The sequence below is a fragment of the Canis lupus genome, chromosome 2 (assembly GCF_003254725.2).
Source record: "Canis lupus dingo isolate Sandy chromosome 2, ASM325472v2, whole genome shotgun sequence".
Taxonomy (NCBI): Eukaryota; Metazoa; Chordata; class Mammalia; order Carnivora; family Canidae; genus Canis; species Canis lupus.
The window spans coordinates 19,900,031-20,188,388 of NC_064244.1; the positions used below are offsets into that span (position 1 = coordinate 19,900,031).

Below are 288,358 nucleotides of genomic sequence, written 5' to 3' on the forward strand. Positions count from 1 at the left end.
TTTGAAGGAACATTAAACACAGAATTGTTTCTACACATAAGAGTCCACAGGGACTCTTTTTATTCCTTTCCTCCTCTTTGAGGATCTTTTCAACCAAACTTTCAATGCTAGGCCTAGAGGTAACTCTTCCCTTGGACCTTCCTCACCTCTGCGAAGGTAGCCTGCCTTGCCCAGCCTAGTTTGGTGACCTCAGGTTGGCCCTGCATCCTGCTATAAATTTCCCCTTTCTTATCTGTGAAACAGATTTCTCTTCTTATCAATCGAGCCCTTATTTATGAAGCCTGTAACCTTTGTTCAGAAAAAGGAAAAGCTCTGGATTTCAGACCACAGTTATCAAAGTTTTAAATTTATTACCTCTTTATTTCCCAATCAGTAGGAGACCCATCGTTCCCAAATGCATGAGTCAAGGTTCTCCAAGAAATAGAAGCAGCTAGAGATGGTAGAAATAGAGACATTTATCGTGAGGGACTGGCTCACACAATTATGAAGGCTGAGAAGTCACGCAATCTGCCGGCTACAAGCTGGTTATCCAAGAAAGCTGGATGTAGGGTTCCAGTCCAAACCAAAGGCCCAAGAATCAGGAGTGCCAATGTCTGAGGACAGGAGAAGATGGACATCCCAGCTCAGAGAGAGCATAGTCAGCCTTCCTCTACGTTTTTGCTCTCCTCCAGCCCTCAAAGGATTCGTGATGTCTGCCCACACTGGAGAAGGCCATCATCTGCTTTAGTCAGTTCACCAGCTCAGTGGAGCTAATCTCTTAGGAGACACCTTCACAGACACACCCAGAAATAATGTTTATCAGTGTTCCCTGAACAGGAACGCAAGGGCAAAGGGCCTCCTGCCAAAGAAACCACCCTAAACTAAAGAAAAAAAAGACCAACATGTCCAGCTTGACAAGAAATGACTTAATTAAGGGGACTTACAGACTTATAGCCTGTCTTGGGCAGCCACAAGATGAGATCTCAGCAACCTCACCTCTCCCATCCCCTTTTTTAAAAAAGATTTTAGTTATTTATTTGAGAAAGAGAGCACAAGTGTGAGGAGTGGCAGAGGGAAAGAGAGAAGCAGACTCCCCGCTGAACAGGGAGCCCAGACACATAGCTCAATCCAGGACCTGGGAATCATAACCTGAGCCTAAGGCAGACGCTTAACCTGAGCCACCCAGGTGCCCCAATCTCACATCCCTTTTAGACCTGCTTTCATAGCCCTAGGGAATACCTACTGGGAGCCCACCTAAGAGGAGAATGTGTAGTAGGTGTGTGTCATTGTCATATCTTCTGGTCAGTTCAAGAACATTGTGCCCAGAGGATGTGCTTAATCAAATGAAAGAATTAAGAATGGTGGGCAGGGGGGGTGGTTGCTGCAATGCTTGCTCAAGAAGGTTTCAGGGCACAGGGCTGTCCTCCTGGCAGATTTGTTCAAGATAGAATCAGTGTAGGTCACACTTTCTGGGCACCCCTTAGTCCCACCAGGTTGACATGTAAAAGTAAACCATTGCACTGAGAACTACAGCCCCCCACATAGAAAACCTCTCTCTGTCTACTCCTTTCTCTCAGGAATAAATACTCCTTTAGCAAAAATATAAATAGGGTTCAAGCATATTTAGAATGAACTATTTGCCCTGTGTTCATACACATTACTGGGCAGAGGGCTTAACAACTGGAATTTTTAACACCGAGTGAGAAATGCCACTGACTTACAAATAGCCACTCGAGACACAATATCCATTTTTGAAACCAAGGACTCATATTTGGACATAAAACCAGACCTTTCAGGAACTATGAAAGAATAATTTTTTCCTTCCTCTTCCTTTTTTAAAAAAAGTATTTTATTTATTTATTCACGAGAGACACAGAGAGAGGCAGAGACACAGGCAGAGGGAGAAGCAGGATCCATTCAGGGAGCCCAATGTGGGACTCGACCCCAGGACCCCAGGATCACACCCTGGGCTGAACAAAGGCAGGCGCTAAACTGCTGAGCCACTCAGGGATTCCCCCGCCTCTTCTTTTTTTTTAAAGAAAACCATTGGTTTTCACCCAGTGCTTCCCAAATAGAAAAGTTAGGAGGTTAAGCTGATTATTTGTTCTTATTGTTTGTTTGTTTGTTTGTTTGTTTGTTTACTTTCTTAAAATGATTTCAGAAGAATATAACTAAACTGCAGTCAACACCAGGAAGACATTAGCTCCAAGAGTATCTCCAGGGGCACCTGGATGGCTCAGTGGTTGAGCATCTGCCTTTGGCTCAGGTCGTGATCCCAGAGTCCCGAGATTGAATCCCACTTCAGGCTCCCTGTGAGGAGCCTGCTTCTCCCTCTGCCTGTGTCTCTGCCTCTCTCTGTGTGTCTCTCATGGATAAATAAATAAAATCTTTTAAAAAGGGGGGGGGGCAGCCCCTGTGGCGCAGTGGTTTAGTGCCGCCTGCAGCCTGGGGTGTGATCCTGGAGACCCCGGATCGAGTCCCACGTCGGGCTCCCTGCATGGAGCCTGCTTCTCCCTCTGCCTGTGTCTCTGCCTCTCTCTCTCTCTCTGTGTGTGTGTGTGTGTGTGTCTCTATGAATAAATAAATAAAAATCTTTAAAAAAAAATGGGGGGGGGCTGTCTCCAAAGTGCCGAGAATACCTCTAGGTCCATATAAGGAAAATGTGGGGCAGAGGTGGGTGGGTGCCTGCAGGTGGGCGGTAAAGGTCACTGCCTGAGAGTCATCTCACACAGGGTGTTGCTTGAGGGGGTAGTTTCAGTTCCTATAGGGATGCTTTGCTTTCAGGGTCTCCCCGCTGAGCCAAAAGACAAGCTGGAAAGAAGAACCCAACTAGAAAGTTTGAGGTCAAAATGGAGGCAGACAAAGTCCTCTTTCAAGAGGTGTTACAGGCCATTACAACCGTCCAAATCCTTTTGTTTTGTACAGAGAATGATCTCCTAAGGCCATATGCTTTCAAAGTTAACACATCTCAGCCTGTTGTATTATTTGCCCAGACAAATCCCATCCTCACCCCCATATCCACAACCATGGGACCTGTAAGAAAGGGAACTGCTGGAGGGAGAAACCCTTTGCTTAATAATTGGCCAGGATTAGGGCATTGTGAGAAATGTCCCCCGAAGGTAGCTTTGGATCAAAAGCTTCAAAATTAAACCGAGGGAAGTGAAGAGGATGGGGAAGGACAGGAAACGTGCCCCCCACAGCGTTGGCCTGAACACTGACCCACAGGAGGGGAATTTAGGTCCTTAAGCCCAGTGATGCCTTCCTCCCTGTTTTAGGCACAGAATGAGCCACAAAACAAGAATCAATTAGTGCTAATTATCTTCTCCATTTCCTCCATTATCTTCCCATCTTTTCCCAAACTCTTTATCTTTGAAAAAAAAAATTTTTTTTTAAAGATTTTATTTATTTATTCATGAGAGACACACAGGGAGAGGCAGAGACACAGGCAGAGGGAGAAGCAGGTTCCCTGTGGGGAGCCAGATGCAGGACTTGATCCAGGACCCTGGGATCACAACCTGAGCCAAAGGCACATGCTCAACCACTGAGCCACCCAGGTGCCCCTCTCTGAAAAAATTTTTGTTAAATTTTCTTCCTTCCTTCATGTCCCTTCTAAGTCTGTGAGGGCAGATCCAATAGTCACAGTTATGTGTCTTCCAGTGAGAACGTGGAAGCTCGCTTTCCTAGTCACCTTGAGCTCTCCTTGTCTCTGACAGTATTTCAGGGAGCCAGCAAAGACTTGAACTAGAAACTTCCCCTTCCCCTTGATGGAGCAGGCTCATCAAAACAGAGCATTCACCTCAAATGTATTGCTGAGCAACTGAATTCTCAGCCTCTAGCCTCCAAATATTCTTTCCAACAGTCAAGACCTATTGCTGCGTCCTGGACTCCTTTGGTCACCACTGGGGCATGCCAAGTGGAATAGGGGATCTGCAAGTCTCTCTTGTAGGCTAAGGCACATTTGCAACTTCTCATAGGAAGCTGACATCAGATATGTATCCACTGAATTAGTTCTTTAATGAGATACCTCTCCTGGCTGAGAACCTGCATGGAGAGAACAGAGGCTGTAGGAGAGAAAACATGTCGGAAAGAAAGCTCTTGTTGGAAAGTCTCATGGATTTGATACACGGGTGCTAAGCCACAAAAAGAGGGTAAAGGGGGAGTGCTGGGGTTAAGTCAGTAATTTTTACACCTTTTTCATATGGATGGCAAATGTGCCCTGAAAAAAAAATGCTGAGCCCTTGCAATTTCCACCCATGGCTACATTTTATCTAACTTTAATAAAAGCATCACCAAACAGAAGTCAGAATGTCCATGACACACTTCCTGATCTGTACAAACCTCATAATCAGTGTTTGTTCACAGGCAGTTTCTTACTCGGGGCAATGTGGGGCAGGGGGTGGCACGGGAGGAGAAAGGAGAGAAGGTAGGACAATGCCTCTTGAAGCAAACTCAGACAATTAAAATTCCACCGCGTGGGCACCAACATCAGGAAAGATTTCAATAGAATAAATAATCTGGGGCTAAGAAACCTTGACACAGAGCCTCTGAAATCAAGGTCTCTGGAAAATTCAGACAGGAAAAGTTCTGCATATAGCATCACTGCTTTTGGCAGAGGACTGGAAAATTGGAATCAAATGCTGCAGTCAGGCAACTTCTGAGCAATTTCAAATAAGTACAGTCATAATTCATCTCTAGTCAAACAATGTGAGATTTTAATAAGAGCAACAGGAAAAGTTCTAGAAGGAAAGAACACTCCTAATTTCCATTGTTCTGCAAACACTCCCTCTCAAGCAGTGATTTTCTTCCCCATGGTTACTAAGTGGGAATCTGATCATTAGAAAACGAGGCAAGGTAAACCATATTCTTTTATTCCAGTAGAGGAAAAAGTGTGATTATTTAACTCTTACATAATTCCGGGCAGTTGATATGTGAATGTGATTATTTATGTGATTTAGCAGAATCTGTGCTCCTTAGCCTCCCACCCAAGTAACTGAAAACATCCAAGTAATAGGGGAATGCTCTTGGGGGTCCCAGTTCTCTTCTTAGGTTTGAGACGGGCTTGCAGGGTACACTGTGCAAAACATCTTCTTCGTGCTTCACAAAATCGAGGGTGGTATTTCTGAAACTGTTTATTCAAGCCTCAGTGTTCCTGTAAAGGTGCATAAACTTCTAAAGTGCTATGTCATCCACAGAAATTTTCTTGCACAATAACACCAACCATTATACCCGAGCATCCACACTCATGAATGTGACTCAAACATGACTTGACAAACCACTTAGTGTTTACTAAAACTTCTCCCACTCTTTTTTTTTATTTTTTAAAGATTTTTTACTTATTCATTTGAGAGAGAGAGACCGAGACAGAGAGAGCACGAGCAAGGGGAGAGGCAGAGGAAGAGGGAGAAGCAGACTTCCCCTTGAACTGGGGGCCAGACATGGGACTTGATCCCAGGATCTGGAGATCATGACCTGAGCACAAGGCACACGCTTAACCATCGAGCCACCCAGGTGCCCCAAGACTTGTCCCACTCTTCAAAGATCTAGTCTATACTAGGGTCAGAAACACCAATGTTTTAAGGGAATAATAAAGCTCAGGAAAAGATGGCATAGTACAGATTTTTTTTTAACTTTTAATTTTTGGATAATTATAACTCACAAGAAAATATAAAAATACTACAGACAGGTCTAGTTGCAGCCTGCACCCAACGTCCCCCAGCAATCTGAATGTAACATCTTATATAACTATAGTACATTATCAAACCAGGAGATTGACACTGGCACCGTATTATTCCCTGGATACCATTAACTAGATTCAGACATTACTGGGATTACAGCAGGTTTTAAAACCATTTGGGGGTCGCCTGGGTGGCTCAATCCGTTAAGCATCTGCCTTCAGCTCAGGTCAAGATCCTGGAGTCCTAGGATCCAGCCCCACATGGGGCACCCTGCTCAGCAGAGTCAGCTTCTCCTTTTTCCTCTGCCCTTCACCCTGCCCATGCTCATGCTCTCTTTCTCTCTCAAATAAATAAAAAATCTTAAAAAAAAAAAAAAACCATTTGGACACAGCAGGAGGTAATTTGAATCATTTGCATGAAACTCATTCTTGGAGGTAACATTCCTATAGGGAATTTGAGTTTGCTATCATCAGAGCTGGATACTTTGAGCAAATTATTTGTCACTGAGCTTCAGTTTGTTCATCTATAACCTGGGAATCCTAATACTACCCAAGTAAGTTGTTATAAGTGAGAGCGGCATATATGAGGAAACCTCCCCCCCCCCCCCCCATAATACTTTCCTTCATTCCCTCATCAGACTTCAGCTCCTGTGATTTTTTTTTAGAAGTCCCAGGTGATCTAATAGCCTGGGTAATGTGCCTCGTTTGTTTAGTTTTGGTTCAGGCTGGTCAAGGAATATCCTCAAGATACTTGAAGTGGGAAGTTTCAACCAGGATGGGGCTTGGTGCTACATCTCTTAGAAGCATCCCCCTACCCAAGACAGTGACCTGAAAGCTTCAGAACTGCCCTGCTGCATGAAGCCATGCTCTACCCAGCAATCTAAGGGGCTTGGGCTCTGGGCTCCCGCAGGCTGGTGACTAAGCTGCAGTTGAAGGCTCAGCTGAACTGTCATTCCAGTCGCTTCCCTGCTCCGGCTCTGAGGTGGACCCTGGAACAACCCTAAGGCTTTGACTCTGGGAGTCAGAAGGAGGAGGGATCAGGCCATCCTTAATTGCAGGTTTTCTTTCTGCCTTCCTGACTACCTGCCACCCTGTGCAGGTGTGCAATTTGCACTAATTGTAGCATTGGTCCTAAGGGTGACAATAAAACCCATGTGGGCTTCTCCACCTCCTCGTTTTCATTGTGTCTCACAATGATTTGTCTGTCACAAGCCAACTGGGCAAGTGCCATCCTTCATTCTCTTTTTGGTACACTGCCTGCCATGCCTTAATGCCCAATTAATAAAATTACAGAAATAACCCTCCTCTGGCCTGGTGTTCTGGAGGCAGCACTGGGCAGACAGTGAGACTCGTGTGGATCTCCTTAGAGCCTGGTGCCCCACAGGGGTCTGAAGGTCACTGCGGTGCTGGTTGGGAGATGGGGGGTGGACAGTCAGGAGAACAGGAAGGCTGCAAGGAGGAAGGCATATAGATAGGCGCCACCTGAAACAGGGAAATTGGGGTGGGGATGGGGTGGGTGTACCCAGGATCTTGCAAGGAGCTTTTTAAAGAAAAAAAAATTTTTTTTTAAATTTATTCATGAGAGACACGGGTGGGGAAGAGGCAGAGGGAGAAGCAGGCTCCATGCAGGGAGCCTGATGCAGGACTCGATACTGGGTCCCCAGGACCACATCCTGGGCGGAAGCAGGCCCTGAACAGCTGAGCCACCCAGGGATCCCCTTGCGAGGAGCTTTAACCTGAGGGCCAGACTGATGATTTTATTTCAGCCTTGGCTCTGCCACTGACCAGTATGGGCTTTGGACAGATTCTTACCCCTCCTTAGCCTCTATTTTCTAATCTGTAAATGGGGATAACACCGCAGATCTCTTAGATCATATATTGCGACGACAAAAGGTGGGGGGGGGGGAGCATCTAGGCCCCGGACACATACATTTCTTCCCCACCCTGACCTTCTAGAAATAGCCTAGCACAAGGCCCGTGGAGCCGTCCGTCTGTGCACACTGAGGCACAGAGGGCCTCCCACAGTTTATGGGGGCGAGAGACGGATTCCGCTGACCCTCAATACTGGGTGTCTGTCAATCTTGGGGAGCTGAGTCGCCGCAGGTGACGTTATGCCGAGGAAACTGAGGCAGGCCACGCCCCGAGACACAAATGCGTCCTGGGGCCGCTCTGTTAACAGGTGCGAGGGCCTCAGCCCCGAAATGCAGGTGTTTTTTTTTTTTTTCGTCCAAAGCTTCGGGGCGCGGGGTGGGGGGCGCGCGGGCGAGCGGAGGGGCGTCGCCGCGGGGGGCTCGTGGGCGCGGGGCTCGTGGGCGCGGGGTGGGGGCGGGGGCGGGGCGGGGCGGGGCGCGGGCGGCCCCGGGGCCACGGCGCGGGGCGGAGCGGAGGGGCTCGTGGGCGCGCCGCCCCCTCCCCGCGCGGCCCGGCGGCCGCCAGGGGGCACCACGGCGGGGCCCGGGCGCGGCCCGCGGGCGGGGCGGGAGGCACGAAGGGGTTAAGGCGCCGGCGGAGCGGCGGCCGCGGCTCTCCGGGGAAGCCGGCCGGGGCGCGCGGAGGCGGGAGCGGCGGCGGCGGCGGGGCCGGGCCAATCGGGCGGCGGCCGGCGCGCGCGGAGCCAGCGCCATGGAGGGAGGCGCGGCGCCCGGCCGCCCCTGACGCGCCGCTCCGTGCCGGTGGTCGGCGAGCCGAGCCGAGCCGAGCCGAGCCGAGCCGAGCCGCCCGGGGCCCCGCGGCGCGGAGATGAGCAGGTCGGCGGCGCTGCTGCTCTGCCTGCTGGGCTGCAACGTCTGGACGGCGGGGACCAAGGCGCCGCGGGAGCCCGGCGCCGGAGCCCAAGGTGGGTGCGCGGCGGCGGCGGCGGCCGCGGGGCTTTGTGTCGGCCGCGGGCCTCGGCGGCGGCGGCGGGCCTCCCGGGCCGCATTGTGTCGCGGCCGCCCGGCCCCAGCCCGGCCCCAGCCCGGCCCCAGCCCGAGCCGCAGCGGGGCCGCCGGCCTGCAGCCCCCGCGCCGCGCTCCGAGGGGGCGGCACCGCCGGGGGGCGCGGGGCGCGGGGGGCTCCGGCGGGGGCGGCGGCCGAGGGGAGCGCGCGGCCCCGCCTGCAGCCGCCCGGGGGGGCCTTGCCCTTCGGCCGCGACCCGGGCGCGAGGCTCCGTCCTCGCCCTCGCCCTCGCCCTCGCCCTCGCCCTCGCCCTCGCCCTCGCCCTGGGGCGACCGGGGGCTGCCCCGGGGTCGCCGCCGCCGCCGCCCGCTGCGCCCTCGGGGCCGCGGTCCTGGAGACCCGGGGCAGGGCGGGGGCCGAATTCGGCCCTTTGGCGGCGGCGCTGGAGGGAGGGGTGGCCGCCGCCTCCGGGGTGCCCCCCGGAGCCCGCAGCCCGCAGCCCGGAGCCCGAGGTCCGCGGCCGCTGCCCGCCGCCAGCCTGCCGCAGTTTGGGAAAGTTTCGGGGTCTCCTGTCCCTCCCTGTCCGACGTCCTCTCCAGGCCTCCAGGGATTTGCTCGGCGCCCCCAGGAATCGTCCCCGAGAAGGGGGAGATGGAATTAGAACTGGGAGGCCTTGAGCACTTTAAAAAAAAAAAAAAAAAATCATCGCTGGGTCTGTCTGTCGCCAGCTCATGCCTTTTGTCTAATCTTTGGCCTCTGCAAATCTGCTTTCCAGACCTGGGTGTCAAGGGGCCGCCTCTGAGAATGGCCACAAGCCTGTCTTTTGTTTTTAAAATAAGGATTTCTTGAGGGGGGCACCCAGGAGCTGCCTTTGCACGCGTGTGTGGGGACAGAATGGAGTGCTTCTCCGTTGCCTGCCTTTTCAAAAGGGTGAATGAGGCCGCGGCAGCTGAGCATCCGCATCCACCCTGGACATCGCAGTCGGGCCTCCCTCGGGCCGCCCGGGGCTCCCCAGAGACTGTTCCCCTGCAGCACTGTAGACCTCCACCCCCCTCCTGTTCCCCCCCCCGCCCCACCGGCTCCTGGCCGGTGCCTATTCCCGGGCCGAAGGATGCATGCATGCCCTGTAGGGTCGGCGTGTGGATGGTAGGAAGGAGGAGCACACAGGCCTTGCACAGACCCTGACTTCCCCCCTTTTCTTCATGCTAACGTCCTCCCCCTGTGTTAGAAACATCCAGAGCCTAGATTGCCTGGGAGCAGAGAACCATGGGTGGACTTCCACCCGTGATGTTGTGACAGGCAAGGAGGCTTCTACCCATAGACGGCTGGGTTTAGCTTGTTACCTACATGTTGAATTAAAGGTTTTCCTCGTCGTCACTTGCTGTTATCATTTGCTGGCATCTCCTTCATGCGTTGCTTTTTCTATAGCTGTGAGAGAGAAGGGCTGTTAGGAACTGTGTATAAATTTAGTAATGTATATTGTGGAAAAGGGGGCATGGACAAGGTACAAAAAAGACCCATATGTCTCTTCGGTAGGAAATGAATGTTTAGAAGATTAGATCATCGGTGTAGAATTGTAGCCTCTTTCATTAATACCCCACTGCTCTTTGAATCAGCTATTTTAATGAATATGATATTTGTGTTTCAACGAGGCCATTAATTCCAAAGAACAGATTGAGTGTTTTGCACTTGAAATATGAATATATAGAAACATTAAGTTCATGCCTTTATAGAATAGAGGAAGGCATGGCCTCCATTGGGAAAAAAAAAAAAAAAGTCATGAACAAAACCTGCTAGGTTTAGGTTGAAGACCACACTTTACAGAAATCTTACTGCTAAAAATCAGATTGGGTAACTAAACTCTCAGAAATGGAATTTTCTATGAGGTGCGTGAGAAATAGCCAACTAGTGGGGATATTTATACCATGTTTTGGAGGGTCTTAGTACATGGTTTGGCTTGAGTGGAAGACCAAGTGTCTTGGAATGTTTTTCCCCCAGGATTACTGCCTTGATTGAGTAGGATGGCTTATTAAAGTGTTGAGCCCAGGAGCTCCACCAGAAGTCATGGTCTCACTATCTGTCATCTAGGTTTTGCACTAGGACCTTTTTTTTTTTTTCTTAAAAAAGATTTATTTATTTTAGAGAGAGAGGATGCGCAGGGCTAGGGGGAAGGGCAGACTATACACTGAGCACAGTGGCCCAAGCCAGGTGTCACAGAGCCCAAGGAGGGGCTCAATCCCATGACTCTGATCAGGACCTGAGCTGAAACCAAGAGTCAGTCACTTAACTGACTGTGCCACCCAAGTGCCCTTCAGTGAGGGCCATTTTTAAGAAAACGGACAGTTGCTCCTTTGACATTGGCAGGTCTCCTTCCCCCCACTGATTTCTTCGAACCATCTTGACACCCAACTTGTAATGTAGTTTTTAAATTCACCTCTTCTCTTCTAGATCACATACACAAGGAAGGAAAATGTTACATCTGATTTCACTCTGCGATTCCACAGCAGGTTGTAGATTGTTTTGTGCATAGTTGGTATTTAGGTAGGGTTGATGGAGTGAAGGATTGAAGACCGCTAATACATAAATTATAGTGCAACGTGATGCATTTTTTTAGAGGAAAACTTAACTGTTTACCTTCTCTAAAACCTAACTTATAAGAGTTTTGCATTTATTGTAGAAATGGTTACTTGAATCATACTTTGAACATGTATTGTACACATACCTCATATACCAACAGAGTTTAGAAATGGCTTAGGCAAAACTATCTTAAAAACCTGGAACACACAGATACATACTGTATACTGTTGCAGTAACATCCGTGGGAATAAATGACACCTTCTTTATTAAATGAGTCTTTATTATTACTTCATCTAAGGAAATGAACATCTGCAAAATTTCTTGGCATTGCTTTGTTCTCCATATATTCAAGATAGAATTTAAAGTTTGGCTTCAGATTCTTCTCACCGTAGCTGCTTTGACCCAGCAAAGGGATTTCATTGGCAACAGTTGTCAAAGTGAAGTTTTGCTTTGCTAATCATGAATTTGAACCAGCTCTAGAATATGATTGCATGCTTTTATTGTTTTCATCTAAGTTTCTCCATAGTGTTTATGGCATCTACTTTTTTTCTGAGGAAAAAAAGAGGCTTATTCAGAAGTACTGGCTATTGTTTATTTTTTTCACCTCTTGGACAACTGTGCATTGCGGCTGGCTTACTAGGGGGAGCACGCCTTGAAGCGCAGTAAGCTGTGCAGATGCACTCCATAGAGACGTAGTTTTGAAGCCCAGCACTGTTTTTGCTTGCCAAAAGAAAGGTCAGAGCTAGGTTAAGGACTTCATGCTCAGACTTAAATTGTATGATCTTTAGTTTGCTGCTCAGTATCTAATAGTAAGGTATTTTGCAATGATGTGCTAACTTTATGTTCATCTCAGAAAAGCTACAATCTGTCATAACATTTGAGGTGAATGGTTGGCTGTCTTTCTTCTCTCTGAGAGGTCTATTCTTTGCCAAATTCAAATTTCAGTTATTAGAACACCAAGAAAGACCACGAAGCAATGTAAGACATCAGGAGGATCATCCGGCAAACATGACTTATGCTGCTATTATGTTAAGAACATAACATCTAAATAAAATTCATGGGCTCGCATCCTGGGAAACTATAGTATAGTACTTGGACTTGCAGAGGCCACTGGGCTTTATTGCACACCAGGTGTGGGAACTTTGCAAAAGCAACAGAAAAATCTAGGTGATTTCTGGCAAAGGCGTGGAAATGACTTTATGAGTTATTTTTGTATCCTGTTTGTACTTTTCCTATAACATTTTGTAACTTACAGCTTATTTGCTTAACACTCTAACCAAAAAGGGAAAATACTGTATAGATTTCTAAACTGAGCTTGCAAGTGAAAGTACCTGTTAAGTTTTAGTTAACTCGGGATCCCTGGGTGGCGCAGCGGTTTGGCGCCTGCCTTTGGCCCAGGGCGCGATCCTGGAGACCCAGGATCGAATCCCACGTCGGGCTCCTGGTGCGTGGAGCCTGCTTCTCCCTCTGCCTGTGTCTCTGCCTCTCTCTCTCTCTCTGTGACTATCATAAAAAAAAAAAAAAAAAAAAAAGTTTTAGTTAACTCTTCATTGTAAAAAAAATTACTGATACCTCTGCAAATCTAACTGCACATTTTTATTGTAGTTGGGAAATATGCATTTAATAATTTAATGAATACTACACACTAAGAAGTCACATGGAAATAAATTAGATGAAACATAGGCATGTATAATACTATTGAAAGAAAAACTGTATAAAAATTTATCAGGAATCTAAATGGAAGAATACCTCTTGTACTTTTTTGTGCAACCTGTCTAATGGAAGTTATCAGGTACCCGAATAATGCTATTACAGTTTGATAAAGTTACAAAGAAATAATTGTGAACAAGTCATTTTCATTTGATTTCACTGAATTTAATTTAAGGACTTTTTAAAGACCTCAGCCCTGGCTAAATCATTCATTTCCACCGAACATGGAACTTAGTGTATTTTAAATGTTTTTTTTTTTTTTTTTTAAGTTTCTTTATTTTTCTTAATTTCTACACCCAGTGTGGAGCTTGAACCCACAACCCTGAGCTCAGGAGTTGTTCACTCCTCCAAGTAGGCACCCAGAAATGGATTTTTAAAATTAAGCGTTAGCCCTGTAAGTAGACCAGTTAATTGTATGAAATAATTGTTTTTAAAGAAATTCTACAGTGTGACCCAATACTATGCCCTACATTAAAAAAGCTATTGTTTTCGTAAAGTCAAACTTGCAAATAGGCAAAATTTGAGGCAATTCACAACTTTAGAAAGACTTCATAATAAGTTCCCTAAAAGCAGTTATGTCAGCATGTTTCGGGTGATTCTCTCTTCCTCTGGTCAAGCCTCCATTTGAAATGATTTCTTCGCCAGCTCCTCTTCCTCCTGGATTCAAGTCAGGCTGCAAACTTTTGCTCTTTTTTTTTTTTTCTTTCTTTCAGTTACTCTTTACAGAATTTATTAATCCACACAGATTCCACTAATGAAGTCCTTTTATGTGGATGATTCCATTTTTTCTCTTTCTTGCCTTGACATGATGTCTTAGCTCTATTTCTTTTTTTCCAACATGCTACTAAACCTCTCCCTTGCAGTGCACCGAGTCTGCCCCCAACTCCTCATCTTTCAACATGCAACCTAGCATACCCAAAGTTGTCTATTAACCAGACTCAAAATCTGGGTATCTCCTAAGATCACTTATCCACCTTGTAGTCCACACAGTCAGTAGCATTACAGGCGTATTTATATGGCACATTGATGTAGATATCTTTATTTTTTATTTATTTATTTTTATGTATGTAGATATCTTTAGATCAAGATAGATGAATTTATGAAGTACAGAAGGAACCTTGAGGTCAAACTCAGGCCAAGAGAATTAAGGTGACCTGAGCTCATGGCACTTTCTCATCACATGGACCCTTTGGAAGGCAGAAGAATGATCCCTAGAGATGTCCACGTCCTAAACCCTGGAACCTGTGGATATATTAGTTACATGGCAAGAGACACTTTGTAGAGCTCGTTAAGGATCTTCTGATGGGAAGATTATCCTGGATTTTCCAGGTAGGCCCAATATAATCACAAGGATTCTAACAAGAGCAAGGTGGGGAGATCATAGAGATGGAGATGTGACCATAGAAGCAGAGTGTCCGTGTCAGAGAGACAAGATATTTTTACTGCTGGCTGTGAGGATGGATGAAGCACCATGTGCCGTGGAATACAGGCAGCCTCTGGAAGCTGGAAAAGACAAGGAAATGGATTCTCCCCCACAATGGCCAGAAGAAATGCTTGCTTGCTGGCAATCTTCATTGTAGCCCAGCCGATACTGTTTGGGCTTCCAACCTATAGAACTGTAAGACAGTAAAATTATGTTGTTTTAAGCCACTGAATTGTGGTAATTTGTTATGGTAGCAATAGGAAACTGATACAGATACTGACCCCCAAGAACTACGAAAAGAAATGGGCACCCAGATAGGGTAATGGTACAGTGGCAATGGACCATTCTGGGGCACCAGAACTGCTGAAGATAACATTTGGAGAAGTGCATGGAATTTTTGCATTTTTTAACAAAATCCTGCCAAATGGGAGCCATGTTGAGAGAATCCTTGGGGAGTGCATTAAGGACCTCCCCCATCACTATTACCAAACGACTTTTTTTTCCAGATGAACTCAGGAGGCTGTGATTTGTTTATAAACAGAGTGCATCCAACCTTCTAGAGTTGGGATTAGCCATACCTACAGGGAGAATATGGAAACCCCCCAACCCCTGCCTGTTTGTTTATTTATTTATTTAGAGAGCACTCGTACACATGAGTGAGCAGGGGATGGGCAGAGGGTGAGGGAGAGAGAATCTCAAGCAGGCTCCACACTTAGTGCCGAGCCTAACTCGGGGCTTGATCTCAGGGTTGTGAGATCCAAGCCAGGGAATCTGCTTTCAATTCTTTCCCTCTTCCTTTCCCTCCCTGTCTGGCCCTCTCTCCACTTGCACATGCACGAGCGCACGCTCTCTCTCTCCTTCTCTCTCAAATAAATCTTTAAAAAGGAAGATAGAGTCAGACTCTTAACCACCTGAGCCATCCAGGTACCCCAGAAATGTTGGTTGCTTTTAAATTTTGGCCTAATTTTTATTAAAACATATCTCTTGGTAACTAAATGAGGTAAAAGAACCTTGTGATCAAATGTCACTGTAGGCCTCCCAATGCCTTTATATGATGAAAAGAAGAATCTTTCCCCCCCAAATTGGACTGGCCTCCCAGGCGCTTCTCAGGGGCTCAGCAGACGCTGTCTCGGGCTCAGCATACCACCTATAATATCTGTGCCTGTCTTAGGCAGATGACCCCACCCGCTCTCGGCCCTGGGCCCTGGTGCAGAGGGAGAGTGGAGTGAAACACCTGGACCGTGCACCTGTGGGGCAACACAGCAAGAGCAAAAACCGCTTGACCTCCTGCAGTTTCGATCTCACTGGGAACAAAGAGGTTCAGTGTAGCTGAGACAGGGAAGTTCCATGACATTTGGACAGGTCCCAGAAAAGCAGCTGATGGGTTCTCTGGACATTGACCCCAAGCAAGGGTATAGGATTCAGACCTCAGGGGCTGGGAGAAAAGAGAAGGGAAATGAAGTGCCCCAACTTGGGGCTTCTCCCAAGGAGGTGACCTTGAGAATGGAGAGAATCTTGATCTTGAGTTCAGGGCTTTGGTCAAAAAGTAAGTATAGAATGGAGGAAATGAGAGAATCACTCGGTTATTTTAAGGTTGAAGAAGACCTTGCTTCACATTAAAGTATCATACTTGCCTTCCCATTAGATCTCATAAACATTCATTCACTCATTTTCTCCTCATTTTCACAACCGCACATACCTCCCCTCATATGGTGCTTGCTGAAAGCATCCTGTCTTCCTCTCCCTGTTTTAATCTCTTCAGCCCAGGCTCTGTCCATGGGTCCCTCTTCAAATACCCCATTATTCACCTTTCTCTCCTGCAGAAAAACATTTAATACTTTCCTGTTGACTAACGTACAAAGTCTAAATTATTGAGTCTGGTCTTGACAACTTTCCCACCTTTCTTCATGTACTGATCCAACCTTTGCATCCATGTGTCATCAGTTTAAGTCATCTTCCCTAGCTAGAACGTTCCACTCATCACCCCTGGATGACCATCATTCCTCCTCACCCTCACTTCCCTTCACCTCCAGCTGGGCTCTTGTTGGTGCCCTTATAACCCCAAATACCGACTATATGCTGTATGAAGACACAGAAGTATGTGAAATATATACTAGACAAAAGACGGTGTTGTGGAAGGGAACACCTTATTTTGGGGTAAGCTTGATTATTTAGAAGTCCTTGCCTTCTAATATTTTATGATCCAACTGGAAGAGACCTGGAAAAATAAATTAGGGAAGATATCACTAAGGGACCTTTTTATAACTGGGCAAGAGTCTCTTAAATTAAGACGAAACCTAGTAACACTTGTCTGACTGAAACTCCACCTGTAAGTTGTGATATGTATTTCTGGGTATTTCAAGGATTTATTCACAGTGGGACCCAGGAAGTAAAATTTTAGAGAGCATAAGCATGCGGGTATCACTCAGAGTGCCTAATGGTTATAAGTTTGGTTAAGAGATGTCCTTTAGGGGGCATCTGGGGGGCTCAGTGATTGGGCATCTGCCGTTGGCTCAGGTCATGATCCTGGGGTCCTGGGATCAAGTCCTGCATCGGGCTCCCCGCAGGGAGCCTGCTTCTCCCTCTGCCTATGTCTCTGCCTCTCTCTGTGTATCTCTTATGAATAAATAAATAAAATCTTAAAATTAAAAAGAGGTGTTCTGTTGGTAATTAGATATTTAAACAGTGACAGCATTGATTGGAAATGTAGGTACTATGGTGATTTCCAACGTCCAAATAATAATTCCAGAACAATTAGGTAAAACTTATATTACTTAAGTTGAATTGGGAGATAAGATGATTAAATATAGATCTAATATGTTCAACTATTTTGAACCCTTCATTTTATGTAAAACACATAAACACATACTCAAATGTGAACACTGGCAAGGTCTTTTGGATTTGTGGGAAGGAGCAAGTGGTACAGGGAAAACTGCCATAGCGAAAGATACCTTTGAAGTGAGTGTTGAGTTTATAAAAGATGATTTTATCATTTTATTTGTTTTGCTTTAACTGCACCTCATAGGGACAAGGAAATGTGAGTTTAATGAGAAAAGTTAATTATTTCCAAGTCAGATGAGTATTTCCTTTGCTTCACTGTACTTTTTTTGAGCTCAGAATTTGAATGGAAGAATTACTGAATTTGTATTGAGGGAAAGCTTTCTAATGTAAAATTTTTGTGAAGATTTTTGTTTTACTTTATTTTTAAAGAGATAAAGTGTACACACTTCCTCTCTTTAAAAATAAAGGGAGGGGCAGAGGAAGAGAGAAAATCCCAAGTAGGCTTCACATTCAGCACAGAGCCAGATGCAGGGCTCAAACTCATGACCCCAAGATCATGACCTGATCTGAAATCAAGAGTTGGACACTCAATTGACTGAGCTATCCAGGGACCCCTCTGATATAACTTTTAAAAAGATTTCATTTATCTATTTGACAGGGAAAAAAGAGCATAAGCAGGGAGAGCAGCAGATAGAGGGAGAGGGAAAAGCCGACTCCCTGCTGAACAGGGAGCCTCTTGCTGGGCTCAATCCCAGAACCCCAGGATCATGACCTGAGCTGAAGGCAGACACTTCACTGATTAAGCCATCCAGGCACCCCAAGATTCTGATTTTAAAACAATAATCGGTAGCATAGCCTTAGTGGATGAGGTGCTCGCTCCTCCTTTTTACCCTGGTAGTTCCTGGGTGTAGTGGTGGTGTGTGTCCTTTGCACCCCAGTCCATTTTGGAAGCTCTGGGGAATAATTTGCCTCCAAACTGATTCAAATTCTAGTCCAAATTCAGTCCCTTGCAGATAGATATCAGGGCAGGGTTCCTCTTTCTTTGCCAGCTGTCAGGCTGGAGCCTTTCTTTGCTCCTTAAGTCCACCTGCAGTCTGTCACCTGCCGCTTCCATGGCTAAGCCAGCAGTAGCACCCAGAGACCTTTTCATACCTCACCTCTCTCAGGCTTCTCCTGCTGCATCTTTCCAACCACAGCCAGAGACTTCTCTGCTTTTAAAAGGGGCTCATATAAAAAAAAAAAATAATAAAAAATAAATAAATAAATAAATAAATAAATAAATAAATAAATGGGGCTCATGTGATTAGATTGAGCCCTCCAGATAATCCAGGAAAATTTCTCTATCATAAAGTCTGTAACCTTGATCACCTCTGCAGTCCTTTTGCCATTTAACATAACATATTCACATGTTCCAGGGGTACGGGTATAGACTTCCTCTGGGGCCTCCTTCTGCCTGCCACAGCTGTAATGTAGATGATGGGACAATGGCCACAGAGGATAGGAAGGCAGGTTTCCCTGCCAGAGAGGTCAATGAAAATGGGAAGGTGGATAGCAGAACATCTTCTCTTGGCAAGTTCCAGAAAGGGCTCTGGACAAGTAACTTCTCCATCCTTTGCTGCCCTGAGACCTTCTTTTTTTTTTTTAATTTTATTTTTTTTAATTTTTATTTATTTATGATAGTCACAGAGAGAGAGAGGCAGAGACACAGGCAGAGGAAGAAGCAGGCTCCATGCACCGGGAGCCCGACGTGGGATTCGATCCCGGGTCTCCAGGATCGCGCCCTGGGCCAAAGGCAGGCGCCAAACCGCTGCGCCACCCAGGGATCCCCTGCCCTGAGACCTTCTAAGTCAGACAGACTTGTGTACAAGGAGATCCTAGGACAGCTTATGGGATACCAACCATGATGCTTAATGTAGTCCCTAGTTTTTGCATTTTGATGCTGAGAACCTGAAAATGAAATGTATTTCTGTAACTGTGATTTACTGAATTCAGCAAATGGTATATATTTATGATACCTGTATTATATTAAATGTTAAATCAGTGTGATCGTGGCAGGCACGCTCTGCTTCATTCACAGAGACGTGAAAAATACTAATAATGAATAGCTAACATGCACTGGGTGCTTATTACCTGCCAGACGTGAGGCTACATCCTCGGTGGATTATCTTCTTTAATCTTCACGTTACTCCCGTGAAGTGTAAATATCAACCTCATTTTATAGAAAAGTAAAATAGTAAGATGCAAAAAGTTAAACCGTTGGCGCAAAGTCCCACAGTAAGTGGCAGAGTCCACTCTGTGACACTCAGCCGACTGTCTGTATCCTCAGATTGTGCTGCCATCATAAGATTTGGAGGATTAGATCATAATTTCACACAATTCTGATCCTATTGCATTTTTCCAATACAAATAAAGGGTTCTTCATGGGCCTGGTCGGTTTTACAAAGAAAGACGAATCTACTCCCTTGTGTGGTCCCTCTTTGCCTTTGAACCATGGAAACCAACCTTGAGCAGTTATTTACTGAGCAGCTCCTAAGAGCCAAGCTCTGTGCTTCATGTTGTGTGGGGTCCAGATGTGTAGAAGTGATAAGGATCTCATACAAGTAACTCCTGAGTTTTTGAGGGAGGTCCTGTCGAGCAGGGTGGGATTTGGTGTTACACCCAGCTGAGCTTGGGGGAATCTTCTGGCTTGTGTTCAGAGCCCATTAGTATTTGGCAGACAGTTTATATAACAAGAGAAACTTGTTAGGGCCCAACAACTGGAGAGATGGAGGTGGAAGGATGTGGTTATTTGTAAAACAGTTGTTCAGGTATATTTGGATCCATAGAGCATAATGAGAGGCCCTTGTTCTTATGGCATCAAGTGAGGGCTTTATTCATTCACTCTGAAGTAAGTGTGAAATACCAGTATTTATTTGGCATTTGAATTTACTTGCACAAGTTTAATCTTTTTCACTCTTTGAAAAAAAACTTTCTTCGTTCCTTTTTGCTTACACAATGATCCTGAAAATACATTTTTAAATGATGCTATTATGGAAGTATAACAGATTTTTTCTAGTTTATTTCATGAAAATGTTTAGCCATACAAAAAAAATGGAAAGAATTTTAATTTTACTCATACTCACCACTTAGATTCTACAATTACCATTTTACTGTATTTGTTTTATTACCTATCAGTCCGTCGATTAATCCATCTTATTTTTTGATGCATTTTAAAGTACGTTTCAAATATCAGTGCCCTTTCCTCCAAATACAGCAGCATTCATGTCATTAATTAGTATTCAACATTAGATTTTTCTCCCAAAGGAAAATTTACATAGAAGGAAATATACCGATCTTGTGTTGACATATGCTTATACCTGTGCAAATCCCATCATGATACAGAATATTACCATCATTTCAGAGAGTTCCTTCATGCCGCCTCCAATAAATCTCTGCCTCTATGCCTTAGGGGCAACCACTGTTCAGATTTTTTCCACTATGGATACTTTCTTGCCTATCATAGAACTAAGTGGAATCATACCGTATGTACACTGGCTTCTTTGTTTGCCGTAACTATTTTTTTTTTTTTTTTGGGGGGGGATACATCCATCTGTTGCTTGTATCAATACATTGCTGAATAGTATTCCACTGGGTGAATATCCTACAGTATATCCATTCTCCTATTAATAGATATACAAGTTATTTCCGGTTTTGGGGCATTGTAAATATAGTTTCTATGAACATTTTTATGCAGTTGTTCTTTGGACATGTTTTTGTTGCTCTTGCAAAAAAAAAAAAAGAATTGCTGGGTTATAGAGTAGGCGAATGTTTAGTTTCAAAACTAAAACATAACAACTTTACAAGACACTGCCACACCTTTTTCCAAATTGGTTGTATCTTTCTATACTCCCACCAAAAACCTGTGAGAATTTCTGTTGCTCCCCTTGCACACCATCATTTGGTGGTGTTAGTTTAATTTTAACCATTTTTGTGGGCAGGTTTACAATCCATTGTATACATTTCATTTTCCGGCTATAATTGGCTTTAGTTTTTGAAGAATGTTAGAGTACTTTTAGAAATCAAAGTTGAGGTTTCACCATTATGTTTATTTTTAACCATGTTTCTATGCAGATTTTTTTGATAATTTATTAAAATTTATCACATAACCAAATTATCTCCTTACTGAATATCCCATCTGATCATGTAGAACTACTTTATCATGGGACGCCTGGGTGGCTTCAGTGGTTGAGCGTCTGCCTTTGGCCCAGGGCGTTATCCTGGAGTCCCGGGATCGAGTCCCGCATCGGGCTCCCTGCATGGAGTCTACTTCTCCCTCTGCCTGTGTCTCTGCCTCTCTTTCTCTCTCTCTGTGTCTCATGAATAAATAAATAAAATCTTAAAAAAAAAGAACTACTTTATCACATACCTGCCAGATAAGCCATGGTACATGCATGTGCATCCGTGTGCATGAGTATGTGTGTGTGTCAGGGTAGAGAGGGAATAAGAAAAAATAAATATAACCCATCCAGAATGTAACATTTGCATACTGTGAGGTTATGTAGGTTATATATGACTTGAGATTAGATAGGACTGTTTCAATGCTTGTTCTCTTTTTTTGGAAGATTTTATTCATTCATTCATTCATTCATTTATGGAGGAGAGAATCCACACGTACAGGGAGAGGGGCAGAGGGAGCAGGAGAAGCAGACTCAAGACTCAGAACAAGTGCAGAGATGACCTGAGGCAAAATCAAGAGTCAGATGCTTAACCAACTGAGCCAGGTGTCACTGTTGGTGATGTTTGTTCTCTTTAAGGGAGACCTCCAGGTGTATGCCAGTTGCACAATGTAAGAATCAATACACTCAAACAAGTGCCAGGATCTCTTAATAACCAGGCAGCTTCTAGAAATTACTCAGGACCCTTCATTAACCCTTTTGAGTCAAGAGTGTATATTGAGTCAATTCCTCAAAGTATTCTAATAGCCTCTTTTAAAAAGTTAAAATAATAAAGCTCTAACATCGATTCACAGAAGTCAGAAACTTTGAATCCGAGTTGGGCATACCAAGAGATCTACTGGAAAAAAATGAAATTCCTTGCGATTAAAAAAACCCTCCCTTAACAATTGGGTATATCCGTTAGAAATCTAGACGAGATATGGTTGTTTCCTTATTTCCTTTGCTTGTGCCATTAACCTATACACAGATATACATTTGACATTCCAAATGCTCTTGCCATGTCCACGTGCAGATTCTGTGGGACTGGGCTGTTCCAGAGATCCGTGTCTGGGATTAGGGAAGAAGTGGTATTTAAATCAGGTCCTCTATTTTTCAGTTCTATTTCCTCCTCCCGTGTGGCCTCTCCTAACTTTTATTCTATTTCAGAACTGCCTTTTAGAAACTGTATCCATGCCAAGAACAGTGACACCTGCAGCAGTGTCCCTGCTGTTGCCCTGTTAGTGGGGGTACTTTCCCCAAGCCCTTTGTCTGGTTTCTTTGGATTTCTACCCAGATAGAATTAGTGGCATAAATCACCCTTCTGTTGTTTAAATTAAAATAAAGATTTCATAAGAGGAGAAATTTTGTTTGCCGAACTTAGAATATTTTCTTGCTTCTGTGCTCATGAGATTCATTTGTTCCATCTGATTCCTGAATGTGGAACCTCAGAGCCCTATGATTATTCGGTGTTTAACGTGATAGAAAATCATTCTCTGGAAACTGCTAGCCCTTCTATTATTGTGTCTGTTTTTTTGATATTAAGGAAATCTGTGGTTATTCCAAGTTAGGAAAACAGATAGCATTAGATAAATGCAAGGCTATTATGGCAAATATCCCAATACAGAAGAGCAGTAGCTGTTTCCTAAGGATGGCACAGAAGAAGTTGCTTGTGTTTAATGTCATTTGATTATTAAAATATCCCCCTTTAATGGGAGGTTGGAGGTAAGTGGCTTTTAGAGGTCTCCTTTAGAACAAGATTTTTCCATTCTTGCTCGGCTGGTTGATCTCTTCCTTTGTTACCTATCATCTGCTGTGCATGTTTTTGAATGTGTGATAAAGCATATGGGAAAGGAATAGAAAAGTTAATGCATTCAACTGGTGAGGGTGGAGGACACAGTGTCTGCAGTCTGGTCAAGTTTACAGCCCATCTGCTGGAGCACAGGGAGCCCTTTTAAAATGCAGCTTTGCTCTCTAGGCTCTATGTGTGGAGCCCCCTCAGTCCACAGTTTGTCCAAATGTTACCAGTTTGGCTGCCGAAAAATTAAGTCTCTCCTTCCTAAACTATTTCACTTGGTGCATAGGGCATATACTCAGTGCACAGTTTTATGGGTACATTTTTTCCCTTTACCATAAACTTAGAGACTGTCTAGTGAAACTGAACTTAGAAAATGATCCTTTTATTTATTTAGCTCACTCACCTCTTGGCAGCACAAACTGTTAAAATGGTTTTTAATGCACACCTGGTGTTTTGATTCTTATGCTGTAACTTATGTTTTTAGTTAAAGATAAAAATGATAAAAGGTTCCTGTTGTGCACTTTCCCCACTACTGTTTGAAATAGTTTTGTCTTGTTTTGTTTTACCATCTTGAACCTCATCTGCCTTTTCAAATGTAAAAATAAAATCTTGGCTTATAATGATGTTTCTTTTAGTGGCTTGATGGAAATCTATTAGATGTTGCATTAAATATTAAACATAGGCCTTCTAAATCAATACATGTTAAAATACTACATAAATGCTAAGTAAACAAGAGAAGAGTTACTAGCTTTCGGACCGGGGATATATTTTATGCGCACTAATTAGATAACATTTTGCTAATTAGGTGGGACTATTCCCTACTCATATCTTTCCATTTCTAAATTCAGAATCCTTAAGGAGACATTTACATGAGACAATGGCCTGGCAAGATTTGAAATTGGGTACTTCTTTTCCTTTTAGCTCTTTTCATGACTAATGACCTACTATTCATCCATCCATCCATCTACTCATCTACTCATCCTCCCTCCAGCAACCCATCCATCCATCCATCTACCCATCCACCCTCCAGCCACTCATCCATCCATCTACCTATCCACGCATCCATGCACACAATAAAGTCTCAGCTTTCCTTACCTTTCACCACTGAAATTTTGATATTAATTTCTCAAATGATAGATTTTCAAGTGCTTTCAAGTCTATCATTGTTTTATTCCTCATAATCCTGAGAGGTATTTAGGAAAGAGATTATTCCTTTTTCTACGTGGTGGGGATGTGTGGCTTGTGGTACAGCATGGAGATGGTAGTCCTACATACATGCTCCTCCCCTCTCAGAGGGGAGCCCCTCACCCTCACTGTTTCAGTCATGATCTCTGGACAGTTTGAGCCACCCACTTCCTGGGCAGCAGTCATGCTACCCACCAAGCATAGCTCACATGTTTCTATTCAAAGTAGGCATTATAAGTCACTTCTTCTGGCTCCAAGCTCTGGGGATCCAGAAGTAATTAAGACCCAACCCCTGCTTTTCAGGAACTCAAGCTCCTATGGGAGAAGCACAGATAAACAAAAGCACTATAGGTAAAAGCAAAGCACATAGAAGTTCAGAGGAGGGTTTAACTACCTGGGTAGACAGGGAGGTGGCTTGGGAGCTAGGGCTTGAAGGCTAAGAATCATGTGGAGAAGGGGAGGAATGCAGTCCCAGGGCCATACCACCATTCATGTGAATTGTAGCTTTTTTTGTAGGTTATAAATCATTTGAAAAAGAGTCCATGTCCTCCCCCCTCCCTGCCAAATAATCAGTGGAGTGGCTGAGCTTGCTAATAAGCTCACATCTCATACTTACTGCAGGGACAATAATGAGTAGTGGGTTATTATTCTAAGGCTGTGAACCAGTTGCTATGTCTCATCTATCTTCCTCGCCCAAATTATCACACATCCCCTTTTCCCATTGATCCTGGTAGATTGGTTAATCTTTAACCAGATATTCCAGCATCAAAGGGTCTGGTTTTCCCAGCATCGCTACCCTCTGCTCCTGCCTCTGCTAATCTCATGGAATTTATTGAGGACTTAGTTAGTTGTCTTTGTTACTGAATTCCTTCACTTTCTTCAGTCTGGTCCTTCTCTTTTGGTAGAGTTAATAAAAAGTATCCACACTACAGCAGCCAGAAGGGTATGGAAAGCTTAGCCTCTTTAAAGTCAACTTCAGCAGCAGAAGAGACGGGAAAGTATTGAAAATCACTTTTTACACTCAGACTTTCCTTAGTATATCTGGGGTTATTGACTGTGCCCTGTTTATCTTTCCAGGTAGTAAAAATGTGCAAGATAAGAAAGCTGATGATAATTATTGTAGTGATGAGGTGGGAGTGATCTAGTGACCAGAGATGACCCCTCGTGGCCCTCATGGAAGCCCTGGTAAAGGCATCTCAGTGTGGGGAGAGGTTTCTTGGCAATCAGGAACCATTGGGAGATTCATTGAATTCTCTTGCTTTTGCAGGAATTGAAATGGAAGGGTCAGAGTGTGATAGGGAGAACCGATGGTTTAAGTGCTATTCATTTATTCACTCTCTCATTCATGGATATTTATTAAATCTGTCCTGTTATTTGTCAGGCAATATAAAATAGACTCATGATCCCCCCTTCCAGTTTGCAACCTAGTGGATACAGTGAACTCTTCAGTTAGTTAGTGGGACTGCCATTTGTGCTTAGGCCTGTTGCAAAACCCCCTTTGGCGTGGACTGTGTGCATGTGGTCTTGTTCTATGCTCTATACTGCAGCAGCCCTGGCTCCTTCTCTGTGGTTCTAATTAGGTATCATTATTCTAGGTAATGCTCTGAGTGACTCCTTAGCTGACTGTGAAACACTGGTCTGCTAAGCCAGTTGCAGTTGTCACCAAAAAGAAGAGAAAAGAAAAAATTTATATAATCATACCTAAATTTGAACTTGAGAAATATTTTCCTTTTCCTTCTAACCTATTACTGTACATAATTTCAAGTTAACATTACTTTAGATCGTATCATGAAGCCAAACTGCTTTGAAAAATGAAGGGTCTGGGACGCCCGGGTGGCTCAGTGGTTGAGTGTCTGCCTTCCAGTTCAGGGCATGATCCTGGAGTCCCGGGATCAAGTTCCACATTGGGCTCCCGGCATGAAGCCTGCTTCTCTCTCTGCCTCTCTCTCTCTCTGTCTCTAATGAATAAATAAATAAAATCTTTAAAAAAAAAAAAAAAAAAAAAAAGAAAAGAAGGATAATGGACAAAGAAAAGGAAAACAACTCTGTTGCTTAAAGCAAAGTTTAAATAAAACTGGAAAACATTATAAAGTGAAATATATTAATGAAAGTTGTACTTGATAACTTTCTGAGCTACTTGCTTGGTCACCATGTCCCCTTTGGGTATGGGGTGACAATACAGAGTGCCAGATGATCTTGCTCTTCTAACCACTGCTTCCCAAACTTCAAAGCAGATATGAATCACTCACTGGTCTTGTTAAATGCAGATTCTGGGTCAGTGGGTCTGGTATGGCCACCAAGATGCTGGAACTCTTACCATGTTCCTGGTCACTGGACCACACGAGCTAGTGAGGCTGTTCACTGCATATCCTGTCCTAATGTTTAGACACAGACAGAGGCAGACCCATTGAATCTGGCTACTTTTTCCTTAGATTTTTAACTTTGCAGTTTCATAAAGCCACCTAGAAGATTTATTCTCACCTTATCTAAAGCCTAGCTTCAAGAGAGGAAACTAATTTAGTATATTCAACTGTTGGGGTGGAACCCAAATGACTTGGGAGGGATTGCACGTCTTTTTCGAGTTAAGAATTCCCATTTGGGTACTTAATTCATATAATTAAAATATTCATTTATTATGTACTTCCTAGGTACATGATAAAAACCCTGCATAGCTCTTAGTGACTTTCGGTTTGGGTTTCTACGATCTGCCTGTAGCCCACCTCTAGTCATGCTACATGTATTTTTGGCCCAATAGAAAACTATTTCAGGGAGCAACAGAAATATAGTGTCTTGATAGTGTCTTGGTTCTAGGTTGTACTCGATATTGAGCTACCTTTTTAGACTTTCTTTTTAAATGGAGCACGGCTATTATAAACTGTAAAGCTTACACGCTTTTATCGTTTTATGTTCATATCATCTTTAGTTTTGCGCAGATGGCATCTTGAATAAGTCATTTTTTGCCTGCTGTTTGGGCTTGTTTAACTAAATAAGAGTTGACTATCATTACTCAGATATTGAGTCCCTGATTTTCTTCCCCATGATTTTTTTTTTTTTTTAAGGACTAATAAATGACTAGACCTATGAGTCACTCTATTCAAGATATGGCTTTTGCCCGACACTCAGATACCAGCAGCAGGCTGTGCCAGCCACCCTGGCCACACCAGCTCCCTCGTCCCTGTGTGGAAGGCCTGCAGAGTCCCAGAAGACCTTAGAGGAGGCCGGCAAAATGATGATCTATGTGAGCGCTTGTCTTTCCAGATCACGGGGTTTTTACTTCTGTCTTGTGTTTTGAAATGACTGAGGTAGACTGGAGTGCCCGAGCGCATTTCGTCTTGAAATGTTCACTTCCTCACCTCCAGAAGAAGGATTACTTGGCAGATTAGAGCCAGGGGCTCAGGAGTGAGCCTGACACCCAGCTGGGCCCAGCTTGCTTATACCACAGGGAATCAGATGCATGGAGGGAGGTCGAAAGGGGGGGGGGGTTAAAGGCACCCCTAGCCCTGGCCCATCACAGTCTGGAGTGCTGTAGTCAGCATGCCCCAGCCTGTGGCTCCCTCTCTGTCTCTTCTGCAGATCTCGAGGCTTCTCCTCAAGACATACCTGTGATAGCAGCCCCCCACTCTGGGCTCCAGAGCTCCCTCAAGCTATTCATTTCTTCCATCCCACTGCCAGAAAAGCTGCTGTCTACACTCAGTCTCTCCACTTGCTCTCCTCCAAACTCACCCCGCAACCCTCTGCTGTCCGTCCCATCTCCACTGCTCAACAGTAACCTCTTTTGCCAAAGGCAGTGCTCATTTCCCAGTCCGCTCTCCTTTGACAGCAGCACGTCCATCTCCGTGACATGCTGTCCCAGCTCCCATGCCAGTAGTGTCTCCTGGCTTGTCTCCTGCTAGAGCGACTCTTTCTCCACCCCATTTGGGTCCCTCCTTTCATCTACCTCCTTTAAGAAAAAGCTGTGACCTAGGATTCCATCCCTGAACCCCTCCAAGCAACAGCTCTGCACTGGGGCCTCAATGTCCAGCTGTCATCTGATGCACCCCCAGATCTACTCTGGGAGAGGTCGCCCAGCCCCAGAGCAGTCCTCTCCCCTGATCACCACGTGGGTTTTAGGGTTTTAGTCTTGGGATGTCTTCATTCGTGGGAGTCCAGCATGCTCGCTTTGCTGAGCCTTCGTATGAGCCACTCTTGCCTGAGTGCTTTGGCCTGACTCATCTTCATGCCTCCTAGAGCATCAGCGTCATCCCCTTCAGGAGCCATCTCTGGTTCCCCCTGTCCCTCCCTAGGTCTGTGTGCCTACCTTTGCTGTGTATTCAACAAATATTTACTGAAAGCTTCAGTATTCGGGGCACTGTTCTAGGTGCTGAGGGCACAGCAGCAAACTCTTCCCGCCCCGCAGGGAGCAGTTGTGTGTACACCTCAGTCATCCGTCTGCCTCTTCCCGGAGGCCAGAACTGCCTCACCTCATCTGGTCCTCAGTCTGGGTTTGCTGAAAGAGCAAATCCGGTTACACCGATTTTCTTCTCTCCTCTTTCTACTGTGTCTTTCCTCCATCTCTCTCAGGAGCAAAAACAGGAAATAGAACTTCATAATTACAAGATTAGCCAGATAAAATTTCATCACTGTTTCTGGTTTCTATATACAGTTTGTTGAACTTTCGTGTGTGAGTGTGGTACAGAGTGTGAGTTGAATACTTCCTTTGTTTGATAAATTTGCTCAGCTGCAGCCAACAACAAAAGTTTCTCTTCTGCTGTGTCCTTTGTTCAGAGCTGAAGAACTCCATTCTTTGGAAAGCCACTGCGAGAGAGGCATATTCTGCTTATATCTTATTCTAGATAGCCCCTATGCCTACAACTACCCAAGCATTTGGCTGGGGGAAGAAACACAGGGTTTTCAAATATTTTTTTACCGTGTAGTAACCATCATCCCTTTTTTCCCAAAACAAAGTAACACAAAGTGAAAAAGCCAGACAATTTATTTGGGGGCCATTACCAGTGGAGTTGCCAGATAAAATACAGGACACTTGTTAAGTGGCATGTTAGACAAAAAATAAATTTTTAGCATCGGTACACCCAAATATTGCACAGGACATAATTACACTAGAAATTATTTGTTGCTCATCTGAAATTCAAGCGTAACTGGACATCTTGCATTTTTATTCACTAAATCTGGAAACCCTTATTGCTGGCAGAAGGCAGTTGTTAGGATTAACCATTTTGAGCTCTCATGGCGATTTTCAGGGGACTGTCTCAGTATTTGGTGAAGACTGCAGCCTTTGCCAATTTATTCTCAGCCCCACTTCTGGAACACTTCTCAACCCTAATTAAGCTGGAGAACAGTGAGAAGAAGCCTTACTCCTTCATCACGCCTCCTTCAGCCCAGAGGTAGGACACCAGGCGTTAAAATGTTTGGTTGGAAAGGTGAGATCACCAATGTCAACCCAGCTTTCCATCCTTGAGGCTGCTTCCCTGTTGCAAAAGTAGAAATTGTCTGATATGTCAATATATTCAGTTTAGTTCAGCAGTAACTTATTAAGTATTCATTTGAAAGGCAGAGTTGGAGAACCCGTGTCTACCTTCAAGATGCTCACAGTCTTGAAAGGCACAAAAGCACTCCCAGTGGGGATCAACCCAGGGTGGACATTATAATTACCTAGGAGCACTACCAGGACTCATGGGAGAGATTCTAAGTCTGAGGTCTAGTGGGGCCTGAATATGAGTAGTTTTCCAAAAGCCCTCTCTCTGATTCTAGTATCAGCCAGAGTTGAGACATGCTGAGTTTTCCACATTGTGTGTTGGCTTGGAATATTCTCTGAGGGCCAGTGTGGAGATAAGCCACAGAACCTCTTTGCTTATGGAATCAACACAGGGGAGGTTTAATTCTGGGCCATGACTCTAGGGCGAGGCTTTCAAGTGGCCCAAATGATAAGAAACCCATGCGCGTATCAACTACGTTTTAAAGATCGTGTATAAATGGGTCTGGAGAGGGTCAGACTTGGCATACTGGCGTGTCTCAAATTGGAGTTAAAAATTTTTTTGAAGATTTATTTGAGAGAAAGAGTGAGACAACTGGTGTGTGAGTGGTGGGGAGGGGCAGGGGAAGAGAATCTCCAGTAGACTCCCGGCTGAGCACAGAGTCCAACTCCGGGTTCCATGCCAAGGCCCTGAGATCACAACCTGAGCTGAAACCCAGAGTCAGATGCTTCACCGACTGAGCCACCCAGGTGCCCCGGAGTTAAAATTTTATGGGAGCCATATTCATGCTTATTTTCCATTCATTGTTCGCCCTTCATTCTGTGCAGTTTGCTGCTGTGTTTGGAGGGTTTGCTGCTGGGATGGGTAAGGTGCTGAGTGTGAAGCCGAATGTAATCGATGCCAACACTGACAGAGACCAGCTTGTCACAGGGACCTTTGCTAAAGGTGCACAACGAATGGCAGAGTCAGGCTGCCGATCAGTCCTTTTTCCTATCAGGGTGCCTCGTATTCAGGTTAACAAACTTATCCTGTTGCTATAAAAGTCTTGAGGGGCAGCTCCCAGGAAGAAGTGGGCTGGTTTGGTCAGCAGATCGCCTGCGGCTTGCACGCCTGGTCAGTGTGCCTCTGAGCCTCCTTGAGGACCTCCTGCATCTGAATCCTGGGATGCTCATTAAATATGCAGAGCCTGGGCCTCACAGCTGGGGAAGCAGGAGCTCCAGGAGTGGGTCTGCAGATCCAGAAAACAGGCCCTGTGGTTCTGATGCTGATGTCATGGGGTTAGCCCCAGCAGCATTTTGCCCATGGCAGACTCTGCAGTCAGACGGACAGAGAAGCTGGACGTTATTTTTTAATTTATTGTTATTATTACTATTAGTGATGTGCACCTCTGTTTGGAGCAGTCGTGTCTGACTCTCTCTTTGCCTTTGCAGAAGGGTCCCTTCGCCGCTGTGCTGTGCCTGAGGATCTCACGGGCGTCCTCAGGAGTACAGGTGTATCGGGGGCCGTCCCCAGCTCTATGGAGTAGCTGACAACAGCTTGTCTTTGTCTTTCTGCCATGTGGCCATGGTAGTATCACTTGTTCCCCTTTGATTCTTTCTTCCTGTTACTTTGAAGGCAGATTGATTTTTTTTTTTTTTTTTACTATGAGCAGAGTCTTCCACATTTAATTTTTTTTTTATTTTTTTATTTTATTTACTTATGATAGTCACAGAGAGAGAGAGAGAGGCAGAGACACAGGCAGAGGGAGAAGCAGGCTCCATGCACCGGGAGCCTGACGTGGGATTCTATCCCGGGTCTCCAGGATCACGCCCTGGGCCAAAGGCAGGCGCCAAACCTCTGTACCACCCAGGGATCCCCCACATTTAGCTCACAAGTAATTCCATGTATCTTACCATAGATCTTCATTAATGCATGGTAGAGCTAAAAATAGGTTAGTGGCTCTTACCAGCAATCAAAAAAAATAAGGAAACTATTAAACTATTAAATAAAAATTTTTATTTTAATTTTTTTTTTAATTTTTATTTATTTATGATAGTCACAGAGAGAGAAAGAGAGGCAGAGACACAGGCAGAGAGAAGCAGGCTCCATGCACCGGGAGCCCAACGTGGGAATCGATCCTGGGTCTCCAGGATCACGCCCTAGGCCAAAGGCAGGCGCCAAACCGCTGTGCCACCCAGGGATCCCAAATAAAAATTTTTAAATGTATCTTGGGAAGCCTCTTTTTTTTTTTTAAGATTTTATTTATTTATTCATTAGAGACAGAGAGAGAGAGAAGCAGGGACACAGGGTGAGGGAGAAGCAGGCTTCCTGCCAGGAGCCCGATGTGGGACTTGATCCTGGGACTCCAGGATCCCACCCTAAGCCAAAGGCACACACTTAACCCCTGAGCGAACCAGGTGTCCCAAGATTTCTTTTTTTTTTCTTTTTTTTTTTTTTTAAGTTCATGAGACACACAGAGAGGCAGAGACACAGGCAACGGGAGAAGCAGGCTCCCTGCAGGGAGACTGATGTGGGACTCGATCCTGGGTCTCCAGGATCACACCCTGAGCTGAAGGCACACACTTAACCACTGAGCCACTGAGCTGTCCCATGAGCCTCCCAGGCATCCCGGGAAGCCTCTTTCTGCTGATTCAGATTTTGTAGTGACTTGGAGAATGGCTTCAAAGTATGCCCTTCAGTGAGCCAAAGACAAAGCGTTACACGAATTAGTTGCATAAACCAGCAGTTCTCAAATAGGACTTTTTGTGAGCTAAGCAGAGGTGTTTTGATACCGAAAATGGAATATTTGGGACTTTTTTCCAGGTTGTACTAGGAAATATCACAGTTTACTTTTTTTTTTTTTTTTGAATTTTAAAATGCCGCTTACATCAATTAGAACCTTTTATAAGACGAATTCTCTCTTACCCTAAATTGTAAACTTACTTCAGGTGTGATGCACCTGGAAACCTGTGCAGATTCTGCTAGCACATCCAGGCGTTCTGCTGCCTGCAGAGTTTGTCATCCACTGGCGCAAGCAAGATGGCAAGTGTAAAAGCATGAGACTCTATCTTAGAGTGACTTCACTTATATTGAAAATGCTGATAAATGGTTGTAAAGTAGATCCACCCCTGTCCCTTCCCCATCTCACCCTCTTGCTTGTTCTGGCCCCATTATCCGCTGTCATCTCCTCGAATGACTTTACTGTAGGGTCACTAAGCACCTTGTACAGCCTCTATCGCATCACCTGCCGTGTTTCCTATGTAGGTGCCCCTCACTGCTCCGTTCCCACTCCCCGGATACACCCACTCTCAGGGCTGTGGAAATATTTGTGAATTCACTGTCCTGTTTACTGCATGCACTACCATGTATGCAAGTCTGTGCAAGAGGCTGTCATATGAGCAGTAGGTCGTAGCCATTCTCCGGATGGTATTCTGACTTGGGGTGTTTGCAAGCATCACGTGTGGGATTTGCTGTTGCCTGAATGTGTGGGGCGAGGATGAAGGCAAGGCTGGGTGCCGACATGGGCAGGGAGGTATTCAGCACGGTGGGTTGGGCATTTGCAGTTGGGTTACTCAGACTGAGCCCAAAGTTCTGCAACACATGGGATGTTGTGATATTCTTGAGGCAGGAAGCTCACTCCTTTCGGCCCTGAGACCGGTGTGTGTGTGGGGGGGGTCCTGGAGCAGCTCACCTGTGTGCATCCACGATCTTTCCCCTTCCTGGCCTTTGCGTATGCACAAATAACAAGATCCCTTCCTGCTCTGCCTAAAAATTACCTCTGAGTAGCCGAGAGTCCATACTAAAATAAACAAATGAAAGAATGATTGAATGAGTGAGTGAGTGGATAAAAGACAAATCCCCTCTATAGAAGAATCGCAGATTACTGATGTCAATGCTCTGCCATCGAGGAAGGGTAATAAAACCTCCAGCCCCTCAGTGTGGGCCCCTCAGTGTGGATCGTGCATAGTGAACTTCCTTTCAAAGAAGGTAGTGTGAGAAAGGAGAACATAACTGTACACTGGAGAAACTTGAAAAACAGGCAGCAATGAAGGCTAACATCAGGGGCTCCTCAGTGGTTGAGCATCTGCCTTTGGCTTAGGTTGTGATCCCGGGGTTCTGGGATCGAGTCCCACATCGGACTCCCTGCAGGGAGCCTGCTTCTCCCCATGCCTCTCTCTCTGTGTCTCTCATGAATAAATAAATAAAATCTTTAAAAAAATAAATAAAGGTCAACATCAGTAGTAATAAGTTGATGATAAGTACCCTTGCCCTGATGTGACAAGAATGACACTTCACTTCTGGGGTCTTCCTCCCCAGACTCTTAGCCCCCATCAAACCGTGAGAAAAACATCTGGCAAACCCAAATGGAGAGAGATTTTACAAAATACCTACCAGTAGTCCTCAAAACTGTCCAGGTCATCAAGAACTAGGAAAGTCACAGCCAAGAGGAGCTGAAGGAGATTTGACAACCAAATGTCATGTGGTACCCTGGATACAAGCCTGGATCAGGAAATGGACGTTAGGGAGGAACTTAGGAATCTGAATGCAGTATGGGCTTTGGTTTATGAATTGTAACAAGTATATCATGCTAATACAAGATGTTAATAATCAGGGAAACTGGATAAGAGGTATATAGGAACTGTACTATCTTTACAGATTTTTCTGTAAACCTAAAACTGTTCTAAAATCAAAAGTGTCTTGGGACACCTGGATGGCTCTGTGGTTGAGTGTCTGCCTTCAGGTCAGGTCAGGTCATGATCCTGGGTCTAGGGATCGAGTCCTGCATCAGGCTCCCCGCAGGGAGCCTACTTCTTCCTCTGTGTCTGCCTCTTTCTCTCTGTGTCTCTCATAAGTAAATAAAGAAAATCTTTATGAATAAATAAAATCAAAAGTGTCTTAAAAAAATAATCCCCAAGGAAGAAGGTAACTGTTGGTGCTAAAGATGAAAGTGAAGCAGTTTTAGCAGGTGATGCTTATTAGCTAAAAATACTCATTTTATGGGAGAAAATATATACCATAATTGAATTTAGGGACTCAATGTTAGCAGAATATATTCCTCACAGATGTCATCAGCCTTGTTGGCTTTGATTTCAGGTAAAATGTATATAAAATATGAAGTCTCTGTTGTGAATTTATTTACTTATGGGCATTAACAAGTATAATAAAGGCTGAAAATGTCAACTCAGATCATGTGCAATGACAACAGAAGCGGAACCATAATTAATGACTTTGCTAATTACTCTTTCCTTTATTAGCTGACATTCGTTTTGTAGTCTGACATTACATCACAAGTATTATTTATTTTTATACCTCTTGGGAAGGAGCATGCAAAATAGTGACTTTTCTCCTCAGCTGTTCCAGGCCTGAATCGGAACAAGCTGAAATTGGCTAGTGTTGGGAGAGGGATGAGCTTTAGGACTGCAGAGCTGTTAGCATTTCCCCTGCACAAAATCTCTTGTTTGTATATGAGATATCCAGGCAAACGCTTAGTTTCCGCAGCTCTGAAGCTTTCATGATCAGGTCACACTGATCAGACCTCAGAGTAAATTCCAAAACGAGTGTTCCAGTGAAGATGTTTAATTGGCCTCTTCCTATAGTACACTGGCTAAAAAGGGCATGTTGTCTTTTAAGTAGAAGTTTATTGAAAACCATGATAAGTGAGCCATAACAATCTTGAAAGAGGGTTTTCCTCTGCCTTTCCCAAAGGCCTTCTATGCATTTACACTAAAGGCACTTCATGGATCCTCTGTTCAATTGAAGTTGCCAAAAGGATCCAGCGATATGAACTGTAGTTCACACCAGAAAAGTTTCAGGTTCTGGTCTGAAGCTACAGGTAACATCTCATTTGCTTACATCTCTTCCTTTAAGAATACATCCTCCACTCATTTCTGCTGTGACTTTTTGACTTGAATTTTTTTGGTAAAGAGACTTCATCACATAATCTCACTGAGGGAAATACAGTGTATCAGGTAACTTTGGGTCTGGTAAAAGCTGAAAATGTACTAGTTTATGAATAAATTGATGTTTATTGGTAATTTATTAATAGCCAACATATATTGCGCTAAACATGTTGCACATAACCTTTCTCTTTAAATACAAATAAAAGTCTGTGCTGCCCCTCTTTTTGCTAACAGAACCCCAGTTTGTTCAGGTGTCAGAGTAGGTGGGCTCATCCTCAGGGCTGCACCCTGGCACAGGACCCAGTTCTGGGGTGTGACAGCGTGTCCCAGTCCACTTTTGCTTACTGACAAGTGGCAGGTGTGTGGGGGCAGGGAGCACCCTTTCCCTTCCTTTCTGCTGGACGCTGTTGTGATGACTCATGCTCCAGTGATGACGCTTTTGACTAAGAAGTGACAAAACGCCAATCTGCTGAGGGTGGTTCACTGGACCCCTGGAAAGAACCTATGTTTTTGGCAACACCACCGAGTGGCCAAGCTGGACCCACAACTACTGCCTCCAGACTTCTCTGTTCTTTGAGGAATGTAAACCCCTATTCATTTAAGCACCTGCTAGCGGGGTTTTCTACTGCTTGCAGCCAAAAGCATCCTTAACCAAAGCTGCCATCTTATCCCAGGTCTACATGTGAGAAAAGGAAGACTTATCCAGGTGAACCCCTTTCCTGGGATCACGTGACTCCCAAGTGGCAGAGCTGGGACTCGAACACAGACGCAGTCCCCAAGCCCTCATACTTTTACTCATTTATTAGCATGAGTGGGGAGAGGGGCAGAGAGAAGCAGACTCCCCAAGGAGCAGGGAGCCTGATGTGGGACTCGATCCCAGGACCCTGAGATCATGACCTGAGCCAAAGGCAGACGCTTATCCGACTAAGCCACCCAGCCACACCAATGAAGCTGTTTCTGAAGTGTTTGTGGTAGCTGTCTGCCACCAATCCTATTGGACTAGGACCCCACCCTGAAGACTTCAGTTAAATTTCATCACCTTTTAAAATCCTCATCTCAAAATACAGTCACGTTGGGAGTTGGGGCTTCAACATAAGAATTTGAGGGCAACGCAGATCAGTCCGTAGAACACACCCATATGGTGACGCTGGAGAAACAAGCTGCACGGAGTCTCGCCAAGCCCTGTGCTGGCAGGTTGTCTCTGAACTTAACACTTCGAAACCCAGCTGTGGTCCTGGCACCCAGACTCAGACCTGTACTAAGCAACCTGGCCACCCCTCTGGATCACCACTCCTCTGATTGCTCAGTGCCAAATTGAGAACCCCAGGATTTCAGGATTTCAGCTCTCAGGGTAGCTGGATATGAGGGGTTTTAAAAATGTTATCTTAATGGGGTGCTTGGGTGGCTCAGTCAGTTAAATGTTTGCTTTTTACTCAGATCATGATCCTGGGGTCCCGGGATCAAGCCCCCTGTCAGGCTCCCTACTCAGCATGGAGCCTGCTTTTCCCCCTCCTCCTGGCTCGTGCTCTCTCTCGCTGTCTCTCATAAATAAATAAATAAATAAATAAATAAATAAATAAATAAATAAATAAATAAATAAAACATTTTAAAAAATGTTATCTTCTTATAGAAAAGTCAAGGGGAGGTTTTATTTCCAGCACTGATTTCCTTCCTTGCCTGTGGGTGTTGAGCATAGACCTTTAGAGCAGTTTGAGCTTGTCCCTGGGAAAGACGGCATGTTCGCTTCAGACAGAACCACGACCCGAGCTCTCGTGTGTTGTAATAGTGGGAAAGTAGATGTGGTTCAGTCAATCTCCACAGTGTTTAGAAAATTGAGTGCCAGACAGTGATCCCTAAATCCTTGAATTTGAGAGCCTATTACCTATCAAAACACTTTGTAGTTCCCCCTCCATAACCGTTGCATACACAGTATCATTGGGCAGGGAGGCTATGTTGGTCATTTGAGTGTTCTCATCATTTGCATTCAATTTCATTTCAGTACCTGAAACCCTTGTACAGAGCTGAAAATAACGGCAGGCAATGTGCAGGATTTCCCTCATTCTGCCTAGATAGCACCACATCATAGGCCCACATTGATTATAAAACACATCCCCATTTCAGAAATATTAGGATGGAATAGTAAAGTGACATCTTAACATCAAAGAATACAGATGGTGCAAGTTTTTTCAGTCCACAGAAAATGTTTCTACAGGTGGCTTTGAACTCCTGCAAACTCCGCAGCCCCCCCAGTGCTGGTGACTGCTGGGCTTCAAGTGTTGGATCAGAAGCTTTGCCCCCAGGGCACCTGAGTGACTCCATTGGTTGAGTGTCCGACTCTTGATTTCAGCTCAGGTCGTGGTCTGGGTTGTGAGATCGAGCCCTGCATCTGGCTCTGTGGTCAGTGGGGAGTCTGCTTGAGACTCTCTCTCTCTCTCTCTCTCTGTCCCTGTGCCCCTCCCCCTGCTTGAGCGTGCACATTCTCTCCCTCAAATAAATAAACAAACAAACAAACAAACAGGCTTTGCCCTCTTGCATGTGGAAGGCAAATTTACTGATTAAACTGCCCTATGTGGTCCTCCTTTTCCTTTAATTTCATGTGTACCTGTATGTGTCTTGTCTGTCTGTGTCTGGGTGTTCCTCAGCACATCCTTGCCTCAGGAGAGACACAGAGAAAACACCACAGTGACCCCAGTCAACCCGGGGTTACAGATGCCCCCAGATGGTGGCCTTGAGTCCTGGTTTATGTCTGTAGGCTTCCGTCTCTCCCACCTCTGTTTTTGAGGGTACTGTGGCTCTGAATAACATCTTTTCATTACTGTTCCCTCCTCTCTCAAAATACTGCATTGTTGACTCAGGTATAAATTAAGGATTTCACAGTGGTCACTCAGAAGGAACCTCTGACACCAGATGCTGTATTAAGTTCCCAATTCTTGAGTAAGAATCTGAGGGCAATTGCAAAGATCAAAAGATTTCTCTGTATTATGAGTCAAGGTAAATAACGAAAGCTTAAATGAGTCAGAAACTTGACTCTAGTAGAAGATCAAATGTAGTAGAAGATAAAAATGAACCTAACTTGTATTATCAAGCTTCAGAATTTATTCCTACTTTGCCTTCACTTTTTAATCTATATTAGAGGAAAAAAGCAATATATCTCTATATACATACTTTTATTCCACTCTGATGGAAACAAAGATATAGTTGTACACTTTCAGGCTATGTCTCATGTTTAGCTTTTTTTTTTTTTTTTAAGATTTTACTTATTTATTCATGAGAGACACAGAGAGAGAGGCAGAGACACAGGCAGAGGGAGAAGCAGGCTCCATGCAGGGAGCCCGATGTGGGACTCAATCTCAGGACCCCGGGATCACAACTTGAGCTGAAAGCAGATGCTCAACCACAGAGCCACCCAGGTGCCCCAGCATTTTATTTTTTAAATCTCAACGTCACTGCTATATGGAAGTACATATCTTGTAAATGTGTAATTGCTTTTAAAATGTAATAATCTCATTTGGCCTGTGTTTTGTTTTCCTTCTGTTTGAAAATCCTGATGAGGTACTTTAGGATGATTTTTTATTTGTGTTTTAGAAAAAACAACAACAACAAAAAACCTCTCCATAAAGAAAATAGGTTTTTTATAGCAGTATTTTTTTCATGTAAGTTTTTTCTTTAAAATTTTTTTTCTTTTACCTTTTGACCCCCTTCACTCATTTCTCTACCCCACCCCTGCTGCCTCTGTCAACTACCAATCTTCTCTCAGTATGTATGAGCTTGTTTTTGTTTGGAGGTGTTTTTGGTTATTTAGATTATATGGTATTTGTCATTCTCTGTCTGACTTACTTCATTTGGCACAATACCCTCGAGGTCCATCCATGTTGCAAATAGCAAGATTCCATTCTTTTTCCTGGCTGAATAATATTTTTCAGTGTGTGTGTGTGTGTGTGTGTGTGTGTGTGTGTGTGTTGAACATCCTATAAATGCATTGTTATATTTTGTTACTTTTAGTGAACCATTCCAACAGATTATAGACAAAAGTTAGGTTAGTAGCTGTAGTAGTTAACCAGCAAATGTTTCATTCATTGAGGTTTTTGTAAATTAGTTACTTAAAGTTTAAGAGAAGCCATCCTCATCTCCTGATTCCTAGAACAGCGTTGATGCTGGGAGTATTTACCAGCCAGTAAGTGGCATGCAAGGGGATGATCCTGTCTCCTCTTTGATCGCAGAGCCACATTCTAAAATCCAAGGTCAGAGGATATATTCCATTTTTCCAGAGCTCTGTTTCTCATTAAAAAGGGGTGGACTGTAGAAAAACCTTACTGCCATTAAACCACTCCTCAAAAGGGTCTGTAAAGAGAAACCTTAGTCTTATTGAAATCAGAATAACAGAGCTGTAACATCTGGGTGAGTTCATTTGTATTGCTGCATTTAGGATTGGGAACACACAGGAAGATCAGGAGCTGTAGATCTGGGAGGAGGAATTTCCTGGGAGAAGAGGCTTTGGAATTTCAGGAGGCAGATTTGAAAACTGGGCTAGGGATCCCTGGGTGGCGCAGCAGTTTAGTGCCTGCCTTTGGCCCAGGGCGCGATCCTGGAGACCCGGGATCGAATCCCACGTCGGGCTCCCGGTGCATGGAGCCTGCTTCTCCCTCTGCCTATGTCTCTGCCTCTCTCTCTCTCTCTCTCTCTCTCTCTCTCTCTCTCTCTGTGTGTGACTATCATAAATAAATTTTTAAAAAAATTAAAAAAAAAAAAACTGGGCTAGTGATTCTGGTAGGAAGGCTGCTGATGAGATCCTGAGCTTTGAAATAGATCCCCAGAGAGCAGGAAGACAGTGACCAGGAGGCTGAGAAGCTATATGGGGAGCGGGGAAGAGGGTAAGGGAATTTTAAGGCCATGAGTGGCCCCCAATCCCAGCCCCCAGGAGGGCCGAACCCCAAAAGGAATGTGATGCAAAGAATGGACAGACTTTCCCCAGGACCAGGTTTAGGGGCTGTAAGAAAGTAGCTGGGGCTGCCCGGAGCAGCGTTAGATGGTGACGTGCAGTTCATCTCATGGTGTGGTTGATGATAAAGTGAAAGTTGTTGTATGTGCTCCAGCTCCGTGCTCAGCTCTGCATTGGGGATGTTGAGTAGGGGTGGGGTGTGGGGGGCATTGATCATCTTGCTTGGAACATCCCTTAATAGATTCTGGTCACTTTTTCTTACCATCAATACCATAAGATTGCACAGTGATTCCAAACTGTTCCTTCCTACCTGGACCCAGACCCAGACCCAGACCCAGAGAAATTAGCTGAAATTCATTGCTCCCAGCCGGCCTGTTCCTCAGATGAACTTTGAAAGCAAGTGATCAGAAGTAGGGAACAGACAAGTCAAATCACAGAGGGTAAGGGAACAAAGGAGCAGCTGGGATGCTCAGGACCCACTGCAAGCCTGGGCTGTGAATCTCTGGGACTCGATTTGTGTTAGAAAGGCTACATTGATGAGTTGGTAGGTTCTGTCTTGCATATGAAGACTTTATATTTGAATCCTCACTTCCACAGGATAAGATTAGAAAAGCATTAATGTCTTTATCATACAAAAGTTTTGCGCAAGCAGCCCCCATATCAGAATCTGGCCTGTAGAAGAATGTAGCCCTATCTCTACTGGAATCCAGCCAGCACTGAGAAGTAGAAAAGCTTTATGGCTTAAAAAGAATAAAAGGGAGTCATGGGGCATCACTGAAACTGAGGAAATTCCAAGTAAACTAAATTTTGTTTCTTATGTCCTAGAAAGGAAAACATCAGATCGATGCTTGGTTGTATCTCTAAAAGGTTGAGCTTAAAATACAAATGCCTCCAAATGCTAGTACAAGTTCTAGATAATTATCCTTGAGTTCTTAAATCTGATTTTTGTTTTTTTGAATATAAAATAAGTGCTGCTATCACCATATAGGAACATGTATTTGATTTTTGAGTGTGGGGTATTCAAGTAATTTCAACCAAAGCCTTGTGCCCAGTGGGGCTAAGACATGGCTGATGGAGCTGGGAGCATGATGAAGTGTGTTTTTCTTTTTAAGATTTTATTTATTTATTTGACAGAGGGCAGAAGCAGGGGGAGCAGCAGGCAGAGGCAGAGGGAGAGGGAGAAGCAGGCTCCCTGCCGAGCAAGGAGCCCGATGCTGGGTTCCACCCCAAGACCCTGAGCTCATGGCTTGAGCTGAAGGCAGACACAACCAACTGAGCCACCCAGGCGCCCAAGGAGTGTGTTTCTCGTGCTAATTTTAAATATGTAGTTGTTGACCATTCCATTTTTAGATTGTTTCTTAATCTTTTTCTCTTACATGATGCAAGAAGGAGATTTCTTTGGTGTCTGCCCACTCTGATAGGCAGAGGATACTTCCTAAACTGGGTGGGGGGACAGGGCAACAGATCCAGTAGAAGGGTCCTTTGGATTTGAAGTAGTTGCATCTCCTGGCTCCTTCAGCTCTTTTATTCCAATGAACTTAAGGGAAGTGCTCAACTTCTAGAGACCTCAGTTCCTTCGTTTGCAGTACAGAACTGATAACGCCTCCCAGGGCCCCAAGGAATGTCGTTAAGTTCCAGTGAGATCACGCATGTGGAAGCATGCTGCAGAGGCTCTGCGTGTCAGCACGGGTCTTCTTAATGAGCACTTCATAATGGGCAACGGGGAAGAAGGTTAATAAAAGACTGCCTGTGGGTGGCATTACATCTATGCCAGAAGGAATTAACTGAGAAGCTTTGATTGGTCTACTGCCTTTGTTTTATTAGGGCGATCTTATTAATAATGACTGGAAGAAGTTTTTGTGCTAATCGGTGGAATCTGAGTATGTGTCAGTGCTCTCCCCTGTACTATCACATAGAAGCTCTTCTGCTCTCTCATTTGTTTGCCCATTCCCTGGCTCCCAAAGAAATGGTTTTGTGTCACTGTAAAAATATCAGAGAATCTAGAGGAAAGTGATTTTCCAGAACAGGCTGAGGCTTATTGTTTTATACTGACCATCTTTGAGGAGGAAAATATTTACCAAGCAAATTAAACCTCTAGACAATGTTCTGTCATTTGCAGTGCGATTCTATGCAATAAAGAAAATGCTTTTCTTGGGGATCCCTGGGTGGCGCAGCAGTTTGGCGCCTGCCTTTGGCCCAGGGCGCGATCCTGGAGACCCGGGATCGAATCCCACGTCGGGCTCCCGGTGCATGGAGCCTGCTTCTCCCTCTGCCTGTGTCTCTGCCTCTCTCTCTCTGTGTGACTATCATAAATAAATAAAAATTAAAAAAAAAAAAAAAAAAAAAAAGAAAATGCTTTTCTTAAATGCCTCCTGCAACCAGGACTCTTTAGGTTGCAAGTAGAAAGAAATGCAACTCAAGGCAGGGAGTTTAATAGAGTTTGGTTTATGAGACTAAAAAGCCAAAAGGCACGGTGCTGGGGCAGGCAAATATTGACCTGCCACTAAATGTCCTCATTTCTTTTCTCCATCGGCTTTGCTTTCCATGGTGTCAACCTTATTCTAAGGGTCTCCCCTTGTGATTCTAGAAGTGGCTTCTGGTGGGTTGTGTAGTACCATTATGTACCACTGTTCCCAGCATCTGCAGAAGAAGCCCTGCCGTGCATTCTTACTGGATCTGCTCAGGTCTGTGCCCAGGACAGAGATCATGGGGATACAGGGGAATGCGCTGTGCCTGTTGCCAACATCCCGATCATGGCTATCACCCCTGGGGCCATACAGAGTCTCCACAGGATACTGGGGACTCCCAGTCAAGACAGGTCTCCCCGCAGTCCTTACCCGTTCATTCATTATGGATGGTTGGTCAGGATTCCCATTGATGAATTTGTAGTTACTAGATGGAGTTAGTATACATATTTTAAACTCAGAAATAAATATCTGTTAAAAAAAAAAAAAAAAAAGCATGTGGCACTTGGTTTTTCACATCCCTCTGTACTGTTGATTCTCAGCCCTTCTTCCCTTATCACCGTGCTCGGGGGCTTCCTTTCTCCCGAAACCACATCAGAATCTCTTGGTCGCAGTGACTCACGGCTGCAGTGGGGTCTTGCCAGTGCTCCCTGTTTATTGTATGACCAAGAGCGAATTACTTAACTGCTGAGCCACAGGTTCTTTATGAAATTTGCCCACTTTACGGGGTTGTTTTGAGTATTTTCTGAGATGATGTATCTGTCACAGGAGCAGCTCGGTGATGGACTTGTGGTTTCTGATCTCCACGCCGATAGTCAGAAGCCAAGTCTGCGGGTGCCCTGGGGAGCCCTGCTTTGCTAGATGCTAGAACCTGGGGTGGAGATGCTTGCCAGGGCCTGAGCTGTTTGAACACCAGTTTGCCAAATCCCTGGGGCTAGGTAGAGATTGGAGCAAAAATCAGTGAGGAAATCAAGGAAGCCGGTGAAGGACGAATATGACCTCAGCCAACCAGAAGCAGCCAGACTCCTATCCTGTTGCAGCACTAGAAGCCCCAAAGTTAGGCTAAGCCTGTTCCAGGAGAGGGGTGGGACACAAAAAGAGCAAGTAGCTCCAGTGGGTACCAGTGTTCCTTTATGTAATGGTTAAACTTCAGGGTACCTGCCTATTCCTGTTCAGAATAGCCCAGTTTCTGATGAAAACCAGTAATTTAACATTTATCTTTTAAAAAGATTTTTTCCTTAAAGGATACAAAAGTACTGGTAGATTTAAGCATTGGATGCATGGTTATATCCCTGTCAAGGCTATTGTGAGGCACAGTTTCCTTCCCTAGAAAGAGAGAATGGCCAGTTTGGTAATCTTGTTATCCTCATCGAAATAATAATAGTGGCTAAGAGCTGGTGAGCACTTAGCACCTAGCAGGCCCTGTTCTAAGCATTGCCTGTGTACTGACCTGCTCTTCCCCTAACACCCTGTGGTCTGCTGAGAAGTGGTCTGAGAAGGACAGGTAGCTTGCTCCAGGTTACTCAGCTGGCGAGGGGTAGAGCTGGGATTTCCAGAGATTTTTGACCACCACACTATACCACTTCCTAGTGATTTGATCTCAGTCAATTTATTTTGAGGGAACTCTTCATCTGAAATTTAGAGTTTATATTGATTTTTGATTAGTACTTGATGGTTAATCATTTCAGATACATTGTTGCCACATTTTAGTGGTGAAAAACCACCACATGTGGCTGTGTCCTCCTGACCAAAAAACCAAGAATAGTAGGAAGCTGTCACTCCCACCAGAGGCAGCCATTTGAGACTTATTTTTAATTACTCACTGAGCCTACTTCACAAACCAACTGTGCATGAAATTAGTGGGTTACATGAGAGGCAGGGAGAAGATATGTTGAGTCCAGTTGACTTGTACAAGTTATTAATAGACCATAAGATAGAAGAATCCAAACTTTCCCAACAGATAAAGTAGAGTATAATTAGCTAGAGTGGAAAATGATTCTTTTACTGGACAGTTCATCATACATTTCCTAATCCTGGGCGTCCTCAGACTATTTACAAGAGGGATTTGATGTAGATACGCTTCATCTGGATGACGTTGAAGACAGAAATGTAGCTAACAAGCAGGAGTCTGCAGTAATAACGGTTTAAAACGGAGTAGGAGAAGCTGGAGTGATGGAGTTGTCAGAGCAATTTCTCTGCACGGTTTATGACTCCTCTTCACCTGGTCGGAGTAAAACAGCTGTGACCTACAGCATTCACACTCTGCCTCTGCTTCTGTCATTCCACTGGAGGTGGGAGCCCAGCCCTGCCAGGAGGAAGACGAGCGTGTAGAAATGGGCTGCGTGTTCTGAGGTTCAGCCAGACTTAAAGCTTGATCCCGATGCCACAGAGCACAGCGAGCTTTTGGAAACCCTGAGTTCCAGCAGAACGTAAGCAGACTGGAGGGAAGTTAGAGGCACAGCACGTAACACATCTGTCTAATGGTCCATAACTAATAGGAGTAAACTGGGTGGAACCCTGATGTGGATCGGAGTGTCTGAGGTACGCAGTGGTTTGATTTTGGTGATTTCCCGCACCCATGACCCCGCCTCGGCTGGGCCCCCGCGGCTGCACCTGCACCGCTGCCAGGCGGGCTTATCATGTGCTAGGCTCAATATCATGTCATTTGTTCTACCTTATTTCCTGCCTGAGAATGTATTCACGTGGAAATCCACTGGACCGAGTTCTGCAGAGGCCCTGCCGATGGCTCTGTAACTCTAGAGCGAATGCTGTTCGTCACAGGAACTAGTAGTTCAGTCCAAGTAACCACCGATGACTTTTCAAACCCAATGAACCATTGCAGTTTACACAAAACCATACCACAGAGTTTTGTATTTAGCACTAATTTTTGCATGTTGATGTTGATTAGCTAATAAAATGTAAATGTAAAACCTGTTTAAAGAAAGGGGGGCAGAAGGGTCTGGAAAGGGGGCAGAGAAGATGGAACTGGGCCAGGCGTGGACAGGTGGTGGGGTTTGGGTGGACAGAGCTGAGAAGAAAGGCCAGGAGGTAAGTCTGGAGCAAAGGTGCAGCCATACCAGGGACAGTTGAAGGATCCGACCTGGAGGTGGAGGGACGGGGTACCCAAGAGAATTTGAGCCTAGCTGGGTCTGTGAGGCAAAGGAGGCAGTTTAGGTGCACAAGACCATCTGCTGCCCCTGCAGAAAAGTCTGGAGCAGAACTGGCAAGATCTCTTAAGAATGAGGCCTTTTACCTTACAAAGCAGGCAGTCAGGGACGCCTGGCTCTGCAGTTGAGTGTCTGCCTTCGGCTCAGGGCGTGATCCTGGAGTCCTGGGATCGAGTCCCACATTGGGCTCCGGAGGGGAGCCTGCTTCTCCTTCTGCCTCTGTCTCTGCCTCTTTCTCTCTGTCTCTCATGAATAAATAAATAAAATCTTAAAAAAAAAAAAAAAAAACCCACAAAAGCAGGCAGTGATCCTTCGCTTACCTGGTGGCAGAGCCGGGTGTCACGAGCACCCCAAGCTTGCTGGTTCACCAGAGCCCACATACAGAACGTGGGCTTGGTGCCCATGGCGAGCTGATGCTTGGCCAGCTGACCCCCGAGTCTGGGGCCCTGCGCTGCCTTGGATGCCGAGGGTGGGTTTGGAGTCTTAGTTCACATGCTGGCATCACCAGGTCTTGTCTGTCATTAGCTGGCTTGAATTAAATATTCCATAAACCACGTCAGTGCAGGAGGAAAGTCATCTTTTCGTGAGATAAATTAAAGCTTTTGGAAAGATGTGGTTAAGGCCAGCCACTGAAGAAAGGTCTGGATGTAATAGCAACCCTAAGATTGGAGAGGGCGGTCCTTGAAAGCTGGAAGGATTCTGTGTGGGATTGCTTTTCAAGTGTCTACTTGGAAAGTGCTCTCTCCAAGACGAATCTGGAAGTGGCAGACGGTGTATAGATTTGTCAGGGAAGGAGGAGAGGAGGTCCGTGTTGCTCAGCTCCACCCGGCTCACTCCTCTCGGTTGTTGGTCACCAGACAGATGTGTGTGCTGTGCTGCTAACGTTTCTCCAGTCTCAGCCCTTTCCTTGCCTTTCCACTTTCTTCTGAGTCCTTGGATGCGCGGAACAAGTGCTGGAGGGAAGGCGTCGGTCCAGATGTTTTTACTCAGAGAGTGATTACAAGTGTAAAGGCCTTTCTTTAGTCCAGGTTGCTCTGCCTGCGATTTGTTATTAAATCTGTGACTGAGTTGGGCTTCCCATCATGACAGCAAGGATACTGACGGGCCGCTTGGGTGTTTAGTTCTTATTTATGGGCTCTTTCCCCTCCGCCTTGCATCTGAGGCTTGAATAGTCAGACAGACATGGGTGGTTGAATAGGTGGTAAGACTGTCATTAGGGGACCCCTTCACCATCCCTGGGGCAGATGGGTGCAATGCTGGTGCAGCCACCCCTGAAGACACACGGTGAATCCCAACGGAGTGTGCATGATGGACGGAGAGTGCATGAGGCCACAGGGTGTCTGGGGTTCCCGCCGCCAGAAGTGCTTTAGTGCCATCAGAGCGGTGACTGCCAGGAGGTAGGATTAAAATGTGGAATATTAGCAATCTATTACGTTCTGGGAATAAAAGAGATTACACTGTATAGGGAATGTTTCCCCCAAGGAGGGAAGAGGATGGAACTCTTGGAGAATGCATCCTTGGAAGACTGGGGGAGGATCTGGGCTGTACTGGCATGGCCTGCCATGTCTGCTTGCGTGGACTGCTTCTCTACGTAAATAACTTCATCTTCTCTGAGGAAAAGATGGAGAAGAGTAGGAAGTGTGGTCTCAGTTGGGCCTGTGACAAGTAGATGCCTAGGTGTTAGATTCCCTGTTCGTCGAATCAGACTGGTATGATGCATACCAGTTTCCAGCTCAAATCTTGCGCACTTGGGGTGGTGATTGGGACTCAGATTTGTCTTGCAGTCATTCGTTTCACCTGCCACCTAGCAAAGAGTTTCGAGAATTCTAACTAAAAGTTACATCATAGCACTCTTGGAAAATTGATTAACCACCAGCCTTCCCATTTTCAAAGCCCCACTTCGAAATGGTTTATGCTCTGTGTGGATTTTCTCACCACGATATATTCTTAGTAGTACTGAGAGTAGAAGCTTTTCCTGACAAGTAGAGGGCTATTGGTTTTAAAGTATCTGCAGTGTGTTTAAGGAATTTTTTTTTAGTTTTTTTTACTTGTTGGAACTAGACAAGGTGCCATATCACACTGGAATCCTAATACCATGTTCTTTTCTACCATCTATATTATTCCCCACTTAACTTTAAGTAAAATCACAACACATAGGGTGGAAAATACTGTGGTCCCTTTCACAAGACCCTCTTGGTTGTGGAGTTGTGTGCATTGGGTTATTTTGGCTCGATGTTATACATTTGAACTGTTATACATTTGAACAATATGGTTCGCTCTCATTTTTCTAATTCGCTGTGGCCAAATAACGTTATGATTGTAAGTTGGCTTCTTTGATTGGCCTAGCTTTCAGGGGAGAGAAGGTACCAGTTACCCAGAGAGTATTGCCATCTTATAGAGAGGTGTGTTTTTCATTGCAAATTAAGACCTTGGGGTTTTGTTTTCATATATCAGTCTCTGTTAACCTGGTAAAGGTGAGTCCATCTGGGGGTTGCAAGGTCTCCACCAGGGTTGAAGACCAGACCTGGACACGGAGATGAATTTTCCAGAACAGCCCCACTCCATGAGTCCACTTGGTGGACAACTTACTTGCTACTCCTGGAAGAGCTCTGCCATCCTCATGCTTTTCTTTGAAACATTAATAGTTACTATTAAACAGTTTTGGTAATAGTGGCGAATACTGTCAAGTAAGGATCAGTGCATTTGAATGAGTGCTGTATCCTGTTGGAGATAACTTAATCAGCCATATCTCCACCTGTGTCCAGTGAGAGTTCAGATGCGTGGTGTATAGCCTTAACCTTAAGGCCATCTCCTTTAAATCCAGTTTTATCTAACATGGGTGGAATGTGATGGAAGAAATTAAAATAAGAATCATCTTTTTTAAATGGACTTAAGATAAATAAGACTAGTTTGAGTGTTGGAAAGCATTCTGGAAAAGAAAACCTGGTAGCGAACCAAATAGAAATCTCTTGGCAGCTGACTCTCTCTCCAGATGTATTCAGTTATTGAACAGCTGTCAAAGAAAGCAAAGCATTATTTGTCCATTTAGAACAATTTCAGAAAGCTCTTTTTAACCCCCAGTGGTATTTTTCTGCAGCCTTCTAATCTCTGCAAAGGTTTTAAAAGATCTAACAACCCATGCTTGTATCAGGCCTGAGGTTACCACTGGAGCATAAAGAGAAACAGCTAGTGTTCGTGTGAAAGGAATTATAACCACTAGAGTTTTATTTCCTGCAAAATGTTGTGCCATGGCCCATAATCGTAGATAGCTGTCTTGGCTCATGGTCAACAACAATATCTACTGTTTGTTTCTCAACTATATGATGAATAATGTAAGATTAAAAATTAGGGCTGTATATATTCTTTTCATAGCTATGGATCTGGAAACAACTACCGAGTCAATTTCTTTACAGACATTTTAGCTTATAATGGGGCTGTGTCTAAGTAGTTTTATGAGCTCACAGTGACACAATATACAGTCAACATGGTCTGTCTTTTTGACTTGAGGCACAAACAGTTCCGATTTTGAAGCATCAATTGTTTCCACTTAGTTTTCATTATAAGGGTTTAGGTTTCTAACTGGGAATGCTAGTATTTGAGTATGTTGAAATTTTCAACTGAGAAAAATGCAAAATGTTTGTGTTTGGGTTTTCCTTTGTGGTTTACTGTTTGCCCCCCTCCCCCCCGAAACATCTTTACTTTAAGTAAAAGTTGTACAGAATTATACAACTATTTGTGCAAATGAGTTATAGTTTTAGTGGGAAAAAAAAGTAAAACAAACCTAGTAGGCAGCTTTTAAAGACTCAAAGCTGAAACTGTGGCTTTCTCAGCATTGGCAAGAGGTGACTCTGAGTGTCCTTTTAGAAATGTGAGTGAGAAGACAGACAGCCTACCTGAAAAGAAAAGCTGGTCTCTTGAGATGCCTGGAGACAGGTCTGTGTTTATTTTCATTAAAGCAGAGCTGGGGTTCTGCTGGAGCTCCGGATCACCCTCATTTTTCTAAGCAGAATCTCAGGAAAATCATATGAGCTACCTTCTCACTTCTTAAAAGCATCTAGTATTGTATTTTGAATATTTGAAAGAGTATGTATGCATTATCTGGATTACCTTTCCTAGGAAGCAAACAAGCAAGGAAATTCTTTTGTATGGTGGCCACAAAATGCTTAAATATAAAATAAATCAATGTGATTCTGACAGTGATGTGACTTTGAATGCCAAGATCAACACAAAAATCTGATCACCTGCTGTTTTCATTTCTTTCATGAAAAGGCTACAGATGGTGAAGAACGTTATTAAAATTTGTTGTCCTGTGCCTTCCTTGAGTTCTTGGATTAAGGGATTGTTTTTGCTTTTGTTGGTTTCCCCACTCCCACTCTACTTTTTAAGAAAGAGTTATTCCTATGAGTCCAATATCCCTGGCCATGTCTTAGTTGTTAATGGTGGTGGTGGTGGGGAGCTGTGTGTTTTTCTTTTAGGTGAACATTCTGGAGCTCAGTTCCTCATAACTGCTATCCACAGGCTTGAATATAGAAATGGGCACATGTGCTGTGCTTCCAGAAGTCTCTTCTGGGTCTTCTATCCTCCTGAGTCTAGCTATATCCCTCCCGACATATTACTACACATCAACCTCCCTGGTTGTTCCCTGAACACCGTGATGGTCTCCTTGACACCGAAGTGGGGGTAGGAGTGGATGTCCCACTAATGACTTTGTGTTTCTTTTTGTTCTTCTTTTCCTTTAGTCTCCTCTGAAGACTTTTACCCCCCCCCCCCCCCGCCTGAACCACTGAGAGGCTTCTAGAAAGTCTTAAAGGGATGGGAAGAAGATTAAAATATTAAGCACCCTTAAAGGACCTGAAGGAAATAAAATTAAGCATACTCTTTCACAGGAAAAATAAGATTATGTATGCCTCAAAACTCATAAACATAACTGACCAAGTTGATAATCTGAAACCTCTGAGAGGAATCGATTTTAGCACCTATTAGGGGATTTGGCCAGAGATTCCCACCTCTTACGGTCTAAAGGGGGGAGCATGTTGGGTGACACGGACTACATGGAAGCAGGTGAATGGATTTCTCTGCAAGAGGCTGTAGTTAACTGCCTTATTTCTGCTTCATCCTGCTACCCATGTAGATAGGCACCCAGTTTCTGGGTGGCAGTGGGATTTGGTCACTGATCTTAGAATAGCTGCTCTCATCCCAGAAGGGCTGAGCTGGACCTCAGCTTCTTCAGATCCCTTTCCTCTTCCAGATTCATTAGCTCCAGGCAGTAAGGAGTCAGAATCCTGAGCTCCGACCATCCTGCCTACCAACCAACCAGTGTAATCATGTCACTTCCCGCTAAGAAAGTTCCAGCGTCCCGTCACTGACATCATCTGTCTCTGCACTTCTTTGATTGTATACCTCTAGCCATAAAATGAAGCGTGTGCCTCTAATATGTGTAATATTCATTTATAACATGTCACATGTATCTGTATAAACTGTCAATGCCACCAAGTTTCTTTTTTAGACTGAAATGTATATACATGGTTTTCATGTTTCCATTTAGTTTTCATGTTTCCTTATCAAAGGCATGGGGATCCCCTACTGCTGACTGCTGCCTCCACCCCTCTGACCATATGGTTTTGCTTTGTTCTCTGTCTCCAGATAGTCCCTGCAGCCTCTGCTCAGGCTTTCCTGGCACTGTCAGACATCCTGCTTCACGCATGCTTCTCTCTCTTGTCTGGCAGCATTTTCCTCTTTTCCTGCTTCCTTGAACCTTAAAGATCTGTTTTTCTCCCTTATCCAGCTATTGACACCTTTTGATTCTTCTGTCAGCTTCTCCAGAAGATAGCTGTTTAGACAATGTTCCTCCTAGACCCCTAGGATTTTCAAATGTTGGTTGGACATGCCCTCCCTGTGTCACCCAAACCTGCTGCAGGACCCAGATGGACAGAGCATCTCTTCTTTTACATCGTGTCAGAGAATGCATGAGTCTGTGTATGGAATAAATCCCTTGAAAGTAGAATCAGGGGATCCCTGGGTGGCTCAGCGGTTTAGCGCCTGCCTTTGGCCCAGGGTGCGATCCTGGAGTCCCGGGATGGAGTCCCACGTCGGGCTCCCGGCATGGAGCCTGCTTCTCCCTCCTCCTGTGTCTCTGCCTCTCTCTCTCTCTATCATAAATAAATAAATAAATCTTAAAAAAAAAAAAAAAAAGAAAGTAGAATCACTTGCCAAAACGTATATGCCCTTGTGACTTTGATGGGTATTGCCAAATTGCCCTCGGAGGGGTTATGCTAATTCATGTGTCCACCAGGAATGAACATTGAGTCCCCATTTTGATGCAGTTATGCCAACACAGTGTATCATCAAACTCTGCCATTTTTGCCAGTCAGTTAGGTAAAAAGTGGTGTCAGACAGATGTAGCTCTTTCTGTGATTCTGCTTAAACCTCTGCCCTTGTTGAAGATTGGAAAAGAGAGTTACTGTGTCTTTAGAGGTAAAAAGGCCCCCTTTGGGTGGAGTTGTCCCTGCTGCCTCAATCACTAAGTCAGCATCTAAAAGGCTGATCCCAAAAGCTGGGATACCTTCTTAGAATTAAAGGAGCCAAATGCAGGGATCACTGAGAAAGATGCTCTCATTGTAAGAACAGGGCCACAGGAAGCCTTTTGCTTAGCACAAAGTAACTTTGCACCCAAGCGTGTCCTTCCAGCACATGGACAGTGAGGAAGGAAGATGAGATGATGCACGTGTTTGAGACGCAGCCCAGATGGTCTAAACAGAAAACATAGCTTCTCAATAAACCATGAAATGCTATTATTCAAAACAAGTAGATAATGCACAAGAGTTCTCAGAGCATTATTTATGGTAATGAAAAACTGGAGGCAACCTACAACTCCAAAATAGGGAATAATTGTACGGCATACCCATATAATGGAACGATCTGTAATCTTTAACATAAGTTTTTGGTGACAAGGGAAAATATTTATATGCTAAATTTAAGTCAAAAATGTAAAAAATGTTCATGTAATATAACCTTCCTGCTATGTAAAGAAAAATGGCAAAAAATCCAAACCAAAATAAAAACCTGAGAGGAAGTATGCCAAAGTGTCAGATTGAGTTGCCTCTGGGAGATGGAGTTGTATGTGTGCATTTCTTTCCCCTTTGTGCGTCTTTATATTTTTTCTATAATAATTTCCTACCTAACACTAAGCCACAGTCCCCTCCAGCCCCTACTCTTCCCCAATGAAAAGGACGTCAGACCTCCTTGAGGCCTGAGCTTGAGACGGAGGAGGGCACCAGGTCAGTTTCAGGGAAGTAGGAATGGTTAACCAGTGTGATCAAGGTCTCAGTAAACCTGATTCATTAGAATGTAAGTAAACCCTTTTAGTTGAAAAGAGTGTTTCCTGAGACCCTTGTGAATAAATCCATATTTACTGATGTACTTAGTCTATTAGAATAATGGGATAATGTGCTATCAAAAGGTGATTTCCCCCAGGCTCTGTCCAGAATTTATCTGTGGCAGGTAAGTTCAGTCACGGAGAAGGAAGCTCAGCTATTTTTTACAACGATGATGATTGCAGAATACCAGCCAACACGTGTGGAAGACTAGCCACACCATGGAATTCACACACAGAGGACACTGAAAAACTACTACTGTCCCCACTTTGCAGATGGATAAAGTGAGAGAAAGAACGATGAGATGACTTGCCCAGGCACACAGCTAATAGCTACAGAGCAGAAGCCATTCTGCCTTTCTCTCTTTTTCAAAGATTTTATTTATTTATTGGAGAGAGAGAGAGTATGTGCGCACCCCCAGGGGGTGAGAAAGGGAGCGGGGGAGAAGGACAAGCAGATTCTGTGCCGAGAACCACGCCTGACACAGGGCTCTATCCCAGGGCCCTGAGAGCATGACCTGAGTGGAAACCAAGAGTTGGTTGTTCAACAAGCAAGCCACCCAGGCATCCCCTGCCTTCCTTTATTAGATGGATCCAATGATCAGAACAGGCCGGAGGACAAGGGTGCTTTGACAGCAAATAGAAATGTTCCAGATCTATATGGTGGTGGTGGTTGTGGTGATTACACATGGGTATACACATTTGTCAAAACTCATCCAGCTGCACACTGAAGATGGGTGGACTTTTTATATCTAAATTACACCTCAATAAAGTTGATTTTTAGAAGAGAAAGGCCTGAGGGTTAGCTCTTTCTCTCATGCCAAACTAGAGTCTGAGAATTTACCACTGGGATATGAGGAAAAGCAAGGCCAATCCAAACTCCAGAAGAAGAGAAGACCAAACGACATGGGCCCAGATGGAGCTGGTTCGGCCTCTTTCCCACTGCTGCAGCCATGCAGGCTTGGGCAGTGAGGCAGCCTTGGCAGGTTGCTTCTGTCCAGTCTTAACCTGGGATCCTTAGGGAGGAGAGAGAATCACTGTACCAGGTGCTCTCCAGGCACATGGGAAGGCAGGCCATTAGGGGCCATGCTTCCTCTCTGTAGAGTTGGGCTGAAATGCCTTGATCTGCCTCAAGGATGTGGAGGAGTATCAGGGTTCCTTGAACTCCTTTCCCAGAAATCACTTGATAATCACAGAGAATCCCCTGCCACGTTTAGCCTGTGGTGTTGGGTAGTTGGCCAGACGGACCCAATAACCGTCTTCCTTATACAGTGAGTACTGTTCACACCCCAGATGAATTATGGTTTCCCCCCACATTGCCAGCCTTATAAAAAGACTTCCAGATAGGCAAAACTAGAAAAGTTAAAATCTTCAAATGCCCAGGTCTGCTGTGTTTTTAAAACTGAATATTTGGGGAATCAGCTAAATTAAAGAATTCTAAAACGTGCCCAGTGGATTTCTCTTCCCTTCTCTTCCCTTCTCTTCCCTTCTCTCCTCTTCTCTTCTCTTCTCTTCTCTTCTCTTCTCTTCTCTTCTCTTCTCTTCTCTTCTCTTCCTCTTTTTCTGTCTATCTCTCTCTGTCTTTGCTGATAATGTCAAGATCTGAGTGAAGATGATGGCAGGCATTTGGGCCTATGTTTTTATACCATTGTATGTGGCCTCCTGTTTTGAAATCCTTTCCAAAAAAGGGTGGCGGTTTGCCCTACCATATACTGTATGATCAGATTCTTGGCATACCACCCCTCCACATCATCGGCTTTGGCACTACAAGTTGGCTTCTCTGGGTCTGATCAGGGAAGCACATTGTCAACAGGAAATATCTGTCAGCAAGACAGAAGACTTCAGGAAAGATAATGAGAAGAGGAGCCAGATCCCTGTGTGTTGGTTGCATTCAGCTCTGGGGACCAAGGATATGGGACAGGAGTAGTTCCTACTCGTTCAGAGCGTGGACTCAATGAAGTTCTGATCTGTTCTAGCAGGAAATGAATCGCCTTTTTGAAGAAAGTGGAGGGTTGCTTTTTTCAGATTGCACGCTCCAGCAAATCCTCAGGTGGCTTCCATAATAAGTAATGATTTTATTTTATTTTTTCCAAACAAAGGATGGACAGTGTCAATAGTATATGGAGTCCTCCACCGAGGAGGGCTATATTTTTCTTTACTCTTGGAATGTTTATCTAGGCACCTTAATTTTTCTTTTGGGTTGGATGTGGTTTACTTTAACAGACTTGGAAAAATGAAGAAACACAAAAGCTGTATCTGCAAGTGTCCAGGTCCTGTGCTTTAAAAATGGTCAATTCCTTTATTATAATAAAAGTTTGTGGAAGTCTATCTAAATGATTTGGGGGCAGTCTATGGTTTGGATGTCGTCATCTCTAAATTCTTGCAAGGCGGGTCTTCAGGAGGGAGGCTAAATAATCATTTTTGACTCCCTGAGGCTCCTATTTGGGATAGTGAAGAGCAAGAAGTTACAGAAAGGAAAAAGTTAGGTCAAGACAAGGAAGAATTTTCTCATATTAAGGGCTGTGCAGTCACGGGATGGGCTGCTGCCCAGGGCAGGGAATCTCTAGGGGCATTTCAGCCACAGATGCTGGAGTTCTCCCTCCTGACACTACTGGGATCTCCCGATGGCCTTTCTCTAGCTGTTGAGATCTGGGACAGAGAGAAGGTTCTGCTGCACAGCAGCAGGCCAGGAGATCCTCCCACTGTTCACGGTAGGACGAACACCAAACGCGTGTTCACAGAGGAAGAACCACATTCTAATCAAGTCCGGGACTCTCTGGGGCCAGTTGCCTAGAGCCGCACTCGGTTACTGGCATGCAGGCACCTGCATAGCCCACGCCAGAATGAACTCCGTGCTCTGCTGCTTCATCGACAGCCTCTCCCTCGAAAATAAAAAAGTGCTAAACTCAGAACCATAGTTGAGTTACAATCGTCTGATGCCAGGTTTTTTTTTGTTTTGTTTTGTTTTGTTTTTAAGTAACTTTCCAGTTTGCAGAGGGCCGTTCTGTGGACCTCTGCCCAAGTGGCACAGCATCCAGGTGTGGAGGGCCGGGTGGCACCTCGGGGAACGTGGAGCTCCAGGCCAGTGGCCCTCCCAGCCTCCCCGTGCTGGCTCCAACCACAGTGGACTCCAGGTGTACCTCACTTCAGCAGAGCATTTTGAGGAATGGGCTCTAAGGACCAAAATCATTGAAAAAAAAAAAACCTCCACCACCTCCTCCTCCTCCTAAGACTAAGACTAAGACTAAGAAGTCTGTAACTTCTTGCTCTTCACTATCCCAAATGGGAGCCTTGGGGAGTCAAAGATGATTATTTAGCCTTCCTCCTGAATACCCCGCCTAGCAAGAATTTAAGAGATGATGACATCCAAACCATCCTTCTCCTCCTCCCCCTCCTCCTCCCCCTCCTCCTCCCCCCTCTCCCCCCCTCCTCCTCCCCCTCCTCCTCTTCCTCCTCCTCAGATCTGAAAAGCAGTGTGTCTAGAGCTTAGATCGCCAGCAACTTTGGTATAACAGAAAATGCACCAGGCTTAGCAGATGCAAGCCTAGATTTCAGTCTGCACACCACACACCCCGCACTGCTGCCGCCACAAAAGTGTTTTCGAATTTATTTAAGGGGAGTCCCAGGATGAATGGAAATTAAGCCATATTTACTACTCATTTTCAATGGCAGGAAGGAGATCACATCTGTGTAAAGGAGGAAACAAACGCATTTGCACATCGAAGGCAAAGGTTGCTTCAAGTAGCCTGGAGCCTTTGCCCCGTCACCTGCTTGTACGGCACCAGAGTAAAAAATTATTAGGAGAGAATATGGCTTAATAGTTTTCTCTTTACCTTCTCCCTCCATTCTAGTTTACCCAAATGTTAAATGCAAATGGAAAATTTTGAAATGATACATTGAGGTTATACCCGTGTTGGAGAAAGCTTGCTCATTGTCCCATAACGTGCTTATGAAAATGCAAAAACCTGCTTATTAGACTTTTGCAACAGAAATACTTAGACACAGTAACCCATTTTTGGAAAGGAAGGCAATCGTCGTAAACCTGTATTGTTGGGGGGAATAGGAAAGAACCAAGTGGGCTATAACTGCGTGAGAAGCAGAACAAGGCTTCCAACAGAAGTATGTCAGGGCAGCCCTCCCACCGGTGCTTCCTTCCTGCATCCCTCAGGTCCCCAGGCCCAGTGCAACCAGTCTCTGCTCTTCCTTTGGGACCCGTCCCCCCACCCTTGTCCCAGTGGTAAAGGTGCATCCTGCTTTCCAGGCACAGGGAGGTGGAGAGGGAGGGGGTATATCTCTGGAGGACTAATGTGGTGCTTAAACCCTACAGATCTTATACAAGAAGAAAGTTTTGTTTTAGAGACAGGCCAGTTGGGGAGAGTTTTTAGCCTAGGCTGCTTCTCTGCAGAGCAAGCCAGAGCTGGTTACAGTGCTCTGCCCTGCTGCACAAAGACCAGACCCATTTGCCTCTTGACTGCCATTTTTAGGGTATTTTTGAACATTTTAGGTTGTACTTCCCTTTACTATAAAAGGTGGACATTACCTGTTCTATATGATGGGATTACTTCTAAGATCAAGTAATAGGACCTATATGGTAGTTGTTTGGAAACTTATATCCTTTTTTTTTTTTTTTTTTTTTTTTTTGAAACTTATATCCTATACATATACAAGGTTTTGGGTTTTTTAAAAGATCTTATTTGTTTGAGAGAGAAAGAGAGAGCAGGAGGAGAAGGAGAGAGAGAATCTCAAGCAGACTCCCTGCTGAGCATGGGCCCCTTTTTCCCTGAGCCAAAACTAAGGGTCGGGCGTTATATCATCTGAGCCACCCAGGCCCCCCTACAAGTTGGTTTTTTTTTTATTAATGAATTTTGTATTACACTTTCCCATCAAATTCCCCCCTCACCAAACTCTCTCTATCCAGCCACACCTGCCCCCATGCAGGCATGGCGACAGAAATTGGAAACTGATCATTCTCTTACATATATTTCATGGTTCCCGATCAGAAAAAAAAAATTTAACATCAAATACAATTGGCTAGTGAAGCTCATCCATCCTTTATTGCTGGAGGGTCCTAGACCCAGAAGACAACTTTTGTGTGTTGCTTAAGGACAAATCACAGACACCTGCCAAAGTTAGAGATCAGGGCTTAGAAATTAAACATACCTTTAACATTCTTTCCTCGTAAATGAAGATTTACTGTGTCATTAAGCAAATATAACTTACTGTTCATTGAACATTTTTTTACATTAAAACATTAGCAGCATTTTCCTGTGTTTTTAATTAATAAAGGCATAGAAAATGCAGATTTTCTTCAAGTCCTACAGTAAGTCTTTAGAAGCTAGATTCTTCACCTCCAAATATTTTGTTTACTTTGTGGATTTAAATTACATGCTCTTGAATATCTCATTTTAAACTTCGGCAGTTGGCAGACAAGACTATGAATATGGTGGTTTGCTTCGGGAGCTTTTAAATCGTGAGTTGTAAGCACATGTTCAGCTTACTTAAATATCAGTTATTTTGGTCAATATGTGCATTAGAAAAAGATAAACTTGGTTTCTGCTTGCTCTTAGCTTGTATTACATTCATGTTTAAGTTATCTGCATTCATTAATTTATTACTTACAAATTACATCATAATAAGAGATGGGCAAGAAGATGACAAAGTAAGCAGGACTTGGTTTGGGATAAGGAATAGTTGTTCATGTTAAGATTACTTTGTTTTTTTTTTTTTTTAAGTTGAAAAACTGGAGGGGGCACCTGGGTGGCTCAGTGGTTGAGTGTCTGCCTTTGGCTCAGGTCATGATCCCAGGGTCCTGGGATCAAGTCCTGCATCGGGCTCCCCACAGGGAGCCTGCTTCTCCCTCTGCCTACGTCTCTGCCTCTCTCTGTGTCTCTCATAAATAAATAAATAAATAAATAAATAAATAAATAAATAAATAAATAAATAAATAAATAAATAAAATCTTAAAAAAAAAAAAAAACCCACAAACAACTGGAGGAGTTCTTTATGGAAATAATGATCAACATAGACCGTGTCAAGATAACATGTCTAAGCTATTCCGTATCTTTAACAGCTAACTTTGTCACAAACTTTTAAAAACTAAATATTAGCAGATGTTTGTCTATTTACCAGACTGTCTCTTTAGGACCTTGGCCCCAGCATTTATGAACTTTCACAATGAGGTAACAGTTTTCCCTTCTGTCTAATTACAGTACACGCCCTTCCCGAGTAAATCCTGTGTACTCTGATTGTATATTTGGACATGGAGGACAATGCTTGGCATTTGAGTTGTCTGCCTAACAACCAGTGATTTTGAAAGATTAATGCCATAATATGGACAGCATGAGAAAGACACAAGCGTTTAATCCTTTCTAATCATTAAAAGTTTTCCTTTCCTCCTGTTGCCTCCATGCTCCTAAATAAACTCTAGGGGCACCTCGGTGGCTCAGTCGGTGAAGCATCCAACTCTTGACTTCAGCTCAGGTCATGATCTCAGGGTCATGAGATCAAGCCCCACCTCAGTCTGTGTGCTGAGCATTGAGTCCGCTTGGGATTCTCTCTTTCTCTCTCCCTCTGCCTCTCCCTCTATTGCTCACATTCTCTCTCTCTCTCTCTCTCTCTCTCTCTCTCAAATAAATAAAGAAACTCTAAATACTGGTTGGTTTTGGAAAGGAGACATCAGTTGTGGAAGATATATTCATGTCTTTGTGGTGGCGAATGTTCATGTTTGGAGTTCTTCCTCAGTCATGTCTGCTTTAAGATGAAATCCTAACTCTGTAAACCTCTGTATGGCCTCTTGGCTCAGGCTTTTTAGAATCTGGTCTGTGCTCTGCCAAGGCGTGGTGGGTTCAGCCCTCGTGGCCCAAGGATATGGCATCCAACTGCAGCAGACAACTGAGTGGGATGTTGTTGGATTTGTGTTGATTCACAACTTCCTGAGAAACAAGTTAGGGTATTTGCCCTGTTGCGGATGTGGGGGTGGTGTCCTCCTTACGCTGCCAGGTCAGCACGTGGAAACAGGAAATAAGGCCACTCAACAGAGACCATCTCCACAGTGCCCTGGATCCAAGGACAAATCTGTACCCAGAAAATGTCACAACCCAAAGCCCCAGAAGGATCCCGAAGTTCACACCAGGGCTACTGTGGCGTGATGAAAAGCTTTGTTCTGGGAAGCTTGGCTTGGCAGAAGTGTTGGCCATGATGGATGTTTGCTGAATTCAGATGGGATGAGAAAGTGGCTCTGACCTAATTGAGCAGAAGAATGGGATCCAGAAGTAATTGCCGGTTCCGTGTGTGCAGACTGTCGTGTTTAGGATGCGGTTTCTGCCACTGCCCTCCTTTCCATTTGGGGGGTCACCCTTGAGAGTCTGCACCCTAAATTGGATGGTCTTGACAGTCAACTTCCAAAGAACATCTCGTTCTAAAAAAGCTAAATGAATTACTCTGAATTTACTGATCTTGATGACAGGATGATTTAAACATTTTTTTTTTCCTCTGCGTGCTTGCAGTACCTTAGTATGACTTTTGCGAAGGAGAGCCAGAAACGTTTTACGTGTCGTAGCCTCTGTGAAACACCTAAATTGAAATCCATAACTTAAAATCTTTTTGAGTCAAATGACTTGCATCAGTGTGTGTTGGTAGATGGCCAGCCCCGGCAAGAAATGTGCGGTCATAGTGCATATTAATGTGACACCCGTGATGCGTCTGTCTCTTTGCCACAGGACTGTGCTCTGTCCCTACAAGTTCCTTTGCAGGCTCATGTCCTCGCTGTCAGACTCTTCCTTCCTGATATTTTGGTACATTTTCCACTGAGAACCGCTGCCCAGGCCTCTCCTCTCCTGTCTGACGGGGTTGGTTCACATTCAAGTTCACTCTTCTTTCTGTTTCTGTTCCGCACCGTCCTGCACACACACAGGTGCACCAGCAAGCCTCTCTCTGTGATCTTGGGGACCCGCCTTCCACTGGAGGCTCCTCATTGTCCCTTCCACCTCTGGCCCCCCTTTCGTGGCAGTCCCTTTGCATGTTGTGTTAAGAGCCACCCTTCTACTGAAGTCTTCAGTGAATCTCTGCTGTTGAAAGTCTGTAATTTCTCACTCACCGCCCTGGTTCAGCTGACAGCTGTCAGGGTGTGGAAGGTAACCTAGAGCTTCATCTGGGGCCAGTACGGAGTCCTCTCTCACACCTCCCTGACGAGTCAGCAGCTCCTCTCGCTGCTTCAGTAAGCACTGTGATTGGGAATGCACTGTTTATTCATGCAGCTGAGACTTTCACAAAGTTCTTCCTCATGGCAAGTGCTAACTGTAACTAGTTCTGTACCCTCTGCTCTGGCTTAGCTTCAGCCAGAACAATCTTGAGTCATCTCCTGTTTTAAAACATAGACAGTAGGTAGGGATGCCAAGGTGGCTCAGCTGGTTATGCATCTGACTCTTGGTTTCAGCTCGGGTCATGATCTTGTGTGTCTGCTTGAAGATTTCTCCCTCTCCCTCTGCCCCTCCTCCCACTTGCATGCACACATTCATTCTCTCTCTCTCTCTCTCTCTCTCTCTCTCTCTCTCTCAAATAAATAAATTTTAAGACCCATAGATTGTATTATTCTTCAGGTATTATGCGGTCAGGAGATGATTGCCAAAGAGGAAGGGGCGTGGCATGACATTGTTGGAGTTCACATGGGGAAACAGCAGGTTGGTCAGGAGTCAAAGAGAGTGAGGGGAAATGTGGGCAAGAGCCTTCTTGTGGTTCTCTTGGGAAGGAATGAGTGGAGCAGAGTAAGCAGAAAAGGCAGGGCCAGGGGCACCTGGGTGGCTCAGTCAGTTAAGTATCTGCCTTTGGCTCAGGTCATGATCCTGGAGTCCTGGGATCAAGTCCCACATCCAACTCCCTGCTCATCCGGAAGTCTGCTTCTCCCTCTGATCTTCCCCCCTGCTCATGAGCTCTTTCTCACTCTCTATCTCTCTCAAATAAATAAAATCTTTTGAAAGAAAGAAAGAAAAGGCAGGGCCAGGATAGGCTAGTTTGAATAATTTCAGCAGACTCTGGTACAGGGGCTGTCCCTCATTGCCTGATATCTGGCCCTGGGGGCAGTAGGGGTGGGGATAGTGGCCTGAAATGTGAGAGGCCCATAAAGGAGGTGGCTGAGGTAGTGGATTCTAGATGGGTTTGTTTGCATATGCAGGCATGCTCACAAATGTAGTTTGCTCTCTCTATAGGAATTAGCCAGCCCTGGGACAGGTAGGTAGTCCCCACAGGAGGACAGCAAAACCTCATTTAAGATGTCAGAGTTCAAGGCACCTCCTCACCTTTACAGCCCCATCTCAGTTACAGGATAGCCTTGTAACCTGGACTGAGAAGCTCAATCTTCATCCGTAAAGTGAAGGGTTAAAAGTTCTAACAGAGCCAAGAGCCCTCTGTTTCTTCTTTGTGGGGATGAAGCCTCTGACACTCCCCACCACTTCTCCCCCATTCCAGGTGGTTTGCTTCAGATTCCCAGTGGGAGGGTGCACCAACTAGCACTCTCTCCCTGGCTAGTGGGCAGGAAAGGCCAGTTAGCAGCTGGCCACCTTGAAACTTCATTCTAACCTCTTTCGTAGGTGGACTTTCCTGCCTACAATTGTGTTCCTAACTCCTTTGGCCAAACAGGCGCTCTTGGGGGATGTGATCATTGGCCCTGCCTCTCCAATAACTTTTGAATTCTACATCTGAGCCAAGTGTTTTTTCAGTGAATATACACGTGTGACCCATTTGACAGGTGACATTTAATATTGCCTTTGTGAAGAAGAGCTAATAATAGCATCAACTTCCAAGTGTAAGACAAAATATGGCAGACCTTCTGTACTGAAGCTTGGAAAAATAAATCTCCCATTTTATGTTGCAGAATTATTAATCGAGTTGGCAGTGAAGAGGAGTGTGGAACTCTTATTTTTCAAGGCAAGAGCGGAAAATAAAATCCCTTTATTGACACTGATGCCAGTATATGAGCTATAAAGGCTAGAAAGTGAGATGTTAATCCATTTGGCACAAAGTAAGAACCATTCTATAAACCTTAAACCGTGTGGAAAATATTGTATATTGGTGCTGCTCACCACGGAAAAAAGATCACAAAGACCAGTACTTTGTTGTTCAGAATAGGCACGTTTTTTCCCCTCAGATGGAGCAGGAAATTTAAGTTGGTTGTGAAACGTTTTAAATTTCTCATATGACCCCAATAAATTGAATTTCATAAATATTGGTGTTAACCAGAACATTAATACGGTTCTAAAACATGTAGAAGTGAACACAGTTTACAGTGCTGTCTCATTAATACAGGATTTATTCAGACGTGTGAAAAGCGGAGATGGTATTTCACTAAGCAAATGTACATTTTCAAATGTTAAATGCATAGCAACTAATGAGCATAGGTTTTTAATCCCATTTATCATTATTGCTTGTGATGACCTAACTGGGGCTTTTCAACTCTTAAAGTTGAAAAGGGAACTAAAATGCTCAATACTTTATTTTTATTTTTTTCAATATTTTATTTATTTATTCATGAGAGACACAGAAAGAGAGGCAGAGACACAGGCAGAGGGAGAAGCAGGCTCCACACAGGGAGCCTGATGTGGGACTAGATCCCAGGACTCCAGGATCACGCCCTGGGCCAAAGGCGGCGCTAAACCACTGAGCCACCCAGGGATCCCCATGATCGGTGCTTTAAAAACAAACAGAACACACACTAATGCTTGGAGTGGAAAACCCATGGATTCTGCTGCTTCTCCCTGTGTTCCTGTGGGGGAGGCGGGGCCCATGTGGAACATCCTGGAGTTGAAGGGCCACATTAAACCAGTGGAGCAGGGTGACTAGCAGGGGGCTAGGTGTGATAGGAGGAGTGGGAGAGGTTAGAATTTGCCAAGAGAACAGGGTAAGCTGCGTCATCCCTGATAGAGAATTATTTAAGAATTTGAAGGTCGCCTGGGTGGCTGAGTCAGTTAGGTGTCCCACTCTTGGTTTCAGCTCAGGTCATGATCTTAGGGTCATGGGATGGGGTCCTGAGTCAGACTCCTTGCTCAGTGGAAAGCTGGCTTGAAACTCTTTCTCTCCTACTCCCTCTGCCCCTCCCTCTGCTCACATGCATGTGCTCTCTTTCTCTCTCTCTCTCTCTTTAAAAATAAATGAATAAATCTTAAAAAAAAAAAAAAAAAAAAGAGGGATCCCTGGGTGGCGCAGTGGTTTAGCGCCTGCCTTTGGCCCAGGGCGCGATCCTGGTGACCTGGGATCGAATCCCACGTTGGGCTCCCAGTGCATGGAGCCTGCTTCTCCCTCTGCCTGTGTCTCTGCCTCTCTCTCTCTCTCTGTATGACTATCATAAATAAATAAAAATTAAAAAAAAGAAAAAAAAAGAAAAAAAAGAATGTGAAACTTCACTGGTGAAAAAGAACCTTCATAAGCCAAAAGGTGTTCATTCCCCCAAACTTGGGACTGTCTTATCTCTTGTTTTTTCCTGAGTCTCCCAGGACTCTCACCCACTCCTTTCCTGCCTCAGTGCCTTCATAAATCCAGGACTCCCCTGGGTTCCTAACAGGCTGTCCAGAACCATGAAGGGTCTGTATTTCACCCTACCTGTTGTAAGAAGAGCCACCCATGGCCTGATAGACTCAGGCATAAGACACAACACTTGTGGGTCAGAGATGAAGGACTAGTTATCCCTCACAGCAGTAGCAACAGCTAGAATATTGATGTTCTTGCCCCGATTTCCTGAACCCCCTTTCCCAAAGAGCTGGAAGATACCTGCACACTCAGTGGGTTGCATTACAGAAGCTAAGGGAACTGCAAAGGCCATGCCTGTCCTTCGTGGACAGGGAGACACATCTATCTTGCATGGCTGTTCTCTAAACATCCTTGAAGACATAGTCTAGGACGAAGAGTAATCTGTGCCTTACAACATGTTCAGAAATATGAGAGACCCAGGTGGAGCTCTCTCCTAGCAGAGGCAGCTCCTTGTGTCCTTGGGACTTGTCGGGGTGAGTGTGAAATGAAGGAAGAATCTTCCATGAACCTTTTCAGGAAGTATTTCATAAACTTTCTAAAGGTCCTTGGTGATCCTCATGTAAGAATCAGATGTTGGAAAACAATTATAGAAATGGCTAGGCTGGGTGGCTCAGTGGTTGAGCATCTGCCTTTAAAAAAAAAAAAAAGATTTTATTTATTTATTCATGAGAGACACAGAGAGAGAGGCAGAGACACAGGCAGAGGGAGAAGCAGGCTCCACACAGGGAGCCGGACGTGGGACTCGATCCCGGGTCTCCAGGTTCACACCTGGGCTGAAGGCAGGCGCTAAACCACTGAGCCACCCGGGCTGCCCAAGCGTCTGCCTTTGGCTCAAGTTGTGATCCTGGGATCGAGTCCCACATCAGGCTCCCCATAGGGAGCCTGCTTCACTCTCTGCCTGTGTCTCGGCCTCTCTTTCTGCGTCTCTCATGAATAAATAAAATTTTAAAAAATATTTTAAAAAGAGAAATGGCTAACAGTTATTAAACCCTCATCAGGTGCTGCTATATTATATATACTAAGCACTTTTACTACATCGCTGTAGCTCTATGAGATGATCATGGGGTGCAATGTTACCTCCTTTTTTACAGAGTAGAAAACTAATTAAGAGCATTAAGGAATCAGTGGGGAGATGAGACTCAAATACAGGTTGTCAGAGTCCTCCAGCCCCATGCTCAGAAAAGCACACTATCTTCCTTTTCTGATTACTCTTTCATTGAGAAGCTTTTGGAGGTGGAGGGAGAGGAAGCCCTGAGGTCTTGTTTCACGGGGGAAGTTAGAGGAATGCAGGTGAGGAGGTGAGGAATTAGCTCGCGCTGGCAGACACTTCCAGAACATCATTGCTGGTCCTTCAGCAAATCCTAGGAGGTCTTCAAGGCAGTCGGTATCCATGTTTTGTGGATGAAGACATGGAAGCTCAAGGAGGCTGTGAGCTTGACCGGGACTACATAGCTCCTGAGTGAGGAGGAGCCGGAAGCCAACTGTGCACGCTGTGGCCATGAAACACGCCTTCTGTATACACTTGGCAGTATTCGTGGACGTTCACATCAAGGACCTCAAAGTGCCCTAAGATAGCTAAGCTTCTTTCTGAAACAGAAAGGAACATTTTAATAATACGTTCACTGTAGCTTTTCACTATCTCCATTCCCTTGGAAAGATAAGCACATATGGGTGATTTAATCACTGCATTGACTAAACCAGCTGCTCCTAGGACCTTTATCTTTCTTTCATAGAAGTCCAAGTGCCAGAGAGCCTTGCACACTTGGGTTATTCACAGCCTTCCAGCAGGCCACTTCAGCTCGTGTTTTTGCCCCTTCTGTCAATTCTAAAAGTAATTAATGAATCCGCTTCTTCACTACTAGCTCCCACTTAGCACTTTCTGTTTTCTTCCTAGAGAGAGAAACGACTTGCTAAAAAAACGAAAAGAAAAGAAAAAACGAAAAATAAAACCTACACTTCTTAATAATAAACATCTGTAGGCTTCTTTATTCAAAATAGTCATGTCATGTTGCTCTTGACCTAGACAAAAACTATGAAAAGTGTGTATCCATAGATATAAGGAGATCTGGAAACACACGTGCATGCCCCCCCCCCCTCCACACACACACAGTTTTTCCTCCACCAAGTTCCCTTGGCAACCATCCACTAGCATCTTCCAGCAGATCTTTAAAGCTTGGCGAAGGTGTGTGTGTTAATTTTATTGACATGCTTAATATTGCTCATTACCTTCACAGTTCCCAGATTCTTCCAAACTCTCCTGAGGGAACCTTGTGCCTTGGTGAAAATTTTAAAACACCAACAGAACAGAAGCCTTTTAAAGTGGTTCCTTCCAGTGATTTCCTTAAAAACACTGGATTCTCTGGCCACTGTAGTGTTACATTGTCATAATTCTCTCTTTCAGTGTGGAAGGATGCTCTGTGAGCTCATACATGTATTTACCATATTGACATTGCCATGTTAGAGTCATCATGTACTTTGCCATATCTGACTAAAATGAGTATGTTGTTGGGTTTTTATATACACATTGATTTCTATGGAAAAGGTCTCTAGAGTTGGAGACACGGCTTTTTAAAAAGCTGTATTTAGCACCAGCTTGATGTCCAGTAACTATTTCAGTTCTTCTGTCTTCTGAACAGCTGGAGCATCTTTCACTTTAAACTGGTTTGAACTTTTTGGAGAAGTTTTCCCCAAGGTAACTAATCGTACCTTCACATAGTACTTTAAAGCTCCATCTGAGTGATTCCTGTTACCATGTAAAAGGATTGGGATTATGTCAATTCAGTTTATTGTCAGATCACTTTTATGGTGGGATCGATCATAGGAACATTCTGAAATCATTTTGCTTGAGAATACTTGGTTATTCCTGTAAGTTGTTGAGTTGAATCAGATCAATCCAGTAACAGTTTCAAGATTACCCTGAGATATTTACCGAAATAACCCCTTGATCAGTCTCAAGAATGTAGTCACTTTATAGTTGCTTTTATAGCATAAAACCCATATGGGACCAGCCCCAGAAAGCTTCATTTTGTACCAGGTGCAGCAACAGAGAATGACTTCTGCCGTTTAACTTATTTGTAAATGGCAAGACTTAACAGGATCCTTATCCAGTACGCTTCAGTAGATGGTTGGTATTCGAGTATTATATTTTTCTATTTCCATTATAGAGTGTTTCGGGTAGGAGGGAAAAAGCCATCCTGTTGCTGTAAAAAATAGAAAGTCAGTATCATACATGTTATACATGTATAGCTCATGTATTCTCTCTATCGGCTTTTTTAATAGCTGTGTTTTTGTGAATGTTTATTGTGTATTTCAACATTCTTGGCAACTTGGTGATGATGGGTAGAAAGTTGTTAATGGGATAATCATTGGTTTGACTCTCATGCGTATTTCTTATGGGAGGGGGGGGATCCCACTGATTTATGGCCCAGAGATACCCTGGCAGCCTTGCCAAGATGGAAGTAATATAGAGAGAGGGACAGTTAGATGGGGCATGGGAATGGAGGTGGGTGGGTGAGAGAATGTGTTGTATGTAGACAGAGTCTGTTGAGTCTGTGATGAGAAATAAGCTCAAAACACATGCCGTGCAGAGGTGAGTAGCCAGCAGAAGCCACTCGTGTAAACAGCACTCAGTGGATGCCTGCACAGATCTCTCATAATCCCAACAGAAGCTGTAACTGTGAGTCTACCGTGGAGCAGCCTTTTCATGAAGTTCCGAGCACGAGTTACTTGCCAGAGATTGTAAAACACAAAAAGGCACAAAATGGGATTCTAACTTCCCAAGGGGGGGCTGCAGCAGCAAATTTATCTCTTACATACTTTTTCAAGTAAATAGAAATTCAAACGGAAATACACAAATCATATTCCTCTGCTGATAATTTGCAGGGATTTTCCTCCCAAAATGAGGGAGGAATTCTGCAGCAGATATTGTGAGCACAGTGTCAGGGCAGCTCCTGATTCAATCGAGAGTAAAAGGTGTCTTAAGTACAGAATGACACTGCCAAGACCAAGAGGGAGGGAGGGACCAGGAGGGACCAGCAGATTTGTCCCTCTGAAGCATGCCTGCATTGTCCTTCTCTTCTGAGGACAGATTGGAAGTGTTGGCCTTTGCAGAAGAATGACATACTGAATATTACTTTAAAAAAAAAGATTTTATTTATTTATTCATGATAGAGAGAGGGAGAGAGAGAGAGAGGTAGAGACACAGGCAGAGGGAGAAGCAGGCTCCATGCCGGGAGCCCGATGCGGGACTCGATCCCAGGACTCCAGGATCGCACCCTGGGCTGAAGGCAGGCTCTAAACCACTGAGCCATCCAGGGATCCCCTGAATATTACTTTTATAATCAAACACTCACAAGGTTTGCCAAATGCTTTAAGTGCAGCTAAAATTGGAATAAGGGAATCCTAGGATATACAATTACAGCAGATTTTTATTGACTTGTATATTATATGTACTGTATATATGTATTATATGCTATATATTATGTAACATACATCTTAATATATAGCATGTTATTTATCTGTAATGTATATTTTAACAATTATATATCACTAATATAGTATATGTTAATAGATCATGCAAGATATTTTATACAATATATATTATATATAGGTCTCAAAAGATACATGTATAGATAATTTGCTTGAAAGACATGATTCATTAAATTTTGAGAGCAAATAAAATTGAATGATCAGGTGCATATGTGCTATGCAAAACTGGAGAAAATACAAGAAAACTCTAGTACAAAGTGCATTCTAATTTTGCCAGATTGCAAAGTAAAATAAACCTTTCCTATTTATAAAAGAAATAAAGTAGATGGAAAGTTTCCTCTTCGCATATCGGGCATCCTAGGATGTGCCTATAATTGCTGCATAATTGCTCACAGGGAAGTCCTGTGAGTCTCCTGACACTGTAAAAACGCCAGCACCAAGTCACACGGGGCAAAGTCTCTTAGAGCAAAGGTCTGGTAACGTTTTAAAGATAAGTTCCCATTTGGAAAATGTTTTTTTAAATGATTGCGTAATTTTTTATTGTTTTAGGTAAGACATGAAAAGCCGGCACAACTGCCCTGAATTTGGGTTAAATCTAACTAATCATAGTGCTGGCGGCTAAAGACAGAGGTCCTTTTCCACCAGTTGGCCTGGGGTGAGGCAACCACAAGGGTTCCAGGCAACTTGGGACAGAAGCCTTTGCTGAGTCTGCTGGTGGAAAAGGACCTCCTCTCTGCGAGGCCACTGTGGCCAACCTGGCAAGTGCGGCATTCCCACTCCGGTGGGTTGCTGTGGAGACCAACCCAGCCCTAAAAAGCAAAAGGAAAGAAAAAATGAAAATCCCAAAATAAAGGCTAATTTCAGAGGATATAAAAGGGCAATGAAAAACAGCCAGAGGGAGCCAGAAACTTCACAGAAACAAAAACAAAACCAAACAAAAAAAAGATGGGAGTGCACAAACTTCATTTTCCCTTCCAGATGAATCTGGAGTTTGTGAGGCTACGTTGATCTGAAAGGCGAGAAGCTTCGGCTGTTCAAGAGCAGGTGAAAGTTGTCGCCTAGCTCCGTCCCCAGCAAAAACAGCAAAGAACTTCACCATCCGATCTGGAGTCTGGAGTCTTGCGTGTTAGCAGGTCAACGGAACAGAGAGCTTGAGGTGTTGGTCTTGGAGTTCGGATGAGAGATTATAAAATGATGCATCCCATCACTTGTTGGAAAATAATAGGGTATGAAGTGTTTGAAGAAGAAGGGGGAGAAGGAAAAACAAGACCCCTCAGTGTTTGCGGGCAGTGTGTTAAAATTGCGCTGAGGGCGCCTGGGTGGCTCAGTGGGTTGGGTGTCTGCCTTCAGCTCAGGTCATGACCCCGGGGTCCTGGGATTGAGCCCCCTGCCAGGCTCCCTGCTCAGTAAGGAGCCTGCCTATACCACTGCCGTGCACACACACCCCTAGCTCTCTCTCACTCACTTTCTCTATCTCAGATAAATAAATAAAATCTTTGGGAAGAAAAAAACTGATTGGATTCCCTTCCGTGTATCTGAAAAGTGTGTACCATCTTCCCTGCCTCTTGCCCCTACCATTATCTTTGCTCAACTTGCTGCTTAACTGGTAGCTTCTCGAAGCCAACAATTTGAAACAGCCTGGTTGCATTGAGTTCTAAATCTGTGGCAGAAGAAAGGAAATGACTAAAAGATAATGTTTCATTTTCTACCCACAAAGCAGATGTTCTTTGTACTACTTCAAATGGACTCACTGGTGCCCACAGAGCCAAACTCTGTGTTTGCCAAGAGCAAAAGAACCCTGAATCATGGTGGAAGGATTCCTGAGTAGTTGTTGCTTCCTTCTTGATTCTCTCACTGGCTGATGAAACTTTGAGAAGAATGCTCCAGAGGCAGTGGCTAAATTCCTGATCCTGAATAATTCTCTGAGTAAGAGTGTGTAGCAAGAAGAGACCTAAGCACACATTCCAGGGGTCCACCCACCTGAGCAGACAGGATTGGAACTCAGGATGGATATTATGTTAGTCAGGGTTCTCCAGGGAGACAGAAGCAATAGGATGTATGTTTGTGTAGAACGAGATTTATCATACAGAATTGACTCATGTGATTATGGAGGCCGACAGGTCCCAAGATCTGCAGCATGATTCATCAAGCTGGAGACCCAGAAGACCCGATGGTGTGGTTTCCATGCAAAGTCTGGCAGACCTGAGACCGCGACAGAGCCCGTATTTCAGCTCAAGTCAGAAAGCAGGAAAAGCCAATGTGCCAGTTCAAAGGCTGACAGGCAGGAGGAATTTCAGGGAGGGTCAGCCTTTTTGTTCTATCCAGGCCTTCAACTGATTGGGTGAGGCCCACTCACATTAAGGAAAACAATCTGTTTTACTCAGTCTCATTTATTTTTTTTAAAGATTTTATTTATTTATTCATGAGAGACAGAGAGAGTGAGAGAGGCAGAGACACAGGCAGAGGGAGAAGCAGGCTCCATGCAGAGAGCCTGATGTGGGACTCGATCTCCGGGATCACACCCTGGGCTGCAGGTGGAGCTAAACCACTGCGCCACCGGGGCTGCCCTATTCAGTCTCATTTAAATGTTAATCTCATCCAGAAGCACCCCAGAATAACAATGACCACATATCAGGGCACCCTGTGGCCCAGTGATGTAGACACATAAAATTAACTATCATGCATACTGAGAAGTTAGGCCAGAGCTTGGGAGGAGACCCTGGTGGGTGCAGCTTCAAGGAGATGGTCCTCAGCCATATGGTGTCCTGCTAGGATAGTACAGAAGCTGAGGTGTGCAGACACCACTACCCGCTCTGGCTAGTTTAACTAGATATATATCATTAAAGCTTTTAGTTAGGCTACCTGGGTGGCTCAGTCAGTTAAGCGTCTGCCTTCAGCTCAGGTCATGATCCCAGGGTCCTGGGATTGAGTTTCACATTGGGCTCCCCACTCCGTGGGTAGTCTGCTTCTCCCTCTGCCTGCCACTCCCCCTGCTTGTGCTTTCTCTCTCTCTCTCTCCCTGTCAAATAAATAAAAATAAAATAAAATAAATAAAATAAAGCTTTTAGGTAGCTCACAGAAGTTCGGGGAGGATGAGGCTCACAGCCAGAACCATGCCCAGAACTTGCCCATATGGCAAGACTGAGCCAGGGCCACCTCGTCTCCCTCCTGCACTGAGGCAGGGCGGCGGCTTGCGCTGCTGGCCCCAAACCAGGTGCATCCTGCTTTGGTCAGAAAAAGCACCTGCTTTTTTATGTTGCTGCTTTCTAAATCAAAACCCAGCATGAGGACTTCAGATTAGCGGAGTCCAAGTCCATCCTCCATCCCTCCTCCTTAGCTACCTAGGAGGCTGGCAAACGGATGTTTCTGGCATCTGCCTGAGGCCGAATGCATGATGTGGGAACAGAGTCAAGAAGGGAAGGCTGTTCAGGAGATGCGGGTCACCTTCCCACACTTATCCTTCCTTCCAGCCTCCCTTCAACTCTTAGCTCTTCCAGAAGCATCCCACACTGAACTCCATAAACCATAATCATTGGGCCAGTATTCATGCAGGATTTGCCTGTAAAACCAATGCCTGGTCCAGGTCACAGTATGCTCAAGGGCACCCCATTTGTTTTAGTTTATTTATTTGTTTTAGTTAGTTAGTTTGTTTGTTTATTTATTTATTTATTTATTTATTTATTTATTTATTTATTTGATAGAGCACACAAGCAAGGGGAGTGGCAGGCAGGGAGAGAGGGAGAAGCAGGCTCTCTGCTGAGCAGGGCTCCATCCCAGGACCCTGGGATCATGACCTTAGCCAAAGGCAGGTGCTTAATCCACTGAGCCACTCAGGCACCCTGGCCACCCCCTTTGTAAGTCTTCTCCTGTCACCCCTACATCACCTCTACATCTACAGAGCTTTGAGGTCTTTTTCCTTGGTTTTTGTTTGTAACCTCCAGACCTCATTAGTCTCATCTTTGCCATATTTTTGCTCTGTCTTACCCGGTTTCATCCTTTTTGTTCTCTGTAGCGAAAACCCCTAAACTTCTCAAAAACAGGGGCTGTATCCTTTTTCTTCTTTTTTATCTCCCACAGAACCTAATGTCATGCTAAGCATACAGTAAATATTTTCTGATTATTACAGTTCATTAGCTATCTGAATCAGTGCTTTTCAAATGAATTTCAGTAGTGTCTATTGAAAATCATAATGAATAGGAAATTAATGGAACAACAACAACAACAACAAAATCACACGAAGGATATTTAGGCTATGCACCAGATGATATCTAGAAATGCCTGTTAGTTTTAGTGACTCATTCAGCATACATATTGAGTGCCTACTATGTGCCAGACGTTATTCTGTGAGCTTAGAATATATGAATGAAAAAGAAAAAAAAAGAAACACATAATAGCTCTCTCGAAGCTTACATTCTGGAAGAACCAGACAGTTAATAAACATGTAAGTTATAAACACGTTAGGATTGATAAGTGGAGACACTCAGGTGGTTCGGTCAGTTAAACACCTGCCTTTGGTTCGGGTCATGACTTCAGGGTCCTGGGATGGAGCCCTGCTCAGCGGGGAGCTTCTCCCTCTCTGTCTGCCCCTCCCCTTGCTTGTGCACTCGCATGCGTTTGCACTCTCTCTCTGTGTCAAATAAATAAACCCTTTAAAAAAAAGAGAGAATTGACAAGTGTTATGCATAAAAGAAGAAGCAGAGCAGAATAGTATCAGATGCACAGGGTGGAGTTGGGATTGGCATTTTAGATAGGACAGTCAAAATTGTGAAAAAAAATTTGGTTTTAGATAAGCAGAGAAAACTGAATTTTTGCTGGATATGAGATAATACAAAGAGGTTTCCATGAATTGGGTATGATAATGGCATTTTGATTATTTTATTTTTAAAGATTTTATTTATTCATTCACGAGAGACACACACACACAGAGAGGCAGACACACAGGGAGAGAGAGGCAGGCTTCATGCAGGCAGCCTGATGTGGGACTCGATCCTGGGACTCCAGGATAACGCCCTGGGCTGAAAGCAGACGCTAATCACTGAGCCACCCAGGTGTCCCATTTTGGTTATTTTTAGTTTTAATCTTTTGTTTTGGGGGTTTTCTTAGAGAGGGAACAGGGAAGGGGAAGAGGGGGAAAGAGAATCTTAAGGAGGCTCCATGCTTATCCCCCAACTTGGGGCTCGATCCCACCACCCTGAGATCGTGACCTCAGCCAAAATCAAGAGCCAGATACTTAACCGACTAAGCCACCCAGGAGCCCCAAGTCTTTATCTGTTGTAAACGGAAATATTAATGGGGAAGTAATGTGACCTAATATCATTGTCTGGGATTTGCCTCAGAATGTTCCAGCAAAAAAGTGAAAAGGAAGGAAAAGTTGAATCGGGAGAATAGATGAAAGAAGAATGGTAGAAAGTTGGTATTTGAAACTTGAGTAGTACAGAGGGTTTCCTCATACTATTCTTCCTATTTGTATAGACGTTTTAAAATTTCCAAGATAAAAGCTATATAAGACTGATAAATCATTGAACTCTACCTCTGAAACTAATAGTTGATGTTAATTGAATTTAAATTTTAAAAATAAAATTTAAAAAATTTTAGGGCAGCCCAGGTGGCTCAGCGGTTTAGCACCGCCTTCATCCCAGGGCATGATCCTGGAGACCAGGTATCAAGTCCTGTGTCGGGCTCCCTGCTTGGAGATTGCTTCTCCCTCTGCCTGTGTCTCTGTGCCTGCCTCTGTGTGTGTGTGTGTGTGTGTGTGTGTGTATGTGTCTCATGAATAAGTACATAAGATCTTAAAAAAAAAAGTTAAAAAAAAATTTTAAACAGAAAAAAGAACTGGTGGGCATTCAGGAGGTGACCTTTTTATTTAGAAAAAGAGTGAGGGAGTAGAGGGAGGGGCGGGGGGGGGGGGAGAGAGAAAGAGAGAATCTCTGCTGAGCACAGAGGGCTGAGCTGAGCACTCAGGGCTCAATCCCATGACCTTGAGATCATGACCTGAGCCCAAACCAAGAATCAGATGCTTCACCAACTCAGCCACCCAGGTGCCCCAGGAGGTGACATTTAAGCAGATGAGGAGGAGAAAGATGCATGGAAGAATGTTAGGGAAAAGCGTGCCATGCAAAGAAAGTTCGGCACAAAGCATGTTCCCAGAACCCTGGCCTCCTTCTTACTCCTCGATTGGGGGATGGTGTGGGGGACGAGGGCTGGCAGATACTTGGGGGGTGGAATAGAGAACACAGAGCCTTGTAAGTCACTGTCAGGATTTCAAGTGCAGGTCAAACCCATGAGGGCTGCTAAGGAGCTGCTTCAGAGTCGTGCTCAGATGTATTTTCTTCATCGAACAATTTGGGCACCTGCGTTTCTTTGCTCAGATCCTGAGATGGAGTTTGTAGTTAGTGATCAGTGCTATCCAATAGAATTTTCTGCAATGCTGGTGTCCAATGTGGGAACTACACCCCTAGCCACAGATGCTCGTGGAGTACTTGAAATGTGCCTAGCGAGATCCAGGAGCTCAATTTCTGATTTAATTTTATTTTGATTAATTTAAACTTAAATTTCAATGCCCACATATGGCTGGTAGACCCTGAATCGGAAAGTGCAGTATTAGGATGGTTGGTTGCACTCGTGCATTTCTCTCCACGCTGACTTTTATTCATTTCCAGCATCCCAGTGATTCTCACCTCAGGACATTTGCACCTCTGCCTGGTTGGTTCCTGGGTGTCCTTCAGGCCTGAGCTTACACAACACCTGCCTTCCCTGACTGCCCTGTTGGGGGTAGGCTCCCCCTCATCATGGTATCCTGTGGTTCCCAGTTCATAATTACACTTGGTATTTATTTAATGTCTAAAGCCAAAAGTTCCTCAAGGTCAGGGGTTTGATCGTCTTGTCTACCCGCGTCGTGGGCCTGCTGTAAACACTGAAGTGAAAACAGAAGCAGTTTCAGTGTTGTGTACAGCTTTGGGGATGGACATAAGGGGCCTTTAACCCAGTTTGGGGAGGGGTTGGTGAGTCAGGAGCAGCTTCTCAAACCTTAGGTAGAACTTTTAAAGAATGAGTAGGAATGAGGAACATGAAAGTAACATTGTAGAAAGGCCTTTCCTACAAAGATGAGAAGCAGCAGGAAGGAGAGCACAGGGGATGGCATCTGCGGGCCTGTGGACAATATGTGGGAATCAGGGGTCCTGACCGTGGAGGCCCTCAGGTGCCTTGAAATGTATCCTGTAGGTCGGGGGCTGGCAGATTCATTTTAAGAACCAGAAGTAAATAATAGCTCAGGCTTTGCAAACCATGAGGTCAAAACTTCTGAGCTCTGCCACTGAAACGCAAGAACAGCCTTAGACAATATGCAAATGGCCGTGGCTGTGTTCCAATAAAACTTTATTTATGGACACAGATTCACATTCTAGATAATCTTGGTATGACATGAACTATCCTTTTGATTTTTTTTTCCCCCAACCATTTGAAAGGGTAGAAACCATTCTTAGCTCATGGACCATTCAAAAACAAGCCGCTGGCCCCATTTGTCACCTGGCCATGTTTAGGGGAGGTCAGCTAGCTCCCTCTGGCTTCAGTGTGATCTCAGAGGCAGGTGTGAAGGCAGTGGTGGTTTCTGTGAAGAGGCCAGGCAGCAGGCTGGGCGAGTGATGGCAAGGTCTGAAACAGGACGGCGTTAACAAGGATGGGAAAGAAGGACCTGCCTTGTGACATATATCCTGCAGTCAAAATCAGTAGGACTCAGTGATGGGTGTGCAGGGTAAGGAGTCCAGAACGGTGCCCCAGCTGAGCAGGACCCACCAGCTCTCACTGACCAACGGCAATACGGAGTGCATCTTAATGTGTGTTTAGGTTTGGACCATTTATAGGGTCTTCCTTTATTTTTTAAAGATTTTATTTATTTATGAGAGAGAGAGAGAGAAGCAGAAACATGGGTAGAGGGAGAATCAAGCTCCAGCAGGTAGCCTGATGTGGGACTCGATCCCGGATCCCCAGGATCACTCCCTGGGCTGAAGGCAGCGCTAAACCGCTGAGCTACCCGGGCTGCCCTATAGGGTCTTCCTTTAAACTGCAAAATTCAGAGTAGTTTCAGTAAATAGAGCCTAACCTAGTCCTAGGATTACTCTCCTGGGGAGACCAATTTTGTTTGCTGTTGAATGGATAACCTAGTTCTAGATGTTACTCTAGGAAAATGATATCCCAGCAGGCTGTGATAATCACCTAACCGTGCTGACATTTCCCCCCATCCTATCATACCGAAAGAAGTAGCTAAACGATCTCTTTCAAAGTATGTAATTGCAGAACGTCAAGTCGGTTTCTGGTGTTAGAAGAAATCCCAATAGTAGAATCTAGGACGTTGATTTTTAGTAAAAACTCCTTTCGCTGTTGGTTCAGGAAAGCTTTAGCTTTTTCGAAATCTTAGCTGCTCTTGCGAAGCAGCAAACAAGAGAGAGCAGGAACCTCGTAATCCCAATTATTAATAAATGTTTCATCATCATAAAATTACATAAATTATCACTGCAGCCCTACAAAGCTACCTTCCCACTTGCCCTGTTCTGGGGGATTTCTGCTGTGTGAGTATTAATGAAAGCAGAGTTAATTTACGTTATAATTTCACCTGCCACCTGGGAGCACAAAGACACAAAGTTAAATAAGAAAACTCGTGTGTGGCGTACATCCTGCGAATCTGCGTCAAGGTAACTGATGAGATTCGAGATTAACTCAGTGTGTTTTGTAACGTCATATCCTTGCTTTTCATGATGCTGGTTTTATCTCTCTCTGGACATTAGTTTTCTCTCTGAATCAAGTAGCCATGTTCAGCTTCTCTAGCATGTGTTTCTCTAGGAGGTTTGGAGAGATTTGTTTGGTGCACATCTTTAACACCTAGGTCTAGGATTCTTCAGCTGCTCTTTATGGTTTTCTAGTCAAGAACTAAATTAAGCCACTCAGTGAAAAAAAAAAAGGGTGATTGACTAAGTGAAATTTGCAATATTTAGAAGGTTTAGTATCATAAGGTCAGTGACCAAGGCAGCGGTCCTTGAACCAAAAGACAATCTTCTCACTGTGATTGCAAAGGGCCTGGGGTATAAAGTCATTACTTACTTCAGTTATTACTGAAGAAGGATGCCTCCATCCCTGCACTTTGCTTTATCCCTCTCTCCCCTCTGGCACCCTTCTCTGCACCCCATCCAGGCCCCCCCACCCCGGATGCTATGCTGAGTGCTTTCAAGCACAGTGATTGGACTAACGTAATGGTAACCGCTGTGTTTATGCTCACCTGTGAGGCATGACGCTGAATGTTTCCATCCTCTGCTGAGCTAGGTGGTGGTGTCCCCTCCACTTTATAGAGGAGGAAACAGCCCAGGTGAGGGTAAGTGCCTTGCCCCAAGCTCCATGGCTAGAACTGGGTGGAGCTCAGATTCAAACCCAGTGGGAGCTTCCACAGAGCTCTGGAGCTTGTGCCCCAGGCCAGTTCCCAGGGGACCAGCTCTGCCGAGCCTCCCTCCCCCTCCGTGTCCGGCACTCCGCTGGGCCAGACTGCAGTGGTTCTGCAAACATGAGCCTCCCTCCCTGGTCACCTGGAGAGTCTTTGCTTGTCCTCACCCCCTCATCTTTATCCAAAGGCATCAATAGGGCTTTCAGATCTGACACAGCTCAGGATGTATGGCAAGGAATGCCTTAGGAGTGGACCAGTGGACCTATGACACCTGAACAAAAACGGGTTTATCGGAGCAGGGAACACTTCTGATTGTTCTGGAGTGCCATGCTGGCATCTTGTAATCGACATCCACCATGGTGCTAGAGTCTGGTCCCCCTCATCTCTTCCTGGGTGATTACCGAAGCCTCTTAACTGGATGCTCAAGTCTCCTGTCTTGCCTCTTCCCCACAGCCAGGTGTTTCTATAACACGTTTGACTGCCATTCCCTTGTTTAAAATCTTTGTGCCTCTCCATTGCTCTTGGGATCAAGAATGATCCTTTTAGGTCCCTTCTAAAGCCCTGAGTGGTCTGGCCCCTACTCACCTCTGCAGACTCGTCTCGCACTGGACCTCATGCCCCTCACACTGTCTGTTCTCCTTCAGAATCTGTTTGTTTTTCTCTAAGAAGCATGTTTTTTCCTTGCCTCTGAGCCTTTGCATATGCTGTTCCATCAGTGCCCGCTTCGTGCCTGCACCGCACATCCCCCAGCAGATTTCCTTCACTGCTGTGGTTCACACAACTACAGTCCCAGCCACAGAGTAGCAGCTCAGTAAAACATCTCCAGCATGAATAGATGAAAACTATCCATTGCATCTTAGGTTTTTAACGTGACTTTTGATCTGTATGTCTCCTCGATTCGTAATCTGGGTTTGCCAATATTACTCTACTTCATCTCTCTTTTCAAATGTTTACTTTTTATTTTTTTCCTTCTTGTAAGCTTCTCTCTTCCCACTCTTCAGGTCCTCCTTTTTAAAGACATTTTGGACTGCTTTTTGGGCTGGTCTTCGTGATAACCAGCACGGATATCCTAGGTAGCTCTCGTCCACACTCAGCAGGTCTTCGGAGACTCTGGATGCACTTCTTTGAGCCTGCTCCTTCTGTAGTATCGCAGGCCCTGGTTGGGCCCCAACTGCCAGCTACCCTGGGAAGGATAAAACAGTATTGTGTTTGTCACACAATGTCTTAAAGGGATAGAATTCTTCCCTTACTTACCTGTTGGGGTGAGCAGCCAGGAGCAAAGAGGAAGGCAGTTTATGATGGGCAGTGGTTTGGGGGAGGGGGAGAAAAAAAGGAAATCGTGTAAAGTCAAAAAGGAATCTCTCTAACAAGAAAATGTTTCCTGGTTGCAACAATTAATATTTTGGATGTAGATCTAGATTTGCTTCGTGCAGCCCACTCTCCACTCCTATTAGCTACAGCAGAATTGTTGTTGAGGTGGGCCAGGTACTAGCAGTTGTTCTTTGTTGCTTTGTCTTCGCTCCAGAGGTGACCCTGAAGGTCCACATCAGCGACGCCAGCACCCACCAGCCCGTCCCAGATGCGCTTATCGAGATTTTCACCAACCAGGTGTCTGTTGCTTCTGGTACCTCGGGGACAGATGGCGTCGCCTTCATCAAGTTCCAGTATAAGCTGGGCAGTCAGCTGATCGTCACCGCCACGAAGCACGCCTACGTGCCAAACTCTGCCCCCTGGAAGCCAATCCGATTACCTGGTAAGGCCATCCTAACCCTTCCCTAAAGCAGAGCACATGGGACAGAAGCGATTTTGAGAGTGGAAGGCAGATGATCAGAAAAATAAGGGTTTCATCTCTGCTTTACTTTTGGGGGCTTCTGATGGGAAGGAAAGGTGGGGTCCTGTATGAAGCAGGTGGGGGCTCTCCCTCAGTTGACATACATGAGGGAATTGAAAAGCCTTAGAGTCTCTGCCCATTTCCCCAGCGTCCTCTTTTGTACCTTGTTGGTTATGGCTGGCAGGATGGCACTGGGGCAGTGCTCTGGGACGGAGCTTCTTCGTTCTGCCTCACGGGGCCAGAGAGAAGAGCGCTGGCCAGAGAGGCAGGGGGTGATGGGACATGGTCTTTCTCTTTCCCCCCTTCTCACCTGCTACGGGAAAACCCACTCCTCTGTGTTTTCTCGGGACTCTTCTCAGTCCCTACGCTTCTGATCACCAAATGTGTGGAGCTTTTTTCCATACATCACGCAGTTCTCAGATTCTCAGACACCAGCTGGGTGTCCTGCAGTTTAACTCACTTCTGACACTCTCCACCTGGAGGCAGCACCCAATCCCACAGGTGAAGTGCCCAGTCCCACATGCCTGGCCTCTCCCCCAGCCTCAGACACAAGTCACAAGTCCAGGCTGTCCCCTGGGGCTGTTGACCCACTGGCTATAATAAATCAGATGTTCCCAGCCCCCTCCTGGGGTTCAACTCATTAGCCACAGTGGCTCACGGAACTCAGGGAAATGGTTGTTAAAGAACAAAAGTCATTCAATTAAATTTGAAGGTCTGTTTGGCTTTATTAAAAGTGATCCATGAATTGGGCAGCATCCATCTCACAAGTAGAGGTGAGCTTCAAGGAGTTGCACAAAAGGGAAGGTTTTTTTTTTTTTTAAGATTGATTGATTGATTGATTGATTTATGATAGACACAGAGAGAGAGAGAGAGAGAGAGAGAGAGAGAGGGAGGCAGAGACACAGGAGGAGGGAGAAGCAGGCTCCATGCAGGGAGCCCGACACAGGACTCGATCCCGGGACTCCAGGATCGCGCCCTGGGCCGAAGGCAGGCGCCAAACCACTGAGCCATCCAGGGATCCCCAAAAGGGAAGGTTTTTACAGAAAGGAGAGTGGGGTGATGAGTTACTAGCAAAAGGACTATTTCCAGCAAAGTTACTATTCCTTAGAGGAGCAGGCAGGGGATCTTAGGTGGATCACCTCATCTTCTCTTGAGGGGGAATGGAGAGGGCCCGTGTGTCGGATTACCTCACTGATGCTGATCCAAAAATTCTTGACTGACCCAATTAAAACTGTATTTCTGGGGAAGGTTGAAACTGCATTTAGGTTAGATGAGGTTAGCGTATGAAGTTCCAGTCTGGTGACTTGGCCTAAGTGACACCAGTTGGGGCCCTGGGGTTTTTTTGTTTTTTATTTTGAACACAGTTTACTTACTAGATCACTGGCTTCTTATGAAGGCTAATAAAGGGACATCCAGGTGGAGGAGATCATATGGGCAAGGTATGGAGGACGGTGTGCAGAGCTTCCATGCCTCCTCTGGGCATACCACCCTCCTGGCACCTCCCTGTGTACACCTGTACACCTGCCCAGAGGCCCTCTAACCTCCATCCTGTTGGGTTTGTATAGAGGGGTCATTACATCATTAGGACTGATGAATTCATTGGCCATTGGTGATCGACTACACCTCCAGCCCCTCTTCCCTCCCATGGTCAAGGGGCTGGGGCTGAAAGTTCCAACTTGGTTGGTTCTTCTGACAACCAGCCCCCATCCTTAGGTTCTAGAGGCTTTCTAAAAGTCACCTCATTAGCTAACCCTGCACTGGAAGAGACATGTTACGAATAACACATCACCTTTATGGCTCTTACCACTTAGGAAATTCCATGGGTTTAGGAACTCTGGTCCAGAAACCAGACCAAGACTGGATACATATTTCTTCTTATAAATCACAGTATTATGTCACCATTCACCACTTGGTAACGGTGGTCTCCCACAGGGGTCAGGATGGTGCCTGACACAGATTCAGCTTGGGATGGGGTAGGTGGGGAGTTGGACATGACCTGCCTTCTGTTCCCTCACCTCAGGCTCCCGTTAGCACCTGGACCACATTATCTGTTGGCATCAAGATGAGATGAAGGATGAGGATGGACTGAGGGCTGCAGGGAGATGTTGCCAGGGTAGCGTTTGAAACTGGCTGACCTGATTCTGGTGCTCAATCTGAGCTTGAGCCCCACTAGCTTCCTTGCCAATCTCTGCAAAGTGGACCTAATACCACCTGGTAGGGTTGTTCTGATTAAAAAGCAGTTAACATTCATAAACACCCTTACAGTGCCTAAAACACAGTAGGGGCTCAGTAGCTGGCAAAATACCAATGTCACTGTTCATCTCTGTGCCACTGCACCACTGGACACACTCCACCAGGGTCCTCGTTGCCTCTGGGGAACGTGGGAGCCAAATGTGGATATATCTGCCTCCTAAAGCCCTGGCATCTACCCTCATGCACAAAATTCTCTTTATATTTATTAAGTACCTACTATGTGCCAGGCACTGCCCTGGCCACTGGGAAGACATATCTAGAGACACAGAACTTGCTCCTCGGGAGTTTGATACTTAGTTTGGGAGTTACATAGTCAGCCACCACCAAAGCCACTTCCATCTAATGGGTATGTTCATGCCTATATATGCGTAGGGGATGCTGGAGGAGGAAAGTTCAGCCTAGGTGAGGGAATAAATGCTTCCTGGAGGCGGTAGGAGGGGAGCTAAGCCTGGAGGATGAATAGATATTAGCATTAGAAGGTGCTTGTTGGAGGCACCTGGGTGGCACAGTTGGTTAAGCATCCAAATCTTGATTTCAGCCCAGGTCATGATCTCAGGGTCATGGGATAGAGCCCTGCATTAGGCCCCATGCTGACTGTGGAGTCTGCTGAAGTTTCTCTCTCTGTCCCTACTCTCTGCTCCTCCCACCCCTTTGTATATGCATGTTCTTTCTCTCTCAAATAAATACATAAATCTTAAAAAAAAAAAAAAAGAAGGTGCTTATAAAAAACACAGATTCCAGGGCTCATCCATTCAGTCTGGAGACACTGAACCAGAAGTCTGCGATTGAATAAGTAACTCCCCACCCCCCAACTCCACTTCTGGATAAAAGCACTCACTGAAGTTGGAGACCACTGCTTTGTGAGCCTTGGAAAGTGGATTTGATATAGGGGATAACCTGAGAAATATTTGTTAAAAAGGATAAACCTGAGAAATATTTAGCAGACAAATGCAGAATATCTCTGGGAACAGGGGAGACTTACGGGAAAGGATAAAACAGAAGATATGTAAATTGAATCTTGGATTTCTAGCTGATGATAAAGTGGATAGAACAGGTGGACAATGGGGTTGGGAGACCCACCACTCCATGGTTCCCTAAAGTTGACTGAGTTGATACAGTGGGTTAAAAGAAGCCTCCTTCTTCCCCATTGCCCTATGCATCCTCTCCCCAGGCTGGGCTCAGGCAGAGATGCATACAGGTGCTAGTGGAGATGGGAGGGCAGGAATGAGTGTTGGGAGTCAGAGCTGATGATAAGTTTAGTGGAGGGAATATTGCTTTTGAACTGCCTCTCGGACACAAGTGTGTTCAGCCTGTAGTTTGAAATGATTTGAGGGCTCAAGGGGTTTGGAGATAGTGTAATTTGGGCGTCATTAGCATTGTTGAGATAAAGAGTCAAAACCATGAACTCACCACAGTGTCGGGGGAAGACCAGGGACAGAACCCTGAGAGGTCCCACAAAATAGGGAGGTGATCTTCATTAGCTTATATATGAAGAAAATTGTCTGATTGTCTCCATTTTTCACATGAAAAAAATTACTGGAAACAACCCAGGGAAGTTTTTTTTTTTTTTTCAAGATTTTATTTATTTATTCATGAGAGACACACATACACACACACACACACAGAGTCAGAGACACAGGCAGAGGGAGAAGCAGGCTCCATGCAGGGACTCGATCCCAGGACTCCAGGATCACGCCCTGGACCAAAGGCAGGTGCTAAACTGCTGAGCCACCCAGGGATCCCCCAACCCAGCGAAGTTTAAATGTTATCCAGACACCACAACTCCACCTTTGCTTGGAGAACACCTGCACCAAGAAACAGTAGTATATTCTATAAAGTCACCTTGGATCCTGGGGTAGTCAATACTGAGCCATGGCTTATAGGGAAATTCAGGATTAGGATCCTACGATCCTCCTCTCATAACATTTTCATCAGCCAAGCAGTACATCACCTTGGATTATGTATGTTTAGGTATGTTTTGAATTATATTTTAGGGTGTTTAAAGACATACGACTTAGGAGCACCTGGGTGGCTCAGTTGGTGAAGTATCTGCCTTTGGCTCAGGTCATGATCTCGGGGTCCTGGGATCCAGCCCTGGGTCAGGCTCCCTGCCGACAGAGGAGTCTGCTTTTCCTTCTCCCTCTGCCCCTCACCCCCTGCTTATGCACCCTCTCTCAAATAAATTAATAAACTTAAAAAAAAAAGACACATGATTTAATCTATAATGTTGCTTCATAAACATGGAACTCACAGCCAACAGCTCCATAACTCATGCTTCAACAAAGCTTATCTAATATGTGTCTTTCCCAGAAGCACCTCCCCGCCTTCCTGCAGTTAGGAACAGGAAGCACTGTGCCTCGGAGTCATTTTAAACAGTGAAATCACCAAAGGAAGCACAAGAATGTGAAAAACTTGGCACTAAATAGATTGCCAGAGGACACTTTGAGTTTGCAAGCTGAAAGGAGAAGGCTGAGCGTCCCCTTGGTTGACCTCAGCTGGGAACGTTTGTGTCCAAGACTTAGAGTCTTGACCACTCAGTACTTGACACATAAAGCATCATGAGGATTGACTGTGGTGTCAGAAATGAATTTTAGCGAGCAGGCACATTTGCGAACCCTGAATCCACGAATCATGAGGATTCAGTGTACTGTAATTACACTTGTTTTGACTTTGACATGATCATTTGAGAAAAAGCAACCATTTCCATAACATCCATTTTCTTAAATGAGTCAGAAAATGGGAAGGATGTGGTTTAATTGGAAGGGTCTGGGATGAGGCATGAAGACACCTGGGTTCTCACCCCACCGGCCCCTGGCTACTCTTCACACATGGGGGCCCACACGGCTTTCAGAACCAACGTTTCTCATTTCTAAAACTAAATCAATTAGACTGAATAATTTTCAAGGATCCACCTGTGTCTTTGATTATTTTTCTTTGCTTGCCTTGTTAGCATAATATACTCTTTTTTTTTTTTTTAAGATTTCATTTATCTATTTGATGGAGAGAGAGAGCACAAGCAGGGGGAGCAGCAGAGGGAGAGGGGGAAGCCGACTGCCCACTGAGCAGGGAGCCCAATGTGGGGCTCAATCCGAGAACCCCGGGATCATGACCTGAGCTGAAGGCAGACACTTAGCCGACTAAGCCACCCAGGTGCCCCCATCATAAAGATACTCTTAACTAGAATCTGACAGAACAGGTTGACCAAACCTTGGTCTTGTCTATTGCAAAAGGCAGAGTAAACGCTTATTTCCATGCATGCCTTTGGAAGTCAGGATAATACTGTTGGTACTGCTGACAAGTGGGCAAGGAGTAGAGAAAAGTTGGGAGGCTCTCCTAAAACGTGGCAAAAATTCAAAACTAGAAAATGCTTTCTTCACTACGCGTGCACACATGGTTTCATTTGCATGTGCATTCTTCAGAGACTTTGGAATGGATTTCAAATCCTTGACAGTCATTCCTGGAGAGTGTGTTGGTTTTACCCTTTCAAGGAAGGAGATGTAGATTGGAGAGGGGGAATTCTAGCACCCTTAGGGAAAGTACCCCTTACACTTGGCGAACAGGTAAAACAAACTCAGTTATACAAAATGCCATCCATCCACAAAAGACTGTAAGTCAACATCTTCATTATCCCCATCTCTATAGTTGTCTCTCTACCAGGCCTGTTGCAGGAGCTTCAGACCTGATCCATCTGCCCCTTCAACCACCTATATCAAGTCAGCAATCCTGTCTTAAAATACATATATAACATATATATATATATGTATATATAGGCAGACACACAACATGTATTATATATGGCTCAGTCGGTTAAGCATCTGCCTTCAGCTCAGGTCATGATCTCAGGGGCGTGGGATCAAGCCCCACATTGGGGGTTGGGGGCTCTCCCTCTGCTTTTGTTCTACTCTCTCTTCCTCAAATAAATAATCTTAAAAAAATATATATTATATATAAAATATATAAGTACATTGTATATTATATATTAAAAATATAAGTTTATTATATATTTTATATGTATATAAAATATATAAGTATTATATATATTTTATAAACACACACACACACACTACATGTCTGCCTAAAGGGCTTCAGTGTCCTGAGGATGAACTAGACACTTATCCCCTAGCCACTTCTCCCTTACATATCTTACGGTCTAGACGCCTGGACAATTTCTTATTCTCTTTATGTATCTGACATTTTGTCCGCACTGTTATTCCTTTACCCATGCTCTCGAGCTCGTCTTACGTCTTCAGCCTGTTTTCTGCTTCCTGACTCTCCCAGGTAGAGTTAGACATTCCTTTCTCTCTGCTTACCAAAACACAAACATCTGCCTATCTGCGTGGTATGACAGGAACCTCCAGACATCAGTCAGCATCAGCTCTATGATCAGCATCTGATCTTGAGGCATCCTGTCCCATTTGAGGTGGGCAGTCCCTTCCCTCCTGCTCCAGGAAGAGCCAGGGCTGCCTCTGCTGCCACACAACTCAATCATTAAAAGAAGTCACTCTTCTCTCCTGGAAATAAGGTTTGAGACAGTTTCCTAGAGCAGACACCTTATTTATAGAAGTACCAAATGTTTTAGGTTAGAAATGCTTACAGAACACCCTGTGATGGTCACACACATCTCGAGAGACTGATCACAGGTGGCTTCAGAGCTCAGAGTCCCCACGCCAGTCAGCACAGGGCTTCTCAAGGCCCCGGAAGTGCCACTCAGGATGTGTGTGAGCTCTCTGATGGGGCAGGGTGTCCAGACAGGCAGCATCACTACAATGACCCTTTCTTCTGGGCCATTAGGTACCCAGTACCATTGGGTGAAGGGGTCATTGCTAAGGAAGGCTAAATGTACCTTTAAAGTGGTTATGAAGGATTTTTCCAAGTTAGGGCTCCTGGTTCACACGCATTCCCCAATCCTCCCTCCCCCAACCTGATATGGGCTTTTCTCCCAACTTTCAACCGTCAAGATGAATTCTTTTTTTTCTGATTTCTTCTTTTGTTTTGTTTTTGTATTTTAGATGATAATTCATGTACCATCAAATTCACCATTTTAAAGTGTGCATTTCACAAGATTATACAACCATCACCACTGACTAATCTCAGAGTATTTTCTGTACCCCCCCCAAAAAAAAACCCATACCCATTAGCAATGACCCACTGTTGCCCACTGCCCCCAGGCCCTGGCAACCACTGATCTCCTTTCTGTCTCTGTGGTTGGCCCATTCTGAACATTGCAGATAAATGGAATTCTATAATATGTAACCTTTTGTGTCTGGCATTGTTCGCCTCGAATAGCATTTTCACGGTCCAACCATGTTATAGCTTAAATCAGTATGTTTTTCCTTTTTATGGATGAATGATGTTCATTTTATCGATGGACCCCATTTTGTTTATCTGCTCATTGGTTGGTAGATATTGGGTTGTTTACACTTTTTGGCTAATATGATTCATGCTGCCATGGATATTGACATGTAAGTTATTGTGTGAACTTACATTCTCACTTCTCTTGGGTCTATCCCTAGAAGTGGAATTGCTGGACCATATGGTAACTCTGTGTGTGATATTTTGAGGAACCACCAGATTATTTCTGTAGCACCAAGGTACATTCTTGGGTTCCTCATGGCAATGACCACCTTTCACTTATTGTGTGCCCTAGACCCCTTCAAATGGAGAACCTCGCAGTCACAGATTGCGTCTAGCATTAATCTGTCCCATGCATCAAGCACTGGGCCTTGTATAATGGCAGCTCAATAATTTGACTGTGGAGGGGATATGAAAAGAGAGGTCATGTCCAAGGCCAACTCACTGGTCCCCTCCTGGCACTATTAAGAGCCAGTAGTGCTAAGTAATGGATATTCTTAGTGGTTGATATTTCTGGTCCCTGATATTTTCCCAGAAAGTCACTTTATACTTCTCTAGACCTTGCTTTCCTCATCTTTAAACTTGAACTGGATAAAGTGCAGGGCATCTCTGAACTTGAATCTGGGCAGCATAGCAGTTGAAGACAGACTCCAGAGCTAAGTCCGGACTCCAGTATTTACCAGCTGTGGCATCTTAGAAAAGTTAATTCCTTATCTATAAGCCTGTTTCCTCACCTGTCAAATAGACAAGTTAATAATATCGATTTCATAGAGCTGGGTTGTTTTTTTTTTTTTTTAAGATTCACTTATTTGAGAGAGACAGACAGTGTGTGTGTGTAGGCACATGCGCAAGCCAGGGGAGGGACGGAGAGGGAGAGGGAGAGAGACTCTCAAGCAGACTCCATGCTGAGCATGGAGCCCAAGTGGGGGCTCAATTGCATGACCCTGAAATCATGACCTGATCCAAAACCAGGAGTTGGAGACTTAACCAACTGCACTACCCAGGCACCCCATAGAGTTGTGAGCTTTAAATAAATTACCAAAATTTATTTATGTATTACTTAGAATAATGTCTGACATGTTACTAAGGGTTCAGTGACCTTAGTGAGTATTATTTTTCCATTTGTTTTCTCTTAGATTCATATTCCATCCAGAAACATGTAGGCTTTTTGAATTTTTTAGTTGGAAGTCTAGATACTTAAGAAGAATTTTAAAAATAGCACGAGTGCTGTTATCATATAAGTTTCCAGAATACGGGGGCATGTTCTTCTATCAGGTGGCATATGTTAACCTAAGCACATATTTTTAAAGTCTTTTTTTAATGTTAACATCTAACTTTATATATTTTACATTCGTATAATGTGTAGTGTAATAGATTCCTAATGTGAAGAGACTCGCATACTTTACTAAGAAGTTCTAGAAAATAAAAACTCATTGACTATTGTAGCGGAAGCAGTTGTTATATGAGAGATTGCAGTACTCTTGTGGCATTTTGAAAGTCTTGCTATTCAGACTTAAATGAAAAAATATGTTAACTTTCTCTCCACTCACAACACTTCTGACACCAAATGAATGGAGTTCTTTCTCAAACCGACCAATTCTCCAACTCTCTGGATACCACCTGGGTGTCCTACAGTTCAGTTCAAGTCTAACATTACCCAGAGTTAGTGCAAATGCCACAGGCTAAGGGCTCAGTCCCACAAGACCGACCCCCTACTTCACACACATCTTCCAGCATGTCCCCTGGGCTTCTGGCAACTGGCTATAAGTCAGGAGTGCTCGTAATTCCTTCTCACGTTCGATATTTGCTATCATGGCTCACAGAACTCAGGGAAACATTCATTTACATTTGCCAACTTATTATAAGGGATATGGTAAAGGATACAGATGAACAGCCAGATAAAGAGGTACACAGATGAGTCTGGAAGAGTCCTGAATGTGGCAGCTTCTGTCTCTATGGAGTTGAGGTTATGCCACCCTCCTGGCACATAGATGCACTCACCAATCTGGAAGACTCCGCAAACCCTATACTTTTGGAATTTTCATGCAGGTTTCATCATGTAGGCATAATAGATTATGAGTTTAATCTCAAACCCTCTCTTGCCTCCCTGGAGGTGGAAGGGTGAGGCTGAAAGTTCCAAGCTTCTAGTTACAGCTTTCTGGTGACGAGCCCCCCACCCCCATCCAGGAGCCCACCCAGCATCACCTCATTAGAGCAAAAGATCCTCCTACCACCCAGGAAATAATAAGGGATTTAGGAGCTCTGTGTCAGGAACCAGGGCCGGACACCAGATAATATATATCTCATCATATCACAGTACTAAAAATCAATATTGTGGATTGACTTGAAATCAGACAATACAAAGAAGTCAGAGTACCCCCAAAATTAGAGTGGATGTCTTGATTTAAATGTCAGAATTCCCTTATGTCTGTTTTTGTTTTTGCAGTATTTTCTTCACTGAGCCTGGGCCTGCTTCCAGAACGATCTGCTACTCTAATGGTTTATGAAGATGTTGTCCAAATAGTCTCAGGATTCCAAGGTATGTTGCATATTGAAAAAGAGAAGTGACAATAACTTTTGGGCCAACTACTAAGATCTCATGAGAGACAGCTTCTTGTCAGATGGTGATGGCAATGAATTTATCCAGAGCTGGACACAGTATGTGCCATCCATGTGAGTGCACAAACGCACCTGATTTTTTATTAAATTATCTGCTGGCTGCGATCTTGTTTGTTTAGGGCCAGCCTTTAACTGTGTGAGAGAATAGAAGGGACCCCGCCACTCTGTCCATAATGCATCTCTCTCTTCTCCAGAGTTGAGAATATTCACCTTGTAGGTTCCAAGCCCAGGACCCGACCGGAGCCTTGTGAGCAAAGGCTCATAAGTATTCAAGGGGGTAGAGTGCCGGTTTTTTGCACAACAAACAGGCTCTAGAGATTTGTTGCACAATATAATGTATGTAATACGACTGTACTGTACATTTAAAAATGATTAAGGTGATAAATTTAATGGTTTATGTTTTTTAACACAATAAAACAAAATCCCCCCTTAAAAAAAAAAAAAAAGAAAGTTCACAAGCTTTCAAGTGTGGTCTTTTTCTCTCTCTTTTCCCTCATTTTCTTAACCCATCTGACATGCAGTGAGGTGTGTAAATGTGACCTCGCACCTTCTAGCTTCTCTTGCAGAGACACTAGTACAGAAAGCTTCGGGATTTCCCTGAGGTAGTAGTGGGGTTAAATTGAGAATAACACTTATGTCAAATGTATTTGTGCCGAGATGAGTTTCTTTCATCTAAATCATGGGCCAGAGAGTGATGTTTCCTGCCTTTAAATGTTCCTTCAGATTAATTTTTTATTTACTTCATTTTAATACCATTTGATACAAATCATTCTCTACCTAACCACATTCACACGCCATTTGCAAATGCGGTGAACTCATTCATTCCTTTTTTATTGAGCGGCCATGGGGAACACGCAGAGGTGAACGTACACTCACTCTAATTAAAACATAAAACATGATATTCCTTTGAGGCATGCAACATATGATTTGATATGTGTATATTGCAAAATGATCACCACAGTAAGGCTTGTTAACATCCATCACTCCACGTAGCTACAAATTTTTCTTCTTGTGATGAGAACTTTTAAGACCTACTCTCCTAGCAGCTTTCAAAGATTTTATTTATTTATTTATTTATTTATTTATTTATGTTATTTATTCACAAGAGACAGAGAGAGAGAGAGGCAGAGACACAGGCAGAGAGAGAAGCAGATTCCAAGCAGGAAGCCCGACATGGGACTTGATCCCTGGTCTCCAGGATCAGGCCCTAGACTGAAGGCGGCGCTAAACCGCTGGACCACCAGGGCTGCCCACCTAGCAACTTTCAAATATACGATATAGTATTAACTGTAGTCACCAGGTTGTACATTCCATCCCCAGGACTTAGTAACTGGAATTTTGTGCCTTTTGAGGCCATTCACCCATGTCCTCCACCCCCCACCTCTGGCAACCAACCACCAGTGGGTTCTCTTACTGTGAATTCATTTTGTTTTGTTTTGCTTTAGATTCCACGTATAAGTGAGATCATGCAGTATTTGTCTTTGTCTGGCTTATTTCACTTAGCGTAATATCCTCCAGGTTCAGCCAAGTTGTCACAAATGGGAGCATCCTTAGCACCTTGCTCTCATTTCGACTGGACTAAATCCTGATGAAGACCAAAATGATTGTTATAGGAATGTGGGTCTATATCAGAATTTAGCCCAGTGGAAAATGATAGCAAGAGTCGAATGGTTGTAATGAACAAGGCTGTGCTCACCCGTTACATCATGGCACAGGTTAGGATCGTCAGAGTATAATTTAGAGCTGAGTGCGGCTCTTCAAATACCAAATGGAAACTAGGAATCCCCTGGACCAGACTCCTTGAGCTTTGGAGTTTGACACCTACTTTGCATTTCCTGAGAATAGGAGCACATGCAGCCTTCCAGCTACTGAGACCCAGCCTGGTTGGGACTCTGCTGATTCTGATCCGGGCTGTCGTTGCTGTGCCGTGTGCCCACGTGGCAGGAGCCTGGCACAAAGCAGTTGAACAGGGAGTGCGACCAACACGTCACAGAAGCTGTGGATTTTCTTTGTAGATAGGCCTTTAGACCCATTGTGTTCTTTTGTAGCCTTGAATGCTTTGATTTTTTAATTTAAAAAACTGACCATGGGGCGCCTGGGTGGCTCAGTCGGTTAGACATCTGCCTTCGGCTCAGGTCATGATCTCGGGGTCCTGGGATCCAGTCTCTCATTGGGCTCCCTGCTCAGTAGGGAGCTTGCTTCTCCCTCTCCCTCGGCCTCTCCCCCTGCTCATGCTCCTGCACACTCTCTCTCTCTCTCTCTCTCAAATAAATAAATAAAATTAACCCTAAAAAAATAAATAAAAATTAAAACCTGACCACCTACCATATGTTACACAGTGTTCTTAGGGCACCAGGCACCATAATTTTCATCACCTGCACTTCCTCTTAAGTGGCCCATCCCCCACCCTTTTCCCAGAGTAGGTCTTCATCTCCTCTCTTACCAGCTGTTCTCATTCTTTGTTCTAGTTTTCTTATGCTTTCTCTGAACTGCCCATTCTTTCCCTGAGATGTTGGTCCACTGGCATACCGTCTGGTAGAAAGTTCTCAAGTAGCCAGGCAGCTGGGCTTCTGGCAGTGTGGACCGGCCAGTGGGCCTTTATAAATGGAGAGGAGCCAGGCTGGAGGATACAGACCAGAAAAGGACATTGGCTCATAGAGCCCACCCCACCCCACCTTCCCCAGCCCTCACCCTGTGTCCTCGGCACAAATATGGCTGCAGCATATTTGCAGCCCTTCTTGGAGTACCACTCCCCTTCCTGGTCTGAAATGTCCCTGAGTTCACAGCCTTCCCTGCAGCCTTCTCAGGTGGGTGCTGAGCTTACATTACTTACCTCTTTCCTCCTTCCATCACCGCAGCTCCTTGGAGGCTGGCTAGACCCCTCGCCACCAGTGTCTTGGTCAACTTTCCTCCTGGACGGTGACATTAGCTCCTAGTTCTCAGGTTCATGATGCTCTTATAATTGTTTCCTGGGAACGTTAGCATACATATGGATGATGCCCACCTGGTATCCGAGCTGCTATTCCACCCAGGGTGCTTCCCCTCCACCCCACCTCAATCACCCATGTCCGTGTGGGTGATGCCCACCTGCTACGCCAGGTCCTGTTCCATTCCTGGGTGCTTCCCATCCTCCCAACCTTGGTCATCCACATCCATATAGATGACATGCACATGGTACCCCAGCTGCTGTTTCATTCCCGGGGTGTTTCCCTCTACCCCAGCTTGGTCACCACATCCATGTGGATGATGGATGATGCCCACCCGATACCCTAGCTGCTGTTCCACTCCTGGGGTGCTTCTCCACCCCACCTCAGTCACACACATCTACAGTCATGCCTTAGGCCTCATTATTCCAGCACATGCCCCACCTCTGAGCTCAGCCACCACATTCCCCCTCTACCCTGCAGCAGCAGCTCACACACCACTGAGGGCTCCAGTGCCTTAACGCACTGTGTCCTCACCCACAGGATTGCCTCCCTCCCCAGTCTACATGCCAGCAGTGTTGCTCCCCTCTCCCTCTGCCATCTTGGCCTGACTATATAACTTCCGACCCTTGTTGACCTGGGCCGCTTATGGCCACCCCAGCACAGCCACACATGACTGGACAGAACCTCATAGTTGCCCTCATAGTTGCCCCCACTGGTTGCACATCTGGTTCATCTGGTTGCACACTGGTTGCCCCCACTGGTTGCACACTGATGCCCACAGGCCTCAAATGGGCATCAGTCCTGCAAGACAGGGGCCACTCACTTCCCAGTCATTTGTTTCCTGAATCTCCGTGATGACTGTCACACCCTCTTCTCTGTCTCCTGGCTTCCTCTGTGCACACTCACATTCACATCTGCACTCTCAGCTCATGACTTCACCGAGAAACTGAAATCACTTGCCTGCCCACCAGCAAACCCACAGAGCTGCCCACTGCTCCCTCCTGCGCTGGAAGGAGTGTCCTTGTTCAAGTTCATATCGGTCCTTCTGTTTGGGCTCTGCATCCTGTCTCGTCTCTTCTGCAGGGATTCCATAAGTGTTCCTTCTCGCTCCCGCCCCACCATTTTCTCCCACTCTGTAGTGGACAAATATTAAAGTTGTGCGCCTCTGTACAATGCTCCCACAACCATGCCTGGCATTAGCCACTGCCCTGTGTCTTGGCATATCCATCTTTCCCTGTTCACCACACTGCTAACCACTGCCCTGCCTCATCACTTCATACCAATTGCTTTGTCAGAGTCTCTTACAAGCCCTGTGTGGCCAAACCCAAGGACATTTCTCTCTGCATCTCCCTGGATGTCCCCACAGCATCCCACAGAGATGACTGGTCACTCTTTCTTGAGACTTTTCTCTCTTCGCTTCCATAACATCATGCCTTGATTTTCTTTCTCCTCTTAGTCACTTCTGTGGATGCTCCAGTGACCATCCTGGGCCTACATTCTCCTTTCCAGTACTCTCCCTGGAAGATCTCATGCGCCCATACTTTAATGGTCCCTAGACATAACAAACTCTCAGTGTCTCACCTCCAGCCCAGACTCCCTGTAATGGAGGCCCAGAGCTGGCTGCTTATTTGACACCTCCACCTGGCTGTCCACTAGGCATCTCAGACTTGACGTGTGCACCCGGAACTCTGGCTGTTTTACTTTCCATCTCAGTAGATGGTTCGAACATACCTAAGTGGTCAGGCCAAACCCTCGGAATATCCCTGACTCATCTGTCCTCACAGCTAGCTGGTTTCCTGGCTGAGCTGCTTCTGCCCATCTGTGTTACCGCCATATGAATCCAAGGCACCATTTTCCCCCTGGAGAGCTACAGTAGGTTTTTAATTGGCCATCTCATTCCTACCCTCACCAACCCATAATCTAGTCTTCACACAGTTAAAGCGATCAAGACCCCTTGCTTCCACTCTTCAGTGGTTTTCCTGTTGTACTTGGAATAAAACCCCAAATGCTGAGGGGCTTCTCAAAAGATCTCCAATTCCTGTCATATGCCTTTTGTATGCAGTCACCTTCTTCCCATGTACCAGCTGTGTGTGACCTCCATCTTACCTTCTTAGACCCCATAAGGCAAATACTATTACAGTGGGCCTTATACCCTGAATGATTTCACGTGATGCTCCTGTGCTTGCACACACCTGCATTGTTTCTGCTGCTCATGTATCAGCCACTTGCCTTGCCACAGCCTGCGCCCTGATCTAGGCCCTGGTCAATCTCTACTTGGACCATGCACTAGCCACCCAACTGGTGTACTTCTATCTAGCCTTTGACTTAGGATTGGGGCTGGGCCTAAGATTAACCAGACTTCCCACCTCGTGTGTCTCCTTTCCAGTACACCTTACACTAAACTGCCAGAGGCATCTCCTGGGAGGAGAGCTCCAGTTCTTTCACTCCTCCAGTGCCTCCCACCCTACCTTGCCCTAGAATAAAATCTGGTCTCCTTGCAGAGCACATACCAGCCTTGTGGTCTAGCCTTAGCCTCCCTTCTATGGATTCTTCTCTTCCAGGTATTGTGTTCTAGCCTAATTGAATTTCCTTTTCTGTTTTCCATCTGGGGTGTCCCTTCCAATCTGTCTTCACACCCTCCTTGGACTTCAAGGCCAGCTGAGGCCACATCCTCCAAGAGGTCTTTTCTACATCTTCCCTAGAGGTACGATTCGTGCGAGTACCTTGCCCTCCAAGCTCAGCTGCCCCCAATCATGTAACCCCCAATGCAGGGGTAACCAGTTCACAGTGTGGCCAGGGGCTGGGACCCAGCTGGAAGGGAAAGTCTGAAGCCATCAGTTATCTCCTTTTACTGGGATTGAGCTAAGAACGCAGAAGTAAGAATCTCAGCTGAGTGCTTATGAGGTGCAGAGGGTCTGTGATCATGCCAGGAACCCTGCGAGCCCAGGTTAGAAGAGAAGAGAAAGTGTGACCAGTTGGTAGCAGGTCAGACAGAAGCAGATCGGGGATTAGTGGAGTCATGTTGATGACAGTGCATTTGAGTGAAATCTACAGACCCCTGCCATGTTGCCCAGAGCTGTCCTGAGCCCAGAACCAGGCACTCCTGCAGCCTCCATGCCCTCTGGCTCCCATCCTTGCATTCTGATACATCCCTATCTCCCACATTGCCCTTCATGACCTTATCAGTAACCACAAGAGTGGATTAAAACAACCCTCCAGCTGGGGGTTGTGTATCTTTTTATGATAACGCCCTTTCCCATATTTGGTAGTATACCTTATTTCCCCAACTAAAATTTTAAAATCTGAAAGTAAGAAGCATGTCCTCTTCATCTTAAAACCTTCCACAGCCTGGCCCTACGCCTCCCTTATGATAGGTTCAATGAGCAATTCATTGAATGATTGAATACATAAAAAATTTTAAAGTGTAAATAACAAGTGCACTTTGCAACTTTCTATATAGATTGCCCACACCCTGATCAATTATTTCCTTTGTTGTGGCTTTAAGAAAAATGTAGTTCAAACACACACACACACACGTGCCATAAGAGTACTTGAAGAGCTCTTTCTAAGGGGCAAGAGGCATGGTCCTATTATAGGGGTATAAATCATTCAGGTTTTTTTTTTTAAAGATTTTATTTATTTATTCATGAGAAACACAGAAGCAGAGACACAGGCAGAGGGAAAGAAGCAGACTCCCTATGGGGAACCCGATGTGGGACTCGATCCCAGGATCCCGGGATCACGACCTGAGCCAAAGGCATATGTTCAGTCACTGAGCCACACAGGCACCCCATTCAGTCAGTTTTTGTTATAGTTAATCTATTCAGTCTCACTCCCTCCTGTATGTATATAACCAAAAACTGAAAACCATTGCTCCTTTCCTAAAATCTCATTTGCATTCCAGCTTTTTAAAATTACAAAATTTTGCTCATTTTTTTTAAGTAGGCTTCACATCCAACATGGAGCTCAATGCCAGGCTTAAACTCACTCACAAACCTGAGATCAAGACCTGGGCTGAGATGAAGAGTCTGATGCTTAACCAACTGAGCGTTTCCTCATTCATGAGTGTAATAATCGCTACTCGTGCTTTTCCTTGTAGACACGACAGTAATAACACTGCATGATGTTTCATGTTTTCTTACCTGTGGAAGGAAAGCCATATGTAGATAATTTTTGGTCTTTGCAGTTCTGTTCTATAAAATTAATATAAAACTGAGTTTATAAAGACTATATTAAATTTTTGTTCTCAGATTGGTCAAGTGTAGGTGAATTTATAATTTTTTTAGTGGATTTAGAGGAGAAAAATCAATTCTTACTTGATCAGAAATGTAAGTACTATAAGTCTTTGAATTTTAGCTGTTGCTCAGATGTTATAATGTGTCAAACGCTCCTGAGGAAAGGTAGGTAGTATGATGACAGTTCAGTGATGAAGCTTCACACTTTACATGCATAGTCTTAGGTGATAACGCCCCATTGTTCGGTTTTATGTGACATTCAAGTAAAAGCTTTCAAAGACTGAAGGCCACTGCATGAAGAGGGGAAGGAGCCCATTGTTCTCATTAGTTAGATGCTTCATGCTTCAGGGGTCATTTTTCTTTTGAAATATTTTCAACCAAGTAAAATAGAATAAACTCATGGAAAATGAGAGTTTTCCTAGGAAAATCAAAAGATTGCCCACTTGTTTTCTTCTCTGTAGATATGGTATTTAAATTTTGATTATACACACCCAAAACCCATTCTCTCATCTAAGTGGAATAATGTAGAATCCTTTCAGACACAGCAGGTGCATGATACACACATTTTTCCAATGGAACTGGCCTTCATGGTCAACTTAAGTCTCAAGATTATTAATTATAAGGTATAGGTGGTGATGCTGGGGTTGTTGGAATTTAGGGACGAGACTGGCAGTTGGCCTGCAGCTCTAGCTCCCAGAGAGTCCAACAAACCTTCATGGGTCTCAGAAGTGGTGCATCTTGTTGACTCCGGAAGTGAGGACATAAATAAGAAGGTACCATGTGATACACACACACACACACACACACACACACACAGACATACACACACACTGGAATATTACTTAGCCATTGAAAAGAATGAAATCTTGCCATTTGCAATGATGTGGATAGAACTAGAGGGTATTATGCTAAGTAAAATAAGTCCATAAGAGGAAAACAAATACCATATGATTTCACTCATATGTGCAATTTAAGAAACAAAACAGATGAACATAGGGGAAGGGAAGAAAAAATAAAATAAGATAAAAACAAAGAGGGAGGCAAACCATAAGAGACTCTTAACTCTAGGAAACAAACTGAGGGTCGCTGCAGGGGAGGGGGTTGGAGGAATGGGGTAACTGGGGGATGGGCATGAAGGAGGGCACTTGAGGTAAGGACCACTGGGTGTTGTACGGCGACTGATGAATCACTGAATTCTACCCCTGAAACTAATAATACATTATATGTTAACTAAATTGAAGTTAAATTTTAAAAAATTAAGAAAGAAGAAAGTACCATGAAGATGCCCCACTGTCAGCGCCCACTCCCTTCTGGTCCCCAGGGCGCCGCTGTAAGCCCGCCCATCTTGCCCCGTGCCACGCCCACCACGCCCGAAGCCACGCCCCGCCCGAAGCCCCGCCCACCTCCCGTGTCCCTCTTAGCAAAGACCTCGCGGCCTTTCACCGAGCAGAGAGGATGGCTTGGCGGCTTCTTCCTGGCCTTGCGAGGGCCCTGCCGGGGTCCCTCCTCCACCTTGCGCCCCTCTTCTCACCCCGTATCGCCTCCGCACGCCTCCCTCAGCTCCCTCAGCTCGCCAAAGGGCAGCCTGCCGTTCCAGAAGCCCTTCGGAGCCCTCCTTCCTCCCAAAGATTCCACGCAATTCCACACGCATTTCCATCCTCTCCCAAACCGCAGGCGTCCGCCCTCGCCGCTAGCACGCCCCGGTTTTCCTTTGACTCACGCCGTTCTGGAAATTTCCCCCACGGAGCACTTGTGGCCGCGAGGGGCCGCTGCAGGGCCCTCCCGGGGCCTGGGGCCTGGTCGTCGGGGGTGGGGATGGAGGGCCCCGCGCTGCGCAGACCCAGGCGTCCTGGCTCATCAGCTCCCTGCCCCGCAGGCCTCTTCCCGCCCTTGCTGCCCGCCACCTCCGGGCTCCATCCCGAGGCCGCTGTCCCCTCGTTTCCCATGACAGCCTCCCGGCACACCTCTCACCCCTTCAACCCCCCCCTTCACCCCCACCCCTGCACCCACCGTGAGAGCTGGGTGACAGCCAAAGCCACCCTTTCGGGCCCATCCCTGCAGCGCCTGGCTCTGGGCCCTCCCGGCTCGCTGACCCCTGCCCTGCCTCCAGCGGGGGTCGCGGATGCCACCCACCGGGCTCTCTCCTGAAGCTCCCTCTGGGCTTTTCCGCATAGATCTGCGGTTTTGGCCCTCCAAGCACTGTGGTAACTAAGCCATTCCCATGATGCCTTCCCTAACCCCTGTGCCCCCGGGTTTGTGGAGCCTTGGTCCCTGTATTCTTCACATGCCCAGTGCCCCTTGCGGAGGAGACTCTGTAGGTGTCTGGATCATGGTGAGGATGCTCAGTGTGTCTTGTGCAGTGGTTCCCAGTCTGGGGCAACTTTTGTTCCCCAGGGATATTGGGCAATGTCTGGTGACTACTCTGGCGGCCACAACTTGGGAGCTGCTACTGGCATCTGGCCGATGGAAGCCAAGGATGTTGCCAGACATGCCGCGGTACACAGACAGCTCCCCTCCCCCAACAAAGAATTACCTGGCCTGAGATGTTCAATAGCGCCAAGATTGAGGAATCCTGACCCAGTCAGAATTAAGACAGATCACTCTTTGGACCTAGTGAGCTGCCCAGTACAGCTCATTTTTACATGTAGTTCTGTAAATATTGTGGAGCACCAGACGTGTATAGGACACGGTACGATGTGTTCTACAGAACACCTGCTTCCATCTAAAAGGGGAGAGGAGATGGGAAATTAATGTTTACCCTGCACCTATGATGTCCCGGGAGGCACTGCTAGGCATCAGACATGTGTGCTCTGAGCTAGTATCACAGCAACCACATTATGAGACAGGTGTGATTCCTACCTGTTTTAAAGATCTGAAGCCAAAGTCACTCAAAAAGAAGATTGTAAAAAAAAAAGATTTAAATGTAGAACTAAGTGATTCCCCTGCTCCGTGTTCTCTTCCCATAGTGCCTCAGATTAGGGAGATGCACATTTCCAAATAACATAAAACAAGGCACAGTAAAATCCCTGCTGGAGGGACGTCTGGGTGGCTCAGTCGGTTAAGAGGCTCAGGTCATGATCCCAGGGTACTAAGATCAAGCCCTGTGTCTGCTTCTCCTGCTCCCTCTGCTCCTCCCCACTGCTCATGCTTTCTCTTGCTCAAATAAATAAATAGAATACTTTTTTTAAAAAAGTCAGTGTGGGAGAAAGATACAAATAGCATTTAGAGGTTGGGGTGGGATCAAGGACATCTCCGTAGAGGAAGTAACACTTAAGGCACATCTGGGATTATGTGTAGGTTGTGCAGATAGAGCCTGGGGGAAAGGCATGAAAATATGTGTGGAGGTACAGAGCTGTGCAGTCCTGCTTGGCCAGAGGGTGAGAGCCAATTGGCAGTGAGCAGAGCATGTCTTCTGAGGTAGGTATGATGTACTAGGAGAGGAAACAAGTTAGGAGTGAAAGAACTCCTTTCTGCCTCAGTAACAGAATGACTATAGACAGGTCCCTTAACCTCTCTGGGCTTCCACTTCCTCACTTGTAAAGAGGAGAGTTGTTTCTTCACAAGATTGTTGTGAATATTAAGTGAAATGACATGTATATAAGAATGTTGTAGGGGCACCTGTGTGACTCAGTTGGCTAAGCACCTGATTCTTGGTTTCAGCTCAGGTTGTGATCTCAGGGTTATGGGATCGAGCCCCACATTGGGCTCGGTGCTCAGTGCAGTCTGCTTGTCCCTCCCCGTCCTCTCCTCCTGCCACTCACACTCTCTCTCAAATAAATAAATAATATCCTAAAAAGAACTGTAAATTCTAAAGCACTGAACTGCACCTCTCACAGGATGGGGATTGTAGTAGTTGGGGTTTGTACTGGTCTGTAATTGTCACTGCCATTATTAATTTGCTAAGTGGTAGCGATCCATTGAAGTTCTCTGAGCAAAGAAGGGATGTGACCAGAATGACTTTGGAAAAGTCAGTGTGTCAGCAGGTGAAGTGGCAAAGGGGGAAAGGCTGGGGACACAGTTAAGGGAAGGGGTAATACAGGGTAACGTAGGGTGGAGGCAGAAAAGAAGAAGATGATTCCAGAAAAGGAAACGTTGATGAGAGGAGATTGGCAGTCCTGGCAGTGAGTGGATGCTCAGAATAATAGAAAGGGAAAATGATGGTGGCTTGGAACCAAAGCCGAGTGGGCGTTGGGCAGAATGGGGGTGTGGTTAAGTGGGGAGAAAGTAGAGGATGGTGTTGGAGTACCTGTGAGGCATCCAGGTGGTGATGTCTGGAAGGCAGAGGAAATGCAGGCATGAGGCTCTGAAGAGCACTGGGGTGAACAGGAAGGCCACCATGGTGGGGGGTCAGTAAGGTAAGAGCCAGAAACCGTGGAGGCAGCTCAAGGCAGCCCCTTAGGAACTGTTTCATCCGGAGGTGGGAGGAGAAAAAACATACTTGCAGAGGAAAAAGCCGGCCAACTCGAGAGACCAGAGCGCAGGACTGTGAATGCCAAGCAGGAGGGGTTCCTGGGCGGGGGCGGTGAACAGTGTTGACCATTGTGAAGAGGTCAGTGAGGAGGAAGGTCAAGAAATAGTCACGGGTTTGCAGATTATACAGTCATCCATTGACATTTCCGAGGGTGGTGTGTGTTGTGGGTAAAAGCCAGATCGCTGGGGCTTGGGGGAAAGGAGAGGAGGCATTCACTTATGGGGATAACAGCATGAAAGTCATGTTTTTCTAGATGAGGAAGAAATGGTATATTTGTTGGTTGTGTAGGAAAAGCCTTGTAGAGAAAGATGATTGACAAAGGCAAGAATAGTTGGTGGGGCCGAGTCTTGCAGTATGACTAGCAGAAGTTTAGGATAGAGGTTTGGGTTGACCCTGGATGACAGCAGGGACAGAAGGGACAAGAGAAGAGGGAAGACAGAGATTTTGAAGTACGGAGGCAGGAGGTGGTAAACCGATGGTTTCAGGAACGGAGAACCTGAACATCTAGGCACGGAGATGGAGCCGAGTGTGAGAAGAACAGAGAAAGTTTGAAAACCCACTGTGATGGGGAATGTGGGACAGGCATCCAGAGAGGATCTAGCTAGGCCTGTCCTCTCGGTCCCCCCATCCCCAGGGGCCAATCACACCCCGTCCCGGAATTGAGGAAATCCAGCAAGCAGCACTGATCTAGGAAGCTAGGCCTGAGGACATAACCGGTCCCCAGCCCCACTCGGGCACTTTGGATTTCATTCACACCGAGGCTTGGCATAGCTTCGACCCTTACATAACTCCTCAGAGATTTCTTTGGTCATTTCAGCAGGCAGAGAGGCCTTGCCTTTGTTCTGTGTCTGGGAGTGTGTTTGGCCCCATACCAGACAGGGATCCATGTGCTGCTGGTCCCAGCATGTGTCCAATGGGCTGGACAGGCCACATCCCCTGCTAGCGAACCTGCCCCGGGCATCGCCCCTCTGTGCCCCCCGCCCACCAGCCACAGCAGATAGACCCCAGATGTCTGGCTCGTGACCAAGTTCTCCATAAAAAATGGAAGGAGAGGCAGCAGAGGGAGGGTGGGGAGCAGGGGTGGGGAGTTGGGGTGGGGAGAGGAGAGAGATGCATCTCTCACTGCAATGCATGATATGCTGGAGAATAAGAGAAGGCTGCATGCCTCTTAGAGAGAGGGGTGAGGGAGAGGGGAAGGAGGGATACCCAGTGGCCCCTGAGAGCTGGGGAGCAGCTGGGTCTGGGGTCTCCACGTTCCAGGCCAAACTTGGTGAGGGGGTCAATGTGATTCCCCCTTCACCTGTCAGCCCTCTGGTCTGTTCCTTCCAGCCACAGGAGCCTTGGCAAAGATCTCAGACTTCCCATCTCACAGGGGTGGAAAAGAAAAGGTTGGCTTTGACTCTCCATCTCCGAGCACAGTAGGGAGGAGACTGCTCCTCGCATGGGGCGCTCCTGGGGGGCGGGGCACGAGGTGTCCAGATTCTGTGCAGACCAAGGAGGTGACAGGAGGAAGACATCAGTCTTCTGTGAAATCAAAGGAAAAGACCAGACTGAGCAGAGCTGGGAGTGAACCGAGATGGATCCTTGGATGCTAGTGCACCCAAGGTGTTGTTTTTGGGGTACAGATTAGCACTGGTTTAAGACAGTACCACGTGTTCCTCCAGTTAATCTCCATGGAGGCAACAGAAGACATGACTTTGGGCATCTGGCTCCCCGGGGCCCGAAAGTGGAGCCTGTGTCATCTGGGAACTCTAACCAGGAGATTTTCAGGTGTAGGGGGAGCGTCTGACTCTCTGCCACCTCAATTGTACACAGTCCAGCCAGCCTCCCCCAAACTTCACGTCTGTTGGGTGTCTGTGGCCTCACTTGTAGGAAGAGAAATCGTATGAGCCCTTAAACTCCCTTATGCTTATGGATGAGCTTATTCCCCTCTAAAAAGTTTCTGATCCCGGGTTAAAAGGAACCCCAGGGCAGGCATAAAGACCGGCAGCTCGGGGCTGCCCGTTGCGCCCAGACAGCCACAGCCTGGGGGCAGGGAGCCTGGGCTGCCCGTTGCGCCCAGACAGCCACAGCCTGGGGGCAGGGAGCCTCCAGCTGACCACGAGGGAAACCACAACCCCTCGGGGCAGGATATGCAGTGACCAGAGCACCAGGGCGGATCCTTGCTTTTCAGGAACCACAGTTTTCATTCACAGAAGTGTGTGAGTGCTACGACTTCTACTTCTACTAATTTTTGTCCAAAGGATGTTTTTGCTGGGTTTGTGCAAAGTGACTTAGCACCGTTACGCCTTGCGACTGTCGCCATAGCATTCGGTACAAACAGGTCCGGGTTTTGCAGTCCAAACAACAATGTAGAGCACAAACTCAAACTGCAGGCACGGGATGACTGCCTGAACGGGCCCAGCCTGTCCTTCTGCATGCAGCGTGCGGTGAAGGGAACATTTCTGCGTCATTTCAGGAGTCTCATCTTAAAATGCGCAACATAATCTGGGACGAATAGCGTGCACCCCACCAGAGAGCCTGGATGCCACGTGGCAGGTTCTTCCGAGGGAAGAGTGTTCGTTACTGTCGGGCACTTGCTTACAATTCTTGTCCAGGCCGCACATTTATTTCCCATGCTTGGCTTCACTTTTGGTCTGTGGAGTTAAACCAGATTTTGCCAGAAGATGAAAGAGGTGTTTGTAACAGTCTCAAAGGGTATCTCTTGCTTTGTTTTTGTAAAGAGATGAATTGTCATCGGCTCCGTTTGCTTATGCGGACGCCCTTTCCTAAAATGGTACCCCCCCCCCCCCACCATGGGCGAATGCTGGGCAGTGAAAAGCTTGCTCACAAATAGGACTCGGAAAGCTTTTTGTTAAAAACCTAAATAACATTCTGTGTCAAAACAAATGTGACAATGGGCTATTATTTCTATCCCCATAATAGCATGTTGTCACATCTTTGTGCCCTGCGTGACTGGGGGCCGGGCAGAGATGGGGGGGCCACGGGGAGGGGGTGGGGAGGCATGCTGAACCAGGGAGACTCGCTTCCTGGTTGCCTTAGATTTACTGCTCCTTCAGGAGGTAACTCAGAAGTTAATCTCTGCAGGTGCCCGGCCACAGCCTCGGGTCCACTTCCAGAGACGAGCTCTGCGGCTGCCTGAGAACACCAGCTACAGTGACCTGACGGCTTTCCTCACCGCCGCCAGCTCCCCGTCCGAGGTGGACAGTTTTCCTTATTTGCGAGGATTGGATGGAAATGGAACAGGTAATTGGAGTGTGTTTTCTTCTCAGTTGGGGCTTCGGTGTGTGGATCTTTGTTCGTGGCTGGAAGTGTGAGTCCTCCTTGGAAGAACCGGAGTTGTGAAGTGCAAGTGCGTTGGAACTGTGTTCACGAAGGATTCCGGTCTACACCACCACGGAGGGGCATCTGAGTGCATTCGTCTCCTTCAGCCCTTCTGCCTTATGTACCATCTGAGATCCCCTTTGGTAGACTAAATATGTTTAATTCAGAGAAATGCTTCTAATTGAAGTTGGGATGGATTTTTTCCCCCAAGCATAAGGCTCTCTGCCCTTCGCCCCACTTGGCCCTGAAGTGGGTTTGATGGAGCTGCTGTGTGGCTGCCCTCACAGCCTGCACAGCCCCACCCAAGTGTCAACAGCTGGGTGGGGACGTCGGGGATGTCATTTCTAGGAATCAGAGCAATTAGGAGTGGGAGGCTCTGCTCTCGATCATCTGTGCCCATCCAGCGTGTTCCCACATCTTCCCATTCTCTGTGCTGTTCTCTCTGCCTCGACTTGGCAAACAGTGGTCAGGCTTCGATGTTGATTTGAATCCTCTCCTGATGGACCTCTATTCAGCTCAGTCGGTGTCACCCTATCCTGGCATGACACATAGAGCTTAAAAATCAGAGAAACTAAAAGCCAGCAGCCAGAAAATACATACAATCCCTTATCAGTAAAAACTGGTTTGCAGCCAACAGTGCACTTGGCACTACCGGTGGTCCCTGGTCTTAGGGACTGGAAAGTGGCAGATGCTGAAGCCCTGAGTCATTTCTTGTCTCCCCTCTTCTTTTTCCAACACTTCTGACTAGTCACAACATAAGCTGGAAAACCAGAAGCTGTTCTGGGCTAAATCCTGCTGGATGAGGAGGTGACTGCATCTCCCCAGAAACGCTTTTATTGCATTTCCCTGACTTGTCCGGAGCTTTGCATAAACGGACCTTGGATCCTTCTGGAAAAACTTTTACACCTGCAGCACCTGATCCATTTTGTAGAATGCTGATGAATTTCTGGTGACCAATCAAGGTGATCTGGTGATTTAAAGTTACTCACTTTTCATCCATCTGTAGCACCTGCTTTCAGAAATGTTTCTTCTTACTTCAGTTTTTGCGTGATGAAGATGCAATTAATAAATCGGTAATGGGCCGTCAGAGAAAAAAAATGCTTGGTAGTCACTTTAAGTAAACATGATTGGGGGAAAATATTGACTTTTACTTTAAAAGTACAGGCCTAGGAGAAAAGTTCTATTTCAGGGAATAGGAAAAAGTACATTTTGAGACCATCATGCAACTAACTGCTACCCAGTCTCCCCAGCAAATGGTACACAACCCTAAAACCCTAACTAGGAGGGACAATCTTATTCCTCAGGGCTCATTAATTTTTGTGTGCCCCACTTCCAAGAGCTCTTGAATAAATTATGACATCCGAGATGATGGAGAAGAGAGAACCAAAGACCTAGAACTATTGATTTTAGAGGAGTTTGTTTTATTTTAAAATCACTCTGTTATTTCAGAGGGAAGAAGGAAGGTCTTTAGAAGGTTATGTGCAGCTTCTTGCCTGCTGAAATAACTGACAGCTGATGTGGGAAGAAGACTCAGACCTCCCTTGAGTGCTGCCAGGAGAGGTGGCCACCCTGCGGCGTGTTGGCTCACACCCATGAGGGCTCTGGGACCATGGGCTCCACTTACACCCCGACATCTCATCCAGTTTCACATGGTGCACACCCTCCGTCCTGCCCCACACCCGCTTGCTTGCCTCTCGTTTTATAAAATGCATCTAAGAGATTTCAGTTTTGCATGATGGCCTGGCCCGCACATACCAGTGTGAGATGGCAGGCCATAACTAGAGCCCAACAAAAATGAATGGAGACCACAGATGGAATTGGAAAGGGCTGTGAAGGCCGGTTTCCTTGGAGTATTCTTGGTTATGTCCAGTTCAGAGGAGTTTCCAGAGTTGTAAATAGAGCAATTCAGCCAGCTGGAGATTTGGGCCACTTTCTCATTTGTTCACCTGCGTCCAACCTGCTCCATAGTTTCCTGGTGTCACACGGGTCCACCTCCTCATACACACACAGGCATCACAGCATCACACTCCCCACTCTAGTTGCTCAGAAAGCATACAACCGTCCTCTGGCATTCCCAAGGGGTTTACAAGAAAGGACTTCTGCTGGTAACTCCAGGAAGACAGAGATGAGTCTGCAAAATGAGTAACATCCAGCGAAGTCGGTAACAGAATGCAAAGCCAAGTGGAAGCCTAGATGCTACGTGAGCAAAACCCCTCATGTTACAAGGGCAGTCAGAGGCCTCCTAAGCTTGGTCCAGGGGCGCTCCCCCCTCACCCAGCTACCTTTGCCTTGACACCTGTCTTCATCTGAACATGACAGGAGCCTGGTAACATCGAGAGGGAACAAGAGGAAAAGACCTCATTATATACAGAACTCAGTGCTTTGTGTAGAGTTGCAGTCTTCTAACCAGGGCTGGAGGGGAAACAATTGAGCCCTTCAAAGTATGACTCGTTGCAGAATAATGAAAGTGGGAGGGTAGAGCGAAAGTGTTTTGGAAGGCATAGAGTAGGAGTGGGCCCTGCGAAAGAGAAAAGAAGCCTCAAGAAAGGAGGTATCACTGCCTGCTGTGTCTTCCAACGGAGAGCTTTTCAAAGAACATTAAACCAGGTGAACCTAATGTATATTGTGTTAAATTAATAAGTCCTTTTCTGCAAGGCTGTGACTTACTTCTGAATGTTTATAGCTGAGTCTGTTTCTTTCCATAGGCTCATAGGAAAGCATCTAGTCCAGATAATGCAGATAAGAAAAACAAATCCCAGAGGGGCAAAGTAACTTGCCTGAGGCCATGTATGCAGCTAGCGGTGCATCTGGCTGGTACTGGAACCCGGGCTGCCCGGGCCAGGAATGTGCAAGAAAAAAGAAAAAAACAAATAGCAAGGGACAATTGATGAGTGGAAATCTGGAGACAGAGCTAAGTGGGAGGCAAGGATGGATGATGAGTCTGGAATGCTTTCCTAGTCTACCTGCTGCTTCCCTCTGCGGACATCCTGTCCTGGGTTTGCTGAAATCTGCAGCACCCTCCGCGGCTGAGAACGTTATCTCTGAGTTCTTTATACAAAGTCTAGTGAGTTGCTTAATTTCTCTTGGTTTTCAGTTCTGTCTCATCCAGAGAGTCTGACAGAAGAACCTAGAGAGGTAGATGATAGACCTGGCTTTACTTCTGTGTGCCCTTTGGATAGTTGGCAGGTTCAGCTCTCAATCCAGAAGATGGTTTGGCCAGAAATATGGTAAATACTGGGTTTGGGTTTTCTTTGTCCTAAAGTGAAATGACCAGACTAAAAGATTTCAGAACTTGAGCCTGTGATTCCAACGTGGACCTTTTGATGGAATTCCCATTACCATGTGTTTTCCTGCAATGACAGATGATGAGTATTCAAAGATGAGTATGAATTGTAAAAGGTAGTGCTGTCATGACGTATGTGTAAATTGCTCTGTGAAGCAAATTGCTCTGTGAAATAACTCGTGTTGAAACTCTAAAAGTCGCTAGATTTTCTTTAAATGTTTACATCTAGCCCTAAGTGGAGGTTCACTGTTAGCTCAGGTAGTTGATGGGTAGGTAAGTATATAAGTAGCTTAATAAGAAATCCTATAGATTATGTTCTAATGGAGCTTAAATTTTTTTTATCACTGTGCTTTTGTCATTGTGCTCAAGTTTTAAAATTATAACAGATGACATTTTGTGTGATATTATATTTCACTGGAGAAAAATTGTTCTAAAATGGATTACTTAAGTATATAAATATAATATCGCTGTCATAAGCATTCCCTCATCTATCTATAAAGTAGGCAGTCATTAAAGCATCAACTTGGATAAAAGGCCTCTAATGTAGAATAATTGATGTATTAAATTCCTTTTAAACAGATCAAAATAACAATGGCAACTAAAATAACTCATAAATATTTCAAGTCCAAGTTTTCAGTAGTGTACTTTTAGTAGAAGTAAGCTAGGATTGTGAAGTACTCCTTGAAAAAAATTCTCTTTTTCTTTTAAAGCAGCCTCTAATATAAAACATTTGGTTTCATGATGGGGATCTACCAAGTTATTAATATGTGCATGGGGTTCACTGTGTCTCAGAGTTGATTGCAGAGATTTCTACACATACCCTCCTCTCACATTATAGATGAGTCTTTTCCTTTTGAGCCCCTTTATGAAAGCAAAGCACCATCGTGTAGCTGGAGTTGGCAAACCTGAGCTTGGATCCCAGACAGACCACCATGCCCTTGGGGCCAGCTCCCATTACCACCCTTTTTGAGCCTTTTTCTTTTACGTGTAAGATGTGGATTTTACCTACCTTACAAAGGGCGTGGTGAGGATTTTATATATGTAAAGTGCTGACTACAGTGCCCGGCATGGAGGTACCGTACTCAGTGGATGGTAGCTGCAGACGGTGGCAGGAGCCCCACGCGGGTCCCTTTTGCGCGTGTGATGGAGAATCCCTCTTGCTTCCAGGAAACGGCACCAGGTATGACCTGACCCCAGTCACAGCTGTCAGCGTCCACTTGCTCAGCAGCGATGGAACGCCAGTGCTGGTGGATGGTCCCATTTATGTCACCGTGCCCCTGGCCACACAGAGCAGTCTGAGGCACAATGCCTATGTCGCGGCGTGGCGGTTTGACCAGAAGCTGGGTAAGCAAGACTCCTGTGATTGGCTAGCAGAAGACTTCATTACTGTTTGATTTTCCTTTGAAGAAGTCCATGCAAGTCTCCCTTCCTGGAAAGATCCTGAATGCTGCTGCACACAGCGCATTGCATGGTTTCTGGCAGGTGAAGCTCAGGCCACTGCCAAGCAGGCAGGCTCTCTGGAGGGTTGTTTTTTTTTTTTTTTTTTTTTTTTTCGTTTTTGGTTTTGTTGTTACCTTTAAACTCATTTACTTGAATCTTTAAAGGTTATGAGAGCTACAGTCGGCTCCCCTAATCTTTATCCTTTTATTCTTTAGGTCTATGATCTCTCTTGGTCATGTGGTTTTTAAGTTTAATGAAAAAAAAAAAAAAACGTGGCCAACAAGGTACCAAAAGAGAAACAAAAATTACCCATAATCCCCCCCGACTAGAGGAAACCATTTATAGTATTTTGTACTATATCCTTCCAGTCATTTCGCTATGCACATATGCATTAGTTATCTATTTCTGCGTAACAAATTTCCCCGAAACTCAGCAGCTTTAAACAACAGTGAGCATCTCTTATCTAATATTTTCTGGAAGGTCAGGACACCACCTACCTGGGTGATTTCTGGGTCAGGTCCTCCAGCAAGGTTGCAGTTGGGCTGCCAGCCAGGGCTGTGTTCATCTTAAAATCCACTGGGGGTTGGTGACCACACTTCCAATCCTACAAAGCTATTGCAGGCCTCAGTTCCTTACTAGCTATTGGTGGGAGGCTTCCCTTCCTTGCCATTAGGGGTCTCTCCATGGGGCTGCTCACATCATGGCAGCTTTCACCAAAGCAAATGACCCAAGAGAAAAATAATAAAATAAAATAAAATACAGAAGCACAAGTGAGCAAAATGGAAGTCACAGTCCTTTATAATCTAATGTCAGAGTGACAGACCATCGCTTCTTTCCATATGCTCTTGGTCACAGGGCCCAACACAGGTACAGGGCGGGGTGGACTGCACACAAGTGTGAACACCAGTGCATGGGAATCCCTGGGGCCCTCTTATAAAGGCTGCCTTCCAAAAAATATATTTTTAACAGGAATGGGATTATATGCCATGTGCTGTTCTAACTTTGTTTTAAAAATCACTTGCATATCATAAACGTCCTTACATAGCATCAACTGTGAGTCTGCAATGTCAAAATTAATGATTGCATAGTATTTAATTATGTGGAAGTGTCATAATTTGGTTGCTCTGTTCCCTATAATTAGAGCAAAACATTACTATTCTTACCAGTGCTGTGATAAATATCTTTGCAGCTAAATCTTTAGGTGCAGCCATACTTACTTACTTAGAATAAAATTTTATATGAAGTGGACCTGCTGGATTAAAAAATATGAAATTCTGAAGCTTTTAATACGTCTTTCTAAATTATTCTCTAGGAAGTTTTATTGTTGATGTTCATCACAACAATATGGGCGCATATGCTTGTGTGCTTAGATTTTCATACCACCTTCATTCCCTCTTCCGTACTCCATAACCTTGAAAGTCAAGCTTAAAAATTCTGTTTTCAAGGGTTCCAGGGTGGCCCAATTGGTTAAGCATCTGCCTTCAGCTCAGGTCATGATCTTAGGGTCCTGGGATCGAGCCCCACGTCGATCCCACGCTGGGCTCCTGGCGCAGTGAAAAGCTTGCTTCTTCCTCTCTGCCCTGCTCGTGCTCTCTCTATATATATCTTTCTCTCTCACTAAATAAATAAAAACTTAAAAGAGAAAAAAAAAGAATATACTGGCTTTCAGATCCCCTAGCCCAGAATTTTAGAGTATTAGACTGTGCATAAAGATTATTGGGAGATGTGTAGTGTCAAATGTATTTTCAAAGATACCTATATTCCTTGAGTAGTCAAATCATAGTTCTGGAAATTTATATTTGAAAATAAATGACTGTTGTTGGGTGTCTGGGGTTTGGTGGGGTTTTGTTTTGTTTTGCTTTGGTTCATTTTGCTTTTCAAATAATTACTAGTAGAAGCCATAATTCTTTGTGTGGAATTCACTGATTTTACTAGACGTACTAAACTTGATATTGATGGATGGACAGTGTCACTGTATTAACATATCCCACACTAAGATAGACAGGCTATCACTGACGTGTGCCCTCTACAACCTAGTCAGGACATGAGGAGCCCTACACTTCCCAGGAGAAGATAGATTGAGAGGGGCGTGACTGGTAGAATCGCAGAAGAACACGGGAAAAAGTAGGAAGAAGGGAGATAGCTTGCATTCTGTATCTTGAAAACCTGGGTCTGCTCCTTGTAAAGCTGTAAGTCCCACCTTGGGCCAATCACCGTGCCTGTTTTCTCATTCATATAAGTCGTGCATTTGTTGAGGCTCTTATTCCTTTTATATTCTGCTTCTCTCCCTTCAGCCTCCCAGTTGGCCCCAAATGTGCCCAGGTCCGTGCTCTTGAGCAGCAGCATGGCATGTGGTTAAGAGCAAGGGGTCTGGGGGCACACTGGATTGGAATTCCAGCTCTGCTACGCACTGGCTATGTGGCCCTGGGCAAATTTGTGCCAGTTTTCTCAACTATGAAATGGGGGTGATAATAATAATAATAATATGTAATATTGTTACAAAGAAGATACTAGACGAAGTTCTCCAGAGAAACAGAACCACAGAACCAATAGGGTGTGTGTGTTGGGGGAGGCGGGGGTGTGTTTTATTTTAAGGAATTGGCTTATACATGTGTGGAAGCTGGCAAATACAAAATCTGCAGGGTCAGCCAGCAGCCTGGAGACCCAGAGAGGAGTTGATGTTTCAGCTTGGGCTCAAAGGTAGGCTGTTGGCAGAATTTTCTCTTCCTTGGGGGCAGTCTTTTTCTTGGTGCCTTCAACTGACTAGATGAGGCCCACCCAGATTATGAAGAGAAATCTATTTTACTCAGCCTACTGATTTATATGTTAATCTCATTTTAAAAATACCTTCACAGCAACATCTGTACATGTTTGACCAAATATCTGGGAACCATGACCTAGCTCAATTGAGACAAAAAATGAACCATGCCAAGGAAAAATGAATTAATGCTTATAAGAGGCTAAGTGTAGCACCTAGCACAGAGCAAGTACACCCTAAGAGTATATAAACAGAGAAAAGAGAAAAAAAAAAGTAAACAGAAGTCTCCCCGTCCTGTAGAAGGCTTTCACAGACCGTGCCCTCGAAACCACTTCCCAGATTCCCCTCAGCCAGATCTCTTGAAAGATTGTTCTCCATGTGCTGCTTCCATTTCTTAGCCCGCTACGATCTTGCTTCCTGCCACCCACTCTTCAGAAGAGTTAAGGGGTGTCCCCTATTAGACCATCCAAGTAGAAACCTCAGAGTTCTCCCCACTTTATTCTTTTGCTTCACCTTCCTGCCTGCAGCCACATCTGGTTCCCTGCAAAGACATGTTGCTGTCAGAGCAGGATTTCTCAGGTGTCCCCTCTCCCCTCCTTCTCTATGTTACCTCTTGCCTTGGTTCAGACGCTTCCCTCTTTTCTGGCCAGTTCCAGCAGTCCACACTCCTCAGGCACACAGATGTCTTCAGAGCCAGCCACTGCCTGTCACTCTGCCTCATATCCAGCCACTTGTCTTCTGCGCCACCACCATTGCTCCCACACCAAACTGCCTACCCATCCCTTTCCCCATCTATGCTAAGGTGTCCCCGAAGCTTGTCCCATTATGTGAGCGGGATCTCTCTTTTCAAATCCCTTTCTCCATCCCCAAAACCATAATGTAACCCCTCTCACTTACATTGTACATATTGCAGTGATACCAGAAATATAAACGGACCTTGCAGTTTCTTAGTTACCTGGACAGTTTATTGTGAAGTAACATTTGTACTTAAAAATGATTATATACGCAGAAGACAATCGTATACATACGTACAGAGAGAGAGGCACAAACTGTGATCACGAGGGCCCTTGTGAAGGAGACGGGAGGAATCAGAACCAGAGGAGATGCAACAGGGAGGTGGAGGCAGAGACTAGAGCCGTGTACTTTGAATATATGGAGGAAGGAGCCACAACCAAGGAACAGAGGCAGCCACGAGAAGCTGAAAAAGGCAAAGCAACAGAGGCTCCCCGGAGCCTCCAGAAGGAACCAATCCTGCTGACACCTTGACTTCAGCTCGGCGGAACTGACTTCAGAACTCTGACTTCCAGAACTATAAGAGAATACAGGTGGATTGATTTAAGCCTTCTAAGTCCATGGTCATTTATGACAGAAGCAACGAGAAATTAAAATGATACAGAAGTCCGTGAAAACAAAGAAATGTGCATTGCGATGAAGCCTCTGAAATGTAAGTTATCCGATTCTCCATCTCTTCCCTGGAAATAATCCCCACGACATCGAGCCTTTTGTCATCAGGAACCTTGTCCACAATCTATTTTCACTTAAATGGTCTCTTTAATCTAGCATCAACTGTGAGAAATGTAGCTGCCAAACTCCTGGCTATAACAACTTGTATGTGAACACAGAAAAGCCAACATTTGGATAGTCATTCAAAAATAATCAAATGACTTAAAGTATGTTTTGTGAGAACTTTAAGATTGATGGATATGTCAAAGAAACCGTATGTTCTTGAACTTCCTAAACTCAATAGAAGCCTACATATTTCATAAGGGTTTTTTTTTTACTATTTTTTTTATTACTAAGGTTCTTATTTTGTTATAGTTAATCAATATAATACCATTATTTCAGTAGAAACTAAGTTATCTTGTTTAAATAAAAAGTTCCAAGGCAGTATTATCAGATCAGGAGAAGAGTAGGAACACATCTTAAGCTTAAAACACTGCTTACTAATTAGCAGCTCTTTATGATTAACTCAAACACAATAATCACTTCAAACCATTTTAACACTTTAAATTATCTGCTTTTGAGGCAAATCAAAGTAATGGTAGTTCCAAACTGTTTAACAGCCAGATACAGCAATCTGTGAATCCATTAAGAATTGTTCACCTAAATCGGGATTGGCAAACTACAGCAAAGCTAAGAATGGTGTTTACATTTTTAAATGATTGAAGAAAGAATCAAAAGAAGAATATCTCATGGGAAATGAAAATTAAATGAAATTCAAATGTAAACACCCCCAAATAAAATTGTATTGAATGCTATGGACTGAATGTTTGCATCCCCCCCCCTTCAAAATTCATATGTTTGAAATCCTAACCCCATTGTGTTTGGAGGTAGGGCCTTTGGGGGATGTTTAGGTGATGAAGGTGGAGCCCTTATGAATGGGATTAGCACCCATGTAAAAGAGACCCCAGAGAGCTCCCACCCATGTGAGGACAGAGAGAAGATGCCATCTGAGAACCAAGAAGTGGGATTTCATGAGACATTGATTCTGATGGCACTTCCAGCCTCCGGAGCTATGAGCAATGAATATCTGTAATTCATAAACCACCTAGTACGTTATTATTTTTATAGCAACCCAAAGAGACTAAGACACGAACACAACCATACCCATTTGTGTATGGTCTCCATGAGTGCTGTCTCATTACATCGGTGAGGTTGAGTGGCTGAAACAGAGACCGGGTGTCCCCACAAACTGAAAATACTTGCTGTCTCACCTCATACAGAAGAATTCTGTGATCCTTGATCTAGAAGACATTCAACAGGGAAGCTCTTGCCACTCTAGTACTAGAACGTAGATTCTGCGCTCATGCTCTGCAAGGCTGAAGCGGGGGTGCCTGGCACAGCCACAGTGTGCTACTTCCTGCCACCTGGGTAGCCCTCAGCATTTTGCTAGGAGTGAGTATTGATGCTCAGACGGGTAACGCCTTTGTTATAGGGCAAGACTTCAAACTCTGTAAAGAAAGATGAAATTGCTTTTAGTTCCATGGGACTTTTATTTGAAAAATAAATCCACATTTTAACACTACCTCAAATACTTCAATCCATGACTGCCAGATGACTGAAAGTTTATTCTGATGAGAGGGACCTAGAGATGCTCCCTTTTAAACACCATCAGAATGGAATCAGTATTTGATGCTGCCATTTATCACCATTGTCTTCTTTTCCTTTTTCTTATTCTTTTTTTAATGGCTACAGTTGTCTTTTTTTTTCTTTCCTTTTTGAACAAGCCAAAAATTTTCCATTATGAAAATTAGCATCTCTATACTTCAACCCACATGTTCATCAGAGGATGACCTAATAGATTAGCACTCCCTTAGAACATAAGTAAAGAAAGTTGGATTTCGTTTAGTGTGTTACAGCAATTTGAACTGACTCATTGTTATGTGCACTCTCCATAAAAAGAATTTTTTTTTAAGAAGTGCAGCTTGCATATCCTAGAATTCAAACCTCTGCTGCATGTCAGTACCGTGTTAAAGTGCCACTTGATTTGTGCCCTTGATTTGCACGGGAGGACTCTGTTTAGTGAGCACAAGTCTTTACTTTTGAGGAATGAGCAGATTTCTTGAACTTGCAGTCTTCTAACTGTGCTCTTTTGGAAAGTAGAAGCATGCCAGTGCCTGGATCATGGGTGGAGGCCGGGGGCAGGGGATGGGCTAATGTGGACAGACACACGTTCTCATCACTCATGTGCAGGGGTGCAGTTTGAAGGAAGCAGTTTTCCTTCCCCCGTCTGGCACACGAAATTTCACTGGTCATGGTGAATGCATCTTAGCTGAGGCTTTCTGGGCAGTAGGAGATGATTAGGTCAGCTTGCTTTTACAGGCATTTGCCCTCTCGCCTAGAACTGGGGCAGCAGATGGTTGTCCAATGTTTCGGGTTGTCAGACTGTGATCTGACTCGTTGCCCTGGGGAATGGTCACTTCTGAGCATGCAAACCAGGTCAGTGGTTTGGATTTAAAGTGACCAACTAACTGGCAAATCAGCATTTCGGTTCCTGGACGTGATAAGTTTCTGCTGTTTGAAGAGGACTTGGGTTATTACTGGATTTGAATACTCTCATCCTAACGAGATGACAGAAATAAAAGCATCTTCTAAGTGAAGCTACATTGTAGAATCCAGTTTTAACTGCCTTCCCAAAACACAGCCTGTGGAGTGTGTGTGGGTTGCTATAGAAATGGCAGTTACTAAACCACCTCTTGTCATGCACGTATGGTGCATATGTACCAGGCACTCGGGATCCCCACTCTCAACTGGCCTGGAGTGGATTGGTCTCCGCTTCAGATGGTGAACAGTACTGCTCAGGCCGTGCTCTTTGAACTAGTGCATTTAGGTAAGTCTCGGCCAGCCTGCCCATGAAGGTGGGGCCTGATTCAAATTATAGATCTGGATGTTTTTTCCATTTCATTGTTTTCTGGAGGGGAGGAAGGGATGGGAGTTCTTAAAGCACTAAATTATGCTTGGAACTTTCCAGAAATGAACATAATATCACTGCCTTATCGTTTTTCTCTCTATGCCCTGAGCACACGTCAGAAGGGAAGGTGACAGATGGAATACTGAGATGCAGAGATGGAATTAAGGATGGGGGGGGGGCAAAAAGTTAGAACAAAAGAAGGAAGTTCAGGTTTCTAGCAAGTAAGTGTGTACTTACATGTGTGATGTTAATTTTAGAACCATACATGCCGTCGTTTATTTTTTTCAAAAAGAACAGACTCCATAGTTAAGAGTATTGCGAAGAAAGCTTACTATCTTAAGTGTGATGCCACTTTGTCCTTAAGAAAGGTGACATGAAGTAGGCCTTCTCCCAGTGCAGGCTGTTTCTCAGAAACAAAGAAATAACTCTCAGGAAAGGAGTCTCCACTTTCCCAGATTTTAAAATTGCCCATAAAAGTGAATTCAGGCTTCTGCTAGGTACGTAGGAGAAGCCAAGGTAAAGGAAGTCGATTGAAATGATGTATTAAAGGACAGAAAGGAACACTTGGAGGGAGATACAGGACTTCATTTAGGTAAAATGGTGGCAATCCCGTAGAACTTTAGTTGACCAGAAATCTTGGCTGCCACATGGCCAACAAACTGGTGTGGTTTTGAGACACAGATTGCCATCTTTTGGCCACTACCCACCATGAGCATCACAGCTGCGTGGTCCGAGGGGAGTGTGCTCAGGCTGCCCACGGGGAGAACGGAAGCACAGTGATCTCAGAACATGGACATTTGTTTTTCAGTTGTTGCCTAGCAACTCAAAAAAAAAAAAAAACATTCTTGTGCTATCAGCCCATTCCTAGGAGTCATTAAGCCGTTTGTGTTTGTAGCCACCCCCTAACCCCAAAATGAGAATTTTCAGAGAATAATGAATGCCATCACATTAGCCACATTGTAGTTGTGATTCAAGGCCAGTTTTGTTTTGAGACCTTATTGTTACAGACTTAATCTTTCCTAAAGTGTCATTTTATACAGAACTAGAACTCCCCATGCTTGAGTATGACCTAAACAGTTTTTGGCAAGCTTTGCAAATGACTGTTGCCCACTTTGTGGTCTTAGAGTGTATAGAGATCAGTATGATTCTCCTGAAAGGAAATGTATTTTACTGACAACTCTTAATTCCCACTGACGGAATATTCACATTGTGAACTTTCCATGGCAAATATGTATCCCCCAGCCGGCCTCCCCATCACCTGGACGCCTCCAAGCCCCTTGCTTTGCTGCTGCCCCTTGGCCTGCATTTTAAGCAATGTGTCTGACATTGCTCGTTCTACTAGCAGCCTGGGTGATAAATAAGAAGGTTGAAGCTGCCATAATTTTCTTTAAAACCAAATAATCTTAAAATGTCTTCTGTTTTCAGTTCTCTCCACTGAAATGGATAATTAAAGGGAAAGGTATTTTTGATAGAATATTGTCCTGGTAGTACCATTATAGCAGGAGTCCATAGAATATAGGCAGCATGAAGCCCAGAAATTGAGACAGCTTAGACTTGGATACTGGCTCATCCTAGTAACCAACTAGGCTACCTAGTTTTGTATGTTGAACAAATCCCTTAACCTCCCTGGGCCATAAAATGGGAACAGCACCTGGCACTCGGTAGAGAGCTCTGTGCATGTTAGCTATCATTATTATAATCATCACTGCTAGGATGCAGCCCATATTTAGTTTGTGAATTTTTGGTGAAGCATGATGTAAAAAAGGACAGGTATGGTGAAGTCCTGGCATCTTTAAATTTAATATCCATTCTCAGCCAAGGCTGCCGAGTGGCTCTTAGGCAGGTATCCGGTTTGATTGGTTGGTTCCCTTGTTCCATATTTATACCGGTTGCTCCATGTTTTGACTGTCATTGCTGTTTCCCTTTTCAAATAGCTGTTAAAGTTCAAAGTAGGTTTTAATCTGAGCAAAGCAGGCACATAAGTCCCCTGGTGGGCTGAGCAAGTGTTTGCCCGGTGTCTGAACTCCAGACCAGCCCTGCTCTGCCTTCCCACAACTCCACACCCTTGGTCTTTACAGCATCCCATGTTGTCCTCACAATGCTGAGGAGGAGGACTTGGGGTGGATGAAGATCCCAATGTCCAGGCTTTCCAGAGTCAGACTGCAAGTTTTTCAAACTGGAACCTGTTGACCCAAAGAGCTTCTTTGGTGTATGGGAATTATCCAGAAGGATTTTAAAATCTGAGGTTTGGGGTTTGATAATAATCTTGTAAAACTTGGGATGCCTGAGTGGCTCAGTCAGTTAAGCATCTGCCTTCGGCTCAGGTCATGATCTCGGGGTCCTGGGATCAAGCCCCGCATCGGGCTCCCTGCTTAGTCGGGGGGAGTCTGCTTCTCCCTCTGCCTTGTGCACCTCCCCCCACTTGTGCTCGCTCTCTCTCTCTCTTTCCCTTTCTCAAATAAATAAATAAAATCTTTTTGAAAAATCTTAGAAAACTTAACATGAAAATATTCAGCAGCATCAAGATTTGATACAGAATTTAAAGTCACCAGATACTCTCATTGCCTGAATATACACTTAGGAATAGACTATTATTGGATAGAATAGAATCTCAGAGAGAGAACTGAACTGGGGTGGGTTGCTGTCGTTTGTCAAGGATCCCCACTGTGTTAAGCAAAAGTATGATCAAAGTATGTTTAAAGAGGAAAATTTCTTGGCAAGTTCAGCCAGAAAGAAGGTAACAAGAGAACGAAATCTTAGGCACACCAGGCTCAAAAGAAGCCTCACCCTACGTCTCTATCATGTTTATGTTGCAAGTGATGAGTGCCCTAGAGTCATCAGATACTACATTATGTTGCTGGGTTTTATTTTAATTTTATTTTGAAATTGGATAGTCTTTTCTCTGTTTCTTCTTTAAACTTGTTTTGGTTTCAAACTTTTGTACGAGCTACACTCTTTTATATTAAGATATTTTTAACACATAATGACTTTTTAAATAAGTTGAACACATTGCACAAGGATTTTGTTTCCATTCTAAATTAATTTTGTGCATTAATCAGGTCTGGAAATCATCAGAAGGAAAGATAGTCCTGGCCTGGTGTCTATTTTAGGCAAAGCTTCATCAACACTCCAGATTTAATCTTGGAAATATGTGCATTACTGAGAAAACCTTTTAAATAGGTCATTTTATCTCTTGACATTTTTTTTAAGATTTACTTATTTGAGAGAGAGAGAGAGAGAGAGCACGAGCAGGAGGGGCAGAGAGAGAGAGAGGCAGAGAGAATCCCAAACAGACACCGAGCTGAGTGCAGAGCCCAACTCAGGGCTCGATCCCGTGGTCCTGAGCTGAAACTGAGAGTCAGACACTTCACCTACTGTGCCACTCAGGCGCCCCCATTTTATGTTTTGGAATAAAATCCTACCTCTTAGTCACTCTGCCCTTCAAGCAGTACCAACCTTAGACTGAGCAAGAATGACGGCTGCTCTGACCCCCCCACCCCACTTTAGAGGACCTCACTCTGATCCTCATCCAGCTGTGCCCTCTCCTCATGGGATAAGCATCCACTGACCCAAAGGGATGTGGTCAACTAGAATCTGAGACTCCTTTCTAGAACACCCTCCTGATACTCTAGACTCCAGGGTCCCCTGCCCACACAGGCCTAAAGTGGTTTCCAGGTGCTCTACCCCCAAGGCCTTCTCCCAAGGGCAGACCTCTCCACCCATATACATGGGCCATGTGCATACCCTTAGGCCAAAAGGGTGGCCAAGGAGTGACTGCTGTTTGGGTCATGAACTTGGACATGGAGTAGGGATCCACATCCATGTGCACGAGGGTTGGGGAGTGAGTTGAGAAGGGATATGGGTCTCAGACCAACTCTCCTCCTGCCATTTGTCCCGGCATGTACTCTGAAGCATGTAAGAATTCCACGTTGAATCCTAGACTTTAAGTTCTATAAAATGATGGCTGAGAGGGTAGGACATCTTCCTATGTTGATTCTTTTTGGCCCTTGTCTGGAGTCACTCCATTCAAATTCTTTGTGTTTACACACGTACACATGCCTATATGGAACACACACACACAGCAAACCCAGCCTACGCAGAATGCACTCCATTCAAGGTATCCACAGAAGCACCCTTGCTTGTTCTGCAGCATGACAAGTGGACGCAGTTGTACCTGGCAGCCCAGGCATCTCCAATGTGCAATTCGAAGTTGTGCCTAAATTGTAGGGAAAGAAAAAATAGGATCATGTGGGGAACACTCTCTTCCCCCTACTCATTCTCAGCTGAGCTTATCCATTCGCAAAGCAGGCATTGCTATAAACCAACATTTTTCATCACTGTTCTCAGAGCAGCCGTGGAGGTTGAGAGCTACCATCTTTCTTAGAAAGACGCCAAAACTTGGTACATGCACAGCATCCCAGGGAACACAGGAGACACACAAAAACATGCTTTCCCTCAGACTTCAGGTCCCTTCCTTTTTTAGTGCATCAGATTTTTGTGCATTCCTGCCCCTATGCCAAGACTTGATGTGGCTTAATAGTATAATGGGCTAAATCTGGGAATGCAAAACAGCCCAATCCCAGGTGTGTTTGATTTGGCCCATACAGTTGGTTTGGGGGCAGTTGTTTGTTTACTGTGTTTTAATTTACTGCCAACATTTAAAAATGAAAGATTGTCATTGGAGTTCTTTTCTTGGCTTCTCTTTTCTTAGAATTAAACAGTTCATTCATTCCAGCATATATTTATCGAACAGCTTCTTTGCGCCATACTTCTTACTCCACTGTTGGCTCTTGGGATAAAGCAATGACAAAACAAGTCCAGGAAGGACCCTATGGTTATGAAGCTTTTGTTCTAAATGAAGGAGACAGAAAGTGAGCCAGTTTGCTTCATAAGGCCTAAGTACCGTAAGACTGTTGGGTAGAGTGATGTCAGAGAGAATGATTGGCTGACCAGAGCCTTTGGAGAAGTGACATTAGAGCTGAGATCCTCTAGACCCCTAAGAGACTCATGGGAATATCTTGGGGGCCGAACATTCCAGACAGAAAACACTCAATAGTCAATGCAGAGGTCTTAAGGTTGGGATCGATTTGGCCACATTTGCAGTAGCCAGTTGCATGAGCAGCACTGCCCCTTCAAGCAAGGGCACGACAGCATCTGTAGGCATTTGAGTTTGCCAGCTCCTGCCTGGTAGTCTGACAAGTGACTGGGTTATTTTTTAAGTATTAGTTGAAATATTTCTGAAGTTGTTTCAAGCACTGGCTTCCCAGGTGATGCGCCCTGGCAACATGTTAGGAAATGGCATCAGGATTTTGTGAAAGAATCGCTATCCCCACAAAGGTGCCAGTAAGTTAGAGCTTTGCTACTCAAAATGTGGTCCAGAGATGGGGAGCTTGTTGGAACCTCAGACCCACTAAATCAGAATCTGCATTTTGACAAGATCTCCATTGTAATAGGCTCTTCAGCAAGCACTGGTTTGGAACATCTTTCCGTATTCCATACAGATGTTGTCAACTCTGTTGTGCTCCCCTCATTGTGCAGAAGTTTTCTAATGCTGAGAATTAGTGGCTGTGCCTCCCACAGTCCTGGTCAGCTCCCTCCACCCAGTCCCTTCGGACTTATAATTGCAAGAGGGATATTGGACTTCGTGTGTAATGAACAAAATTCCTCTCCATATGGGCCTAATTAGCCTGTACTCTATTGACATACAGTATCAGAATAGAAATAGCGACTTTCTAGAAATTTATATATACCTATTATAAATCCAAAATTTTCTCATTAAATTTTATTAATTCTATGATGTATCCTAATACTTCTGACTACCTATTTAAGTCCTATGCTTTCTCTAACTTTGCCAGAATCTTTATGGTTTCCCATTACTCTTTCTAAACCTTGGTACAATAAGGTTTCTGATGGCTCATCTACAGCTTAAAGGAAAAAAAAAAAAAAAAAGAAGAGTCACTTACTTGGATTAAAGTTATTTTTAAGAACCTACTTCTCAAAAATTTGCCTAAAAATACCCAGGGAACATGTTGTAGCTGAATACAGATTCATTTCTTGTTTCAATTTCTAATAATTCAGCATATCTCTGATTTTATGCTTCAAACAAAAGGTCATTGGTTGTAATGAGTTGCCCTTAATTTTATTATTTAAATCAGCCCTGAATTGTACTTGCCCGAAGCCATAAGAATCCAACCATCTATACTAAACTTTTGCTCTTCCATTCAATTGCTTTCAACAAGAATGGTTGAATAATTGACACCAGGTAAATACTTTGCTATGTAATTAACAAGAAATGTTTCCCCCTCACAGATTTCATGGAAAAATAATTCCAAAGAAGGAAGCGTAGCTACTCAAAGGCATGGACTTGAATTTGGGGGAAAACACGAAGGCTACCCCACAATGGCATCAAAGTAGAAATTGTCGCTGTTTCTGCTAGGGCTTAGGGTGATAAATGTGACTTAGGGCTGATGGAGTCCTATGTTCTGATTTTAGTGAGGGGTCCTGGCACAGATTTGTTAGAGCACGCAGAAAAATAGACTTTGGCCTTGATACTTGTGTATGCACAGCTGACAGAAAAGTATAGAAGAAGTTATACCCTTTGATAATGCAAATGAAAGCCCTGAAAAGTAAGTCATCTAGATTCTAGAGAAATCCAGCATATTCAGGAAGTAAGAGAGACTCTGTGATTAAAACTAGCGATGAGAGGGGCGCCTGGGTGCCTCAGTAGGTTAAGCATCTGCATGACTTGGGTCGTTATCTTATGGTCCTGGGATGGAGCCCCACATTGTGCATCACTTCAAGCTCTGTGTTCAGCGGGGAATCTGCTTCTTCCTCTCCCTCTACTCGTGCATGGACTCTCTCTTTCTCTCTCTAAAATAAATAAATACAATCTAAAAAAAAAATAGTGATAAGCAGTAGCAGCACTTGTCTACTTCTTAAGAAATTGGTTCTCAAGAAAAAAAAAAAAAAAGAAAGATTGTTCTCAGAAGAGCCAGTGCCCACACTGTGCTAATTACTGAGCAAGAGTCGCTAGAGCTAGAGTGAGGAGATGGTTACTGGCTGTGGCCAGAGCTGAGAGGCAAGCCAGCCAGTGTGTTCCTACCAGCAAGTTCATGTCTAGATCACACATGTGTGTGTCCCACCTCTCACCATCCATGTTCCCAAGTATCTCGCAGTAAAAATGTAGGTGTAGGAGTAGAAATAGCTATATTTCACAGTGTGGCTCTTCAATACTCACCCTTTGACTGATGGAACTTCTTGGAGATGGGTTTTCTGAGTGGCTGTGGAATTTCTTCATGAGTCCCAGCGTCTAGACCTAGTAGAATTCACTCCAGTTCTCTCACAAGAGAAATGCATCAATTCGAATATGTTAGCTGCACGAAGTAGGACACCCAACTGCAAGTACCTAACTGCTGAGGTATTTATTGGTTACATGACAAAAGCCACATGAACCAGCTCCAAGATTGCTCCCAGGGGTCCGGGACATCGGCCCAGAGGTCCTCTCCTGTGCCATCCTCAGCGTCCCCAGCGTTCACACAGCTAGAAAGTGACAGAGCTGGAATTCACATTCAGGCTTATCTTATGCTGGGGAAGCCGTCCATGCAGTCAGTTGGCCCTTTATAATGCTGGGCTTTTATCTGGCCCGAGTTGCGACGCCTGATGTGGTGACATCTCTCACTGCAGTACAGTGGCTTGTGCCTCTGTGCATTGCCTAAGACCCAAGGTGTCAGCTTCAGCTTGTAATTAAAGTGTGGGTTGTCACTTACAGTTTCCTTTTCAAAATCAGTAGTGCTCCTGATACCGGGGTTTTCTGCTTGTTATCAAATGCTGAGATGAGTTAGCAGGGCCGCTAGAATAGGGACTTAACCGGCAGAATAAATGTGGCAGCCAAGAACAGCAAGGTGCCCTACAGGGCGTATTCAAGTTAGACTTGTGTTATGAGAATTTTTCGTATTTGAGAGTTTTGATAGCCATTTGTTAGGTTTTTATTTAATGCACTTTTCTTTATATTTTGCAAATAAAGGCTGGTTTCATTACTGCTTGGTGACACAGCAAGAAGGTGGCACTCTTGGAGATTGCTAGGAGAGTCCATCAGATCTTACAGACCAGCAGAAGGCATGTCTTTTTCTGCCTGTCAATTACTGTGTGTAATAATCTTTGTGGTTAAGCGTAGCTTCCAAATTGAGAACTCCTGGTGCTTTATGCACCACGAACCTTGCCAGCTGAATACAGAACTGATTCATTTTCCAAAGATTAGGACGACTTCTCAACAAAGTATGTATTCTTGAAAAAAAAAAAAAAAAAAAGCCCTAAATCTTTCTGTTGGATAAGGTTTAACTCCAGAAAATTATAATCCAGACAAAAACTGATGTGAGGGAGGATGTGTGGAAGGAAAGAAACACTGAGCTTGGATTCAGAACATCACGGTTAGATAACTGGTTTTGTTCCTCATTCCCTCACACTGCCTGAGGACACGACACTGACACGGTTTTAAGAAGGTGGGTCATCTAGTTGCCGGTGGCAGGCTGCCCTGGGCATGAGAGTAGGGGGTGTTGGTAGCGAGGGAGCAGGGTTGATAACAGCAACATTGATAACAGCATATAGGAAAGGAAGGAGGGAGGAAGGAAGGGAAGGAGGAAGCAGGGGAGAGAGGGAGGGAGGGGGAGGGAGGGAGGGGGAACAAGCATGGTGTGGGAAGCAGTGTCTAATGTAGGAGGAAACAACTACTTTCCTCAGTAGGGACCTGAGGGCATCTATATTTTCGAAGCCAGCATTGTAGTGGATCATGATCATAGCCCCGAGTTATCCTGAAAAATCAAAATTATATTCAATTTCATAAGGCAGGAGTAAATGATACTTTTTAGAGTATTTGTTAAATCTTCCATTTTGAGTTTTGGTGAAGAAAACCCGAGCTGTATAGAAGAAGAGCTTCCAAATCATGTTCCGGAGATGTCCTTGGGGTCGCTGTGGCGGCCAGGTTTGGGGGTGGGGAGGTATTCTCTTCAACTTCATGCAGAGAAGCTGATCTTTAATCTTTTTTATATATTAATTTCTGCTTAAGATTTCATTAAAGGGAGAGCGTTCAAATGCTTTAGGAAAGGATTTGAGGGGCCCCTGGGGGGCTCAGTGGTTGAGCATCTGCCTTTGGCTCAGGTCGTGAACCTGGGGTCCTGGAATCGAGTCCCACATCAGGCTCCCTGCAGGGAGCCTGCTTCTCCTGCCTTATGTCTCTGCCTCTCTCTCTGTGTCTCTCATGGATAAATTTAAAAAAGAAGAAAAACACACATATGCAGCTGACAAAGTTTACATTACCACCCTGTCCCAATAGGACAGTTACTTTTTTCTGTTTCATATTAAGGTTTTCCTTAAATGTCTGGCAGTCTTGGCTGTTTGATCAGGTTTAGCAGGATTACAGGGTGTTAGAAGCTGAGCACATCTAAGGAGATCTGGCTGGGAGGTTTCCTTGGGGAAGCCCCACATCAGAAACTTTAAATCTTGGGGCATTTGGGGGGCATTAGTTGAGCATCTGCCTTTGGCTCAGGGCATGATCCCGGAGTCCCGGGATCAAGTCCTGCATCGGGCTCCTTGCAGGGAGCCTACTTCTCCCTCTGCCTCTCTCTCTGTGTGTCTCTCATGAATAAATAAATAAAATATTTTAAAAAGGAAAAAAGAAATAAAAAAGAAAATGATTTGAAAAGTCCTGATCTAGAAATTTCAGTAATGCAGAATTTCTTTCCTTGGTGATGCCAGAGGGGTCCTGTATGACCTTCATGCACACACAGTGCCAGGTAACAGGCGTGCCACAGACCTTGGTCAGAGCACAGGAGCCACCGGCCTGCCCCCTGCAGACCCCTCAGCAGCTGGCCAGCTGCTGGGCACAGTAGCCGCTGGGCCGGAAGGACGTGGGGCCTGCCTGCACCCCTCCGCTAGGTGACACTCCGTGCATCCCAGCAGCTGCCTCAACCACCCACCGGTGAGGAGGACCCCGAGAGAGTCTGGCAAGGCCTCCACGGGAAGGGATGGGAGGAGGATAGAAGGAGTCGGCTGGGCCAAGGAGAAGCTGAATCGCAGGCCTGCAGCGGGCCTAAGGATGTAGCCGCGCCGGGCTGCCTGGAGGACGCTGGGGCCTTCTCCACGGCTGGGCCACAGAGGAGACCAGCCTACCCGGGCAGCAGCGGAGGTAACGGGCCGGAGCTTGCATCTGTCCACGGGCAGGTGCGAGCCCGGCCTGGAGGAGAGGGACCCCCAGCCCTGGCCCCCTGGCCGCGTGCTGTGCCCAGCGAGCCTTACCCAGCAGAAGAGACTTCACAGAGGTGTGTTTGTCCTGCGGGCCGGCCCCCCCAGTGACGCCCCCTGGCTCCAGCTCCCTAATGGGGAGCACAGGATCAATTCTCTTGGTGTGCGCTGGCTCCTCAGGTGGGGAAGTCGCCCTCATCCCGCCGCACCAGGCTCTCCCTAATGAGAAGCATATGTCCTTGCACACAATTCATTAATTCTCCTATTCCCCGTAGCCTCTTTCCTCCCACAGAACGCGGAAAGCTTGGAAATGGCTTTTGCCAATAACAGCATGACTGTTTGAATCCTGAGATAGTGTCACCCTTGATTCACTGAAGATGTGTGCATTTTGCAGAAAACTTAGGCCAAAATAAATGCCTCTTTCCCGGCTGGCTTTGTTCCCTTCAGTCTGAATTTTACCCACACTTCTGTAAGGAGCTCTTTCCTGACAACCACACCCAGCTTTTCACAGAAGGTCATCTGCTAGTTTTGGGGTTGCATGTCGAACCTGCAGTCATTCTCAAATACTATTGAGCTCCTATGCCAAGGATATTTCTTGGTGCTGGGAAGAAGATGAAAGGAAGATAGGACCCGGGCCCCAACTCCTGGAGCCTACAGGCAGAGAGAGGAGGCAAGAGGTCTGCCAACACGTTAGCCACTGACGTAACGTCTTTTCTGGAAAAGTAACACAGTGACATGCCCTAGGAGTGCCGAGGCATGGGGAGATCCTGGAGTTCTGGAGACACTCAAGATGAGCACATGACGGGACTTGAATCTTGAAAGATTCTTGAAAGAAGTAGGTTTTTGGAAGAGAGAAGCAGCGTGGGAGAGGAGAGCACCAGTGGCCCTGCAAAGCCACAGACTTAGGTCAAATGTACACTGTGTGAGCGGATGTTCGAGAAGCTGAGGGTCTGAGGGAGGTGCTAGAGGGCACAGGTGGGGACAGGAGCTCTGAGAGCACCGTGCCTCCACTTCCAGGGCCCATTTTTTTCTTTTTTTAAATTAAGCTTATTATTTTAATTCCAGCTGGTTAACATCCAGTGTTATCTTAGTTTCAAGTATGCAACGTAGTGACTCAACAATTCTCTATGTTACCCAGTGGTCATCCTGATAAGTGTACTTTTAATCCCCTTTATCTGTTTTACCCATCGCCCCCACCCACCGCCCCTCTGGTGACCAGCAGTTTGTTCACTATAATTAAGAGTCTGTTTCTTGATTTGTGTCTCTCTTTCTTCTTTTTTTCCTTTGCTCATTTGTTTGGTTTCTTAAATTCCACGTATGAGTGAAATCATATGGTATTTGTCTTTCTCTGGTTTATTTCACTTCCCATTATACGCTCTAGCTCCATCCGTGTCAGTGCAAATGACAAGGTTTCATTCTTTTTGTGACTAATATTCCATTGTAGATAGATTTACACCATCTGCTTTATCCACTCATCTATCAATAAACACTTGGGCTGTTTGCCATGATTTGGCCACTGTAAATAATGCTGCAATAAACATGGGGGTGAATGTATCCCTTTGAATTAGTGTTTTTTAGGGGGTAAATACCCAGTAGTGCAATTACTGGATCACAGAGTAGTTCTATTTTTGACTTTTTAAGGAACCTTCATACCATTTGTAATGGCATCCAAAGCCCTTCCCAGCCCTTCCCAGGCAGACAGTAGACTCCTTTCCAGCCTGTCCCTCCCTGCCTCCATCGCATCCCCAGGCATCTTCCAAGCTGCGCTTCCCTTGCCTTCCTGCACACCTCTTCCTCCTCCTCTTCCTCCTGGTGTCCTCTCCTCCCCCAGCCCCAGCTGCTGGTTCTTCAAAACCTGACTCATCCAGAAGCCTCCTCCGCCCTCCCTGTCCTCCCAAAGCAGGCGTGCAAAGCAGCGGCCCATTCGCCAGTCACTGGCCTTTCTGGCTCCTGCTGGCACCACCGCCACCGCTGCCGAGCTGGGACCCTCCAGGCTGGCCGGGGAGGACGTATTAGCTGGGGAGTGAGAGTGGGGGGCTCCATTCACCAGGCCGCCACTGTTTGGCTGGGAGATATTTTAGAAGTGTTTTTCTAGGGACACCTGGGTGGCTCAGCAGTTGAGCATCTGCCTTTGGCTCAGGGCATGATCCTGGAGTCCCAGGATCGAGTCCCCCATCGGGCTCCCTGCATGGAGCCTGCTTCTCCCTCTGCCTGTCTCTGCATCTCTCTGTGTGTCTCTTGTGAATAAATAAATAAAATCTTAAAAAACAAAACAAAACAAAAAAGTAAGTGTTTTTCCAGTCGATGTGCTTGTGTTGTAGAAGGCGGAGGCAACTTAGCAAGTTAGGTTTGAATGAACAGCAATTAGGACCCATGAGCTCCAGGTCTTTCTGTCTGGGTCCCTTCAGCCTTAACCTGGTATCCACTGAGTTTGCAGAGCGTTGACTCAAGAATCCACCCTGGGAAAAACTGCAAACCAAAGAGTGCATGCCACCCTCCTAGCCGAGGTGGAGACCCTGGCAGGGCTGCGTTGGGGGAGAGCGCCAGGGGGCACGGGGTGGGGTGTGGAAGTCGGGGACCTCCGGCATGGGATCCCCAAGCAGAAAACCAGAAACGGCCGCCAACACTCAGCCCTCTACCTTTAGGGAAGCTTTCTTCCTAAACCTGGAAAGCCTTAGCCAGCGCCAAAGTTCCCGTGTTTCCATTTCCTCGGGGAGCTCTCGTTAAAAAACAAAATTCAGTGGCGCAAACTTGAAGATCTAATTGGCTTTATTAAATGATTCATGAATTGGGCAGCATCCCATCTAGCAAGGAGACGGGAGGAGCCCTGCTGAGCTGAACAGGAGAAAGGCTTTTAAAGACCGAGAGGGCATCAATCAAAGAAGGAAGGACTTTAAAAAAGAAGAAGGACTTTATTAGCAAGAAATGCACTGAGGCAAGGTTGCCCCCCTAAGGGGAGCAGCAGGGGTCTATCAGGAGCTTCCCTGGTATTGACCAGGAAATTCTGGGTTGACTGGTTCAAGGTTACATACCTGCAGAGTTGCAAGTACAGTTAGGTTAGGTATGAAGCCTTGGTTTACGGGCTTGGGGCCCTATCTTAAGTGAAGCCATTGTCGGCCTGCCTTGTGTTTCTAACGCTCCACAGGACTGAGTGATGCTCCGAGTAGCTCAATCATCTCCGGGTTGGTGTTTTTCAGCAAATTAATCTGAATCAGGCCTCCTTGTTCTCATACTCATTTGAGAGACTTCCTAGTTTGTGTTCTCGCCTAATGTGAATGGCAATCCTCTCCAGCCACGATTCAGCCTGTTGCACGGGAAAGTCTGACCCTGCCAGGTGCCGGCTGACACCTAGCCTCTCCTGCAGTCCTCCTTTGTTTGCCTTCTGAACTGAGGAGGAGGTGAGCGAGATTGGAGGCTTTGCCACAGGCACCTTTCCACCCACCCACCGCATTTGAATGTTGCTATGGCAACTGATAGGCCCTAGCCACAGCACCAAGTACTGTCTCTTGGGTGGGGAGAAGTGTCCAGTGTTGCCATCTCCTAGGAAAGGCAAGGATCTGGAGACCAGAGGGGAGAAGTGGTTGGGGCAGGTTTGGTGCATTTAGGCCTGCAAGGGACACGGTTGCACCTGTGGCCATTTCAGGTAGTGGGAGATTATCGGAGCAGGCTGCCTGGGCATTGAGGTGGGAACCTGGTGGGCTGGGGTGGGGGGCCCTGCTGCAGGGCTCCACCAGCCCTCTCCCTTGCCTGATGCCGCTAGCCACCATCACGGGCTTCCAAGCAACATTCTCTGCCGGTGAGACAGGTATCAGCCAAACGACCTTGGACATCGGGTCTGTATCTAGAAAACTTAAGAAGGGAGAAAGTCATCAAACGTTGGGAAGGTTTATAGGAGATTCAGCAGGGTAGATCAGAAGAAATAGCACTGGCCCTGAGGATGGACAGACAGACAGTCTGTTCTGTACCCCGAGGGACCTTAGAAGAGTTCCATACCACCCCAGTCTCCAGTGTCCTCATCCGAAAGGAGAAAATAAGTCCTATTCTGTATAGAGTTGCTGTGGGGTTATAGACAATGCATATAAAACATATCTGTTATGATCGGCCTGTATGTAGTAGGTGCACATTAATGTTAAATACTTATTAATAATTGAAAGCAGCACAGCGTTACAGCACAGCACAGGACATACCGGTGTTTCCCAGCACTGGAATCAACTGGAAGCTTTTTAAAATGCTCATCTAAGAGGGAACACCTGGGTGGCTCAGCGGTTGAGCGTCTGCCTTTAGCTCAGGGCATGATCCTGGGGTCCAGGATCAAGTCCCACATCGGGCTCCCTGCATGGAGCCTGCTTCTCCCTCTGCCTGTGTCTCTGTCTCTCTTTCTCTCTCTCTCATGAATAAATAAATAAAATATTAAAAAAAAAAAAAAAAAAACCTAAGGGGCGCCAGGGTGGCTCGGTCAGTTGAGTGTCCAACTCTTCATTTTGGCTCAGGTCATGATCTCAGGGTGGTGAGATCAAGCCCCAGGTCAGGCTCTGCACTCAGCAGGAAGTCTGCTGGGATTCTGACCTGCTCCCCCCCTCCCACCACACATGCTCGCTCTGTCTCTCTCAAAATAAATAAGATCTTTAAAAAAATAAAATACTCACCTAAACCAGGTTTACTGGGTTAGAATTTGCAAAAATGAGACCAAGAAATCTATATGTATTTTTTTAAACTTCCCTAAGTAATTCTGATGTAACCAGTGTGTAATTTTGGATAGGAAATTTGCTTATTTTCTTGAGATTGAAGAATATAAACAGTGCTAGATTCCCCCCTCCTCCTTTTTTCTACTCCCACCAGCCCTTGTCTTGCCACCTTCATTCTACTTCTAAACTCCAAAGCTTTCTGTTAGAATTATCTGTGTTTGGAAGCAGGGATGTCTGAGAAAGTGGTTGAAAGTAATTTAATCAGAATGGTGAAGGAAAAACCAAAGTTTCCGTCTTCCCTGAAAATAGTTGAAAAGAGGGGCACCTGGATGGCTCAGTCTGTTAGGCATCTGCCTTCAGCTCAGGTCATGATCCCAGGGTTCTGGGATCGAGTCCCGCATGGGCTCCCAGCTCAGCAAGGAATCTGCCTCTCCCTCTGTCCCTCCCCCCACTTGTGCTCTCCCCGTCTGTCTCAAGTAAATAAATAAAATCTTGAAAAAAAAATTGAAAAGAATCTACAGAAAGCTTATGCCATCCCTTGATGACATTTGGACTGTCTTGGCTACCTGATGGGTTACAAACGTGACGTTTAAGGTTATTGGTACAATATGTGTAAGCCTAAAATAGGAGTTTAGTGTGTGTACAGCTGAAGTTTTCTCTGCATCCCACAGGAACGTGGCTGAAGAGCGGTCTAGGCCTTGTGCACCAGGAAGGTAGTCAGCGGACGTGGACATACATTGCCCCCCAGTTGGGGTACTGGGTGGCAGCCATGTCTCCTCCCAACCCAGGTAACATGAAGCCAATACCCGTGGTGGTGGGCATTGGGTTTTTTTTTTGGTTTTTTTTTTGAGGGTTCCAGCTAAGTATGCTTTTGAAAATTACATCAGGAGGGAGATCACATCTTACTCAGAAATGGTTGAAAAAGGCACTTGGCTGGCCCAGTTGGCGGAGCATGTGACCCTTGATCTCCGGATCATGAATTCAAGCCCCACACATTGGGCAGAGCGATTACTTTTTAAAAAGTTGAAAGTCTGAAAATCAAATGAGAACTAAGGTATTTTGTGGGGGTGGGGGAGTTCTGGTTGCAACTCTCCCATCTAGAATAAGCATAATGCACAGAACATACTCCTGTCTAGTCTCTGTTTTGCTCAGACAGCTGCCATAGGGAATTCCTCATCTGAAGCCCACAGAGGCGGTTTAGACCTCCTCCCTAATTCCAGAAACAGCTGTGGCCTGTTGTAAGAACATGTGGGGAAGGGCACTCCTCAGAATGGCCAGCAGACAGTCACCGTTGGAGCCTTCTTGGGGCAAAAAGCTTGATTTGGCATTTCCTAAAGGCCTAAAAACAATCCAGTTGAAAACAATCCAGTTGCTTTGTGTCCTAGAGTAGTATTCATTTCCATTTAGGGTATGTGCATTAACTCATATTTTTTAAAGTGTGACTAAAAAAAACAATTTTTTGACCTATATGCCCACAGTTATCCCAATGAATATTCTAGAATTGTTTCTTAAAATAGTCATCTTTGGAGAATTCTTTCCAGTGATGGCTTCTGTTGCTCAGAATGACTTTAGAGTCTGTATCACTTGGACTGCCTTCCCTAGTGAAACATTTCATTGGTGGCAAATCTTTATGCTCAGAGGGTCCCTTTGATTTTTCTTTAGACATATCTAAAAGTCATGCACAGCCAAGACTGGTGAATAAAGTAGGTATTCGGGCTAGGTCAAAATGTGCAATGATGAAGTGTCTCCCATGATGAAGGAGTCCAAAATATCTTAGCAGTGGAATTATTGCTGGAATAAACACTCAGACTCCCAAAGTAACTGATTTGTTGGAGGTGTTGAAAAATCTGTCCCATTTACTTTATGTTCCTGTACTGAGAAAATGTCCATTTCATTTCTGTGTTTTAAGCATCTGCATTTCCCTTTGTGATAGTATTCTTGTAGCAGGAGAGGTGTGAACCAGGCACAGAAATGCTTCAGTCTCCAAATCTGAAATATCTAGGATATGACTAAGAGGAAGGAAGGAAAGAAAATAAATTCCTAAATTACCCAAGAAGAGGCCACAAAGCCCATACATTACAGTTAACTTTCATTTGAGATCTATTTCAGACAACTGTGGTGTTCAGTTTGTCCATCACACCACCGATTAATAGATACTTTGAAAAGAGGGGAGAAAGAACTGCTTGCTGTAGGTCCACCAACCCTTCCTAGCAATGAAGGAAGAGACAAAAATCTATAAAAAGCATACATAACAGCCCCTGGTGGCATTTAATGTAAAAACACATATAATAGTAACCTTACAGCCATCCCTCTTATTAAAACAAATTACAGTGAGGCTGTGCCTTCATGAGCCCAAAACCAACAGGAAAATAATTAGGGCTTTTTCTTTCATTCTCCAGTTAAGAAGGAAATTAAGTACGGCTGTGAATTTTCTAGAGACTTCCATTGGCAGAAGTTAAGATAATAACATGTTTTAAGTACTTAAAGGATTGAGCTTGAGTTCTTTGGGAATGATTTTTATGTGTACATTGGATTTCTTGGTGGCTCCTGCCAGGGCATTGCCATGTCTCTGGGGGTCATCTCCAGGGGGAAAAAAAATGTTTCTCTGAACGATTAAGACAGTATATAGTTGTAAATTATTTTTCCGACTTGTGTTCATATTAACTCCACTTACCCCATTGAAGTGAATTATGTTTGGGAGAGAATAGTGGTACCTTTTGAACTTAAGTAATGTCACTATTTTCAAAAATTTGTACACCTCCTTGGGTTTATCTAGCTCTGTAATGGTCTCCTTCCAAAGATTTTTGAAGGAATCTATCCCTTAAGATATCAAGAATCAGTAAGTAAATGGGTGTTTATGGTGCACAGTGATCATAACCATACTGATCTGGAAAATATAATGAAAAATATATTGAAAAACCACATAATAAAAAACCACATTCCTTCCTTCCCATCTATGGATGAACTGCCTGAGTGCCTGGACACCAATATGTCTCTCAAATATTAGAACTTGGGAAGGTTTTCATTGTTGCTGTCGATCTGTTGTCAATGCCATTAAGATAGATTCTTACTGTTATTTATTGAACATAAAGAGTAAGTTAAACTCCCTTTTGGGATTCTTTATAACGTAAATTAAGAAGAAAATATGTTTATCTCTGGTTCCTCGTCTGTAAATTCCGAAGAGCTCAGTGGCCACGTCAGGTTAGCCATTTTGAAAAGGCACTGTAGGGGAAAATTTTATTTTTAAAAATGGAAGGCATTTTAGAAACACTTGACAACCCATAATAAGCTGTAGATTTTTTTTTTAAGTCACAGCCGATTTGTTTCATACATTTCAACTGATTCCTTTAGGCAAAGGACCCTCCACGCAGGAATAATTATCCAAGGAGAATGAGAATAAAATCTTGTGATTTTTTTTTTCTCCTGCAGTACAAAATCCCCAGATATTCAGGCCGTCTCTCTAAGCGTCCCACTCATTATATTATCATGCATCCTTTTACTTTTATTAAAAGATCATGTCTTTAGAATGCTGAGCATGCTACCGAATGCGGCTCTCTTCCGGGGCAAGGGGACACCCTTGACACTGCATTTAGGATTTGAGTATTCAGGCTCTCCTGGCCACAGCTGCTCCAGGGATCATCCTGGTAATCCCTTTTCATCGAGTGAAATTATGGTGATCTGTAAGCACGTCATCTAAAGGGTGTTTGCATCTGGTCCCCACTCCCCGCCCCACCCAGGAAGAGTAGGGAAAACATGCTCTCAGATTAGTGTCCCTCTTATCCTAAAAAGGTGTTCTCCAATCTAAAATACCCTTTTCTGACCTTCTAGGTCCCGTTGTCACACAGGACATTACCACGTATCACACGGTGTTTCTTTTGGCCATTTTAGGAGGAATGGCTTTCATACTTTTGGTTTTGCTGTGTCTCCTTTTATATTATTGCAGGTAAAGTTTTACCTTTTGGGCAATATCTTTTTTAATTTGGAATTTCTTGGGCAAGCACTGATATGAAGGCCTTTTTTTTTTTTTTTTTTTTTTTTTTTTTCTTTCTCTCTCTGAATCAAGGTCCTTTTTTTCCTCATGGAAAAAATACCTAAGAACTGAACATTTGTCCTTAAAGTGTGAACAAGTGAACATGATGTGGGGGGCATGCTGTTTTATAAGGTTGCTCAGAAGGGGGGTTTTGTTTGTTTTTTTACTTTTTTTTTTAAGTTTGACAGTGTCACGATTCATTCAGAATATTCCTGAACCCTGATTAAGAGATGATATTCTCAAGGACAAAGCAGAGCTAAAAATCTTATTTTGATGCCTCTGGCTGTTGCATTTCTGAGCATGTTTGTTGTCGACTGTTGGGTGACCGCTTGTGAATGCGGAACTTGGTTGAACATATAACAGCCTGCAGGTGATGCTGTTCTGAATCAAAATAAGGCGGAGGGTGTGGGGGGAGAAGGCCTCTGGTTGCTGGTTAGTTGTTTTGTTTCTTCCTGTGGGAGCTGAGAATTGGGATTTTGCATGGAACTCTACTGCTATGAGATGCTTTAATCTTTGCATTTGGATTTTATCTCTGGTCGCAGGCGGAAGTGCTTGAAACCTCGTCAGCACCACAGAAAACTACAACTTCCGGCAGCCCTGGAGAGTTCCAAAAGGGATCAGTCGACTTCCATGTCTCACATCAACTTGCTGTTTTCTCGTCGGGAGTCCGAGTTCCCTGGCCCGCTGGCGGTCACCAGCCACGGCCGCCCGGACGCCCCAGGGCCCAAGGAGCTGATGAGCGGGGTCCACTTAGAGATGATGTCTTCCAACGGAGAAGTGGACATGCACACCCCCATGCTGAAGCTTTCCTACAGCACCTCGCAAGAATTCAGCTCTCGGGAGGAGCTTCTCTCTCACAAGGAAGAGGACAAAAGCCAAATCTCCTTTGATAACCTGACACCAAGTGGGACGTTGGGAAAAGAGTACCATAAGTCTGTGGAGATTTTCCCCTTGAAGCCCAGGAAATCTGTGGAAAGAGAGGGCTGTGAGTCCCCCGGCAACAGCGAATACAGGAGGAGCTACAACGCCATGCTTTCCCAGCCTTTGTTTGAAAAGCAGGACAGAGACGCTCAGGCCTCTGTGAACCATATTCCCACCGGCAGCAAGCTCACCATTCAGGAACATATGTACCCCGCGCCTTCATCTCCCGAAAAGGAGCAGCTGCTGGACCGCAGGCCCACAGAGTGCATGATGTCGCGATCAGTAGACCACCTGGAGAGACCCACGTCCTTCCCCAGGCCCGGCCAGTTGATCTGCTGTAGTTCGGTTGACCAGGTCAATGACAGCGTTTACAGAAAGGTATTACCTGCCTTGGTCATCCCCGCTCACTACATGAAACTCCCGGGGGACCATACCTATGTGGGCCAGCCCCTGGTCGTTCCGGCTGACCAGCAGCTGGAGATTGAAAGACTGCAGGCTGAGCTCTCCAGTCCCCACGCAGGGATCTTCCCGCACCCCTCCTCTCAGATCCAGGCGCAGCCCCTGTCCTGCCAGGCGATCTCCCAGCAGCACTTGCAGGACGCAGGCACCCGGGAGTGGACGCCGCAAGGTGCGTCCATGTCAGAGTCTCTCTCCATCCCAGCATCCCTGAACGATGCAGCCTTGGCTCAGATGAACAGCGAGGTCCAGCTCCTGACCGAGAAGGCTCTGATGGAACTTGGGGGCGGGAAGCCACTCCCACACCCCCGGGCCTGGTTCGTCTCCCTGGACGGCAGGTCCAACGCGCACGTCAGACATTCGTACATTGATCTCCAAAGAGCTGGGAGGAACGGAAGCAATGATGCCAGCTTGGATTCTGGCGTGGATATGAATGAACCAAAATCTGCCCGGAAGGGAAGAGGAGACCCCTTGTCTCTTGCGCAGAACCACCCAGCTGTCCAGGAGCACCCGCAGAAGGAGCCGAGGGCCGCGGACAGCGCCTCCTACACGCAGCTCGTGTACCTAGACGACATGGACCAAAGCGGCAGTGAGTGTGGCACCACCGTCTGTACCCCGGAGGACAGTGCCCTGCGCTGCTTGCTGGATGGCTCTGGCCGGCGGAGCGGCGGCCAGCTGCCCAGCCTGCAGGAGGAGACGACAAAACGAACTTCGGACGTGCCCCCGGAGCCACTAGCCAGTCCCGAACAGAGGAGATCTGCTCAGGAGGACGACGAAGAGGAGGACGAGGAGGACCAAGGAGAAGACAAGAAGAGCCCGTGGCAGAAACGGGAGGAGAGGCCCCTGATGGCGTTCAACATTAAATGAGCCACCGCAGAGCCACCCGACGGCGGAATAGGATACAGTTGCCAAAAAATTCTTTCTTACCCAAGCGTTGACCTGATTGTGGAAGGCGTCAGACGGCGGCATCCGGGGACGTGGACTTTCACTGCATCACGGTCCACCGTGCCCACGAGAGAAAGGAATTCAAGTTATTACTCAGAATAAGGGATGATGCTAACGGGCGCCTCGCCTCCAGGGAGGTGGCTGACCGCGGCGGCCGAGTGTTGCTCGGCGTCTCGGACGCGTCCACCCCCGCGGAGAAACCACAGGTGATGTTGCTAGGTTCTGCTGATAACCTCGGCTCTCCCTCAGATCCTGGGGGCAGATGAAACTCTTCACATTGCTTGAATCCATTTTATCACGATAAGGCTCCTGTGAAGTTATTATTGAGAAATTAGCTTAGCACTTAGTGTCTCGAGGTATGCATTATCTCAAAGGAAAGCTATGCATCGCTGCTTCGTGCTCTTATTTTGCTTAGGTGTCTTGCGTTGGTTAGGTTTCGTTTCGGGTTTGCTTTTTTTTTTTTTTTAACAACAACAACAAAAAACCCACACGACTTGGTTGTAAAGATTTTATTCATTTTCATCTGTTCTGCTTCTCGGTGGTTTATTTCGGCGTCTCCTTTCGGGAACTCCTGAGTGTCATCTCTTAACATCCAAGCCTTTTAAATGAAATCGTACTGAAGTTTTTATCAGCTGAGAGTCCTTCAAATTCTGGTCCCATTAACTCCAAGTGCCTTTTTTACAGTGACAACAACAGTCCCTCACCTTTCTTCTTCTCCTCCTCCTCCTCCTCTTCCTCCTCCTCCTCTTCTTCTTCTTCTTCTTCTTTTTCTTTCTCAACTCCTTTAATTGAACTGCCTGGATTTTATAAAGTTATTAAATGATACCCCTTTTCTTTAAACTGCATGCTGCCAAGTGCCCGTTTGTGCTCCGAATTCTCATTTCACCGCAGTGTTCTCTCTAGTTCCCATGTGTGGTGTGGATTCTGTTGAGCTAAGATAGACTAGAGGACACTTTAGAGATTCCCCCTTCCTTCCTCCATCCCTTCGGCCACTAGCCACCATTATGGTTTCATTGGCTGTTTGTATATACGGTTATGTATTAACTCGGGAATCCTATGGGCTGATCTTGCTCACCAGACGTGGAGTATGGACTGAGCAAGTGAATGTGACTATTACAGAAATCGTATGTACTATCCAAAAGTGCCAGAATGACTCTTCTGTGCATTCTCCTTACAGAGCTGCTTGGTTATCCAAAAAATGAAAATTCAAAATAAATGCTGAAGAAAAAAAAAAACTATTTTGTGGTCCTTTTCATTCATTCTGAGCCATTATTTGTTGTTTCAGAATTGCTATGAAGAATTTGCTCTTCATTCCCTGGTAGTCTGAAATGCTGGTTGTTGAACTTCTAATCAAAGACTCCAGAGTAGACACCTAGGAATTTACACTGTGGTTAAAATCCACCTTGTGTTTATTTAGTTTTATTCAAGAACACAAGGGAACATTTTGTTGTGTTTCAGTCAGGGAGAAATGTCTACACTCTACAAAAACAAACAAACAAACAAACAAACTGGCGTTTTCTATCATGTTCAATATTGATCCACTTGGAATAGCTTCGAAAGGTTTCATTAAAATGACCAGAACCATCCCAGATGGGTGAAACTATTGGTAAAAACCATTAATGGAGACATCAGAGCATAGAACACATTAAGCTAGCTATGTTTACAGTAACAGCTTCATTACAAAATCTTTATTCCTGAATCCGCATGGACAGAAAACTAATCAAGCTGATTTTTATCACTTTAATTCTCAAAGGTTGATGTATTTTGCTTTTTGTGGGGGTCAGGGCAGGGGGAACATTTGAGATTTCCTGAAAGTGCTGGGGCATCTAAAGAGATAGGAGTCTGTGGTTTAACACGTGAGGAACTGTTTGGGGGTGACCATTCTCACCAGTAGGTGGCAGGTGAGCCCATGCAGACTTCACTCCTAAAAGCCATTTGTCAATTGCTTTCCAAAGAAGTGGCCTCTCCAAGAATACCCAGGGCCAGGACATAGATGATGGAGAAAATGCTGGAAGACTGAGCCCTTTCCAACCCTGCTAAACGTTGCTGCCAATGCAGTCACCTCCTTATTAAAGCATCGGTTTCCAGAAAGGCCTGATTTACAATGCATGTTACCTGTGAAAAGCAGGTAACAGGTTACCGCCAGAACAGAGTATGGGAGCTTTGGTGGGAAGGTTGGAGGGAGAGGGGCTTTTCTGACTCCTCCTCATTAGGCTGGACATACCTGGTCCCACCACCGTGATGGAGGTAGCAGCCAGCTGTGGTCACGAGACACTGTGTGCCTAGGAAGACGAGGCAGTGCGTTCGTTGAAAGAAAATTGGCTATGCCAAAAGTGAAGCTTAATTCATTTTATGCTTGTCCAAAACAGGCTCAGAGAATAACGTTTTTGCTCGGGGTGCCAACACCGATCAGCAGACTAGAGCTGTCTAGACAGAGCACTGGGGCTGTGCACTTTAAACATTTCACTTATTTTCATTCTAGCCTGGTAAGGGTAAAATACGTCTCATTATTACGAATCAATTATAATGCCCGAAGAACGAAAAGCCCTCAAGGATGTCTTGCTATGCCACCTAGTGGTGAGTTTTCACCTCCTTGGTACAGACACAGACAGACAGCTGGCTGTCCAGGGCAGCCCCGGAACGTGGTGCAGGTGTGCACAGCGATGGCTCGGACACTGGCTCTGTTCTCCCGACAAGGTGAGCCAAGAGGTGGGGCGGACGTGTGTGGAGTCCCCACACTAGAAACCGTATGTCAGAGACAACCATACAATCATTTCTCAAAACCTTGTGAGGAATTTATGTTCGCCCTCTATTTTACCCCCACTACCCAATAGATTGGGGCTTGGGAGTTAAATAGTTGAGGCCACTTGGCTAGAATCAGTGGGACGTTGCTTAAGCAACCAGCTCTCTGGAAATAAATGCATTTAAAGTCATAAATGTTCCTCATAAAGGATGTAAGGGACACGACTTGCAAATCACAATCAAATACATAACTGTAAGTTGCATCTCACACGTGATTCCCACAGAATGCTTTCGTTGATTTTTGTCACAGCCAACCTGTTGCAGTTGTTAAGAGGATGTACTTCTGACATGAACATCTATTTATGTGTGTTTTTATATTAATGATTAACATGGAACTAAAACAAGGAAGAGAAACATGTCAGAACTTCACTTGTTCATCGATCACTGAGTGACTTCTTTGCTGAAGCAGCTAAAAGTGACCGCTGGAGTAGTATTTCCTTTGTTTTGGGGCTATTCTCAATGTAATGGTTCCAGACATGGTATGTTACAAGTTTAATCTGCATTATTAACATTTTCTCCATCTCTTTCTTAAATTTAGACAATCAGCAGGTGAAGCTTCTACTTGGAGCATTTACCAGTTTCCATGGTGTAAATGCTCCCATGTGGCCAATTTCAAACAACAGGGTGATATCACCGCACACAAGAGGTGGAAAGAGATGCACAGTAGCCAGGGTTGTATTTCCACCAAAAAGACACAGTAAAGGGAAACAACCCCAAGAGCATGGTCAGATGTACATGGTCAGGAGCCTCATCTGGGGATTCCATAGTTGCAAATCTGCCCACTTGCTAAAACTTACTTGTAACCCCGAAATCAATCCTCACTGTGCTCTCGCAGTCATTCGCAGACACGCAGAGTGATGAGAAATTTGAGAATACGAGAAATTTGAGATTAGCGTTGTTCACGCATGAGTCATAGGGACGTTGGCTATGAGTTCAACGTTAATGTATCAACAATATTTATTAAATAAGACGTCTTTGAACAGAAACACAAACAAAACGAGGTGGTGTTTTGATCATTAGTGAAAATGTGACCAGAGACTCCCAGGATCCTAACCCTGTAATTCCCCTGATGACAGTGGTTCTAATATTGTACTCAAATTCAGTGTTCGGGGCAGTTTTACAGAACATGACTACCACTGATAACAGGAATGGACTGTAAATAGGACAGGATGTGCTTTAAGTAATTAGTACCTTTGTTTTTTATGTCATGTTTAATTAAATTATTCGTGTATTATATTTTTAAATTAAATTATTTGTAAACCTGAATATAATTTTTAAGAATGGTTTTATCTAACACTGACTTGCAAAATTCCTGACATTTCGAGTCCTCTCTCGAAAGTGTGCCCCAGGGTTGCCTAGGTGGCTCAGTCAACCTTTGTCTTTGGCTTGGGTTATGATCTCTGGGTCCTGGCATCAAGCCCCACGTCGGACTCCTTGCTCAGCAGGGGTCTGCTGCTTGCTCTCTCCCTCTGCCTCTCCCCACTGCTTTTTTTCTCTGTCTCTCTGCTTCTCAAATAAATAAATAAAACTGGGATCCCTGGGTGGTACAGCGGTTTGGCACCTGCCTTTGGCCCAGGGCGCTATCCTGGAGACCCGGGATCGAATCCCACGTTGGGCTCCCGGTGCATGGGGCCTGCTTCTCCCTCTGCCTATGTCTCTGCCTCTCTCTCTCTCTCTCTGTGTGTGACTATCATAAATAAATAAAAATTAAAAATAAATAAATAAAACCTTTTTTAAAAAGGAAAAGAAAGAAAATGTGCCCTAGCATGCCACTAGCTAGAAGGTGGCAGCCTATGAGCAAAGGTCTGCCTGACTCCATCACCTGGTCTCTTGCTTTTCAAAGCTCACATGAAAGCCTCTACTTGGGATAAAAAGTAAAAAACTAGGTGCAATTGCTTTCCAGGCTCTAGTCCGACTTTAGTGTGAGTTGGTAGTGTTCACTAGAAAAAAAAGACCACATTCCTTGTCCTGGTGCAGGTCGCTGCAGGACTTGGGAAGACTTAATGAAAGAGTGTGTCCTAAACCACGCTAGGAGATACACAACACTATTTAAATAGCACAGACCCTGTGCCTTTCGAACCTTATTTAGTATAAACTAGCACAGTTAAATGCTAAAATAGTGAAGCAAAGCACCCAGAAAATAGACCAGAACCAGAAAGGAAATAGCCCACAAACCTAAAAATAAACAGGCCAACAAGTCTGATAAACTTTATATGATGTGTTTATACTCTTATTTTTTTAAAGATTTATTTATATATTTGGGGAGAGAGGGAAAGTAGGGGGAGGGGGAAAAAGAATCTTAAGCAGGCACCATGATCAGTGCAAAACCCAATGTGGGGCTTGATCCCAGGACCCTGAGATCATGACCTGAGCTGAAATCAAGATTCAGACACTTAACCGACTGAGCCACCTAGGTGCCCCATCCTCTTTTAAATTTTGTTCTTGCTGACTTCTGTATTTGGAGGACGAGGGGATTAAAAATGAGTATAGCTACAGATAGAAATGTGTGATGAGTTTTCTTTTTTTTTTTTTAAGATTTTTATTTATTTATTCCTGAGAGACACAGAGAGAGAGGCAGAGACACAGGCAGAGGGAGAAGCAGACCCCATGCAGAGAAGCTGATGTGGGACTCCATCCTGGGACTCCAGGATCAGGCCCTGGGCTGAAGGCGGCGCTAAACCAACTGAGCCACCCAGGGATCCCCGATGAGTTTTCAACTATTTTGCAATTGCATAATTTCTTTTGTCTTTAGATTTTTTTTTTTTGAGGTGTAACTGACTTAGAACATTATATTAGTTGCACAGCATGATTTCTGTATTTGTGCCTATTGTGAAGTAATCGGGATGTTAATCTCGTTAACACCCATCACCGCACATAGTTACCGAATACTTTTTCTTGTGGCAGAGAACTTTTAAGATCTACACTCTTGGCAACTTTCAGAAACACTATTCAGTATTAACTGTAGTCACTGGGCTCTTCCTTACATCCCCAGGACTGACTTAATTTTTAACTGGAAGTTTGTGCCTTTGCCGTGACTTCTTGTTGGCTATTTTGACATAATAATTAAAGCAAGTTGCAAGTATGTTTGAGGACTTTTATGACAACCCTTGACATCATGGAGAACCTGTTGAAGCAGGTTGGTTTTCAGGATCCAGGGAATAGGAAGGTGGGCAGTGGAGGAGCAGTTGACGTAACAGCTGTGGGAGAGATCCAGCGAAGCTCTTTAGGTGAAGTAGACATCACAAGCCTCCCCCTCTCCCTGAAAACTGTATTTTCAAAGCTCTGGACATAAATACCCAAATCCCTGCTTAATATTTTTGTCATTCTGTACAGTGATTGTGACTTGTTTGGTGTAAGTGTTCTCATACCTGCTAGCTGGCTAAGAATTCCCATAAGACCTTTAACACTTCAGCACAGTGAACAGAAGTGAGAGCACCGGAGGCTGTGGACCATGCAAGAGCCTGGATCATCTCACGTGGGAGGACTTGGAGCCGAAAGCGTTGAGATGACCGCTCCACGCAGTGAGTGACCACACGGGGCGTCTCGGTCCATTCCGGGGTCTCTATAAGAAACACACATTGACTAGGTGGCTTATGAACAGCAAACATTTATTTCTCTCAGTTTGGAGGCCAAAAGACCTGAGATCAGGACACCAGCCTGGTCCGGTGAGATCTGAGATCAGGACACCAGCCTGGACACACTTTTCCTGGCTCACAGCTGGCATCTTCTCTGGTGCTCACATGGCAGGAGGGGTAGGGAGCTCTGTGGGGCCTCTCTTATAAAGGCACGAACCCCATTCGTGAGGGTTCTACTGTCATGACCTAAGCACCTCCCAAGGCTCCACCTCCTGACGCCACTACCTTGGGCATTAGGATTCCAACGTAGCAATTTGAGGAGGACACAGACATTCAGGCCCAATCACAGGACAGGGTCCCATCCTGATACCAGGCCCTGTGTGCATCCACCTCCTCGGGCCACTTCTCCATCCCCTGCCCTCTCTGGCCAGCTCTTCCACACGCTCTGCCATCTGTTCACATCCTGTGTACAATACATATTTCATTATCGGAGCAGAAGGCATTGTAAGCCGTGCCAATTAATATTTTAAGGCTGTGGGAAAAACCGTGACTTGGACTCAGGGCATCTGGGCATCAGACCTGGCTCTGGGATCAGACAGGTGACTGACCTCTGCGGCTGTAGAAGGGGACAGTGTACCTGTTACGTAAGCAGCAGAGCTGAGTGGGTGGTGTTCAAGTGAGACGATAAATATTAAAGTTCCTTGTAAACTGAAAATTGCAGTAAAATGGAAGTTGTTACTCTTCCTTTTTTTTTTTTAAGATTTTATTTATTTATGCATAAGAGACACAGAGAGAGAGGCAGAGACACAGGCAGAGGGAAAACAGGCTCCCTGCAGGGAGCCCGATGTGGGACTCGATTCCGGGTCTCCAGGATCATGCCCTGGGCTGAAGGCAGACGCTCAACCACTGAGCTACCCACGCGTCCCACTTTTTTTTTTTTTTTTTTAAGTAGAATGGGGGCTTGAACTCACGACCCTGAGACCAAGACCTGAGCTGAGATCAAGCATTGGCCACTTAATTGACTGAGTCCCCAGGTGCCCCAGAAGTTCTTATTCCTCTTAATGATTCTTTGAATCTTCCAGTTCCCTAATCCTGTTGCTACCATGTAACAATGATCATTTTTTGGTTATACCAGCTGCTTCCCAGCTGCTTTTTAGGAAAATGGTAGACCAAACAGCAAGATCTCTCTCCTTTCCCATGCTTATCACTCTCTGCATGCTTCAGCTGAGCAACCTCTCCCTTTGTGCAAGTACGATGATTTTCTCAGTGTTTGTTGTTAACCAGGGGGCTCAGCAAAGGTGCTAACTCCTTACACATCAGTCTAGAAATATGTATGAGCGCACTGCTTCCATAGCAGTAAGTTTGAGACAGATGCCCAGTATTCATAATTTATTTGCTACTGGCTACAAAGACTAATTCCTTTGTAATACATGGCAGCACCCTCTCCATACCATAATTAAGTGGCTCTTGTAGGAAGATCCTGTGCTTGTAACTTCAGAACTCGAATCCCGATGCACATCAGTATCACCTACAGGCAGGAAAAGCTGACGCATTCAGGCCCCACCATAGAGCAATCAGACTCAGAACCTCTCCAGGTAAATAAAACCTAGTGCTGGTGTTTCTTTAAACTCACTTCCCCAGCTGTTGCTGAAAACATAGGCTTGTAAACCACTGCTTTGGAAAAAAAAATTTTTTTTTAATTAGAGAGAGTGAGCATGAGCAGAGGAGGGGCAGAGGGAAAAGCAGACTCCTCACCCAGCAGAGAGCCTGACATGGGGCTCCATCCCAGTACCCCGGGATCATGACCTGAGCTGAAGGCAGATGCTTCACCGACTGAGCCACCCAGGTAGCCCTGCTTTGGGGAATTCTGAAGATATATAACAGTTTGCTAGCAGCTTCCATCAGCCTCAGGGAATGATGGATTTCTGCTTCATTTCTCGCCCTAGATTCACAGCTGGGTGAGCAGACCTGTTCGATAACAGTCCGCACGCCGAGTGGCATGGGCCCAGCAGTTGAAGGTCCCTGCTCTGCGCTGTGCACACTGCTTGTTGAAACCCGGATGTCGACCAACTCTGGGTTCTGTCCTCTGTCCTTTATACTACACATTGCCCTTGCAGTCATACCCACGGCCGTCTCACAGCACTGCCTATGAAGGACCCCCACTGCCATATCCACAGCCCAGATCTGCTGTTGAAATTCAGCCCAACTGCTGGCCAGGCATCTCCATCTGGATGACCCTCTAGCATCTCAGACTCAACTTGTCCCATGATGAAGTCATCATACACCACTCCGTGAACCTCCCCGCTTACCCCCTCAAAACAGCCCTGTTCTCCTAGCTTTCCTCCATATCTTCTACCCCAGTAGAGAGCTTCACCATACAGAAACTCCCTAGCCAGAAATCTTAGGGTCAACCTCACCACCCAAATTCAGGCACCAAGTCCTATCAGTTCCACCTGCTTGGGATGCCTGGGTGGCTCAGGGTTAAGCATCTGCCTTCAGCTCATGGTATGAAGGGGGGGTCCTGGGATCAAGTCTCATATCCGGCTCCCCATGAGGAGCCTGCTTCTCTCTCTCCCTATGTCTCTGCCTCTCTCTGTGTGTCTCTCATGAATAAATAAATAAAATCTTTTTTAAAAATTCCACCTGCTATCAGGAAACAATGTGAATACTTCATGTTTCTGACTGGCCAGGGCTTTCTGAGCAAACTTTACTGGTATCCTAGGTTTAAGGAGTGTCACCATTCCTTGGAAGACAGAGATAGTGAATTATTTCAGAGAGAGATACAGGCTCATCTTCCCTCAAGCCATTTGTTTGCCATTCATTTATTTTCATGTATGTGTGTTGTAATACATAGGGACCATCTGCCCCTTCTCTCCCCAGAGAGGATTTGTTTCTGTTAAGTTAGTTTCTCTCCCTCCCTGAAGGGGAAGGGGTAGGTATGCAGTAGATCCTATAAAGCACCAAATTTATAATTTGGGGATTCCTCTCCTATAGAGTAGATCCCCTTTAAAGATTTATTTATTTTGAGAGAGAGAGAAAGATTGCATGCACGAGTGGGGGGAGGGGCTGAGGGAGAGGGAGAGAGAGAATCTCAAGCAAACTCCCCACTGAGTGTGGAGCCCAAAGTGGGGCTCGATCTCATAACCCTAAGATCATGACCTGAGCTGAAATCAAGAGTCAGACTCCCAACCCACTGAGCCACCCAGACACCCCCAGGTCCCCTTTATGTTTGCAATGTGACACTCACCTTACTGCATTGGGGTAAAATGGGACAGAGGGTAAAGATGTTTTTTTTAAGTAAATAGTCAGTCTGCCTCTGATCCAGAAACCCTGTTTCTGCTGTCAGGATAAAATAAATATGATAAAGACTTAACAGATGCTGAGTATCTCCCAGACCTGTTCTTGGGGTTGCAAATGATAGAAAACAAACTCAAACTAGCATAAGTTAAATGAGGGACTTCGTCATTAAGGGAGATTTGGGAGCCAATGACAAGGTATAATGTTGTGATTCAAAGCAAGAAATAAATATTTGGTCTTTGTCCTTCTTTCTGGCAGAGCTCCTGAAACCCTTATTATTTCTTAAGTGATAAGAGCAATAAGGACATCTTGTTATTCATAACAAATCCTTTCGGCCACTCCTGAGCATGTTCATGAGGTGACTTTTAGACTGTATCTAAGGATGGGGCCTGGTAGGGGCATCTGGGTGGCTCAGTCGGTTATGGGCCTACCTTCAGCTAAGGTTGTGATCCTGGAGTCCTGGGATGGAGCATCTTGCTCATCAGGGAGCCTGCTTATCCCTCTCCCTCTGCCTGTCTATCCTCCCTGCTTGTGCATGCGCTCTCTCTCTTTCTCTCTCTCTCTCTCTGTCAAATTTAAAAAAAAAAAAAAAAAAAAGCACAGGGCCTGGTTGCCAGGAAAACCAACCATGTGACCTGGGGAGAAGGAAGAGGGGCTGGAAGTTGATTCATTTGCCAGTAGTCAGTGATTTAATCAATCATGCCTATGTAATGAAGCCTCCATAAAAACCCAAAAGATGGGGTTCAGAGAACTTCTGGGTAGGTGAACGTGGAGATTTGGGGAGAATGGCACACTCAGAGAGCATGGAAGCTCCACACCCTCCGCCTCCCCCGTTCCTTGCCCTACGCATCTCTTCCATCTGGCTCTTCTGAATTCTGTCCTTTTATAAGCAACCAGTAAGTAAAATGTTTCTCTGGGATCGGAGAGCCACACTAGCAAATTAATGGAATGTTGGGGGGGCAGTCATAGGAACCTCTGATTTCTAGGTTACTTGGTCAGAAGAGCAGGTGAGAACCTGGAGTTGTGATTGGCATCTGAAGTGGGGATAGGGGGCGGGCACTCATGAGCCCTTCACCCGTGGGATCTGATGCTGCCTCCAGAGAGTGTAGAATTGAGTTAAACTGTGGGACACCCAGCTGGTGTTGGAGAATTTCTTGGTGGCATTGGAAAAGCCAGAATTAGTGTCAGAGTTGTACAAGGAAACCAAATCACAGATGACAAGGAGTAATAATAAGGGTTTCGTGTTTATAGACTACTTTCATAGGCCATTATCTTTTTTTTGACCCTCGCAACTCCCCTGTCCTATCGCTAGAGCAGGTGATGTTATTGCCACGTTTATATCCAAAGACACTGAAATTAAGTGTGTTGCCCAAACAGTGGTAAATGCTTTGCCCAGAGGCAGATGCTTTGCCAGAGGCTCAGTATTCTCCTGGGGGCACCCAGCTACTGCACAGAGATGAACTCTAGGCATAGTCACAGCACTAACACCGAGCACTTCCTAGGTTTCCAGCAGGTTCCAAGCCCCTTCCGTGGATCAGCTCACTGAATCCTCACCAGCATAGCCTGTGAGATCAGTTCTTCTGTTATTTCACAGACCAGGAGACTAGAGAAGCAAAGTGACTGGCCTTATGGACCCGTGCTCGCTGCCGTTCTGCAGTGCTCCTGAAAAAATGTTCCTTTCTTACAGAAAGCTAAACATGATGTTTCCCAGCACGCTAACACTCTGATAAAGAGTTAAAACAGCTATCGATTCTCTCGGGAGTGTGGTGGTGGTTACTGAGGTCCTAAGTGATCCCACGAACACCTTACAAAGACAACTTGATCCTTACTCGCCGAGGTGAGAACTTTTGGAGTCCTGTGACCTGAGTCACTCCTTAGCAGCCACGCAAGGTAGGAAAGTCGGGTAGGCGAGGTCAAGTGCCCTGTGGTGAAAAATTTCACATTTGATATTGGGAGACACACAAAAGGGGTGGAAGGATGACAAATGTTTAAAAAAAAGAAACCGCTTGGAATTAGATAATGGGTCAAATTGCATTGGGGTTCAGCTACATTTTTCCTTAAAAGAGGCCAGAAAGATAGATTTTCCTTTTCTTGAGTGAGAGAGGAGGAATGTAAGCTGTTTCTAGAGGAGGAGGTTGGCCTTTTTCTGGGTTGGAGGGTGAAAGAAAGCCAGAGAGGGGCATCTTCAGAGAAGCAGCACAGAGCAGAGAGGATTGTTGGCCAGAGTCTTGCAAAGACTTGCAAGACTTGCAGAGCGTCGTGTGAAAGATGGTTGTCCTTTAAGAGGTTGTTAGTCTATAATACTGAAGCTAGCTCCTTTCCAATCAGCATTGGTATCAACCAATAAATAGGTAAGGGTGTCATCGTGAACTACAACAAAACATTTTTTGTTGTTTTTAAGAGCAAGAGAGAGAGGGGGAGAGAGAGAACATGCAGTGGAGGGGCAGAGGCAGAGGGAGAGAGAGAATCAGTCTCCACGCCCAGCATTGAGCCCAGCACGTGGGCCTCAATCTCATGACCCTGAAATCATGACCTGAGCTACAAGCAAGAACCGGATACTTAACCATCTGAGCCACTCTGGCGCCCCTGCAGTGAAATGTTTTCTGTATCTACTATTCCTTAATGTGGCAAGATATTGTGGTTCCTTCCGCTCTATTAAGAATACAACACACTGGACCGAAGGAATAACACTTGGACCTTCAGGAAGACCTTATAGTTGGAAAAAGCAAGTGTACTTGCAGCGACACATGTATTGCATTAACATGATGAGCTATTCAACTAGAATTTTCGTGCAGCAGAGGTGAACATCAAGAGGGAAAGAGGACACATAATTGCTGCTCAGAACAGAAACCTCATCTTTTATTTTGTATCCTGAGACTTGCACAATGGTGTGTTAGAGAGAGTGTGTGTGTGTGTAAAGGAAGAGAGACAGTGTATGTAAGAGCTGAAAAGAAACATTAGCCAACAGATGAATTTATTTAAAAATTATAAAAACAATGTTTCTGAACCCTATAGTGACTTTTGGTGTTTCCTCTCTTTATAAAACAAGTTATTTGGGGCATCTGGGAGGCTCAGCGGTTGAGCATCTGGGATCATCAGGGCATGATCCCAGGGTCCTAGGATCGAGTCCCACATTGTGCTCCCTGCTCAGTGGGGAGTCTGCTTCTCCCTCTGCCTGTGTCTCTGCCTCTCTCTCTGCCTCTCATGAATAAATAAATAAAATATTTTTTAAAAAAGTTATTTGGTGTATGAAAAGCTATTTGCCAAGTTTTCACAATATCCTTTTTCCTCTATGTTCTTAGAGTACCAAAAGGGCATTTCTTCTCATGTGTTGAGAGATATTTTCTATGCCTCTTTCTGACTAATGATTCCTTCTTCTCTGGACATGATGCCCCGTGGACAGCCTGGAACTGAATGCTCTCCCTCTACTGTGGAAATATAGTGATTGGTCCACATCCACAGTGATTGGTCCAGATAGGGGCAATCAGAATTCTTCTCTGCCCCTTTTCAACCAGAGCTAGGAGAGGTGGGGCTAGTGGTAGAGCTACATATGTGAATCCCTGAAGTTGTTTATAGTCATGTTCCTTTAACTATTTGAGCCACCTCAGTAACTTTACATTAAAGTCCTCGTTTGGCCCAAGGCAACCAGGCCACAGTAAGATCACAGGAACTGGACACAGAGGGAAAGGCTGAGAGAAGAGCCGTGGCAACTTCAAGACTCCAGTTCTAGTTGCTTCCAAGACTCAAGGGGAATCACTTCCATTCCTTTAATTTTATTATTCATTCCCTGCTTTCCATTATTTAAAATATTCCAGGGGTGCCTGGGTGGTTCAGTGGGTTGAGCGTCTGCCTTTGGCTCAGGTCATGATCCTGGGGTCCTGGGATCAAGTCTCACGTGGGGCTCCCTGCTCAGCGGGGAGTCTGCTTCTCTGTCTCCTCCCCCACTCTATCTCTCCCTATCTCTCTCTCTCTCTCAAATAAGTAAAATCTTTTTTTGATTTTTTTTTAATTTTTATTTATTTATTCAGAGAGAGAGAGAGAGAGGCAGAGACACAGGCAGAGGGAGAAGCAGGCTCCATGCAGGGAGCCCGACGACGTGGGTGGGACTTGATCCCGGGTCTCCAGGATCACACCCCAGGCTGCAGGGGACGCTAAACCACTGCACCACCGGGGCTGCCCAGTAAAATCTTTTTTTAAAAAGTAAAGTATAGGGATGCCTGGGTGGCTCAGTGGTTGAGCATCTGCCTTTGGCTCAGGGTGTGTTCCTGGAGTCCCAGGATTCAGGATCAAGTCCCACGTCGGGCTCCCTGCACAGAACCTACTTCTCCCTTTGCCTGTGTCTCTGCCTCTCTCTCTCTCTCTGTGTCACTCATGAATAAATAAATAAAATCTTTAAAGAATAAAAATAAAAATAAAAAAATAAAAAGTAAAATATTCCAATACCCTTGAGATCAATTCCCCTTTGTTTTCAGCTAGCTCAAGTTTGTTTGTCACTCGTACCTAACAGAGCCCAGAAATAAAACATCCTACTGGCCAGACCTAGTCGAATAAACTGAGGAGTCCTATGTGTGATTTTTTTCAGGTCCAACAGAAGGCATTTACAATGTTTTGCCTGAACAGGGGTTTGGGGGGAAGCTGCCTTCCCACAAAAGACTTGCTGTGGGCCCAGGGCACACCGCAATCTCTGAGGGGCCTTGAGCCAAGGACTCGGGCGCCACCTGCCCCTGGTCCCATGAAATGGCAGGAGCCTATTGTTCAGGCCTCCTCTGCAGTGAGATGACCCCCTCTCCTGCTGATCCCCTGACCCTCAGCAGGCATCTGCCTTGGGGAGAGGAACACTGGGTGAGCCACTTTTACCAGTCTTTCACTTTGACATCTTGTCTTAATTGAGCACCTCCACACCTGGCTCTCAGCCTTTGAGATAAACCAGTCAGGGAAAATGGGGTATCTGTTTGCATTAAGTTATGTAAACACATTGCAACTTAGATATTAGAAAACATGCTTGTGCTTGAAAAGATCAATAAGCTAGAATACATACTTCTGGAATTTTTTAACCTGACTTTTATGAAAGTACAGCTGACCCTTGAACAACATGGGTTACGGACACCCACCCCCAGACAGTGGAAAATCCACATATAACTTTTGACTTTCCAGCAACTTAGCTACTAATAGCCTATCGTTGGGCACCTGGGTGGCTCAGTGGTTGAGCATCTGCTTTTAGCTCAGGCTGTGATCCCAGGGTCCTGGGATTGAGTCCTAAATCAGGCTTCCCACAGAGAGCCTGCTTCTCCCTCTGTCTGTGTCTCTACCTCTCTCTATGTGTCTCTCATGAATAAATAAATTTTAAAAAAAATAGCCTACCATTGACCGAAAGCCTTACCAATAACATAAACATTTGATTATCACATATTTCATAGGTCACATATGTTATATACTATATTCTTACAATAAAGTAAGCTAGAGAAAAAAAATAATAATGAAGAGAAAATAAATATAAAATCCTGGATTTATCAAAAAAAAAATCCACATATAAGTGGACCCCTGCCATTCAGACCATGTTGCCCAAGAGGCAACTGTATATGGAAATTCTCATCAGATACTCCTAGACAACTCATACTACCCAATTATTAGACTCATAAGTCACCATAATAGCAATAATAAGTCACCATGACAAAACAAATTCTCATTTTGGTGCATTTTAGGTGCTCTTCATTCTTTCAATGAGAACTACAACATTCTTAACTCTTCCTGCCTCTGTGTCATAGAATTTTCCCATTAGAGATATGAAGGTACCTAAGAATCCTGAATTTTGTGAATGAGAATCAAAACCCTTCTGTTGACACGATCTCTGCCTTTGATATTAAGGAGAGAGTGAGAACAAAGATTGTCATCAGAGCTGAGACTCAGAAATTGGCAGAATGGATTTTTAAGTTAACCTACTTGTCTTTTATATCCCCTTTTTGTGTTGATACAACCTTTTAATTCGTTTAAAAAATCTTCTCTACTTCCTTTTTTTCTTGACTAACTCAGCATCAAACCTTCCAACCTTGGCAGACAAGGACAAATCCACTTGTGATTGACTTTATGATTGCACGTTGCCTTAACATACACCCATACTATAAGCCCAGAGCACATAAACAAACATATGACCAACTCACGTGACTGAGGCCCCTATGTCAAATGTCGATTTAGAAATAGATGCCTCTTCTGCTGAGACAAGCCCAGAATGACAACCAAAAATCATAGATAAAATAGGTAAGGATTAAGATGATACAGAGAGTCTGGAGGGCTAGCCTGGCAAGGTCCAAGGCGGAGATGAAGCTTGTACTGAGTTTAGAGAGTCAAGAGAGTTTTCCAAGAAAGGAGGATGGGAGGCAACAAGAACCAAAGGAAGGCTGAGGTCGGCTTGCAATCCTATTTACCAGGACTCAGCTATCCAGCTCCCAAGTTGCATTTCTCTGCATGTTTATTCTTTGTGCTGAATCGAGGTACCCAGAAGATGTAGAACTGAACAGACTACCCCCATAACATCTTGAATTTTTCAACTGTGGCTCAATTATTTATTTTAATTGAATAAAAAAAGTTTTTAATCCTGCCATTTGCAGCCATACAGGCAGACTTTGAGGGCATTATGCTAAGTGAAGTTCCCAAGACAAATGCTGAATGGCATCACTTATATGTGAATCTAGTTTTTTAAAAAGTCAAACTCGAAATCAGAGAGGGAGACAAACCATAAAACACTCTAATTCTAGAAAACAAACAGGATTGCTGGAGGGGAGAAGGTGGGTGAATAGGGTAACTGGGTGATGGGCACGTGATAGAATGAGCAACTGGGTGTTCCATGCAACTGATGAATCACTGAACTCCACCTCTGAAACTCATCTACACTCTATGCTAATTGAATTTAACTAAAATAAAATTCAAATTTAAAAAAAAAATAAAGTCTAATAAAAACAGACAGTAAAAAAGTGGTTGGAACCCCGGGGTTAGAGGCCTGGAGGGATATAGGGAAATGGTGGTAAAAGGGTACAAGCCGTCAGCTACAAGATGAATAAGGTCTGAGGATCTTATGTAACGCAGGGCGACTATAATTGATATCACTGTGTTACATAATTGAAATTTGCTAACAGAGTAGAGCCTAAATGTTCTCATCCACACACAAAGAGATAAACATGTGAGGTGATGGATGTGTTAATTAAGTAAATGGTAGGAATCCTTTCACAAAAAGATTTCTTTAACTTTATCCTTGGGGACGTTAGCTGTCAGATGATGGCATCTATTATGAGTCAAAATCTCTTGGTTTTCTGGAATACCATAGTAACAATTTTTTTTTTTTTTTTTTTTTGCCATCGGAGAATAACCTTTGGAATAATGAGAAAATTGCCTTCGTATGACTCATTATTTTTTCTCCCTCTGTCCTCAGAGGCCTGTAACATTGACCTTCCCTAGGAATTCTGGATTCCAGAAACCCTCGGTGGGTGAAGTCAACCCATTGTCGATGAGATTACTCACCAGTGTGATTATCTGTTATCTGTTTCCTTTAAGAAAGTCACTCCCAATTGTTGCAGTGTGTGGATCTACTGATAAAGCCATTACACTCTGTCATCTATATTCATACCCTAGTCTGCTGCTCACTGGGATGACAAGAGTGGCGGCTCTATCTGACTTACTCCTAAGAGTAAGCAGCCCAAGGATAAACGTTCTTAAATTGTTTAAAATGGGTATGAACAGGAAGTTCACATTTTTGCTTCAGGTTGTGGAACTCTTGAGCAATCCAAGGACTCCAAGCCCTAGAGCCTCAATGTTTGCTTCCATAGAAGGTGCTCCAAACCCTTTTATCTGTGACACTGCTGTGACCCAAAAGGAGCAGGCTCCTTCCCTGTGGAATGCAGGGCTGTCCCCCTTGCTTCTCCTAATAATAAACTTGCAATTTTGCTGAGGAAACAAATACACATACTGGAGAAATTAACAGTGCGAATAGACAGGATTTAAGACTTTCTTTAATAATAAATTTATTTTTTATTGGTGTTCAATTTGCCAACATACAGAATAACACCCAGTGCTCATCCCGTCAAGTGCCCCCCCTCAGTGCCCGTCACCCAGTCACCCCCACCCCCCGCCCTCCTCCCCTTCCACCACCCCTAGTTCGTTTCCCAGAGTTAGGAGTCTTCCATGTTCGGTCTCCCTTTCTGATATTTCCCACACACTTCTCCCTTCCCTTATATTCCCTTTCACTATAACTCTCCCACCTGGAGAATGGCTGAGACAGGCTAATTCACCCAGAAAAATGAAGGGAAAGAGTCGCACATGTTCCATGCAGGACTGAGGCACAGGAGCCCCAGAAGACTGTGGGAATAGTTTGTAGATTAATAGGTATAGTCACCAGCCAGGTGTCTCTTTCTGAAAATCATCAAAATCTTAAAGTCGTGATCAAAGCCAGCATCTTTGAAAGACAAACTCTGACAGAGAAAAGGAGGCCGTGGAATTACCTGAAGGTGAACATCAACTGCCTCTATGTGGATGTGACCACACAGCACAGAGTAGGGACCCCCTTTTGCTAAATGGTGTCGCAGCCACACATGGCAGAGGGAAGAGACTTCAGGAAGGCCAGGCGCAATTACTCCACAAAGTTCAACCTTCGCTTTTTTTTTTTTTAAAGATCTTATTTATTTATTCATGAGAGACACAGAGAGAGAGAGGCAGAGACACAGGCAGAAGGAGAAGCCGGCTCCATGCAGGGAGCCCGATGTGGGGCTCGGTCCCAAGACCCCGGGATCATGACCTGAGCCAAAGGCAGCTGCTCAACCACTGAGCCACCCAGGTGGCCCGCCTTCACTCTCAAGAATGAATTCCCCTTGCGAAGGATCCGTTGAGTGAATCAGTAAGAGGAGGGACTTCACCCCAAGTTGATGCTGGGGGTGCAGAGCATCATGTGCCGAACTTTCAACGGAAATGTCTAGAAACTGGTCCCACAACACTTAGCCCATTTCCAAAAGGGTCAGAGAGAGAGTGGGAGCATTTGGGAAGATGCCTTCAGATAAAACAATGCTGTGAACTCCGGGCACAGGGCCAGACCCTGGGGAGGGAGCCGAAACCTCTGGGCAGAGAGGCTAGGGTCACAGGAGGGGCGCTGACCACAGCCTCCTCTGGCTCCCTGGCCAAGTGCTCTGCGGTATGGCCAGCCCCATGGGGAAGAAAAGACTGAATGCCAAAACAAGCAGAGGTTCTGCTTATTTACAGGACTGAGCATTCTGATTAATAAATTGAGGCACACTTTGGCATCCAGTGGTCCGTAAGACTGTTGTTCCTCTAGAGAGTGACCAGAAATGACACCCAACTTGACAGTTTTTAGTGGATGGACAGAGGAAACATCCCCCTGCCCCCAGCAAAGGCCAGCGGGAGAGAAAACCAGGTTTAAGTTGTGTTCAGTTATGTAACAAGTTTAAGTAACTTAAGCCTGGTGTTCTCTATTTTCTCCTCCATTCTCTTCTAAGCATGTAGCAGAAGCTGTTCCATTTCTTTAGAGCACCTGGCTTCACAGCTCATGTAAAAGATTCAGGTAATTTAAAGAAATTGTGTTAAGGGGCTCCTGGGTGGTTCAGTCAGTTGGGCAGCTGACCCTTGATTTCAGTTCAGATCGTGTTCTCAGGGTCCTGGGATCAAGCCCTGCATTGGGTTCTATACTCAGTACTGAGTCCGCTTGAGGATTCTCTCTCTCTCTCTCTCTCTCCTTTTCTCCCCCTCTTCCTCTGTCCTCTACCCCATAAAATAAATAAATAAATATTTAAGGAGATTGTGTTAAGAGTGCTTTTGGCAAATAAATTATTGGGACTTCATCAAGATAAAAAACTTCTGCACAGCAAAAGAAACAGTCAACAAAACTCAAAGACAACCTACAGAATGGGAGAAGATATTTGCAAATGACATATCAGATAAAGGGCTAGTTTCCAAGATCTATAAAGAACTTATTAAACTCAACACCAAAGAAACAAACAATCCAATCATGAAATGGGCAAAAGACATGAACAGAAATCTCACAGAGGAAGACACAGACATGGCCAACATGCACATGAGAAAATGCTCTGCATCACTTGCCATCAGGGAAATACAAATCAAAACCACAATGAGATACCACCTCACACCAGTGAGAATGGGGAAAATTAACAAGGCAGGAAACCACAAATGTTGGAGAGGATGCGGAGAAAAGGGAACCCTCTTGCACTGTTGGTGGGAATGTGAACTGGTGCAGCCACTCTGGAAAACTGTGTGGAGGTTCCTCAAAGAGTTAAAAATAGACCTGCCCTACGACCCAGCAATTGCACTGCTGGGGATTTACCCCAAAGATTCAGATGCAATGAAACGCCGGGACACCTGCACCCCAATGTTTATAGCAGCAATGTCCACAATAGCCAAACTGTGGAAGGAGCCTCGGTGTCCATCGAAAGATGAATGGATAAAGAAGATGTGGTCTATGTATACAATGGAATATTCCTCAGCCATTAGAAACGACAAATACCCACCATTTGCTTTGACGTGGATGGAACTGGAGGGTATGATGCTGAGTGAAATAAGTCAATCGGAAAAGGACAAACATTATGTGGTCTCATTCATTTGGGGAATATAAAAATTAGTGAAAGGGAATAAAGGGAAAGGAGAGAAGATGAGTGAAAATATCAGTGAGGGTGACAAAACATGAGAGACCCCCTAACTCTAGGAAATGAACAAGGAGTCATGAAGGGGGAAGTGGGCGGGGGGTTGGGGTGACTGGGTGATGGGCACTGAGGGGGCACTTGGTGGGATGAGCACTGGGTGTTATGCTGCTATATGTTGGCAAACTGAACTCCAATAAAAAAATTTTTAATTTAAAAAATAAAAAAAAAGTGTTTTTGTCAGTTGTGAGGAAGAAGGATTATATATTTAGGGACTAAAAAAGGAACATCCATTTCCTTATTTTTGAGATCTGAATCTGAGGCACATGGATTATTAGGAAATTCAATCTGAGGCATAGTTGGACCACTTCCCCTCCCTCAAAATTGTACGAAGATGCCCACTGGTCTTAACTGGCCCTTAAAGTGCACTTGAGAGTGTCTTTCCTTGGGGCTTCTGCTGGACAATTGTGATCCAGGTCTATATGGCTCCTCTCCATCCAGCGGCTCTACTCTAACCCTTAAATCTTGTTAGGGTAGGAGCATCTTGGGCAAGACTGGCTACTTGGTGCCTGGGTCCAGCATCCTTCCAGGTACCACCAGCCAGCTCTGTCAAAATCTGGAGTCTGATATGGTTTAAAACAGCCAAACTCTTTACTTCAAGTCAACAAAGGAAAATCTTGCAGGAGAGATGAGCAGGGTCCAAGGGAGGCATGATTCTCTCTGCCAAACACAGAGACAGTGACTCTAGTTGCACAGATGGGTTGCAGCAGAGCAGCAGGGGACAGAGTAAGTGTCCCTCCCATCCTAACTCATTATTCTGAATTTTCCTGGGGGCAGAAAGAAGCCTAAACAGAGCATGGTCATTAACCGAAGGCTAAGAATGGGTGAAGTAGGGCTAGCAGAAAGACAGTTCCAGATCTAAAGGCTATCTGGCTTTGGGTACAAGACCATGACGTTGACTATGTTCTTCTTATACTTAAATAGAGTTTCTCTAAACGCAACCTCATGCTATGATGTTGAACATTTCCTGTTCACCGTTCTTTTAATTGGATCTACTTCTGCTAAAGAGAGTTCTGTGTGACTCACAGTCTTTGACTTCTTGCTCCCAATATATTTTTTCTTTATTTGGTTGACCCGGGTCATAATGCCAACTAATACAAATGGAAAAATGAAAGATCCCCCAAAAAAGATTCTCTTAAAAGTTGGTCTAATTTGGTATTCTTTCTTTTTGCCGTACATTTGTAACAGCTAAGGAAGCAAGTAGAGTGTTTTCACTGAGGCTTATTTTTTTCCCCATAATCTCAGTCTCTTCAGTATCCCAAGCGTGTATCTACATCCCTGGTTTTTAGATTATTCTCAAGTGTACTGGGGATCCATGCAGTAGGAAGCCAAGAGAGGCTCTTTCAATCTTAGCTAATTTATATATTATGGGTCTAGTGTAATTACTTTTTCTACACTTGATCTTAGCCAAAAGGCCAAGTACTGATGTGATTACCTTTTCTAAGGTGATTTCTTAAAAACAAAAACAATAGTAATATATGAGGACTATTGTCCTGGGCACTGGCCACAAGGGTCTGGTCTTTGCTAGTTGTTGTGTTGTTATGCTTTAAAATAAATAAAATAAGTAAATATATAAGTAAACGGAAAGAAATGGGTGGGAGGAAGAAGTGGGGGCATCAAAACAGAGAAGGCTGTATCCCTGCAGGGGGGTTCACACCCAGAAGAAAATTAGCCCTCGTGGACTCCACATCATGCTAAAACTGAGCCATTTAAGGGATTTAAAAAATTAACCCCACAACTGACCTCAACGCTGTAAGTCAGAGGAAGAGCAGAAAAACATGCAGAGAGGGTCGCTGCTTCCAGAGCTCATTGGATGGTTTGATGTCATCACAGAACAAGTTGCAAAATTCCCTCAGTGGTCACCTGGTCCAGTCTCCTCATTTGCAGATTTAATGAAAGGCTGGACTGAGGGAGGTTTCAATGTTTATGCATAGGCGACCTGCAGCTATTAAAGGTGAGGGGCACCTGGGTGGCTCAGTGGTTGAGCATCTGCCTTCGGCTCAGGGCGTGATCCTGGGGTCCTGGGATCGAGTCCCACATCGGGCTCCCATCAAGGAGCCTGCTTCTCCCTCTGCCTGTGCCTTTGCCTCTCTCTGTGTCTCTCATGAATAAATAAATAAAATCTTTATAAAAAAAAAAAAAAGGCTGTGGTGCCAGCCAGCCCTTTACAAATGGCTGTCCCACTCTAAAGATAGAAAATTATTTGAGGACCTTCAAAGATAGCACATAGGGAACCTGATATAACTGGTGAATTTCTTCCCATGCTCTCTGCACTATGTGGGTTCCCTGGGCCACCTCGCTGAAGCATCCAGCAGCAAAGTTATTTGAGGGAGTGATGGCTGAAAAATACCTATGCATACATTACCCATTGCTATTTTTAAAGTGAATTTGCATTAACTATTCCACGTTCCCTTCTTCATTGGAGAAGGTGGGTGAATTCCATTAAGCAATACTTTCCTGTTGAGTGAGAGTTAGATAGAGCCCATCTATATCTTTCCAGTTTTTCTAATGATTCTTCTCGCATATGTCTACATCCCTGAAGGCTGGAGCAATGGGGGGAGAGATTCTCCAATAATTGTGTGTTGTGCTTTAGTTTACACAATATCCCTTCATGCTTAAAATTTTTTTTTTAATTTTTTTATTTATTTATGATAGTTACAGAGAGACAGAGAGAGGCAGAGACACAGGCAGAGGGAGAAGCAGACTCCATGCCCCGGGAGCCCAATGTGGGATTCGATCCCGGGTCTCCAGGATCGCGCCCTGGGCCAAAGGCAGGCGCCAAACCGCTGCGCCACCCAGGGATCCCCCTCCCTTCATGTTTAGCGTCGTTTCTCAAGTACCAACTATGCAATGAGCACTAAACAAAATCCTGTGGGAACAGAATGGTCGCAATGGATTCTGTCCACAAAGCTTGCTCAATCATAGTTGTCAAAGCCTAAAGAGTTGTTTTTAAGTTCTGTTGGTGATCATCTCACCTTGTTAGAACCATAAGAGGTGAGCAGTTTTCCCGTGGGTTGGGGCTTTCCCTGTTGTACATGTGACATGGCTGTTCAGGGCTCAGAGAGATGTTTCAAGGCATTCCATGGCACAGATTGATCCACCCAAGACATACAGAGAAATGGATTGGGGTCTGGTATCCATCGGTATTGTGCTCCTATATAAAAATCATCGTGGCAATAAAAGACAAGCCAGTTCTGGGGCTGGGGTTGGACAAGCCTTGGGGATAGAGGACCAAAGAGATGCTCTGAAGGATCTGGGCTGAGAGAAGAGTCCTGTAAGAGGGCTGAGCCCACGCAGGGGGTGCCGCAGTGATGACTGGCTTACTCACATGAAATCTTGACCTTCCATAAGAACAAAAAATGCCACTGCGTGGGGGCCCAGGGCCAGCCAAGTCCTGGCTTAAGAATCATTGGTGCATTTGCTTCCCCTTCTCGCCAAATCTCTCCCGAGGAAAACTGTCCAGCCTTTGAAGAGATCCTACTGTGGGACCAAGGGTTATAACATTAGAATGGGACTGATGTTTTCATTTGCAATTTTTATCTTGTCCTTTTGTTCATGTGTGCATAAATAGGGTTTCTCGGCTTCTAAAGCCCGGTGCTGCAGGACATTTCTTTTGATTCAGGGGCCTGGTGTATGAGGGAGAATTGAGATCGGCTGTCTCATGGCTATTCACGTGAGCCCCCAGAAGACACCCCCGGTGCATTGCAAGGCTGAGAGGCGCCACCAGAGAGGCGTGCAGAATGTGCTGTGCTGAACAAGAAGCTGAGCTGTGATTAAAGCTATCAGCCCAACAGGTCATTCAGAAAATTGTGATGAAAGTAAATCTCCTTCCCTCATCTCTACCCACTGCACAAAGGATTTATTCTCACAGGCAGACATGAAGATGACTCTCTAGCTCGTAAAAGGGAGAGGCATTGAAAAGAAGAGGTAGGAATATAAAGCTCGTGGGTGCTGGAGAGGAGATGGACAGCCCTGGCCTGGTCATCGGCACAACCAAAGGCATCATGGCCAAATGTTCTGGAGGCTGAACCTGCCATTTACATGCCCTGCTTATAGGGAGTAAAGGTAGAGACTCCCCTAGATGTTTTTAATTCTTAGAAGAATCATTTAATTTGCATCAAGGGAAGGTAAGCAGCATCCACTGACTTGGGATAAGGTCTAGTAGGACCTTGCATCTCTGGCTTGGCAACATTGTCTCCCTGGGGAATGACCCCATCTTCTTCACGTACTAAGGCCGTTTGAGAGTGAAGACTCGCACCCCAATCCCTTCTCTGCAGTATCTGAAGTTAGGGAAACCGGCAGAGGGGTCTGTTAGCTAAGGAAAACACACACACACACACACACACACACACACACACACACACAGCGATAAAGGTCTAGAAGATCCTTGAAATAAAATGACCATAAAGATTGAAAGAAACGAGACCAGTGAGTAGGACAATGCTCTGAGTCAGGAGGGAGAAATCAAGGCAGGAGTGGTTCTGTCCATGAGGAAGCAGAGCCTCTTCTGGGGGCAGGCTGACATCCCAGGGGAGGGGTTGACCGAGAGAATCCCAGGTATAGACCCTTCCTGTCCACACAGCCCTGGGGAACAGAGTCCCCTCAGGGAGCTGTGGGAGCAGGGAGGAGCGATCCAAGGGATCCAGCTTCTGGGAGGCTTGAAACATTGTCCAGCTCCCTGTTTGAACATCCCTTAGGGCGTGAGGGGTGGGGCAGCCAAAGGCAGGCCCTGACATCCCCAGCTACAGTGAGTCATACGAGGCCTTGGAGGGCAGGCCGGGTTAGACCTTGTCTTGCTTATCATGTCATGTGGGGGTAGAAACGGACCGTGGGGACCCCAAGCAGGTGGAGGCCACTATTTTGTAAATCTGAGCTGAAATAAACAGCTTCTGGGACTCTTGAGATTTGAGGGGTGGTGGTATACTGTCTCTGATGGAACACAAAGATGGAAATGTAGGATGCCAAGGGAAGAGGCCAAGGCAGGCTCAAGCGGGTCCCTGTACATAAGTGTAAGCCCAGGGGGCACAAGAAGAAGAGCCAATCATTTATAATGCTTGATGCCAACCCGGAAGCAGGAAGGTGACCTTCACAGCAGATGCCACCAGGCAGGCTGTGGACATTATATCACGCCCTTGACACTTGCTCTCTGCCCAGGCTTCTGCATATTGTGCTGGACCTTTAAGTCCCCACCAAAGTGGGGCATCTGGCTGGCCCAGTCAGTGGAGCATGCGTTTCTTGATCTCAGGGTTGTAAGTTCCAGCCCCCCATTGCATGTAGAGATTACTTAAAATCTTTAAAATGTAAAAATAAATAAAATAAAATCAGTCCCCACCAAGGGCTCATTTGAGACCTTATATATCCAGCCTGTGACCAAGTCCAGCCACTCTTGGGGTGACTCCCCCAAAGGACCCAAGGAGACTGGCATCTAAGAGCCTAACTGCATTTGCTTGGGTGTGTCCTACAGCTGGTTGCACAACAAACTGAGGCCCAGCAATGTTCCCCATCCCCAGCTTGTCAGAAAACAAGGCAGAGAACACAGGACAGCAGCGGGGGACAAATCTAGGCTAGAAGAGCAGAAGCAAGGAAGCAGTGTCAGGTTCTGAAATCCTGGAGCGAAACCAGATGCAAGACGCCAGCAGTTCAGAGCCAGGAATTAAATGGACCTGACTTCACAGTCCAGATTCAAGGTGTCAGGTCAGAGGCAGGCCCTGGTGAGGAAGTGTGAATGCTCAGGCAAGAGGCAAGAGGCAGCGGGGGGCGGGGGTGGGGGCTGTCAATGCGAGCCAGTACTTTCATCTCCCCTCATCTGCTCAGGATCTTTACTCTTTCCTTCCAAGAATGAAAGATGGCTTAACCAAAAGTTTGAAAGGGAGCTAGAAACTCAAGCCTTCCTGAAACCCACACGTGCCCTTCTTCGTCCCTGCCATCGGGCTAGTCTGTGCTGACAGCAGTAGCAGGACTTGGAAGCACCAGCCTGTTCTTCCTCTGCTCAAAGCCAGAGCAATCAAAGTCCTTCTAGGCCACAATTGAAGAACCCACAGGAGAGCCAAACAAAAGGCTGAGCGTCACCATAGTCAACTTGACCTTCACTTTCTGTTATACTATGTTTGCACTTCAGGGACATCTGATTCCTGAAAAATCTCCAAAATGTAGAATGACACCTGTCATCATTTCTTTTTTACGTAACCCAAGGAGGAAGCTAAGGGCAGAGACTGGCAGAGCAACTATGGGCTGATTTGCAGAAGAGTGAAAGCCAGAGAGAGCGTAATGTGAAATAGTGGGATATGGAACATTCGATCCAAAATTGACTGTTAAACTTAACTTTGAGGGGGATGTAGCTTGACTCTCACGGTCTCAATAGTTATTCTCCTAAGCCCCAAATATATTCTAACAAAGTTGAGGTGATGGTGCCCATTTAACCGTTGAGAAAATATATAGAAGAACAAATGTACCAACCAATCCACTAAATATGGAAAATTGTGTGACATCATTTAAAGGGATGATCTTAAAGCAATGTAGAATTAAAACGCTGACTTCTCTTAATGTCATACTACTGAAAAGAGTCACAGACACACACACACCCATATAGGATGGAGCTTTCTCAAATGACCACACTTCCCCCAAAGCTTCCAGCTTACTGAAATTTGTATGGAAGACTCTAAATGTCTCCACAATAATTTTCAAACCTTCAGCTGTCTGCATAGGCCAACCCTAGGAGGGCTGTCTGGGGACAGATATGATGACACATTGTAGATAGTGGAGAATGGGAGTGTAGTGGCCTTCAAGCTTTGAATTTCTTAACATTTAGAGAGCAGTTCATTTTATCACACTATCTGAATATTTTCCCAAGAGTTGGCCTGGTTTTCAATTGCTATGGAATTGCACGTGGTTGATCGTGCAACCTGGTGTGTTATTCTGTTTTGAAAAATACGGTATTTTTAGCATTTTTCTCCCCAAAACTCTGAAAAATAAATATAAGAAAATTCTCAAGTTGGGCTTCTTTCCGAAAGATTTCCGTGAGTTCGCTTGTACCAGACAATAAATAATTTTTGAAAAACAAAGTAGAAAGTTAAAGCATGAAGCATGACTGTGGGTATTATACAATCTGATATACTGGTTGAAAAAATATATGAAATGCCATACTTAGTCGTATAAAGAATTCACTTAAAATTTCATCATGAATATTAGATGACTGTAAAATGGTAGCTTCTGCACAACCACATCAATAATCCATAGCAAAAAAAATGTTATTTCCTAAACTGTTCACCATTAATTATCATAGCCATGAGATAATTCCTTTTACTGAGGAAACGATTACACTTTCTAGTAACTTTTTTTTTAAAGATTTCATTTTTTTAATTTTTTAAATTTATTTATGATAGTCACACACACAGAGAGAGAGAGAGAGAGAGAGAGAGAGAGAGAGAGAAAGGCAGAGACATAGGCAGAGGGAGAAGCAGGCTCCATGCACCGGAAGCCCAACATGGGATTCGATCCCAGGTCTCCAGGATGGCGCCCTGGGCCAAAGGCAGGCGCTAAACCGCTGCGCCACCCAGGGATCCCCAAAGATTTCATTTTTAAGTAATCTCTACACCTCATGTGGGACTCAAACTCACAACCCCAAGATCAAGAGTCGCATGCTCTACCAATGGCATCAGTCAGGCACCCCTTTCCAGTAACTTTCAAATGATTGGTTAAAATGTCAGAACTAATGCTCTAAGTGGAGAGTTTACTTTAGACTTTGAGATGTCATCTTCTCATTGAGAATGTTCCAGAGCTCTCCAGATTTCATCCAGCTGTCCAGTCTCTCCCACACTTCTTTTCAAGCCCAAGTGGTCTCCTGACTGCATCCCAGACCATCAAGTTGACTCCCAGACCCCAATCTCAGGTCTCAGACACCAAGATTTTCTGGCTGGAGATCCCTTCTTTTCCCTGCCCTCTACTCCCTAAAGTCCCGAAGCAAACCAGCCTCTCAGACAACTCATGCACTTCCCCTTCTGGAACCCGTCCTGTACCTCCCAACCAGCCCACCCACCACGGTGTGCAGCCTCACGGTATCATTTATTTCGGTTGCGTGGCTTGCTACCACGACAAGATGAAGCTCCTGGAAGGCCAGCCAAGTCTTATTTTTCCTTCAACGCCCCCCGGGTGTCCAGCTAGGAAGCCCAGAATTCGATTTGGTGCTTAGAAGGCCTGCGTTAAAATCCCAGCCCTCCCCATCATCTCCTTCATGACTCCCCTGAACTAGCAATTACGCCACTGTGCTATGTCAGTCTGGGTTCCGTGGGGGAATTAAGGCCGAATCAGGCATGAGGACCACTTTCTAGGTGCTCTGGACCGAGGTGCATCCTCTCCATCTCCCACCACCAGATTCATACACTGAAGCTTTAATGTCCCATAGGGTTGCAGATGGAGATGGGGGCCCTAGGGAGGTAATCAAGGTTACGTGCAGTCTTAAGGTTGGGCCAAGGCAAGGGAGTGGTCCTGTTGCTAGAGAGGAAGGCCAAGGCTGCTCTGAGTTCTCAGAGCCCCTGGCCTGGGATGTAGGGATCTCAGCATCAAGCACATCTCAGGGGTTTTCCTAGAACCCCCCCATCTGTCTTCCTAAACTCTCCAATGCTTCGGGAGCAAACAGCAGAGCTAACCTGCGTAGACAACACTCTCAGCAGAGGCTCACTTAGCCTCCTCCCCCCTCAACACTTCTCCCCAGAAACTAAAAGTGAAATTGAGAACAGGGGATGATTAAACAGTAGCATTCAGCTGCGGGAGGCCTGAGGCCTCAAGCTTATTCTGTAGAACGTGGAGCAAACCAGAAGCAACGGGCCTGCCATGACCCCCTGCCTCTGGTTATCCTACCCTCCTCTGGGCACTGGGAATTCATGGGGGGGTTCACCGGAGCGCACCCCCTGCCTTAACGTGACTCAGCTTTCCTCTTAGCCTCCAGGGGTTTGGTCTTGTCTTGTCTTATCTTTTCAATTTTCCACCCCCTGCTAAATGAAAAACTGTCTTCCTCAACCTCCAGTTCAAATTCCCATTTGATTTTCAGACTCCCTTTGGAAGGCCACGCTCATGCAGGGTGTCCTGATGTCCCTCCATCCGTCCGTAGGCAGGCTGCCCTCGTCCCCCTGGCCGAGACCTGTGGGCAGGACCCTCTCCCTCGAAGCGAGGGGTGAGCATCCAGGCCTCTGGGGGGCCAGCCTGGCCTGCCCATTGGGAGTGGAATGCTCTCAGCTGCCAGTTCCAGAATCTCCAAGTACAAGGGTACAAGGGAACCTAAACACTAAGAGATTATTTTGCTCCCCTAGCAGGAAGCCTGCAGGAGCTGGAGCTCAGAGGCTCGGTGACCCCATGGAGAACAAGGCTCTTCACGTCTGTCCCCTCTGTCAAGTGGCTGGACTGCAGTTGAATCAGTTCAAGGAATACATGACACGTTGGGATCTCCCAGGGGTTGAGCTACCTGGGTGGCTCAGTGGTTGAGCGTCTGCCTTGGGCTCAGGTCATGATCCCAGGGTCCCAGAGTTCTGCACTAGGCTCTCCGCAGGGAGCCTGTCTTCTCCCTCTGCCTGTGTCTCTGCCTCTCTCTCATGAATAAATTAATAAAATCTTAAAATAAAAGATCCCCCAGGGGCCCCCAAGGGACATCTTTATGTCTCACAGAGCACAGGAGACACAGGATCACCTCTAGCTTCGAGAGAGGCAGTGAGAGCAGTGAGAGAGAGCAGCTGTCAGTTACTGCCCGGACAGGGGCCAGTGGGTGCTGGTGACAGGTCTCAGAGGGTGGCACGTTGCTTAGGCAGGTGTCTGCTCTCCCCAGGAAACACGCGACTGCCACAGCGCTGTAAGTGCTAGAAGACTTTGCTAAGACACTATTTTGGATAAGTTACATAACCTCTTTGAGGCTCACATTCCCAAATGGAGAACGAGAATAATATCTACAGCACAGAGCTGTTGTGGAGATTAATGGGAAGCCGTTCACATCACCGTCGTGTGTGAGAGAGCCCCTGCTTCTCTCCCGGGCATGCAGCAAATCCACACTTGCTTCACCTTCCCCGTCACCTACGGTGGAAAGACCCCGGAAACACTTGCTAACCAGATGAAACACCACTTACCTGGAACTTTATCCACCTGAAGTTTGTTGGATGTTTGTAGAAAAAAAAAACAAAACTCAATTTGACATGCACAGTAAAAGTAAACATTATAAAAAAAAAGGCAAAGGTTGGCAAGCTAGGAATTAATTTAAAATGCAATCACGCCTCATTGTATTTACCAGAAAGCTCATAACTACATTTAAGCATCTAACACATTTCCCCTAGATCATCTGATTATCCATTGTCACCCTCCCTCAGGCACGGAACCTCTGAATAATCTTCCATTCCTTCCTCCCCGGGCTCTTGGCTGAGGTGTTGGGGGATTTTTGTTGTTGTTTTAAAACGTGGTGTATGTTTAGTGTGTTTTTTTTTGGGGGGGGGGTGTTTTTTTTGTTTTTTGTTTTTTTTTTAATCTACTGTAGAGTCTCTGGGACAGACTGGGGTTGTTTCTCATCTCAGACTCCTAACTCTGGGAAACGAACCAGGGGTGGTGGAAGGGGAGGTGGGTGGGGGGTGGGGGTGACTGGGTGACGGGCATTGAGGGGGACACTTGATGGGATGAGCACTGGGTGTTATTCTATATGTTGGCAAATTGAACACCAATAAAAAATAAATGTATTTAAAAAAAAGAAATAAGAGTAACTGGCAGTCTTGCCTCTAGATGCTCTTCCTTACAAGAGGTTCCAGACACTATGGTTAAATCCATTTCTCCCACCTGTATCTTGGACAACATAATCGGTGGATGCTTCTGCAGTGGATTCAATTTATTCACATTTGATTTCAAGACTCTTATCAAATTATCCTAATTATATCACTTCCCAGATCCTTCCCCTGCCAATTATGCAAAAGGCATGTGGTTTCCTTCTTTCCCTTTCAACATGTCATCAGAGGCTCCTGCTGTCTGCCCAAGATTCAAGCATTCTTCCTTTTATTCAAAATTCATCCCCGGGGGCGCCTGGGTGGCACAGCGGGTTAAGTGTCTGACTCTTGATTCCCGCTCAGGTCATGGTTTCAGGATCTTGGGGTGGAGCCCCTTGGCCCTCACACTCAGTGGGAAGTCTGCTTCCCCTCCCCACTCCCTCAGTCCCTCCCCGCCCCCCAAATCATCTTAAACCCCATCGCCTCCAGGAAACTGATACTTGCTAAGTGTGATGCTGTATTTGTGTCCTAGGGGTGCCATACAAATGACTACAGACTTACTTGGTGGCTTAAAACACAGGTTTATTCTCTCATGGTTCTAGAGGGCAGAAATCTGAAATCAAGGTGTTATCAGAGCCACACTCCTGAAGGCTCAAGGGGTATACTTCGTAGCCTCTTTCAGCTTCTGGTGTTTCCATGCCATGGCATCCGCAGGCAGGGGACCCTATAAACCCAGTGTCTGCCTTCGGCTTCCCATGGCCTTCCCTCCTGTGTGCCTGTCTCCTCCTCTTCTGTGTAATCTCCCTCTGCTTCACCCTCAGGAGGACTTGTCACTGGACTTAAGGTCCACCTGGGTAATCCAGGATGATCTCATCTTGAGATCCCTCAGTTAATTACATTTGCAAAGACCCTTTTTCTCAAATAAGGGTACAGTCACAGTTCAGGGGTAAATTTTATGTTACGTATAGTTTACTGCAATTACAATTTCTTAATTAAAAAAATAGAAAAACAACCGGTTCCCTAAGGTCGAGCTTCTTCTCCTGAGAAGTATACTCCTGAGAGTATAGCCGTTCACTTGCATCACCCCTGTGGGACTTGGGGTCAAGGGGGACTGACACAAATACACTCCTCTCCTGTTTCTTACTGTGCCATGAGACAAAATTGTTTGTCTGTGAACCAGGAAGCTCATGTCTTCTAGTAGCAGTAAAGCTGTAACAAGCATACGTGTTAGCTTGCAAGCCAGGTAACATCTCAGATCGCTCACAATTCTAGACACACACTGTCATCAAGTGGACGTATAGCCACGGTGTGTGCTGAGCCACAGAGCCCATGCTCCAGCCCTAGAACATTCTTCTCCCTAGTCCTTGCATACAGCACTCAGAAAATTGTGCCCATGATTCCTGGGGAAGACCACAGTGGTGGAAAGAAGCTAAAGTTAAATTCAACTCAACAAAATTTCATTATAAAGGTCTCCCAGGCCCCCTATAAGACCCTAAAGATGACTGACAATGAACCTCATTCTCACGGAGCCCATTGTCCAGGGGAGATGCAGACTCGGGACAATAATAAAGTGTGATTGATCACCACGTGTACCATGTCCAGAGGCAGCAGGGTAGAGAGTGACAGCTCTGGGCCAGCATCAAAGGCAGACTCACACTCTCAATTATTACCATATGGAAGTTCCCTGAGAAAGGTATTGTTTATTTTGACATATGATTGCTAAAACATGAACACAAAAATGTGTCATCTTTATTCATAAAAGGAAAATGAAAAAAAAAATAAATAAAAGGAAAATGAACTTTGGCCATATGCTATCCAGCAATGCCCTGGTGGACAAAAGCTGGGATATATTCAAGGAATTTGGGAGCCATATGGTTTCAAGAGAGTGAAGGCACCCTGTAGCTCAGGCTATGGTATCATCTTGGCATCCTCCAGCACGCTCGTTGCCCTCAAGTCCCACCCTGTCCTCCAGGGGCAGGAAGGACTCCCCCACCTAAGGTTCCACAATATTCCACAGTCTGCAGTGTTCTCTGTGGTCCCACACTACTGGTTTGATTGCATGTGAAAACTTTTCAGCAGGACACCAAGCAGCTGGAGTGTGTGATTTTCACACTCAGAGTGCCCCTCAGAAGCGCTTCTCAAATGCAATTTCCAAAGGTACAGCATATTCCTAGGTTCCTACACAGTTAGAAATGGAGTCATTTGAAACAAAACAAAACAAAACAAAACAAAAAACAAACCATGAACAGGAGTCTGAAGCTGACCAGCTCTGAGGAACAGAGTCCAATGGGCAGGGCTTGGGGCGCATAGAGTGGAACGTGTAAGCTACTGATCTGGCACGAGTCCCTCAAACAGACCCTGACGTACAGTCAGTACCCACACTGATGAGGAGGAAGGAGTCCGTCTTTAAGATCGCAAGTTCTGGTCGTTGTGTATCCCTTCCAATTCTGCTTGCAAACGGGCCACTTCTTTCCTTAGCTCATCTCTTTCTTGCGGATCCCCATCACGTGCAGTTGGGAGTAATCAACTGACAGTTTAAATAGTCAGCCTTGAAATGACCTTTCTTGAATCTAAGTTATATTAGATGTATTTTCTCTTATGAGTTGCTAACAACAAGAATTTTACCCAAATTATTTATTTATTTATTTATTTATTTATTTATTTATTTATTTATGAGAGAGAGAGAAAGCACAAGTAGGCAGAGCAGCAGGCAGAGGGAGAACAGGTCCTTGTGCTGAGCAGGGAGCCCGACGTGGGGCTTGATCTCAGGATCCCGGGATCAGGACCTGAGCCGAAGGCAGACACTTAACCCACTGAGCCACTCAGGCACCCCTACCCAAATGTTGTGACGCTACATAACATGGGACACCATATTTTTTTTTTTTTAGCCTTTTATGGTTTCATTACCACTTTTCCAATCTCCGCCTGCTAATTGCAAAGCCAATAATAGTGCATGTTTAGTGTGGCACCATCCCATGTTACATTCCAATTTCTGTATCAGTTACCAATGGTCACATAATAAAATACCACAAAATTCAGCATCTTGAGTCAATGTCACTTATTTCACACAAATCTACAGGTCTGCTGGGTGATTCTGCTCATCTCGGCTGAGCTCAGCTGATCTTTGCTGGGATCATGAGTGTATCTACAGTCAGAGGGCAGGTGAGCTGAAGGTTGACTGGTCCCTAGGATGGCCTTGTCTGGAAGACCCCCTAATTGGTGGAGTCTCTCATCCTTCTAGGAGGCTCTCTAGGCTTGTATTTGTTGCAGTGGCAGGATTCTGGGGGAAAGATGGAGAGAGAGAGGAATCACACAAAGTCTTTTGAGGCTAGGGTTGGATCTGACACGCATTACTTCCATCACATTCAAATGGCCAAAGCAGGTCAACAAGCCAATCTACACTCAAGGGCTTTTCCTGGAAAGAGATGCAAAGCCATACTGCAAAGGACATGAATACGGGGAGAGGTTAAGAGTTGGGTCCATTTTCTTTTTTTTTTAAGACTTATTTATTTGAAAGGGAGAGACAGAGAGCGAAAGAGTGCACAGGGAGAAGGTCAGAGGGAGAGGGAGAGAGAAATCCATGCAGACTCTGCAGAGCATGGAACCCACCTCGGGGCTCAATCCCATGACACTGAGATCATAACCTGAGCCCAAACCAAGAATCAGATGCTTAACTGACTGAGCCACCCAGGCGCCCTTGGTTCCATTAGAGCCATTAGATGTGGTTCTAGAATGTTTTATTACTGTTCTTAAAAAACATACTTTGTAAGCAGAAACAAGGATTATATATAAATCTCTGGTTATATCAAGAAGTTATAGCACCTCACACCCATAGGATGGCTTGCGTCAAACACCTGGGTGGCTCAGTCAGTGAAGCGTCCGCCTTCAGCTCAGGCCATGATCCCAATGTCCTGGTATCAAGCTCCCTGCTGAGCAGGGCACCTGCTTCTCCCTCTTCCTCTGCTGTTCCCCCCACTCTTGCTCTCATTCTCTCTGTCAAATAAATAAGTAAAATCTTTAAAAAAAAAACCAGAACCAGAAGATAGCAAGTGTTGGCATGTTGATGAGAACGTAGAAAAATCGCACCCCTTGTGCACTGTTGATAGGAGTGTAAAATGGCACAGCCTCTGTGCAAAACACTATGACAGTTCCTCAAAAAAAAAATTAAAAATGGAATTACCATATGATTCAGTAATTCTACAGTGGAGTATGTATCCAAAAGAATTGAAGGCACGGATTCCAAATGATGTTTCTCATCCACATCATAGCAGCATTATTCACAAGAGCAAGAAGTGGAACCAACCCAAGTGTCTATGGAAGGATAAATGGATAAACAAAATGTTTATATCCATACAATGGGATATTATTTAGCCCGAAAAAGAAGGAAATTCTGACCCATGCTACAACATGGGTGAACCCTGCTAAGTGAAGCCACTCCCCAAAAGACAAATACAGCATGATTCCATTTGTATGAAGTACCTAGAGTAGACAAATCCATAGGGACACAAAGCTGAATACTGGCTATCCGAAGGGGAAATGGGGAATTTTTTGTTTTTTGTTTTCTAAAGATTTATTCATTTGAGACAGAGAGGTCAGGTGCACAAGCACGCAAGCAAGAACAGGAGGGAAGGGTCAGGGTGAGAGGAAGAAAATCTCAAGCAGACTCCCCGCTGAGCGTGGAGCCCAACTGGAGCTCCATCCCATGACCCTGAGATCATGACCTGAGCTGAAATCTAGAGTCAGACGCTCCACCAACTGAGCCACCCAGACGCCCCAGAAATGGGGAGTCATCTAATGGATACGGTTTCAATTTTGCAGGTTTTGGAGATTGGCTGCACAACAACATGATTATACTTAACACTATGGAACTATACACTTAGAAAATGGCTAAGACGGTATATTTTTTATTATGTGTATTTTACCACAATTCTTAAAAACCAAGAAATTATCATAGTTTTGATAAAAATGAGACCAATTATACAATTATGGTCTTACACCTATAATAGGAGATGAGTTAGCAGGATGGAAAACTGTCTAGGGCCTTTTTTTTTTTTCTTTTTTTAAATTTATTTTGAAGAGAGTGAGAGAGTGTGCAAGCACAAGCAGGAAGGGCAGAGGGAGAAGGAGAGAGAATCTCAAGCAGACTCTGAGCTGAGCGGGGAGCCGATGTGGGGCTCGATCTCACAACCCTGAGACCACGACCTGAGCAGAACCAAGAGTCAGATCGTGTACCACCCAGGCGCCTCTCTCCGGGGTCTCTCTAACATACTGGTAGCTACTTTATAGTACTCTCCCCACGTCAATCTTGGATCTGAGATTCTAGAAGATGCCACTTGGCTGCAATTCCCCCAAACTCTAGAATTAAATCAGGCAAAGTGGCAAACCTTGTTAGAAACAGCGAGTTTCCATACACGACAATAGGATTTAGGATTCTCCAGGGTCATCTGCAAACTTTGCCCTCCTTCAGCTGATTAACAATGACAAACGCTGTATTATATAATACCTCAATCCTGTGCTGAACAGACGTCCGGGCCAACTTCTTTCCATTCTGGGGAACAGATGTTCCCTGTGTGCCATTGTTTTCCAGCGTCAAACTGATTTTTGATGCCCTCGTTCTAATTTCTCTAGGATTATTTGTTTTCTGATCCTTTTTTTGAGAGGTGTGGAGTCGAAGCTTCTTGCAAATTCAAACAGATACGTCTGCTGAATTTCCTTTGCTTTGTATTTTTAAAATCTTTTCAAGAGCCCTTCCAGTAGGTTAGTGACTGATCAGATAAACGGGCTCCTGGACATGAGCCTGCTGGTTACCCAACTAGGTTACAGTTATCCGACTGTTCATGTTCCCAGGCAAGAGCCGCGGGAAGCGCTCTGATCTGTGTTTGCCTTTATTCTCAAGTTTGGAGGCAGAGGCCACAAGTGACTGTCTGCCTCAGAAATAGTGCAATTGTGAAAGATAGTATTGTATTTCCTTCATGTTTTTGGCCCGATTTTGCACTTCTTCCTGAACTTTAGCAAGCTCAATACTGTCAATCATAAAAGGCTGATGGGCTTTGAAATCGCTCTGTAATTTTTGTCTTGATATTCTCCGCCTCAATACATTTTAAGGGCATGGTCTCCCTTGTGGGGGGATAAAAGAGGCACGCAATGCTCCCAATAGCTTCTGCAAAAAAGGGACCCACGCCAAAACTTTCAGTGGCTTTTTATTTTATTATTATTTTAAAAAGATTTTGCTTATTCACGGGAGACACAGAGAGAGAGGCAGAGCCACAGGCAGAGGGAGAAGGCAGGACTCCCTGCGGGAAGCCCAACGCAGGACTCGATCCCAGGACCCCGGGATCACGCCCTGAGCTGAAGGCAGACGCTCAGCGGCTGAGCCACCCAGGCGCCCCTCAGGTGGCTTTTTAAAGTTCCATTTTGCTCGCTGAGCAGTTTCTGAGAACTCTCTTTCCACTGACTTTGTAAACCTCCCCGTGTCTGGCAGGACTGTTGAACGCCAGCCGTTCCAGGGAAGCAAACGAAGGGCTGCTGTGTACGGAACGCGGCCGCAGACGAGCTGCACTTCACCTGCCCTGTACTTGGCCACCCACGTCCTTCCCCCCAGGTCCACGGGGGCCACCGAGAGTTTCACCGGGGACCGTCTCCGTTCGCTCGGCCGCGTGGGTTCACACTTGCACGTGGCGAAGGCCAAGTGTCCGATCCCGCAGCGACACGGGCAGCACTGCCCCAGGGCCCCTAAGGCGGTGGCTGTGCTCCGGCCTGGCTGCGGCGATGTCCACGGAAAACAGGGGCAGCTCAGGGTTTTCCTCTGTGAAGGGTTGTGGGGCTGCCAGGCCGTTGGCATGGGGAGGGGGAGGGGAGGGGGATGGGAGGCACTGCTTGGCCTTGGACTTTGAGTTGACAGGGTGTGGGCCCGAGACACAAGAAGTGGAATTTTTAAAAGAGCGTCTGTGTATGTGCGGGAGGCTTCTAGAAATCATGGGCCCTGGCACGCCTACTCTTGAGTGGAAGATGCCTGCAACGGTTAAAAGCGCTCCCTAAGCCGTAGAGGGGTAGCGTCGCGGCGGGCGCTCCACGGGGAAGACTCCGGGATCCGGAGCAGCGTGCGGACCTACTCCGAGCCGAGCCCCGGGCGGGTGGCAGGGAGCGCCCGGGGGCCCACGCCCCCACCCCCACCCCCACCTCGCTCCCCCCGCCGGCTCGCGCCCCCCCCGGCACCGCCCCCTCCCCTGCATGGCCCCGCCCCCACCCTCCCCACTCCGTCCGCCGGCTCGCGCCCCCCGGCCCCGCCCCCTCCCCCGCGTGGCCCCGCCCCCTCCGCCCCCGTCGCCCCCGCCGCGGTGGGCGGGCCCGGGCGGGCGGGGCGGGGCGGGGCGGGCCGGCGGGCGCGGCGCCGGGGCTCCGGGCGCGGAGGGGACGGCTGGCGGCACTAGGGGGAGCTGCTCGCGCCGCCGCCGCCGCCGCCGGTCCCCCACGCCCGCGGCCCCGAGCGCCGCCTCCCCAGCCCGCGCCGCCGCGATGGCGGAGGACAGCGAGTCTGCGGCCAGCCAGCAGAGCCTGGAGCTGGACGACCAGGACACGTGCGGGATCGACGGGGACAATGAGGAGGAGACGGAGCACGCCAAAGGGTAGGCGCGGGGCGGCGCGGGGCGGCGCGGGCTGCGCTCGGACTCCGGGGGCGAGGCCCCGGGGGCGCGGGGGCGCGGGGGCGCGGGGGTCCCCGGGGCGGGCCCTCTGCTGTCACCTGCCGCGGGGCCGCCGGCCCGGCTCGGCCCCGTCCCCGTCCCCGTCCCCGCCTGCGCCGCCGCCTGCGCCTCCGCCTGCGCCCGGCCGGGCCCCGGCCCGCGGGTGCGACGCGCCTGTCCTGGCCGGCGAGCGGCTCGGCGGGACCGGGGGAGGCGCGGCCCCCGGCCCTTTGTGGGGAGTCGTCCTCCTGCGCTGCTTGTCATCCTGTCCAGGTCCTGCCGGGGCCTCCCGCCCCTCCCCCAGCCGCCGCCGCCGCCGCCGCCGCCGCCGCCTCGGGAGGAGGAGAGGACCCGTGGGGGAGCGGTGCTGGGATTGCGCGGGGTGGTCCGCGCGCGGGCGGCGGCGGGGAACTGCGGAAAGTTGTCCGCCCCGCACGGCCTGCGCGGGGCGGGGCGGGGGCGCGGGGGCGCGGACCTGCCCCCACCCCCGCCCCCGCCCCCGTCCCCGCCCCGCGCGCCCGCAGAGCCCTCTCTCGAGCAGGACCCGCCCGCTGATTCGGGCTCAGGCTTGGCGGGGGCGCGGGGCGGGGGGATCTGAGCAGATCCTGCTTGCAAAGCGGGTGTTTGATCTGCAAAGCCAGCTGCACCCCACGTTTTAGCACCTGATCAGATTTCTTCCTCCTTTTCGCTGGCTCCCTTTTCTCCCCCGCAGACTTGATTTTACTCTCCCTTTGGAGAAAAGATTGCTTCCGGTTAAGGGTATTGAAGTTCTGTTTTTAGAGTCTGGGAGGGGTGCGGTCATTTTAAACCAGACTGGGGTCCTTGAAGGTGGTGTTTGCGTTACTCCCCTTTACCCCGTTGGGATTCAGACTGTGCGCTGGCACAGAGCGCTGACTGCTGCTGCCCCTTCGATGTGAGATTTTGCAAACCATGGTGACTGATGAAGTGGGTCAGCTTGAAAACATGATAGGGAGGCCTTCGTCACAGATGGCTTATTTATTCAGTTCATGGAGAGGATCCTTTAAATGATTGATGATATAAAGTGTAAAGCATTTGCATTCTCTTTAACGTCTGCTTGAAGATTTGTTTAAGAAAGGAACTTTTACTGAGCTTTCATGTGTTATAAAATATTAAAAGAGATCAAGAAAAGGAAAAGCTGACTAAATGTTTCTCCCATTTGCAAGTTGCTTTTTATATTTTTTGCAGTGAATAATACTTCGGTGGCAGCTGCAAGTACCGAATGTTACAATTCAAGTCTGGAATTTTTTTTTTTTTTTTTTTAGAGGAAAGGAAATTCAACAGAAATCTGAGCTTGAGTTCTGTGTATGTGGGGATAGAAATTTGCCTGTGATAGCTGGCTAAATATAAATACACTTTTGAGACAATAGTATTAGTGCTAGGGTGAAATGTGCTAGGATGGTCCAGGTGAAATATGGGTTACCCAAGTAACTTCCACACCTGTCTGTTATCTTTCTGGAGAGACCCTGGACTTTTGTCTTCTCCACTGTGATTTCTATTTATTATTCATTCTTCGGAAGGTTTGATTTGTACCTCCTTGCCTACACAGTGCAGAGCATTCATGCTACGGAGAAGGGCTCATCTGTGTGCCCATTGATCTGGACCTGGCCCAAGACGCCTTGCCACCTAGAGGCTGCGTGAAGTTCCCAGATCAGCACCCAGAGGCATCGCTATGTCCTCTTCAGAGATTTTCAGTTTTGTACATGCACATTTTGTAGGCTAGCACGGTTACTCAAAATTTAGAGATGCCCAGTGGACTGAAGTGTTTCAACCAAGAGCAGATAATATAACAAGTTCTAGTGGGAAGAGATTGATAGAATGGATTTCTTTATAGGCAGTTACATGGGAAGAGATTGGTAAAAAGTCGAGTCGCTGCACTTGTTGGACTGCTTTTTCAGATTTGAATTTAGATGGTATGTGCCAAGTTTGAGGGTAATTGTGTTTCATTTGGCTTGTGTACTGATGCCATGGCTCAGGAGAAACCTAGATTTTTTTTTTTCCTTGCATAGCTCAGGTTTGTAAATGTCTTCATTTGAAAGACTCCTCTTTTCTATGGTCGGCCTCTTCATTCTTTACTGGTTTAAGTTAAGTGACCAATAAAGAGCCTTTGGAGGAATACGTAGGTAAACAGTTTTCCTTTTAATGATGAATTATCGCTTTGAGGCCACTAGGTACGGGTCAGCACACAAAGCAATAATTACTGTGTAGAACCCTTGTGGCCTGAAGGAATTAATTTACCCCCACAATTGAGTATGCAGATGACCCTTGAACAACACTGGTTTGAACTACATGGGTCCAATTGTTTGTGATTTTTTTCCCCATAAATAATAGAGTGCAGTACTTTTTTTTTTTTGAGTGCAGTACTTAAATGTACTTTCCTTATTATTTTCTTAATAACATTTTCTTTTCTCTAGCTTACTTTACTGTAAGAATATAGTATATAATATGTATAACATATGCAATATATGTTAATCGACTGTTTATGTTTTTGGTAAGGCTCCTGGCCAACACTGCGCTATCAGGAGTTAAGCTTTGGGGAAGTCAAAAGTTATACAAAGATTTCAGACTCCGTGGGCTGTCAGAGCCCCTAACACCCATGCTGTTCAAGGGTCCACTCTTATGTATTTACTACTCATTTTAGACATACCAAGTTGCAACTAGAACCTCAGATAAAAGGAAGATACCAAATTAGATTCTTTCACACCAAAATGTAAACATATTACGTAGTATGCTTTTCTCTTGTTTTTATAGAATTTTCTTTATGGACTAAAAAGACTACTTCATTTTTGTGGATAGTACTTCAAATCCACGAATGAAATATGCCATGCTCAGTGAAAGGACTAATAGATGTTCTCCTAGAAAGACTGTTTAAATAACTCCCCTTAACATGTGATTTACAATTAGGGGAAGAAACTGAGTCCTAAAGAGTTCGGAGGGAACTTGCAAACTTTCAGGCAAATTTGAAGTTCTGAGGTAATCAGATTTATACTCTTATTTTCTTAGCAAAGACTTTCTGCGTAGATAAAAATGAACTTCAATCCAGCTTTCTATGTGAATTATTAGAAATAGTCCAGATTACTGAAGATTTCTGTTGTGCGAGGGAGCAGGTGGCCATGCACTGAAGAGGTTACCTATCGGGTGACCTCTGTGGGGCTTGCCCAGGTGGGTTCGACGTTAGGTAAATACTCAAGGAGCTTTAGTACTTATCTCAGTTTGATGTATAGGTGGCTTCTGTGCCTTTCTTTGGAAAGGATTTGGGAAAACATGGAGGACGTTGTTCAAGAATCTGCCAAGCTCACTATCTTCTCATTCTGCCCCCATTTCATATATCTTTTCTCCATTCGTAAAGTATATGGGGTAGTGGTAAATACCCCTCATTCGGCTCACCCTCCTCCCACGCAGATGAAGCATAGTTATTGTCACAATTGGCCCCAAATAAAATGAGTGTTGAGGCTGGCACAAAACCAAATCTCCTTTCTGGCTTTACCCACACTGATTTTCAGAATGCAAAACAAAACAAAAGAAAAAATTCTTTTTCCTAGACAGATTGATGTTTTTCATCTCCTTCCCACTAAGAGCTTTCTCCTCAGTATTCATGGCGGTGGAATAGGAGGCAGTTACCAAGAATATTTACTTAGGGAGTAAAATAAGCATATATGAATATGCTGTTGTTGGCACACAAATGATCAAATTATTCCCTGGGGTAGATGTGAAATAGTTTTAGTTTTGGAGGGTTATTCTGAGACATTTTTAAGAATTTTTTTTTCTTAGAAAAATTAAAGATCTGGTATTTGATAAAGACTAAAATTTTGGAATTCTTTTAACAAAGAGCATATAACCTCTCTTCTCCCACACCCAGCTCGGTTCGGGGGCGGGGGCGGGGGGGGGGGGAATTGACCTTATTCTACATGCAGTGTGTTCTTCTTTCTGACTCTATCTGTGTATTGTTGAGACTGGCTGTGGGAATTTCTCGGGAGGATAATTCAGAGCCGCCCTTTCTGAAATTTGACCTGTTATCAACTGTGTAAATCTAAATGGAAAGGTGTATTAACAGCCTACGCCCAAGGAACCCCCTCAATTCAAGAAATACAGTTTGCAATCGTCCAGTGCCTGTTCCAGCTTGCATCTGAAATGTGATATCACCCATGGGCCCTAAAGGAACTTTTTCCAGAAACTGAGCTAAACTCTGGAAAATTTCTAGGTGTGGGACACACTCTTTGTTGTGTTGAAATGGTTTATTAACACGAGTGTCACTGTAATTATATAGGAGTTAGAGTCAGTTGGTTAGTTAACTCAGGGATTAGAACCAAATTCTGTATCAAGCTCAAGAAAAACGTTGGTTGGCTGGGTTTTTTTTTTTGTTTTTTTTTGTTTTTTTTTTTTTACCATATTGGAAAATATGTTTTGACTTTTACTCATTTTTAAGAATAAAGTAAGCTTTATTAAAAATTCAGACAAAAGGGCAAGCTTCTGCCTTTGACTCAGATCATGATCTCAGGGTATTGGGATCAAGACCCCCTTCAGGCACCCTGCTCGGCGGAGTATGCTTTTCTCTCTGCCTCCTCTTCTGCTTCTCCCTATGCTTGTGCTGTCTCTCTCTCTCTCTCTCAAATAAATAAATAAAATCTTTGAAAAACAAATTCAAACAATAAAGTGTATAGGGAGTAGAAGACCCCTGGTCATCTTATTTGCTAGAGAAACCACTATTGACAGTTTAATCAACTAATATTTTAATATATACATGAAAGTGCACATTTAACATTAAGAGGATCAAACTTTACAAGGACTCTTTTCTTGTCTTCTCCTCTGTTAGTGTTGTCTGCTAGAACTTTCTGCAGTGATGGGAATGTCCCAATACAGAGGTCACTAGCCACTTGAAATGTGGTTAGTGTGACTAAGGAACTGAATTTTAAATTTTATTTAATTTTAATTAATTTAAATTTAGCCCTTCCTGAGTAGTGTGTATGAGATTGGACAGCTCAGATCATATCCTGCTTTTGACTTTTATAAGCTTTTATGGTGCTCAAAATACTTCTTTATTCTTGTCTTTAGAAGATAGATTTCATTTTCTCCCTCTCTAATGGTTTGGAAATTCTTTACCCTATTATTTTTTTTTTTTCTTCTGGGAGTGATCTTTAAATTTTGAACAAGCGTGTTTCTATCTGTATTTCTATCGGTGATTAAAATTAACCACGATCCAAAATAGTCTACCATTGAGCAAAACAAAATGTGTAGGATGTTTTAACTTTTCCTTCCTTTACATGTCCTGGGTTTTGTTGGAATAGTCTGGAATTTTAATCCCATGTGGCTTTTTTTATTTTTGCCCTCTTACCCCGTTAAAACTTTCTTCGTAACTATTACATTATATTCACAGCCATATTGTCAAAATCTTCTCAGACTCCCCTGTTTCTGTTGCTTGTCACTATTCCTTGTAAACCATTCCTTCTTGAGTACTTTCTCATTTAATTTTTTTATTAGCATAGGCAGATGACATATTTTCTGAATTCTTGTATGTCTGAAGATGCCTTTCTTTTGTCTTCATGAATAAACCATAGTCTGGGCATGCGTGTAATTGTAGAATAATCATTTTTTTTCCTCCAAACTCCACACTCCACAAACGCTTTATTATCATCTAGCATTTAGTGGCACAGATGCTGTCTCTCTGCCAATCTGCTTCTCTTTCTTATATAGGAAACCATACTCTTTCTTTGTTTTGACTTGTTTTGAGTCTGGAAGTTTCTAGGATTTTTCTCTCTGTCGTTCTATAACCCGAGGGTTTTCCACCTTGATGGTGATTTCTTGAGGATGGAGGCCTTCCTGCCCCCCCCCCCCCCCACGCTGGGTTCCCTCCAGCCACCCAGTCACTAGCTCTAGTGCTTTTGGCTCCTTCCCCGCTGACATGGGACTCGGGGGCGGTTAGGCATCTGTCACCCCGGGTCCCCCCCAGGCGCTGCTCACGAAGGCTGCTGCGCCCCACATCACTGCTCACCCGAGGGATTGACTTAGTGGCCTTGCCCGTCCACCAGCCGCCGCTTCCCACCTGTTCTGGGGAGTCCTCCCCGCCCCCCCCCCCGGGGGTGTTCTCTGAATCTTCCCACCTCTGCCCCTTCTCCAAATTCCAGATCTGGCTCTGGTGCCCTTTCTGTCGCCAAGGCTGCCACCCAAGGTGGTAACCCCTGTCCGAGGCCCCATAGGGCTTGCCGGGACGGGGTGGCGAACAAGGCTGGCACCGCAGTACAGGCCTGCCCAGTGCAAGTGAGGGGCCACCTGCCTGCCTCCAGGTGGCCGGAGCGCGGGGACCGTGCCTGCAGCCTCTGATCCCTGCCATCCCTGGCGCATTGAACACCTTGGTGGCTTAACATGAGCGTGTGGCCACCTGCCTGCCTCCAGGAGGATGGAGCACGGGGACTGTGCCTGCAGCCTCTGATCCCTGCCACCCCTGGTGCATTGAACACCTTGGTGGCTTAATATGAGCGTGTGGCCGCCTGCCTTCCTCCAGGTGGACAGAGCGTGGGGACCGTGCCTGCAGCCTCTGATCCTTGCCACCTCTGGTCATTGAACGCCTTGGTGGCTTAACAAAGATTTGCTGACCGGATGCCAGTGGTTCTTTATCTCCACTGACAAGTTAATTTCTGATCTGAAACTTTCCCCCGGACGCATGAGGAATTTTGTGACGTGAAGGATTTTTTTCCCCTAATTCTAACTGAAAGGACGTGGACTCTGGATTTGCAGGGGGGTTCTATGCTGCGTCGACCCCAGCGTGGTAAAATAATTGCAAATTTTTTGAACTTTTGGTAACGCTCTTCATACTCTGTGTATACATTTTTCTTATTGAACCTTTGCAACAACTGATGGGGAGACGGGGGCTTTTCCAAATGGGAAGAACTCATCCAGGCCACACCTCACATGCAGACTCTGGTCTTGGGCCTCTCGCCATCTGACTGTAAACTCTCGGCCCCTGCACTAACCTGCATGAGCCATAAATCAGTGGAGTCATTTGTTTGATAGTGTTTCAAGCTTATCTCCCTTTCAGTCAGAGATGACCAACGTGAGCACCTCGAGAGCCAGAATCCACAGGCGTAATGAGTACAGGAAATGTCAACGAATTTAAAAATAAATTAGTCCATTTCCTTGTGTAAGAAAAAATATTGCAACTTGATTACAGGGAGCCCTCTTAAATTTCTCTTCAGGTCTGCTCAAGGACTAATTCTAATTATAGCATCCGCATTTTGCAGTGAGATCTTTCTTCTTCTGTGCCTGCTTCGTGGCTGTCTCGTCTCCCTTCTAGAGCAGGCTCTGTGGCCGCCCCGCCGTGGCCTCCTGCATACCAGCATCCTTCCGTGTCCTCCGCCTGCCAGCGCAGCCACCCAGCAGGCCTGCGGGCAGCTTTCCTGCAGCGAGCCGACAGGGCTCTGAATCCAGTGTCGAGTGTTCCAGAAGGATAGAGCTGCTGAAGGAATCCACTGGAGCACACTGGTTCCCCAGCTCCATGGCCCAGCTTGTGTGGCACTTGAGCTCGTCATGCTTTTGTGGGTGTTTTGAGTTCCTGTGAGTGACTTAGGGCCTGTCAGGCTCCCCATGCTAGGAGGCAAGGCAGTGCACAAGTCACCTGGTGGGGGTCCCAAAGGGAGTTGGGATTTTAACTTTACAGTTTTGCTTTTGTTAGCACGTTGCATGTCTGTTACTGGCTTAAACACACACACACATAAGCGCATGCACGAGGGAAATGTGGGCTCCTTCATTCCCGCGGCTGTGTTCACTTTGTGTTCAAGTTCATATAGTATGTTCCTAAGAAAGATAGTGATTCAGTTACCATGATCATTTTTCATAGTCTTTTCATTTGTTTTTTTTTTTGGGGGGGGGGTAGGATAGAGGGATACTTGCTTTTTACTATCCTTTGGGTGTTTGTTAACATTTTATAGAAACTGAAGAAAGAGGGCAGCCCGGGTGGCTCAGAGGTTTAGCGCCGCCTTCAGCCCGGGGTGTGATCCTGGAGACCCGGGATTGAGTCCCACGTTGGGCTCCCTGCATGGAGCCTGCTTCTCCCTCTGTCTGTGTCTCTGCCCCTCCCCCCGTCTCAAGAATAAATAAATAAAATCTTTTTAAAAAATTAAAAAAGAAGAAGAAAAGAAACTGAAGAAAGAACTATTGGGGGGCACCTGGGTGGCTCAGTCAGTTAAGTGTCCTCCTTCAGCTCAGGTCAGGATCCCAGGATCCTGAGATCGAGCCCCACATCGGGCTCCCTACTTCTCCTCTCCCTCTCCCCCTCCCCACTTGTATTCTCTCTGTCTCTCTCATTCTCTCTCAAATAAATCAAATCTTTTAAAAAAGAACTAGTAAAAGCAGAGTTTTTTGTTTTTCCAAATGAACTTTTTTTTTAAAAAATTTTTCAGAAGCACGTAGAACGTCAGAATATATCAAGAAGCAAAAAGACCATGCCTTGGTGTATTCATATATACATTTTCCTGTTCTTATTTTTTATAAAAATGCAAACATTTCCTGTCATCCTGGAGATTCCTGTCATTTGACATGCCGTGAACATCATAGCCCTCTCTGAGTCCCTCCTCTGGCCCTGGGAAGACTCACCATTTATTCAGTAAATGCTGTTGGGCTTATGCGCCAAGGCCACAAGTGGACCCCTTCTTCCAAGGCAACACTGTCTTTACCTGCCACCTGGAGCGTTTCCCTGGAGCCTCCCACTGGCCCAGGTGTGCATGTGGGATGAAATTGCGTTGGACCAGGTGAACCCAGCAGACATCCTGGGGATGGCAGCAAACAAAGTGGAGGGAGCCTGGCCCATCTTCTAGAACTTAGGCACATGGAGATTCATGAGAGAGAAGTGAACTCCTGTGTCAGATGCTCTGTTGTGTGGGACCTTACCCCAGGCAGCCCAACCTGTATGCTAACTAATACAACATCTGTGTATTCGCTTTGGCTTTGTACCTTCGTGTTTTGAATTTAAAAAATATTTTGAATAGGCAATATGAGCACGTGGTTACAAAATACAAAATCAAAAGGCACAAAAGGGTATCCAGTGCAAAAGGAATCTTACTCTCCCAGTACTGAGTATCCCTCCTCAGGAGCAGCTGCCATTGCCAGTTCATGTCCGTCCTTCTACGTATACAAAGGTATGGTGTGCTTGCATGTGCGTGTGCTTGTACATGCATTCAGTGCAAAGGGCATCATACTGTACCACTGCTGCACCTTGGTGTTTCACTTAACATGTGTATCTCTGAAATCATTAGGTGTATCAGACCATATAGACCAACCTGTTTTATTTATTTATTTATTTATTTATTTATTTATTTATTTATTTATTTATACAGAGAGAGGAGGAGACATAGGCAGAGGGAGAAACGGGCTCCCTGTGGGGAGCCCGATGCGGGACTCGATCCCAGGACCCCAGGATCACACCCTGAGCCAAAGGGAGATAGATGCTCAACTGCTGAGCCACCCAAGTGTCCCCAACCTCATTTCTTATTTTACTTATTTATTAACATTTTTTAAAAGATTTTATTTATTTATTCATGAGAGATACAGGGAGACAGAGGCAGAGACACAGGCAGAGGGAGAAGCAGGCACCATGCAGGGAGCCCGATGTGGGAATTGAACCCGGGACTCCAGGACCATGCCCTGAGCCAAAGGCAGGCGCTCAACCACTGAGCCACCCAGGTGTCCCCCAGACCTCATTTTTGAAAAGGCTGTATATTATATCATTGACTGGCTATATCGTTATTTCTTTAACTTGTTCCTGTGAATAGATTGTGAGGTGGTTTTCTATCTTTTGTGCAAGTAAACAGTGATGGAATTAATATCCTTGTATGTATATCATTTCTCCAAAATATCTTTTTTTTAAAGATTTTTTTATTTATTCATGAGGGACACACACAGAGAGAGGCAGAGACAGAGGGAGAAGCAGGCTTTTCGCAGGGGCCCGATGCGGGACTTGATTCCGGACCCCAGGATTACGACCTGAGCTAAAGGCAGTCGTCTCTCTTCAAAATATTTCTTAACAAATACCTTTGAATTTTTTTCAGCTAACAAGTTTTAGGGAAGTTGTGCGGCATGCTGAAATTAGTATTAAACCAGGGATCAAGAAGCTTCCATCACTAACCCTCAGTTTAATTTCTCTGAGCATGGGAGTATCTCTGTGCTTTTTAAAAATTTATTTCTTAAAAAAAAAAAAATAATATTTCTCCTACCATCCCCAAAGTGGATTGTGTTTAGCCGCCTTCTGGGTTGTGGAAGTCACATCCTTCTGTGTTTGAGAACTCCTAAGTTCACTTTTGTGATTCCAGGAGATGATTGATAACCTTGTTGCTACGGTAGCCTCAACACTCCTCCTATATGGCAGTGCTTCTCCCCATTACGGATGTTGTTCCTTACTTCTTCATGGGAATTTTCTGAGGGAGGGAAAAGCATAATATTTTGCCACACTCTGTAACCACAAGGATTTCATGTGCATATGGAATGTTCCTGTAGGGATCCCTGGGTGGCGCAGCGGTTTGGCGCCTGCCTTTGGCCCAGGGCGCGATCCTGGAGACCCGGGATCGAATCCCACGTCGGGCTCCCTGCATGGAGCCTGCTTCTCCCTCTGCCTGTGTCGCTGCCTCTCTCTCTCTCTCTCTCTCTCTGTGATTATCATGAATAAATAAATAAATGAAATCTTTAAAAAAAAAAAAAAAAAAAAAGGAATGTTCCTGTAATGAGAGATTTGACCCGGTCGGTGATCAGCATTGGGATCTACAAAAAAGAGAATGAAACTTTGATGTGTAAGGGAATTTAGAAACAGGAATATCATTTGAAAAGCATGTTGATGTATTCACTTTGCTGATGTATGATTATTAAATATAACAATGCTAATCCATTATTGAAATGAATTCTAGCCAGGGAAGAGATTTATTTTTGACTTGTTAATAACTATTTGCCTCTGAAAGGTCCAGAAATGAGAAAATTTGTGTAAGGAGGAGCTAGTGTATATCAGTTATTCTATTAGAAAAACATCGTGAGTGTGGGTGAGACGTTATAGCAAATAGATGGTTTTTCACTAATTGGAACTATCTTGAAGAGTATTCTTTGCCAACTCCCGCAAGCCTTTAAAAAAAATATTTCCACCTGCTGTGTTCATCATTTCATCTTCAGAAACAGTTTTGCCTAAGAGGCAAAGAAATAAGCCTTTAAGAAGTGTGTTGGTTGAATAGCTGAACAATTTGTACTTTGTCTTTTAATTATATATAATGAACTTAAAGATACACTCAATTTTTTATTTACATTTATGTATTTTCTCCTTTATTCTGACCTTGGACTATCTGCAAAGACAAGTCTTAGCTTCCCAAACTGTAATTCACACTAGGTCAGTTTCTAGCCAATGCATATTGACACAATTTTATTATAACTAACATCAACTCTTATCAGAATTGGGTTTTATGGGAAGTAGGCACTAAAATTGTTTGTAATAATGAAATGATTGTGGAAAGAGAAGGCTAACGAGGTAGGACACATTTTCTCACATTTACTTTATGGTGAGAGTTGAAACAACTGAAAGCTTGCAAGCAACCAAATATCTAAAAAAGCGGGATTGGTTAGCAAACCGATCGACTGGTCGATCAGAAGGTAGCAACGGGAGTCATCCAGGTTCTTCTACTCCAGCTTGGCCTGGGTTGAATCTGGGGCTTGCTGGAGCTACTGCACAACTAGCCACCCTCTGCTTCTAACAGCTGTGTAAATATTGAAATTGTTGGCTGGTCCCCCATGACCGCCACCCAACATCACTGCCTCAGTCGCTGCGCTGCCACCACCGGTCTGACCTTTATCATGATCTCTGACCTCCACTGGCCATGAGCCTGGGGGCATCTTTGAGCTCTGAGCCTTTCAAAGGCCTGTCCATGACTTACAGCGTGATCGGAGATAACGTGGCTTTGGGAACTTCTGACCTAGACTTCCCGCGGCAGCCTCCTGAGGAGAGCCGGGTGCTGGCGGAGGGATGGAGCCACCCAACCGATGGGCTCAGGCCATCGCCGTGCCAGTTGATGACACCTGGAACGGTGGCTTCTTGCTCTGGCCTGTGGGTCCCACTTGGGGTTGGAGAAAGAGGGTGGAGAGGTCAGGAGAGGTCCTCCCTGGAATTGCACAGAGGAGCTGCTGGGCCCAGGCTGCCTGGAGAACCGGAGCTGTGGGTCAGATCCATTAGGGACCCGGCCAGCACGTGATCCGCTTGTGCGCTCTGGGTGCCCCGACCCGGCATGAGGAGAGCCTGCGGCCTCCAGGCCGGCGGGACGGCCCCTGCCCACAGCCACGGGTGCAAATTGTCCTCTGTCCACAGGGCACCTGAAGCACCTTTGGGTTCGTGAACTGATCAAAACCGCCGCCTGTTGCTTGATCCTGGTAGTGCCTTTCCGTGTGGGGACAGGATGTGGCACCCTACCCAGGGCACGCCCGCCCTGAACGTCCAGTACAATTGGCTGAAAGACAGAGGCCGAGGGGCGCCCGGGGGCTCCGCGGTGGAGCGCCTGCCTTCCGCTCAGGTCCTGACCGCGGACCCGGGATCGAGTCCCGCGTCGGGCTCCCCTCAGGGAGCTGCTTCTCCCTCCGCCTGCGTCTCTGCCTCTCTGTGGCTCTCAGGAAGAAATAAATAAAATCTAAAAAAAGCCAAAACAACAACAACAACAACAACAACAACAAAAACCAAAAAAAAACAAATAGGCGGACAGAAAGTGTTTAGAGACCACAAGCAAGGCAGGAGGCCCGCGTAGGTGAGGACGGGCCGAGCGGGGAGCCGCGTGGAGGAGCCGCCTGCAGCCCGCCCCGCCCGCCCCGCCCGCCCGCCGCCGCGCCCGCCGCCGCCCCCTCTCGGGCTTCCTCGCCACAGCACGTGCCTCACAGGCCGCGGCCGGGCCCGGGGCGCCTCTGCAGCTTCGCGCCGGCTCCGTGGCCGCGGCCGCCCCCGCCCCCTTCCCTCGCGTCCTGCGGCCCGTCGGACTCGCAGGCGCCCCGCGGGTTACTGCCACGTTCCTTCCTGCCCGTGAGGCGGGGCGTCCCGCCCAGACTCTTGGCTGTTCCAGATCCTTCTTTCGCGAAGCGCCTGCACACGGCCTGCCCTGTCAGCTTCGGTCTTTGTCTCCTCGATTTCGCATTCATCCAGCAAATATTTGTTGAGGCCCTTTGGTGGGTCGGGCGCCGTTTTAAAAGCCGGGACTACAAGGGAAGGTGCTGTTTCACGGAGGGTGGGCCCGAGCGGCAGGACGAGAAACCCACGCCTCCGGCAGCGCTGGCTGCACGGCCCGCGGCGCGGTCATGCTCACAGGTGACGCTGCGATGTCCGTGGGCCTGCTGCCCGTGCCAACCGGCCTTGTCCTCGCAGTCGGCCTCATGGTGTCTACCGAAAGCGCGCCCTTGTACAGCTGTGGCAACGGAAGCACCGAGAGCTTAAGTAAGATGCTCCAGTCACACAGCTCGGAAGTGGCGGAGCCAGAGTAAAGCCAGAGGGCGTGACCCTGGCTGGCGCCTGCACCCCGGCCCGCGTGCTCCTCCTGCTCCGTGCTGGAGAGAAGATGTGAAGGGGAAAGAGCCTTTGGTGTATTCTGGCCCTTAACAGTACTGTGTGGTGTGTTTTGTGAACATCTGGCCTCATCCTTGTAAGCTTAAAATTATTAGGATCAGCTTGCCACAAAATATTTAACTCGGATATATGCCTTTTATCTGTGGTTTGTGCTTTTCAGGGCTCATTTAAGGAATAATCTCCTTCACTGACATCGTGAAGCTGTTACCTTATTCTTTCAGCAGATAGGCACTCGATCACCTACTACGTGCCAGGCACTGTTCTAGGCACTGGATAGACGGTAACTATGCTGACAACAATCACTGCCTTAAGTTTGTTTTTTTGTTTGTTTTGTTTTTTAGATTTTATTTATTTACTTGTTGATTTTTTTTTAATTTTTTATTTATTTATGATAGTCACAGAGAGAGAGAGAGAGAGGCAGAGACACAGGCAGAGGGGGAAGCAGGCTCCACGCACCGGGAGCCCGATGTGGGATTCGATCCCAGGTCTCCAAGATCGCACCCTGGGGCAAAGGCAGGCGCCAAACCGCTGCGCCACCCAGGGATCCCTACTTGTTGATTATTTTTATATTTTTTTCAAGGAGGTTCCACATGTGGAGCTCAATGCGGGGCTTGAACTCACAACCCTGAGAACAAGACCTGAGCTGAGACCAAGAGTTGGACACTTAACCAACTGAGCAACTCAGGCGCCCATTAGATTTTTTTTTTAAGTAATCTCTAGGCCCCAGGTGGGGCCCCAACTTGACAACCCCAAGATCAGGAGTTGCATGCTCTACCTGCTGAGCCAGCCAGGTGCCCCTCATTGCCTTAATTTTTAAGGTTTTTTATATATATATATCTTAAAGATTTTATTTTATTTTATTCGTGAGAGACACCGAGAGGAAGGCCTAGACACAGGTAGAGGGAGAAGCAGGCCCGCTGTGGGGAGCCCGATGCAGGACTCCATCCCAGAACCCCGGGATCACACCCTGAGGCGAAGGCAGACACACTCAACCGCTGAACCACCCAAGCATCCCAAAGTTATATTTTTTAAGTTTGGATCTTTAACTCATTTAAAATTTATTTTCATAATATGGGAAGCAGCAAACTAATTTTGTTTTTCTTCATATAGGGGGTCACTTTTCCTGACCTATTTCCTATTTACTAAAAAGTTCATTTTTTCACCACCATTTGTGATGTAATCATTATTGCATAGCAAGTTCCTGTACCCCATGGGTCGTTGCTGGTGTGCGTATGCTACTTCATTGCTTTGTCCATTAGTGAACTCTGTTGCGTTTTTTAAATGTTTCCGTTGAAAAGGCATTGTGATTTTTTTTTCCAGTGGTTGTCTTCATATTAATTCCTTTTCTAATTGAAGAATAATTCATATACATCATGATGTGATGTTTGGGTTTTTTTTAATGATTTTATTTATTTATTCATGACAGACAGAGAGAGAGAGAGAGGCAGAGACACAGGCAGAGGGAGAAGCAGGCTCCATGCAGGGAGCCCGACACAGGAATTGATCCTGGGTCTCCAGGATCAGGCCCTGGGCTGAAGGCAGCGCTAAACCGCTGAGCCACCTGGGCTGCCCTGATGTGATGTTTAAATGCATGACGAAATGGTCACTACGATAAATCTAGTTACCATCGGTCATTACACGACATTGTTTGATATAATTGACTATGTTCCCTGTGCTGTATGTTATATCCTTGTGCCTTATTTATAACTGGAAGATAATCCATCTCCCTACTCACTTCCTCTCGGGCAGCTGTCAGTTTGTTCCCCGTACCTATGAGCCTGTTTCTGTTTTGTTTTATTTTTTCGTTTGTTTTGGTTTTTAGGTTCCACATATAAAGCGTACAGTATTTGTCTTTCTCTGTCTAATTTCACTTAACAGAAGACCCTCTAGGTTTATCCGTGTTGTCACCAATGGCAAGATTGCATTATTTTTTATGGCTGGGTAATACTCCATTGAAAAAGAGAGAGAGATAGATTGAGAGAGAGAGAACATGTAGGTCGCTTCCGTATTGTGATATGTATGATATGTAATGCTGCAGTAAACATAGGGGTGCATATGTCCTTCTGAATTAGTGTTTTTGTTTTTTTCGGATAAATACCTACAAGTGGAATTAGTGGATCATATGATAGTTCTATTTTTCATCTTTCGAGGAAGCTCCTTTCTGTTTTCCACAGTGGCTACACCAGTTTACACTCCCACCAACAGTGTGCCAGGGTTCCTTTTTCTCCACATCCTCACCAGCACTTGTTATTTCTTGTCTGTTTAATAATAGTCTTTCTGACAGGTGTGAGGTAATAACCTCATTGTGCTTCTGATTTACATTTCCTTTATGAGTGATGTTGAGCATCTTTTTATGTCTGTTGGCCATTTGAATGTCTTCTTTAGAGAAATGTCTATTCAGGTCTTCTGCCCATTTTTAAATTAGATTATTTAATTTTTTGCTATTGAGTTGTAGAGGTTCTTTATCTAACATATTTGTATGTGTTAAGCCCTTATCCCAGATATATCATTTGTAAATATCTTCTCTCACTCGGTAGCTTGCCTTTTTGTTTTGTTGATGGCTTCCTTTGCTGTGCAAAAGGTTTTTAGTTTGATGTATTTGTTATCATTGCTTCCGTTGCCCTTGCCTGAGGAGAGAGATCAAAAAATAATATTGCTAAGACCAATGTCAAAGAGCTCACTGCCTATGTTTTCTTCTAAGAGTTTTATGGTTTCTGGTCTTATATTGAAGTCTTGAATTCATTTTTAGTTTATTTTTGTATATGGTTTAAGAAGGTGGTCCAGTTTCATTCTTTTACATGTAGCTGCCCAGTTTTCAGCACCATTTATTGAAGAGACTGTCTTTTCCTTATTGTATATTTTTGCCTCCTTTGTGGTGGATTAATGGACCCATATAAGTCTGGGCTTATTTCTGGGCTCTTTGTTCTGTTCTTTTGATTTGTGTGTCTGTTTCTGTGCCAGAACCACACTGTATTGGTTACTATAGCTTTGTAGTATAATTTGAAATCCAAAGGTATGAAACTTCCAGCTTTGTTCTTGTTTGAGATTGCTTTGAATATTTGGGGTCTTTTGGAGTCCCCTATGAATTTTAGGATTATTTGTTCTGTGAAAAATGCCACCAGAGGGTAAAAATGCCATTGGTGTTTTGATAGGGATTACATTGAATCTGTAGATTGCTTTGGTCAGTATAGACATTTTAATTGTATTAATTGTTCTAATCCACCAGCATGATGTATCTTTCTATTTGTGTCCTCTTCCATCTTTTTCATTAAATGTCTTACAGTTTTCAGAGTATAGGTCTTTCACCTCCTTGGTTAAATTTATTACTATTTTATTCTTTCTGGTGCAATTCCAAGTGAAATATTTTCCCCTTAATTTCTCTTTTTTTATAGTTATTCATATATAGAAATGCAACAGATTTCTGTATGTTGATTTTGTATCCTGAAACTTCACTGAATTCATTTATTCTAATAGTTTTGGGTTGGAGACTTTAAGGTTTTCTGTATATAGTTTCATGTTATCTGTGAATAATGATGATTCTATCTCTTCCTTTCCAATTTGGATGCCTTTTAACTTTTTTCCCTCACCTAATTGCTGTGGCAAGGACTTACAATACTATGTTGAATAAAAGTGGTAAGAACGAGCATCCTTCTCTCTTTCTTGATCTTAAAGGAAAAGTTTCTCCCAACTTTTTTCACTGTTCAGTAGGATGTTAGCTGTGGGTTTTTCATATATGGTCTTTATTATGTTGAGGTACATTCTCTTTATTCCCACTTTATTTTTTTATAGTAAATTGATGTTGTGGGGCGCCTGGGTGTTTCTGGTTGATTAAAGTGTTTGACTCTTGCATTTTTTGCATTTTTATTAGAATGGTTTGTGGTTACTGTAAGGTTCATAACCTATGTACGTAGTAACCTGTTGTGATTTTTTTTAAAGATTTTGTTTATTTACTTGAGTGAGGGAGAGCATAAAGAGTGGGGAGGGTCAGAGGGAGAAGCAGGCTCCCTACTGAGCAGGGAGCCCAATGTGGGGCTCCGTCCTGGGACCCTGGGAACATGACCTGAGCTGTAGGCAGATGCTTAACAGACTGAGCCCCGCAGGGGCCCCCATAGCAGTCTGTTTTAAGTTGGTGTTTAAGTTCAGATGCATTCTACAGTTTAACTCCCTTGTCACCCACATTTTATGTATTTGATGCCATATTTTGCATCTTTTAATTTTGTGTATTTCTTAACTAACCATTGTAGATATAATTGATTTTACTACTTTTGTCTTTTTATCTTCAGACTAGATTTGTAAGTGATTGATCTACTACCTTTTGAGTTGTATATACAACTACATGTGTGCCTTTACCAGTGAGATTTTTTTTCTTTGATATATTTTTCTATTTCTAGTTACAGCTTTTTCTTTCTTTAAGAAATCCCTTTAATGGGGATCCCTGGGTGGCTCAGCGGTTTGGCGCCTGCCTTTGGCCCAGGGCGCGATCCTGGAGTCCCGGGATCAAGTCCCACGTCGGGCTCCCGGCATGGAGCCCGCTTCTCCCTCCTCCTGTGTCTCTGCCTCTCTCTCAAGCTCTGTGTCTATCATGAATAAATAAATAAATAAATAAATAAATAAATAAATAAATAAATAAATAAATCTTTAAAAAAAAAAGAAATCCCTTTAATTTTCTTATAAAGCTATTCAGTGGTGATGAACTCCTTTTGCTTTTGCTGCTGTGGGAAACCCTTTTATCTCCCCTTCAATTCTGAATGATAACCTTGCTAGATATTCTTGGTTGTAAGTTTTTTTCCGTTCAGTACTTTGGATATATCATGCCACTCCCTCTGGCCTGCAAAGTTTATGTCAGAAAATCAGCTTATGGTCTTATGGGGTCTTCCTTCTATGCAACTAGTTGATTTGCTCCTGCTGCTTTTAAGGTTCTCTCTGTAATTTTGACATGTTACTTATAATGTGTCTTATTGTGGATCTCCTTGGGGTTATCTTTTTTGGAACTCTCCATGTTCCCTGGATCTGGATGTCTGTTTCCATTGCCAGGTTAGGGAGGCTTTCAGCTGTTACTTTTTAAGTAAGTATTCTGACCATTTCTGTCTTCTCCTTCTAGGGCCTCTGTAATGCAAATATTAGTATGTTTGATATTGTCCTAGAGGTTCCTTAAACTATCGTCATTTTTCAAAATTCTTTTTTCGTTTTGCTGTTCAGTTTGGGTGATCTCCACTACCCGGTCTTCCGGTCCTCTGATCTGTTCTGCATCTTCTCGCCTGCAGTTGGTTCTCCCTAGGGTTATTTTTCATTTAGTTAACTGTATTCTTCAGCTCTGGTTTTTGATATTATCTGTCTTTTTGTTGAAGTTCTTACCGTGTTCACCCATTGTTCTCTCAAGTCCATTGGGCATCTTTATAACCATTACTTTGAACTCTTCAGGGACAATGCTTATCTCCATTTCATTTAGTTCTTTTTCTGAGGTTTTGTCTTGTTCTTCTGTTTGGAACATATTCCTTTGTGTATGAATTTTGCCTAGCTCTCTCTGTGTGTTTCTAGGTACGAGGTTAGTTCAGCTATGTCTCCTGGTCTTGAAGGGGTGTCCTTATGTAGGAGATATCCTGTGGAGCACAGAAGCTCCAACCCCCTCGCCACCAGAGCCAGGTGCTCCACAGGTGCCCTCTTTGTGGGCTGCATGTGCCGCTCTGTTGTGGCTGGGCTTCCAGTGATGGGGGTTTGCTGCTGGGCAGGCCTGGCCCCCAGCCTGGCTGACTTTGAGATGCTGCCTGGACTGCTGTGGGTGCACTGGTGGGCAGGGTTATCAGCCTGTCAGCTGCGGGGCTCAAGGAGGCACAGGGTTGTGCAGGGCTCTTAGCAGAACATGCCTCTTGCCTCTAGCAGTCTAGAGAGGAACAGTCCCAAAATAGCACCTGCTAGTGCCAGGATCATCATGGCCCAATGAAACAGCAGAAATGGCTAACACCAGTGTCTCGGTCCTTGGGAAGAGGCCCAGCTGCCTCCTGCCTATCTGGAGGGCACTTAAGATTAGTAAATGGGTCTTCTTGACCTGGAGTCTATGACTTTTCTATCTGGAGCTTTTGCACTCATATCCAGGTCTAGTGAGTCGGGGCACTGGCCCTTTCAGAGTAGGTTTTCCTTTCCCTACAGCTCTTTAGTTTTCCTGAATGTACTCCCCATTGGTTTTCAAAGCCAGGTATTTTAGGGACTCATCTGTCCTATGCACGATCTAAGCATTGGCACTTGGTTTGGAGCTCAAATCTCTTGCTTCCTCGGGGAAAATGTTCTTCTAGCTTAGGCCACTCCTGACCGTGGAACTCCGTGGTTGGGGGGTGATATTTTCTTTCCTCAGCGAGACCCTATCTCTACCTCTTCTCCCTTGGTGCCATCCCTTTTGTGGTGGTTCTGTTCATCCAGTTTCTAGGATGAAACTTCTATATATAGGTGTAGATGTGTTGCGTCTGTAGGAGGAGGTGAGCTCAGTATCTTTTTATGCTGCCGTCTTCAACCCTCTTCCACAGTCTTTGTTCTTGGCCATTTTAGGCATCATAATTATTATAGGTAATTCAGAAAATGCATGAAAATACAACAAAACTTATCTATAATTCCATTGTTTTCTATGCATAAGTGGGGAAAAATAAGGAAATTAAAATATCAAACTTCTAATCGTTTTTGTGGGGAGGAACAAGTGATCTCTGGTGGAATCCTGTGAAATCTAAAATTATTATATTGGAAATTCACATACTTTAAATTGAATTCCTTTGATGTCACTCTTAAAATTAATGTATTAGTTATGATAGGCTAAACTGCTATGGCGAGTAGACTCTAATGTGTAATTTGCTCACTGCAGTGAAAGTTTCCTTCTTATTCACATGATAGCTGCAGGCAGGGTGTTCAGATGGGTGGCAAGAAGACTCTCCTTCATTCTGTCAATCAGAGCCTACCACTCTCTTATCATGTGGCTCTCCCATCCTCTGTGGTCCCATCCTACGCCAGTGTCCCTCCCATCAGCACGTGGGAAGGAGCAAGAGAACACCTCAGAGTGTCTCTGAGTCAGCAGGAAGTAGCAGACCTCACTCCCACTCCCAAGAACTTAGTCACATGACCATACCTGACCATGAGCGAGCTGGAAAGTGGAGTCTAGTTGTGAGCCCAGGAAGAAGGGGAAGATGGATTTTGGAGTCCTCTCGCAATCTCTGCACCATTTATTTATCCTGGAGCATCTGCACAATATTTGCGTGGCTGTATTCCATCCCTTTGTTCATTCCATTAAGTCCTGTCTATGGAATCCTTGAATATTTCTTTGAAGAGATTTGCTCAGTGTGCATATTAAATATTTTGCCATTTCCGTGGCTGAGTTTATTGGTTTACCCCTTAGTGGTAAATGTGTTCTGAATATGCCAAAGATTCTCTTGTTGGCACAGGCAGAAGGACCTGTCCTCCCTGGGGTAAGAAAACTGAGAGACTTTTTGCATGAATCTTTCATGTGAATTCTTGGGGAAGCGGGAGGTACAACTTCTGTTCTCAAAGAACCAACAGATCTTTGTAAAAGGGCTGAGTGATTTCCATGGCTAAACTGTGGTTAGTCATCAGTTTTGAGCCCTGAGAGTCTGAGTCAGTTTTTCTTCATTGGATTTCCAAGAAGAGTCTTCTTGAGCAGGGATTTTTTTCTTTATTATCTTGAGGCCCCAGCAGCTCTCTCCTGCCCTGGGGCTGTGACATCTCTGTATGTCACATGCTCCTACTGGTCTGCAGGAGGCAGGCATCGATGGGCCACCATAGCCAGCTCTTGGTCTGCATAGGCTTTGGCATCATCCTACCACCTACAGGAACAGGAGTTTCACTTGCCAGGCTTTTTTTTTTTAAGATTTTATTCGTTTATTCATGAAGAGACACACAGAGAGAGAGGCAGAGACCCAGGCAGAGGGAGAAGGAGGATCCATGCAAGGAGTCTTATGCGGGACTCGATCCTGGGACCCCAGGATCATGCCATGCCCTGAGCCAAAGGCAGATGCTCTACCGCTGAGCCACCCAGGTGTCCCTCATCTGCCAATGTTTTAACAGCTTTGTTGACAATACAGTTCACATACCCTATAGTTCACCTATTTAAAGTGTACAGTTCAGTGGTGTTTAGTATTTTCACAGAGTTGTACAAGCATCCCCACCATTAATTTCAGGGCATTTTCATCACCCCCCAAAAGAAACCCTGTGTCCCTTAGTTGTCACTCCCCACTCTTCATCCTTCAGCCCCTGACAACCACTAGTCTGTTTTCTATCTCCATAGATTTACCTGCTCTGGACATTTTGTGTAAATGGAATCCTGTAATATGTGGTCTTTAGTGATTGGATCCTTTTACTTAGTCTGATGGTTTCAGGGTTCATCCATGTTGTCACGTGTGTCAGGACTTCGTCTTTTGTTCCAGTCTTATTCTGTTGTATGGATATAACACATCTTCTTGATTCGTTTATCAGTTGGTGGGCATTTGGGTAGCTTCTGCTTTTTGGCTGTTGTAAATGATGCTTCTGTGAACCTTTGTGTACAGGTTTCTAGGTGGATGGATGTGTTCGCTTCTCTTGGGCACATACCTCAGAGTGGAATTGCTAGTGATGTGGTAACTCTGTGGTTAGCCTTTTGAGGAGCTGCCTGTCTTCCAAAGCGCCTGCACCATTTTAATTTCTGCCAACAGTGTGTGAGGGGTCTGATTTCTGTACATGCTCGCCAACGCTTGGTATTACCTTTTGTTATTACAGTTATCCCCGCAAGTGTGAAGTGGTCTGCCTGTCAGTTCTCATTTCCAAGTTGGAGTCTGCTGGAGGCTTCTCGAAAATGGAGTAGTGGTTCACCTTTATTCAGAGGGTGGGGGATTTCTGCTTCTTTTCACTGTGTTACTACTATCAGACATGTCTGGCAGTGTGGAGGAGGGAATGGCTCATTTAGTGCCCATGAGAGAAAGGGGGGAAAAACCCAGAAAAACCTTGGTGCACTAGAGTTAACAAAAATGAGTGCAGTTTCTCCATTATACCAATATAAGATAGTATCATTTTAACAAGACAGTGTTGGGGTGGGGGGGGGGTTGTGGTGTGTAATACCAGACCCTAAATACAACTTAACAGAAAACTTCCATTGTACCAGTGTCCTAGAAGTTACAGAATCGGTGCTGTAAACATATTTAAGGAAATTTTGGTGAAATAATCTGGGATTTTTAAATTTACTTATTGTCTCTGTATCAATTCCAGTTTCCATGAGTTGGTTTCATTTATCTTTTTTGGAAAAAAAAAATGATTGTCATACATAGGACCAAAATTTATGGATTCTTCATTTCTGTTCTTTGGGTAGGCATCCATGCCAGTCATAACTTCTCAATTTGTATCCCTCTGGATGAAAGCATTTAGGAAATTTGGAGATATTTTACACTAGGTGTATTGATTAGGAAATTTGGAGATATTTTACACTAGGTGTATTGGACGGAAGAGCTGTGAGGTCCTGGGTTCCTAGTGGTTTCTAGAAAAGCCGTAACCAGCAGCAGTAAAAGAATTGAGGCAGGACAGAGATAATTCTCTGGATTATGAAGCCAAGGGTATGTCCTTGATGGCTTTAGTGGTAACTAAAGGTACCACTAAACACTCTGCCCCATTCCCCTACCCTGCACCCAGCACACTATTGGGCACATAGTAGATGCATAAAAAAGATGTAATATATAGTAAGTTTACCCTGCAGGTAGGGAGAATTGTAGCTTTCAGAGGTATTTTACCACCTGGTAGTAGGCGATTGGAGTCCTCTCAAGAGCCAGAATTATTCACTCATTCATTCAACAAGCATTTGTCATTAAAATTTACTAGTGTCAGGCATTAAAGCATTACAGATGTTGGGGGATGCAAATGTGAATAGCTTTCATCTGTACTCCGCCCCCAGCCCACCCCCATCACTGATACAGCGCAGACATAAAGCACACAGCCACAGTTCAGCAAGTTCAATACCGTACCAGGCGCCAGCCATGGGAGCATTGAGGGTGGAAAGCCTGAAATACCCAGACTCCCAAATCAGAGAATTCACAACACCATACTTATCCACGGCAGATTTCCAGCTCTGCTATGTGGTTCTGATGTGTTTGTTTAAGCCCAGTTGCTAGTCAGATATTTATGGTTGCCTTTAGCCACCAGATGATTTTAAATGTAAACATCACAATAGTACAAATTTGATCCTACTCAGATTTGATGAAAATAAACCACTCATTTTGGGGTGGAAATACATTACTGTTTTTAGAGCACTAGGGTACCATTTGGCAGGGTCTTCATGCATCTCCAAAAATGTACACACTACTTTCTACTTTAGGAATAGGGAACTATGAATCTGTATCTCGAGGGCTGTTCTTCAACAGTTTTTCTCACTATGGAAGATACCTTTCATATTCTGACTTTACAGAGGAATGAATTATCCATTTTAAAATAGAAAAGTTTATGATTTTAGTACATAGTAACTGATGGAAAGAGGAGTCCCTTTATGACCTACCTGCTAGGTGATAGGCTAATGCTTCGTATCAGTTAGTAGACTTTAAGTTATCCTGTGCTTAAAACAAACAAAAAACCTCACAATTCTTTTTTTTTTTTTTAAGATTTTATTTATTTATTCATGAGAGACAGAGGCAGAGGGAGAAGCAGGCGCCCTACGGGAAGCCTGATACAGGACTCGATCCCAGAACCCCAGGATCATGACCTGAGGCAAAGGCAGATAGATGCTCAACCACTGAGCCACCCAGGTGCCCAAGACTTGCAATTCAGTTGTGTAAGTCACCACAGATTTGTCTCCCATGCATTCTGTGTGTGTGTATGTGTGTATGTATGTATGTGTGTGTGTGTGTGTGTGCAGGCAAGGGCCTCCAGAGGTACTTGGGGACCTAGTGAGGCAGGAGGCTCCATCCCCACGTAATGGCCATCTTCTTGATTCAGAGCTGCAGGGCTTGGCTGGGAGGAGAGGTCAGCAGGGAAGAAAGTATAATGGCGCTCCAGTTTTCACCTGGGAGTGGCACCTGTTACCTGTCCTCATTTCCCACCAGCTAAGCAAACTGCCTGCCCGCGCCTCACTTCCAAGCAGGTGGGGATGTATATGCATCATACTTTCTAGTGCCCACAAGAGAGGAGATTCATAAATATTGGTGAGCAGGAATACTGTTTAGCACACATCTGAGTAGGAAAAAGCCAGCTCTCCCACTGTGTTTCTCCTTGACCTTCACATTGCTGACACGTCACCGTGACACAGGTGTGGGGGCTTCCCCACCAGGCAGTGTTGCCACACCAGCTGGGTGCCCTGCACATTGATGCAGCTCCCATACTGTCTTCCTGAAGGTAGTCCCACATGGCTGCCCTCCCGCTGCCTGGGATGCCAGTCCCAAGCCCATGTGGTCACCCCTGCGTCTGACCAACTGGCTAGAAGTTGGGAGGTTACCATGACCGCCTCCTCAGGTTCAATTAATTTGAATTCCCAAAGTGCAGGAAAACAGATGGCTTAGTGTTTACCAGTTTATTATTTATAAAAATGTGGTGAAGACTACGGATGCACATTCAGATGGAAGAGAGGCCTAGAGCAAGGTATATGGGAAGAGGCATGGAGCTTCCATGCCCGCCCTCTCCAGGTGGGCCCCCCCCCCAGCACCTCTGTGTACCCCCCACCTGGAAGCTCTCTGAACCCTGGATGTTTGGGCTTTTTATGAAGGCTTCATGAGTACCCATGGTCGGTGGATAACTCCATCTCCAGCCCCCTCCCCACTCTCGAAAATGAGGTGTTGTTGGGGCTGACAATTCCAAACTTCTAATCAAGGTTTGGTCTTTCTGATGAACAGAGAATGATATATTTTTTTCTATTTCATACATTTTATAATGAAATGAGAGCTGTTCTGTTACTCAAGCTTACACTGTGGTGGGAAAAGCAGATAAGAACCCCAGGTTAGAGTGTGCTGAATAGAACAACGCTCAGATGACAGGGGCGGGGCGGGGGGCTGTCTCTGAGTTAGGGGCACCTGATCCAGATTAGGGGAGGAGCACCTCAGAAGAGGTTATTCTTGGCCTGAATTTTGAATGACAAGCAATTTGCTGGGCATTGAAGGAGGGAAGGGTGTCAGGGCAGGGGAACAGCATGCTTAACTATATAATAACAGTGCCTAGTGTTTATTGACTGGCTTTCTTTGTACAAGCCGCCAGGCTACACACTTACAGACCTGTCTCATTTAATATCCCATGGGTCTTCCATTTGTGTATTATCTAAATTGCATTAGGAATATATGCCTCATAAAGCAAGACTTTGTTATATCTTTATGTTCCAGTAACTGTTACTCTGTAACAAATGGCAACCATTTTATTAGGCTCACAGAATCTGTGGGTTAGTAATTTGGAAAGGGCCCAGTTAGAGAAGGTTCTCCCGGTGAGGGGGGTGGGGGATGTGTGTCTCATGGGGTTCCCATTCAGATTTCAGCTGGGACTGCAGGAAGCCAAAGGCTCCCCTAGACTGAACAGACACCCAAGGTGGCTCACTCATGTGGCCAGCTGTTAGTAGGGGTCAGCTTGTTTCTCCTTCAGTGTGCCTCCCTGGGACCTCACCAGCAGGGCAGGGCTCAGGGTCATCTGATGGAGAGAATGTTCCACAAGAAGTGGATGGGGGCTGCTTGCTTTTCTTACTAGACTTGGAAGTCACATATGGACACATTTGTTGTAATTATGGGTTATAAGTGAGTCACGAGACTGTAAGTCCATATGTTCAGGGGAAGGGAATTATAACCAGGGTGCAGGGGTGCAGGAGCACCTGGCTCTGGTTGACCCAAACAGACCTGTCAGCCACTCACCACTGACAAAAAACCAAAGGTAGAGAGATGAATGGTGGTAAACAAGAAAGGACTTTACCAGGAGCCCAGTGGGCTAGTGTCTCAAAAAGACTGTCTCTTAAGGGCTGAAAACACTCGCAGGTTTATGTAAGGAAGATGTGGGACAAAGGTCGGTGGTACCTGCAGGGGGGCAGTAAAGGTCAAGTCGGTCATTGCCCTGGGGGTCTGGGTGGTCCCTAGTGCTTGAGGATATCTTTTGCCCAAGTTAAGAGATAAGCTGGAAAGAAGAACCTGATCAGTTAGAAACTACATGCTGAGGTCAAAATGGAGGTGATTGGCGTCCTGTCCCCACGTGAAAATGCCATTCCACTTCTATGGAAGGAGAAGGGACAGCAGCCATTTCTTCTGCAGCTACTTCCTGCCGACCAGGGATGACGCAGGGATTTCAGAATGGAAGACTTGGACAGGGCAGCAGGTCTTCGTGTCTCTGGTTCCTCCCAAAATCTACACAGTAAAGGCCTCTCCAGGCTTGTGTGAATAGCACAGGCTCCCATCTGACAAACACAAAAAGTCAAACAACCACCAAAAGAACAAGAAATGGAGCAATGCTTAGCAGGGTGTATTTCCATTTGGAAGGAGTCAAATTTAGATCCTGCTAAAAGGATCTAGAGCTAGAGCATTTATAGCAGTGATGTGTTTGTTTAAATCTTCTGTGGCTCTGGTTACATTTTTTGAGTAATTTGGAATATAGGCACGACATTCTGTTTTAATGAGAGCATGGGTTCCACTTTGGGCTGCAGTCAAAATATCAAGGGCCATCCAGTTTTGAAGGACTACCTTTCAAATGCATGTGGTTTCCTTATGTAGGAGGGTGACTGCATGCCAGGTTTAATTAAAGATGGCTACCGTGTGCTTAGCTAAAGCCTCTACTTGTCATTTTGCATTGATAAGGGGCAGCTCTTGCGACAAATATGATTAAGGGAGAAATCTATCAGGAAACCACTTTGCCTGATGTCTAGCTTTAACAATGTCCTAATTACAAGGAATCACTGGCAAGTGGGAGACAGCTCCTCCTGGGAGATGTGGGCATCCCCAAGTGCATCGTCCAGTTCAATCATGAGGAACGTGGGCTGTCCACAGTCTCCACTGTCCATAGTTAACCCATGGACTGTGGTCTGCTCCGGCTGTTGAGGAGCAATTTTGCCGTCCCAGCCACATAGAATCAGCCAGGGTGTCAGCTGAGTTATACAACTGTTGGGGAGTCCATCCTATTGTCCAGCTATTAAAATAATCATATGCCCATGGGTCCTGTTATTATTCCCATAGGGTAACAGGCAAGAAGAATGTCCACACATGAGCTGTTGTGGTGGTTTCTCTGAAGTTTATACTTCAAGCAGTCCAGCTTAGGCAAACAACAAACATTTAAAGACAATCAGAGGTAGAATTTAACATCTCCAAAGGTCTGTTATTGAAATATAATTTTTCTCCCTCAAATCACCCTCATTTCCATCAGAGGTAGCCAAATGAAAGACAAGTTGAGTTTTAACAAACTTGGCCTGATTATTTATATACGCACAGTAAGAATAGTGACTGGCTGTACAAGTTCTTATAAATCTGCTATGCTGGAACTTTTTATAAAGTGTTTCAGATTGAACTTTTAATATCCTCTTAAGGCCAGAAACCAAGCCACATACTTGCTGTCAGAGTTGCCCGGAGTGCCTATGGGTTTGGGTGAATTCCTCTTCTTCAGGTCCCCAAAATATCCTGAAATTTCCTGTACCTGCCAGGAAGTGACATTCTTTACTCACCTGGTGAGGCTGCTGGGACCTGTCAGCAGGGTAACAGGCCAGCATTTCCAAGGGGCTCATTGGCTCCATCAAGTCAACCTCACTAAAGGTCCCTTAAAGCTGTCTGGTCACCTCGGAGTCTGTGCCTGTCTCTCTAGTATGACACTTCTGTCAACACCTTGGTAACATACCTTGTGTTTCCAGTGGTGTCCTGTTACAAGAACAGATTGCTATTGAACCTCTGCAAATGATTATAATCGCCACAAAAGAAAGAGAACTCACTGAGAGTTTTTGATTTCTAGAGGGTTTGGAAAGGGAGAAAAGATACAGGTTTCAATTTGTTCACAAAGGAATATTTTATCATATTTATGTAAGTCATAGGTATCCTAAGAGAAACTATTTCCTTAAATCTGGAAGAGCAAACATTAGAGAACCAGCAGTGCTTCAAACAAGAGTCACAAGAACTATAATTGTCTTCCTCAATTCATTCAATCTCATGTTACTAATTCCTGTTCTGTTTGAATGCAGCTTTTCTTTTAGTTCCAGAAATTCTTTTTTTTTTTTTTAAGATTTTATTTATTTATTCATGAGAGACACACAGAGTCAGAGACACAGGCAGAGGGAGAAGCAGGCTCCCTACAAGGAGCCCAGTGTGGGACTCATTGCTAGGACCCCGGGATCATGCCCTGAGCCAAAGGCAGATGTTCAGACACTGAGCCACCCTGGCATCCCTAGTTCCAGAAATTCTTACCCAGTTTAATTTTATGATCTTAAAGATGTTGGAAACCTGTATTTGTCAAAAGTCTATTCAATGACTCTCCTTAAGATGAAACACATTATGTAAGATCACCAGCATGGGTAATCATCAATGACTCAAAAATGGCCACGTTTAAAGATCTGGTGAGAGTTTATTATAATGCCGTTAACAAGGAAATCCAGTTATTTTGTGACACACATTTCAGTAATCAGAATGTCAAGTGATGACCTTATACCAAGACATACTAAAACTTAAGAGATTTCATCTATTTACTAGAACAGCGATAGCATTTTGCCATACAACATAATACAAGAAGTTTATCATTATTTGTTTGACAGTGTTCCCCAAGTAACTGATCATACCAAATAAACAAGCCTAATTAGTCAAGAAGACTTCATCTAGATTTGAATATTTGGGAACTCTGATTTTAAAAAAACCCTCAGGGCAGCCCGGGTGTCTCAGCAATTTAGTGCCGCCTTTGGCCACCTTTGGCCCAGGGCCTGATCCTGGAGACTCAGGATCAAGTCCCATTCAGGCTCCCAGCATGGAGCCTGCTTCTCCCTCTGCCTGTGTCTCTGCCTCTGTGTGTGTGTGTGTGTGTGTGTCTCTCTCATGAATTAATAAATAAAATCTTAAAGAAAAAAAACCTCAGAAGGGCTTAAAGCACATATCCAAATGGAATTGTACATCATTATAAAACTTAATATTTAATTATCTATTTAACCAAAGTGGCAGTAGTAGAGTCTACAGAAGAGTATGTAGTTGTTGGCAAAACTTAGGTTCTTTAATATTGAGAATGAATGAATGAATGAATGAATGAATAAATTAAATCCTTAAAAAAAGAAAAATTAAAAAAATTAATTCATTCCAGTCTGAGTCCTGACCACATGTAAAAATTCTTTTTCAAAAACTCCCTACCACTTTGTTTTTACATTCACATTTTGTCTTAAGTTTTCCTTCTTTAAATAATCAGTCTCATTTTAGGACAAAATTATTAGCTCTTCCTTCAACAAAAATGTATTCCCATTCCTCATACCTATCTTATCAAAAACACATCTTGGGGCCCCTGGGTGGCTCAGCCATTTAGGCATCCAACTCTTGATTTCAGCTCAGGTTGTGATCTCAGGGTCCTGGGATCGCGCCCTGCACTGAGCCTACTTAAGACTCTCTTTCTCCCTCTCCCTCTGCCACTCTGGCACGGGCTCTCATTTTCTCTCTTAAAACAAACAAACAAACAAAATGCATCTTACTTTCCCTGCATACAGAATTGTTCTCCTTGTCCCTAAGACTCTCCCCCAAAGTCATGTCGTGTTTTGGTTTATATATTAGGCTCAGGCTTGAAGTCTGCAATCTCATGTAAACTAAGTCTAAGTATGGCTGAGGGCTCTGGGGGTTGATCTGAATACCATACATGGAGCAGGTACCTTGTCTGCTTCCCACACACCCTTTGTGAAATGGTGGACAGATGTAGGAGAGCCTGGGCATGGGGTGGGGGGATAGAAAGCAAACCACAGCCACTGGCCCATAGCAGTTCTGAAATCCAAGCAAGAACCTGTTGGCTGCTCCTGGATTCGGGTTCAGCCCTACTCCCTGGGAGCTGTCCTCCGTGAGTCTGGGCTCTGTCCTTTGGGCTCTGGGCTCTGGGCCCTGGCCTTCCAGGCATCCTTCCAAAAGAAAACTGACTTAGCATCTCTGGGAGTAACCTTCTTCTGCTTCTTACCTGGAAAAGACTGAAGGTCCAAAGGCTTCTGTTGACTTTGTTCAACTCTCTTTCAAGCTGGTGTAATGCTGTTAGAAATGCTTTCCTGCATTTCCATTTACAATCTGCTCTGGTAGACAAAGCTACCCTAAAATCCCTTTCAGATAAACCTTTCTTTCTGGTGAGAATGTTGTGTTTCAAAGATTCTTGGAAGCTCTAATATTTACAGAGGATAGACAAGGCCCATCAAGCCTTTTGTCCATTTGTTTGTTTGTTTTTTTCTTTTGTCCATTTGGAATGGTCCAGAGGCACCACCTTCAATCTTCTAAGGTCCTAACAGAGGGTCCTATGGCTCCACCCTCTCATTGATTTTCTGTTCTGAAGCCATTTTTTAAAAGATTTATTTATTTAATAATTTAGAAAGAATGAGCAAGCAAGGGGGAGTTGGAGAGGGAGAGAGAGAATCTCAAGCAGACTCCCCATCCCCACTGAGCATGGAGCCCAATGAGGGCTTGATCCCACAACCCACAGGATCATGACCTGAGCCCAAGCTGACGTCAAGAGTTAGACTCTCAACCCACTGAGCCACCCAGGTGCCCTTGAGGCCATTTCTTAATATGTCAATATGTCAAGAAGGCAAATATCTCCTTTGCCTTCTGGAGATGCTGGGTATGAGAAGCACTTATTCTTTAACCTGCAAAGTACTGGCTGAGTGTATATGTTCTCTGACTTCCACTCAGAAACTAACTAGTTTATTCTTGAGTTGATCCCCCTATGGTCTCATTATAGACAGCCAAGCAGAGCCGGCACCTTCAATCTCTGCCCAGAAATCTTTAGTTAGATCATCATCAGCTCATTAGGTACATTTTCTGGTTTTCTCCATTATCACTGGCAGCAGCTTTCTAAATGTTGCTCCTCTAGTACATAATGAGGGTCTCCTTTCCTGATTCAGGTTTCTGTTTGAAAATGAAGCACTCACTGAAGTAACCATTACACAAAACACTGTGTTTATTTTTGTAGAGTCCTCACCAGTAAGTCTCCTCTCCTTCCTTTTCACCTGGCCTCCTTGGAGCTGTTGCCTTGTGTTTTAGGGTTTTATTAGAGCGGTCCTCCACTTTCAGGCACCAAATTTCTGATCCTGTTTGTATCGCTCTGTAACACAGTCACCACAGAGCTGGTGACATAAAACAGCGGTCAGTCTGTCATGCTTGAGATTCTCTAAGGTGGAAAGGCAATTTCTCCCTTGGCACCTCTCACGCTGGTGCAGGCATGGATCCTCAGAGCTGATTGTCCAACCAGGCTCCCTCCCGCAGCCCTGGTTGGTGCCGCTGCTGCCTGGAGTTCTGTGCACTGTCTGCTGGCCCGGTGGTCTCAGTATTCAGACCTCTTCCATGGCTCCAGGCTGCCCCTAGAATGAGCATCCTGAGGGAGCCGGGTGGACACTGCATGGCCTTTTGTGACCCAGCCTCCAGAATCACATGGCGTCGCTTCTGCTGCATAAAGAGCAGGTGACAAGCCTGCCCAGATTGAAGGGGAGAGGAATAGACCCCACTGCTTGCTGAGAGAAGGATCAGTGAATTTTTGGACATGTTTCGAAACTGCTTGCAACTGGAACGGCATCTGGTAAAAAGAGAACCTCACTATGTGATGGCATCCAGTAAGTAGGCAGATCTGCCTCTCTTATGATATTTGCTTAGCAGTCTCTGCGCAGTGCAGTGTGACCCCAGTAATAACAAGTTATGTTACTTCTTGTATTTACTATGTATTTTTGAAAAGTAGAGATATGGCACTTGGCATTGTATACCTTTTACCCCAAATGAATTAAAAGCTAAATATGATTTTCCAACAAAGTTAGTAGAGGAGAAACATAGAAGGATATTTATGTAGTTTTGCAATAATAGGGAAGGTCTTTCTAAGCAATAGTTAAAAGCTCAGAAGCTACAAGGGAAAGTTTTTTAAAATATTAGACTCCACCAAAATTTTACATTTCTATATAGGAAAAGATACCATAAAAAAATAAACCAGGTAGGGATGCCTGGGTGGCTCACTGGTTGCGCATCTGCCTTCGGCTCAGGATGTGATCCTGGGTCCTAGGATTGAGTCTCACATTGGGCTCCCCGCAGGGAGCCTGCTTCTCCCTCTGTGTCTCTGTCTCTTTCTGTCTCGTGAATAAATAAATAAAACATTTAGAAACAAACAAAAATAAACCAGGTAAGTATTTGCAATCTAAATAATACACAGCAGTCTAGGCAATGTGGTACAGACATAAAGTTGTATCTCATAGGGCTGTTGCAAGGATTGAATGAAAGCACACAAAGTAAAAATACTTCACAACTGGTAGGTTCCATCCATGCTTTTATAAAGGCCACTGACAAATCAATTTTTTTAAGAGATGAGTAATAGAAAAAGGATATGAATGAGCAATCCATGGAAAAATATAAGTAGTCAGTAAACATGGGAAGATTTATAGCCTCACTCCTGATTAAGTAAAGAAAAGTTAAATCTGCAACGAGACTTTTCTACTTACAAGACTCAGTCAGTTAAGCATCTGCCTTAGTCAGTTAAGCATCTGCCTTAGGCTTAGGTCATGATCTCAGGGTCCTGGGATGGAGCCCTGGGTCAGGCTCCCTGCTCAGAGGAGAGTGTGCTTCTCACTCTCCCTCTGCCCCTCCCCTTGCTCCTGCTCTTCTCTTTCTCAAATAAAATCTTTTTTTTTTTTTTTTAAAGACTGTCAAAGGTGAGTAAGAGTGTTAATATTTCAGTATTGGCAGAGAAGTTGGGAAATTACATTCCCATTTATTTACTGTTCTTTGTTCCTTGATAAGAAAAAAAGTGTATTTTGCCTCTGGCTTTCAGGATTTTTTTTTTTTTTTTAATCTCTGATTTTCTGTAGTTTGAAAAGGATGTGCCAATGCCGAAGCTAGTGTGTTTTGGCACATATCCTGTCCAGTGTCCTCTGAGCTTCCTGGATCTGTGGTTTGGTGTCTGACATTAATTGGGGGAAATTCTCAGTCGTGACTCTTCCAGATATTTTTTTTATGTTCCTTCTTTCTTCCTTCTGTTTCTGGTATTCCCATCACGCATGTGTCACACCTTTTGTAGTTAGTTATCCCACAGCCTTTGGATATTCTTTTCTACTTCATCAGGCTTTGTTCTCATGGCTTTTCACTTCTTGAGGTTCCTTTTTTTTGTTCCTGTTTTTGTTTGTTTTTTAGACAGAGTGCATACTTGCCTGTGAGAGTGGGGGTAGGGGGAGCCCAGCGTGGGGTGCTGTCCTATGACCCTGAGATCGTCACCTGAGCCAAAATCAAGATATGGACGCTTCACCAACCGAGCCCCCCAGGTGCCCCGCTTTTGGAAATTTCCATTGAGCTTTTTTTCTGTATTGTTTTGTTTTGGGTTTTGTTTTGAAGATTGTATTTATTCATTCATGAAAGACACACAGAGAGAGGCAGAGACACAGGCAGAGGGAAAAGCAGGCTCCCTGCAGGGAGCCCGATGTGGGACTCCAATCCCAGGACCCCAGGGTCACACCCTGAGTGGTGGATGCTCAACCACTGAGCCACCCAGGCACCCCCTGTTAAGGTTTCTATTGCTGTATCTTGGAGTTCAGAGATTCTTTCCTCAGTCATGCCCAGTCCCCTAATAAGCCCATCAAAGGCACTCTTCATTTCTCTTACTGTGCCTTTTATTTCTATCATTTCTTTCTGGTTCTTTCTCAGGTTTTCTATCTCTTTGTTAATGTTGTTGGCCCTTGCATGCTGTCTCCTTTGTTCCTTTGACACTTCCACATATTAACCATAGCTGTTTTGAATTCCTGGTCTGAGAATTCCAGTATCCCTGCCCTGTCTGACTCCTGTGCTTGGTCTTTTTTTTTTTTCCAAGTGTGTTTTTGGCCTCTCAGTATGCCTTGTAATTTTTTCTGGGTAGCCGGATGTCAGCTACCAGGTGAGCGGAACTGTTCTGGGGGGCCTGCAGTAGCATGGAGGTGAGGTGAGGGCCAGGGGGTTCCATGGTCCTGCCTTTGGGCCCCTCCCAGCTCCTAGTGAGTCTGTGCCTCTGGGCTGTGAACTCGTTCGTGTTTTCCTGAATCTTCTCCTACCCTCTTGTGTGACACAGGACGCTACAGTGGGAGCACTGTGTTCTCAACAAGGCCTGGCCCCCAGAAGAAACTAGTCAACCAGAGCCTAAGTGACATGGGAAAATATCAAACCCAGCCCACTATCTTCCCCTCTTTCCCTCCCACTGCCAGAAGCATGGGGGGATTGTTGTCTGATGTTTGCTCTCAGAACCTGACAGCTCCTAGAGGTAAAACTCATGAAAGTGTGGGAGATCCCTGTGACTGGGTCTCTGGTCCACATGCAGGCCCCAGCAGTTGGGCAGTTACACCTCTGATTTTCTGTTTGTTTGTTTAACATTTATTTATTTGAGAGAGAGGGAGAGGCAAGACACCCCACACACACATGCCCCCGCAGAGCAGTGAGCCCAACGACACAGGACTCAACCCTAGGACCCTGAGACCATGACCTGAGCCAAAGGCAGATGCTTAAGCGACTGAGCCACGCAGGCGCCCCCACCTCTGGTTTTCTTACCTGAGTCCCACTCTGCATTCCTGAGACTTTGCTCTGGGAAGCAGCAGTGCCCTGTATTCACCTGTCTGTCCAGTCTTAGTTTGTCCTGTGTCTTTGCCTTTCTCATGGATCCAAGAGGAATTGTTGATTTTTCAGTTAAGATGGAGTGGTGATTTCTAAGCTCCTTACATGCAGAACCAGAAACTGACATACTGTTGGTAGAGTGGATACTGGCACAGTATTTAGTAAAACAATCTTAATTATCTACTAAAAGTAAAAATTTGGGTGCCCTTTGACCTAGCATTTCTACCTTTGGACATACTGGCATGAATGCTTAAAGATATAAGTACTGTACTTTTTTTTTTCAGCATTAAAAAAAAGGTTTCATTTCTTTATTTGAGAGGGAGAGAGCATGAGAGCGAGCACAAGCTGGGGAGCTGCAGAGGGAGAGGGAGAAGCAGACTCCCAGCTGAGCAGGGAGCCTGATGTGGGGCTCGATCCCAGAACCCCGGGATCATGACCAGAGCCAAAGACAGATGCTTCACCAACTAAGCCACCTGGGCGCCCCTGCCGCAGCAGTTTTTAATATAGGAATGGTTAAATATGCTATATTTACACAATGGAATGCTCTCTAGCTGCTAAGAAGAAATGAGGTAGCTCAATATATCCTGACATGGGAAGAAGTCTTAAGACACATTGTTAAGTGGAAGGCGAAAAAAAAAGCAAGTTGGCGAATGGTATGTTTAAGATTCCGTTTTTGTTTAAAACTTACAGTGAAAATGAAGGCGTGCTAAGAGAAGAAGGACAGTTTTGGAAGAATATGTACCAGAAAACCCATTGGTTGCCTTTGAGGGACAAATGTCACAAGGCTATTAATACATATCTTATGTGTCTTGTATGATGCAGATATATTTGAAAATTAGGTAAAAAAGTCAAGAGGGAAAGTAGGTAGCAGCAGATACAGCCATTTGAGGACAACAGAATGGAACTGATCGTTTCCATCATTTCACCCTCCAGACAGGCCGTAGTGCCGTAACCAGCTCGGAACCTCACCTTACCTGCTGGGAGCCCTGTGGTAGCCTAGACCCAAGTAACTGGAAACGGTACATCTCCTTGTGTCTCTTCCGCTGTTTCAGGAGGTGACAGTCGTAAGAGGACAAGAGTTCCAGACAGAAATGTTTTACCAGTGCACATTTTCTTCACGTGGAATTTCTTACTGTTAATTCCTCTTGCTAAATTCTTTACCAAGGAAAATTTCCCCTTCTACGGAGAAGCGGTTTCTTCGGTTCTGTGATGTTGAGATGAGTGGTTTGTTGCACCCAAGAGATGTTTATAATGGAGCTTTTCACAACACGTAGCTCTCCCTTAGAAGCCTGACTAGAAAGTAGGTTAGCGGCACTGTGGTTAAGTGTGAAAGCTCTCTGACTTCCATTATAAAATATGGTTTCTAGCTACAGTTTCCCTGCTCGGATGATATGTAAGCAGCTGCAGTATGGCTGAGTGGAGACTAATAATTCTTCCTACTTCCTTGTCCTGGTAACTCTCATATGACTAAATTTCATTTCCCACCTTACATCCTGTTTTGAGTTTCTGGATCTGATCCCATCATGTGCATGTGGAGCGGGGGACTTCCTACATGACACCAGCAGAATTCTCATTTAACTCCATCCTGGAGGTAGCATCAGATTCCTCGAGGTAGGGGTTCAGTCCTACAGGATTGTGCACACCCCACACTGCCCCCCACTTCAGATGCCAGCCTCAAACCCAAGCAGTCCCCTGCACTTCTGACCGACTGGCTATAAGTCAGAGGTTCCCAAGACCCCTTGCTCAGATTCCACTAATTTGCTGGAACAGCTCACAGAAGGGATAGAAACATTTTATTTTCTAGATGACAGGTTTATCCTAAAAGGAGAGGTCTCAGGACTGGCCAAGTGGAAGAGATGCACAGGCCCAGGTGTGGGGAAAGAGCGCAGAGTCTCCATGCTCTCTGGGCACACCACTCTCCCCGAATCTCTATGGCTTCACTAACCCAGAAGCTCCCTGAACCCTGTCTTTTTTGGGGTTTTATAGAGGCTGCATTCTGTAGGCAGGACTCATTAAACCATCGGCCATCCTGCTGACCCCCTCTCCTCCCTGGATGTTGGGGGCCGGGACTGGAATTTCCAACCCTCTGATCACAGGGCTGGCACCGCAAGCAACCAGCTCCCATCCATAGGCACTTTCCAAAAGTCACATCATTAACATAAGACATTTTTAAGCTCTTGTCGCTTAGGAAATATGTATGAGGGTCATCTGAATGATCAAATATGTATGCTTCTTAGAAATCACAATATCAGGCATCCTAACACAGTTTTGTTTTGTTTTTTTCCCCCCCTCCTGGGTATAATTCACGTTCTTCTCAATGACTAATTTTATATAATGATTTTTTGTTCTTGTTTGATCCTCTGTGACTCTCCTAACAGAAGTCCTGGAGGGGATTTGGGTGCCAAGAAGAAAAAGAAGAAACAGAAGAGAAAAAAGGAGAAACCAAACTCCGGAGGCACCAAGTCCGACTCGGCTTCTGATTCCCAGGAGATCAAAATCCAGCAGCCTTCAAAAGTGAGACCCCAGTTTTGTTTTACCCCCTGTGGTATTTCAGGCACGTGAGAGGCGGACTGTGCCACCCCGCGCCCTGCGGGACCAGAGGGGCGTTAGGGTTGTGCCCTGAGTGCGCGCTAGATGACACTCGTCACTGGAGGCTTCACAGCCTTCCTGGCGCTGGTGTGGGTACCTAAATGACCAAGAGGTACAGCCTGTGTGTGTGTGTGTGTGTGTGTGTGTGTGTGTGTGTGGCTACGGGCTGCAGTTTTCCTTTTGCTCAGAGCAAATTAGCATGTAGATTGTAGTGCTAGAAGTTAAGTCTCAGCGTGAGTTTGTTAGGTGTGTCTTGTCGTGTTTTGTTTTGTTGGTTTTTTTTTGAAGTTACACTTAATATGTAATTACTTTTAGTTTAGAAGATATTCACATTTTAATTTTTCTGGGTGTCTGTCTAATTATCTGAATAGCACAACACCATCTGGCAGCAGATTTCAGCGGGAGCAGCCACGGGTAAGTCTTCTGACTTTGAATCCTCAGTGGCCATTCTTAAATTCCATTGCCCAGGGTGGGAAGTGGCTCCTGACAGCACCCCCCCCCCAGACATCCCCAGCCAGGACTGAACCTGCAGGGGCTCCGGGGGGGCCGATGGCAGGTGCCCCGGCCACCCTGGCTGGGAACACAGGCCTTGCGTGCTGGCCACAGGAGGCCACTGAGCCCTCTGGAGGCAAGAAACTCACAGAGTGAAAGGGCAGAATCAGAAGTGTGATGAAAGGAAGCACAGATGATTTTGCTGGTTGCAGCCCCTCGGCCCTTGTCCTGGAGGTGGTGGTGTGGCCGGAGGGCCGGAGAGTGGCCCGGGGAGCGGGGGCTCCATCCCGGCCCTGCAGCTCCTGAGCTGTGTGGGTGCCGCCCTCATCCACGACGGGGAGGTGACACTTAGATCCTTTCTGTTGAATGATCTTTCTATTCTAAAGCCCTTGTACCTATGGCAGCGGTTACCATTATGCAAGTTTCCTGGGGTTGAAATATTTGTTTCTTAGGCGCAGCGTAAACCGCCTCGCGCGAAGAGAGTCTTGCAGGCGGTTTTTGCTGTTGTTACTGTTTTACACGTAAGGACCAGGAGTCACTGAGAGGAGACTTAACTTTCCCAATTTTCCCTGACTACCTGTGTGGGGGTGAAGAAAACGGGGTGTTCCCCTCTCGGTTTTCAGCTCGTCTCTCAGGTAACAAATACTCTATCCACCAGACCTGTTTCCCAAGGTCACCCATATAAGGCAACCCATCACCTTGCAAGACATTTTTCCCATTTCTCAGCATCACTTCATCAGGGAAGTGCAGGGTCACTTCTCTGTAGTTCTGACCCTCCTTATTGCTTCCACCATCACCATCAGCTTGTACCCCTCTCTGCACCCCCAGTGATTTTTGAGCCCTTCCCTTACTTCTGGGTACTTACAAGAAACTAGAGCCAGCCAAGGCAGGAGGAACTGCTAGCGTTCTATGGTAGAGAAATTTTCTTTTTTAATTACAGTAAATCAGAATTGTTTTAATGTAGGCCTTTCTCTGGTGCATTATTTATTTATTCATTTATTTATTTGAGAGAGGGAGAGAGATAGAGCATGAAAATCGCAAAGGGGAGGAGGCAGAGGGAGAAGCAGGCTATCCACTGAGCAGGGAGCCCAATACAGGACTCGATCCCAGGACCCCAGGATCGTGACCTGAGCCAAAGGCAGACGCTTAACCGACTGAGCCTCCCTGGCGCCCCTCCACTGCATTTTTTAAAACTGGAGCTTCTTTCCCTTCCCTAGATGCTAGCTCTAGATAACACTGTAGATCACAGTGGTTTGTGTTTAGAAGACACTCTGTTCTGCACTCAACTACCGGAGTCCAATAATACTTGTCTGGATTTTTTAGACTTCTTAGTGGTGGAGGACTTGGACATTTTCCAAGATATTAAATATAAAAGTTAATAAAGGGTAAAGAGTACAATTGGAGTTTAGTATTCCACTGAGGGAAAGAGGTGTGCCTGACGTAGGGATTCAGTGGCGGGAAGCTAACATGGGGTTGATCCGCTTCTCACCTTCCCTAACATTAATTCATTTCTCCCCAGGCGGTGCTGCTGTGGAAGGTGAATGGATAGGTTTGAGAACGTATCGTAGCTGAATTTTCCTTTGCTGCTTTGTCACCATGGATTTGAAAACTGTGCTTACTTGTATCCACTTCAAGAAAGCACTTAAAATAGTGAGCGTTCAGATACAAATCTATCATGAATGGTCATTTTATGTCAAGACTGCTCGTCAGTCTGGTGAGGCTAATTAGGTGGAGTTGAAACCACTCTGAAACCACTCATGGAGTTGGGATATCCTTTGGAACAAAGTTGGCTCCTTTGGAACAAGGATGCCGATTCATGCTAGTCGCAGAATAGCTTGAGTTTAGTATATTTGTGATCAAGAATTTAACTCCAGCATTAGGAAGGAAAACATGCTGTTTGTCCCATAACAAATTCAGTGCAAGCATTGTAGGTTCAGATTTGTCTTTTTAAAGATAAATGGGTGCATGTTCAAGTGTTACTAACTGAAATACACTATATTCAGAGTTCCTGTTTACGTTGTAGGTCTTCTAATGCATTGCCTTGTTAAGGGTTCAGATGGATATAAATTTTATTTTGCTGGTATTCAGTAACTCTTATGTTGGAGGTTCAGAGGAGACCAGAGCAAGAGAAATCTAAAAATACAATAAATGGGAACAGTGAAAGTATTTTGTTATGTCAATATATGTAGCTGAAACCATACCTCTATGACTTAGACCTCTATGGAAATATAAGAGAAATGTCTTAGAAAATTATGACCCTCCTGGGTGATGCTGTTAGACTCATAAATGGAGACAGTAAGACAATGAACACATCTCTGATTAGACTCCAGCATTTTGTATCCTTGAATCATTTTAGTGGCAAGGATCCTAAGCAAACCCAACGATAGAGCAAACACAGGGCGGTCTGTATGAAATAAGCCCTGTTTTGTACTGTGTCAAATGGGTAAAGTTTCCCAAGTTAAAGGATAGACTCCAGACCACAGACATCAGATTCAAGGTTGAACAGAAGTCCAGAACTACTGTCAATAAACCGGCAGGGTCGGTGATACCTTTCCTTGATAGCTGTGGGATGTTGACATACAGGAAAACCGGGGGGCTCTGAAGTTCTTGTTAACCACCTCTGAACTTCAGTGGAGGGCATTCTTTGCATGGCATCAAAATACTAAAATAATAATTTCGTGTACTGAAAAAACTCTGTGATTTTCCAATCCGGCCCTGAGTGCTACTCTCTCAGTTCAAGTATGGTAGTCCCACTTTCCATTTGAGGGACTTTTCCAAAAAAAAAAAAAAAAGAAAGAAAGAAAAAGAAAAAAAGAGCTGAAGAATCTGCAGAGATAAGAGGGATATTGGCTTGGAGGAAGGAACTTGAGAATCGAAAGGTATCATCAGTTTTCCAGACTGAGAATATGTTTTACTTAAAAAAGTTAATTTCCAACACTCAGGGTAGGGAAAACAGGCTGTGGTTGCCAAAAAATCTAAACTCAACGGAAGAAACTGCTTGTTCTAGTTGGAAGATTTGTCTCTGGAGAAGCATCTGGGCTGGAAGAGGCAGGGTGTGGTCCAGGAGGAAGGCATACTTAGAGATTTTCTTTCTTGATTAACTTCCTTCCCAGCTCAGCTCAGCACTCATTCACATTTCTTTCTTTTTTCCTTTCCTTTCCTTTTCTTTCTTTTCTTTTCTTTCTTCTTTTTAATGAACTAAAATTTCCTTCGTCTGCCTTATTTCCATTCTAGCTCGTTCTTTCCTCTGTCCTCACATTGCTACTACAGGGCATTAACCTCAACAGTGAAACCAAGGGTGTGCCTGACTGGCTGCCACCTGGTAGTAATGCATGCATGCATGTCAGTCCTCGGCTAGTGCGGGAGAGGACCCTCTGCAAATGGGTGGGACCCTGCAGCCCCGGGTGGTTGGCTTTGCTTCAGATTGCTCAAAACCTATATCAAAGCCTCATTAAAACCACTGAGTTGTTGTTACCTTTAACATACTGTGTTTGCTTCTGTTTTACTATGTTAGCATTCTTGAGTCCGAGGTCCTGACCAGGCTAGAGGAAGATTGTTGGTGTTTCAGTGTTGTAGTCTCCAAGGTGGATGCACGTGTATCTGCCCCAGGTTTGGGAGTGGTGGCAGCTTCCTCATTTTCGTGTCTGTGTGTCTTTGCTGTTGTAGAATCCCACCATTCCAATGCAGAAGTTGCAGGATATCCAGAGAGCAATGGAGCTGTTGTCCGCATGCCAGGGCCCTGCCAGGAACATTGATGAGGCTGCCAAACACAGATACCAGTTTTGGGACACACAGCCGGTACCCAAATTAAGTAAGCTTTTCTGCCTCCCTCCTCCTCCAAAAAAAACAGCTGGGTTAGCAACAAACAAACAAAAAACACAAAAGAAACTTAACTTACATAATTTGTTTTATACCGCAGATTAGCAATGTACACAAAAGTCCTGTTTTTCTTCTTAAAATATAAATATTGGAAAAAAATATATAAATATTGGGTAGTGACATTGGCTTTCGGTAGAAACAACTTTAGAGTTTCATTCCTCTTTCTATTAAAAAAATCCAGTTTCTCCCTCTTGAAACATTATTGTATTAAAAATATATATAAAAGACAGAGTCTCAGAACCTTTCTTGGTCCTGAGCTTCATAGAATTGTTTTTCCTGTGCATAAATTTATAGCAGTCTCACATCTGATTTATTTCAAAGATACAGGAAATTTGCCCTGCTAAATCTTATTGAAATGGAAAATTTTGGCGCAGCTTAACAATAGGATTCTGCAGGCTCACTGCTGGTGTTAATTCCTAGCAGCTCGAGAACAGCTGCGGTTCAGTAGGGACCTTGGGGGCCCCTTGGGAGCACCCTGGGGGCTCCTCTGTGCAGGGATGTCTGGGCATCAGGCCTCTCCCCTCTCCCCTTCGCACTTGGCCTGGTCCCTCACGTTCCACTCAGACTCTTGCCTCATAAGTTTCCGTAAGCATCATTTAACTCTTCCCTTGTTGCAATAAAAAATGATGCCGTAAATGCACTAAAATGTTTATAACTGTATTAAAAGCTAAAATCTGCTGCTTTCTGTTATCCTCATATGAAGATATATGATAATTATTTCTCTGTCTGGCTGTTCTTCCTCCTTGATTGTTTGGGTTCCAGAACGTGTAAGATGAAGGATTGTCATCCAGACCTTGTAATAATAGTCCAGCCATGTACAAATTATCAGTTTTATCACATAAAAATCAGGAAACGATCCTTGTCTGTGCCCTCAAATGATGGTTTTCAAACTTTTCAAAGTTACCAGGCCTCACCCAGCCATGTCCACCCCACGCATCTTCAAAAAACACGGGCTTAGGAGTGTGAAAGATAGAGGAAAACACTTATCCTCACTTGTCTCTTCTTTCAGGCTCTAGAAATACGTGTGTTCGGTAGTGGAGGGAGACTCCAGCATGAATTTACAGGGTTTAAAATGCTGTTGAATTGAGTGAGCTAAAGGGATGTAGGGTTGATTGATCCGATGTATTAGGTTTAGCTGCACATGCTTGGCAAGCTGCTGGTGGCTTTTAGGTCACTGCCCCTGGGGCAGGAAAGCCCGGCTGGCACCAACACATGTCTTTGGGAAGATAGGGGGCATGCGTCACATTTTGGCGCCCCCTCCCTAAATCCCTGTGGGATTCCCCTAGTTCCAGGGGGAACACCTGGTTTGCATCTCAGTTAAGGCAGCATCAAGGTTGGTGGCAGCAGAGGCAGCCCCCCACCCCCACCCCACCCCCACTGTTGTCCCCAATGTCCGGTGGGTAGCCAGGCTCTGAGGGGATCTCCTGAAAGGAACTCCAAGGGAACAGCTAAGAATCTGGCTCACCAGCGAGCTGGTGGAGGGGCAGTGAACTTCTGCTTCAGGGGAAGTGACAAAGTCAGGGGGAAGAAAGAAAGAGAAAACGAAACCCCTCGGAGCTGTTGCAGACCTTGTGGCTTCCACCAAGAACCTGTACCTGAAGGTCATTTATTCAGCAGATACCTGTTCCTTTTTTCCTCCTGGTTCTGTTTATTTATCCTTTGGGGTGTCATTGTCGTTTAGCAACATATTAGCTTCAGGGGTCAAACAGAATGATACCACATTTGTGTACATTGTCAAATGACCCCCACGGGAGGTCTACTAACCATCCCTCACCACACCTAGTTACAGATTTTTTTTTCTTGTAATAAGGACTTTTAAGATCTCCTGTCTTAGCAGCTTTCAAATATGCAATGCAGTATTATTAACTATAATCATCATGCTGTGTTTGCATCCCCTGAACTTACTTGCTTTATAACTGAAAGTTTCTGCCTTTTGACCCTCTTCACTCATTTCACGCTCCCACCCCTGCCCCCTGCCAACTGCCAGTCTGTTCTCTGTGTCTAGGAATTCAGAATTTTTGTTTTTTTAGATTCCACATGTAAGTGAACTCATACAGTATTTATCTTTCTCTCTCTGACTTATTTCACTTCCTGTACTGTCTTCAAGGTCCATCCATGTGGTCACCAATGGCAAGACTTCATTCTTTTTTATGGCTGAGTAATAGCAGATCAGTGTTGAGTATCTGTTGTTAAATGCCAGGCTCTGGGGAGTGTGCCAGGGGAACAGCGATGGGAAAGTAGGAAAGTAGGATGAAGACAGTGGCCAGGCGGGGATGGAGGGAGGGCCTCCTCCAGGTAGGAAAAAGCTTAAGTCAGGGAAGGATACTGTGGGAAAGTGATGTGTAAGCTTCTGTCTGCAAACCCTCAAGCGGCCCACCACATGGAGAGCGGGGGAGGGGCTCTGAGAGAAGAGGGAACCCCCAGATGCCATGAGCTGGGGCCAGTGAGAATGAACCTGGAGAACAAGGCCAGGCAGGGCCTGGGTTCTATCCCAGTCACACTGGGAGGCAGTGGGGAAGGATCTGGAAAGGGCACCCTCGTGAAAACCACGAGATGCTGATGTTTTCAGCTGGACTGCCAGCAGCCCCTGTGGAGAGAAGTTCTAGGTTTTGCGGGGTGGGGTCAGAGGTCACCTTGTCACCCCCTACCCCCAGGTGTTTGAAATGCAGAGTAAGAAGAGAGCCCATCTCCAGGCGGTCATCAGACCCACACTGTCCACTGTGGTGCAGCGCCATGGATCTGTCACTTAGGGGTTGAGGCTGTCCCTGGCATGTCGTAGTACACACCCTGTCATTGCAGGAGGAAGGATTTCTCCCTCTAATTGGTGAGATGGCAGCTCCTCTCCACTACCCGTCTCACTCCAGAAGGAGCTGAAACAGTGGTGAAACCCCAGGGCCCTAGAAATGATGTCGTTCTCTGTAACGGACCACTTTGGCCATCGTAATACACTATAGTTGGATGTTCGTTCTTTCTCTCCTCTGCCCCTCCGCAGATGAAGTCATCACGTCCCACGGGGCGATTGAAGCCGATAAAGACCACGTGCGCCAGGAGCCCTATTCCCTGCCCCAGGGTTTTATGTGGGACACCCTAGACTTGGGCAACGCCGACGTGGTGAGTAACGCTCCTTGGTTCGACACCTGCCATCGCACAAATTGCTTCCGAGTGGGTGGCGAGCACTGTAGACAGGACACTTGCTTGGTCTTGTAGCTCAAGGAGTTGTACACGCTGTTAAATGAGAATTACGTGGAAGACGAGGAGAGCGTGTTCCGGTTTGACTACTCACCCGAGTTCCTGCTGTGGTGAGTCTGGCTGGACGCCGGGGGGGGGGGGGGGGGGGGGGGGGGGGGGGGGGCGGGGGGGGGCGGGGCAGGGGGCGCCCCGGGTGCGGGCAGTGGCAGGGTGGCGTGCCTTGGGCTCTCCCTGGGTTCCTGGACACTAACCTGCACCTGTCTTCCTTGCCTGCGTTGACCTCAGGGCGCTGCGTCCCCCAGGCTGGCTCCTTCAGTGGCACTGTGGGGTCAGAGTGTCTTCGAACAAGAAGCTAGTAGGGTTCATAAGTGCCATCCCCGCCAACATTCGGATTTATGACAGGTGCCTGTTAAAGCTTGTCCGTGTCAGTTTCGTTGTGTTGCTTTTCCAAGAATTGCAGTTACAGTGGGCTTTTAAAAGCGACTTACTCAGATTGTTCATAGTGGGGGAGGTTGTATAGGGAGGGAGGGGTCTAAGGGAACTCTCATTTCTGCTTTGTTTTACTAAATCTAAAACTGCTCTAAAAAATAAGGTTGATTTAATTTTTAAAAATTGGACTGTGAACAGCAAAAGAGGATAGCTGTAGCTCATAAATGCACACACACACAGACACTTGTTTTTTTTTTTAAGATTTTACCTATTTATTTGAGAGAGAAAGTGGGTAAGCTAGGGGAGAGGCAGAGGGAGAAAAAGACTCCCTGCTGAGCAGGGAGCCCAATGCAGGATCATGACCCCAACGGAAGGCAGATGCTTAACCTATTGAGCCACCCAGGTGTCCCACAAAAGATGAATTTTACATACGTGTATGTACATATGTATCAAGATAAAGAAAGCCGTAGTAGGTATTTCAGATGTATTTATGTAGAAAAAAAATTACCTTAAAAGATTTTAGGAGAGATTTTTTTTAAAAAATCTTTTGATCCATAGGACAGCTTTTTTGCATTTTTGCTCCCAGAAAGTCAGAGATCTAATGCATAGTAGGGCTGTTTACCTTTCAGTATATTGAGTGAGTTTCTTTGCTGCTAAAAAACATTTGATGTCAAGGGATCTCTGTGCCACATGGAATGCCTGCATATCTGAGACCAGAGCAGGGAACAGACTTTGAAGCTCTGGAATGTTTACCGCAGCTCAGAGAAACACCTGCTCTCCTGTGGTCAAGGCACCTCTCAGGGATCCTAGAGATTGCATCATAGTCCAAAAGAAACATCTAACCAGATTGTGCAGATGGCTGACCCAGTTATTGTTCTAATTGCATACATTACAGGGTAAAAAAACAGATGTAGAAACTTTGAGGCACATCTTACCCATTTTCTAAAGTGAAAACTTACCCAAAAAATTAAAGTCTTAAATGTTTTTAGAACAAGGGGTTTGGGTCTCCATGGCCTAGAGTTGTAATCATTTTGGCAGGGGATTTGGGGACTAGCATATCTACCTGAACTTGTGAAATGTCTAAATGATGGGCTGTTTTTGTTAAATATTGTGTTGAAAGGAGTCCCTCAGTTTCTTATTCTTTGAAATTTTATGGGTGTTGTCTTATTTTTTAAAATGGTTTCATCTTACATTCGCTCCGATTTTTGTCATCTTTCTTAGTGTAAAGAAGATGGTAGAAATCAACTTTCTTTGTGTTCACAAGAAATTGAGGTCAAAACGGGTAGCCCCAGTGTTAATTCGAGAAATAACCAGAAGAGTGAACCTGGAAGGGATTTTTCAGGCCGTTTATACAGCCGGTGTGGTTCTTCCTAAGCCTGTGGCCACGTGCAGGTAACACCACCACATGCTTGCCTCAGATCTTATCTCCCTGCTGTGTTGCTACCAGTGTTATTCTCATGTGTAACTCAGGGATTTGGGCTTACCTTATTATGTCGTTGGTGTGGTAGCAGAGGTGGAGGGCCAGACCCAAGAACCACTGCAACCCGTGTTCTAACATCTTCCTGCTAATGATGCTGATTCTGTGTTCTGTGTCTCTTCCCTTGGAAAGAACAGCGTTGCCTGTACCTTGGGGAGCCCAGGGAACTATGGTCTTGAAACGTCCAGCATGCTCGCATTTTCTTTGCTCCCAAGCACTCGGGTATATCCCGCACTCTGCAGGGCTGTCAGGGAGCTATTCCAAATGCTTGATAAACACCGGCTGAAAAGCCCAAACAAGCTTGTTTGCTAAGTGTAAGAAAAGGCTTAAGCTCTGTTTTTATGATTTCATCTGTTCTTATCAAGCTTTTAAAGGTTAATCCAGGGAGAAAATGGTTTATTGGATTTGTCCCAGGACTAACCTGTTTGTAAAGCCTCAGAGTTTGTCTCTCTTGATTCTTTGGACTCAAATAAGATGAAACTTTTGCCCAACATAGTTATAAGAGGTAAAACTGTAAAACGACTATCTCCTATTAAATTATTCATAAATAACTTGAATAAGACTTTGCAGGTGGGTTTTAATACAAATCATCCTAGTATCCAAGCTGGAATCGCTTAAGAAATTCAAGGTAGTTTCTCAAAAAGTTGTTTTCTCTGGTATGTGTTATATAAAACCGATGGCTCCTAATTTTGGGGGGTGGGGAGGGGATGTTTTCATGTTTTTAAACTTTTTGGTTTGCTTTCTATAGAATCAGCAGTGGTCATTAAATACTTGCATACTGGGCATTTTTAACTTTATTTTGCGATTTTATGATTGCTCTTTACTGAAAGAGATGAAAGGTCACAGACTACAAAGGAACATAACCAGGAAAGAAGGACATATTTTAGATGTAAAAAACAGCTGATAAAATAATTATACAAGAAGTGGGCCAGCATCCAGTACCGGGGGTGGCTTGAGTGTACATTAAATCCTCTATATGGCTGAGCTGAGACAAAGACTAAAAACTGATAGGATTAGAAGCCAATCAGATTTTAATACCTTTTTTGTATTCCAGATACTGGCATCGATCACTAAACCCCAGAAAATTGGTAGAAGTGAAATTTTCTCACTTGAGTAGAAATATGACTTTACAGAGAACCATGAAGCTCTATAGACTTCCAGATGTAAGTAAGAATGTTCTGCAGCTTTTCGAAGCTGTAACCTTAACTGAAGCTTTTAATGTAGAAAAGAATTATTGGCAAGAGTCTTAAAAACTGGCTCATGTATTTTGAGAAGGTGAATATGTAGCTTTTTAGAGCTCTGGGCTGGGAAAAATAGGGGAGCTCATTTGACAACCAGGTGTTGGGTTTTTTGTTTTTTTTTAAGAGTTTTTTAAGTCTTCAGTTTATGGTTGGATGGGATTGAACTCAAGACATGGAAGTTTTAAAATTTTGATTATTTACCATTTGTTATATAAAAAGGAAAAAGAATTGAGGCTTCACATGCTATCTTAACGCAGAGGAACCTAAGGAATAGGCTTAGAGGAGAGACCCAGGAGGGGAAATAAGGTCTCATTAAATTGTCACCTTTTCAGAGGGACCTGAGGGGCTCAGCTGGTTAAGCATCCAACCCGTGGTTTCATCTCAGGTCGTGATATCAGGGTCATGGCATCAAGCTCTGCATCAGGCTATGCTCAGTGGGAAGTCCGCTTGAAAGATTCTCCTTCTGCCTCTCCTACCTCCTCTCTTAAGTAAATAAATAAATCTTTTAAAATATATATCTTTTTTAAAGATTTTATTTATTTGAGAGAGAGAGAACATGAATGGAGGGAAGGGGCAGAAGGAAAGGGAGAAGCAGACTCCCTGCTGAGCAGGGAGCCTGAACTAGGGTTTGATCCCAGGACCCTGAGATAATGACCTAGGCTGAAGGCAGATGCTTAGTCAGCTGATCCACCCAGGTGCTGCTATATCTTTTCATTAAAGTTTTTATTTATTTATTAGAGAGACAGCATGAGCCAGGGGGAGAGGCAGAGGGAGAGGGAGAGGGAGAAGCAGGCTCCCCTCTGCAGGGAGCCTGATGCAGGGCTGGATCCCAGGACCCTGAGATCATGACCTGAGCCAAAGGCAGACGGCTTATCCAACTAAGCCACCCAGGCGCACCCTACAAAAAATTACCTTTTTAAACTGGCAGATTCCCAGCATGATAAGTTGTCTCTTAAAGGGGAATAGCTAAAGGTGTTTATCAGTGTTGCTTTTATTTGAGGCTTAGATGGTGTATTAGTTAATCTATTGCTGTGTGACAGATTACGGCAAATATGGTGGTTTAAAACACACATTTGTTATCTCTCAAGTTCTATGGGTCAGGAATCGAAGCCCAGCTTGCCTGGGGCCTCTGCCCCAGGGGTCTCTCATGACGTTGCCATCAAAGTATCCACAGGGGCTAGGTCTCATCTGAACACTTGACTGGGGATGGGTCCTCTCCAACTCACACAGCTATTAGCAGGCTTGAGTGTTTGCTGACAGTTGCACTGAGAGCTTTCATTCTTTGCTGGCTCTCAGCCTGAGCCCTCCGTCTGTTCTTCGCCAGGTGAGATTCCCCACAGGGCAGCAGCTGACAGTGCGGAAGCTTGATTCATCAAAGCCAGTGAGGGAGTGAGTCTATAGACAGAATCTGCTAGCAAAGTGGAAGTTAGAACCTTATGTAATCAGTGCTTGAAGGGACATCCAGTCACTCTTGCTGTGTTAGCTTCACTGGTTAGAAGCAAGTCACAAGTTCCACCCACACTCAGGAGGAGCACGAGGGTGGGCTAATAACCAGGAGGCAGCATCACTGGGGACTGTGTTAGAATCTGTCTGCCACAGATGGGATCTTCCATTCGAAGTTTTTGTTTCACCAGAGCTATTCTTTCTTTTGGGTTGTCAGAAAGAAGTGACTATTTTAACTTGATTGAGGGCTTCAAGTGGAATGACGCCTGTGTTCCTTTCTAACATGGGGAGAGCTTCACCTGTAGTGGCCTTTCTAGGTGTAGTAGACACAGTTCTGGCTGTGTGTTTACTGGGTACGTGTAATTCAGTGGTGGCGACATGAATCAATGTATTTTTTTCTGATGACAGACGGGAATCAACTAATTTCTGACCTTAGGCAAAATTTCATAAGGAAAAAAGTGGAGGCGAAGGAAACCAGACATGAGAAACCAGCATCATCATTCTGGAGCTTTGCAACCTTGTGGAAGGATCACTAGGCGGAGGCCTGTTCTTCCCTTCGGTCTTAACTGTTGTTGCAGACTGTGGGGCTCAGAATAATGAACTCACTGCCTCTGAGGCCAAGGAGGGAGGGGAACAGAGACCAGAAGAGAGGGAAATGCAAACCGCAGGCAGCATGACAGAGGAGGGTCCACACGACCTGGGGGTGGGGGAGCCGGCCTGTTGTGCTGGAGCGGCAGGAGTGAAGGTAGGCGGGTGGAGATGGGTGCTCTGAAAGGGAGGCTTGGAAGATGTGTAGAGGAGTCACACTGTCAACATGAGTTAATAATGACTGGCCAGGATTCTTCTGAGGCTAGGGGCCAAGACCCAGAGTGACCTGAGGAGGACAGTCATATAGAGGGATATGCAGTAGTGAGCAGAAGGGGGCACGAGACACAGCGACACTGAGACACCCCCTCTGCAGGCTCCGGAATAGGCCCAACTGTTAAAGACTTTGACGTGCATGAGGGGTACTGGTTTTTGTTTTTTTTTTTTCAACATTTTATTTATTTGAGAGAAAGAGAGCAAGTGAGCATGAGCAGGGGAAGGGCAGAGGGAGAGGGAGAAGCAGATTCCCCGCTGAACAGGGAGCCTGATGCGGGACTGAATCCCTGGACCCTGAGATCATGACCTGAGTCGGAGGCAGAGGCCCAACCAACTGAGCCACCCAGGCACACCCAGGAGTGGAAATTAAAAACTTCGGCGTGCAGACTTTTTTCACTAGGGGCTAATGCTGTTCTCCTGTGGTCTCCCCAAATTTCAGTTCATCGAGCCTATAAAGCCATGCAGCATGCATGTAAGGAAAGCACCCACTTCCATGTAGATTGCCTAAAATGGGATGAAGGAGGAGTTTTAATACCTGTCATTGGTTTATTCAGGGTGATCAGAATTTAAGCTGTTAGGAGTATTTTTGACTTTGTCCCTCATCTTTTATGTTTTTATACAAAAATCAACTCAGGTAAGAGAGTGTTATTAACAAATTGATCCTAAACCACTGGTCCAGCATCCAGATTTTTTCCCCTAATAAAGTGAAGTTCACAAAGTGCTCATATATATATATATATATATATATATATATATATATATATATTCATGTTATTCCCACAACAACCGTTCGAAGCTGGTGTGTCCTTTGCTGCATTTTGCAGATGAAAAGATCAAGACTCATGCAGGTTGACACTTAGACACGGGTCTGTCACTAATCAGAGGGTACTTGGGATGCACGCCCCAGACATCTATGTTTTACCCGTTATATCCCTTTGCTCCTGCCATGACCTCTCACACACCCCTGGGTGAGGGGGGCAGCATGGCCTGGTCCCCCCGGGTGTCTCACCATGGGTCACTAGAGCATAGGTGAACACAGGAAAGCAGATCATCAGGGTCCCGAATAGTGCTCGCTGGTATGTTCCAGTCTTCCTCCCTGCTTTTAAGTCCTGGGGAAGGAGAGAAAAATAAAGAGTAAGATAATGAAGAAAAAGGGTAGAAGAGATCCCTTTTTAAAAAAATATATTTTTTATTTATTTGAGAGAGAGCATGAGGGGGTGGGGCAGGCACGGTGGAGAAGGGAGGGGCAGAAGGAGAAGGAGAAGCAGACTCCTGGCTGAGCAGGGAGCCTGATGCAGGACTTGATCCCAGGACCCTGAGATCATGACCTGAGCCGAAGGCAAACGCTTAACCAACTGAGCCACCCAGGCGCCCCTTACAAATAAAATCTTAAAAAAAAAGAAGCTGGACAATGCAGCATATACTAGACCATGGCCTCCCCGATAGGGACCCAGGTGGGTGATATTGCTGCTGGCAGTTGTGTGATTTAGGATCATTTTTGTCCCATTAAGTGTAAGAAGAACCTTATTGAACACAACTTTTGCTCTTTGGGTCAGTCTCCTCTTATCATCACTGTTTCTTTTTTTTTTTTTTTTTTTCACTGTTTCTGCTTTATGTCTTGTTTGTGGACTTCTGAATATAAGAGCTGACATTATGATGGCCTAAACACTGAACACCTGTAGTCTCAACTATGATGCAGGGAGAGCAGGACTGTCACAGGAGGGCAGGTCGTCTTCTAGTCAGGAGAGAACCACTCGGGGCCTAGGCCCCTGGCCTCTGCCACCTGCAATGCGGAGGTCTTCCTGAGAGTAATGCCTTTCCCTACCTTGTAAGCATCGATTTGTTCTTCATTTGCTATTGAGCATTTTCAAACAAAGTTGGATTATTTTTTTTAATTTATTTTTATTTATTTTATTTATTATTTTTCTCAGTGGGCTTAAAGGTGCAGGAATTTAAAGTAGGCAAAAAACCCGACTCAGGTTAATCTCCCGCTATTTTTCCACGGCTTTGCAGGAAGGACACACTTGTGAAGACACATGGTGTTCTTTCTACATTTAGTTGCAGTAGATGCTTTTTTTAGTGTTTAGCGTCTTAGTCAACTCCTTTTTAAATCAAATACCCATAATCATTGCTTACATCTCCACTCTGGAATCTTGGCTCTAGGATAGTTTACACCACATAGTTTGACAGAGAACAACACAGCTTCTGTTTTTTAATACAGCTCTGAGCCTTTTTTCCCCCGCATGCACTGATAAGCAGATTTTACACATAATTCAATGTACAGAGTCCAGCGAGTAATACATGCCGGCTGGGCCCTGGGAAAGTGTGCCTGGCTGAGATGATAGAGTTTGCTTCTGAAATGTAAGATTGCCTCAATCGCTGGAAATGTCTTTTTGTTTTTATTGAATTCTCTGGAAACCACCTTTCTTATTTGGGTTTTGCCAGAACATCCCCCCCCCTTTTTTTTTAATTCTGGCCTTAACCTTCTCCCCACCTCTTTCTGAAGACCCCAACTTATATTTGAAGGTTTATTTTACATCTTAACTTTTATTTCATTCTTCTCATCAATGTTCTTGGAGAATGTGTGACTTTGTGATGTTAGAAAGTAGCAAGTTGAAGGCCCAGAGACACATGGCCATTGTGAGTCAGCTAAAGTTAATATTCAATATTCTCCCAGTTTTCTGCGATCTTGCTTTTTCTTTTTCTGTTTTTTAATAGCTGATACACTCTGATGTTCTCTTTAAAAAAAAAAAAAAAGGTACTTGAAGTGCTTATAAATTGCCTGGTGCACTTACTTTGTCTTTGCCTGTTGGCCTAAACATACTGTTTCAGAGTTTTTTGTATTCCACTTCTATGACCCGTTCTTCTGACCTTTGGAGACCTGGCACAGCAGATCTCAGAGTCGGGCCTGGGACCCCTGGAGGTCCTCCATGGGACTCGATCCAGGATCATACCCTGGGCCAAAGGCAAGCGCTAAACCACTGAGCCACCCAGGGATCCCCAGTTTTAATTTCTAATACAATAGAGGTGGGTGTATATAACCCTCATAAGCAAAACTTTCTTGGAATACTCAGTGTTTAAGTGGGTAAAGGAGGCACCTGAGTAGCTCAGTGGTTGGGCATCTGCCTCTGGCTCAGGGCATGATCCTCGGGTCCTGAGATCAAGTCCCACATCGGGCTCCCCACAGGGAGCCTGCTTCTCCCTCTGCCTATGTCTCTGCCTCTCTCAAAAATAAATAAAATCTTTAAAAAAGAAAAAAGAGGGTAAAGGGGTCTCAGACAAAAATTATTGGCAACTGCTGCATTAAGGGTGTCTGCCAGACAAAAGATGTTGATTTTAGTGATTCTGTGGCATAAATAGTGAAGGAGAATTGTACTGCAGAGGACTGTGTCTAGGAAGTTGGCAAGCTTGTTCTTTATATCTGAACATCTGCTTAACAGTTGCACATGTCCTGTAGCTTTCATTAATGAATCTAATTGCTTGATATTGTCGTTACTGAACTAGTAAAAGAAAAAGCAGTTTAATATTGGGGCATGGCTACTTAAAACTTTATTGAGGTCATCCTCATGGCAGAAAATCATTTTTGTAAATGACTTTTTCAATACATTCTTTGTGTATATATAGTCTGGTTTTCCTGTTAGCATTTGGAGATGTATGTTTATTACATTGTATTTGGAAATCACATAGGTTCCATCTTGCCATAAATTTGCAGTGTAGAAATGCTACCAAATACTAAAATTGGCTCAGGGGAAATGGAAAAAAAGAATTTTACACCTGGCTTACACATAAGTGCCAGGCCCAAGCAGTATCATCTTTGCAGAGCTGACAGTGACTTTTTTTCCCTGTCTGTAGCCTTCACCACCCTTACTGAGTAAATGGCTGTGGCTCAAAACATAGGAATTCATTCATTCATTCATTGATTCATTCATTTAGCACATTTGGGCTGTTATTGCCATGCTTGCTTGAGAGGTTAAGCCTTGAGTGGAAGCAAGGACCTCGACATTTCTTGTCCTTTGGCTTTGTGATCCACATAAAAGCTAAAAGTACAAGTTCTCTATTAAATGTTAAGAGCTGGGACACCTGGGTGGCTGAGCATCTGCCTTCAGTTCAGGTCATGATCCTGGGGTCCTGGGATCAAGTTCCACATCGGGCTCCCTGCAAGGAGCCTGCTTCTCCCTCTGCCTATGTCTGTGCTTCTCTCCCTCTTTGTCTCTCATGAATAAATAAGTAAAATCTTTAATAAATAAATAAATGTGTGTTAAGGGCTTACCTTCTCTCAATGTGGTCTACTAAACTGTATTTTAGCTGCATTACCACATCTTTATAGCTTACATAAGTCATAACAGAAAGGCACATAGTAAGGACATTTGGGTCTGTAAATACAAAGAACAAATCTCTCCCTCAGTACCCCCACCACTCAATGATCAGCATTCTTGGTCACGGATCCCTAGGGACCTCAGCACAGCCACTAAGATGGACCAGAGCCAGCACTCAGAATGAGACCTGTTTTCCACCTTGGAATGCTACTAGTCTAGGGGCATGCAGGAACTGTAATGATCTATGTTTAGAGGCAGTATTTAATTTTAAAGTATTTAAAAATAACTTATAAAAGGTAAAGGAGAAGTATTTATATACAAGTTACTTAACACTTAAAATGTATCCACTATTTCTATGGAAAAAATCAAGCTAACTAGAAAAATGGAACTGTATTGCTAAGTTTTTAATATTTTGTACAAACAAGCACTTCTAGTGGGTTTTCTCACTTCTTGGCTCAAGTGTCCTGGTTTTTGGGCAGTTCTTGTGTAGCTGAGTGATATCTGGAACTCTTTTGAGGACACAGTTGAACAAATCCTCATGGGGACCTGTCCTGACCTTTAGGTTATTCTGGTCCTCGTAGAATACCATAGAAATTGTTATGCTCTGAAATGACGGATTTGAATGTCTGTTCGAATCACCTTTTTAAATCAAAAGATAGCATGGGAAGCCAGAGGCCAGTACTCGGCAAGCTAGCCATTACCGTTTAGAAAATACTTGGCTGTTACAATGCTTGTCCTCCCCACTCAGAACAACATGATTTACTTTTATGTCATTTTTGTTGCTCACAAGACTAACATAGCTACAGCCTCTTTTTTTTCCTTAAGGATTTTATTTATTTATTCATGAGGGACACAGAGAGAAAGAGGCAGAGACATAGGCAGAGGGAGAAGCAGGCTCCATGCAGGGAGCCCAATGTGGGACCCAATCCCGGATCCCAGGATGACAACCTGAGCTGAAAGCAGATGCTCAACCACTGAGCCACCCAGGCGTCCCTAGCTACAGACTCTTCACGAGCCATTGAATAAAATAAGCTTCTCAGCCATTTTCACCTGCATCTTCAACATGTCAGGGCACTTGTAATGCACATAATTCCAGAACACACGCTAAGATCATTTGGCCCTGCAGTGGAGGCTGTGAACATTCTTGGCTTCGGTACATAGATTGGTGTGTGCCCTGACTCGGTCGGAGCAGCAGCTCTGTGGGCAGTGCTGACCACTGACCCAGCACACAGATAGAAGGTTCCACACGTTGTCTAATATATTCTGCCTCAGTGCTTTTCATCCTAATGTGTCAACAGCTCCCTGGGGACTCTTGTGACATTGCAGATCCTGACCTGGGAGGTTGGAGAAGAGGAGGGGAAGCCAGGATTTGGCAGGGCTCACAAGCCCCCCTCTCCCCCACCAGGGGACGGCCACACAGCTGGCCTGCCTTTCCCTCTTATGACAAAGGTCACCTTCCCACTTTATTTTGTTTTCACCACAACAAGGCTACCAAGACGTCGGGCCTGAGACCCATGGAACCCAGGGACGTCAGAGCAGTTCGAGACCTGACCAACACTTACCTGAAGCAGTTTCACCTCGCCCCGGTGATGGATGAAGAGGAAGTAGCTCACTGGTTCCTCCCCCAGGAGCACATTATTGACACATTTGTCGTGGAGGTAAAGAGGAGGTGCTAAGACACCACACAGAAGTACAAGACTGCCCTGAGGTTGAGTCTGTTTTCTGGAAGAATCAGAGAGGGCCCCAGCCTTTTCCTCTGTCTCTGGGATGCTACTTCCAAACTAGATCTCTCTGCTCGCCCCGATAGAACCAGAATTTCTTCTTATGGTTCCCATCCCCAGAGAAGAACAGTTTTTGCTAGTTATTCGTGGGAAATCAGGATACTTTTGTGTTGGTACTGAGGTGATTAATTGCTTGGTTCGGTTTTGAGAAGGCTGGATTGGGATGGCCTTATCTGAGGCAGATGCTTTCCAGAGCTTAATATCCTTGGGTATTTCGTGAAGCTGGTTTGAACAGAACGGCTTTCAGTTGAGATGGCACAACTCAGCCACTCAACCCTAGTTCAGGGGAAGGAAGGAGAAATAACAGTCTAGATTTTCTGATTATTGATTGGATGAATTTAGCGTAGTGCTTCTTAAGCCTTTAAAAGAAAAAAAAAAAAAAGCTTGACATTTGTTGTTCAAATGGTATTACACATAGAAGCTCTTTAGACTAAAGTGGGATTTGGTTCAAAAGTTGAGATTAAACCTGGTAAGTACCTGGGGAGAGCGAGAGTGAGGAGGCCGTGTGGGAGTTCCGATAGCAGTCCTTTCACCATTCATTGTGAGCACTGAGCTGTAAGTGTCTTTTCAACATTTGTCAGGCATCAGTCTGGATATAGGATGACAGCCAAATTAGGGCAGAAATGGTAGAACAGACACAGTGAATTCCGAGGACGTTCCTGGGCAGTCTTTGTTTTCAAGCTCTTATTACTAGAACAGCGCTAGAGTGCACATCTTAAAGCACAAATTTTTATGCACTTGTGGTAAGTTTCTCCAGGGCAGCAGTTCTCAAAGTTTTTCATCTCAGGACTCCTTCACCTTCTTAAGAATTATTAAGGACCCCAAAGAGCTTTTATTATTTGAATTATATTTACAGATACTTATTACATTGAAAACTGAAACAAAAATTTTTAATATTACTATTTTATAAATCAGGTAGGGAAAGCCAAATATTGTATCATCTCACTTATATGTAGAATCAGAAGAAACCAAAAATCACAGATGCAGAAAACAGATTGACAGTTTTGCTGTAGGGGTGGGAGAAATGATTGAGGAGGGAGGATCACAAGGTATGTTTCAAGTTATAAAAAAGTCATGGGGATGCAATGTACAGATGGTGACTATAGTTAAGACTGTGTCGCATATTTGGAAGTTGCCAAGAGTGCAGACCTTAAAAGTTCTTAACACAAGAAAAAAAATTGTTACTACATGCAGTAATGGATTTTAACTAAGCTTATTATGATCATTTTGCAATATATACAAATATTGAATCATTATCTTATACATGTGAAAGTAATATAATGTTATATGTCAACTGTATTTCAGTTTTAAAAAAGAATATTTGAAAAAATATATATTATTTCCTTTAATAACAATATAACAATAATAAACAGATTACCTAAATAACATTTTTTATGAAAAATAACTTTTCCAAAGCAACAAAATTAAGTATGGCATGTTTTAAATTTTTGCAAATCTCTTTAATGTCTGACTTACTAGAAGACAGCTGGGCTCACATATCTACCTCTGCATTCTGTTTATTGTGATATATAATTTTGGTTGAAGCATGTGAAAAAAAATCCTTCCCGTGAAGTCTTGAAGATACGGAAAAGAACAAGTATATTAGTAGCTATTCAGATCATTTTGAGTATTCCCAATCTGAAAGCATATTTAATGAATTTTCCGTACCCTGTTAGATTAAAATCCATTGTCTGTCTGGTCCTTTCATCATTCCTTTACCAGTGAATGAGTCTGTAACGTATATCGGTCATTTGGAAAATAACGGCTCATTGAGCTAGAAAGATCTTCCAGATATTAACAGTTCATATATAAGATCAAAAAGTCTCATTCATTGATATTTCAACCATTGTCCTCAAAAAAGTATATAATATAGTTCATGGTGGAAGATACTTTAAATTGCACCCTGAAAGCTCAAATTTTATCAGTGGCAACAAATCCCGCCAATATTTTCCTTGAAGTGATAGACTCATATCACTGATTTTCAAGATGTGCCAGATACCCAAGTCTGAATGACCATAGTATGCTAGTCCTACTTTGAAGTGGTGTTCTGTGAAAAAAGTGGCTAGTTCAGCTCCCAGCTCCATCACCAACGGGCTTCTCTGAGACAACCTTTATGATTCAGTACGCAAAGAAGTGCTCTGTGTGTGTGTCCTTCCGTGGCATCACACAAGATGTGAAAAGGATGAGCTCTGGAGTGTCGAGTTAGTACAGTTAATAATTCTTAATTTAAAAAAATAATTCTTAATCAAGGACATGCTTAAGTGGAACCTTTTTTTTTTTAATCCATGAGGGTTTGGTGGTAAAGAATAAAAAGACCACCAGGGGTACCACCATTGCTTCTGCCATCTTCATGCAGATGTCCACGTGGTGAACAAGGCAAATAACTTGGTAGTGCTGGTATGAAAATCATTTTGATTTCTCAGACTTCTGGAGGGGTCTCAGATACCCCACGGGGTTCACAGACCACATTTTGAGAACTGCTGCCCTAGTGTCTATACTCAGGGCGAACTGCTGAGGCTGAGGATCAGATGCATCGCTGACGTTACTTAGAGCTGGCCATAGAGCTCACCAAAGTATCTCTTAGCAGACTGTGTCCTCAGTAACATTTGGTTATCATCAGACTTTAAATTTAGGCCACTCTAATGGGTATCAAATGATAGTATTGTTTTTCATTTGTATGTTCTTATTAGTAATGAATGAATTTGAACATCATCTCATAAATCTGTTAGCCATTTTATGCCAATCATATATTTGCCTCTTTTTCTTTTTAACTGTAATATTATTGATATCTATTGGTTCTTCCATATGTTGAATACTGATATTTGTATTGTGTGCTATTTCTGGGTTCTCTCTTCTGTTCCACTGGATCTCTGGTGTCTGTTCCTCCACCAATACCACTCTGTCTTGGTTACTCTGGTTCTAAGTCTTTTTTTTTTTTTTTAAGATTTTATTTATTTATTTTTGGGAGAGAGAGAATGAGCATAAGCCAGGGGGAGGAGCAGAGGGAGAAGCAGACTCCCCACTTTCCTGTTACGGTATAAGCATGTAGTTCTGTAAATGTCCTTCCCTGCACTGCTCTAGCTTCATCCTACAGATTTTGGTATGTCATATTTTCATTTGGTTCTATGTATGTATGTATATATGCATGTGTTTATTTATTTTTAAAGATTTTATTTATTTGAGAGACATGAGCAGAGGAGAGGGGCAGAGGGAGAAGGAGAAAGACTCCCCGCTGAGCAAAGAGCCTAATGTAGGACTTGATCCCAGGACCCTGAGATCATGACCTGACCCAAAGGTGGATGTTTAACTAACTGAGCCACCCAGGTGCCCCTGTTTTGTTTTGTTTTGTTTTGTTTATTTCTTTTGAAACTTCTCCTTTGAGCCTTGGATTCCTTAGAATTCTGCTGTCAACTTTGACCTGCTCAGAGATTTCCTATTGACTTCTAGTTTCATTCCATGATGGTTGGAGAAGACACTGTATGATTTCAGCTCTATTAAGGTTCTTGAGGTTTATTTTAAGCCCATATGGTCTGTTTTGGAGAAGGTGTGTGAAATGTATAATCTCTTTTCAGGTGGAGCATTCTATATATGTCATTTACGTCTTATTGTACTCAGATTTTCCGCCTCCTTGATGATTTTCTTTCTAGCAGCTCTGTCAGTTGATGAGAGTCCCCAGCTATGATTTTGGACTTGTCTATTTCTCCTTCCACCTCTCTAAGGTTTTTTTGATGTACTTTGAGGGTCTTGTTTGGTACTTATACATTTAGGACCTTTGTATCTTCTCAGGGGATCCATCTTTGTACCAGCATGTAATACTCCGCTTTGTCTCTAGTAATTTCTTTGCTATGAAGTCTTCTTTATTGGATATAAATATAGTCACTCCTACTATTTTAAAGATTTATTTATTTATTTTAGAGAGAGAGAGAGAAAGAGTACATGTGTGCATGCAGTAGGGGAGAAAGAGAGAGAAACTTAGGCAGACTCTTCCTTGAGCCCCATGTGGGGCTCAATATCATGACCTAAGCCGAAACCAAGAGTCAGAGATGCTTGACCAGCTGTGCCACCCAGGTGCCCTGTCACTCCTACTACTTTAAAATTAATGTTTGCATTAATTTTACTTTCACAGCCCTTTTACTTTCAGCTTATCTACATCATTGAACCCAAAAGTTTCTTATAAACGGCTTGCAGATGAACCATGTTTCTTTATCCACTCCACCAGTCTTTCTTTTGATTGGTATATTTAGGCCATTAATTTTATAATTACTGATGGGCTAGAGCTTAAATCTGCCATTTTATTATTGGTTTTCTCTTTGTTTCCTCTGGTTCTTAGTCCTCTTGTTTCTTTTTCCTTGCCTTCCTGGGGGCTACTTGACTATTTCTTTAGGATTCTCTGTCTTGATGTATTTATGGTGCATTTGAGTGTATTTGTATAGTTTGCATGATGGTTGCACCGAGTATTCCTATATATAGGAATATGTGACTTATCACAGCCAACTGGTATCAACATTTTACCACTTCAGGTGACCTTACTTCCATCAGATCCCTTTATCTTCTTGACTTTTAAAAATTGTCTTGAGTATCAGATGGTGTTAGACCTTGTGTTTCAGTCATTAAGTAGATTTGTAAAACTTATGAGGATAGTTTAGAGCATGTATCAAGATTCCTGCTCTATTGTTCCTTCTTCCTGACACTCTAAGATTCGTTGTATTATTATTGCATTTCTATTTGGAGAATGTCCTTTGGCCAGTCTTAAAGGTATGTTTGCTAGCCACAGATTCTTTTAGTTCCCATTTGAGAATGTCCTTATTTCTCATTTCTCCTTCATTCCTGAAGGATCGTTTCACCAGATGCAGAATTCATGGCTGATTGTTCTTTTCCTTCAGCACTTAAAATATTGTGCCTCTCTGCAGCACCTGGGGGGCACAGTTGGTTAAGGTTCAGTTCAGGTCGTGTTCTCAGGTCATGAGATAGAGCCCCATGTGGGGCTTTGCACTCAGCACAGAGTCTGCTTGAGATTCTCTCCCTCTGCTCCTCCCCCCATTTATGGGCATTTGCTTGCTCTCTCTCTCTCAAATAAATTATTAATTTTAAAAAATGTGCCACTGGGGCACCTGAGTGGTCAGGCAGTTTAACCATCCAACTCTTGATCTCAGCTGAGGTCATGATCTCTGGATCCTGAGTTCAGGCCCCGCATTGGGCTCCGCACTGGGCGGGCAGCCTACTTTAAAAGAAAAAAAGAAAAAAAAAAAAACGTGCCACTTCCTTCTGGCCTCTGTGTTTTCAGGTGAGAAATCCACTGTCATTTGAATTGGTATTCTACTATTGGTAACGCCTTGTTTCTCTGTGACTGCTTTGAAGGCTTTCATCTTTAGTTTTCAGAACTTTAATTAGGATGCATCTTGGAGTAGACATCTTTGGGTTTTTCCTGTTAAGGTTCGCTCAGCTTCTTGATTCTCTTGTGTATGTTTTGCCAGATCTGGCTTTCACTTATTATTTCGTCCGCTTTCACAGTCCCCACATTTCTCTTTCTCTTCTGGGACTCCAGTGATAGGAGTGTCTGCATCTTTTGTTACTGTCCCACAGATCCCTAAGACTTAATTCATTTTTTTTTTTTCAGTTTCTTTTCTCTCTTTTGTTCAGACTGGGTAAATTCTACTGAATTCTTCAAGTGCAATGATTTCTGTCATCTGTCCTCTCCACTCCACTCCTGAGTCCATCCAGTGAGTTTTATTTTTCAGTTTCAATTTTTTGAGTTGAACATCCTTATTGATACTGAATGTTTAGGTCTTTAATTCATCTCAAATACTAAAGCTGCTAATACAGAGCAGTAGAGAATCACTTTAGTGAAATGTGAATTCCTCAGTGTCTGGGGGTGGGAGGAAAGGTTTTGTAAATCAGGAGCATTCAAAAACTGGATAATGCATCCATATAGAATTTTCTTTTCTGCTGTAAGAAATATTAGCAAGAGCATACTTGGGGTATAGCCTCTTCAGCTGTATAATTCAGGCAGATCATAGTTTGAGTTGTAGGCCGACTGCATAGGCCACCACAGCTAATTGAAGCAACCCAAACAATACTGACTCACTTCTTGTATTGAAAGGTGTCCCAGCAATGATGAAACCAAGACCTCGTTTGCATCTCTTTTAATTTTTGGTAGCTTCAGATTCACAGGTGCATGTTGGCAGTACTGATGCCTTTCACAAGTTTCTCGAAACGGCTTCCAGATTTTATCCAACTTCACTTTATGCTGATAGAATTCTGGCTTTGTGCTAAGATGTTATTGTGATATAGTATCTTTTAGTTGGAGATGGCAGCGTTCTAATCCCTGGAGCTCTTGTTTCTGCAAAAACAGTGACTCCACTTTCATCCCTGTTCTATAGGTCTAGAGAGACTCATTAGTCAGGCTAAGGGAGAACTTTCCTTTCAGAACATTCTGCTTCTTAAGAACTTTATGCAAACTGCCAGCTAGCGCTAGGCTAAGAAAAGTACAACTCCATGCTCTTCTCAGGCTCTACCCAATGTATCCCAAGGGCCCCGACTCCAGACTGCCAAGAGAGAGGTAGGAGCTATTGCTTTTTGTTCTAACAGAAAGTTACAGTACAAGTCAAAAATTAAGAAGTGAGCTGAAATGCATGGATGCAGTTTGTTTTGGAAGGTATTGACCTGACCTGACCTTTGTCCTTTAGAACTCCAGTGGTAAACTAACTGACTTCCTGAGCTTCTACACACTCCCCTCCACGGTCATTCACCACCCTGCTCACAAGAGCCTCAAAGCTGCCTACTCCTTCTACAACATTCACACGGAGACTCCCCTGCTGGACCTCATGAGTGATGCGCTCATCATAGCCAAGTTGGTAAGCGACTCATCCTTTTTGTCCTGTGTGTTTCTCCACACATGTGTGCCAAAGTATGTAAAACCTCTTACTGTATCTTCTCCCGCATAGGTGCAATTCATTTGAGATATGTTTTATTGTTGACCATCAGTCAAAGGAAGAATTATAAGAGTTTCTTTTAAAACTTCAGAGACTGTTGACATCATTGATTCTATTCCAACTTAACCAAAAAGACATTTTGTGCAAAGTAGAAACTTTTAGCTCTAATAGAGGAATGCATGGAACCTGTGATACAAGGAATATAGGGAAAATACATGGTACCTTGATATAAGGAACATACGTGTTTGGGTGGCAGTGAATAATCAGCAACAATAACCCTTTTTGAACTCAACTAAATATAAATAGTCTCTGAATTTTATTTTTAAAATAAAAACAAAGATATTTAAAATAAAAGGAATTAAATTCAAAAATGGGTCATACTATATTTGCAATATCTTTCTCTTGGTGTAGTAGTTGTTAAATTCTTGCTACAAATAAACTTTGAGAAGTTGTAGCTGTTATTTCAATGTAATTATTGAACATGAGGAAATATTATTCATGAGAAATTGTGAACAACACATCAAAAGGATCTTCTTTGAAAACTGAAAAAAAATTTTTAACATAGTACTTTTGGATCTCCAAATCAACATTATCCTCTGATTCTTTGATCCTATTGCTCTTTTTCAACTACTTCCTCCAAAAAAGGTCAGTAATAAATTATTTAAGGTAAAACGCCTGAGAAATAGAAATCTATTACCCCATTTTATATAGTATTTTTACCTGACATTTTCAAGAAATTCAATTTTTACTATTTAAAATTTCACTAAATTTATTTCCCAGCATCAGCCCAAGACAAGTACACATTTAAAGTCTTTAAAGCTGTGGCTCAGTCAGAACTTTGAAAAGCCAATAACAGTTCTGGAGATGGAGACTTCTGGCCAAATGTTCCTTCTAAAACAGGGATAAAATATTCTCTGAGATCCTAATAGATTACTTTGTATTAGTGTTAGCCAACATAGTACAGATTTTGATTTGAAATTTTTGGGTGATCTTCCTGACTCTGTCAGACTCACTATTTTTATAAGACAGTTTTGGTTTTTTTTTAAAGATTTTACTTATTTATTTGACACAGAGAGAAAGAGCACAAGAAGGGGAGTGGCAGAGACAGAGGGAGAAGCAGACTCCCCTCTAAGCAAGGAGCCCAGTGTGGGGCTTGATCTCAGGACCCTGGAATCGTGACCTGAGCTGAAGGCAGATGCTTAACCAATTGAGCTCCATGTGCTCCTATAAGACAGTTTTAAACTGAGTTCTTAGCCTGTACATAGACTGTAGACATTAAACCTTATTAATGTGTAGTCAAGCTATTAGTAGAGGAATTGTTACACTGAAATATATAATATAGAAAACACTCCAGTCCTTTGACATTTAAAATTTGAAATTCTTTTTCCACTGGCAGAAAGGATTTGATGTTTTCAATGCACTAGATTTAATGGAAAATAAAACCTTCTTGGAAAAACTCAAGTTTGGTATAGGAGATGGCAACTTGCAGTATTACCTGTACAACTGGAGGTGTCCAGGAACGGATTCTGAAAAGGTAAGTGCCGTGGATACACACCCTTTATAAATGTAATAAACAGACCAAGGAAATCCCATGCTTGCTGCCCTTAGGACTATTAAGATGTTTTTAGCTTTTAAAAAATACTGAGCCATTGTGGTACAATTTATTTTTTCTTGCTTACCTGTTCTTACCATTCTGTTTCTCCCCTCCCTTTAGGTTGGACTAGTGTTGCAATAGATGGATTATTTCTATTTCTAGAACTCGGACATCATCACTTGTTAATACTCTATTTAATGATTCCTGGAACTGCCATTCCAAAGAAGAATAAAAGCACAACTTAATGAAATCGGCGTAGTCGGTAACAATCAGAAAAGATGAAAAAAAACCACCCATACGTGACCAATAGTACATATTTCTAGCTAGAATGTTAACAGTCTTTTTTTTTCACTGTTTACCCATTTGTAGAAGGGATGAAAAGGTAGAGAGAACACATTCCTCTAATTTCCAGACTTTTGGCTGTCTCTCACTGAAGAGAAGGTATTTTTCCACTCTCTAGAAAAGGGACTGTTTTTCTATGGTCTGGACGGAAGTCACAGAATTGTGAAGGAAGTCTTTGCTCTTACGTGGAGATAAACTGCTGCATTTCTATGTATTAAGTGTTGGTCTGTTCGTCCATGTAACAGAATGAAGGATCCATTTGGAAAATTGGTGCTTCCGTCACCTTACGCGCTGTCACTGGGAGCATTTATGGAATCAGCACTTCCGTAGCCCAGTGACAAGTAGGTGGATGTTTAAGTTTAGAGGGAGATAAAAATGTACTGCTGACTGGTAAGTACATTTCTTTCTCCAGAAGCAGTATTGCCAAATAAATAAACACACAGATTTGTACTTTGGTCTTCAGCAGGTCCCGTAGATTGGTTCAAAACTCAAATTTTGTGTGCAGATATGTACAGAGTCCACACCCGTGACCGACTCAACTTTGCAGCTGCCGCACACATTCGTGTCTTCTCAGCGGCAGCAAGAGATGTGAGGCAAAGACAATAAAAGCTGTAAAGTCAAAAGAAATGCTCAGTGGAATTATTAGTGCTATCAGGACATTGATAGTTTGAATGTTTTTATTACTTATGCAAAATTGCACATAGTCCTTTATGCTGACTTTAAGTTATCATGAAAGCTGTCATGCTAATGGAAAATGTCTTATTTGTAAATAAGTATTCCTAATTTTGTTACTGATGGTGTTTTTATCTAGAACTTGAAAACCCAGGTTTCCCAGTGTACATATATATGTATATATTGCCAGTAGTCAAAGGAATGGGGAGAACATGCTGAACGAGGCCACATGAAACTGGCTTTGACTCAAAAACCAGAGTAGACACTTCTCCCTGCCTTTATAATACCAGTGCCTAGGCTCTTCAGTCCAGAAAAACTTAATTTCAGACAACATGATGGCCTTTCCTTTACGTTCTAAGTGGTCAAATGAAACCAGTCAGATCTCCTATCAGGCAGCAGCTAGCAAACTATGGCCCATGAGCTCAGTCCAACCTGTCACCTGTTTTTGTACAGCCCACAAGCTTAGTTTTTACATTTTTGAATGGTTGTTGGGTGTGGGGGGCGGTAATCAAAGTAATGACATTTTGTGACATGTGAAAATTATAGGACATTCAGATTTCAGTATGCATAAACTTGTTTTTTTTAAGATTTTATTTATTTCTTCGTCAGAGACACACAGAGGCAGAGACACAGGCAGAAGGAGAAGCAGGCTCCCTGCGGGGAACCCAATGCAGAACTCGATCCCCAGATCCGGGGATCACACCCTGAGCCAAAGGCAGATGCTCAACCACTGAGCCACCCAGGTGTCCCTCAGTATCTGTAACAGTTTTTGTTTTGTTTTTTTTTTTTAAGATTTTATTTATTCATGAGAGAGACAGAGAGAGAGAGAGAGAGGCAGAGATGCAGGCAGAGGGAGAAGCAGGCCCCATGCAGGGAGCCCGACGTGGGACTCGATCCTGGGTCTCCAGGATCAGGCCCTGGGCTGAAGGCGACGCTAAACCACTCAGCCACCCGGGCTGCCCAGTATCCAGTTTGATTGGAACACAGCCACACTTGCTTACGTATTGCCTGTGGCTGCTTCACACTGGAAAAGGTAGAGCAGAGTTATTCTGACAGAACTGTGTGGCCCAGAAGGCCTCAAATATTTAGTGTCTGGCCCTTTACAGAAAAAAAAACAACAAATTGTTGACCCTGACTTACACTAAAGAGCTGAAAGCCACTCTGCACCCTCCTTACCCTCATCGTAAAGACAAACCCACAGCTGTGACCACCACTAGAGGGCATACGGGGACCCCACCCGTAGTGCGTGATTAGGACAGTTGACCTTTCTGAGGACCCAGAGAGGACTTCTCATATAAGACCATTCAGACTCTACCATGTTACCTTCTTTCTTAACAGGAGGAGAGTGGCCTCGGAAGCAAAACTGAACCAATTCACCAAAACACCAAGAATTAAATAAATGGGATTTTAACTTAATCTGGAGTCAGGGATCTAGTTGAGAATTCTGTTGCATTCATTTTTACGGCAGTCTTAGATGATGTAGGTTTTCAGATCATTGCCGAATTGCCAGTCAGAAGTTTTATCACAAGCTCACCTTGTGATGAGACTGTGGGCACTTTTCATTTGTTTACATAATTCTAGTTGTAAGAGAATTCAGATTCTTTCCACAGTCACTTTTAAATACAGTAATAGTGTATTTCCCTCTTTGTGATTTAGGCAGATTACTGATGAACATTTCAAAACTGAAGACTGGTAAAATTGCTTGTGTTTATAAAAGTTATTAGAACTAAATTCCACTGCAATATACACTGTCTTACAGATTCAAAAAAACACTGTCCTGCCTTGTCAACAGTGGAAATGCTCTATTTCATAAAGTAGCTTTCCCTCCCTGACCTTCTTTTTTTAGCCAAGATGGTATTCAGTAACATTTAAATGAACAGAGGTGGCCTATTCCCAAGAGTCAGCCAGAATTTAGGCTGAAAATATATTTTAGCAATCCAGTACCTCCCCCACTAAATTACTAAAGGACTTTTCCGAACACATACTGTAAATAGCAGATGCTTTAACAGACATAGAGCATTGATTATGCTCCATTTCCTAACATAAAGAACCCCAGCCATTGCACAAACCCATCTCTGAGGCCTCAAGCTCCTCAGTTTTTTCATTCTCTTCCTGCCTCATTTGACCTAATTATCAGCATTCTTTTTACCCATGCTGGATTTCCAAGGAGATGAGTTAACCATGCAAAGGGGTGAATTTCAACTATTCACAATAACGTATCTGGGTTTTTCCTATAAACACTTTTCTCCCAAGTTCATGCATATGCCTACCTACAAAGAAAATCAAATCAACAGTAAAAAAAATTCTGAATGTATTGCTTGTTTAGTATCTTTCTTTTAAAACTGATCAATCTGCAATCCAGTTTCATCTGCATTACTCACGAGAACCTTTTTACTGTGGCACATTTTCCAAGTTTGATAGAAAGATGTCAAGTGTTGTGGGATACAGAATTTCTTGCTTACAAGCACTGTACCAGCCTTTTAAAAAGTGAATTTATACAAGCATGGACATTAGCTTCAATAAACTTTTGTTTTGATATTCATATTTTTTAATATTTTCTGCACTTAGTGTTTTTAAGTGTCAGCCTATTTATACAAAGTCTTACACCTAAGGAAGGAACATTACAAAAAGCATCCCGAGAACATATATAAAAATAACACATTTTATTTGTTTTAAGGCTTCTTTACAGAGTGTCTTTTTACAGCTGTAGGAAACTACAAGTTTATAGGAGATTACTTTGAAGTCGGTTTTTTACTTTTGGGTGGTTTCCTTATCTTACTGGGGTTTGGAATCACTTTCTTTATTTTCAGGGGTTGTAACACTACAGCCTGCTGACCTTCCACAAGCTTCTTTTTATGTTTAGAGAGGTCTTCAAAGGAAGTTTCTAAAATCTCCTTGTCCTGGCTTTCCAGAGATTCAGTGTCTACATTTTCCCAGGCTTCTTTAGGCTGCCCATGCAGCCATGGTACATGTAAACTGGGTACTCGGGGAATTATGGCTTTTACCTCCTCAACAAAAGCCGTGGTGTCCTTTCTGAACCCCAAGGCCAGGACACATTTTAAGCCAATGACAGGTGCGAGTGTCTCACTGAGACGGGGAACCTGACAAGCAGGCACTGATCTGCTGGAGCTCAACTGAATCAGGTGGGAGGTGATGATGGCAGGCTTGGCTGACTTACACACGAGGACCAGCAGCAGCTCATTCCTTTCCAGAGCTCTGGTCACTTCATTAACACCGATGGCAAGCTGCCTCCTGACGAGCACAGGAGTCCACCCTGACCCTTGCTCATTATCTTCTGGTTGTTTCTCTTTCAGATCCTCGCTCTTATCAACTTCTGTGCTACATTTGTCTGGGCTTTGTTTTTTTAAAAACTGCTTTTTCTTTCTCTTCTTATCCTCAATCTTCTGAAGCCCAAGAGATTTAAATCTGTCTTGAAGTGTCTGTAATATGAAGTGCATGTCTTCTCTCTCTAGAGTAGTCCAGCAGATAGTATATGGGTTGTTTAACGATGTCTTTACAGTTAAAGGTCTTGTCTTCCGGATGGAACCCCGCCCCGGTGCTTGAGGAGCTGCAGCCATTTGGAAAATCTTTCACAGAGAAGCAAACAACAAAGTGAAATTCGTGTTACTAACAATGCATGTCAGAATATCTTGTTTGTACTTTCTCTGATTCTTGGTAGACAATAGCAAGCCTGATTATATAGAACCAATTATGTGACCACACTGAACCTCTTTTAAGATTAAGGAATTTATTTTCCCCATTTTTTCACGACTTGGTCTTTATTCATATACAGGCAATATATAAGTGTTTTGCATTACTGCAGTCACCGTGAAATTCTATTTCATTTATTAAAAATGTTCCATGTTTCTACTTGTTCACGATTCTGTTTTTAATGACTGTGTGGTATTAATCTTACAAATTTGTTACCATTTGCTAAGTTGGTCTCCAGTTAGGCTTCCACCCTACAAACACTCCCCAAGCTCCTCCAGTATGCATTCAGTATTCTAGTCACTGGGGTTCGGCAGTGAAGAAGTCCACCTGCACAGAGCTCACGATCTAAGGGCCCAGGGCCCGGAAACCTCTGCCATTCATATATAACCAGGTGTGGCTTTTAAGAAACAAATAGTGATAACATTATGATTAAAAATCCAAATGATACTTTAATTCTATGCCTTTTTGCAAGTCTCCCTCCATCCCTGGGCCCTAAGCTTCTTCCTTAAGCATCTCATACATACACAGGTATAGATCCCCCCCCCCTTTTTTAAAATATTTTAGTCATTTTATTCATGAGACACAAAAGAGAGAAGCAGAGACAGAGGCAGAGGTAGAAGCAGGCTTCCTGCAAGGAGCCCAGTGCAGGACCCCAGGATCACCACCTGAGCTGAAAGCAGATAGATGTTCAACCACTGAGCCACTCAGGTGCCCCACAGATTCCCTCTTCTTAACAGTTACTCCTAGCTGACTGCTTCTCCAGCTGGCAACTTGATGAAAAGTAGGGAAACTTTGTAATGAAAGTTAATATTAGTCCATTAAAACTAAGAAGGATCCTTCTTGGGAAAATGTTAAAAACCATTGATCAAGGGACCGTATCCTGGCTGTTCTTCCCAGGGCAAGTGCAATTCTCTTCCCTCAGTTTTATTCTTCCCTTCTTCCTGGTGCTCAGCTAAGAACCACAGTGACCTCTGTGGCAAAACAGAAGGAAGTTACACGCCAGGCCCCTAGAAGTCTAGGGCTGTCCCTATTTTCAGATAACCAGCTTTTCTCCCTGCAGGGAGGAGGTATGACCCTCATTCCAGGTCATTTATCCTACTGGGGCCCACCTTCCCCAAAATGCCACATGCACAATCAAGGATTAAGGTCTCCAATTAAACTTCCACTCACCAGGCTGGCTACTGATGGTGAAGAGCAGCTGTCTTTGGGGAATGTGTCAGAACTTGGGGGGAGTGTGTAAGAATTTAGAAGGCATTTTTTCCATGTATGATTGTGATTCTCACAAAATTCCTATAGAATCAGCCAACCTGTGGGTGAAGGAACAGCCTCGGGTTAAATGCTTTGCCCAAAGTCACAACTGATTTTCCAAACACAAAGTTTATGCTCTTTCCATCCTGGCTGCACCTCAAAAGTAACCTGTTGCCTTTTAAAAACATACAGGTGGTTGGTCCTTATCCTGGACGTACTGAACTGGAATCCCTGGGAATAGGACCAGGGTACCTGTATTTGTCAAAGCTGCCCAGATGACTCTGATCCAGAACAGGGTTAGAATAGCTGGGATAGGACAGGCTGGCCCTTGACACCGGACAGGCCTCCTGAGAAATGAAAAATGGCCTCCTGACTGCCACTGGTCTCCACTGCTCCTCCTAAGTCCTCTTGTAACAGAAATCCAAACTTCAGCTCCTCCAGGGAGTGTCGGATCTTGTTCAGGACCTTGATGCCAGAGCCTCAGTACCTGCTGTGCAAGCTGCTTCCTTCATACCAGCCCCTCTGCACAGCCATCCTCACTGACACCTCCCCCCTCATTTTCTCCATGTTCCCCCCAAGCACAGAGGGAGTCAGGAAGCAGACCAGCTAAATCCAGTCAGGATTGGTAGAGGCTGGCATCAGGTTGAAGGTCAGGAAGACGAGCAAGACAAATATGACTGAACAGAGCTCTTGCCAAACTGCAAGTCAGCTCCTGTGCCTCAGCATCCAAGCAGCATGATGCTGAAATCCTTAAGTAATACTTATACTTGTGTGCTCTGGAGAGACAGCAAGTGAGGCATGAACTCCTGTTCTCAGAATCTAGCGGGAGAGACGAGAGCCAAGTAGTTCAGATAGAACAGAACCTTCCACCAGATAATCCAAGAGCAAAATACTGATTGATGAGAAGGGATGGTTTTAGAGCAGAAAAACATGAAGGCCTTGCTGAGGTGCCTTTTGGGCTATGTCTTGGAGGCACTCACCACCTATGGGATCAAGTGCAAACCCTTTACAGTGACCTACAAACCCCACACACACTGACTCTCACCTCCCACCAGCCTCTTCCACCATTACACCCACTTACTGCTTATTGAGGCCACCAATTTCTACCCTCCCCATCTTTTTAATTTTTATTTATTTGTTCATGAGAGATGGGAGAGAGAGAGGCAGAGACATGGGCAGAGGGAGAAGCAGGCTCCATGCAGGGAGCCCGACATGGGGCTTGATCCCAGGTCTCCAGGATCACGCCCTGGGCTAAAGGCAGGCGCTAAACCACTGAGCCACCAGGGCTGCGCCCCCCCTCCATCTTCGTACATATTATTCCCTCTGCCTGGAATACTGTTCCCACCTTCGGCCCCACAACCACCTTTCTTCTTCAGCAAGTATTTCTGGATTATCCACAATGTACCAAACCATAAAGTATTAGCGTAAAAACAGTTACTGGCCTCAACAGAACTTAGAATCCATGAAAACAACAAATGAGCAGGTAATAGTACAAGAAGATGTGCACATTCAAGTCTGGGAATTCTAAGGATACTAAGGAAACAGCAGAAGCATGAATTAGCTGAAGGGGAGAGAAAAGATGTCCTGGAGAAAGTGACCTTTCAACCCTGCATCTGAAGAGTGCCAGCCAAAGGGGGCATGAAGCAGAAAGAGTACCCCAGGCAACAACATTAACGAAATGAAGGAAGTTCACGCCGCTGGGGAAGAGATGCTAGAGATGCTGAGGTATCAGGAAAGGGAGGCGAGGACCAGAGGGTGAAGGTCCCGCAAACCGCATAATAATGGAAAGCAACTGCAACGTTTGAGACACAAGAGCGAGCGTGATTTGAAAGGCCCTGCAAAACCATCCTTGCGGAAGCCCGGGGCCACTCCTTTGCCAGAAGTGGAAGGAGGAGCAAAGAGGTTCCCAGGGTAGGCTCGATGGTGGCCTGCACCAGAGTGACCGCAGAGGGAACAACGGGACAAAATTACATGCAGTTGGAAGAGTTAACTGGTGGAACCTACCCGGCTTGGAGCTATCAATAGGAAGTAAAGGACTCAGAGATGCCTTCCAGGGGATCCCCGGGTGGCTCAGCGGTTTAGCACCGCGTGATCCTGGGGTCCCGGGATCGAGTCCCACGTCGGGCTCCCTGCGTGGAGCCTGCTTCTCCCTCTGCCTGTGTCTCTGCCTCTCTCTCTCTCTCTCTCTCTCTGTCATGAATAAATAAACAAAATAAGAAAGAAGAAAAGAAAAAAAGAAAAGAAAAGAAAGAAAAAAGAAAAGCCTTCCGGAGGGGGTTGGGCGGCAGCCCCAGGGCCCGCAGGCTGCGTTCCTGCCCCCGAGCTCCTCCCTCCCCGGGCCTGCCGCCCGCCTGTACCGCCGCATCCTTCACCATTTCGCCCGCACACCGCAGTCCTACAGGGATCCGCCCGCACTTGTAGGCCTGGGGCACTGAGGGGCCGGGGGGCGAGGGGGGCTTTATCTCGCCGGTTCCCGCGCCCTAAGATGCTCAACCCCAGGCAGAGACAGGAGAGGAAACCCAGGCCCGGAGGCGGAACGTAGCCCCCGTCGCGCTGGGGCTGCCTGGCCGGACGGACAGGTCTCCCGGAGAAGACCTGGGGACCTCGCGTGTCCCCCCGGCGCCCGCGTCCCGAGCCGGACCCCACCCGGGGCGCGCCCCTCCCGCCCCCGCGCCCCGCGCCCCGCTCCCACTCACGACCGCACCCCCGCCGTCTGCACGTGCGCCGCGCGTGCGCAGAGCCCCCGCCTCTCCGGCCCCGCCCCCCATGCTCAGACCGCTTCGCATCTCACCGTCCCCCTTGTCACTCACGGTGGGGAGAGTCGGCCCACAGCGTCCAAGGCCCGAGCCACAAAAGCCCGGAGTCCGGGATCGCGGGCCGGGAGGCTCAGGGCTGCGCCCCACCGCGGCAGCGCGCAGGCGCAGGGAGACCTCACTGCGAGCCTCGCGAGACTTCACGGTTGTCGTGGTAACGCGTCGCTCTCGGTCTCGGTGGCTGGTGTGAGGGCTCGTCGGTCGTCCCCCGAAGCTGTTTGTCACATCTGCCGCCCTCTCGCTTCTAATCCAGTCTCTACCTCTCTGCTCCCGGGAGCCTTGGCTCGCTCGCCCTCTTCTCGCTTTTCGGTATTTGGCTTGCCTGAGGGGAACGCAAAGCCCCAGGCCGTGCCCCAGCGTCCCCCGGCCTCCGTCGACTCCCCGGCACCGGGGAGGTCAAGATGCAGCGGGGATGAGGGGTGGTCTGGGATAAAAACGCGCTTACAGGCAACCGTGCAGGCGATCTTGCCCCCCACCCCCGCCCCTCCCGAAACAGGCACGGGAAGGCTGCTTTGGAGTGTGCGACAGCAGCTCCGAAAACTCCCCCAAGTATCTGCTGTAGCTGCTCCGGCCAGTGAAAACTGACGGTAGGAACGGGGTCGCTGGGAGGTCCTGGACGACTGCGAAACGGCTGGAGGACGTTTGCAAGGTCAGGCACCGGAGCGTGTCGATCCACCCGGGGCCGGGAGGGCGCTTGGAAGAAAGTAGGTTGCTTCTGACCTGAAGAGCCTCCTCCCTCCCTCGCCACCCCCTTCCTTTCCCTTTCCAGCCTAACTTAGCTCCCCACCCCCACCCCCACTTACTTTTCCTCTCCCTGTCTTTCTCAAAACTTGTCCTTTCTCAACCTCTTCTAGGCTCGTTTTGATTTTCCATTTCTTTTTTTAAATTATTTTTATTTATTTATTCATGAGACACACACACAGAGAGGCAGAGACATAGGCAGAGGGAGAAGCAGGCTCCATGCAGGGAGCCCGACGTGGGACCCGATCCCGGGTCTCCAGGATCACGCCCTGAGCTGAAGGCAGGTGCTAGACCGCTGAGCCACCCAGGCTGCCCTTGAATTTACATTTCTTAATCTGTTTCCTAACATTCTGGGTTTTTAGCACCGACGTAGCACCTAACTGGCCGTAAAGTAAGCAAAACAAAAAGCCCGTGTTCCTTTTGGTTCCGAGATTGTTGCAGGTTACCCATGTGATTTCTAAAAAATATATTTATTTATTTGAGAGATAGGGAGAGCACGAGCAGGGGTAGGGGGTGAGGACAGAGGGAGAAGCAGACTCCCCAGCAGCTGCCACGAAGCTGAATGGGGCTCCATGCCAGGACCTTGAGATCCTGACCTGAGCCAAAAGCAGATGCTTAACCAGCTAGGCCACCCTGGAGCCCCCAGTGTGACCTTTAAAAAAAAAAAAATCCACTGGGTGTTATGCTATATGTTGGCAAATTGAACTCCAATAAAAAAATAATAGTAAAATTAAATAAATAAAAAAATTTTTAAATCACAATCAAAAAGACTAAAAAGAATGAAGTTATAAGAATTTGAGTGTAACCACAGGCTTTTGTTTTGTAAAATGAACCTTACTGGTTCCTTATGATGAACTGCAAACATCAATTTTAAAAGTCTTCCGTCTAGGGTCTAAGCTGTCAGGGAAGTGGGGACACACATATCTAGTTGAAATGCTAGAGGAATGGGAAGGAACCGTGCCTAAGTTTTCGTCCCCCTAAGGTTCCAGAGTGCCGAGTTAGAGGTAGAGCATCCCCTCGGCTTACAGTCGCTCTATGATGACTGCTACATCCCACAGGCTGTGGAGCCAGTTTGCCTACTTGAAATCCTCACTTCAGCTCTGACTAGGGTGAACCCCTAAAGCAAGCTGTGTAGTGAAGTGATAAAAATAGTACCTGTTGTGCTTCTTAGGAGAGATCATCTATGTAAGAAGATTAGTGCAGTCCCTGGCATGCAGAAAGCACTTAGTAACTCCATCCTGAATTAGAGTTAATAAAAATTAGGGGCACTTGGGTGGCTTAGTGATTGAGCATCTGCCTTCGGCTCAGGTCGTGACCCTGAGGTCCTGGGATCAAGTCCTGCCACCAGCTCCCTGCAGGAAGCCTGCTTCTCCCTCTGCCTGTGTCTCTGCCTCTCTCTCTGTGTCTCTCATAAATAAATAAATAAAATCATTTTTAAAAAATAATAAAAATTAACAGCCTCTGTGATTTTAGTGCTTGTGTTTTATTTTGAGAATACTAATACAATTTCCGCAAGAATTTTGCTAAAATGAGTAACTACATTGTCAAAGGTGATTTCTCCCATTTAGATCACACAGACATTATAAGAAAAATGTGAAGACTCTTCCCACGACCCAGTGACTCAAAAATATTCTCTTTCAGCATTCCCTTCTAATTTGTTTCACATTTACTCATGTGTTTATATTGTGAAATAATACCACCAGTTAAATTTTGTGTTCTGATTTCCTTCTCATATAGCATTTTTGTATTTTTCTCATATAGTCTTCAAGTTATCAGATTAACTCTTATATATGTGGTGTATGTACATATGTGCATATAAATATAATGTTTAATGACAGCTGTTATTTTACTGTAAACCTCACTTTGGGTTTTGAATAATAAAGCTTTCTTTTTATATTAATTCTAGAATTGGACTGCTGTTAGATTTATATGCCTGTCATGATGTAAGAGTGGTTTAAAGGACTTGGTGATAAGTCATGTCATTAGAGGCAATGTATGTGTGAGGCTTTTCAAGCAGTGAAGCGACCTCTAAGCAAACAGCATGGTGGCAGTGCCACGCGTCTGTAGATAAAACCTGTAAGGAGAAAAAGAATCTAATTGGATTTAGACCACTTATCATACTTATAAGACAGTAAAAGCAAGACCAGCAGGATGTCAGTCCCCTGCATCCCTAGGCCCATAGGATAACATCCCTACTCCCAGAGATCAATAGCCATAGGTGTCATGAGTGATGGGTCACTCTGCATTGACAAACCAACTTTATACTTCAGCTGAGTAGTTTCATAGACTTACACAGAAGCCTGCAGCTGTAGCCTAAGGTGGTGAGGGATGGGGCAGGAAGGGGAGGAAAAGATGGAAATCATAAGTCCCGCTAAAACTAGAGAAATGGAAGAGAAACACCTTTGGGGGGGGTGTCTTCCACAAGATAGGGACCTAGGGGCGCCTAGGTGGCTCAGTTGGTTAAGTACCCAACTCTTGATTTCAGCTCAGGTCATGATCTCAGGATTGTGAGATTGAGCCCGGCTGCTTAAGATTCTCAGATTCTCTCTCTCCCACCAAAGGAAGGAAGGAAGGAAAGGAAGGAAGGAGAAAAGAAAAAATGATAGAGACCTTGCTCCAGGAAGAATCCCAGGCATTCCGCCAAGACTCAGACTGCAGTCAAGCCTTCCGTACATGGCTAGGTAGAGACAAGCAAGGCTGTCAGGGGCCTTGACAGAGAGCTGTTCTTCTATTAAAAAAGATTTGAAACTCCTGACATCAAATGCTCTCAAAGCTGTCTGAGATGTTTTCTTTTTTTTAAGTAGACTATTAGAGTTTTGTTTTATTTTTACAGACAGAAGCCTAGTGTGATGCTAGGCTTTAGATTTTCCATAGGTCCTAAAGAGCAACAGTAATTTTGGAAATGAAGTGTCTGGATATAAAATCAGCTGCAGGTAACTATTCAAAACATGCCATAGATAAACATAAACCTACAATTTTAGAATTATTTCAAGTACAGAAATTTACATCAACTAAATTATCACAGAATTCTTTCTGAAGCAATATGAGAACAAGTGATTGAGAAGCACTTGTAGAAAGTGCTTCTACACTTGTAGATAGTGTAGAAATGTGTACATATGTCTAAGTATGTATTAGGTGAAAAATATAAATAGCGTTTTACTTTGTTTACCAGTTTGTTTACTTTGCTTACTAGTTCTTATTGAGCATCTTGTATGTGTCAAGCAATATGCCAGATGCTGAATACGTAAGAATGTTTCCTTCCTTCCTTTTTTCAACAAATAACAGTATTTATTGAATTCTAAGTGTTAGGGATAAAGCAATGAACCAAAGTTCTAATAGAGGAGACAGACAATAAAAGAAAGTAAAATATATATTAGTTGATAAAAAGCATTGTGGGGAAAAAAAAAGATTCAGTGCAATCCCTATCAAAATCTCAATGGGTGTTTTTGTTGAGTTAGAAAAACCTATCCTAAAATTCATATTGGATTTCAAGGAACCCCTGAATAGCTAAAACAACCTGGGAAATGAACAAAATTGGAGGACTCACACATTTTTTTTTTGGACTCCTACTTTCTGATATTCAAAACATACTACAAAGCTACAGTAATCAAAACAGTGTGATATTGGCATGAAGACAGACCATGGAATAGACAGTCCAGAATTAAACTCTCAAATATATAACAATTAATTTTTGACAAGGGGGCCAAGACAATTTAATGGAGAAGGAGCTGTTTTCTCAACAAATGGTGCAGGGAAAACTGGATATCCACATGCATATGAGTGAAGTTGGATGCTTACCTATGCCCCATACAAAAATTAACACAAAGTAGGGCACCCGGGTGGCAGTCAGTGAAGCATCCAACTCTTAGTTTCAGCTCAAGTCATGATCTCAGGGTTGTGAGATTGAGCCCCACATTGGGCTCCATGCTCAGTGCAGAATCTGCTTGAGAGTCTCTCTCCCTCTCCCTCTGCCCCTCCCATTTATGCTCTCTCTCTCCAAAATAAATAAATAAATCTTTACAAAATTAACTCAAAGTGGATCAAAGATCTAAACTTAAGAGGTAAAACTACGAAACTCTTAAAACAGGGGAAAATCTTCATCACGTTGTATTTGGCAATGATAACCTGAATATGACAACAAAAGCATAGGTAGCAAAAGAAAAAAATAGATAAATAGGATCTTCACCAGAATTAAAACTTTTAGGGGTGCCTGGATGGCTCAGTCAGTTAAGCATCTGGCTCTTGATCTCAGCCCAAATCTTGATCCATTTCAGGGTGGTGAGTTCAAGCCTCATGTTGGGGCTCCATGTTGGGCATGGAGCCTACTTTAAAAAATTAATAAAATAAAATTCTTTGTCCATCGAAGGACACTATCAAGAGGGTGAGATGAAAAGCCACTGAATGGGAGAAGATTGCAAATCATATCTGATAAGAGATTCAGAATGTGTAAAAACTACAACTCAACAACAAAAAGCAAAAACTGAAAAATACAAAAATAAAAAAACAACCATGGGGCGCCTAGCTGGATCAGTCCATAGAGCATGCAACTCTTGATCTCAGGATTGTGAGTTTGAGTCCTCCAAAAAACCAATTCAAAAATGGGCAAAGGACTCAAAAAGACATTTTTCCAAGGAAGATACACAAATGTCCAATAAGCACATGAAAAGATGCTCCACATCCTTAATCATTAGGGAAACGCAAATCAAAACCATGATGAGATACCACTTCACATCCATGAGGATTGTTGTTTCGAAAGCAACAGATGGTTCAGTTGATTGAGTGTCCGACTCTTGATTCTGGCTCATGTGGTGATCCTAGGTGGTGTGAGATTGAGCCCCAGGTCAGGCTGTCTGCTCAGCAGGGAGTTTGCTTCTCTCCCACTTCCTTTCCCACAGCCCCCATGCTCGTGGGCATGCTCTCTCTCTCTCTCAAAATTTTTAAATCTTTAAAAAAAAAAATAAAACAATAACAAGTATCAGTGAGAGATACTGAGAAATCAGAACCCTCCTACGTTGCTGGTTAGAATGTGGAATGGTGCAGCTGCTGTGGAAAACAGTTTATCAATTCTTCTAAAAGTTAAAACAGAATTATGTTTGATATAACCCAGCAATTCCACTCCTACCCAAAAGAATTGAATGCAAGGACTCAACAGATACTCATATGCTAATATTCTTAGCTGCATTATCCACAACAGCCAAAAAGTAGAAACAATTTAGATGTCCATAATAAATAAGTAGATGTCATATTTACATACAATGGAATATTATTCAGCCATATAAAGGAATAAAGTACTGACATCTGCTACAACATAGGTGAACTTGAAAAACATTATGCTAAGTGAAACAAGCCAATCACAAAAGTACAAATATTATGCAATTACATTTTATTAAGTACATAGACTAGGTAAATTCATAGAGGCAGAAGGTAGAAGAGAAGTTAACAAGGCTGAAGGGAGAAGAGAAGATCTTTAATAGGTACCAGGTTTCTATTTAGGAGGATGAAAAAATTTTGGAAATAGTGGTGATGGTTACACAGCATTATGAATGTACTTAATGCCACTCAAAATACTATTTTTCGCTCATTTTTCTTTACTATTCCTTTTTTTCTTCTCATTTCCATTTTTTTCTCATTTCCCTTTCTAAACTTCTCACTTTTTAAATTTAGTTTGTTAGTCTTTGTTTTTATTAGTATGCTTGTCTGGCCTTGTGTTTAAAAAAAATTTTTTTTTAAATAAGTTCATAGGTGAACTCTGGAATTGATTTTTCTCTTGAGGTGATATGAGCCAACCTTCTCATCAGCTCTTCCCAATTTTAAGTTGATCCTGGGTTACCTTGACTCTAAGGTCAGCAGTAAGTCCAACATACTGCTGGGCCTCTCAGCCATCTCTGCTAAGGAGATCTGTATGGGAAGCCACCAGCATTCAAGACTGTCACCAAGGGTAAGTTGACCAAGCTTAGTAGATAGAACTCCTCCAAACTCCAGAGACTGTCCTGTGAAGTAAGAATCAGGAAGGCCTCGATCATCCCAAAACAATCACTTGAAGTGATCCAGACTGAGCAAACACTCTGCCTTTTCATGGAGTACTCTAGTGAAAGAGAGGTGTTTGCATTCCTAGTGGCTCATGGAGCTCTGCAAGAAAAAAGGCCGCAGACAAATTCTGTCACAGAAAATCTGTGGGTACAGTCCCTAGAAGTGCATTGTTCATAGAGTTAAAGGCAGGACACCTGCTCTCAGATACTGACATGATAATCAAGTTTAAGACTTGGCTCCAGTAACATTCACCTTTGGCAACAGCTGGGTACCTCCTTTGGCAGCCCCCTCCCCTTCCCTCAACTTATGCTGCCCTGAAACTCCTCCAAGGCCAAGATGGACCCAAAGTGGAGATGTGGAATCTGAGGGTCATCCTGGAGTCACTGGTCAGTGGACCCCTGCCTTCAAGGAGCTGCAGGGGTGGGTACTCCGTGAAATACACCATGTCCTCTCTTACATGTCCAGGGAGTGTGAAAAACTGCTCAAGACATTTCTCCTTCTCAGTCCCTACAAGAGAGCACTTCATAGCTCACCCATGGGTGCATACAGGTCATGGAGAAGAACTAACGCCTTATGTGGAACCACTCCTTGACTACAAGGAAGGCTGGCTGAGTTGACGGTGTCTGTGTGTCACACAGGGAAGAGATCCAGAACTCGCCGATGGGGCATAGGTGCAGAGTGGTGGCCACCTACCTGCTCCTGAGTTACAAGAGGGCCATCGTGGCCCTGAAACCCCAGGCTTCAGCTGATGTAGCCAACAGCAGCACGCTGTCCTCACCTTATCAGGTACTGTGTGGAGTCTCTGCTAACACAGCAGGGAGTATCAGGGAGCTGGCTGTTCCCACCTCTAATTCCTATTGGAAGAGCACTCTACGAAGCAACACAGAACAGAAGCCACCTGAGGATGACCAGCTGTCAGGGTAGAAGGTCCCCCAGTCCCCGACCTGGAGAGGAAGAGACCACCTTACCTTCAGAAGCAGTGGCCCCTCCACCAGCACAAATCAACTCATGAATTCCCTGCTCTTGGAGTAACCCAGGCTTGGCCAGGCCTCCACGCAGAAGGGCAAAGACAGCCTAACCCTGCCAGGGTCCGGTGCTGTCTTCCACACCCCCCACCGCACCCCAATACCCTAACAAGGCCTCACCTGCACAAGGGATCTGAGTGCCACTGCCCAACCAGGCCTCAGGGCTGCGCCCCCTAGAGGGGGCCTGTGAGGTGCCCCAGCCCAGCACAGACTCCTATGTACTGTGTCCCTCTGGCTGCTTCTTCCACCCACACATGAGGAGCAGTGACAAAGCCACAGAAGGAACCAAATCTCCCTCCACCACCTTGGCTTGTGCCCAAAGGAAACTCCCATCTTCCTGGGCAACGTCCCACAGATAAGCCACCCCAGCTCCTCCCTCTGACAAGCAGCCAGGGCCTCCAGGGGTCCACTGGGAACTTCCTCAGCAGGTTCAGGTTCAAGTTTATACTGAAACATCTGTGTTTCAGGTTCACCACAGGAACCCCAGAGCAGATGCAGATAGGACACACTCAAACCTCACAGAGGGGAGCAGGAACAGCTATAAAGAAAAAATGTGGGGAGGCCAACCCTGCTCCTTACACTTGATAAGGAGTATTAAAAGCATGAACTTCAGGGAGCCCAGTGAGAAGATGCAGGAGACCTGCCGGGGGCTGCAAGGAACCAGTGGCCAGTACGGGCTGAGCAAGGAATTTGCACTGCTGTGTGTGCAAGGGCATGTGAGCCAAGAGGATTTTGCGCCTCAGATGGAGGGGTCCAAATGGTCACAGCCGTCTCTCAACCGAGTTCCATTTAAGTGGAAAGCAGCACCTCTGCATCATTCAAAAACATTGCCGCCAAAATCACGGCAGCTTAACCTCTGAAAGGCTGCCAGGAGCCTCCAGGGAGACAAGAGGACGAGAGGCCACCATCCCCCTAACCTGGGCAAGACTGCAGAAGCTCCACAGCCCGGTGTGTGCTGCGGCCACCAAGGTTCTGCAGCACCTGGCCCAGGTTCTGGCATGTTCGTGCAGGAGGGTGGATGATGTTTCCAGAGGCAGTTTCGCAGCGTATCAGAGCCCTTAACAGGTTTTGGGGGGAAATCTCATGAGTGACTTTCACTGAGGGCTTCACTAGCATTGGAGCTACCTCTAATGCCAAAGATAGTTTGGAGTTTATGGTAAGAAAGCAGGGTGCCACTGACGTGTGCACGCTCAATGTGGCCCGTGTTGTAGGACACTCATCCTGACTATTGGATAATGGGTGGGGTAAGCAGTCAGGCTTCCCTTGGAAGCCTCAGGAGTTGGAAGTGAAGGAGGCAGCAAGAGGAAGATCAGCTTGAGTGTCACTGGCTGCTGTGCAGGGCCTCCTCTCATTTGTGATTTTCTCCATTCTACACAACTTATTCTGGAATACAGACACAGCAGGATGCTTTCCCAGCTTGTTTTATGTACTGCCATGATGCTGATACAGAAAAAAAAAAAAAAAAAAAAAAGTCTGAGGAAGGAAAGTAAGTTACAAAATAAACAGGGATTAAAAAAAAAAAAAGCCTCTCAAAATATAGCCCACAGTCCAGTCATACATTTAAAAAGAGAGAAACATTTTATCAAGGTCAGGTTGAGCTTAATAAGGAATGCAAGGTTGGGGCATCCCTGGGTGGCTCAGCGGCTTAGCGCCTGCCTTTGGCCCAGGGCGGGATCCTGGAGTCCCAGGATCGAGTCCCACATCAGGCTCCCGGCATGGAGCCTGCTTCTCCTTCTGCCTGTGTCTCTGCCTCTCTCTCTCTCTCTCTCTCTCTCTGTCTATCATAAATAAATAAATAAATCTTAAAAAAAGAAAAAAGGAATGCAAGGTTGGCTTAACTATTGAAAATCAATAAATGTAAGCCATTTCTTTAAAAGATTACAGGAGAGGGGCCTCTGGGTGGCTCAGTCAGTTAAGCATCTGGCTTTGGCTCAGGTTATGATCCCAGCGTCCTGAGATCAAGTCCCACCTCAGGCTCCCTGCTCAGTGGGGAGTCTGCTTCTCCCAATCCTCCCTGCTTATGTTCTCTCTCACTATCTCTGTCTCTCTCTCAAATGTATAAAACCTTTAAAAAAAAATGATCAAAGGAGAAACATACAATCATCCCAATAAATATGTTTTTAAAAAAGCTTTTTTAAAAAAAGATTTTATTTGTTCTTGAGAGACAGAGAGAGAATGAGAGAGAGAGAGAGAGAGAGGCAGAGACACAGGCAGAGGGAGAAGCAGGCTCCATGCAGGGATCCTGGGATGCCAGGATCATGCCCTGGGCTGACAGCAGGTGCTAAACCACTGAGCCACCCAGGCGTCCCTAAAAAAAATGTTTTTGATGAAATTCTACATCCATTCATGAAAACAGATTTTGCCATGCTACAAATAGGAAGAAACCTCCTTAACATACTAAACATCATATATATCCACTGAAATAAGCCAGCTGCAGTGAACATGTCACATTTTATGGGGAAACTCTGAAAGTAAATACTTTTAAGGAATCCTATGTTACTACTCCTATTCATTATTATACTCAGGTCCCTGATAGTGCAGAAAGGCAAGAAAAAGAAAGATCTGAGGGTTGGAAAGGACAAAATGAAACTATCGTTATTCATAGACTATTGTTTGCTAAATAGGGAACCCAAAATAATCTACTGAAAAATAATTAAAACTTAAAAAGGTTTATCAAAAAAAAAATGTTTATCAAAGCTGCTGGATAGAGTCAATGTACAAAAATCAATTCCCTTTCTCTGTACCAGTTACAAAAGGATCAACAATGAAATTTTTAAAAACATTTCATCTATAACATAATCAAAACTTATATATTTACTTAGAAATAAATCCACATAGGTGGTTCATAGGTGGCTCAGCCAGTTAAGCATCCAACTCTTGATTTCAGTTCAGGTCATGATCTCAAGCTCATGAGATGGAACCCCATGTTGGCTCCATGCTCAGCGGGGTGTCTGCTCAAGATTCTCTCTCCTGAACCCCCACCACAGGCACACACTCTCTCAGATAAGTAAATCTTAAAAAAAAAAAAAAAAAGGAAAGAAATCCACATAAGATGCGCAAGATCTTCAATGGAGAAAATTAGAAAACTATCTGAAAACACTAAATAAGGAAACTAATTGGAAAAGAATGAGTTATGAATAGTGAAACTGCGTTACAAAGATATCACCCTCAAAAAAAAAAAAAAAAGAAAAACAAAGATATCGCCCTCTCCACCCTCACTTGACTGATAGAGCTTTTCCATGCAATTCCAAGAAAAATTCAAGAATTTTCTTTTGTGTGGAACTTGACTCATGGATGTTAAAATTTATAGGGAAGAGCATAGTGCCAAAACAACCCTTAATGAGGATGAACAAAATAGATAGGATTTAATGATTAAGACAATGTGACATAGGTGCAAGGATAAACAAAGGGAGATCCCAAAAAAACTTATATAATTGCACCTCGTGTTTTCTGAAACCCATTCTAATCAGCAGCCCCCCTCCCCAACACACCCATTGCACATAAACTTCTCCCAAGGTCATTGGTGATCTTGAGGATGACCAAGATCCAGTCGGTAATTCTTAGCCTTCATTTAACCTGACCTGTTTTCTCACTTGGTATGCTTTCTGGACCCCACATTCTCTTGGTTTTTCTCTTACTCAATGACTTCTTTCTTCCCTGTCTTCACTCATTCTTCCTCTTCTTATCAAGCTCTTTAACATTGCAATTTCCCATGGCTTAGTCTTCAGCCCTCTTCTCTTTCTTCTTCTTTATACATTAAGTTTCCAGGGTTCTGTGTGCCTTTCATGAATAAATAAATAAAACCTTTAAAAAAAAGATTTATTTATTTGAGAGATAGCAAGCAAACAAGTGAGCGAGCATGTGGCAGAGCAAGACAAGGAGAAAGTTTTAAACAGACTCTACACTGAGCACAGGTGTGGGCTCAATCCCACGACCTGAGCTGAAACCAAGAGTTGGACACTTAACTGAATATGCCACCCAGGGCCCCCAAGAGTGATCTTTTTAAAAAGTAAGCCCTATCAAGTCAGATCTCGCTCAAAACTCTTCAATGGTTCTGTTTCACTCCCACTTAACCCCAAATGTCTTTGTGTAAGACTCTATACAATCTGATATCCACCTTCTATTCTCTGACCTCTTCTTCCTATTCTGCTTTGGTCATGCTGGCTCCTTGATGTTCCTCACTTCTGCTGGGGAAGTTCATTCCTTAGGGCCTTTGTAGAGGATGCTGCCTGTGGAAGGGAATCTCTTAAGGGTCTTCCTCATTAGCTCTTTCACAATCCTTCAAGCTTTTACTCAAATGTCATCTTCTCAGAGACCTACCCTGATTACCCTGTTTACCACTGCCAGTCACCTCTTCCATCTCACATACCCAAGACTTCCCATCTCTTTTGCTTTGCTCCTTTCTAAAAATAGTACTTATTACCTAACACCTTTATAAAAAGATTTTATTTATTTATTCATGAGAGACACGGAGAGAGGCAAAGACATAGGCAGAGGGAGACGCAGGCTCCCTTTGGGGAGCCAGATGCGGGACTTGATCCCAGGATCCCGGGATCATGCCCTGAGCCAAAGGCAGACGTTCAACCACTGAGCCACCCAGGTGCCCCTATGTAACACTTTTTTAAAAACTACATAATTTGGTTATTATATGTGTTATTGTCCATAATCTTCTACCAGAATGTGATGCAAGGATGGGAATCTTGTTTGTTCTGTTGAATAATGTTTTTCAAGAACCTAGAACAGTGCCTTGTTCATATTAGGCACTCAATAACTGTTTGAATGAATGAAAGAATCAGTGAGGAAGATAGGATGGAATGGAATCAGGAGTGTCATAAAGGCAAAGATAATTTTCTGTTCCTTAAACTGGAGGTAAGTTAATAAATGTGCCCTTTATTTTTAAATTTTTACATAAAAATGGATATATGTATGTTGGTTTGCAGTCAGTATTTAATAAAATAGTAAAAGGAAAACAAAGGAACTTGATTGTCCAAATTGTCTCACTCCCTAAGCGCTCCAGAAAGCTGAGTTTTCACTACACCTAGTATATTATGATCACTGGACAGAAGACATCAGTATTTCCATTGTCTTTTCTTTCTTTTTGTTTCGTGGAACAAGACACCATGGCTTTAGCCTCTGTTCAGGGGAGGGCAACTCAAGAGGAGAATGTGCTTTGGAAAGAGTTCTTAGAAGAACATTCTAGACTTTGAGAATACGACAGAGCACAGTGAATCTTCCTTCTCCCCATTTCCTGATTTCTTACAATGACTATAATGCCCAAATGTCCCAGCTCCAGATACACACCGATCCTGGAGCTCATCCCCAGTGTTCCCCGACTGAAGCACTGTTAGGGCTTCCTAAGCGGAGAAAGCACTCACCATTCTGAAGCTGCGATTTGCCTTGACAACGGACAATGTATTTGCTGTCGCCTGCAAACTTAAAAACTAAAAAAAAAAAAAATTCTGGCCAATACGTTTTGCTAACGTTTACTTTTTATCTTTTACTTGGAAATTCATTGATTGCACCATGAAAATATTTGCGAGGAGAAAACTTAAAAACTTGAAAAGGTAAAGCAAAAATATTTTTAAATGTAATTTTATGCCAAAACAATCCAAAAAAAAGTTTGAGGCCTTTCTTCTCCATCAGTTGCATGGTTATAGGCTGTTGAATTGTTAGACGTTTCGGAGGAGTAACTTTCTAAACCCTAATTTGTCCCTTCTTGCCAGTCACTTCACTCCACCAAAGTTTCTTCTTAAGAGTCAGACATGAACTCCTCATATGACCAGGAACTGCTGTTCTAGTTCTTTGGAAACTTAATTAAATCTGAATCAGAACCCCATTGTGTGTGTCTGCAGACTTGCAGTGACATTGGGTTGGTTTCCCCTGGAGAATGGGGTCAACTTGAATAGGCGCCGGCTTCTGTGCCTTTACAATTACAACCGGTTAGGGTGGTTGCAGCACGTGTTCAGAATGTTTTTGCTTTTTAAAGAGAAGACGCCTGTCTCATTGCTAGTGAACTGTCTGTCCTAGAGATGGGAGAGGCGACGTGAGAGGTCTCGAAAAACTGCCATCCAGGTTTCTAGGAATCAGGAGAGGGCAGAGGGATGTAATATATACAAAAAGGAATCCCCATTGACGTCCGTGCCCTAAGGAGACCTCTCAGGATTTCCTGCAAACAACCCCCTGAGAAAGAATTTGGGGAGCGAGCCAAGAGCGGAGAGGAACTCATTTAAATTCTCTGCTCCTCGCCTTTCCAGTTGCAGCGGCGCGGGTTGCTAACCTGGCGCGCTGCAGGGGACGCGGGCGGGCGCGGGGGGGCGGGGCGGGTCAGGGCAGGTGCCGCTCACCGCTGGCCACGCCCCCTAGCGCCGGCGGCCAATGGGAGCCGGCCGGGCCCACAGCGCGGCCAATGGGAGCCGGCGGGCGGAGGCGCGCCGCCTCTTAAGAAGCCCCGGGGCGCGGGCGCCGGAGGAGGGCGCGTCCGGGGAGCGGCGGCGGCTGGTCTCGTCGCCATGTCCCTGCAGGTGAGTCGGAGGCCGCGGAGGCCGCGCGGGAGCCGGACGTGCGGCCTGCGCGAGGCCCCCGGGGGCGGGCGACTGGGACCTGGAGCTTGGGACGGCTGCTGCCCGCAGTCCTCGCGCCCCCGGCCCCCCGCGAGTTCCCCGGGGGACCCCGCCGCCCCCGGTCGCGAGCGCCCGCGCCGCCGTGGGGACCGCCGGGGGCCGCCTGCCGGCCGCGAGCCCGGGGATCGCTTGCACGCGGAGCAGGCGCCGGCCCCCGAGGGCGCACACCCGGCGGCCCCCGGAGGACCAGGCAGGTGGGAAACGACCAGCAAAGATAAGGGCGTCCTTGAACATGTAGCGGTTTTCCCCTTGTGTATGACTCCTAATTCCTATCAGGCTTCCCTCAAAGTAATCACATCTTTCAGTCTCAAAACTCGAGGTTTTGAGGATGCTCATCAAAATGATGCTCGAGGGCAGACTGCTTCTTCAAGAAGATGCACCTTTTTGAGTCTTGGGGATTCGTGATTTTTCCAACGTGCAAGTAACTAACCCCTTTCCCTCCATACATGTTTGTAGGAACCACGCGGTGTGAGAATTTATGATCTTCCTAATTCAGTCCCTCAGTGGGAGATGATTGCTCAGAAAGGCTTTGTTGGGGCCCCTGGGTGGCCCTGTCGGTTGAACGCCTGACTCTTGGTGTGGCTCCAGCCATGATCTCATGCTCACCACGGAATCTGCTTGAGATAGATTCCCTCTCCTCCACCCCACTCATGCTCTCTGTCTCAAATGAATAAATCTAAAAAAAAAAAAAAAAAGGAGAGACTTTGTCAACCTTGTGTCGTGGGATGACCGTGTCCTTGGGCTTCAGAAACTAAAGCTAGATTAGGTGAGAGTCACCCTAACAGGCTATTTTCAGCTGTGGTGATTGGAAGGGAAGTTTACACAGAGGCTGGGGTGGTCAGTACTGCTAGGTGGTGAGAGGGTTCCAGCCCCAGGAAAGCAGGATGCACCCCCTCACCCCCTCCACCCCACTTCCCAGTGAGTCTTGGTAGTGACACTGGGGTCATTGCTGCACCACCGGGGTGTGGCCAGAGAGCCGTGTGAAAACATGAACAGGAGAGAGTCTGGGAAGAGGCCTCCAGGCAGGTTGTGTGGAAGACTCCAGCACAGTTAGAGGGGAGTGATGGACACATGCATTCAAGCAGGACACCGAGGACCCTGCGCTAGGACGATGAGCTCAACAGACGCTGAAACTCTTCACCAAAAGCAGTGAGCCCTTTGGCCCAGAATGCTTTGGAATTAAATGTAAACAACTGTACATTTAAAGCCATTTCTCATCTGTGATAGTTTTCAGACCCTCCTTCATTTATTCCCCAAGGGCTCAGCGGGGCTGGGACTGCCAACCCGTGCGCTCTGCAAGGCGCAGCTCTTGCTGCCACCACGAATCCTTCTGCCTGGCCTCCGTTAGGCACATGTGGGGAACAAATCCAGTCGCAGGCTGCTTTCCTGCTGAGCCCTGATACATGCTGTCCAGGCCACCTGGAACAGCCTTATGTGCCCCTGTCCATCCAGCAGGTGCCAGCGGATCCCTCAGGCTTAGCCAGGCACCGTCTCCTCCCATCTCCTCCCAAGGGCTTCCTCCACACCTGCTGACACTCCCTCCTCTGCATCCCCAGAGCACCCACAGCTCCTCCACTGGAGTGAGTGTCACATGATCATTGTTGACCTGCTCAGCTCCCACTGGAGCCTGAGCTCCCCGAGCGCCAGCTGCCCTGTACCTCCCTGTCGGCCTAGCAAAGGCCTGGTGCATTGTGGGGGTTCAGTACATCTGTTCGGTAGTATGATGCAAGCGATGAGCTCTGGGTGGGCAGAGTCAACAGAATGAAGTGGAGAATATACCCATTCTTACTGGTATTTCATCTTTTTTTTTAAGATTTTATTTTTTATTTATTCATGAGAGAGGCAGAGAGAGGGGCAGAGATGTAGGCAGAAGAAGAAGCAGGCTCCCTGTGGGGAACCTGATGTGGGACTCGATCCCAGGACCCCGAGATCATGACCCAAGCCAAAGGCAAACACTCAACCACTGGCCCACCCAGGTGCCCTGGTGTTTAATCTTAACACCTTCCCACTGAGATTGATAGTATCTTTTTTTTTTTTTTGGCTGAAACTGAGTCTCAGAGGAGCTTTGTTGTTTGCGTAAAATCTCATGGCATTTTTGTCTCAAGGCTAGAATTATTATTTTTTAAGATTTTATTTATCCATGAGAGAGAGGCAGAGACACAGGCAGAGGGAGAAGTAGGCTCCATGCAGGGAGCCCGACGTGGGACTTGATCTCAGGTCTCCAGGATCACGCCCTGGACTGAAGGCGGCACTAAACCGCGGAGCCACCCGGGCTGCCCTCAAAACTAGAATTAAAATCCAAGATCCTGGGGATCCCTGGGTGGCTCCGTGGTTTAGCGCTGCCTTCGGCCCAGGGTGTGATCCTGGAGTCCTAGGATCAAGTCCCACATCGGGCTCCCTGCATGGAGCCTGCTTCTCCCTCTGCCTGTGTCTCTGCCTCTCTCTCTCTCTCTCTTTCTCTGACTCTCATGAATAAATAAATAAAATCTTAAAAAAAAATCCAAGATCCTGATGTGAGGCCTATGTTCTTTTACCTAAAGCTCATCGTGCTTGAACTGGGAGAAGCCACGAAGAGGAGGGTGTGTTGGAACCACGTTGTGAAGGCCTGACCTCTTGTGGAGAGGGTACACGACTTCCCTTAGGTTGTCATGTGGTTCTATGTTCCCCTGTATATGAGGATCAATTTGCCAGAAGTTCGTTCTGGAAGGCAAGGACCTGGTATGGTCGTTGAGAAGTCTTACAATTCTCCTCAAGGCATGGCTTGCCAAGAGGAATGGAGTTGCTGTCACTGGAAAAGGCCCCAAGACCTCACAGCAAGTGGAACACCCCAGACGCTAGTAAATCTGAAGGGGGAGATCCCTACGCCTCTCTGAACAGCCCTGCCCTGAGCAAGCCCTGGGCACTTACCAAGCATTTTCATTTTGTCCTTTTTATTAGGAGTACCTTTTTTTTTCCAGTTTTTTCTAGAATTATTTTTTTTTTCCCAAAGAGACTTAAAATAATAATGGTAACCTTATTAAACACTGTGTCCCAGGCACTATTTTAAATATTTTACATGTGTTTACCTATTTAATCTTCCTAACAACCTTGCAGATAGGTGGTATTCTTGTCCCATATTCTGGCCCAGAAAACAGTACAAGTTAAATAACTTGCCTGAGGATACACAGTTCTTAAGTGATGCAGTTTGGCTCTAGAGCCTGTGTACTTACATACTTATTTAGAAAAAATGTGCGTAGAGATCCCTGGGTGGCACAGCGGTTTAGCGCCTGCCTTTGGCCCAGGGCGGGATCCTGGAGACCCGGGATTGAATCCCATGTCGGGCTCCCGGTGCATGGAGCCTGCTTCTCCCCCTGCCTGTGTCTCTGCCTCTGTCTCTCTGTGTGACTATCATAAATTAAAAAAAAAAAAAATTTTTTTTAGAAAGAATGTGCGTGCAGAGAGAGGGGAGGGGCAGAGAGAGAGAGAATCTCAAGCTGACTTGGAGCCCAGTGCAGGCCTTGATCTCATGGCCCCTGGATCGTGACCTGAGCCAAAATTAATAATGGGATGCTTAACTGACTGAGCACACCCCCCCCCCCCAGAGTCTATGTTTTTAACCCTGACATTGTTTAAAGCAGTTGACAACTTCCTAGAAAGACACTCAGAAAGATGAGGCACACCTGGATGGCTCAGTAGTTGAGCTTCTACCCTCGGCTCAGGTATGATCCTGAGGTCCCAGGTCAAGTCCCACCTTGGGCTCCCCGCAGGGAGCCTGCTTCTCCCTCTGCCTATGTCTCTGCCTCTCTCTCTCTGTGTCTCTCGTGAATAAATAATAAAATCTTTAAAAAAAAAAAACTCAGAAAAAAGTCTCCATTAAAAAAAAAAAAAAAAATGAGGCAAAGTGACCCTTGCCACATGTACCCGTGCTTCTAAGACTCCTGCAGAGATTGATGAGGAGGCTGGACCATTTTCAAGATTATTTACATTGCAGAACCCAGTCTCTGATTTACAAGTGCTTTTTGTTCATCACAAAACAACTGGTCTCGTTGTGCTGTCTTGCCTTCATCTTGCCTTTGGCGCTGGATGGAAACTTGATCCAGCAACTCTGCTGAGGTCACTGGGGTTCTGACATTACAGTGGGGCTATCCACTTTCTCTACTAGGACTTGGGATCTTTGGATCAAAGGGAGCTATGCACTGGAGAGAGAAAATGGGGCTGAGGGTGGAATGCCTCCTTGAGCCTCTCTTACTTGATACCCAGGCTGGTGACATTGCCTGCTTATCCTTGATTTAAATAACACAAGGTAAAATACAGTGGATTTTTTTTAAAAAAAGAAAAATCCTATTAAGGATAATAATCACCAAAACCCTTTTTAGATGAACAAAGAGGTTAAAAGGGGACAGAGAAAGCTGGGAGAACATAGGGGGCACCTGGCTGGCTCAGTCAGTGGAGCATACAACTCTTGATCTCAGGGTCCTGAGTTCAAACCCCACATTGGAGGGAGAGATAATGAAAGAAATAAAAAATAAAACAAAATAAAATACTAATTTGTGGAATTTATGTGCTTTTAACTTATACAAAGAAATGTGTAGAGGTGCTGAGGGGGCTCAGTCATTTGAGTGTCTGACTCTTAGTTTCTGCTCAGGTCATGATCTCTGGGTATTTTCAAGACACAGGAACTTATTTACAGTAGTTCTGTGGTTCTGGGACCATATAAAGAATTCTGTCCAAAGCCTTTCTCTGTTTATTGCCTCGAATCTCTCAGATTTTGAGCTTCTAGCCTTGGAGCCAAGTGGCTTCTATTCTGACCCATAGACTGCACTTTCTGTACTTCTTTTTCAGCTTTCTTGGAATCACTTCCTTTTTCACATTCTTCGGTTTTTTTCTGCAAATCAGTTTCTTTCAACTTTTCTGATGATGTCTTTATGTTATAGTCTGTCCAGCTGTAGTTAACTTCTCCAGAATGTAATCTGGAAGGAGTTTTCTTTTTTTGGATGAACAGCTCATCTTCTTCAGTAGCACTTTATCCCCAGCCTACTGTTCCCCTTTGTGCTTCTCCTTGGGTGCTGGCCAGTCAGCTCCTTCCTGCCAGGCATTGCTGGGCTGCTTGACCAACGGGTGGTGTTCCAGCTTCTGCATACAAACCTCTGCCCCCACAACCCCACATGCCCCCCACCAGGCAAGGCCTCCTCCCCACCCCACCCCCCTACTCCACTCCCCTCTTCCTCCCCTGGCTTCCTGCACCTCCTGCCACCACAGGTGGTGCACCTCCTCCCTTCCCTAGGCCAAGCTCTGCACCCTCCTCCTCCTCCTCCTCCTCCTCCCCCTCCTCCTCCTCCTCCTCCTCCCCTTCACCCTCACAGGCATGCTGGCCCTCTTCCACCATCACTGATGCAGGAGTATGGGAGGTACAAGGCTGGAGCTGCACATGGCCCATGCAGCATCAGACCATCTCCATTTGTATGTCGTTGGAAAATGACGTTCATTTGCCCATTTTTTAATTGATTTTTTGCTATTGAGTGGTATAAGTTCTTTATATATTTTGGATATTATTCATTTTTTAAAGATACATGATTTGCAAATATTTTCTCCCATTCCATAGGTTGCCTTTTCATTTTGTTGTTGGTTTTCTTTACAGTGCAGAAGATTTCTGGTTTCATGGAGTCCCACATTTTTATTTTTGTTTTTGTTGCCTTTATTCTTTTGCAAGATTTTATTTATTTATTTGAGAGAAAGAGAGAGAGCAAGGACAAGCAGAGGAAGAAAGAGAGGGAGAAGCAGGCTCTCCATCTGAGCAAGGGGCTCAGTCCTCGGATCCCAGGATCATGACCTGAGCTGAAGGCAGAGGCTTAAGGGACTGAGCCACTCAGGCACCCCATTGTTGCCTTTGCTCTTGGTGTCAGATCCAAACAATCATTGCCAAGACCAGTGTCCAAGGAACTTACCCCCTCTGTTTTCTATAGAGGAGCTTTGTGGTCTTAGGTCTTGCATTCATGTAAGATCTAAACAAAAAATCTTACTTGACCTTACATTAAATCCATTTTGAGTTGATTTTTGTGCATAGTGTAAGATAGGGTCCAGTTTCAGCCTTTTGTATATGGCTGTCAGGTTGTCCCAGCGCACCATTTGTTGAAGAGACTCACCTTTCCCCATTCTACGTTCTCGGCTCCTTTGTAATAAGGAAATAAAAAGCATGCATATATGTAAAATACTAATTTTTAGAATTTATATGCTTTTAACTTATACATGCAAGACCAGTGTCCAAGGAGTTTACCCCCTCTGTTTATATGCATGCTTTTATTTTTGGGCTCTCTATTCTATTTCATTAATGTGTTTGTTTTTAGGCCAGTACCATACTGTTTTGATTACTATAGCTTTATTTGTAATACAGTTGGAAATCAGGCTGCGTGATGACTCCAGCTTTGTTATTCTTTCCCAAGATCACTTTGGCTGTAGGGTCTTTTGTGGTTCTATACAAACTTTAAGGTTGTTTCTTCTATTTCTGTAAAATATGCCATTGGAATGTTGTTAGGGATTGATTGCAATGAATCTGTAGATTGCTTTAGGTAGTATGGACATTTAAACAATATTACTTCTTTCAATTAGCATAGACTACCTTTCCATTTATTTGTTTCTTCAGTTTTTAAAATTTTTCAGTATTAAGAATCTTCAGTATTGGGGCACCTGGGTGGCTCAGTTGTTTAATCATCCAACTCTTGATCTTCAACTTCAGGTCTTGATCTTAGAGTTGTAGGTTCAAGCCCTATACCGGGTTCCATGCTGGGCATGGAGCCTACTATAAAAAAAGGAATTGTCACTAATAACAATTGTATGTGGTTCTCCATATCTTGTCTGAATATCAGGTAAATACCAGGACAAGTATCCATAAATTAAATAAATTAGGATAATTATGGTGGAACCAGACCAATAATAGTTCTGTGTGAAACCTTATTATTATTATTATTATTATTATTATTATTTGAGTTCCCACTGTTTGGTGGTAAATACCCTCAAAATAGATGGCCTGCTGAAAGTTAGTGAATGCACTATGTGCCTTTTTGCCCTTTTGTTGTAGGCTGATTTTAACAAAATTGCAGAAGATGTGAGGAAGCTGAAAGCAAGACCAGATGATGAAGAACTGAAAGAACTCTATGGGCTCTACAAACAATCCGTGGTTGGAGACATTAATATTGGTATTTTATATAATATATGTTAATAATATGTTTAAAATCATATATTTAAAAAATAATACATTTCATCTGAACATTTATAGAAGCATTGAGTAAAAAGTAAACTTGAAAATATATCTGTCCTTCTTTTGGCAGAGTGTCCAGGAATGTTAGATTTAAAAGGCAAAGCTAAATGGGAAGCATGGAACCTCCAAAAAGGTTGTTAATTCTTAAATAAGTGAAATAAACTTTCTTAATTTCCCAGGACATCAGTCAGTGAGATCATCTGTTTGTGTCCTTCTAGGGCTGTCGAAGGAAGATGCCATGAGTGCCTATATTCCTAAAGCAAAAGAGCTGATAGAAAAATATGGAATTTAAAATTCAGCTATGAGAAAGTTTTCCTTTTGAAGCCTTCATAATGGTATCATGACCTACCTAGGGAAGAAATGCACCGTTAACTCTTTACACATCATGAATATGTTTGCTGTTAACATGAATTGTAGTCCTTAATTAGAGGTATGCTGAAACTATAAATTTAATGGAATTTTACTTGCTAAAATCAGGTAATTTTAAAAGTTCTTTAAAAAAAAAACATTGATAGAGCACCTGGGTGGCTCAGTCAGTTAAGTGTCTGCCTTTGGCTCAGGTCGTGAACCCAGGGTCCTGGGATTAAGTCCTGCATGGGGCACCCTGCTCAGCGGGGAGTCTGCTTCTCCCTTTCCATCTGCTCCTCACCCTTGCTCATATTCTCTCTCTCTCTGTCTCAAATAAATAAATAAAATATTTTTAAAAATTAAAAATAAAACAATTTAAAAAGTATTCTTCTGGTAGAATGCCACAAAAACATTAACAATTTTGGGGGGCTTATCTGTTTTTCTACAGTGAGTTAGTATTATTGGTATGTAATCAAAACAGTTTATTAAGAACCAATAACAAGGCTCTTCCTTTGTTGCACGGTGTAGCTTTGGGATTCTCACTGATGTGGGGCCTTGGTAATCATCATCATACTGGTTCTATAATTCTTTACTAGGTGACCTCAGACAAATTATTTAACCTTGCTAAGCCCCATCTAGAGTTGGGGGAAAAAATCAGTCTCACAGGGTTGTAAGAATTGAATGATTCTTGAGATAATTGAGAATTGATCGTTGAGGTAACTCTAATTATCCTACCTTCAATTTAAAGCACACATTATATAAAACCTAACAATGAATAAGCTTCATTTAAAAAAAATAAACTTACAAGTCAGTGACTATTCAGAGAGAGGAAAAAGCCATCTATCAATTATTTTTCTTTGGATTTTTCCATTTAAGACCTCAAAATTAAATATAGTGTCCAGTGATAATAAAATGTACAACTACTGTGCCTCTTATATTGAGTTTTATCAGAGTGAAAATGCAGAGTCTGGAATATCACATTGGCCTCTTTCTTGCTACACACAGGTTCCCTGAAAGAAGATAGTCTTGTTTTAGTGCTTCTAAAATCTGTCTGAGATTACATAGGATAAATATCCCCCCAAAAATACCTCTATTCCCTGGATAAAGGTTTGGGTTTGGTACACTATGACCAATGAGGGATAAGTTGATTTCATGTGACTTTATTTTTCTTAAAGATTATATTTATTTGTTACAGAGAGAGAGAGAGCACAAGGAGGGGGAGCATCAGAGGGAGTGGGAGAAGCAAGCTCCACCCTGAGCAAGGAGCTTGATGCAAGGCTCGATCCCAGGACTCTGGGATCATGACCTGAGCCAAAAGCAGATGCTTAACTGCCTAAGCCACCCAGGTGTCCCTTCATGTGACTTAAAAAAAAAAAAAGTCTAGACTGACTAGATGAATTTCCAGGGAATTATGCTGAGTGAAAAAAGCCAGTCCAAAATGTTATACAGTGTGTGATTCCATTTATGTAACTTTCTTGAAATGGCAAAATTACAGACATAGAGAACAGAATAATGATTACTATAGAGGACAGAATAGGGAGGTAGGTGTGGCTTTAAAAAGCAGCAGGAGGGACCCCGTTGGATGGAATGTTCTGTTCCTTGACTGTATCACTGTGAACATCTGGCTGTAACATTATACTGGGGTTTTGCACGTTTCCATTTGGGGAAACTGGGTAGCTCTGTATTATTCTCACAATAAAATGTGTATCTACTGTTATCTCAAAATAAAAAGTTTAATGAGAAATGAATCTAGCTTGATTCCTATTCTGGAAATTTTTGGAAAGAAAGATGGTTCGCATCTCTACTAAGTCTTCCTGAAGATTGTCAGGGGTCTACCGTCATGAAGTCAACAGTCCAAATGAAAGAAGACGAAGCCATCGGCAATGATGGGGCTGCTCCTTCCAGTCAAAGCTTGGAAACTCTCAGAGCTATTCCCATGTGGGCTTCACAGCTGCCAGGTGGGGCGGCAGGTGAGAAGGCCCGTCCCCAAAGCCTGGGGTTGGCTACATCATGAGATTCCCATTATGGACCATAGTAACTAAAAACTATTGAAACAAATAATCACAAATCAAATTACTTTTGTGCCACTCCTTCCATAAGGGAGCCTTGGAAAAAATGTCACACCAAAGGGTAAAGCACGACAGGTACCAAACGTGTCATCATTTGCTTCAGCCTATTTTTAACCCAAGTTGGTTGCATGAATTCTAACTCCTCCCACAATGAATTTTTTTATATGATTTGCCCTTTGTTAGGAATGAAAACCTCTGAAAAACATGTTTTGTAGGCATTTTGCTCAATCTTCTTAAGATGTATGTAATTAAAAAAATTTTTTAAAGATTTTATTTATTTATGACAGAGACAGAGGCAGATGGAGAAGCAGGCTCCCTGTGGGAAACCCCATTTGGGACTCAATCCCAGAACCCTGGGATCACAACCTGATCACCACTGAGCCACACAGGCACCCCGTGATTATGTGATCATAAACAAATGAATGCTTTAAAATTTAACATTAATATATATTGCTTTGTTAAGTACATTAAGCCTTAAGATAGAGACATCAGTGACACCAAGGAGTGGAGTTTATTGGGAAGATCCCCAGGACAGGAAATCAGCGTATCCAACTGAATAGCCAGGATTCCAAGAAACAAACACACTCTAGGACTTGCCAGAGATTGCAGGGCCCGTTCAGCTCCAAGGGTACCATGCCCCTTCATTCCTGTCAGCCGGCAATTCTGAGCCCCGTTTGTAGTGCTTTGCATCATACAAACTTACCTTATTTTCCTTATTTCTGCTTTTTTCCCCCCTTAGCACCTGTTTTCTCTAACTATTCTGCTTTCTCCTTACATCAACCTCAAACTGTCACCAAGCAAGGCTGAGGCATCCTGTCAGGCGTGGCATTTGTGTTTGGCCACTCTACACACCAGGGGCCAGATACCAGACTGGTTGTCCATGGAGGACCCACGTCGGCCCGAGGCAGTCACTGCCAGGCGCCAGCAGGACCCACAGAGCCAGCAGCCGCTCAGTGTAGAAAGGGCCGGGTAGGAGGGGGCCTGGGCTTGCTACTCAGTAGAGACAGCAATGATGGCTCAGAAGTGTCTTATTTTAATAAAGCAATTAGGTTACATTTTCTTATTAAATGGATGACCCTACATTTCAAAAAGATTGGATCAAGCTTTAAACATCAACAGTGTGTTGATGGATAAATTTATTTCCTAGCACTTTCCCTATCATTTCCACTGTTAAAATAATGGAAGGGGAAGAAATGGATAATTAACCGAGCAGAAGTGTTGCTGACAAGCTTCCAACAGAGAAGACTGCAATGAGATTCTGATAGGAAGATACTCCCTGCAGAAGGAATCCGTACCCCTTTGCCTTCTGTCTCCAGATCATAAGCACTCTGTGAAGAAATACATTTATGGGTAACACATCTCCCCAGTAGTAGTTGGGTTGGGTAAGTTCCCAACCTCTGAATAAAACTAATGACCTACTTGAGAAAAACTAAGAAGAGTATCATATAATCACTTCAGACTCTTCAGACGGAAAGAAAAATATCTAAAAATAGGCAAGTATCAATAGTTCTAGACACTTGGTTATGTAGTTCTTGATGAAAGTCTCACTGGGCCTTTCCATAAGATAAAAGTAATTTCCTGAAAGTGCGTGAATAACCAAACTCCCACCAGTTACACCTTTCCAGGCTAAAAATAAACAAAATTGTATTTAACAACGAACAATGCTTACCAACAACAGCAAGATTTACTTCCAGGTACAGCTTTTCTAAAAGCTGACACCGGTGGTAGGGTTACTTGTAAGGTCTCATGTTCTGGACACCCTGTATTTTTAATTTCTCTGAGACCCATCAGTGCACGGTGCTATTGCTGCACTCTCACTTCACACACCACGGGCACACATCTCACACACATCTCTCTCCATTTACGCTGAAGAAAAACCCAGGCCAAATTTCCACTTGCTGCAGTCAGTGTGCTAGTAAGTGCTAGTCGATGTTAGCTGAAAATCACCGGACAAATCTCTCAAAATACCCCAAGCCATCCAAACAATTTCACCTTCCATATCCTCCGCTATATTTTCGGATCCAACAAAATGTGTTAACTCGAACAGCAGTCCCAGGTGGTGTTACCAAAGCAGTAAACCTCAAAGAGCCTGGAGTGACTCCCCACGCCCCCCATCTCCGAGCCTCTCCCTGCTAAGCACTTGGCTTACATGAAACGTAGTACGTCCTCGCTGCCTTCCCTTTTGCTATTTCCAGCAATGCAAACATTTTGTACCTGTGGCACCTCCACCTGTCAGCACCTGAGACTCTTTGGGGGCCAGGCCCTTTGCTGAACAATGCAGGTGGCAGCACAGTGGGCTGCAGGGTGGCTCCAGGGCCAGGTCCTGCCAGTGTCAGGGGGGTCAGTGAGCCTGACAGGTAGAGGGTGGGGGGCACCAAGCACCATCTCCCTGGGGACCTGGAGCTGGCTCTGAGATCTGAAGGCCGAGGCAGCAGAGGAGGAGGGAACAGAGTCAGCACAGGTGCTGCCGCTCCAAGGGCAAAGGGGGAGCAAAGGGGGAGTGGGGACAAGCTGCAGTGGAGGGGAAGGCAGGGCCCAAGCCTCGGCATCCTAAGGGATACTGGCCGTCCCAAGAGCAACAGGAAGCCACCAACGGGATGGACGATGACAAGCTGTGTCCTGAGCAGACTTGACCTGTGACCTGGGTGGTGCGGGGACTGGGTGGAGGAGGCCAGAGCATCTCCCAGGGAATCCCTGGGTGGAGGAATGCTGCTCCATCCCGAACAGGGAGGGTAAAAGCCCGACAAACCCAACAGCTGGCTCCAGTGGGGAGCCTGGGGCCTGCTCTCCTAGGCACTAGAAAGACTGAGAAATTGAGAGAATTCTCCAGCAGCCTGGACTCCGTGCAAGGTGCACAGCAACACCAGGGGGCTTGGAAGCTGGTGTGGCCCCAAAAGACTCTTAGTAGCAGCCACCCCCAGTCTAGAGGGACCCAGCTCCCCACAGGGCCCTCAGGAGAGATGCATGCAAATCCAGATGTAGGGATCCCTGGGTGGCACAGCGGTTTGGAGCCTGCCTTTGGCCCAGGGCGCGATCCTGGAGACCCGGGATCGAGTCCCACGTCGGGCTCCCGGTGCATGGAGCCTGCTTCTCCCTCTGCCTGTGTCTCTGCCTCTGCCTCTCTCTCTCTCTCTCTGTGTGTGACTATCATAAATAAATAAAAAATTAAAAAAAAAAACAACAACAAATCCAGATGTAAAACTATTTGCTTCAATCTCTGGCTTATACAGGATACCTGCCTTTCAGATTTAAAAATTACCAGACCTACAAGAAAGCAGGAAGTAACTCCATGGTCGAGAGGCAAGGCAGTAAGCAGCATCGGACTCAGATGAGAGCCAAGTGCTGGAACTATCAGAGAGCAACTTTAAAATATCTCCGATTGGGGCACCTGGGTGGCTCAGCGGGTTAAGCTCTGCCTTCAGCTCAGGTCATGATCTTAGGGTCCTGGGATCTAGCCCTGCATTGGGCTCCCTGCTCAGCAGAGTCTGCTTCTCCCTCTCCCTCTGCTACTCCTTCTGCTTGTGCACCTGTCAAATAAATAAATAAAATCTTTACATACAATATCTCTGATTGAGGTGTCAAAGGGCTTAATGGAAACATGAGTGAATAAGCAGGGCAGATTTCTAGAGAGGGAAGACACCAAGGGCCAGATGGAAATTCTAGAAATAAGCGGCCCTAACAATGAGGAATCCCCTGAAGAGCAGTAGACCCAGGACAGCTGAAGACATATTCCATGAACCTGAAGATGCTCAATAGAAATGATCCAAACTGAAACCCAAAGAAGAAAAAAAAAGAATTAAAAAAAAAAAAAAAAAACATCCAAGAGCCAGGGGATACTGTCACAGGGCCTGATGTATGTGAACGGAGGGTCCGGGACAGGTGGGCCTGGCACCCGGACCAGCGGGCGGGAGAGGAGGCAGCTAGTGAGGGGGCGGGGGGCAGGCGGTGGCCTTTCCCAGCTGTAACCCATTTCTTTCTTTTTTTTTTTTTTTGTGACCCATTTCCATTCCTAGGTGGCCGGAGGGGAGGTTGGGAGGGGCTTTATCACCCTGATTGTATGCACCCTGAGACACACAGCTGAGAGCCTGCAGGGAGCCCCGAGGGGAAGGAGCCGGAGTGGAGGGAAGATCAGAACCCGAGGGGTTGGTGATTCTTGGTGATTTGCAGAGAGGTGAGCTAGAGTGACCTGATTCCCTGTGGAGACTGTTAAGAAGGTTGTTTATACTCTGTGGGTGGAACATCCCCGAGACTGATTTATCTTTTGTTTTTGGCTTCCAGGAGGTTTCTTTTGAGAAGTGTGGAGAGGTCAGCAAGCCTTGGCTTCCACTCTGTGGGGTCCGCAGCCTGCAGGCCCTGAGCACCTGCCCTGGACGAACAGGTGAAGGGAAGTCCCCCAAGACTCCCCCAGCGGCCCTCGAGGCTCTCCGGCATCCCAGAGCCTTCCCCTTGGGCACCCCTCATGTGACCCCCACCCCACCCCACCCCGTGAAACTTACCAAAATCCCGCATTTTTGTTTGGATTGACCAACCAGGCCTTAGCCTGGGGCCACCAAAGGCACCCCGCACCCCTGAACATGGGCAAGTGCTATGGGTCCTGCCACTCATGGGAGGGTGGCCACCTGGCCTGGCCCCCCCCCCCCCCTCCCCCCCCTGCCGGGCATGCTGTGGGCCTCCTCCTCCAGGACCCTAATAACCCTCTCCGGTGGGTCATCTGTTGTGGAACCGAGGCTCACCGCCCCCAGCTGGGGCTCTGCTTGAGAAAGGTTCATTTAGCAAACTCACAAGAGCCTTTGGTTATATATTTTTTAAAATTTGGTTGTGTGTGTGTGTGTTTTTTAAACTTGCTTGTGGTTTTGTGCCAAACTGTCAACTAAGCGTGACCTCATTTACTCCTCCCCATGACACCTGGGGTTACTCTTCTCCCTTCCCCGGTAGGTGAGACCCAGCTCCCAGCCTCACAGCTTGGAAAGCCCTGGGCAGAGGGTCTCCATCCTGCGAGGTGGAGTCTGCAGGTGGCGCGATCGAAGTTTGCAGCCAGGCTTAAGTATTACAGTCCTGCTCTGCATACAGTATTACATGACTGTGCACAGTCATTTGGTTTATTTTTCCATTTTTAGTGGGCGAGGTCAGACTGGGGTTTCCTTTGTTCTGACTCTGTGCTAAGCCAGCCATGTACACCGCCTACCGTGTGGGAGGAGGCGGCAGTGGGGTGGAAATGGAGGGAAAAGGGTGCTCCCAGGATCACCCAGGAGGTGGGTGGTGGGCTCTTCGGCAGATCGGAGGTGGGCAGTGAATGGAGGGACGTGAGGATGGGCGAGATTGGCTCTGTTCTCAAGGTACGGCAAGTCTGGGCCACTTTCTGTAGCTACTTGCTTAAACCTCTAGTCCCTAGCACTAGCCACGGTGGCCCTACACCCAGTTCCAGGCTTTGTGGAGAAAATAAAAGGAGCATCTGCCAAGCATTTGCCTTCTAGAAACTTACATGGAAGGAACGAAATGCAGGCAAAATAGGAGAAAAGCATGACAGCGTCCAGTGGTGACAACAGTCCAGATGCTGGTCCCTCAGTCACTGCCCTAGACAAGTTAGAACAGGAAAGGCATTGGTAGGGTTGGAATTGGGGGAGGCTTTGCAGAATGTTTGGACTCCGTCCTCTTGGAGGAATGAAGTGTCCCTATACACACGTCCTGAGGCAAAGGCATAGACCTGGCTGTGGAGCTGAATGATCTCTGGAACAAAATTCACAAGAAGCCAAACCACTTTTCTCTGTCTCCTGGTTCACCTCCACACTTAGTAAGTAGGGAGCTGCTTCTGCTGACCCCTCTAAGGAAGCTGAGAATGCTTGGCATGAATTTATTGAACAGATATTTGTTGGATGATGAAAAATGTATGTTGAACCACACGGATATATATTTTCCTGGCTTACAGTGGATCCTGGGCACAGACACTGTATCTATAAAGCTTGAATAGAGCATATTTTTATTTAAATATTTTGTAGATACAATTTTTGTGCCCAGGCTCCAATGCAAGCCAATAAAAATATCACAGATGGCCCCAAAGGAGGTGAAATCAAACTCTTCGAATGTCGTCTTCCTGTAGCAGCAGCCTCAGAGAACTGCCAATCTACATTTTTTTCTATACATAATTATATTTTTAAAAACCCCACTTGTCTCACATGTAATTACTAACAGTGGGTTTATGTGCCATCAATTTGGGACTATGTTGTTGAGAAAGTTGTCTTTGTCAGCAAAACCCTTTAGCAAAAACCTAAGGAGCCAGCCCTTTTGTTCTTGTCCAGAAATTGAAAATCTGGGGCACCCTGGTGGCTCAGTGGTTGAGCATCGGCCTTCGGCTCAGGTCGTAATCCTGGGGTCCTGGGATCAAGTCCAGCATCATGTTCCCCACAGGGAGCCTGCTTCTCCCTCTGCCTGTGTCTCTGCCTCTCTCTCTGTGTCTCTCATGAATAAATAAATAAAATCTTAAAAAAAAAAAACAACCTGAAAACCTGGCTATGGGAGGGAAAGAAAGTCTTTAAATCAAGGTTTGGCAGTGAATTTCTTTATGTACAAGTTTCATGGAGACCTACCTCATTGTAAAAGTGGGGAGGAAAAAGCTGACTAGTAACTCCAGTGTCATCAAGCCACCAAAGTGACACTCTGGGCTTGGATCTCCAGGCAGAGAGAGCCTCCGTCCTGGCCGGGAAGGAAGGAAGAGCAGAAGGCCAGGAACAGAAGAGGCTGCGCTTCTGAAGTGTTGATGTCATCGTCTCCTGCGGAGCCAGAGAAGAATCCTGCGGAGGCAGGATTCTTCTCTGGCTCTGATCCAGTTACTTTGCTGAAAGTTGATGGAGTTCCCAGCTGCCTCAGAATGAAAGTAAAAAGTGCTCATGGGCCATATGAGCTCGGAGACACTGGGGACATGGCAGGCACTGGCCAAGAGATGGTTGGAGCACATTTCAGAGTAAAGGAGAGATTCTATTGGCAGAGATTTGAAGGCCTTTTCATTGGCCAGTCCTCTCCCTGCTGTTGTCCTCACACTTGGCCAAAATTCACTGGCTAGGAAAGTAAGGACCTGATTCTTCCTTCCCTGGCTCGCCTCTCCACTGTCCTCCCTGCAAAGGAAACAAAATTACTCCCACAAGGAGTTGTCCCTGAGTTGAAGGAACACATTGGTTCTAGCTTACATTTTTCTCTTAGGGATCGTGCCATCAAAGAAGCAAGATGGGCTCCATGCCACATTTGGGGAAGAAAAACATGATTGCAACTGTTCAACAAAACCCGTGATAATCCTTTGAAAGTGGATAGAACAAATATCACATAGCAGTGACCGTGAAATAGTCAAAAGAGGGGCGCCTGGGTAGCTCAGGTGCTTAAGCATCTGCCTTTGGCTTAGGTCATGATCTGGGGTCCTGGGATGGAGCCCCACGTTGGGCTCCCTGCTCAGCGAACAGCCTGCTTCTCTACCCCCCTCCCTTTCTGCTGCTCCCCCTGCTTGTGCTCTCTCTCTCTCTCTCTGTCAAATAAATAAAATCTTAAAAAAAAAAGAAATAGTCAAAAGACATTATCAGTTGAATAATAACTAATTTATTTGTAAAGGTGTCTTTTTAATGACTTATATCACCATTAAAAAGTATTTTAAAACCTCCTAAATAATTCTGATGAAGATTTGATACTGACTTCCATAATATCTCAAAACTAATTCTTGTTTCTCCCTTAAAGATATAACATCTTTGATAGTACACTTATTAACAGTTCTCAAAGTATGGTCTGGGGAACCCCCAGGAATTCCTGAGACCTTTTCAGGTGGTTGAAGCTATTTTCAAGAAAAGACTAAAATGTTTGCCTTTTTAACTCATTCACCCACCTGGGCACAGTTGAGCTTTCCTTGAGGCTCCGTGGCCTGGAGCATTGTGACAGTTTGAATGCAGAAGCAGGAATGAGAACCCAGCTGCCTTCTGTTAAGACAGGCATTAGGCAGATTTGTAAAACTGTAAAACAATGCCATTCTTCTCACTACTTATTTTTTTGGGGGGAAATATAGTCTTTTTTTTAAAAAAAAAAAGATTTTATTTATTCATCAGAGTCAGAAAATATAGTCTTTATTATTATTTTTTTATTTATGATAGGCACACAGTGAGAGAGAGAGAGGCAGAGACACAGGCAGAGGGAGAAGCAGGCTCCATGCACCGGGAGCCTGATGTGGGATTCGATCCCGGGTCTCCAGAACCACGCCCTGACTGTGAAGGCAGATACTCAACTGCTGAGCCACCCAGGTGTCCACAGTTAAGTATCTTTAAAATGTCTTAGTTTTAATATCTGTATTGGCAATATATCACATATGAACAGAAGCTCTTGGGCAGCCCGGGTGGCTCAGTGGTTTAGCGCCGCCTTCAGCCCAGGGCCTAATCCTAGGGACCCAGGATCGAGTCCCACGTCCGGCTCCCTGCATGGAGCCTGCTTTTCTCTCTGCCTCTCTCTGTGTCTCATGAATAAATAAAAAGAATTAAAAAAAAAAAAAAAGCTCTTGAGGTACTCAGTGCTTTTCAAAAGTATTAAACACTATTGGGGCACCTGAGTGGCTCAGTCGGTGAAGCATCTGCCTTCAGTTCAGGTCATGATCCCGGGGTCCTTGGATGGAGCCCCGCATCCGGCTCCCTGCTCAGTGGGGAGCCTGCTTTTCCCTCTCTCACTGCTGCTTCCTATCTCATGCTTGCTCTCTCTCTCTCAAATAAATAAATAAATAAATAAATAAATAAATAAATAAATAAAGTTTAAAAAAAGAAAAATATACTATTTATGTAATTTTTAATTTAAAAAATAGAATACAAATTGCTGTTAAGAGTCTTGGTTTCAAAAGTCTTGATTTTTTTTTTTTTTTTTTTTTTTTTAGCCTAAAAGGAAAAAAGTTATAATTGCTGTACAATTGAAACAGTTGAAAGAGTTCTGAGGGTCATAGTTGCCCAACACGCTGGGACTGTTTTCTAAAAGAAAATGCCCAGAGGAGGCCTGGATTGATACACTCCTTAAAGAAAGAATCCAGTTAACCCCACCACCTGGCATTTCCGTCGTTATGGTCCCTCTCTGCACCATTTCTTGGGTCTGACTTGCTTGTCTGAGGACATGGTCACTCACCCCCTCCTGCAAGCACTGAGAAGTGGTGTAAGCAATAAAAAAAAAGGTAAGCACTCGACAGGACATGAAGAACAGCATTCTGCTTGGACTTGTGATTGAAGTCACTTCCCTAAATGTCTTTTCCAAGAGATTTTAAATACCTGTGGCCAAAAATAGAAATGGTTCATCCTGGAGCACCTGCAGCAGAGCATGAGCTATTTCTCCAACCAGGTGGTGGAAGGCAGGTGCAGGGGCTCGGGGAGTGGACCTCCTGTCTCAGCAAGCCCTTACGGAGTGCTGGGGGCGCGGAGAAACCCAGTTAAATCCTGCAGGCACTGCGTGAGACCCGGTGATGCTGGGGAAGGGCTTATACTGACACGATGTGGATGATCTCAAAGAAATGAGTAAGAATGGTGAAATCCAGTCAGATAAGATACTTAGAATTTGCTGATTAAAAAAAGCAAGGGCCTAGGGGCACCCGGGTGGCTCAGTGGGTTAAGCATCTGCTTTCAGCTCAGGTCATGATCTCAGGGTCCTGGGATCGAGTCCTGCATGGGGCTCCTTGCTTAGTAGGGAGCTTGCTTCTCCCTCTGCCTCTCTCTCCCGCCCCCACTCATGCTTTTTCTCTCTCTTAAATAAATAAAATCTTTTTTTAAAAAAGCAGTAGCATAAAATATAGCAGACTGAATATCTGAGGATGATAGAGGCATTGCTTCTTGCTGCTGGTCACAAAAAGCCAATACACTTCATCATAAACAGAAATAAACATAAGAAGAGGGACACAAAGAATATAAATCTAGCTTTTTCAGCTGGCAAAAATGCTTTTTAAAAAACACCAAGCATGATTGGGTGTTGTACTTTGTCAAATGCTTTTTCTGTATCTACTGAAAGGATCACATGGTTCTTAACCTTTCTTTTATTAATGTGGTGTAGTATCATGTTAATCGATTTGTGAATATTGAACCACACTTTCAGCCCAGGAATAAATCCCACTTGATTGTGGTGAATGATTATTTTAATATACTGTTGGATTCAGTTTGCTAGTATTTTATTTTATTATTATTTTAAAAAATATTTTATTTATTTATTCATGAGAGACACAGAAAGGCAGAGACACAGGCAGAGGAGGAAGCAGACTCCATGCAGGGAGCCCAATGCAGGACTCCATCCTGGGACTCCAGGATCACACCCTGGGCTGAAGGCGGCGCTAAACCGCTGAGCCACCCAGGCATCCCTATTTTATTTTATTTTAAAGATTTTATTTATTTATTCATGAGAGACACAGAGAGAGAGAGAGAGGCAGAGACATAGACAGAGAGAGAAGCAGGCTCCATGCAGGGAGCCCAATGTGGGACTGGATCCCGGGTCTCCAGGATCACGCCCTGAGCTGAAGGCAGGCGCTAAACTGCTGAGCCACCCAAGGATCACCGCTAGTATTTAATGAGAATTTTTCCATTCAGGTTCATCAGAGATACTGGCCTGAAGTTCTCTTTTTCAGTGGAGACTTTGGGTTAAAGGGAACATATCTCAACATAATAAAGGTCATATATGAAAAACCCACAGCTAATATCATCCTTAATGGGGAAGAACTGAGAGCTTTTCCCCTAAGGTCAGGAGCAAGACAGGAATGTCCACTCTCACCACTTTTATTCAACACAGCACTGGCAGCCTAGCCTCAGCAGTCAGACAAGAAGAAGAAATGGCATCCAAATCTGCAAGGAAGAAGTCAAACTTTCACTATTTGCAGATGACATTCTATATAGAAAACCAAAAAGACTCCACCCAAAAACTGCTAGAACTGATAAATGAATTCAGTAGGGTCACAGGGTACAAAACCAACGTACAGAAATCTTTTGCATTTCTACACACCAATAATGAAGTAGCAGAAGGAGAATTAAGAAAACATTCCTTTTTACAATTGCAAAAATAAAATACCTAGGAATGAACTTAACCAAGGAGGTGAAAGGCTTGTGGTCAGAAAACTATAGAACACTTAAGAAAGAAATTCAAGATGACACTTAAGAAATGGAAAAATATCCCATACTAAAGGAATGGAAGAACAAATGTTATTAGAGTGTCTAAACTACCCAAGGCAATCTACACATTTAGTGTAATCCCTATCAAAATAGCACCAGCATTTTTCACAGAGCTAGAACAAAAAGTTCTAAAATTTGTATGGAATCACGAAAGACCCTCAATAGCCAAAGCAATCTTGAAAAGAGAAAAACAAAGATGGAAGCATCACGATTCCAGACCTTAAGTTATATTACAAAGCTGTAGTCATCAAGACAGTATGGTATTGGCACCAAAACAGACATCTGGATCAATAGAATAGAAAACCCAGAAATGAACCCACAGCTATATAGTCAATCTTCAACAAAGAAGCTAAGAATATCTAAATGGAAAAAAGTCTCTTCAATAAATGGTGTTGGAAAGACTGGACCACTTTCTTATACCATACCGTAAAAATAAATTCGAAATGTATTAAAGACCTAAATGTGAGACCTGAAACCATTAAAATCCTAGAGGCAGTAACTTCTGACATCAGCCATAACAACTTCTCACTAGGTATGTCTCCTGAGGTGGCAGAAGGAAAAGCAAAAATAAACTTTTAGGACTTCATCAAAATAAAAAACTTCTGCACAGCCAAGGGAACAATCAACAAAACTAAAAGGCAGCCTATGGAATGCGAAAAGATATTTGCAAATGACATATCAGATAAAGGATTAGTATCCACAATCTAGAAAGAACTTATAAAACTCAACACCCAAAAAACAATCCAGTTAAAAAAATGGCTAGAAGGGGTGCCTGGGTGAAGGCAGACACACTTAAGTGTCTGCCTTCAGTCGAGGTCACGATCCTGGAGCCCCAGGGGTAAAAAATAAAATGTAAAAAAAAAAAAATCCCACAAAGCAGAGGAAACTTAATACAACACTCAAACATGAATTAAGTTTAATCAAATCATAGAAATACAAGAACACTGTAACTCACAAATTTAAAATT

The 288,358-nt window shown here is 44.9% G+C and overlaps 4 protein-coding genes and 2 long non-coding RNA genes across 26 annotated transcripts; 4 read left to right on the top strand and 2 right to left on the bottom strand.

The window, feature by feature from the left end:
- Positions 1-8,332: 8,332 nt before the first annotated feature.
- Positions 8,333-139,562, top strand: FAM171A1 (family with sequence similarity 171 member A1). Of its 3 annotated transcripts, XM_025445603.3 has the most exons (8): positions 8,333-8,489; positions 80,445-80,672; positions 90,802-90,894; positions 105,695-105,853; positions 110,382-110,558; positions 133,416-133,532; positions 136,573-136,687; positions 137,317-139,562. In XM_025445603.3, the coding sequence occupies exons 1-8, from the start codon at positions 8,393-8,395 to the stop codon at positions 139,016-139,018; spliced, it is 2,688 nt and encodes an 895-aa protein (XP_025301388.1). In that variant the 5' UTR covers positions 8,333-8,392; the 3' UTR covers positions 139,019-139,562. The 3 variants fall into 3 exon arrangements, with proteins under 3 accessions (XP_025301388.1, XP_025301389.1, XP_048956394.1); XM_025445604.3 differs by lacking the exon at positions 110,382-110,558; XM_049100437.1 differs by lacking the exons at positions 105,695-105,853; positions 110,382-110,558.
- On the bottom strand, positions 114,365-118,629 carry LOC112659110 (uncharacterized). The gene is made up of 3 exons (XR_003136179.3): positions 118,531-118,629; positions 116,127-116,363; positions 114,365-114,721 (listed from the first exon to the last, which is right to left on the bottom strand). It is a non-coding gene; the product is annotated as an uncharacterized LOC112659110 (long non-coding RNA).
- Positions 139,563-144,982: 5,420 nt separating the features above from the next.
- LOC118353876 (uncharacterized) lies at positions 144,983-151,071 on the top strand. Its single transcript, XR_004813406.2, has 3 exons — positions 144,983-145,125; positions 145,232-145,419; positions 150,458-151,071. It is a non-coding gene; the product is annotated as an uncharacterized LOC118353876 (long non-coding RNA).
- A 26,569-nt stretch (positions 151,072-177,640) lies between these two features.
- NMT2 (N-myristoyltransferase 2) lies at positions 177,641-246,950 on the top strand. 3 transcript variants are annotated; one of them, XM_025445100.3, is made up of 13 exons: positions 177,662-177,831; positions 215,550-215,685; positions 216,132-216,174; positions 219,919-220,063; positions 223,124-223,242; positions 223,339-223,430; positions 223,606-223,722; positions 224,971-225,141; positions 226,281-226,389; positions 234,575-234,745; positions 241,555-241,722; positions 243,197-243,334; positions 243,515-246,950. In XM_025445100.3, exons 1-13 carry the CDS (start codon positions 177,804-177,806, stop codon positions 243,533-243,535), a joined length of 1,458 nt encoding a protein of 485 aa, XP_025300885.1. In that variant the 5' UTR covers positions 177,662-177,803; the 3' UTR covers positions 243,536-246,950. The 3 variants fall into 3 exon arrangements, with proteins under 3 accessions (XP_025300889.1, XP_025300885.1, XP_025300888.1); XM_025445104.3 differs by lacking the exon at positions 216,132-216,174 and having other exon boundaries at positions 177,641-177,831; XM_025445103.3 differs by lacking the exons at positions 177,662-177,831; positions 215,550-215,685; positions 216,132-216,174 and adding an exon at positions 217,766-217,902.
- A 106-nt stretch (positions 246,951-247,056) lies between these two features.
- Positions 247,057-252,295, bottom strand: RPP38 (ribonuclease P/MRP subunit p38). Of its 17 annotated transcripts, none has more exons than XM_025445154.3 (4): positions 252,178-252,282; positions 251,372-251,557; positions 249,290-249,426; positions 247,057-247,995 (listed from the first exon to the last, which is right to left on the bottom strand). In XM_025445154.3, exon 4 carries the CDS (start codon positions 247,984-247,986, stop codon positions 247,141-247,143), a length of 846 nt encoding a protein of 281 aa, XP_025300939.1. In that variant the 5' UTR covers positions 247,987-247,995; positions 249,290-249,426; positions 251,372-251,557; positions 252,178-252,282; the 3' UTR covers positions 247,057-247,140. The 17 variants fall into 17 exon arrangements, with proteins under 17 accessions (XP_025300939.1, XP_025300942.1, XP_048956406.1 ...); XM_025445157.3 differs by having other exon boundaries at positions 251,372-251,551; positions 252,178-252,277; XM_049100449.1 differs by having other exon boundaries at positions 247,057-248,516; positions 251,372-251,551; positions 252,178-252,277.
- Positions 252,296-266,419: 14,124 nt separating this feature from the next.
- Positions 266,420-275,926, top strand: ACBD7 (acyl-CoA binding domain containing 7). Its single transcript, XM_025445167.3, has 4 exons — positions 266,420-266,497; positions 273,651-273,768; positions 273,901-273,963; positions 274,049-275,926. The coding sequence occupies exons 1-4, from the start codon at positions 266,486-266,488 to the stop codon at positions 274,120-274,122; spliced, it is 267 nt and encodes an 88-aa protein (XP_025300952.1). The 5' UTR covers positions 266,420-266,485; the 3' UTR covers positions 274,123-275,926.
- The last annotated feature ends 12,432 nt before the right edge of the window (positions 275,927-288,358 follow it).

Excerpts from the sequence above, each read along its gene's own strand:
- FAM171A1 (XM_025445603.3), top strand. The coding sequence starts at position 8,393 with ATGAGCAGGTCGGCGGCGCTGCTGCTCTGCCTGCTGGGCTGCAACGTC. Across the intron at positions 80,673-90,801 it reads GAAGCCAATCCGATTACCTG|TATTTTCTTCACTGAGCCTG; the intron begins GTAAGGCCATCC and ends TTGTTTTTGCAG. Across the intron at positions 136,688-137,316 it reads CTCCTTTTATATTATTGCAG|GCGGAAGTGCTTGAAACCTC; the intron begins GTAAAGTTTTAC and ends CTCTGGTCGCAG.
- RPP38 (XM_049100460.1), bottom strand. The coding sequence starts at position 247,986 with ATGGCTGCAGCTCCTCAAGCACCGGGGCGGGGTTCCATCCGGAAGACA.
- ACBD7 (XM_025445167.3), top strand. Across the intron at positions 273,769-273,900 it reads GGTTGGAGACATTAATATTG|AGTGTCCAGGAATGTTAGAT; the intron begins GTATTTTATATA and ends TTCTTTTGGCAG. Across the intron at positions 273,964-274,048 it reads AGCATGGAACCTCCAAAAAG|GGCTGTCGAAGGAAGATGCC; the intron begins GTTGTTAATTCT and ends GTGTCCTTCTAG.
- NMT2 (XM_025445104.3), top strand. The coding sequence starts at position 177,722 with ATGGCGGAGGACAGCGAGTCTGCGGCCAGCCAGCAGAGCCTGGAGCTG. Across the intron at positions 223,723-224,970 it reads AACATTCGGATTTATGACAG|TGTAAAGAAGATGGTAGAAA; the intron begins GTGCCTGTTAAA and ends CATCTTTCTTAG. Across the intron at positions 226,390-234,574 it reads AGCTCTATAGACTTCCAGAT|GCTACCAAGACGTCGGGCCT; the intron begins GTAAGTAAGAAT and ends CACCACAACAAG.